The following is a 288,358-nucleotide window of genomic DNA, read 5'->3' as shown; positions in this document are numbered from 1 at the left end:
GTATGTGGGGTGAATAATTAGAATTGGGTGATCAGTTAACTTAGTGAGAGCGTTCTTTGTCCCACAGAGCCATGTGGTCGATCGCCTGTTGTAACGTCAAGGAAGTTTCCAACTCGGAAGCAAACATTCCAGTTCGAGCGTGTCGGTTCCTGTCTATCAGTGAGAGAATTGCAGAGTTTATGGGGGAGAGCGTAGTTTGTGCTCCATCATCTCACATGCTGGTGGCGCCGTGGAGTCGCGGGCATGTGGCGTGAGGGTGGTTTGGACAAAGCAAGCGTGTCTGTTCCTGTCCGTCAGTGCCGGGAATTTGTGAACTTTAGGACCGATATAGCTTTTAGTGTGTCATGTGATAGAACTTTCCAAACATCTCGGGCAGTTGTGCGAGGTAGATATCGGCACGTTGGAACCTGTTCAGAAAAAAAAAAGAAATTGGAGTGGAACGTGTCCTTTGTACGGCATGCGATCGACAGGAAACATCATGTCCGGTGTTAAGTGCTCGCGGGCGCGGCCGACCGTTTGTGGTGGGACCCTCAGGCGCCACTCCACCGCCCCGCTCATGTGACAGGCGTAGGCAGTGTCTCCGCGCGCTGGCCAGGGAGTGGCGAGGATTTGAACTAATTCAGTTGGAGCGCGGACATTGTGGTGACTGCACTGCGATATCAAAGATGTGTGTGCTGTGTTGGAAAACAAGTGATGACCGTACTGCTTGAAATTAAGTCTTCAGTCCCTTCCCCCCTGCAAAATCAAAGGACGTGAATTACGTTACTATAAGTATAGTTTATTATTTGACGTGATTATGATAGGCTACCAGTGAAAAAAGATAAGTGACGGAGAAAGCTCATACTTGTGATCAGTTATGGTGTTGGGGATTAGAACGTGTGATAGATTCTTGTTATGGATGTAAGGAGAATGGCTTTCTTTGGACATCTTGAATAAATAATAAATGATAATAATACATAGAAGTACAGTTTTCGAGAGAATATTGTGTTGGAATTTGAATTTGGCGCAATTTTCTAGTGGAGGTAGGCCCTTTAATAATAAATGATAATGAATGATAATAAATGATAATGAATGACAATGAATGATAATGAATGTTAATAAATGATAATGAATAATAATAAACAGAAGTAAGGTTTTGCAGCCATTATCGTGTAGGAATTTGAATTTGGAGGGAATTTTCTAGTGGAGGCAGGTCAATAATAATAAATAATAATAAATGATAATAAATGATAATGAATGATAATGAATGATAATGAATGATAATGAATGATAATAATAAAGACAAGTACGGTCTTTGCATGCATTATCCTGTTGGAATTCAAACTTCCCACCATTTTTTTTCTTCTGGAGGCTTAGGTTAGTGGACGTAGCACAACTGGACTATTCTCCCACCAAAATTCAAACTTCCCGCCATTTTTTCTGAAGGTTAGGTTAGTGGAGGTAGCACAATTGGACTATTTTCCCACCAAAAGCCGCCATCTTGGATGACGTCATGCGATGTAGGCAAGTCTACAAACCGCCATCTTGCATTACGTCATCGCCACCATCTTGAATAAATTAGCCGGCCGAAGTGGCCGTGCGGTTAAAGGCGCTGCAGTCTGGAACTGCAAGACCGCTACGGTCGCAGGTTCGAATCCTGCCTCGGGCATGGATGTTTGTGATGTCCTTAGGTTAGTTAGGTTTAACTAGTTCTAAGTTCTAGGGGACTAATGACCTCAGCAGTTGAGTCCCATAGTGCTCAGAGCCATTTTTGAATAAATTTGGCAACAATGCAGTGTGGGGTGGTGCCCCCTTTGTCCCCCTACTGACAACAAACAAATTTTTTAACATACGCGATCGCTAACCCATATTCACGAATCACAGCACCCAAATATTTAATGTAAATGTATTATATAGTCTCAATATTTATCGAGTGCCTATATAAAATTTCCAGTAGTTTTCTGAAAGATAAAAAAGCCATTAATTATGCTAATGTTGGCTGCCATTTTTGGGTGCGTCACGCACACAATTTGCCTAGAGAACTAACATTTTCTGTAGGATTCATACACACACCGTAATGTCAAAGTACACTACTGGTCATTAAAATTGCTACACCAAGAAGAAATGCAGATGATAAACGGGTATTCTTTAGACAAATATATTACACTAGAACTGACATGTGATTACATTTTCACGCAATTTGGATGCATAGATCCTGAGAAATCAGTACCCAGAACAACCACCTCTGGCCGTAATAACGGCCTTGATACGCCTGGGCATTGAGTCAAACAGAGCGTGGATGGCGTGTACAGGTACAGCTGCCCATGCAGCTTCAACACGATACCACAGTTCATCAAGAGTAGTGACTGGCGTATTGGGACGAGCCAGTTGCTCGGCCACCATTGACCAGACGTTTTCATTTGGTGAGAGATCTGGAGAATGTGCTGACCAGGGCACCAGTCGAACACTTTCTGTACCCAGAAAAGCCCGTACAGAACCTGCATTATCCTGCTGAAATGTAGGGTTTCGCAGGTATCGAATGAAGGGTAGAGCCACGGGTCGTAACACATCTGAAATGTAACGTCCACTGTTCAAAGTGACGTGAATGCGAACAAGAGGTGACCGAGATGTGTAACCAGTGGCACCCCATACCATCTCGCCGGGTGATGCGCCAGTATGGCGATGACGAATACACGCTTCCAATGTGCATTCACCACAATGTCACCAAAAACTAATGCGACCATGCTGTAAACAGAACCTGGATTCATCCAAAAAAATGACGTTTTGCCATTACGCACCCAGCTTCGTCGTTGAGCACACCATCGCAGGCGCTCCTGTCTGTGATGCAGCGTCAAGGGTTGGTTGGTTGGTTGGTTGTTTGCGGTTTAAGGGACCAAACAGCAAGGTCATCAGTCCCTTGTTTCAAATATGCTCCATTCCGCTAATGGGACATCTCAGTAAAATCAGAACAATAAAACGGAAAAAGGGAAAAACGTAAAAGGGCAGTCACGTTCTCATTGGTAAAAAAACAAAATGAGGAAGTCGGTAAGAGAACGAACCCAACACTACGCTGAAGCAGCATAGGCAAGACCACCTGTGACTTAAAAGGTACAACTGCTATAATGTAGAAAGTACGTATGGGAATAGAAAGACTAACCAAGCCTTAAAAAAAAGGGTAAAAACAGAGTAAAAGTGGAAGAAAAGAGGATTTAGGTCAGGGAGGTGAATCGGGAATCTCCGAACACTGCCTACAGTGGGAGACACCCAAACACTCACCGCCCTGCCCCAACACCAGAGAGAGATTAAAAACCTTAAAACTGAGAATAAAAACCACTTTCCCGGAGGAAACCGAGAATCAGAGAGACCATCCGGGAATCGTCCAGCGTCAAGGGTAACCGCAGCCATGGTCTCCGAGCTGACAGTCCGTGCTGACCCTATGACTTATCTTAGAAGCTAGATTAAGGAAAGGCAAACCTGCGTTTCTAGCATTTGTATACTTAGAGAAAGCTTTGGCAATGTTGACTGGAATACTCTCTTTCAAATTCTCAAAGTGGCAGGGGTAAATACAGGGAGCGAAAGGCTATTTACAATTTGTACAGAAACCAGATGACAGTTATAAGAGTCGATGGACATGAAAGGGCAGCAGTGGTTGGGAAGGGAGTGAGACAAGGTTGTAGCCTCTCCCCGATGTTATTCGATATGTATATTGAGCAAGCAGTGAAGGAAACAAAAGAAAAATTCGGAGTAGGTACTAAAATCCATGGAGAAGAAATAAAAACTTTGAGGTTCGCCGATGACATTGTAATTCTGTCAGAGAGAGGAAAGGACCTGGAAGAGCAGTTGAACGGAATGGATAGTGTCTTGAAAGGAGGATATAAGATGAACATCAACACAAGCAAAACGATGATAATGGAATGTAGTCGAATTAAGTCGGGTGATGCTGAGGGAATTAGATTAGGAAATGAGACACTTAAAGTAGTAAAGGAGTTTTGCTATTTGGGGAGCAAAATAACTGATGATGGTCGAAGTAGAGAGAATATAAAATATAGACTGACAATGGCAAGGAAAGCGTTTCTGAAGAGGAGAAATTTGTTAACATCGAGTATAGATTTAAGTGTCAGGAAATCGTTTCTGAAAGTATTTGTATGGAGTGTAGCCGGGTATGGAAGTGAAACATGGACGATAACTAGTTTGGACAAGAAGAGAATGGAAGCTTTCGAAATGTGGTGCTACAGAAGAATGCTGAAGATTAGGTGGGTAGATCATATAACTAATGAAGAGGCATTGAATAGGATTGCGGAGAAGTTTGTGGCACAACTTGACTAGAAGAAGGGATAGGTTGGTAGGACATTTTCTGAGGCATCAAGGGATAACCAATTTAGTATTGGAGGGCAGCGTGGAGGGTAAAAATCGTAGAGGGAGACCAAGAGATGAATACACTAAACTAGGTACAGAAAGATTTAGGTTGCGGTAGGTACTGGGAGATGATGAAGCTTGCACAGGATAGAGTAGCATGGAGAGTTGCATCAAACCAGTCTCAGGACTGAAGACCACAACAACAACAGTCCATGCTCCTGCAAACGTCGTCGAACTGTTCGTGCATATAGTTGTTGTCTTGCAAACGTCCCTGTCTGTTGACTCATGGATCGAGACGTGGCTGCACGATCCGTTACAGCCATGCGATTAAGATGCCTGTCATCTCAACTGTTAGTGATACGAGGCCGTTAGGATCCAGCATGGCGTTCCGTATTACCCTCCTGAACCCACCGATTTCATATTCTGCTAACAGTCATTGGATCTCGACCACGCGAGCAGCAATGTCGCGATACGATAAACCGCAATCGCGATAGGCTACAATCCGACCTTTATCAAAGTCGGAAACGTGATGGTACGCATTTCTGCTCCTTATACGAGACATCACAACAACGTTTCATCAGGAAACACCGGTCAACTGCTGTCTGTGTATGAGAAATCGGTTAGAAACTTTGCTCATGTCAACACGTTGTAGGTGTCGCCATCGGCACCAACCTTGTGTGAATGCTCTGAAAAGCTAATCATTTGAATATCACAGCATCTTCTTCCTCTCGGTTAAGTTTCGCGTCTGTAGCACGTCATCTTCGTGGTGTAGCAATTTTAATGGCCAGTAGTGTATCTTACGTTAATATTTATTACGATTTTGCGGAATGTGCTCTGTTGTGTCACACACACTGCAGTGTCAAAGTATCTCAGATCGCCATTTTCTTTGTTAGCTCTAAACGTATAGACTCTTTGGTGGTTAGTAAAACTTCGTCGTTCTATCTAGTGGAGGCAGAGTCCGTAATCGTGTCAGAGGGAGCCATGCAATTACTCAGAAGGTTCAAATGGCTCTGAGCACTATGAGACTTGACTACTGAGGTCATCAGTCCCCTAGAACTTAGAACTACTTAAACCTAATTAACGTAAGGACATCACACACGTCCATGCCCGAGGCAGGATTCGAACCTGTGACCGTAGATGTGTTATCTTAATGTCAGGCACTTGTCTATTCGTTCCCTTTTTAGGCTTGTTACTCTTGACAAGGGCAATATATAGACATGCTTAGCATTTAATGAAATAGTAGCAATAGTGACTAGCCATAGATTGCACTGAAAATGTGGGAATGGAGACCCTTTACTGCATTAAGGCATACACGAAAAAAACCTATTAATACAATTCCATTCACATCTGGATCTACTGAGATGATGCATACCTAGCAGTATAACAACCATTTTTGCAGAGTTTAAAGCAGATGAAATAACGGCTTTTAATGGTAATTCGTTTGGAAAAGTTGGTAACTTAAAGTTCTACACGGAAATTCAGCAGGAATGCGGAATATAATAACTAGCAGCGATCAACCAGGCACATATGGAGTGTTATTAACAGCAGCCCTATGCAGAAGATGCTCTGCACTGGCAGACACGCGCTGTAGGCCGTTTGGGCCACAGGGCCCCACCACCGCATGCAGTACTGCTTACCGTTGCGAGAACGCAGCTGCGATCTGTCCATAGTGGGTGATGTGAGCATGTATCTTGCGCATACCACTGGTATGTCGGTATTTCATCATCTTAACACGTCCTGCAAAGAAAAAAAGTATGATTTCTCAATGGTATGGAAGCAGTCAGGATACATATGCATAATTTCGGGAACTCAAATCGTGCGACAGCGTTCTTCTTTCATCAGCTTACACATACCATCATCTCAACATGTCCTGCAAAGAAAAGAGAATGGCTGCACGATGGTATGGACGCAGTCAGTGCGTATATACGTAATTTTGGATACTGAAATCACACTATAGTGTTATTCTTTTGGGCTATTGGAGTGCAGTCTATTCAGAATTGGCAGCAGCACTCATATGCATAATTTTACGAGTATGATTGCGTCATGGAAGGGCCTGCGGCCAAATCGACCCTCAGCGTTCGCGCTTAACACATCGCGTCTGCCAGCGCAGAGGATCTCCTGCATAAGGCTGCTGGTAAAAGCGTAACACATCTGCCTGTGTACTCTCCTAGCGAATATATTCCACATTCTTGCAGAATTTCCGTGTAGAACTTTAAACTTAATAATATTTGCAAACGAATTACCATTAAAAGCTGTTATTCAATGGGGTTTAAACTCTGCAAAAACAGTTGTTATGTTGCTATGTGTGCAAAATTTAGTCCATGAGCTCTATAAACCTTAATGCATTAAAGGTCTCGATTGCGACGTTTTCGATCCAACTTATGGCTGCTCACCATTGCTATTTTTATAGTAAATGCTAAGTAGGTCTACATATTGTCCTTGTCACTTGAAGCAGAGACGAACTTTTACTACTCGCCAATGAGTTGATGTGTTTAGAGCTTTAAAAAAAATGGCGAGGTGAGACTCTTTGACACTGCAAACGTGTAACATTACAGCACAAGGGACTCTGTGGGCTGCAGACAGTTGCTGCTGTGGTGTGAGATAGTAAAACGGCAACACGTTCGATAGATTGAGCAGAGGTCCTGAAGCAATAAAAGCCGCTGAATACCTGTGTGTCCTTGTCTGTAATAAAAACAACAAAAATCTAAATATAAATGTTATTAATTTATCTCAGAGGATCAGCGTGTCTGTGAACTACACATGCATGGAAGCAGTATAACGTTTTCTGCCACATTAAAGTGCTGTGATGCATGCACACAAAGTTGGTGTGTTTTGCTAATAATAACTGTATTGTTATAACAAAAAGAAATGACAGATACTTACTGGTAGGCGTCCTCTTCCCATCTCATAGCAGCTGCTGGTGATGGCGCTTCATAATGGACAGAGACATAGACAGCAAATGTCAGTGAGCATGCAATCGAACTTATTGTTGTTGTTGTGGTCTTCAGTCCTGAGACTGGTTTGATGCAGCTCTCCATGCTACTCTATCCTGTGCAAGTTCCTTCATCTCCCAGTACCTACTGCAACCTACATCCTTCTGAATCTGTTTAGTGTATTCATCTCTTGGTCTCCCTCTACGATTTTTACCCTCCACGCTGCCCTGCGATACTCCTTTAACCATACAGTAAAGCAGCATGCCCTCGGGAAAAATTACGGCTGTAGTTTCCCTTTGCTTTCAGCGGTTTGCAGTACCAGCACAGCAAGGCCGTTTTGGTTCAATCGAACTTAAGAAATTAAAATTGCTCGAAAAATGGGGAGGCCAAACTTGCACACCATTGATGTCCTGTGGGCTTCAACAGAATTAGCAGACAGCACGATGACATGGACGCACATATACAGCTCTAGGGTGGAGCTGTATGGTGGAGAAGAGGGAACTGGGAGATGGGGAATGGAGGGACGGAGAATTCCTGAAATAATTCATTGTCCGAATGCCGGATGTCGGATGCTGATGTCAGCGATTCCGAAAAACGTTGATTCTAATATCATCAATTCTAGGAGTGCTGATGCTGATGTCAGCGAATTCCTGTCTCAATTTCTTCTTGACCCTCTACTAGAGAGTTCACAAAAAAATGAAGAAGAACTGGGGACATGATAAAATTAAGAGGGAATACTAAGAGAATTATGATGAAATAAGTAGGGATAAACGGGAAGGTGAGAGCCCTAACCAGGAAAAGTATTCCGGCACTAACTAGCCAAAATCAATCTATGTTTGGGGATTGATAAGAATAACAAATTAATCCCTGACGTGAAGCGATGTGCAAAATAGAGTTATGGTATAAGAACAGTCAAGTAGCATATTTGGAAGACACTTTTGCTCATAAAACTGAAGAAACATAAGAATAGTCATGGCATGTAGACAAGCGAGGAGAATCACAGCAGAACGTGACATAAAGCTTAACCAGAAAGCAATCAAAAATATATGGGGGTACACATCAGCAAGTGGATGGGACTTTTAGCCTGATAAAAGTAGATATAGGGTAGATGAGGGCATGGGTAAAACTGCAGCTAGATTTCACACATTCAGTGGCAATCAGCAGATGAGAGGAAAGTGTCTTGGACAGACGAAAATTATAAAATCCACAGAAAGAAGATTAATGACATACAGTGAGCTGTAGAAGACAATTTGAAGGAATACTCCTAGTGACGTAGGATAAACGTCGAAAGAATGGATGTATGATGTTAGTTACGAAAGGTGGGTTGTTGTCCAATCTGTATTGTTGCTAAATTTACTCCTCTTCCATTCTCAAGTAGCGCTGCCAGACTTCTAGGGACAAAATCAAAGACTGCGAAAGTGATCAACAAATGCCAAGCAGAGTAAAATTTCAAACAAATGCCAAGCAAAGTAAAATTTCAAGTTGGGAGACCCACCTGACTTGTTCTACGTAAAAAACGACGGACACATCTGTCACACTAATATGGATTCGAGTGCTGGTAGGAACATTTTTCATAAATATTTCTATTTTCAGATTTCTTCGGTATTTCCGATATTCTGTAAACTTAAGCGATTTTTAAAAATATTTTGGACTGTTTCATAATTTATGAAGTGTCACATTAGTTGTAGTTCACAGGAGTGGTCTCCTGGGATTTGGTTTGAGGTTAGCTTCCCACAAATTATACACTAATACCGTATTTTTCACAAATAACACACATGGAAGGGAGCTTTATTTTTTCCCACAGGGGAACGATTAAGTAGGAGGCTGTTTAGTTACTTGCAGTGTACATGCAAATCACATCAACTCACTTATATACAGTCAGAGAACCAAAGAACTCAAGCCACACGTCGCCTCATTCTCCCTCTGAAAGAGACACCTACGAACATAAAGGAAAACGTACTGTCACACAGAGGGGCTAATGTGCACACACATGCAATGCACAAAAATGTACCAAAATATATTTTGATGTGAAAGGAATTCAGATGGTAGCTTCAAATACTAGGGCCTGAGTTCATTGTGGCTATTTGCAGTTTCAAGTGTGAGGAACTTAGGTTTATACTACATGGTATATGTTTCAACAGCAAGATCGAATCAATGGAAGTCCTAAGTGAGTTGTACATTTAACTGCATGTGATATATCCAGATGAATACGAGGTTTAGGAGTGGCAGAAAATTTTATTCAGATGAGGTTGTTGTACACTGTGAATGCAATTGTTGGCTGGAGTAAAACATCTTAGTATGCAATGCCGACTTGTGATTTCTTGGAACTGTACTTCGAAGCGTTCAAAAAATGTATCGCATCTGAAAAAAGACGCGAACTGCCATGCCATGCCATGCCCCTATAGCGTCCCTAGTGAAATAATAAGAAAAGACTTAAAAACCGGTATTTATAAAGAAGAGACATTTAAAAATTGAATAATATACATTTTTCTCATGTATCCGTATTATAATAATTTCTCTGTGTGAGTTTCGAGGGCAAAGAAATATAACAAAATGATCTAAAGAGACGACAAGATACGCTCTTTTGTTAATTTTTTAGTCGTCTTCACTTCTTCTCTTGTCTTGGTTGCGTGTAGACGGACATCCTGCGAGTGCTGGCAAATGTAAGCATACTTGTACTAATTAAGCAGATAATATATGGATTTAACATTATTGTGCACTTTTAATTTATAAGAGGTGATCCCGATTTCATGTCCGCCTTCCTTTGAAGTAACCCGCATTCGAGTAATTTACAGTTCAACAATCGCAATGGCCGATGCAGCCAACGACGCCATTACGTGGCGATATTATAAAAAAATCAGTGGAAGCGAAAAACTCGCCCGCTATTAACATAATATGCATTTTTCTCCACAGCCGAACGACGTTGCAGAAAATACGTAACTTTAAGATTCTTATTTTCAGTACAACAGCCGAGAGCCAGAGCCAGGACTCCGACTACAATGCAACGGTTAACGGAGGTAAGAAGAAATACTCTCGCGCGTGTGTGGGCCGCAGTTGTAATTAATAACTAAAGATTTTTTGCTTTAAAGTGAGCTGACTAGCCGAGGGAATTAATATGAAAAGCTTATTCCATTGTTCAACTTATATGTTCATGCTTTAAGATTCAGTGAGTCTAACGTTTATTAACGTAAAAAAATAATTTCCACTTAAGTTTAATATTGTTAAGAAGAGGGAGAACTTCACAAAAGCATTTAATTGTAAACGGAAATAAAATGAAATATCATTTTTATTAAGGCCCACCACGTAAGTCGGCAAAAATAACCATTACCAATAAATAATATATTAAATTACGACGGCCGACGGACGCGAGGTTGGCGCCGCAACTTTGGGGCCCGATCAATATGATACTTACTATTGTTATGAATGTAATCATGTATGTGCCTAATTGCTGTAAAATATTAATGCCTATATGATTCTTTTACATGTACAACAACAAAACCACACCCTGAGGAGATCTGGAGAAGAAAAAGTGTAGAAAAGGGAAAGGATTGCGTGAAAGAGAAATAACAAAGGTAAGGCCTATTGTGCAAGTATCCTGTGTAGGTCTGTGCGGAATATCGAACCCATGTCCACATGAGATACCTTCGGTGAAAAAATAGTAAGTAAAGTGCAAATTAAAAAGTGTGTATTTGTGTGTTCATGTGTGTATTTTTTGGAGGGGATAATTATTCGTGTATGTGTCAGTGTTAAAGATTTGTCAATGGCTTAAAGTGAATTTATTATGGGTAAGATAGAACAACCTAAAGCATCCGCACCAGAAGAACAAAATTCTGTTAACATGGAATGTGAGGATCAATTGCGAAACGTAAACGAATCCCAAGCCACCGCCTCGTATAACGTAATTTCCGGAGCGGGGGGCGAGGATCTGTGGACGGTGAATGACGCTCCACAGCAGAGTGGGAATAGAATAACAACTCCACTGCCTTGGCAGGGGGGCCAACCGAGTGCTAGATTACGCGGGGCACCAGTATGCTCACCAATTGCAGACCCATTTGCAGAATTCATGCGCAGGTTAGAAGAAAGAGATAGGGAGAGAGATCAGAAATTTGCTCAGATGCTCTATGCACAAGAGCAACAAAGAGAACAAAAAGAAAGGGAAAAAGAAAGAATGTCAGAACAGAGGGAAAAAGAAAGAGACGAAAACTGGCTCAGATCCTACATGAGCAGGAGAAAAAATTAACGCAAAAGCTCATTGAGCAAGAGCAGCGCAGTAAACCGAAACTAGACAGTATCCAAAGCGAACTTGCCGAGATGCGGGACGCTTGCAAAGAAAGACCCGATCTTGTGCAAAGCTTAGCCGGCGAGATGCAAAAATTGCAGATATCGCAGGCTAGGCTTGAAGACAATGTCCAGACTTTAACCACCCGCGTGGATAATGTGGAGATAGATGCACGGAAAAGTATTGATACATATTTGGAAGTGCAAGCTCAAAAAGTCGAAAAAGAATTTAATGAATGGCTAGAAGTAAAGGGTCGCGAGATATCTGCAAAGATTGAAAGCGATGTAAAAACAGCTGTAGAACAAGCGACTGCGGCCGCGAGTGTAAATATTGACGCTAGCGCTTCGACCATAAATATAATAGACTGGCCCTGACGTCATTTTCGTGGCTCCAACATCTCTGGGCTAAAGTCACGTGAATGTTGGCAAAACATGGTTGTTTCGCCTTGCGCTTATGGCTGTACTCAGCGTTTTGTCGGGGGAAATGGCATTACATTTCACGTGTGTTTCTGTGATAGTGCAGATGCGTTTATTGAAATCTGCTGAAGTGACTTTTATATGTTTTTTACACTTGAAATAGAGTATCACGTCAATTAAAGTGTTGAAAGTGAAGCCCGTAAAGTCAGACTCATATTACATTTTGGAAAGTTTCTGTGATAATTCGGTTACAGAAGTAAGTATAACTGTTTCTCGTTCCTATGCATAGGTTCACTAAGGATGAATACCGAAGGCAGCTTTGGATACAGGCCCCGAAACGGGAAAACTTTAAGCCCTCTGCACATACGCGCCTTTTTGTATATACAAGTGAGATTATAATAAGGTAAGAGCACCTATAGTCGACACATGAAGAGAATTTTTTTCTACCTTCTAATACTATTAAATAAATGTAGGCTCCAAAATTATTTTCTGGAACTTCAAAGTCTCACCTTTCATCTAAAATATCATTTTTTTAAAACTTTTGTAAAAATAGTAGGAACTGAACCTTTGAAGTGCACCTAAAATTGATACCCTAAAATGGACCTGCTCCTAAAGTCGACAATTTTGGCACCTATAGTTGACATAATTCCCATATCCCATTTTCTAATTAGTGACTAGAGCTCAAAACGCGGCGAATCCAATATTTAAAGTTTTGACACGAGCTCACTCTTACTGTTTAAAAGAATTTTAACGACATTTTACTTTAATTGATAGTTTATAGTAATTTCGTCCCGCTGCCCACCGGAGGGGCGTTCGATGTATTTGTTAGATTTTATAAATGGTACTGTGAACAAATCAAGGTCAAATGTATTTCTGACGTAATTTTTCGCAAATAAAAAAGTAATTTTTGTTGGAAGCGTTTGGCAGTCAACTGAGAAATGTGGGTAAAATACGATACAAACATAGGATGGCAGACCGCTGATTTGAAATCCCGCCACGTTTTGCCAACAGTCACGTGGTTTATGTTGGAGCCACACCAGCCCTATAGCTTCTGCACAGCAAGGCCAGTCTACTAGTATCTATGGTCGAAGCGCTAGCGCTGCCGCACTACACGCCGAATTAGCACAGATCAAATCCCGTGTGACAGCGGAGTTGCCGAATTGGCAACAGGAGGTCGCGCGGAGACTGTGTTGGAAAGCAATGTAAACAGTGGCGGACAGATAATGAATCCGACTCCGCGTACTGATTACTATAATAACGCTGACGGTAGGCAGGGTACGAGTGCGCAACCGCAACCTAATGTGAATTACGAGCACGAACGACATGCGTTACCGTGCAGCACACATCACGAAGTAATGAATGCCACAGAAGGTAGCAATCAGATGTGCAAAAAGGAGGACAATGTGATAAAACACAGGACATTCCAACCCTTTAATAGCGAAAAACGAAATGTCCACCCTCTGGTGTTCATTAAGAGCTTCAGGAATGTGTTTCCCAGGACATGGACGGAAAGACAAAGAATACAGTTCGTGGTCTCCTTTATTCAAGGTGACGCGGCACTGTTGGCGACCGACGTGTCCGAAAAATGTCTAACGATGCAACAGTTTTAAGGTGCATTCTTGCAAAAATTCTGGTCCGATAGTATCCAAGAAAGACTACGCAAGGAGTTGTACAGTCCAGAAATGTACAATCTTAAAGTGGGAACGTTACGCAAATATTTTGAAAAGTATATAAACAAAACCAGGTACTGGGACGAGCCCATGTCCGATCGTGACATAATCAGATTAATAAAAAGGAAGTTGCCCAGTGAAATTAAAAGATATTTCATCAATGTGCCGGAATATGATATAGAACAATTCATGGAAATAGTGGATTCTGTTGACTTATTGATCGAAGACATGAAAACCGAAAACAAGTGGAACATGGCAGCAGCAGTAACGGTAGTAACTTAGTATCAAATGGTAACGGGGATAGGCAAGAAAACCGGTAACAGAATCGAGGCACAAACACTGGCAATGGTTACAACGGCAACGGTTATAATCGTCAAAATCGGAAGAGACGTCATGATGGACGCGTGACTAGTGGATATACTGGTAACAGCAATCCGGAATGGCGGAACAACCGAAACCAGTGACGTGGTTGTAGTGAACCAACACCACTGTGGCAACAAAACACAGCGCCACAATGGAACGCCAATCCAGGTCCATCACAGAACATGTCAGGAAGTTACAATCGGGGAGGCAGGGCGTCCAACCCAACAGTAGCAACAACAACAACAACAACCAGAACCACAATGTGAGATTAGTGGAAGTGACAAACAACTGTCAAACCACTAATGCTCATCCGTTAAACTAAAGACAGCCACAATACTCTCTCCGTTGTTGGCTGCAGGATGGTGTAGTGAGGGCACATTCACGGATGACAGCCATAAACTTTGTATACTGAGATACAATGAGGAAATAAAAGTGGAAAAGGAACTTGTAGACATACCGCAGAAATGTAGCCGAACCGACAAAAGTGTTGTGCAGGCTATATTGCAAGCAGATATGTACGGAGCACCAGTACATATAGTAGTCGATACCGGTGCGTCAACCAATGTCATGAGTGCAAATTTTTACAAGTACTTGAGTCAAAATAATAGAATACCAGTATTTTCAGTGAAGAATTGTCGTTTAACAGGTGAAATAGGTGCAAGTCGAGTTTACGGTAGGAAATGAAGCAATGAAAAGCTCGTTCCTAGTAGTTAAGGGATTAGGTGTTGATTGCATCCTGGCGATGGAATTTTTACGCCAGAGGGACGCAAAAATCGACCTCTTGTGCGTGGAAGTAAGCCTAATGAATGAGGGTAGACGTGTAATTTTGCCATTGTTGAGGACACGGGAAGTGCACGGTAAATATTGTCGGAGCTTTCAGTTTAGATTCGAAGGAATACAGGTAATGAATTTATATTCTGACTTAAGTACAAGACAAGCATATTATAAAGAATTTATTACTGAAGACAGAGAGGAAAAAAGGAACTGATAGCCATGAAAGTCATGGAGTCAGAACATTTGACTGAAGCACAACAAAACGAATTGTCTCAGCTACTTACAGATTATGAGAATGTGTTTTCGGAAAAAACCCGGTGTTATCGAGGGCTACACCTATAACATGGAAGTGGTACCTCACGATACTTTCTGGCACGCAAACTGCACCATCCCGTGGTCCAACAGGGAGGCAGTTACGAAGGAAATAAGAAAAAATACTTACAAAGACTTACAGAAGTTTGCGCAATAGAGCAACTTTTACATATATGAGTAGAAGGTTAAGTTTATAGCGTATTTTTTTCTGTGTGTAAATGTTCACATTTTAGTGTAACAGGTAAAGACAATGAGGCACACAGGATTAGTACGATTCAATTTTGTAGATGTTAAGGAATAACAGTAATTTTAAAGTAATTACATTTAAAAAGAATGAAAGTAGGTTTAAGAATATTTTACAAATTTCATTTTAAAAAATGCTTTAAAAATATTTTAAAAAAGTCAACAGCATGTAATGACGAAAGAATTTTTCATTAGTGTGTCATGAATATTTTTGAACTGTAGTAGTAATGAAACTTATGAAATTCAATATTATAGTGTATATGTTATTCCATGTATTTATGTCTATAGCGATCCTGAAATATGATCAATCATAATTTACCATACAACATGAGTGCAGGGTGTACATCATCCAAGGTACCTCATGTGTTGTAGACAAGGTACAAAGCAAATTAGTAAACGCGACTAACGCTAAGCACTGTTAAAATATATTGCCATCTGCTAAGGCAGAGATTTGCACGAATTTATTGAGTAAACAGAAGTCACAAATCTAACACTAATCTAGGAACTTGCACGCTAGGTTCAAATGGTTCAAATGGCTCTGAGCACTATGGGACTTAACATCTTAGGTCATCAGTCCCCTAGAACTTAGAACTACTTAAACCTAACTAACCTAAGGACATCACACACATCCATGCCCGAGGCAGGATTCGAACCTGCGACCGTAGCAGTCCCGCGGTTCCGGACTGCAGCGCTAGAACCGCACGACCACCGCGGCCGGCTTGCACGCTAGGCCTAGATTACAAAATGTGTAAAATAATGCGAGAGGCAAAGTTTTGTAAAGTCGAGCCTGGCTCTGGAGGGCAAGTATGCAATGAATAGGCAGACATGACATGGGGACTTACCTCAAATGAGACGGAAATGCAATTGTATAGTCAAAAGTCTGAAGGCAAGTACGACTCTGTAAGTGGAAAATGAAACGAGGTAATTAGTGCGAGAGACTGGTAAAATCCAGCACGAGCCAAAATCCAGTTCAGATTGTTTGAAATACATTAGTGGTTGTGAACTAATCGAAAGAGTTACTTTAAGCAGTGTGAAAAACTGTGAAGGTGAAACTTTGATACGGACAGTGAAGTGCTAGTATTGAACGTTCAACAGCGGTGAATACGCAAAACGCCAGTATTACGCACGAAAAACTGTGAATTTGCTTATAAATGTGAACTGTTAACATGAGGTGAACCCACAGGCAATATTTTTGGGACAACTGTAATTTCAGTGAGTACAATAATGCGAGATTTGAATGCGGTGCGTGGACTGTTGCAAAACAGCGACCGCAGAAACGGCGAATGTTTGTGCTAAGCTCGTATTGGGACACTCACCAGTGCCTGCGAGTGCTGCGAAAACATAAATAATTTTATCAAAAAAACTGACGTGTAATAGAAACAGTATCGAATCAAAACTTCATTCACGGGAGAAGATCCATGTCATGTATTCTGCAGGACAATGCTGGCTTGACACTCGGAAACTGGCGAAAACTTAACAACTGCCGCACTAATAAATGCTTCTTTCCCACTAGCGTAACCATCTGCAGCGGGAGGGAAATATTACGTTGGTTGCGTGTATGTTTCATGTACTACGTCGGAGATGCGTAGCAGAGCTGATTCCTGCCAACAAGGGCGGGTATCATCCCACTCCGCCAAGCCCAGCCGAGACAGAAGCGCACCGCCAACGGTGCAGCGGATCAGCTGATTCTGACGTTCCGCGACGGCGAGAGACACGCTGGCGTCGAGCTGGCGTTGACCTCTCAGCAGCCACCGCGAACGCCGAGCACCGAACACACCAACGGGACCGTCGTAAGCTAAACGTCGCGGCGTAGATCATCAACGACACCGCAATCAATAACGACGATATATTAATTGTTATAATGACCTCATTTCTTTGCATAGTGCAACGAAAAATTGTTCGTAACGCATGCACATCCTGTACTCCAATGACATCCCAGAAAGAATTACGTGAAAGTAACCAAAGCAGATAGTCTGTCGCTACGCCGAGGTTTTCCTCAGGGTTTCCCTACGGCCGCGCCAAATGGGGAGCGAACAGTTGACACCCCTGGGACTTCAAGAATTACAGACTAACTCGTAATTGTACACCTTTGAACACTGCATAAGGTGCAACCCCAAAAAGAAGCAGCCAAAATGAATGTACCAAAATAACATGTCATAACATAACTGTCAAACCAATTGTATTCTATGTCCTTTTCTTTTGTACATGACTATATTCGTAACCAATTGTATATTATATTGTTATGCAAATAACTTCATCTGTATTACTTTGTGTGCAACAAACATTATTAAGTACAATGACTAATACATACGATGTGACATATGTAGACTGTGAAAGAAAAATCTGCGTGTTGACACTGTGGACATGAAATAGGAAATATTTATGTCAAAAAACACTAACATTTTTTATGACATAAAGATTTCGGCGGGAAATATAGCGTCCCCAGTGATATAATAACAAAAAAATTAAAAACCGGTATTTATAAAGAAGAGACATTTAAAAATTGAATAATATACATTTTTTTCATGTATCCGTATCATAATAATTTCTCTGTGTAAGTTTCGAGGGCAAGGAAATTAACAAAATGATCTAAAGAGACGATAAGATACGCTCTTTTGGTAATCTTTAGTCGTCTTAACTTCTTCTCTTGTCTTGGTTGCGTGTAGACGGACATCTTGCGAGTGCTGGCAAATGTAAGCATATTTGTACTAATTAAGCAGATAATATATGGATTTAATATTATTGTGCACTTTTAATTTGTAAGAGGTGATCCCGATTTCATGTCCGCCTTCCTTTGAAGTAACCTGCATTCGAGTAATTTACAGTTCAACAATCGCAGCGGCCGATGCAGCCAACGACGCCATTACGTGGCGATATTATAAAAAATCAGTGGAAGCGAAAAACTCGCCCGCTATTAACATAATATACATTTTTCTCCACAGCCGACCGACGTTGCAGAAAATAAGTAGCTTTAAGATTCTTATTTTCAGTACAACAGCCGAGAGCCAGAGCCAGGACTCCGATTACAATGCAACGGTTAACGGAGGTAAGAAGAAATACTCTCGCGCGTGTGTGGGCCGCAGTTGTAATTAATAACTAAAGATTTTTTGCTTTAAAGTGAGCTGACTAGCCGAGGGAATTAATATGAAAAGCTTATTCCATTGTTCAACTTATATGTTCATGCTTTAACCCTAGAAACACCAAGCACGGGCAAAAATTGCAGTACATTTATATTTTTTAAAATGTCATGGCAAATATACTTCTATGTTTTTGGGACTTTTTCTATTTGTCAGTTCCTTATAATACACTACGGTGTACTTTTCTATGGTTAAATTTTTATAACTGTACAAAAAAGGAATTTTACATCCAAGGGCACATTTTGCGTGGGGTTGGTACTCCACGCGACCATAATTCTTAGTATCTTCCCTACAACCACCAAGCATGGGCGAAATTTGCCCATACGTTTTTCTTTCTTTTATTCAGTTGGCAACCTCGAACATGAGTTTTACAGTGGTTTTGTTGAGAGTCTAATTGTTGATTTTCACTTTCATTGTTGAGTTTAGACTTTCCATTATTACTATTAGCAGTTTGTCACAGTAGAGCGACGCCTTTATAGTAGAGTGTATTTTGTAAGATGACCTATAGAGGCCTGAACGACGCAGAAGTTCTTCCAAAACTGTTACTCGACGACGAATTATCAGATTTAAGTGATTTTGAGTCAGATCATACAGAAGTGGAAAAGGATTCCAGTGAAGAAGTGGAGGACAATGAAGAAGAAACAAACCATGCAGTAACGCTCCAAATAAATATGTTACAAGTTCTGGCATAGTGTATCTTGCAGAAGCTCCGAGACATAGTGAAATGGATTTTGGTAACATAGTCCGTGAACGTCAAGGAATAACCAGTGCTGGGAAAGTAACAAGCATATGTGAATCATTTTAAAAAAAATTCACTCCTGAATTAGTACGGAAAATACTTGACCATACAAATGAAGAAGCTGAAAGAGAAAATGTATCTCCTGTTAGCGATTCTGAAATATATGCATTGATGGGAATTTATATTGTAATGGGAGTTTACCAGGATACCAATATTTCTTTATCTGATTTATGGTCAAATTTATTAGGAAGAGCGATTTATAGAGGAGCTATGATTTATAGAGGAGCTATGGGTAAGGCAAGAGCATATCAGCTATTGAAAATTCTTCGCTTTGACGATAAAGGCACCAGGTCAGAAAGACGTGTACATGACAAATTTGCGCTGCTGCATGAAGTATTTGAAGTATTGAATGGAATATTCTCACGTTACTTCAGAAGTGGACCTGACAATACAATTGATGAAATGTTGTATCTTTTCAGAGGTCGTTGTCCTTTCAAAGTTTTCCTCAAAGACAAACCTGGAAGATATGGAATATTAGTAAGAATGCTTTGCAGTGCAACTGAACGATACATAATAAAAATGGAAGTGTATACTGGAAAAGACAGTAGACCTGTCAGTGAACAAGGTCCTCTTGAGATTGTGAAGAGACTGGTGAAGCCAATAAAGAATACAGGCTACAATGTCACAACTGACCGCTTCTACACTTCTGCGGAGTTGGCGGACATTCTCTATCAAGACTACAAACTTACATTGGTTGGGACACTCAAATCAAACAGAAAACATCTACCGCAGGAACTTAAGACGACAGGAGGCAGAGAGCAGTATTCCTCCAAATTCGCATTTAGAGACCCATCTTCTAAGAAGCCGCCAGTAACAGTTGTCTCTTACATCACAAAGGAAAAACCAAAGAAAAATCTGTTGATGTTGTCTACACAACATCGTAATGCAGGAGTAGAAGTTGACACACCAAAAAAGAAAACACACATAAACATGTACTATAATTCCACTAAGAGAGGAGTGGATGCCGTACATCAAATGATTAGGACATATTCTACAAAAAGGGGTCCGAGAAGATGGCCACTGTCAATGTTCTACAGCCTACTTGATATAGCTGCAGTTAACTCATACACTCTGTTCAAGATGAATGTGCATAAATGGAATGAAGAGAAACCAAACACCAGAAAACTATCTCCATGAATTAGGCCACGAACTTTTGAAACCATACATAGAAGAGCGAGCCATGGATTTGAAAGGACTCCAGTTACCTATTATTTGCGCGATGGGAGAGATCGTAGGAAAGAAACTAGAGGTAAACAAAATTGCTGCAAATGAAGAACCAACTAGGAAAGCAAGGTGCTACTTACGCTTGAAGAATGCAAGTAACCAGACAGCAAGAGAGAACATCAGAAAAACCAAGTTAACATGTGGAAGCTGTGGGTGCCATCTGTGTAAGACTCTTTCAGAATCAACAATTTAGTGTGCAGGAGGTCAGTGTCATCTGTAAGTGAAAATATTCTCTCCAAGTGAAAAGTGTTTTCCGAGAGTTTTCAATGTACAATAACATGTATTTTAGCAAATGTTTTCATTTCCGTTTTTGAAAATTTCTCTCAATGACAAAGCTGTATTATACAGTTAATAGATCAAAGAGTGCATAGAAACTTTAGACAGCCTTTATATTCAATTACAAACCTTCTTAACTTGTTTATACAAACTTTCATTGATCAAGATTTGATCATTCTTGGTTGTTATATTCACCCTATGAGTGTTAAAAAATTAACCTTTCAATTATGTTGTCACTATTTCCTGTTAAACTAATACCTCAATGGAAACAAAATTACATAAAATAAATGCATATTAGAACAAATTACAAGATTTACAACTTATTGTAACACGGGCAAAATTTGCCCTTGGTTGGTGCTCCGTGTAACCTAAAATACCTTGGTGTTTCTAGGGTTAAGATTCAGTGAGTCTAACGTTCATTAACGTAAAAAATAATTTCCACTCAAGATTAATATTGTTAAAAAAAGGGAGAACTTCACAAAAGCATTTAATTGTAAATCAAAATAAAATGAAATATCATTTTTATTAAGGCCCACCACGTAAGTCGGCAACAATAAACATTACCAATAAATAATATATTAAATTACTACGGCTGACGGACGCGAGACCCCACAGACAGTTCATAACATAACAGTGCGGACTGTTAAAAACGCATCAATAGGTCAAAAAACACAAACCAGTCGGAAACAGATGGGATGAAATGGGAAGACATACTAAGTTTTAGGTGGTGTTGGTAGGTATGAGTTGAATCCCTATCACATTTGTTGCATCCATGGCTGCACGATATAAGTCATTGAACACAAGGCAAAATCTTGTAAAAAATAACACCACGTACAGCTGTATGACGATATTTAATGGGACACGATCAGTTTCGTGCCCTATAGCCACGTCCTTAGGTGTACATCTGAACAGAAAAAATCCGAATGATTATCCATATGATCCAGTGAACCCATGTCATAACTTTACAATCACAAAATGCTAATAATGAGAGTCCTTAAAAATATTCACAGCACTTTAAGTCATTAAAGACATCGCTGTAGAAAAGGAAGACTCAACGTTCACCAGTAAAACGGCATTGCCTACCAAGTGCACACACACAGTTACAAAACAGGCAACCCAATATCACCTCATAGCATAATACCAGGTGCTGGACTAGTATATCTAGCAACGTTTGTTCTACTTTAAGCCTTCACACATGGGTCCGTCCATCATACAGCTGCACACAGAACAGGCACTCACCTGAAAGATGGTGTGGTGCCACTCCTCTGTCCAGTGTTGTCGTTGGCATGCCTCTTTTGTGCTGCTGCAGTAAAGGAAGTCATAACATTGGTCGCCGTCCTGACACTCAGTGGTGCTCTAGATGTTGTCGCCCTGTCCATGTGGACACATGTTGCTGCAAACAACCATGTTTCCTGAATAAAGGTACATGACATTGCTCTTCAATCCTGTACGTTTGAGCAAACAATATGCCTGTCCTCTCAGGTGCTAGTCGAGTGTGGCCATTACGATTCTGCATGGGGTTGAGTATCGCCCTCCTGAATACCTCAGTTTCATGTTTGCTCACAGATACTTGTCTTGCTGCAAAAAACCTTATTTCATAACAAAAAGGTATGTGGCATAGCTGCATGTACAATCCTACTTGTCTGAGCAAATAATATGCCAGTCCTCTCACGTGCTAGCCGAGTGGAGCCGTTGCTATCCTTCATGCGGTTGAGTATGGTCATCCTGAATACATCAGTTTCACGTCTGCATGTGAGTTGTGGGATTCTGAACAACACAAGCAGCAATTCCGCCGAACCATAAATCACACTCTCAATAGGCCACGATCCAGCTACTGTCGAACTGGTAGCCGCTTCTCCTTTTACTCAAGGTATAAAATAATCTTCTCACAAATTAAAAACATGCAAATGCGATTTATCAATGAGAAACAAACTCCATGATCTTTCCTTACAGGCAGAATTTAAATCACGTTACTCCTACCCACTTCGTGTGGATCTGCTGAAATGCTAATCATCTGCACAGCCACATATGTAGAACAGTTGACATTTGTTGCATTCCGCAATTCCTTCGTTAGGTTTTAATATTATTTAGCTCATCATCAGTCACTGAGAACATTGCTTTACTGTTCTGTTTAGTTGAAGGTGCTTTTGGGATCATTCTCTTTGCAGACAAAAGTGTTTGTACAAGGATGGCATAGTGGCAGTGACTGCTGTGTAAGATTACTATAGGACATGAGGGAGGTAGCCGGCCGGAGTGGCCGAGCCGTTCTAGGCGCTACAGTCTGGAACCGCGCGACCGCTACGGTCGCAGGTTCGAATCCTGCCTCGGGCATGGATGTGTGTGATGTCCTTAGGTTAGTTAGGTTTAAGTAGTTCTAAGTTTTAGGGGACTGATGACCTCAGAAGTTAAGTCCCATAGTACTCAGAGCCATTTGAACCATTTTTTTTGAGGGAGGTATATTAACTGACGATATTCGAGGGTATTCCCGACTGGAGATGGCAGTGTTTGGGGAGTATGGGTTTGTTCAAGGTTTATTCTTTTTATTAGGAATATAATTTTGGATTGAAGGAAGAGTGTTTTGGGTTCCTTAAAATTTAAGTATCAAAATGGTTCAAATGGTTCTGAGCACTATGGGACTCAACTGCTGAGGTCATTAGTCCCCTAGAACTTAGAACTAGTTAAACCTAACTAACCTAAGGACATCACACACATCAATGCCCGAGGCAGGATTCGAACCTGCGACCGTAGCGGTCTCGTGGTTCCAGACTGCAGCGCGTAGAACCGCACGGCCACTTCGGCCGGCGAAAATTTAAGTATATTTGGAGTTGGAGAGACATGTAAAATTGTAATGATATTGGTGAGGAGTGAGTCCATACAATTGGTTTTCTTAACTACATCTCATGTTCATAGTTGGAGCCGATAAGCTTTTGATTCTTTTGGTAGATGGAATGCAGAAAGGTTTTCCTGTGGCGGTAAAGGATAGCTGGTGTTGGGTTTGTAAGTTTTTGAGTTGCCAATTGCACTCTCAAAAGAAGTCACCAAATTGCATGTAATGAAGGTAGAATTTAATGAAATATAAGGTATGTTGCTGCTGTTGTTGATGATAATGAAAGTTCTCCTGTTACAGATACTACTGTAACTGGTAAAGTCGAAAGCTGTGACTCTCATGGGAAAGCTGATAGTGAGTATGTGGTTTGGTATTCAAGAGTCATTTGACATTTAATATTATTTAACTCATTTCGTACAATATGCAGCCAGGTTATACGAATGGGCAGTACTATTTCTGATAAAACTGTTTTAGTCACATCCACAGTAAGAAATTATAATGTAAATCCTATAGTACAGCTTCTTTTACATCATTGTGCTTAACAGCTGCCATATAATATCATTGCACTTAATGTCATCATGAAAAAGAGCAGGTAAGCAGGAAGGCTAATAACTGAAAACAAAATAGATTAAACTAAGAAGTATTTATGAATCAGATTATATAGGAGTGCAAAATTCATCTAGTCGGCGTGAAATACATAAAATCTACTATGTATATAGACATAGACAATGTTGAACAATTTTGGTTTAAAATATGTACTTCTATCAGTAGATTAAATACTCATAAGATATAGATTACACGTTCCGTCAAAATATCATGGAAAATTAAGAGAGGACTATACATAATATCAAATAACACTGATGATTACTGAATGACTCACACTGGACGTTCCGCTCTAGAATTTTTTTTAAAATCTCTAGGCTACTGAAATTTAGATACTTCCAAGAAAAAATAAGCTCCTATAGCAACAAAATAAGAACTATTTGGAACATAATCCGAAATGAAACAGGAAAATGAGAATTTTTTTTAATTTCAAGAAATTTCTTTAATTTCAAATAAAGAACTTATTACAGACAGCAAACAAAAATTTCGAAGAAGAGCATTCTGATGTTGATGTAATTAATGTGTAGCCTACATCAAGTCTCTGCAAGATAAAGTTTTCCAGCTGTTACATGGCAATCAAAAGTAAGACACAGGAAGTTAACAATATAACGAACTACTTCATACCTCTAGTTTTATAGACAGACCTAAATCTACTATTGTGAAGCCACTTTAAAAGGAAGAAGAAAGAATACTAGTAATTTATTGTCTAATCTAACCACCAGCAGCGTTTCCCAAATTTATTTCAGAATAAAATTGTTTCATGAGCGGCTTAGAAAATAGCAGCTATGAATAAAATAATTCCACAAATGTATTTAGAAAAAACACATAACAACAGAAATTATAAGCAATCTGACAAGAAAAAATTTTTAGTAACAAACAGTTTGAACTTCAAAAAGCACTGTAAAGTAAACAGATAAAGTTCACTTACCCCTATGGTATGTTATATTCATTAAACGTAAATTTCTACTATTGGAAATATTTTGCTAGTTAGATAGGCTTAAAATTGTGAGAATAATGAAACCTTTGTGCAAAAGTTAAAATATTATAAAATAGTAGAACATTTTTATGGTTTTTACCTAAGATATATGATAAAGAGCTCCAAGCCCACAATGTAGCAATAAGCACTTTGAATTTGATCGATTCAAATATGTTGATTTGCTAAGATTCTACCTTGGATTATTTGTTGTTTCTAATTCATATTAATGATCTCCCACTTTCACTGTCACAGGATGAAAACTGTAGTATTTGTATACGATAGTAGTATAGTAAAGAAACGTGGCATTTAAACAACCGCATCACTACAAACACCATCAGTAATATCCCTAGCCATAACTAATGTTTCTTTTTTCTCATAAACTTAAACAAGGGCTGATTGTAATACTATGACCAAAACCAGTCTCTACCAAGACTTCAGCGGTTTAATATCAGTATGGAAATGAGTTAGATGCATATGTACCAATATATTCAACAACCTGTCTTCCAGACAGTATAGTGGAGTTTAAGAGTTAATAATGGATTGAAATTAATGCCAAAACTTTTGTGAACCGAGGAATTGGTCCAAAAACTCAATTTATATCTACTTCTTATGGACAATGTCTGTTATCTGGTTTACTTTTCGACGCATTGAGGTTCATTCTGTGGCTCGTTATTGAAGTATTAGTGCTTGGATGATTTTTTTAAAGAATTTCCATTTACAGGATCCATTGGTGTCTGTTTCTACAAATAGGATCCCCATCACACATGATTATCTTTTAATCTCCGAGTCCAGAAGTGTAAGTATGTCTCCAGTTTCCGTCCAAGGGTTTGTTACACTGCCAGCAAGAGTCAAAGATTTCAGTTCAGTGTCAGGCTATATGATTTTACAATCTTCCTCTAAAGACTGGCTGATCACAGGTATCCGCTGCACATTTACCTCTAGAACTAAGTTTTCGTAGTCTTCGTGTAGATTAGAGTTTAATGTCTTCGGGTCATCGCTGTCAGTAGAGACATAAAATTAGAATATACTGCACACAGGTGGACGAAGCGTGATATGTAACATTGTAGATGAATGGAATTACCCAGATATTCGTATGTAGTATTGTAGAGAGACCATGTAAATCCTAAATCAGAGTAGTTTTATTGGGAGTTGAGCTACATTCTTTTGGAATAACAGTCCTGTGTTTTATCTGGCCTGCACCATTCTCGTTCATGTTAATTGATTAATTCAATCTGCGTGTGCTTTATATTTTCCTTGAGGTCAAACAAAATTTCATTACGCTCCCCCACCCCCACAATTTTTATCTGTAAATTTAAACTACTTATACATGTTATTTAAAATGTGCTTATCATACGACAGATGTTATTTTCTCACCAAAGGTTATCTCAGCAAAATGCTTTTGTGATGAAAAAAATCAAATAAACCTTAAACGTTTTGCAATTTTTTTGTATTTTGTTTCAAAGAAGCAAGTACAGGTTGGGATTAAAAGAACTTTACAAATTCAAAAATTCATACAACCGAAACGGTACAACTTATTCACTTGAAAACTTATCTTATTAATGGAGTACCTCTGGAACTCTTTTTTACAGGTTATAAGGACTCGATATGTGCTTCTTGTAATTCACGGTAAATGTCGAGACGGTTTTCATATCGTTCCCAAACTTTGTGCAACGTGTCGGTGGTTGATGGTCTTTACCACAGCCGTGATTCGCTGCTGAAGTACTGAACGATTGTGACAGGAGTTGAAAAAACATTTTGTCTTTCATTTAACCTCACTAAACATCATAAGGTCTTATGTCTTGCCGGCCGCTGTGGCCGAGCGGTTCTAGGCGCTTCAGTCCGGAACGGCGCTGCTGTTACGGTCGCAGGTTCGAATCCTGCCTCGGGCATGAATGTGTGTGATGTCCTTATGTTAGTTAGGTTTAAGTAGTTCTAAGTCTATGGAACTGATGGCCTCAGATGTTAAGTCCCATAGTGCTCAGAGACATTTGAAGCTTATGTCTTGTGATCGTGGTGGCCATCTGCAACACACGTAATCATCAGCACATGCACGGGCGAGCCTTCGTCTAGACAAATGTGTGTTCAGGTATTCTCGTACAGCCAAGTGGAAGTGAGGAGATGTACCATCTTGTAATATCAAGTTGTTGAAGTCTTCTTGCGACTGAAGTAGATCCCAGAAAGAAAGCATGTCGAGGTAGCAGATGCCTGCAACAGTTTTCCCCATGAGAAAGAAGGGGCTCGACATTGTGCAGAACACGTTGATCTTCGGGGGACCTTGTTCATGTGCGATCGAAAAATTAGTTTTCTGTTCTCCAAACACGAACATTGTGCCAATTAACTTTACCATTACTGTGAAAAGTTGCTTCGTCGCTAAAAGTTAACCACTTTGATGTGTCATTGTCACTATCCATCCTTGCCAACATCTCGGTGCAGAAGATGTATCGTGCACCATAGTCTCCTGGAGTGAGTTCTTGGAGCAACTGCATTCCGTACGGTTTCGTGCAAAAGTGTTTAAGCGAGATTTTGGAAACGGTTGTTTGTGTGAACTGAAGCTCACGACTTGCTCGAAATGTTGATTTTTGTAGGCTTTACTGGTATGCTGCACAAAATCGATCAACGTTTTGCTCCGATACATGTGGTCGAAATAGACTTTTGCCTTTGTAAATGCAGCGATTCTCTTAAAACTGTTTGTACCAGGCATAGACGGACATTCTGCTGGGTCGTTGCTGGTGAAAGTGTGCGCGAAATGCTCGTTGAACGGCATTTACCGACGCTCACTTTGCAAAGTGAAGGACACACTAGCTCTTCTGTTGTGTTGTAATTGCCATTTTCTACAATAAAATTTTCTAATGGCAGCAGCTTGGAACGGACGAACTGAGCCAATACACAGAAGAACTTACAGAGACACTCTGTCAACAGGTTAGGGGTTGAAACCCATGAGTTGTACCGTTTCGCTTGTACGAATTATTGAAAGTGTGAAGGCCTTTTCAATTAGCTGTCAATTGTTGTTGTTGTTGTTGTGGTCTTCAGTCCTGAGACTGGTTTGATGCAGCTCTCCATGCTAATCTATCCTGTGCAAACTCCTTCATCTCCCAGTGCCTACTGCAACCTACATCCTTCTGAATCTGCTTAGTGTATTCATCTCTTGGTCTCTCTCTACGATTTTTACCCTCCACGCTGCCCTCCAATGCTAAAGTTGTGATCCCTTGATGCCTCAGAACATGTCCTACCAACCGATCCCTTCTTCTAGTCAAGTTGTGCCACAAACTTCTCTTCTCCCCAATCCTATTCAATACCTCCTCATTAGTTACGTAATCTACCCACCTAATCTTCAACATTCTTCTGTAGCACCACATTTCGAAAGCTTGTATTCTCTTCTTGTCTAAACTATTTACTGTCCATGTTTCACTGTCCATTCTGTTCAACTGCTCTTCCAAGTCCTTTGCTGTCTCTTACAGAATTACAATGTCATTGGCGAACCTTGAAGTTTTTATTTCTTCTCCATGGATTTTAATACCTACTCCAAATTTTTCTTTTGTTTCCTTTACTGCTTGCTCAATATACAGATTGAATAATATCGGGGAGAGGCTACACCCCTGTCTCACTCCATTCCCAACCACTGCTTCCCTTTCATACCCCTCGACTCCTATAACTGCCATCTGGTTTCTGTACAAATTGTAAATAGCCTTTCGCTCCCTGTATTTTACACCTGCCACCTTTAGAATTTGAAAGAGTATTCCAGCCAACATTGTCAAAAGCTTTCTCTAAGTCTACAAATGCTAGAAACGTAGGTTTGCCTTTCCTTAATCTTTCTTCTAAGATACGTCGTAAGGTCAGTATTGCCTAACGTGTTCCAACATTTCTACGGAATCCAAACTGATCTTCGCCGAGGTCGGCTTCTACCAGTTTTTCCATTCGTCTGTAAATAATTCGCGTTTGTATTTTGCAGCTGTGACTTATTAAACTAATAGTTCGGTAATTTTCACATCTGTCAGCACCTGCTGTCTTTGGGATTGGAATTATTATATTCTTCTTGAAGTCTGAGGGTTTTTCTCCTGTCTCGTACATCTTGCTCACCAGATGGTAGAGTTTTGTCAGGACTGGCTCTCCCAAGGTTGTCAGTAGCTCTAACGGAATGTTGACTACTTCCGGGGCCTTGTTTCGACTAAGGTCTTTCAGTGCTCTGTCAAACTCTTCACGCAGTATCGTATCTCCCATTTCATCTTCATGTACATTCTCTTCCATTTCCATAATATTGTCCTCAAGTACAACGCCCTTGTATAGACCCTCTATATACTCCTTCCACCTTTCTGCTTTCCCCACTTTGCTTAGAACTAGGTTTCCATCTGAGCTCCTGATATTCATACAAGTGGCTCTCTTTTCTCCAAAGGTCTCTTTAATTTTCCTGTAGGCAATATCTATCTTACCCCTAGTGTGATAAGCCTCTACATCCTTACATTTGTCCTCTAGCCATGCCTGCTTAGCCATGCCTGCTTAGCCATTTTGCACTTCGTGTCGATCTCATTTTTGAGACGTTTGTATTCCTTTTGGCCTTCTTCATTTACTGCATTTTTATATTTTCTCCTTTCATCAACTAAATTCAATATTTCTTCTGTTACCCAAGGATTTCTACTAGCCCTCGTCTTTTTACCTACTTGATCCTCTGCTGCCTTCACTACTTCATCCCTCAGAACTACACATTCGTCTTCTACTGTATTTCTTTCCCCCATTCCTGTCAATCGTTCCCTTATGCTGTCCCTGAAACTCTGTACAACCTCTGGTTTAGTCAGTTTATCCAGGTCCCATGTCCTTAAATTCCCACCTTTTAGCAGTTTCTTCAGTTTCAATCTACAGTTCATAACCAATAGATTGTGGTCAGAGTCCACATCTGCCCCCGGAAATGTCTTACAATTTAAAACCTGGTTCCTAAATCTCTGTCTTATCATTATCTAATCTATCTGATACCTTTTAGTATCTCTAGGATTCTTCCATGTATACAACCTTCTTTTATGATTCCTGAACCAAGTGTTAGCTATGATTAAGTTATGGTCTGTGCAAAATTCTACCAGACGGCTTCCTCTTTCATTTCTTAACCCCGATCCATATTCACCTACTATGTTTCCTTCTCTCCCTATTCCTACTGTCGAATTCCAGTCACCCCTGACTGTTAAATTTTCTTCTCACTTCACTTCCTGAATAATTTCTTTTATCTCATCATACATTTCTTCAATTTCTTCGTCATCTGCAGAGCTAGTTGGCATATAAACTACTGTAGTAGGCATGGGCTTCGTATCTGTCTTGGCCACAATAATGCGTTCACTATGCTTGAAGTGGACTGACAAGGCAGCCAGTCCACAGTGACGGGTAGCCGATAGAAAGGCATGCGTACACACTCACGCCGACGGGCGTCAATTCTGGAACAGGATAACTATTGAATGGTAGCAAGAAAAGTACGTAGCTGCTTTATACTTAACTTTATTATTTGATGACTACAGCATTCTTCTTGAGACATTTATACTATAACTCTCAAAGTAGGTAAGGCTAATGGCGCCTTGCTAGGTCGTAGCCATGGACTTAGCAGAAGGCTATTCTAACTGGCTCTCGGCAAATGAGAGGAAGGCTTCGTCCGTATGGTCGCTAGCAATCTCCTCGTACAACTGGGGCGAGTGCTATATCGTCTCTCGAGACCTGCCTTGTGGTGGCGCTAGGTCTGCGATCACACAGTGGCGACACGCGGGTCCGACATGTACTAAATGGACCGCGGCCGATTTAAGCTACCACCTAGCAAGTGTGGTGTCTGGCGGTGACACCACATTCCTCCCCCGCAAATCGGCGAACGGTCGTGAGATAAGGCTTCCGCCCGCCGTGGGGAGGACCCCATGCTGACGTATGCGACGAGGTGGGGAGCCTAACAACAGGCGAGGCTGTGCCACCCGCACCCGGCCATTCGGGCCGAGGGGAGCTAGGAAACGCCTGAAAAGCTAGTCCAGGGTGCACGTCAACATGCGGTGTATGCGCCCGTAAAGAAACATGAGGGGCCGAAGTGTCGAACTCCATTGCGTCGGGGTAGCCGACGCGCGATGACGTCATGTGGTCCGGAGCGGTCGGGAGTTCCATGGCGGAGGACAGCTGGTCACGGGAAGCGATCGGCGGCGCGTGACCCTGGGAGGCGCTTGGCGGCTGCAGCGAAGCGTCTAATGCGGGCGGCGCCGGCGGGAGAACAGGCGGTGGCGGCGGCGGCGGCGGCGGCGGCGGCGGCTGCGGCTGCGGCTGCGGCGGCGCGTCGCCATGGGGCAAATGGGAAGGCATCGTCGGTAACACCTGGGGATGAGGCGAGCCAGTAGATGGGTCCCCAGGGCGCTGACCGGACGGCACCGTCGCCGAAAGCAGACGGGGAGCGGCAGAACCCGTGCGACGACAGAGGCGCAGCTGATTGAGATGCCGACGCACCTCACCAGAGGCCCCCAAAACCAAATACATCGCGCGGCCGAGGCAGCGAAGAATGCGCCCTGCGAGCCAACGCCGTGAACCGCGATAGTTGCGATAAAATACAACGTCGCCTGGAGCAAAAGCAGGAGTCTGCCGCTGCACAGGAACCTGATGCGGCGGATGCAGCAAAGACATCAAGGTGCGATGAGGACGACCGTGGAGCAACTCAGCCGGCGAGCGACCATCTCGGGGCTGAGAGCGATACGAAGACAAAAAGAGCAACAATGTGTCCTCCCGAGAATGCGACTCTTTCAATTTCAACATCTGTGACTTGAAAGTCCGGACCAATCGTTCAGCGGCACCGTTGGACTGAGGCGAAAACGGCGATTGGCCTGGCAGAATGACTGAAATTCTGCGGACATGAATTGTGGGCCATTGTCGGAAACAATAGTCTGCGGAAGACCTTCAATGCAAAAGATAGCAGACAACGCTTGGATGGAGGCGGAGGACGTCGTGGAAGACATCCGGACAACAAAAGGAAAATTACTGAAGGCGTCGACCAGAACCAACCATCGAGCATTCCAGAATGGACCAGCAAAATCAATGTGCAAGCGTTGCCAAGGGGAAGTGGCTTTGGGCCATGCAAAGACTTTCCGCGGCGGTGCGGATTGTTGTTCGGCACACGCCATGCGAGAAGAACACATATTCGTAATCGCAGCATCGATTCCGAACCAAGTACAGTGCTGACGAGCAAGTTGTTTCGTTCGCACTATACCCCAATGTCCTTGGTGAAGAAGCCGTAAAACAGAGGACTGTAACGAACGTGGGATCACGACTCTGGACTGATCATTATCAGAACGCAACAACAAAACACCACGTTGAACAAAAAGTCTCTCCTTGTGAGCAAAATATCGACGAACCAACGGATCCTCGATCCGAGACTTTGACAAAGGCCATTGCGTAGCAACAAAACGCAAAATAGTAGCAAGGACAGGGTCAGCAGCTGTGGCCGTAGCTACACGACGAAAATCAATCGGAAACGATTCGACCACTTCATCGGTTTCCGAATCAATGAACATGCAAGCAAGTTCGGAAGAATCGAATGCTGTATCCTCAGCAACAGGCAAACGGGACAACGCATCGGCGTTTCCGTGCTTAGCAGTGGACCGATACAAGATATCGTAGCGGTACTGCGAGAGGAAAATAGACCAGCGAATGAATTTCTGCGCTGTACGTGGAGGTACAGGCTTGGTCGGATGAAAAAGCGATGTCAAAGGTTTGTGGTCTGTGATGATGGTGAAGTGACGACCATACAAGAAATCATGGAACTTAGTAACACCAAACACGAGAGCCAAAGCTTCTTTCTCTATCTGTGAATAATTTCTTTGTGCAGACGAGAGCAATTTGGACGCAAAGGCAATAGGGCGATCATGGGAGCCAACTTTGTGCGCAAGCACTGCACCGATCCCGAAATCCGATGCATCTACCAACAACAAAAGGGGTTTCTGGGGATCGAATGGCGTAAGGCACGTATTAGAAAGCAACGCCGATTTCAACTGGCGAAAGGCGCGTTCGCATTCCGTCGTCCAGACGAACGGAACACCTTTACGGCGTAAGTGATGAAGCGGAGCTGAAATGGAAGAGGCAGTGCGCACATTCACTTACACCTTGTGATTCTAAATCGTGGAATGTTCTTTCCTATTACAGAAAAAGCAAATAGCTTGGCGTGACGGGCAATGTTCACGCGAATGTCTAGTAGCACACCGCGGGCATGATTTCACTGCATTTGTGTGCTGGCGCGGCACACCTGGCTTAGCGCGCGGCGGCAGCTGTGCGGACGTATGCGAGGGCAGTTGACCGGGCCGCGCAGCCCGAGAGCGCCCGGCGGGCCGGTTAATGTTACACACAGCTGGCGAAGTTTCAAAAGATTCCTGAGCACAGTCAAGTGTGTCCTGTCTATCCAATATGTCTATCACTTGTTGAAGGGAGGGATTAACTAGTTTCAAAATTTGCTCCCGTATGCGAACATCAGAAACGTTCTGTGCAATTGCATCACGCACCATTGTATCTGAATAAGAAAGACCACAGTCACAGTCAAAGGCACAGTCCCTAGTAAGTCCTTGCAATGTTGCTACCCACTCCCTATTAGTTTGACCGGCCGTACATTTTGTACGAAAAAACGTATACCGTTTTGCAACCACATTAACTGTTTCTTTGAAATAGACATCTAATGCAGACAAAATTTCCTCGTAGGACAGAGTTGCTACGTCTCGTCGGGGAAACAATTTCACTATCACACCGTAGGTGGACACACCGACACAAGAAAGCAAAAACGGCTGCCACTCATTACCTTGAATTCTGTATGCAGCGAGGTGGAAGGTGAACTGGCGGGACCACTCTTGCCAAGTCTCTTGGTTCGGGTCGTAGTGCCTAAAAGGCGGTGCAACGGCAGGTTGTGGCTGCGGTAGCGGTGAAGCGGCGGCGGCCGCATCGGTGTGCAGCGCACGTTGACCCTGGACGAGCTGTCCAAGGGCATCCAATAACGCCTGCGTCTGCTGATTCTGCAAGCGATAAAATTCGGACAGTACATCTGGCGAAGCCATGACACAAATAAATTAGGGCAAAGCAAAACACAAGATCCCTTGTAGACTCGTCGCCAATGAAGTGGACTGACAAGGCAGCCAGTCCACAGTGACGGGTAGCCGATAGAAAGGCACGCGTACACACTCACGCCGACGGGCGTCAATTCTGGAACAGGATAACTATTGAATGGTAGCAAGAAAAGTACGTAGCTGCTTTATACTTAACTTTATTATTTGATGACTACAGCATTCTTCTTGAGACATTTATACTATAACTCTCAAAGTAGGTAAGGCTAATGGCGCCTTGCTAGGTCGTAGCCATGGACTTAGCAGAAGGCTATTCTAACTGGCTCTCGGCAAATGAGAGGAAGGCTTCGTCCGTATGGTCGCTAGCAATCTCCTTGTACAACTGGGGCGAGTGCTATATCGTCTCTCGAGACCTGCCTTGTGGTGGCGCTAGGTCTGCGATCACACAGTGGCGACACGCGGGTCCGACATGTACTAAATGGACCGCGGCCGATTTAAGCTACCACCTAGCAAGTGTGGTGTCTGGCGGTGACACCACAATGCTGTTTGTAGTAGCTTATCCGCACTCCTATTTTTTTATTCATTATTAAACCTACTCCTGCATTACCCCTATTTGATTTTGTATTTATAACCCTGTATTCACTTGACCAGAAGTCTTGTTCCTCCTGTCACCAAACTTCACTAATTCCCACTATATCTAACTTTAACCTATCCATTTCTCTTTTTAAATTTTCTAACCTACCTGCCTGATTAAGGGATCTGACATTCCACGCTCCGATCCGTAGAATGCCAGTTTTCTTTCTCCTGATAACGACGTCCTCTTGAGTAGTCCCCGCCCGGAGATCCGAATGGGGGACTGTTTTACCTCCGGAATATTTTACCTAAGAGGACGCCATCATCATTTAACCATACAGTAAAGCTGCATGCCCTCGGGAAAAATTACGGCTGTAGTTTCCCCTTGCTTTCAGCCGTTCGCAGTACCACAACAGCAAGGCCGTTTTGGTTAGTGTTACAAGGCCAGATCAGTCAATCGTCCAGACTGTTGCCCCTGCAACTACTGAAAAGGCTGCTGCCCCTCTTCAGGAACCACACGTTTGTCTGGCCTCTCAACAGATACCCCTCCGTTGTGGTTGCACCTACGGTACGGCTATCTGTATCGCTGAGGCACGCAAACCTCCCCACCAACGGCGAGGTCCGTGGTTCATGGGTGGAGGAGCTGTCAATTAGCAGCCTCAAAGTAAGACAGCTAATTTAAAAATGCAGAAAATTCAGTACCCCTTTAGTTCTTTGTTTCGTGGTCTATAGCAAGGCTTTAGACTGTGTTCAACAGAAAGAACTCTGGAGTGTGCTAGCAGAAATGGGCGTTCCTGATCATCTTGTTACCCTTATACCCTTATCAGAAATATTTACTCTGATAGTAAGGCAATAATCAGAATAGATAGGGTGCATTCTGTCACCGACTCTATTTAACATCTATGGAGAAAATGTTTTGAGAAAAAGTCTTCGTGGCTGGACGGGTGGGATCCGAGTTGGAGGACGAAGAGTCAGTAATTTAATATTTTCTGATGGCACCACGTCGTGCTCAGTATCACAAGTGGAAATGAAAGATTTACTGGATAGAGTTAAGAGAGAAAGTGAGAAACTTGGATTGTCATTTAATAAGGGAAAGACTAACAAGGGGAGGCCGCCAATTGCGAAATTCAGATTCGATTCATACTGCGCATAATAAAAGCTCATCGCCAGAGGTGTAATGTCGCAAAGCACCAAGATGCACTTCTCAGCCGTTGTCGAGAAAATCGACAGTTAAAAGGAACCGTTGCGGCGAAATCCTCTCTACGATTAACAGTTTTCTACAGCGTCGTGCCGCAGCGGTAAGCGCTTGGGTTTGTAATCCGAAAGTCGCCGGATCGAATATCGCGCCATGCAACTTTTTTTTATTATTAGTTTTTTGTAATTGAAATGTACACACACACACACACACACACATATTATATATATATATATATATATATATATATATATATATATATATATATATATAATTCCCGGCAATCAGTTGCAACAATTATGCATATAATAAGTTGTTGAAAGTCGTTTGTCGTGGAAAAATAATACTTGAAATAAAACACTATATCACAAATAATATTCAAGTGGATACAATTTATTGAAAAGTTCGGTATACAATCGCACATAATTAACAATTAGTGACCAGAAGTAGCTGGAGTATCGCACGAACTAGAGTGATAGTTGTCATAGAAACATGGAAAGCAGAAAACTGCACGACATCGAGCACATCTGATAAACGAAGCGTTTTTACAAGAACAATTTTTTTTAAAATTATCTGTTGGGAAAAACACCTGATTGACATTCTGAAAAACTGTTCTATCGTTCGTCAGGTTTGTTGCATACCACGCGTATCGTATCATATTGGCAAAAATCGGAGTAGACAATTGGTGGTGGACGATGGATTGGATTTTTATACAATCGTCTCTGGAGTTGATGTCACGGTGTTGCTCGATTAAAAAAGCACAATTTTGAAGGCGCTTGATCAAATTTTTTACCTGCCGGTAAAAATACACGGCACACGGTTGGACGAGAGGAGTGCACTTTGGAGGAATGACTTTTATATTGCACGTTGGTAACTTCTTATCGTCCTGGAACATCTCATCGTATAACGCCGGGTTCGTTTGCCCACCCCAAGAGTCGATCAGAAGGAGAAATTCTTTCTTTTGTACATATGGTTGCAAAGCATATCGCAAGAAGTCCATGAACAAACCCATTGTTAGTTTACCGGATTTGGAGGATGTAATAACAACGTTGGTATACTTCTTGGCGTACTCGTCGACTGTCTTCCGTACTCTGGGTCCAAACGTCCCTGTGGACTCTTGGAGGCATACGAAAACAAGAGGCAAGACTCGTCCAGACATCGTGATTGAATATTGTGCCGTATGCGTCACTTGTTCATGTCGTGTCGGGTTACCAGGACAGCCTTTGACCCTTTTTCGGCGAGAGTTCTGTTGAACGTGGACTGGTACTGGCGCCCTGACAAACAAAATATAAAAATATCGTTTATATAAGAAATATATATAAGAAATATATATTGTCTATCATATATCAGATTATCATATTCTACCATCATGTCATATGAAATTTGTGAACAGCTCTTTACGTATCTGTTTGATCAGTATTAATTATGAAATCTCTGTCGAAGTTAGTTATCAACGTTCGCGTCTGGATCCGAAATGTGTCCGCTGCGGCCAAAATTTCGTCTTGGGTAGCCGTCTCTTTTCGGGAAACAAATTTTGTGATTTTCCGTTGCCGAATCCCATGCTTCTTTTTAAATTCGGTGACCCACGTTTCTGAAGCTTTGAAGTTGAAGTCTGGGAACTGACTTGCAGCGCCCAAGGCCCACTGCTGCAGGTTTCTGGTAGTAACTTGCTGGAAGTTTTCTCGAGCTTCTACAAAGCGATCATGCACCCATGAATCGATGGTACAATATTTATCAAATTTGCTACCGCCACGTTTGATTTGCTCTTCCCACCTGGATAAATAGCCCATATTTGTCAAACGAGAGCACCTCTTTTTTTGTAGAGCTTTGAGACTCCAGCCTGGATGTTCTTTGGCCAGATTGACAGCTCTAATTTTGTAATCCAGAGAAGTATAGTCGTACCCTTTTTTTTTTCTTCTCGTCCGGCTCGTATTCGTCTGATGATTCGTTGGCAATGGGACTCGTTTCAACGTCTTCGTAGGCATTATTATCGTCGATTTCATTAATGTCTATCAGTTCCTCATAATGAACTAGGGTTTTTTCGGCGAGCATTTGTAGCGTATTCTGGAACATTTCTTCCCCAATTACCATGGCTTCTTCGTTGATTGATGATGACGGTTCTGCTACGATGCGATTACTTTTACGAAGGAGGCTTTCAAAATACACCAACGCATCTTTCAATTGTTGTTTCGCCACTTCACTCTGTATAGAATCTTCTTCGATCGCATCACTTTCATGCGAAGGGCCCGGATCGCTCTCCAATTGTACCGCCTCCATTTTTCCGTTTGTTTAACAGGGTGTACCGAAGCTCTCACGTACGTACTGATTTTCGACGACGTTATAAGTTGCGCTAGGGACCGCACCTACCTTCTTTCGAAGTTAGCAGCAACTAGGCTGTTATGCGGCGGCTCGTTTCGGCCCATTCAACATGTCCTTCAAGTGCAATGAGCGAGTAACGGAGTTTATATTTCATACCTGCCACAGCAAATTTGTGTTCGTGGGGTCTATATTCTAATTCGAACGTTTGACTTACACTATGCGTATTCGTTTCGGAATATCGCTTCTACGTCTTCGTTAACTATACGTGGTAAACATTATGAAGACAATTAATAACATTTTTGAATTACAACTTTGTTTGCGGAAAACATAATGATGTTCGAAGTCGCCAGTTTTTCCACGACAAAAGACTTTCAACAACTTATTATATGCATAATTGTTGCAACTGATTGCCGGGAATTATATTTTTGTAATTCAAATATATATATATATATATATATATATATATATATATATATATTTGAATTACAAAAAACAAATACAAAAAAGAATGTTGCATGGCGCGAGATTCGATCCGGCGACCTTCGGATTACGAACCCGAGCGCTTACCGGTTTTTTTTTTAAATAAATAAAAAACAAAAACAAAAGTAATAATCAGGTTTCGAACACGGGACGTGAAATTAAGAAGACGCGATGCTATCCGTTTTTTTCTGCACTACTTAAAATAACAAAATGCGTACGTAACACAAATGGGCATTTTTTTTAATAGCCAGCTATCCTAGCCACTTTTTTTAACAAAAATGAAAAAAAAGGAAAAAGGATTTTGGATGGTTTGTTTTTCTGCTTTTTTTATTTTTATTTTATTTTATTTTTATACAAATGGATAAAAGGAAGGCCGTTCCTCTTCGGCTACATAAACAGAATAATAGGAAGTCGTCCCGTTACGACAAAGGATGCTCCATACTATAGCCCGCTGCGAATTTTTCGATGACTGTCTTCTCGTTGCTGTGTTGTTTCCGTTGTTTGTTCAATCTCATAAAAAAAGGAACTGGGAAGAGGTGCTATGGTTATCTTCTCATGTCATCGATAATCCAGTTGCGAGGCGGATTATGGAATGCGCTCCAAAGAAAATTAGAAAAATATTGCCTATATTTAGGGTTCTTGACGATCGCACAATGTCGTTTGTTGAGATAATACCAAAAATCGGGTACTGTCTTTTCGCCATTACCGAAGAGGTAGTGAACAGCGTGGCCGCTGATCCACGTCACAGAGTTCGTTTTTGCTCTTGGGAAATAAATCTTATCGGGGAAAAGATCGGGTAGTTATCCTGTCGGGAGTCGTGCGTGTGAGAAAAGCCAATATCTGACGCACCAAATACCAAACGTCCTTTGCCGACCCGCATTCGAAACGATGTTCATCCGTGTCAATCACTTGGCATGTGGCACACAAGTGTGAATCAGCGAGGTGGATGTGATGTAGGCGAGACTGGCACAACTGTTTCCCATTAACAGTTACGTACCATGCAGATTGCACGTTAGTATCAAGGGCGGTGGCATTCACTGCCTTCCACACAGCGCGCCACTTTGTAGTGGGGTGTTTGCTTTCAATCACATTCGGCGTCCTGTTCATTTGCATGGCAGCATATATCGCTCTCGTCATCATCAAGCGTGTGGGTAGTAGTGCGGTGCGGATGTAGCTTAATTCAAGGAAGAATTGGCTAATGTAGAAGAAAGGTGCTGGAATGTCCGGTATCATCACAGGGGGTGCGAGTGAGATTGGTCGTAAGGTTTCCAGTAAGAGACTTGTGAGACACGTCGGACTTCGTCGCCACAGTTGCAGGTTGTCACCTGACGAACAGGGCCTTCGCTCTGTGCTGAACATGACAAAGGCCTAAACCCCCTCTGCTCCTCGGGAGGGTTAGGGACTCGTAACGAATCTTAAATAACATGCCCGTATTAACAAAGGACCCCAAAACCGCCAACATGCGGTGAACCAGGGTAGGTGGTATGGGGAGTATCTGTGCAAAATGGGGGATACATGACGCCAAATAGACGTTAGCATATCGTGTCCGTTGCAGAAGGTCTAGATGTCTCAGACGGTGGTCACTTATTCCTGCTCTCATCTGATTCAATAAACGCCTGTAGTTCAGGGCTGTTGAGCGCTTCATGTCAGATGTGAAATCAGTGCCAAGACAGCGGATTGTGTCACTGATTCGTAGTGGTGCGATGCTCTCGTCGGGTAGGCCTCTGCCTATAGACAGGGCGTGTGATTTGTGGAGATTGAGATGGCTCCCCGATGCCGCGCCGTAGGTCGCCACTCACGCCAGTGCTGCACGAACATCGTCATTATTGCGAAGAAGGAGTACCAGATCATCCGCATAGGCAGTGCAGCAAAAAGTGTGTCCACCAAGGGACATCCCAGTCAGGCGTTGTCGGAGGCCGCAGGCGAGTGGTTCCAAGACGAGGGCGTACAATATCGCCGAAAGAGGACAGCCTTGTCGCACCGATCGTTGGATCTGTATCGGCGACGTAAGACGGCCATTATATAACACCTTGGACGTCGCGCCGCGTAGGAGACGCATCAGTAGTACATTGACTATGACGTCCAGATACCCCATGTGTTGCAGTACCTCCATCAAAAATGTGTTGTCAACCCCGTCAAAGGCCTGGCTAAAGTCGAGTGAGGCCAAAACTCCTGGCAGTTGGCGAGCTTTGGCTAGCGCGATCATATCTCTATATCCGCACAATGCAGTGCGAATATTATGGTCACCACCTAACGATGCCTGGTCCTGCGACACAACACATCGTACTGATCGCTTTAGGCGTACCGCCAGAAGCCGGGTGAAAATCTTCAAGTCACTGTTAAGTAAGGTCAAGGGCCGATAGTCACTGATCCTGGATCCGCCTCGTGGTTTGTGTATGGGCACAATCAGTCCTTCTAGGAAGGCCCCAGGTATCTGCGTCGTGGGAGACATAAGATCGCGGCAAATATCAATCCATGCTGGTGCCAGCAATTGTTGATATGTCCGGTAAAATTCCACAGGAAGGCCATCAGGTCCCGGGGACTTATGAGCAGCCCCAGCCCGTATTGCTTCAATGATTTCCTCTTCCGTTACATCTGCAGTCAAATCTGCCGCCGCTGTCGGAGAGATCGAGCCATAAGTGAGTTGAGAGACTTCGGCGATCACCTCTGGGGGATGTCGATGTTCCGAGTACAGCCTAGTGTAGTGAGCATGAAGGGCGTTTCCTATGTCGCGCTGGGTATCAAGGCGTCGTCCGTCTTCCGTCGTGATAGCTTGGATCAGTGTCCTGCGTCGGCGCCGTCGTTCTGCAGTGACGTGGTACATAGACGGTTCCTCCTGGGCCACTCTGTCTTGAGTGCGCGTTCTGACGATCGCACCCTCAAGATGGCAACGTGTCAATCTGATGACCTGTGCCTTGGCACGGTTCACCGTCACCCGCCGTGCAGGTGAGTACGGCAGTGTTGTACATTCCCTTAAGATGCTGTAGTAAAAGTCCATGGTATGTCTCTTCCATGCTGCAACATCTCGGCCGTAGCCTATCAAGGTCTTCCGGAGGGCTGGTTTGGCGCAGAGTAACCACCACGACACTGTAAACCGGTAGGTGCCACGCCGGCGGCTACAAGAGTCCCACGTGTTCTCTATAAGGCGGCGGCATTCCTGAGAAGCGAGGTGGGCGGCGTTCAACTTCCAAGGACCACGGCTGTGTCATACCTTCTGGCGGCCGAGGGTAATAGCGCAGATGTAGGCCTCGTGGTCAGAAAAAGCTGTGGGCCAAACTTCGGCAGCTCTTGTCCCCACAGCTATGGAGCGCGAGATGTAAATCCGGTCGATGTGTCTGGAGGAATGGCTGGTGTAGTGAGTAAATCCGGGCCGATCGCCACAAACATGTTCCCACGAGTCCACCAATTGAAGATTATTTATAATTGTCGTAAGTTCTGCGCAGGGAGAATGATGTGGTAACTGATCCTTAGGTGCTTGGCTACAGTTCAAGTCCCCTCCCATTATAGAGGCGTCCTGACGGCCCATAAAGAGGGGCGTGATTGTATGAGCGAAAAAGGTGGATCGTTCGCGACGCCGACCAGGTCCTGACGGTGCATAGATGTTAATAAGTTTGACTCCTTGGATAGTAAGAGCCATGCCTCTGGCGTCAGGGAGATACTCGACTTCTTCGGCGGATATACCTTCGCGGAGGAGGATCGCCACACCACTGCCATTGGCAGACGCATGTGAGACCCAAGTCTTGTAGCCATAGGGTCCCTTGAAGTCTGCGACACACATCTCTTGAAGGAGCGCAATGTCGATGTCTGCTGCGTTGAGTAGATCCTGTAGCATCGCTAGTTTATGTCGGGCACGTATGTTGTTGATGTTAATCGTCGCTAGACGGTATGTTTGGTGAGCCAGGTCGGCAACTGGGTTGTGTAGGAGGCCAGGTGTGGGCGGCAGGGGCGGCCCCACAGAGGCTGACGATACAGCCGTAGTCACTGTTGTTGGTTGGTGCTGGGTACAGCCGAGGGAGCATCTCTGCCTTCGGCATCCTCCTGGTGCTGTGGCTCATCCTCGACATCATCCGCCCAAGAACCAGATGCAGCAATTGGTAACTGTTGACTAGTGCTGTCAGTAGAGTGCTTGCGCGCATGTTCAGTAGCAGAAGTGATGTTGTCAGACTGAGGCTCAGAAATTGTATCCGCCGTAGCATCGTGATGGGAAGGGTGAGTTGTGGTGGTAGAGTCCCGAGTGTCGTCCGACGCCGGATGTTCGTCCGGGTCACACATCCGAAGCAGGCAATCATCGGATGGCGTATCTACATCTACATCTACATCTATACTCCGCGAGCCACCTTACGGTGTGTGGCGGAGGGTACTTATTGTACCACTATCTGATCCCCCCTTCCCTGTTCCATTCACGAATTGTGCGTGGGAAGAACGACTGCTTGTAAGTCTCCGTATTTGCTCTAATTTCTCGGATCTTTTCGTTGTGATCATTACGCGAGATATATGTGGGCGGTAGTAATATGTTGCCCATCTCTTCCCGGAATGTGCTCTCTCGTAATTTCGATAATAAACCTCTCCGTATTGCGTAACGCCTTTCTTGAAGTGTCCGCCACTGGAGCTTGTTCAGCATCTCCGTAACGCTCTCGCGCTGACTAAATGTCCCCATGACGAATCGCGCTGCTTTTCGCTGGATCATGTCTATCTCTTCTATTAATCCAACCTGGTAAGGGTCCCATACTGATGAGCAATACTCAAGAATCGGACGAACAAGCGTTTTGTAAGCTACTTCTTTCGTCGATGAGTCACATTTTCTTAGAATTCTTCCTATGAATCTCAACCTGGCGCCTGCTTTTCCCACTATTTGTTTTATGTGATCATTCCACTTCAGATCGCTCCGGATAGTAACTCCTAAGTATTTTACGGTCGTTACCGCTTCCAATGATTTACCACCTATGGCATAATCGTACTGGAATGGATTTCTGCCCCTATGTATGCGCATTATATTACATTTATCTACGTTTAGGGAAAGCTGCCAGCTGTCGCACCATGCATTAATCCTCTGCAGGTCCTCCTGGAGTACGTACGAGTCTTCTGATGTTGCTACTTTCTTGTAGACAACCGTGTCATCTGCAAATAGCCTCACGGAGCTACCGATGTTGTCAACTAAGTCATTTATGTATATTGTAAACAATAAAGGTCCTATCACGCTTCCCTGCGGTACTCCCGAAATTACCTCTACATCTGCAGATTTTGAACCGTTAAGAATGACATGTTGTGTTCTTTCTTCTAGGAAATCCTGAATCCAATCACAAACCTGGTCCGATATTCCGTAAGCTCGTATTTTTTTCACTAAACGTAAGTGCGGAACCGTATCAAATGCCTTCCTGAAGTCCAGGAATACGGCATCAATCTGCTCGCCAGTGTCTACGGCACTGTGAATTTCTTGGGCAAATAGGGCGAGCTGAGTTTCACATGATCTCTGTTTGCGGAATCCATGTTGGTTATGATGAAGGAGATTTGTATTATCTAAGAACGTCATAATACGAGAACACAAAACATGTTCCATTATTCTACAACAGGTTGACGTAAGCGAAATAGGCCTATAATTATTCGCATCTGATTTATGACCCTTCTTGAAAATGGGAACGACCTGCGCTTTCTTCCAGTCGCTAGGTACTTTACGTTCTTCCAGCGATCTACGATAAATTGCTGATAGAAAGGGGGCAAGTTCTTTAGCATAATCACTGTAGAATCTTAAGGGTATCTCGTCTGGTCCGGATGCTTTTCCGCTACTAAGTGATAGCAGTTGTTTTTCAATTCCGATATCGTTTATTTCAATATTTTCCATTTTGGCGTCCGTGCGACGGCTGAAGTCAGGGACCGTGTTACGATTTTCCGCAGTGAAACAGTTTCGGAACACTGGATTCAGTATTTCTGCCTTTCTTCGGTCGTCCTCTGTTTCGGTGCCATCGTGGTCAACGAGTGACTGAATAGGGGATTTAGATCCGCTTACCGATTTTACATATGACCAAAACTTTTTAGGGTTCTTGTTTAGATTGTTTGCCAATGTTTTATGTTCGAATTCGTTGAATGCTTCTCTCATTGCTCTCTCTACGCTCTTTTTCGCTTCGTTCAGCTTTTCCTTATCAGCTATGATTCGACTACTCTTAAACCTATGATGAAGCTTTCTTTGTTTCCGTAGTACCTTTCGTACATGATTGTTATACCACGGTGGATCTTTCCCCTCGCTTTGGACCTTAGTCGGTACGAACTTATCTAAGGCGTACTGGACGATGTTTCTGAATTTTTTCCATTTTTGTTCCACATCCTCTTCCTCAGAAATGAACGTTTGATGGTGGTCACTCAGATATTCTGCGATTTGTGCCCTATCACTCTTGTTAAGCAAATATATTTTCCTTCCTTTCTTGGCATTTCTTATTACACTTGTAGTCATTGATGCAACCACTGACTTATGATCACTGATACCCTCTTCTACATTCACGGAGTCGAAAAGTTCCGGTCTATTTGTTGCTATGAGGTCTAAAACGTTAGCTTCACGAGTTGGTTCTCTAACTATCTGCTCGAAGTAATTCTCGGACAAGGCAGTCAGGATAATGTCACAAGAGTCTCTGTCCCTGGATCCAGTTCTGATTGTGTGACTATCCCATTCTATACCTGGTAGATTGAAGTCTCCTCCTATTACAATAGTATGATCACGAAACTTCTTCACGACGTTCTGCAGGTTCTCTCTGAGGCGCTCAACTACTACGGTTGCTGATGCAGGTGGTCTATAGAAGCATCCGACTATCATATCTGACCCACCTTTGATACTTAACTTAACCCAGATTATTTCACATTCGCATTCGCTAATAACTTCACTGGATATTATTGAATTCTTTACTGCTATAAATACTCCTCCACCATTGGCGTTTATCCTATCCTTGCGGTATATATTCCATTCTGTGTCTAGGATTTCGTTACTGTTCACTTCCGGTTTTAACCAACTTTCCGTTCCTAATACTATATGCGCACTATTTCCTTCAATAAGAGATACTAATTCAGGAACCTTGCCCTGGATACTCCTGCAGTTTACCAATATTACGTTAACTTTTCCTGTTTTTGGTCTCTGAGGACGGACGTTCTTTATCAACGATGATAATGTCCTCTCTGGTAAGCCGTCAGGTATTTTATCGTTTCGCCCAAGGGGGGGTCCCTCTAACCTAAAAAACCCCCGTGTGCACGCCACACGTACTCTGCTACCCTAGTAGCTGCTTCCGGTGTGTAGTGCACGCCTGACCTGTCTAGGGGGGCCCTACAGTTCTCCACCCAATAACGGAGGTCGATGAATTTGCAACCATTATAGTCGCAGAGTCGTCTGAGCCTCTGGTTTAGACCCTCCACACGGCTCCAAACCAGAGGACCGCGATCGACTCTGGGCACTATGCTGCAGATATTAAGCTCAGCTTGCACTCCGCGTGCGATGCTGGTTGTCTTCACCAAATCAGCCAGCCGCCGGAAGGAACCAAGGATGGCCTCAGAACCCAAGCGGCAGGCGTCATTCGTTCCGACATGTGCTACTATCTGCAGCCGGTCACACCCAGTGCGTTCAATAGCTGCCGGAAGGGCCTCCTCCACATTACGGACGAGACCCCCCGGCAAGCACACCGAGTGCACACTGGCATTCTTCCCCGACCTACCCGCTATTTTCCTGAGGGGCTCCATAACCCGCCTAACGTTGGAGCTCCCTATAACTAATAGGCCCGCCCTCTGTGACTGTCGGGACCTTGCCGGAGAATCGGCCACTGGCCCAACAGGCGAGGCATCCTGTGGTGGCTCGGAAACGATGTCATCACCACTAGGAAGCACCCCGTACCTGTTGGAAAGGGGTAAGGCAGCTGCCACGCTGCCAGATCCCGCCTTCGCCTTTCGCCCAGGCACGCGCGAGCCCACCACTGTCCGCCATTCACCCTGGAGTGATGGCTGACCGGTAAGATGCTCACTGCCGGAAGACGCAGCGACATCAGGGGTTCCATGTGATTCCAAGGCCACTGAAGTAGGCATAGGTCTCACCACAGTTGCCCCAACGCCACTACGAGCCGACGCCTGCGCCTCGAGCTCGATGAGCCTAACAGACAAAGCCTCCACCTGCCCCCGAAGAGTGGCCAATTCTCCTTGCGTCCGCTCACAACAACCACAGTCCCTACACATGACTATGTTTACCCTACTCTATACGGTGACAAATTCCCAAGATAATCTTCTGATGAGCTACTCTGATAATCAAGAAACACTCACTGAAATACGAGACGCGAAAACTACGCTAGGTTTTCCCAGAAAAACTATTTAAAAGCTAAGCGCAGCAAATAAGTACAAAAACGCTTTATACAAACAGTACTCGCTGCTGCTGGTGCTCTCGCTCTGGCTGTCACAAGACAACTCCGTTTCTTGCGTTTTCGAGGGGACCGTTGTTTCTGGACATGTTGTTCTGTGTCAGAGTGCGGGTGACAATCATCTGACGCGGTCTCCATTGGTAGGAAGGCAGAGGTCGGGACAATTTCAGTTTCTACTTCCATCTTCTCTTTAGGCTCGTCTTGGTGGCACAATTGATCACCGTGTTGAGGCAAGTCTGCCGATGACGTCGTAGAGGGGGATATGCTGTCCGCCACACTGTCATCGACCACTGACTGCAATATGGTGTTACGATCCTGGGCAGGAACAGCTGTAGCGTTTGCAGCCGCTGCATATGTGATGGGGAGTGAAGTAGGCGTCGCCGGGGATGGAACTTCACCAACCGGTGTCTGAGTCAGTCGGCGTTGAATGCAGGCCGATCGGACATGTCCTTCCTGGCCACAGCCGGCGCAAGTAAACAGTTGTCCGTCGTACATGACAATGGTTCTGCAGCCGCCAATTACTAAATAGGATGGCACATGCTTTGTCAGTTCAATCTTAATTTGTCGCACTCCATTTAAGACGGGGTACGTCTCAAACGTTTGCCATTTTTCAGCCAAGTGGCTTAGCACGTTGTTGTACGGTTTGAAAGCTGTCATCACAAAATCTGGCGGGACTTCGAATGGCAGCTCGAAGACCCTCAGAGTGCGAAGGCCTAATCCAGCGTGGTCAATCGTAACAGTTCCTATGTGACCATCAGGATGCCTGAATTTAAGTCCATGAGCGTGTCGGCACACAACATCTGTGCACGCCTTTTCATTGATCATTTTTATGTAGACGACACTTTGTGTTATAGAGAAGTGGATACCAATGATGTCTTGAGGTGCAATATGAAGTTCTTCCCGGATGAAACGTTCAATGTCAACTGCTCGAGGTCTTGCGTAGTCCGCTTGGTTCAAATTATGCGACTTAACTTCTGAGGTCATCAGTCGCCTAGAACTTAGAACTAATTAAACCTAACTAACCTAAGGACATCACACACATCCATGCCCGAGGCAGGATTCGAACCTGCGACCGTAGCGGTCGCGCGGTTCCAGACTGAAGCGCCTAGAACCGCTAGGCCACTCCGGCCGGCCGTAGTCCGCTTGAAATGTGATCTTAATTGTGGACTTGCGATACGAGTGTGCCATGGCACTACCGAGACACGGACGCGTGAAACTCGCCGCAGCGGAAGGTAAACAGTAAACACACGTGCGCGCGGTGCGCTAACAGGGGGACACAGGCACGACGACCTTGCCCCACCGCTGCTAACAGCAGACTGCTTCGCCACGACGCTGTAGAAAATTATTGATCGTAGAGAGTATTTCACCGCGATGGTTTCTTTTAACTGTCGATTTTCTCGACAACGGCTGAGAAGTGCATCTTGGTGCTTTGCCACATTACACCTCTGGCCATGAGCTTTTATTATGCGCAGTGTGAATCGAATCTGAATTTCACAATTGGCGGCCTCCTCTTGCAAGATCATGATAAGTGAAAGAAGTGAGTCGCTACCAGCTACGGATCTACTATCAGGATGTGGAGAAGTTGATAAATTTGTCTACCCGGACTCAGTGGTTCAGGAAGAGAGTGGCTCTACATAGGAAATACAACGTAGAATTGTTGTGTGAAGGGAGCTGCATCGAATCTGACAGTAATTTGGAAAGACCGAGCCCTAACCAGATGTACCAAATTAAGAGCGCTGAAATCTCTGGTATTTCTAACTTTCCTTTATGGCGCTGTAACATGGACAATAACTGAATAGCAAAAGAATTGATGCTTTTGAGGTGTGGACATATAGGAGGTTTCCAGAATGAGATTTTTCACTGTGCAGCGGAGTGTGCGCTGGTATGAAACTTCCTGACAGATTAAAACTGTGTGCCGGACCGAGACTCTAACTCGGGAGCTTTGCCTTTCGCGGGCAAGTGCTCTACCAACTTTTTTAAAAAAATCTCATTTTGTTCGTTTTCGTTCGTTGCATCTGCTCGTGGCGGACGTCGCAAGACACCCGTTTCAGTTCGTCGTTGATCCACGAACTCAGTTTTTTTTATTACAGAGGGCAGCTAACCCTATGACCGAACACGCTGAGTTACCGTGTCGGCAAAAAACCAACTGAGCTACCCAAGCACGACTCACGACCCGTCCTCACAGCTTCAATTCTGCCAGTACCTCGTCTCCTACCTTCCAAACTTCACAGAAGCTCTTCTGCGAACCTCGCAGAACTAGCACTCTTGGAAGAAAGGATTTGCGGAGACATGGCTTAGCCACAGCCTAGAGGATGTTTCATATCAGCGCACACTCCGCTGCAGAGTGAAAATCTCATTCTGGAAACATACCCTAGGCTGTGGCTAAGCCATGTCTCCGCAATATCCTTTCTTCCAGCATTGTTAGTTCTGCAAGGTTCGCAGAAGAGCTTCTGTGAAGTTTGGAAGGCAGGAGACGAGGTACTGGCAGAATGGAAGCTGTGAGGACGGGTCGTGAGTCGCGCTTGGGTAGCTCAGTTGGCAGAGCACTTGCCCGCGAAAGGCAAAGGTCCTGAGTTCGAGTCTCGGTCCGGCACACGTATTTAATCTGTCAGGAAATTTTATATAGGAGGTTGCTGAGAATGTCATGGATGGACAAACAGACCAAAAAACTCTATCCTTCAAGAACTCAGCGTGGAGAAGGGGTTGTGCGGTATTGGTTTCCATCGAATCCTGCAGTTCTTTGGCCACATAGTTCGAGAGAGGAGGATAACTTGGTAAAGATGATCGTCCAAAGCAAAATCGAACGGAAGAGATTGCAGGGAAGACCACCGAGACGATGGATGGAGCAGATAAAGGAGAAGACACATGAAACATTGGGGCCTGCTACTTTGAGATGCAGAAGACCGGAAAAAATGGAAGGAGACAGTTAAGAGGATTGTGTGATGAGTCACCAACTTTCAGGTAGAAAAGACCAAGTGTTTATGATGAAAGTTCTTTTGTGCTCATTCTGCACGTAGTGACATTACAGTTACATTAAAAAGTCCATGCAAAACACAGACTGAGGACTGATTGCACTCTTTATTTAAAACCATTTATAGAGTAGAATGTAATAAACATATGGGTGCTATTATGATGGAGAAATGGAAAGAAATGTTATTTTAGTTGGCCTTTGTAATAAATAAATGGGGTAGTCCATCCGTAAGTTAAGAGAAAACTGGCTGTGTTTTTCTAAAAAAAAATACATCTGTTAACTATAGCATTCAAAATTCGATGACGAAATGTGTATAGTGTAAACAAAAAGTGGAGGGGGCAGAGGAACTATTGAGGTTAGCAGGGTCGGGACTTTATGTAGAATCAGCAGCAACGAGTGACAGTGTGTGCTGGATCGGGACTCGACCTCAGGATTTCCTGCTTACTACACAATTGCGTTAACGACTGCACCACCCAGACACAGTGTTGATCGTAACTGTGCGGTCTATAATGGAACGCCTTTCGGCCGACCCTCTCCGTAGTCCTTGCCCATGTTCTCCATGCTCCTAATTTGAGATCCCCACATTCATATAAAATGGGTGTAAAATTTTGACCTATCAGTAACTACTCGATTTTATCTAAAATGCATGTAAGATACTATGTCACATAAGAATGTAATTACATCTGGACCTGAGAAAGGGAGAAATGTTAAATAGACAGATGATGTTTGTTTCAGGAAGATAACGTGTACTGAATTTTTTTACTGCCATGTGCCGTATGGCTCTTGTTCTGTGATTGGCGTAACTGTTGCTTACTAATGATCGGTTATAGAACTTGACTGTCGCAAATTGATAGACAGTGTCTGAGTGCGTAAGATGATGCTACGTGTCTAGGGATCGTTTGAAGCCGGTTCATTAGTTGTCCCTACGTTTGCATAGGGCGCGAGTGCTACGTGTCTAGGGATCGTTTGAAGCCGGTTCATTAGTTGTCCCTACGTTTGCATAGGGCGCGAGTGCTACGTGTCTAGGGATCGTTTGAAGCCGGTTCATTAGTTGTCCCTACGTTTGCATAGGGCGCGAGGAAAACAAACTAGAATCAGTTTAAGTGAGTGTGGATAACTACGTAAAAGCAGTAGGTAGACTGATCCGTAATTCGTAGAGAGTTAGATGTCTTCTCTTGGTCTTGACAATAAGCGCGTAGTGCATTACGTTATCCGAGTAGGTCAAAAGTGAGACATATGTGAAGACGAAAAACGCGTTGTATTTAAATGAGAATGGACGTGAATGGCAAACTAAATACAATGAGAATAACAAAGGCTCAAATGTAGAATGTCGTTTATCACAGAAATCGATAGAAAAGGGAAAATATAGTGAAGTAATGGTTCTGCAGGTGTATTTTCTAAAGTTAGGAAAATACGAGCTCATCTTGTGTAACCAAAAATTGGTTTCAAAATTGCTCGGAACTAAATTTAAAGCCGGCCGGAGTGGCCGAGCGGTTCTAGGCGCTACAGTCAGTTCGAATCCCGCCTCGGGCATGGATGTGAGTGATGTCCTTAGGTTAGTTAGGTTTAAGTAGTTCTAAGTCTAGGGAACTGATGACCTCAGCAGTTAAGTCCTATAGTGCTCAGAGCCATTTGAACCATTTTTGAACTAAATTTAAAATAGCACAGTGAGTTACCACGGCCCATTGTAAAAAAAAATAACGTCGATGTAGAGGAATGAAAATGTTAATGCACAAAAACCGAAGATAAAGATTTTCTAGGAAAGGGATTATCAAGTAGGTAGTTTCAAGTAGTAGCTAAACAGGCAACTACACTACGCATTCTATGACATTCAAATCATTTTCAGTTTATACTACGTCTTTGACGGCAGTGAAATGTGTCTCAAGGTACAGTATAAGTTTTATTTTGGAAGTGAATTTCCATTTCAATGTTAGTGTAGAAATTTCTTACGAAATATTGAAAACATTTCTTGTTTTTTCAAGACACTGTTTACTACATTTAAGAAGCACTGAGATAGTACCTTTCACTATTTTGTAGCATAAATTTCACGTGTGTGTCGTATACGACACAGTGGATTTGTATTTCGTAAAAACGTTTGTTCATTTGTGCATATTCAGCAGTAATTTGCTGTCAATTTTGGCAAATTCCGGTGTTATTGAACGATAATAAGTGAAGTAACTATAATAACAACAACTAAAAAAAACATTAATAACAGTGATAAGGAAAGTTGGCTGAAAGTAAAGTAAACAAACATTATTCCGTAGTGTCAGAATAAGAGATGCTTCATGAGCTGGAGAAGCCATTCGACTTCCTTCCACGAAGCTCCACATTTAACTTCAGGAGAGCGGCTCTTTGCACTGTGTGCAGCAGAGAAAGTATTGACTTTGTCCGTGTGAGCAGATTACAGACACGCGCAACAGTGTTTCACGGCTTGCGGGTTGGCTAACGAACCGGTTCGAATTTTTGCGTCGATCACGCATGCGGTTCGTGGCGGATGGCGAGAAGCCATTACTGCGGCAAAGATGTAGCTGCCGATACCCGCTGGGGGTGCATTAGGTACCGGCATTTGCTTTTAACGTATCACGCTGTTCGGGCCCCAGTGGCTGATCTTTGGTTTAAAAAGCCGCGGGTAAGTGCAAAGACCTCGCACATCGTGGCCACAACTGTTGCTGTGTTGAGAAAGGCCACACCTCTTCTCTTATCAGTGGGATAAACCGGAAGGACCATCGAGATATTCTTAGCTGAGTCGCTCGTTAATTTGAAGAGCAGTCTGTTAGCAACCGAGGGGTAAGTTCTGATCCACAGGTATATATTTATTTTCTGTAGATTATATTGAGAAAGAGATATATGTTCATTTGGAATAAGTGAATTATTCTATTGGAGTAACATAGAATTACGTATTTCTTGAAAATTTTGAAAAAACATATTTATTGTTTTTAATGAATTCTTCTGCCAGATTCCGTTTTTTTAATTTTTAAGTTGAAGTTAAACTAAACATTTAATTTATTTAGTACACACAGTCGTGGTCGCAATAACTTGTTACTTTTTATTTATGGATGAGCGGTTTCGATCTACTACAGAGATCATCTTCAGATCTACATTCCTCGGTGATAGTAGGAATCCCTCGTGGTAGAGCAGACCAGTCAGTACCCCCCCCCCCCCTCCCCTCACTGGTAGTAAACGTTACTCAAAGTGCATTGATATTGTTAAGCGTGTGCTAAAGGATATTTTCAGGTTATCGACCCTACTTACACATCAGTATGCCTTTAAAAAGTGTTTTGTTGATATAAGTCAACAACGAATAAATACTTTTATATTTTTAGATTGGGCAACGCGCGTTATGGAAAATGTGTTGGTATTGCTAGGGTTAAGGCTGAGCGACCTACTATATAAGTACTTAATATGTAGCGCTATAGATTATGGGAAATTCACAATATTAACAAGTGAGTTATCATTTTAGCATCTAGTCAGCCAGAAACGTTGCAGTCACAGTTTGACAAGTTGTAGTTAGATTTATATATGTATTATAAGGGATATATGGCCGTAGTGCCATGCTGCCTTTGGCAATACGTTATCGTTATCGTTGTTAGTAATGTCAGGTGATAGTATGTGCTAGCCAATGAGAATCGCTCACTATTATAATCCGGGTTGTCACTTATATCTGGCTATTTTTGCCGTATATGTCAGGATTACGAAGGTTGTGGTTGGGTTGGGACCTGAGAGGTCCTCCAATAATAAAAAAAAGAAGTTCTCATCAATGAACTTTGAAACAGTCATGCAACACACACGCAGAGAACTACTGACAAATAAACGACGAAAAAAGAGAATGAAAAAGTTGTTAGCGGCACTGCTTCTAGATCGTGGCGTCCCAGGTTCGATTCCCAGCCAGGTCGGAGACTTTCTTTATTCGGAGAGTGTGTGTTGTATCGTCGTAAGCATTTCATCTTATCTTCATCGACGAGCATGTCGCCAAAGTTCTTTCTATTGAAATAATGCACCAGGTGGCCGAACAAGCTCAGAAGAGCTCTCCCTGTCAATCATGCCACACAATCATTGCACCTTAACTGTTATAGCTGACTATTCACTTTTATTACTGACCGAGTTACACAGATCTGTGGATGTTAGGTTCACACTGATTCAAAACACTTCGCTTCCCGCGTGCTGTAAACATAACTTCATCTGCGTCGTGGGCCTCGGTCTGCATGCAGAACCTACGTAACGCCAACAGTTTCCACACCTTCCGCTAGGTGTCACTACCTACCGTAGAACGTTTCAGCGCCCTGCGGCGTCGGTTATTGCAGTCAGTCGTTGTTTCCGTAACGACTGCAGTCGAGGAACAGCAAAAAGGTGTCGACACAACATTGTGCAAGGGGCTGCTTTTATTCGTTTATGCGCGTCCTGTCTACCTTGAGTCGATCCTACTTCATTGTTAACAGAATGTCCTTCGAAGCACTGAAATAGTACAGGGTAGGGCAAATAAAAGTGGCCTGGTCGAGTGGATACGATTGGATGTGAATGTACGCATATAAACACACCCGTGAAGCGCACATCACTTGTACACCCGCCACGTGATCCATACCGGTTCAGAGCGTAAGGCATGCTGTGTCAGTTTGAGTGCGACAGTGCAAAGGGGACGATGGTACTCACAGTGGAACAGCGGGTGTTGATTTGTTTTGAACAAGTCTAAAAACATTCTGAAACATGGCGGCAATTCACCAGAAAATGCTTCAGAGTTCTACCAACTCAACCCAACACATGTCGCAAGAAACCGGCATATCACATCGATGATGCGGTCGAATACCTGCACCCGTACCCCTACCGAGTGTCTGTTGTTCATGCATTAAATCCAGCAGACGCTCTCAGCGCATCCAGTTTTGTGAATGGCATTTCACTGAGGCAGCAATGAATGACTTGGACATGCATCTGTTCCTTATATCTGATGAAGCTTGGTTTCACCTGAATGATTATGCCAACTCACAGAATCACAGATTCTGGCCAACAGAGAATCCGCTTAACTTCCACGAAACGCCATTGCATGATCAGAAGTTTGGTGTGCAGTGTCTGCAAGCCGCATTATCGGTCCCATCTTCCTTCATCAGACGTTGAATTCGGCGCGCTAGATTGCCAACATTTTGAAACCATTTGTGGCAGTATTAATGGAGGAGGAAAAGACCTACAGTTACTTCCATCAGGATGGGGCAGCTGCCCATACAGCGGGCGGAATCTTGGAGTACGCTTACACAAATTTCATGCCTGACAGAGTTGTTGGCAGAGGTCACTCTGTTCACGGCCTAGGTCACCTGATCTGTCAGTGTGCCATTACTTTGTGCGGGGAGACTTCAAGTCTAAGGTACATCGCAACAACCCTCACAGCCTTCAATAACTGCAGCAGAACATTTCGAATGAGACTGCAGCATTTCAAGCAATCCAGATTCCAACCAGGGCCCAAAAGCGCCAAGAGACGAGCGGTGGTCACTTTCACCATTTGCTATAGTCAGGTTAGTGATGTATTTCCTTTCCTCTGTTTTTTTCTGTGTACCCAGCAACTCTGTTCTCCAGCTCACTTTTATTTGCCCCACCATGAACTTTCCACTATTTTGTAGCAAGAGTTTCACGTCTGTGTCGTATATGAGACAACGGATTTGTTCATTTGCACGTTTTCAGCAATAATTTGCTATCAGTTTTGGCAGATCCTGGTGTTACTCGGTGATAAGTGAATAACTATAAGAACAACAATAAATAATGATAATAATATTAATAATAATGGAATAATGATTTGATTGAATGTAAAATAAAATAACTTTTTTCTTAGTGTCAGAAGATGAGATGCTTCATAAGCTGGAAACGCCATACAACTTTGATGGGAACCAAACAGAACATGATGAAATGTGAAGCGTTGATGAGGATGATGAGACCTTTGTTGCACGTACAGACACAACATATGTCATATTGCCGTCTGATGACGACTCGAACGTGACAGATTCAATATCACTTCTGCCCAACGACGAAGTTGTTTTCCTTAGCGTCACACAGATGTGTCTGAGCCCTTGCCATTTGCTCATTTTTCAAGAAGCAGTCTGTGAATGCAAAGTCTATCAACCATACCAGTACTTCATAAAATACATCACAGCAAGGATTTTTGAATTGATCTCCATATACACAAACCAGATATCATTCATACATACTGGAAAAATCACTGAACACAAAAGCTGAAGAAATAAAGATACTTTTCGGAATATCTATTAAGATGTCATATCTTGTACTATTCTAGAGTGCAAAATTACTGGTTTTGGGTATCAGAGCCCATGATATGTGTACAAAAAGTCGAGGAATCTTTTCTTTCCTGTAAGGAGTGCCTTGAAAACTGTTGGTCCCAGTCACTGCTCGCCTAATAGATCTATGTTTAGCTGAAAAGTTGTAGAAGATACGGCCAGGACCAGTTCGAGAACACTTTTTCACACAAGTGACATTGTAGTTTGGCGCCTCCCTTCCCCCCACCCCCGCCAGCCCCTACGCCCTTTACCTCGTACACCCTTCACTCGTTGTGATGTGTGCTGTATACAAGTCTTGCTCTTGGTTGACACTGGCATCCCTCCCATCTTGGGTCCCCAAGCGACAGCTTGTGTCGCTTGGGCCTTAAGCTGGCCCTGGAGACGCCCCGTACGGAAACTGTAAAATCTGGCTGCTTTTAGAATCCAAGGGAATTGAAAGTATCCATAGATGAGAAGATTGTTCCATCCTGGGAACAAACTACAATGAGACAGTATATTCGTGACAAACCAAATCCATGTAATTTGAAAAATTCCATTTGTATGTCACGAAATGGACTTCTTTTGGATTTCTTTATGTGCGGTGGAAATATTGATGCAGCAATGGAATGTTTTGATTTTTAATTATTGGAGGCAAAGTTGTGATGAAATTGGCAAATACATTACCTGCAGGTTCTATTATTTATATGGAGAGATACTTGCATCCACTGAGCTGTTAGACACTCCACTCAGAGCTAGGTTGTAAGGCAGCTGGAACCATACAACTAAGCTGAACTTCAAGGCGGTGAAAGCTACAGCCTCACAATGAAATGAGAAAGGCAGGCCTTGGTGCAATTGGCCAGTTCATACGAGGAGACTGACTAATTTCTGTTGTCAAATGGTATGACAGCAAACAAGTATTCCTTACTTCGTCTGCAGAATGCAAAATTCCTATGGGACAAGGCAGGCAGTGGTCAAAGAAAGAGAGAAAGTAAATCATCATAAAGACACCACAAATCGTTGAAAGTTACAACGAAAATATGGGAGCAGTCGATTTATTTGAGCGCGTCATTACAGCATGCAGGCAAACTGCAAAAACTACGAGGGTCACTCCGAAAGAAACGCACACTATATTGTAAAAATAGTTTTCATTCTGCATGTGTGAAAGTTTTACAGTGTGTAGATACATCCTTCCTGCTTGTTTTCAGACTTAGTTCAACCTGTTCCCGTGAGTGGCGCCGTCACAGCATGTCTTCAAGATGGCTGCCACACTTGACGTTCATCAGAAACAACGTGCTGTCATAGAATTCCTGTGCTATGAAAACGAGACAGTGGGGAACATCCACAAGAGGTTGAAAAAGTTGTATGGAGATGCTGCTGTCGATCGAAGTACAGTTAGTCGGTGGGCAAGCAGGTTACGTGATGAAAGCGGGCACGGCAATATTGAGGATTGTCCTCCCAGCGGCAGGCCTCGTATTGCACACACTCCAGACAATGTGCAGAGAGTGGTGACTGCTGACAGACGCATCACAGTGAACGAATTGTCACGCTACGTTGGGATAGCGGAAGGAAGTGTTTGCAGAATACTGAATTTGTTGGCGTCAAAAAAGTTTTGTCCCAGTTGGGTTCCCAGGATGTTGACAGTGGCTCACAAAGAAACAAGAAAAACGGTAATCAGCGAACTTTTGGAACAGTACGAGAATGGTGGAGATGGATTTCTTGGAAGAATTGTGACAGGTGATGAAACGTGGCTCCATTTTTCACCAGAGACGAAGAGGCAATCAATGGAGTGGCATCACGCAAATTCACCCAAGAAAAAAAAATTCAAAACCACACCTTCTGCTGGAAAAGTTATGGCCACAGTGTTTTTCGATTCCGAAGGACTCTTGCTTGTGGACATCATGCCAAGTGCAACCACCATAAATTCTGATGCATATGTGACGACACTGAAGAAACTTCAAGCTCGACTGAGTCGTGTTTGACCACATCGCCAAAAGCAGGATGTTTTGATGTTGCACGACAATGCACGGCCACATATCAGTCAAAAAACCATGGAAGCGATCACAAAACTCGGATGGACAACACTGAAACACCCGCCTTACAGTCCTGACCTGGCTCCCTGTGACTATCATCTCTTTGGGAAACTGAAAGACTCTCTTCGTGGAACAAGATTTGAAGATGACGACTCCCTTGTGCACGCTGCCAAACAGTGGCTCCAACAGGTTGGTCCAGAATTTTACAGTGCGGGTATACAGGCGCTGGTTCCAAGGCAGTTGAGAGGGATGGAAATTATGTGGAGAAATGAAAATATTGTTCCTAAAGGATGTATCTACACAATTTAAAACTTTCAAACATGTAGAATAAAAGATGGATTAAAAAAAAATTATGTGCATTTCTTTTGGAGTGACCCTCGTAGCAATCGGAGAGTCCGCTTAATATTACATTTTTTTTTCGTTTTGCCTGTGCTGCTGGATGGATTCCGTACAGGCGGAGCTGCACTGCTCTGAAAATAAACAAAGAAACAGTTCACGATTCAGGTATCACAGTGGCTGCTCCACGCTAAAAAAGGAGCACATGACAACACAAGAGAGTATAATAAAAAACATGTATATGCCATATCTAGCCCTCCAACAAAAAGGAAGCTCCTTGTGCCGCATCCAACTCAACAAAAAAGGAATACAGGAGCAGCACACATGCCAGAGATTGTTAGTTATGATAAGACTCATCGCTGCACAATTTCTGGGTGTGAAAGTTTAAGAGAAAGAGTCTTCTGCACAGAATGTCATGTTCAATTGTCTCTCTTGAGAAGAAAATTAAAAAAAGAATTTACTTCAAAGCTTATCATATGATTTTAACCCATAAGTATTGTGCGTCACAGATCATTCTCTGTATGCAAATATAAATTAATTTTTCCTGTACCATGATCCAACTGAATAATTTACTTTTGTTGGTTTCTTCTTCATAACAATGTTGTTAAATATAAAATCAGTACATTATACAACTTTATTCGTATAATTTCCTTAGTGCCAGTGTGTCTGAAGTAGGGATGGGCTATGATCGCGCTCGAGAAACGTGCGACGCGAAGGCAATTTCTCGAGAATGTCTCGGGTACGCTCGAGAAGTTGACAGTGCTGCGCTCTCTGAGAAATTGCGCAAACCTTCAGTACACGAAGCACTGAGCCACAGTGGTAGTAGTCGTAGTATGTGCACGGAAAACTTTGAAATTCTATGATTGATATCAACTGTACTACCGTTATTAATGTGTACTGAAGTATTAGTATGTCTCATAAGACAAAAATCATAGAATTGTTTAAAAAAAAGCACAGAATTCGCATGAAACAGAAGCTTTATTCTTACAAAATAAATTACCTTGTACATTCTGCATGTATGCATGCATGCTTAAACGTAAAAGAAAAGCGCTATAGCCTTTTATATACAGAAACTGCGTACATGCGTTTACTTACCGAAGAAAGAAAGGAAACAAAAGTTGTTCAGCGGAAGGCATTTTTACATCCCATTGCTGCACTGCCGCCGATTTTTGTTTAGAAATATGATTTTATTAACCAATTGGCCTTTTAGTCGGCTTCTTTGTTTGTTTGTTTGTTTATAAGTAGTCCTGTTTTCGAAAATATTCTTTTACTGGGAACAGAAGTTGCAGGTATTGCAAGATATTTTTTTGCCACGACAGCTAGACCTGGATAACTGTTTTCTCCTTTTTTCCAGTAGTGTAAAGGATTATCCGTGCGTTGTAGGTACGGTTCTTTCAAATATCGTTGTACTTCCAGGTCTGTGCTGTCACAACCGCTTTTCATTAGATTTTTATTGGAAACCTCTTCATCGAAAGAAGCCCATAAGGAACTACTGGCGTTTTGTACGAAATGGTACTCGTGGTTAGTGTCGTTAGCAGCCGAATGAATAGATCGTACGGTCTCTACCACGTATGTGCACTCTGCAATTAGGCTTGCAACGGCATGTTTTGAATGAATGGGATTCGTAAATGGTAACGTTTTGAATCTTGGGTCGAGAACTGTGGCAACGGGATGTACTTTGTTTCTATTAATCCTAGCCGGGCTATTTGTGAGTTGTGCAGATGTTGCTGTAGCTCTTGCGCTGTCGTGGTAGTCCACTTCCCATTGCATACGGTTAGGATGAGCTGTCTGACTATTGGAATAGCTTCCGAAAGAGAGGTATAGTTTTCAGTTGAGATTTCACTTATTATCACTTCAAATCGTTCCAGTACACATAAACATTCGCTCAAAATTCGCCACTCGTCAGCTGTGAAGTTCTCTACACCTGGATACAAAGATGATAAACAGGCTGCAATGCATTCCTTTTGCTCCACTAGACGTTGTAGCATATAAAACGTACTGTTCCATCGGGTTTCGGTTTCCTGAATCAATTTATGAACAGGTTTTTTCATTAGATCCTGGATCTCATGGAGTTTTTCATTAGCATTGCAACTTGTTTTAAAATAGCTAACAATTTTTCTGGTGTTTTCCCGCATTATGCAGGGCTCAACGTTGCTTTTCAAAGAATTTTTCACAACTAAATTGATGGTGTGTGCTAAACAAGGCACATGTTGCATTTCTATGTTGCCACTGTGAATAAGTTGTACGGCTGCCGTCATGTTAATGGCGTTGTCAGTTGTGATGCTTACAACATTGTTTTCAATGTTCCATTTTAAATCACGTTATCTAACGCCTCACTAATATTTAGCGCTGTATGCCTCTCCGGGAAACGGAATGTGTCGAGAGCTAAAGCTTTCAGACACCAATTAGTGATAATGAAATGACCAGTTACAGCAATATATGCCTCACTATTGAGTGAGCTCCAAATATCGGTCGTTAAAGAAACACAAGTAGAGTCTTCCACTGCCAAGTTTACAGCCTCTTTCTGTTTATGGTAATCGTCCTCAATCATGAGGCGCAACTTTTTTCGATTTGGTATCGAGTATTGTGGGTCCAACAGTGAAACAAAGTGTCGAAAACGAGTGTCCTCGACGATTGAAAGCGGTTGAAAATCGTCTGTTATGGCCACTAGTGCTTCATCTAGCTGTTGTTGCCGTTTACTTCCCTCTATGAAGAGAAACGTAAGATTTAGATCAGTGCTCCAGCAAGCGGATACATTATGCTCGACAACTAGTCCAATAAAATTACATATCGTATCGTGCAAAAGCTAGGATAGTATAGGTTTGATTTTGGCGTATGTTGTATGTTATCGGAGTACGATTAAAAAATCAATGTTTTTTAAGCGTGCCGGACCGCTTCGGACACTATCCGAACTTTTGCACGGAATTCACCTTTTGTACCATACATACCTGGATATTTTGTCTGCCTCGCACTATTGGAAGAATGAGCCTCTGTATCCACGCACGTCGCTGTTTTATTGCTCGATAAATTGTGCAGTTTAAGATGTCTAATCATGCCCGTTGTATTTTTTTTTTGATACATTACGGACATTTTTACGACAAATGTTTGCAAGTAACGTTATCTCCATCCTCCGTAAAGTATTGCCAGCACCATGATGTTCGTTTTCGAGTGTCCATATTGATGTGAATAACAACTTTACTCGAATGAAACGCCGGCCGGAGTGGCCGAGCGGTTAAAGGCGCTACAGTCTGGAGCCGCACGACCACTACGGTCGCAGGTTCGAATCCTGCCTCGGGCATGGATGTGTGTGATGTCCTTAGGTTAGTTAGGTTTGAGTAGTTCTAAGTTCTAGGGGACTGATGGCCTCAGATGTTGAGTCCCATAGTGCTCAGAGCCATTTGAACCATTTGAATCGAATGAAACCTGAGACATACCGGTTGGGAGCAGCGAGCGTGTTTGTCTAGCGGCGGCATTCAATTCATAAAACAACAGGGGTATGTTGTCGCAGCCAACTGGCGCGCAGCGGCACACGCCGCCGAGCCGTTTCTCGTGAGCTTCTCGAGAATTGCTTGAGAACTAGAGGCTCGAGGAATTCTCGGTGCGCTCGAGTCGCCGCGCCTCGCCATCCCATCACTGGTCTGAAGAGCAAGTCAATAAGTTTTAAAAACGATTACATTTTCTTCATCTTGTTGGTCAAAGAAAGTGTGATAAAAATTAGATGGATGAAAATACAGGGTGATTCAAAAAGAATACCACAACTTTAGGAATTTAAAACTCTGCAACGACAAAAGGCACAGCTAAGCACTATCTGTCGGCGAATTAAGGGAGCTATAAAGTTTCATTTAGTTGTACATTTGTTCGCTTGAGGCGGTGTTGACTAGGCGTCAGCGTCAGTTGATGCTAAGATGGCGACCGCTCAACAGAAAGCTTTTTGTGTTATTGAGTACGGCAGAAGTGAATCGACGACAGTTGTTCAGCGTGCATTTCGAACGAAGTATGGTGTTAAACCTCCTGATAGGTGGTGTATTAAACGTTGGTATAAACAGTTTACAGAGAATGGGTATTTGTGCAAAGGGAAAAGTTCTGGATGGCCGAGAACGAGTGATGAAAATGTAGCACGCATCCAGCAAGCATTTGTTCGCAGCCCAGGAAAATCGACTCGCAGAGCTAGCAGAGAGCTGCAAATTCCACAATCAACTGTATGGAGAGTCCTACGAAAAAGGATGGAGCGCCACCACATTGGCACATATCTGTCCGTAACTACCTGAACGTCAACTACCCGAGGCGATGGATCGGCCGCCAGGCAGCCCGTGACATCACTGGCCTCCAAGAAGCCCTGATCTTACCCCCTGCGATTTTTTCTTATGGGGGTATGTTAAGGATATGGTGTTTCGGCCACCTCTCCCAGCCACCATTGATGATTTGAAACGAGAAATAACAGCAGCTATCCAAACTGTTACGCCTGATATGCTACAGAGAGTGTGGAACGAGTTGGAGTATCGGGTTGATATTGCTCGAGTGTCTGGAGGGGGCCATATTGAACATCTCTGAACTTGTTTTTGAGTGAAAAAAACCTTTTTAAATACTCATTGTAATGATGTATAACAGAAGGTTATATTATGTTTCTTTCATTAAATACACATTTTTAAAGTTGTGGTATTCTTTTTGAATCAGCCTGTACTTTTCTACTGGTGGTCTAAATAGAACAATGTTTTTTAAAAGTTATGCTTTTTATTACTCCGCATCTTTACTTGCGACTCTTGTCTTGAAGGTTCCAAGATCTTCCCCCTCCCCCCGCCACCCTCCAGAGCAGTCTGCGCCGTGTTAGTAACCGTCTAATCATTGTCATAGTATTAATTACAGACCTGCTTGGTCGTGTATACACAACAAGGTTGGTTGGGTTGTTTTGGGGAGGAGACCAGACAGCGAGGTCATCGGTCTCGTCGGATTAGGGAAGGACGGGGAAGGAAGTCGGCCGTGCCCTTTCAAAGGAACCATCCCGGCATTTGCCTGGAGTGGTTTAGGGAAATCACGGAGAACCTAAATCAGGATGGCCAGACGCGGGATTGAGCCGTCATCCTCCCGAATGCGAGTAGACAACAAGGGCACAGAAAACTTAGCAGCTTTGACGTTTGTGGGGAAAACCTCAATTTAATTCAGCAAGAATTTTGCACCCTCGCGGACCTAGTAGCATATCTTAAAATTGTGCGAGTGAAACGAACAGCTATGAAATTTATAGTTTTTTTTCGCACGGCTATTTTTTCGAATATGTCACAATTTCCGAGGTCACAGTTATGTTATGATCTAATGGGAAAAGGGCAAAGCTCCCCTTTCTGGCCCAGACGAGCCAATCGGGACTGTGGGAGCGCAGCTTCATCGTCTGCCTGGGGCGTCATTTGGATGTTGCCTGGAGGGGCAGGGGGCTCAGCACACCACCCTCACGACCGTTGCTGACTTTCTTGATCTTGGAGCCACTCCTTTTCACTCAAACAGTTCCTTATTTTGCATCACGAGGCTGAGTGCGCTCCATTCCAGTCCTCTCGCCAAGGAAAAATGCTTGGTGGGACTGGGAATCGAACTCAGGTCCTGTCAGTACATATCAACCAGATACACTGCCCACCGAGCTACAGAGGCGGGCTTGGGAGCTAACAGCCCAGTAAAAATTGCTAGGATTAAAGCAAAATACCAGCTAATATCATTTACGAATCATACGAAATTACGAATCAGCTTTTTGTTCGTCACGCCAACCATCACCAGCAGCACGCACCACTGTAAGTACACTCTTACCTAGGTTTCTTTCAGTGTGTGCGGTGGTGGAGCTTGGAGTCATGAAGGACGAGCAGGTGATCGCTACTAATACCCACAATCCAATTAATTGCCAGTGTCTTTATTCTTATCACGACACATAGATACAGGCAAGTTATTGCGGCCCTGGATGTCTACCGACTTAAATCCGGTGCAGACGTCGCTAGCGGCGACAAGAGTACAACAGACAGCCTTGGCCTGACAGGGACAGCTTTTATTGGCTGTTGGCGGCCTCCCGTTGTCAGCTGAGGCAGGAGTGTGCGTAATCGGTGCTCCAAGGCTCTTAGACAACTGTCGTTAATAAAAATGAGCTAGCAGAGTGGCTCCGATATTGTGTCAAAAGTGTGGTGCGCTTAGACACCTGACTTGTTACGCTTCATTTGTAACAGGTGACAAATCAACCGCAATGGGATATGCAGTATGATGGCTGGTTCAAATGGCTCTGAGCACTATGCGACTTAACTTCTGAGGTCATCAGGCCTAGAACTTAGAACTAATTAAACCTAACCTAAGGACATCACACACAGGATTCGAACCTGCGGCCGTAGCGGTCGCTCGGCTACAGACTGTTGCGCCCAGAACCGCACGGCCACTCCGGCCGGCTATGCTCAACAAAACCTGTATTTCTTCATTCAATCTGATGAGTTCATTGGAATAATGACAACAGGTGCTCCCCACAGACTATCACTCTCCTCAATAATGCCACCAGCTGACTGCTGATTGATAAATTCTTACATTATATGTTGTAGGTGCCTGGGTATTTAGACTGTGGGCTATTGCCCGTCCGGATTTTATGCTCCATCTCGGATGTCGCTGGTTATGGTCCACTAGGTCTTAAAAAATCCACATAGCATATTAACAAAGGTCTCCACTTGACCTCACATAGGACGTCTAAATTGGCAGTCAATAAACCTTTTGTCAGATCTACTTCGTCAGAGCCAAAATTATCCACACTCACCAGAAGCCTGTTATCTCCATCTATTATTTCCCGCACGCCTGCACGCTTCTACTGGCATAAAAATATAAAGTATGTATTTCGTCAATGTGTTCCAACGCTTCTATAATACACAACACATCGTTCAGTAGGTCATTACCCACAATCATCCAAAGTAATTTTTCTGTAAATCTCGGTATTTCATGACGCGAATTGAGCGTAATGTGCACTCAGTTTATTCGGTTCCATCTTCATGATCGGCGATCCTTGCGACACTGCACCAATTGCAGCTGTTGCTCCCAAATGGAACGACGTCTCACTAAGTTTTATACAATACTGCAAAAGATCGGTTTCTGCATGATACTTACTCAGAAAATGCAGTCCTAGGATTGTGCAGTTAACCTGAGTGGTAAATGGTAATACTTCCATATATTTCTGAAAATTGCTTGCTCCGATACAGAAATTGAGCAATACTGACTCCAATGATTCCATATCATAGTCCCCTACCCCACATAACCTACACTGCTGGCCGTTAAAATTGCTACACCAAGAAGAAATGCAGATGATAAACGGGTATTCATTGGACAAATATATTATACTAGAACTGACATGTGTTTACATTTTCACGCAATTTGGGTGCATAGATACTGAGAAATCAGTAACCAGAACAACCACCTCTGGCCGTAATAACGGTCTTGATACGCCTGGGTATTGAGTCAAACAGAGCTTGGATGGCGTGTACAGGTACATATGCCCATGCAGCTTCAACACGATACCACAGTTCATCAAGAGTAGTGACTGGCGTATTATGACGTGCCAGTTGCTCGGCCACCATTGACCAGACGTTTTCAGTTGGTGAGAGATCTGGAGAATGTGCTGGCCAGGGCAGCAGTCGAACATTTTCTGTATCCAGAAAGGTCCGTACAGGATCTGCAACATGCGGTCGTGCATTATCCTGCTGAAATGTAGGGTTTCGCAGGGATCGAATGAAGGGTAGAGCCACGGGTCGTAACACATCTGAAATGTAACGTCCACTGTTCAAAGTGCCGTCAGTGCGAACAAGAGGTGACCGAGACGTGTTACCAGTGGCACCCCATACCATCACGCCGGGCGATACGCCAGTATGGCGAAGACGAATACACGCTTCCAATGTGCGTTCACCGCGATGTCGCCAAACACGGATGCGACCATCAAGATGCTGTAAACAGAACCTGAATTCATCCGAAAAAATGACGTTTTGCCATTCGTGCACCCAGGTTCGTCGTTGAGTACACCATCGCAGGCGCTCCTGTCTGTGATGCAGCGTCAAGGGTAACCGTAGCCATGGTCTCCGAGCTGATAGTCCATGCTGCTGCAAACGTCGTCGAACTGTTCGTGCAGATGGTTGTTGTCTTGCAAGCATCCCCATCTGTTGACTCAGGGATCGAGACGTGGCTGTACGATCCGTTACAGCCATGCGGGTAAGATGTCTGTCATCACGACTGACAGCGATACGAGGCCATTGGGATCCAGACGGCGTTCCGTATTTCCCTCCTGAACCCACCGATTCCATATTCTGCTAACAGTCATTGCATCTCGACCAACGCGAGCAGCAATGTCGCGATACGATAAACCACAATCGCGATAGGCTACAATCCGACCTCAATCAAAGTCGGAAACGTGATGGTACGCATTTCTCCTCAGACGAGACATCACAACAACGTTTTACCAGGCAACGCCGGTCAACTGCTGTTTGTGTGTGAGAAATCGGTTGGAAACTTTCCTCATGTCAGCACGTTGTAGGTGTCGCCACCGGGGGCAACCATTTTTGAATGCTGTGAAAAGCTAAACATTTGCATATCACAGCATCTTCTTCCTGTCGGTTAAATTTCGCGTCTATAGCACGTCATTTTCGTGGTGTAGCAATTTTGATAGCCAGTAGTGTATATTGAGGGAACAGTCCCTTCCTACCCAGTGGGTCCAGACTAGTTACGTTACTGACCTACGAGTCCCTGTGTCCACTAAAAACTTGCTTTCCGTTCCGTTTACCATGCCCAAAAGCGGCACTCCGCCTCAACCGCCTTTGCTGCCTTCGCAGCATTCTGTTCCACAGGGAACGCCATCCAGCGGCTGAGGATTTCCCATAGGCATTTAACGAAACATTATTATGATGCCGCTCGCTTTGCTTTCTGCTTCGACAATCCCATGCCAGATACCCCACCATCTCACACTCATAACACCGCAGTTGGTGCCATTGTTTCGGAATGTACCCTGTGCGTCTACAGCTACGGCATTTTGCTTCTGAGAAAAATACATTCTGCTTATCCTGTAGGCCTACTCGCGTTTCTGTATCCACCCCCTCCAGTTGTGTATCAATCTTAATGGTAGCAGCCAAATCCTTCGGATTTTCCCTCCACACTCGCCTTGGCATATCGAGTGGGAGCCTTTTCAAAAATAAATCAGACGCCCTGTGCTCCATCTCCAGCAGAAGAAATTCATCCACTTCCTCCTTCTGCGTCAACTCATAGATCTGTGCATTGATTTTCCTTATCCTATCTAAGATTGCTACCATCAAGTCATTTAATTTCTGGGACATCTCAGTAAGCTATTGTCTGAAGAATCCAGCACTGTTCAGGTTGCAGTAACGCTGATAGAGTTCCGTCTTAATGTGTCAAAATGTACCTACCGTATTCAAATTCTAATATGTAATATGTATGTTCGTGTCGCCCACTAATCGTAACTCAGCCATATACATATGTGCATCGTATTGTGAATTGCCAAAAGAATCAGTAACTTCCAGATTCTCAGTAAACGTTGACACATCGTCGTTGCTGATTTACCTGACAAAGCAACCTAAACCACTAGGCTAGCCGTAACACCATCTACAGAAGCAACAGTATACTGCAGCTTTTGTTTCCACCGTTCTGGCTTGTCTATGCTCGATATCCCCTGTTAACGTGTAGACTTGCCTTTGTAACGCCGTATTCTTCTACTCTATTTTGGCCGTCTGTTTCGTCCAAATTTTGACTGCTTCCTGTGTCGTCATTGCTCGTGTTTCAGGCATTTGTGTAACCTCTATCTAACACAATACAATACACTTACAGTCCACCATAAAGCAATGTCATCTACCACAAATACTCGTTTAGAGGTATAAAAGAACTGACAGTAATCCTTATAATGGGTCGTAGCCTGTCAAGACTCTGAGAAATGATGTACACTTCATGCCTATAGCGTCGCCATGTGTCACTCGTAGCTGGCCCTGCCTGCGTACCTTGTTATTCATGACCCACTAAATTACAACATTGGCACCTCACTGGCCGCAAGCACACTGACGGAAAAAATCGCGGCACCAAGAAGGGGTTGTGTTACATAAACAACTGTTGGTAAGCGTGTTTCTACATCCGAAAGATGATGTCTATTCAAACTTCGTGCCAGTCGCATAAGAGTGGCGTTGGTGACGCCACTGTGAGTACGCAAATCACGTTTGCTTTAAATACACGCTGTAGCTGTCCTGGGCGTTAGTTATTTTTGAGACTGGACTGGTGAGTTGATGTTAGTGAAGAATGTCTTTAAGACGACAAAGGTGTCATTATCAGCACGTCACTGAGTATGAACGAGGTAGAATAACAGGCTATGAGAAGCTGGATGTTCCTTCTGTGGTATTGCAGAAAGACTTGGCCGGAATGCAGCCACTGTAAATTATAGCTGGCGGCGGTGGTCACGAGAACGTACAATTACAAGAAGACCGGGATCAAGACGGCCACGTAGCACTACCGTGAGGGAAAACTATCATGTTTGGCGCATGGCTTTGGCGCATCGTGGTGCATCTGCAGCAGCGATTTGGGCAGCCGTTGGCACCACAGTGACACAACGAACTGTTGCAGGTCAGTTACTTCAAGGACAGCTCCGAGCCAGACTCCCTGTAGCGTGCGTTTCACTGACCCAAAACCAACGCCGTTTGTGACACCAGTGGTCATTGGAGGACAGGGTGGAGGTCTATTGTGTTTTCTGATGAAAGCCAGCTCTGCTTCGGTGCCATTTTGGAGGAGGTCAGGTGACCGCCTGCAACGAACCTGTCTGCAGCCTCGACACACTGGACCTACACCTGAAGTTACGGTCTGGGATGTGATTATGTATGACAGCAGGAGCACCCTCGTCGTTATCCCATGCACCCTGATTGCTAATTTGTAAGTCAGTCTGGTGGTTCGACCTGTTGTGCTGCCATTCATGAACAGTGTTGCAGGGGGTATTTTCCAGAAGGATAACGCTCGCCCACATACCACTGTTGTAGCCCCACATGCTCCAAAGAGTGTCGACATGCTGCCGTTGCTTGCTTGATCACCAGATCTGTCACTAATCGAGCACATGTAGAACATCATCAGTCATATAATAGGGCTCTTAGGAGCTGGTTTTTCCTTCTGTGATACTGGAGAAAGACTTGGCAGGAATGTAGCGACTATGACGTGGCAGTAGTGGTCAGGAGATTGTACGGTCGCAAGAAGAGCAGGCTCCGGACAGACACGTTGCATTACCGAGAGAGAAGACCATCATGTTTGGCGAATGGCTCTGGCGCATGGTAGTGCATCTGCAGCTGCAACTTGAGCAGCAGCTGGCACCACAGTGTGACTGCGAACTGTTACAAATCGGTTACTTTTGCCGGCCGGAGTGGGCGTGCGGTTCTAGGCGCTACAGCCTGGAGCCGAGCGACCGCTACGGTCGCAGGTTCGAATCCTGCCTCGGGTATGGATGTGTGTGATGTCCTTAGGTTAGTTAGGTTTCAGTAGTTCTATGTTCTAGGCGACTGATGACCTCAGAAGTTAAGTCGCATAGTGCTCAGAGCCATTTGAACCATTTCGGTTACTTTAAGGACAACTCCGATCCTGGTGCCCTCAAGCGAGCATTCCACTGACCCTCAAACCACAGCCATTTGCGACTTCACTGGTGTCAAGCGAGAGCTCATTCGAGGGCAGGGTGAATGTCTGTTGTGTTTTCTGGTGACAGCTGGCCTGCCTCTGTGCCAGTGATGGCTGTTGGTTAGAAGGAGGTCAATTGAGGGCCTCCACCTTACTTTGTGCGTACTAGACACCAGTAAACCTGGATTTAGGGACTGGATTGCGATTTCATATGACAGCAGGACTATTCTCGCGGTTATCCCACGCACCCTGACTGTAAATTTGTAGGTCAGTCTGGTGATTCGAACTGCTGTGCTGCCATTGATGAACAGCATTCCAGTGGCGTTTTCCAACTGGATAAGGTTCATCCACATACAGCTGTTGTAACCCAACACAGTCTACAGAGTGTCTAGATGTTGCCATGGCCTGCTTGATCACCAGATCTGTCTCTGATCGAGCACATATGGGACATCATTGGACGGCAACTGTAGCGTCATCCACAAACAACATTAACCGTCCCTGTATTGACCGACCAGATGCAACATGCACGGAACTCCATCCCACAAACTGACATCTGGCACCTGTGCGACACAATGCATGCATGTTTCCATGCTTCAATTCAACATTATGGCGGTTACACCCGTTACTAATGTACCAGCACTTCGCACTTGCAATAGCTTATTTCGCACATACACACATCAAAAAAAGTTTTGCATCACCTCGGTTCCGAGAGTTCCGGAACCTGTACAGATAATTGGAATAGAGATCAATATAAACATCATTTCTGCCCTTTTCATTGCTCATGAAAACCACACATTGGATGTTGTACCACCACACAGCGTGACCTTTAGAGGTGGTGGTCCAGATTGCTGTACACACTGGTACCTAGTAGCACTTCCTCTTGCATTGATGCATGCCTGTATTCGTCGTGGCATACTATCCGCGAGTTCATCAAGGCACTGTTGGTCCAGATTGTCCCACTCCTCAACGGCGATTCGGCGTAGATCTCTCAGAGTGGTTGGTGGGTCACGTCGTCCATAAACAGCCCTTTTCAATCTGTCTCAGGCATGTTCGATAGGGTTCATGTCTGGAGAACATGCTGGCCACTCTAATCGAGCGGTCTGTAGCTCGTGGTCGCGTTCTCGCTTCCCGAGCACGGGGTCCCGGGTTCAATTCCCGGCGGGATCAGGGATTTTCACCTGCCTCGAGATGACTGGGTATTTGTGTCGGCCTCATCATTTCATAATCAGTCACGAAAGTGGCGAGTTTGGACTGAGCAAAGGTTGGGGATTTGTACGGGCGCTGATAACCCCGCAGTTGAGCGCCCCACAAACCAAACACTATCATCATCATCATCATCATCATCATCATCATCTAGTCGAGCGATGTCGTTATCCTGAAGGAAGTCATTCACAAGTCGTGCACGGTGGGAGCGCGAATTGTCGTCCATGAAGACGAATGTCTCGCCAGTATGCTGCCGATGTGGTTGCACTGTGGGTCGGAGGATAGCATTAGCGTGTCGTAAAGCAGTTACGGCGCCTTTCATGACCACCAGCGGCGTACGTCGACCCGACATAATGCCACCCCAAAACAGCAGGGAACCTCCACCATGCTGCTCTCGCTGGACAGTGTCTCTACTGTGTTCAGCCTGACCGGGTTGCCTTCAAACACATCTTCGACGATTGTGTGGTTGAAGGCATATGCGACACTCATCTTTGAAGAGAACGTGATGCAAATCCATAGCGGTCCATTCGGCATGTTGTTGGGCCCATCTGTACCGCGCTGCATGGTGTCGTGGTTGTAAAGATGGATCTCGTCATGGACGTCGGGAGTGAAGTTGCGCATCATGCAGCCTATTTGGCACAGTTTGAGTCGTAACACGACGTCCTGTGGCTGCACAAAAAGCATTATTGAACATTGTGGCGTTGCTGTCAGGGTTCGTCCGAGGCATAATCCGTAGGTAGCGGTCATCCACTGCAGTAGTAGCCCTTGGGCGGCCTGAGCGAGGCATGTCATCGACAGTTCCTGTCTCTCTGTATCTCCTCCATGTCCGAACAACATCTCTTTGGTTCACTCGGAGACGCCTGGACACTTCCCATGTTGAGAGCCCTTCCTGGCACAAAGTAACAATACGGACGGTATTGACCGTCAAGGCATGGTTGAACTACAGGCAACAAGAGCCGTGTACCTCCTTCCTGGTGGAATGGCTGGAAGTGATCGGCTGTCGGACCCCCTCCGTCTAATAGGTTGTTTACATCTTTGGGCGGTTTTAGTGACATCTCTGAGAAGTCAAAGGGACTGTTTCTGTGATACAATACCCACAGTCAACGTCTATCCTCAAGAGCTCTGGGAACCAGGGTGATGCAAAACTATTTTTGATGTGTGTACATTGACGTGTGATCTTGCCATGTTAATCACTTGCATGTATTATCTTGACAACTGTATTCCATAAATTTCATTAGACTACATTAATTATTTTCTGGTGATCAGATTTTTTTCACATCAGTGTAATACTTCCTATGACCAACCCCTTAACTTTCCACCGGACTTCAGTCCATCTGATTTCTGAACTCATACCCACGAATTCTTATGCACCTCAATCTCATCCACCTTGATTGTGCACAAAAACAATACAACAAAGGCCACAAAAATGCAAAGGCCATTCAACGAATTGGTACCGTTGGAATCGCAGTCCAGAGCCGCTGATGACATCACAGATGGAGTGTCCTGACGTTGCAGTACATACCTCTGCCGGCCGCAGTGGCCGAGCGGTTCTAGGCGCTACAGTCTGGAACCGCGTGACCGCTACGGTCGCAGGTTCGAATCCTGCCTCGGGCATAGATGTATGTGGTGTCCTTAGGTTAGTTAGGTTTAAATAGTCCTAAGTTCTAGGGGACTGATGACCTCAGAAGTTAAGTCCCATAGTGCTCAGTGCCATTTGAACCAAGTACATACTTCTGACACCAGATGTAGATACTGAGGGCGTGGCCTCTACTGTGGTGGAGAAAATGGCTATGCAATTGGAAGGAAGTAGTACTGTCTACTTCATCAGGATGTGGGTTGAGAATGGTGGCGGTGACTGGTAGCTAGTGGCAGACCGCTAGCAAAACATCCCTAGTTGAATTAGACTTTTATTCGTGTTAGGTACACAGCTGTGATCGCTGCTGGAGTCAAGGCTGTCAACCCTGGAATGACATAGGGAGTTGCAGGCCTCAGTGAGCCATCGTCAGTAGGTACATACTGGCAGCGATGTGAATAAGGAGTGTCACCTGCTGTAGTCTGCAGGATAGCCATGGCTGGGGACAAATTGATATGCTTTAAACTTTGAAAACTATGATTGTGGTGAGTTTTATAGTTGTTTACAGATATAATTGGTAATGGAGCGGTAAGTAGTACATCACTCATTCGGGAGGACGACGGTTCAATCCCGCGTCCGGCCATCCGGATTTAGGTTTTCCGTGATTTCCCTAAATCACTCCAGGCAAATGCCGGGATGGTTCCTCTGAAAGGGCACGGCCGACTTCCTTCCCAATCCTTCCCTAATCCGATGAGACTGATGACCACGCTGTCTGGTCTCCTTCCCCAAACCAACCAACCAAGTACATCACTGCCCAACATCTTCCCAGATGATGGCAAGTACCAGGGAACATTTGAACAGAACAATAAAAATTCACATTTGGATGCATTTTAATCTTCGTGGATCATGCAAATGGATGGATATTCTTCCACAAATAAATGGGCAGTATAGCTGGACCATACAGTAAACAATACAAATAAAGCCAACTGACGTTAGTGATAATGTGATTCTAAATGTAGTATACAATCATATTAAAATCGTTTATCTATGCAAGCAGATATTTAATGTAGATGGTTTGTTACATATTTTAAAATAGAAGACTGGTCAACTAGCTGGTAGCTTTTACACGGAAGAACTACAAAGATGCAGTGAATCAGATGTGTTAATCACAGAGTATGTCATAACATGACAGGGGAATAAGATCATTGTTAAATGGCTTGGCTTCCCTTCTTTGTATAATCACTTGGTATAAAGTAAGGTGTGGAAACGCTTATAACCCACTTAAGAAGAAGAAGAAGAAGAAGAAGAAGAAGAAAATACAAAGATATTTAAAAAGTTGCATCCAGTGATCAGCATGAGTTAAAAGTATTCTGAAGCAGAAAGGAGTAAGAAGAAGAGGATTTGTTAAAGCACATCGAGTTGTACCGTTACCTAAGGCATTGGGTGGAATTGTCCGATTCCTAATTCCTGCACTGGCAGTACTTTCAGTCACTGAATCATTAGCCATCGCCCACACAATGGCATATGCACAAATCATTCAAGAACAGCTCGACGAGGCAGAAAGCCGCAACAGGGTGATGGTATCTGTAGCCATCAGAAAAGGCCAATGTTTCAAACCACACAGGAAAGGCTTCAACTCTTCACAAAAGTAGCTCCTAGCTATACTACTTGACAGACCAGTTACAAATATTGATCTGTTTAAATTCATCAAAAGTTTCTGCATTCCAAAATTTCATGGAATCTTTATGCAGAATATGATGCCTAAGACTATGTGGAAATCTAAAGAACGCGGAGTTCTAAATTTAGTTGTTTCAGGGGGACCTAGAACTTACCAGGATGCACGTGTTAAAAAATATTGGAATAATGTCTACTACTTTAATCCATTTGGAGACTTACACCCATTTGAAGTATTGTGCTATTACTTTACCAACAGTCGTCCGTTCTACAATTTTCGACGCTACCAAAGCTTTGATACGTTTCTGTGAGGACATTTATGCCTGATGTTCCTCCTGGTGCCTGAATAAAAACAAACACCGTCCACAATGCTGCATCAGTTGAGGTTTACATGTAATGTTGTGCTCTCAAGACTTTAAAAGAATCATCGTCAGCTCTACGCACGAAATGCTTCACACCAGTTAATTTAAACAAGGAGGAGAGGAGTATTGCATTGATTGGGTTGGAAACAAACAATAGCGTTCCTAATATCACTTAGGCAAACAATAAAGAGTATCTATAAAGTGATCTAGTGGTAGAAATATCCCCTGGCTCATATGATACTAATGATTTATATATATTTATAAAATGTGCTGCAAAAGACTTCGAGTTATGTACAAATGTTAATACATTTAAAACAGTGATAAAAGCAACAAAACAGACAATATACTTTCGATATCAAGGTTTAATAGAACCACCATTAAGCTTCTCAAGGAGTCAAGTTTTGCAGAAGATTTCTGAAAAAATTATGAGTCAGCTCAACCAGTAGATATTCTGCTGGTTAGTACAATTCATATCAAGTGTAATACTGAAACGAATGCGTACATAAGCAGTAAAGTGACACACACAATCTATAGATTCTTCCCTACAGTGAGGTAACCACCAACACCATATTCCTTCCTTTGACTGTCCAGACATTAGAACATCTTGAGCTAAATATTCTAGACCAATATCGGCATCTAGTCGACTTCTGAGATGAAGAAATCGTAATATGTGTACATTTCAATTAGGAGCAGCATGGGTGTAATCTATAAATCAAACGCACACAGCAGTCCGTACACCACCTCACAGTGGAAGCACAACATTGCAACACGGGAGAATTAAAAATCCATTAAATTGATAGGCTTGAAACCACGTAATGACATCACTTGATATAACCACCCTAGTTCTATGTAATCAGTGAATTATACATCTGGAGTATTTCTCCCAGAAACCGTATGCTTTGGTGACATTTAATAATACTGATGAGATCAGGATTCTCATTCAGCTCTAGGATGATTTAACAAATCTGAGCAACAGTATCCTAAGCTTGGAAGGAAAGATTGTGAGAAAGGATGGAGACTGTACAGTGACATTGCAACTTTCCAGTTTCTAGAATGAAGAAATAGACTGTACAAGAAATTGTGGAATCGCATCATCCCTTAAACATTTGTTTCTCTGTTTCTATGTCAACTCTGGGCTTGAATGGTTTAGAAACTGCAGGATGATTCATAGAGGGAATGTTAAGTGACTAAAAATGTATTAGCATGTGTTCACCACTCAAGATGCTAATCGGATACTTTGAGGACGTGAAATGCATTACCTTGAACGCAAAGCAAGAACTAATTCTGATATGAAGAGCAACGGATAACAACTCATACATTCATATACAACAAGGTGATCAGAAAAGAACAAAACTGTGCTTGAGAAATCAGTATGGAAAATGTCTCATATTTCTGTAACTAATGAGAAGAACTTAACATTTTTAAAAGTAAAGAATGGAGGTATTCAACTGTCATTTACTTTTCATTCATTCATGAAATCTCTTTGAATATCATGTACTACCAACTACATCCAGACAGACCTGGACTGTTAAATCAGTTGTTGGATTAGGAACACCTAGAATCGTTATACTAGCACTGCAGAGCACCTAGAAGGGGAACCTGAAGTGTGATTACAATAAATTTGATAACAGTAAAGTAAATAATGCTCAAGTTTACCTTAATTCAGAGTTTTACCCATAATTCATAGCTGAACTGGGACAATAACGTTTATAGCCTACTGTTTGACATTTGTACAAGGTTTCGCCGTTCTTTCTACGACAGAGTTAAAAACGATGAATTTGGGTGCATGCTCAGTCCCCAGAAATTTAAGGAATTAGCGCCCTTCATCTTGATGGATTGCTCAAAGCAACTAGTTAAACAAACCACATGCAACAGATATATTTTAGATCTTGTAGCTACTAACAGGCTTTGCCTTATTGGCATAGAGACAAGGATTGGTGATCATGGTGTCTTCATAACGACAATGCTTGCCTAAGTTAATACGATGTATCTCCACAAAGTAAGTTCCGTTTGGTTATATAAAACAAACGTGTATAGATACAGAAAAAATATTTATTGTACCAAAATCTACAACGGTTAAACTACTTTTCTACATAGCTTCCGAAATTTTGTAGGCACTTGTTATAGCATGGCACAAGTTTTTGTATGCCTTCTTCATAGAACGTTGCCGCCTGTATATTCAACCATGTGGTAAAATGTTCTATCAGCTCGTCATCGTCGTTGCAGTGTTGACCACCAAGGACAAATTTTTGGTGTAAGAAGAGATGAAAGTTCCTAGGAGAGTGGTCCGGGCTGTACGGAGGATGATCCAGTGTAATTCCCGTGAGAGATGTTTGGTCACATTCGCCATGTGAGGTCGGGCATTATTGTGGAAAAAAACAACACCTTTTGATAGTAATCGTCGGCGCTTGTACTGTTTGTTTGGCCTCGTAGTAAGAAATCAATCAGCAAAATGCCTTTTCTGTCCCGTAAAACGGTGCACATGACTTTTCGAGGTGTCAAGATTTGCTTAGGTCTAACCTTCGTTGGGAATGAAGTGTACATCCATTCCATTGATTGCCGTTTTGTTTCAGGGGTGTCGTACGATACCCAAGTTTCATCCCTCGTGACTATCTGAGAAAGAAAACCATTGCCTTCTTTATTGTAGCATGTCAAAAACTCAAGGGCACTTCCCATCCGTTGTTTTTTGTGTTGTTCAGTGAGAATTTTGGGTACCCAACGTGAGCAAAGCTTTCGAAATTTCAGTTTCTCGGTAACAATTTCATGAATTAGTGATCGTGAGATCTGTGGAACTTCCATAGCAAGGGCTCTAAGTGTAAACTTACGGTTGTGCTTAGTCTTCTCTTCAATTGTGTGAACCAGTTCATCAGTAACCACAGACGGGCGTCCACATCGTTCTTCATCGTGCACTTGATCACGTCCTTCATTGGACAGTCTGACCCATCTTCTAACCATTGAATCACTCATAGCATTTTGTCCGTAAACCTCGCAGATTTGCCGATGAATTTCCTTTGGTTCAACTTTTTTTGCATTTAGAAAACGAATCACAGATCTGATTTCACACGCGGCGGCATTTTAAATTACGGCTGACATTATAAAGAAGCACTACAAAGCACACGTTAGCAGCAGCGATCTGAAAATGGCGTACATGTCTTCTCCTTGAGTCAGAGTAACTGCCGCGCATGTTCGGAACTGCGATCGTAGCGCTGCCGCGGATAGAAATAGAAACGGAACTTACTTTGTGGACGACCCTCGCAAATCCGTCAAGAAGGCTAGGAGAGTGTTTATACTGGAAGAAGTACATAGGCAGTTGCTAGTATCTCACTTATACAGTGAATAGAAATCACTTAGCTCCAATATGACAAATGTAAAGGAGTTATGGGAAAAGTTTAAACTGATCGTAAATCACGCTCTGGAGTAATATGTGCCAAGTAAGTGGATCAAGGATGAAAAGGGCCCTCTGTTGTTTAATAATCAAATTCGGAAAATGCTCAGGAAACAGAGATCGTTGCATTCTCAGTTCAAAAACGAACACGTAGATGTTGACAGCCAAAAGTTAGTAGAAATTCACGGATCCGTAAGAAGATAAATGCAAGAAGCACGCAACGGCTTCCACCGTCATAACTTGGCGAAAGATCTTGCCGAGAACCGGAGAAAATTCTGGTCATATACAAAAACACTAAGCGGGTGAAACACTTCTATTCATCGAGCTGTCTGGGATCACAATAGAAGACGGACAAAGGAAAGCTGAAGTTTTAAATGTCGCGTTTAAGAATCATTCGTGCAGGACGATCGTACAAACATCTTTGGACTATCACTTGGACTCCCATATGGAAGATACAGTAATAGGCATCAGTAGCATAGAGAAGCGCCTCAAAGAGTTGAGAACAAGTAAATCGTCAGGTCTGGATGGAATCTCAGTTCGGTTTTATAGAGAACTTCGCGGCGTTGGCCCGTTACTTAGCTTGCCTCCATCGTGAATCTCTCGCCCAGTGCAAAGTCCCCAGTTACTGGAATAAAGTGCAGGTGACTCAGTATATAAGAAGGGTAAATAAACATACACGAAAACCTACTGACTATGTGATGAATTTTCATTATATTCCTCTCAATGTTTTCCTCTATTTTTTCGAAGGGCAAACACACCTATCATATCTAAAATAATTACCTTAATGATATTGAAGCTAATAGAGTACTGTTCTGATTTTATTCACAGAAAAGCAAGACCGATGGGGAAAGCATGTGTGTGGAGCATCCTCATATTGAGTGTACCAGCGGCGTGTCAGCTGCTTAGCGTGCCATCATATGCGAATCTCGTCGCAGCCTTACACAAACATTTCGCGTCAAGATGCACTTATATTATACACGATGAACACTACGATGAAGGCAGTAAGTACAATTCATCGAACTTGCTAATAGCCTACAGGGTGACAATTATTGAACTAGACGAAAAAAACGTAAGTTAGTTACAAACTACTACGTTCCCCACAAAAAGGAGTGGCATGTGTTCAGAGCCGGAGAATATGGCGGCCAATCAAGGCCCATGCCAGTAGCCTCTGAGTACCCCAAAATCAGAATGCGGTCCCAAAGAGCTCCTCCAGATGATCAAACATTCTCCTTCGATGGGGTCGTCCTCCGTCTTGCATGAACCACAACTTGTCGAAATGAGTGTCATTTTGGATAATGGGGATGAAATCATCTTCCAAAACCTTCACGTACCGTTCGGTAGTCACCGTGACATCAAGGAATATCGCACCGATTATTCCGTGATTGGACATTGCACACCACACAGTCACCCATTGAGGGTGAAGAGACTTCTCGATCGCGAAATGCAGATTCTCGGTTCCCCAAATGGACCAATTTTGCTTACTGACGAACCCATCCAAATGAAAATGGCTGACAACAGCAAGGCGCATACGCATACTAATTTCCATCGTGCCCACGGCCAGCCGTGCACTTTGAACATCCTATCGCAAACTGTTCAGAAGTTTATTTCATATAGTTCAATAATTGTCACCCTGTTGAGTTCCACAACTGCTCAAAACGCAGAATCGTAATGCCATAAACCGGACCACTAGACCCTACGATATGCTTAATACAAAGGTTGTTCCACGCAATAGATATCGAAGAAACGATGTTTTCTATTAGTGATAGTATGAAAAGTGTTGAGTATGTTGCTTAGTGAGTAATATTCGTCACTTTTCATCTAACGAGCTGTTGAAAGAATGTTGGTTTTTCTGAAAAAAAGAAATGGAATTGTGCATTTTTAATGGCACAACACAGTTTCAGCCCCGCGACTTTACTTCCACTTGGTAAGGGAGATGAAACCGTATTCTCACAGCACACTTGTGTCTAAACTTCTGCACATTTCCCTGATATTTTTCAGAAAGGCTTTGCTTCAAATACTAACAAGCGTTACATCAATGTAATCCCCCGAATGAGATTCTCATTCTGGAAACATCCCCCAGGCTGTGGCTAAGCCATGTCTCCGCAATATCCTTTCTTTCAGGAGTGCTAGTTCTGCAAGGTTCGCAGGAGAGCTTCTGTAAAGTTTGGAAGGTAGGAGACGAGATACTGGCAGAAGTAAAGCTGTGAGTACCGGGCGTGAGTCGTGCTTCGGTAGCTCAGTTGGTAGAGCACTTTCCCGCGAAAGGCAAAGGTCCCGATTTCGAGTCTCGGTCGGGCACACAGTTTTAATCTGCCAGGAAGTTTCAATGTAATCCCCTTTTAAACATCTCTCGAAGACTGTTAACGAACCCACGTTGCCAATAAGCAGAAGTATTGCTTCAGTATCCTGGTAGGCAAGGAAGTTGCGAATATGAACTATACAGTAGAATGTTCGTCATTTAATGTCCAACACTTTCCGTAAATCTTTCGCGACTTCTTGAACCGCTTATGACATTTGCAGCTGTACAAGTTATATATTTATCTCTACTCATAGTCACGTTTCTGTGTGGCATCATTCATCATTAGGTCTCATACATATATCAAACACTGTTTGTCTTGAACAACTGTGTGAATTACTCGTTTTCATAGGTTGGCGCGGGGTAGCCGTGTCGTCAAGGCGTCTTTTCGTGGTTCGCGCGGCTCCCCCCGTCGGATGTTCAAGTCCTCCCTCGGGCATGGGTGTGTGTATTGTCCTTAGCGTAAGTTACTTTAAGTAGTGGGTAAGCCTAGGGACCGATGACCTCAGCAGTTTGGTCCCATAGGCCTTACCACAAATTTCCAATTTTTCATAGGTTGTGTTAATTGTTTGCAGCAGAGGTCTTTACATCTGTTGGAGTTATTTTGTCCTTGTTGCATAGGCTATTTATATGATTAAAGTGCATCCGCCTGATGGCACATTGCAGCCTTGACACCCCTCCCCCTCTCACTCCACACACACACACACACACACACACACACACACACACACACACACACACACACACACACACACACACAGGTACTAGGTTTATAAACTGTTTTCTTCGTTCAGTATCATTGTTTACATTTGCTTACAGATAAAATCAAAGGCTATCTTGCGCTGTGATGTATTCTGTACATGATATTTTTTCGTACATACGAGAGAAAGCAGAAAAGTAACGTCTCCGAATTATTTATGTGAAAACTCTTTAAGCTTCTTAAACAAAACGAACGTTTTTAACATTCTACATCTTTATTCTTCATGTCTGCACATCTTTTTCTCAACGTAGTCGCTCTGAGAACGAACACATTTCTCCCAACGAGAGACATGTGTGTTGATACCGACACTGCAGAATGGTTGACTTTGTTGACGGAGCCACAAAAAATGGTTCAAATGGCTCTGAGCACTATGGGACTTAACTTCTGAAGTCATCAGTCCCCTAGAACTTAGAACTACTTAAACCTAACTAACCTAAGGACATCACACACATCCATGCCCGAGGCAGGATTCGAACCTGCGACCGTAGCGGTCGCGCGGTTCCACACTGAAGCGCCTAGAACCGCTCGGCCACAGCGGCCGGCACATTTTTATTCATTCTTCATTACTAGATGGGCATTCTGTTGGTAAATGGGTGAATAGCCTTTCAGACCATGCTGCACAAATTTTAACACTAAGCCCAATAACTGCTTGTATTAGAGCCAGAGGTAGACCAACGCGTTATGACTTGCTGAATTTGTGAAGCTATTTCTCTTGTATAAATCATCCAACTTTTCTGAAATTTTAATCATTTATTTGTCTGTACATGTACATCACTTCTACGGAATCTCTTCCCATTCGGATAATTCTTTCGTGATGCGTGGTTTTTTACTGTCTTAGAGTGTATGACGTATTCCATGGTGGAAGACCTCCCTCCTCTTCAAGGTACAAGAGGGTGCTAGACCGACGAAGTTAGCTTAACCTTCTACATGGTATATAACTAGCTTTAGAAATATGCAGAATTTTACTCCCCATGGAACGCTATAACTGAGGAATTGACAATATCCGCCAAACAGCTTTAATATGTTATAGAACACTAAAATATTAGAACTCCTAACATTTACAAAGTCTGCACAGAACACAAACTCATGCCTCACAAAAAGAAAAATAGCGGAAAATGACAGAAACTGATGATGGCGATTTCTATGCGCATTCCCAGGTACGACACTTTTCCCCAACTCTGATTCACTGTAGGCATAAAAACGGGTGGAACATTCACTGCTGCTCAAAGGGGTGACCGTGGACAGTAATACACTGGTCCACCCTTCGGATGAAAGAATTCATCGCTGCTTCCAGTGTGGTCTGTTGATATAATTACAGGCAAGCACTATACGTTCCTGCATGTTCTCCTGAATTGTTGAAATATCGCGATAGACAACATCTTCTGTGCATTCCCCCCCCCCCCCCCAAAAAAAAAGGTCCAGAAAAGCTAAGTCAGGAGACCGAGAAGACCAATCGACTGTTCCTCCACGACGAAACCCTCTTTCAGGATACCTTCGGCAAGGGTCACGAATTGCGCACAAGACATTGTGTCCTGGACATCCTTCGTGTTGGTACCACATAAGCATTCCGCTTCGTAGCAGCACTTCATTCAGGAGACAAGGAAGAATTCGTGTGTGAAAGCTGGAACACGCCCTGCGGTATAGGCTACCATTGCTGATGCGTTACGTTCTTAAGGTGATGTTTCCGTGAATGATACACTGTGATTTCTTTTTTGAATAGGTCTTGAGGAGAGGAAGGAGATTACCAAACAAAAACTACATGCTATTCGAAAAGAGAAGGTGCTGCTGTTCAGACATTCATAACGACCAAAGTGACAAGAAAGGCTATCATGCTGGTTATTGTGTGTCACTGGTAACTAAACTACATTTGCTTAATATATTTGTTATTTTGTTTATGGATGAAAAGTTATTTGAGTGGTCAAGATAAATGGACCACCTGTATAAATGATTTGGTGGAGAATATCAGAAACTAAGCAAGTCTTTTCACTGTTATTTACAGGGAAGTCACAAAGCCAGAAAATTGTTAGGAAATGCAGGATCGACGCTTCATGCAGTGGTTGACAGCTGACTATCAGTATAAGCAAATATAAAATACATAAAGAGGTGGAAAGCTTTAGCATTGTTCGATTACACTATCAGCAATAATCACTGGATACAGTCAAAATTGCAGTAAATTTAGGAATGTGCTCCTTGAGTGAGTTAAAGTGGGACAGACACGTAAAACTGGTTGTGGTGAAGGTAGGTGACAGACTGTGGAACAATACTAGGAAATGCAGCTCATACACGGAAGATGTACCTTACGAAACCGTCACTCGACTGCTTCTTAAGTATTTCCCGGGAATCTGGGACCCTTACCAGGTGAGATTAATTGAGGAAATAGAGAAGACCAGAAGGAGAGAAGCGCATATACACTATCTGATCAAAAGATTAAGAAGGGATGAAATCGTACTGATAGATTTGTTACTCAAAGTCTAGTCTATGTTTGAAGTCAATGAGCTGTCCTAGCCGACCGATTCTGTTGTTATTAGTCGACCACAGTATTATTGCACGTGGGAGTGGAGGCGCTTTGGTCGGCTCATGTGTTCACCTGTTCTCTGCTGTTTTAACGCCCAGACAAATTGCGCGCTAATCAGTTCGGAATTTCACATTATGTACGACAGTCTAAAATACTGATGTAGTTTATGTTTATTGTAATGACGCCGCATATTCCGATAACGACCACGAGAGGCAAAGTGCAGTAAGAGCGTGGCAGGGTAGTACTGCTCCTCTACTGACAACACATATCGCATGTTCTTATACTGGCGGGTCCGCTTCTAGTCATATTTAGTGGTCAGTTCCGCAGTTCCGGATACTTTTGATGAGACAGTGTATAGTAAGCGCGGGAGAGTCACGGGTATGCTCATCGAACTACAGTGACAGACGTTAGAAGATAAGCGTTCAGCGTCGTATGGATGTTGAATGATAAAATGTCGAGAACGTACGTTCCAAGAAGACTGAAGGAGCACGATATTTTCTTGCACCTACACATCGCGATATGACGATGACGTTAAAGTTTCGCAGATGAAGGATTACTTAAGCAGTAACATTCTCAAATGGAACAGCAGAGGCAGGAAATGTTATTGATACCCCAGGTACCCTCATCCACACAAATTTGGTGGTTGGCGTACTAAAGAAGTAGGTGTACAAGCGTGTACTCGGTAAACCCTTTCCAAAATATTTAGGGAATCCTGATACTGCCAGTAAAACTTCAAATAAGTGAAGTATTAATTTTTGAGAATGTATGCTCTGAAATCTTTTTTGCTACGGTAGTTTCGCGTTAGACCAGGCTGCAGTCAAGTTTTAAGACTTTCACTATTCCATAAGAAATGAGCGAAGGCTTACTGTGTGAACCTTCGCGAGCAGTCTTTCCGGCTCCTGAACATATCTGGAAAATTGCCTTTTCTTTAACGACCCGTACAAACAGCTATATTAGGAGCACACCAGAAGCCTTAACGATGGGATCCCGGATCTCAGGCCACTGCACGCCAGAGTGACATCATAACTGGCCTTCCCATACAGCTACTGCCAACAGAGCTCCGTCTGCCGTTATCCACATCTTACGTTATCGTGTTACGTAGGATTACCGTGCACTGCCTTTGCATCACCATCTGCTTAGTAATCACAACTCCACATACCTGACTTTAGACACAGCATTCGTTCATTAAAAACATGCTAGACACTCTACCACTGAATTCTACATTTCTTTCAGAACCTCCTCATACCACAAATATTTACAAAAAAATGGTTCAAATGGCTCTGAGCACTATGGGACTCAACTGCTGAGGTCATTAGTCCCCTAGAACTTAGAACTAGTTAAACCTAACTAACCTAAGGACATCACAAACGTCCATGCCCGAGGCAGGATTCGAACCTGCGACCGTAGCGGTCTTGCGGTTCCAGACTGCAGCGCCTTTAACTGCACGGCCACTTCGGCCGGCGCAAATATTTACACTAAGGCCCTCTGTCTTAAAGCTGTTCGACTGTCGGATAAACAAACTCGTAGCAACAGATAACCTACAATTTTGTCAATTCCAAGAATAAACAAATGATTTATTTCTTGAGAAAATTTTGGCTCAGCTTCCGCAGTGTTAATGTACACTGTTAACATTAATATTTCATAACTTATAATCTGAAAGGCATACACTATCTCTTTTTCCTCCTATTCGCGGTGTAACGGGTCCCTACTGAATAATAAAAGTTGATTAAGAATTTACTTTATGATATCACGACAGTGTGCTGTCCCGTAACCACCACTACTGCGTCTGCTACTTGATATTACATCGTTACAATAATTTACTGCCCCTTTCAGGATAATAAATTGTAACTTTGGCACTGATGGAACTTTCAAGTCGGAAACTACGTTGTAATCATAAATATACTAGACTTCTATTATCAATACGTAATTTCTTTGACTGTACTCAATTCACATCGTGCCTGTCTACAATTCCGCCTGAACTGAGAAAGGATAAGGCAAAGAAACGAAGAATCTTCTTTGCTACCACTTTCAAAAATCGTGGTAAAATTCAATTAATGTTTCTCTTTGTTGCCCAAACAGCGATGCTGTTTTTAACAAACCCTCGATAAAGTCGGTGGATCATTGCCTTCTGTACCAAGAAATACACTTAGAAGTAATACACTGACGGAAAAAAGTCGTAACACCATAAAATAATTAATGTAGAGTAATGAAATTTCGGGAATACATTTGTCTAGGCAACATATTTCAGTGAATAATGTTGCAAGATCGCACGTTCATGTAAGCGCGAGATAATCCTTTGGAAATGGGAAATGCTGCTACATTATCGGTGTTGCCGAGCGGTTCTAGCCGCTTAAGTCAGGAACCGCGCGACTGCTACGGTCGCAGGTTCGAATCCTGCCTCGGGCATGGATGTGTGTGATGTCCTTAGGTTAGTTAGGTTTAAGTAGTTCTAAGTTGTAGAGGACTGATGACCTCAGATGTTAAGTCCCATAGTGCTCAGAGCCATTTTATTCATTTTTGCTGCTACTTTTATAACAGGTGTAACCATCGGATTGCTGAATACAAGCATGTAGACGAGCATGCTTTGTGTTGCACATGTGCCGAATGTCAGTTTCTGGGATGGAGTTCCATGCCTGTTGCTCTTGGTCGGTCAGTACAGTTGTTGTTAATACTGTTTTGGATGATGCTTGAGTTGTCGTGCAATGATGTCCCATATGTGTTCGATTGAAGACATATCTGGTGATCGAGCAGAGCAAGGCAATCCGTCGACACTCTGTAGAGCACGTTGGGTTACAACAGCGATATGTGGACGAGCGTTATCCTGTTGGAAAAAACACTCCGTGGAATGCTATTGCCGGCCGGAGTGGCCGAGCGGTTCTAGGCACTGCAGTCTGGAACCGCGCGACCGCCACGGTCGCAGGTTCGAATCCTACCTCGGGCATGGATGTGTGTCCTTAGGTTAGTTAGGTTTAACTAGTTCTAAGTCTAGGGGTCTGATGACTTCAGAAGTTAAGTCTTATAGTGCTCAGAGCCATTTGAACCATTTTTGAATGCTGTTAATGAGTGGCAGCACGGTAGGTCAGATTACCAACTGAACAATTTTGCAGTCAGGGTGCATGGGATAATCACGAGAGTGTTCCTACTGTCATACGAAATCGCACCCCAGGCCATAACTCCAGGTGTAGGTCCATTTTTCTAGCACGCATACAGGCTGGTTGCAGGCCCTCAACTGGCTTCCTTCTGACCAACGCACGGCCATCAATGGCTCTGAGGAAGAAACAGTTTTTATATGAAAACGTAACAGACCTCCAACATGCCCTCAAATGAGATCTCACTTAACACCTCTGAAGTCGCAAATGGCAGTGGTTTGGGGTTAGTGGGGTGCACGCTACAGGGCGTCTGGCTCGGAGCTGCCCTTGAAGTAACTGGTGGTGGTGGTGGTGGTTAGTGTTTAACGTCCCGTCGACAACGAGGTCATTAGAGACGGAGCGCAAGCTCGGGTTAGGGAAGAATTGGGAAGGAAATCGGCCGTCCCCTTTCAAAGGAACCATCCCGGCATTTGCCTGAAACGATGTAGGGAAATCACGGAAAACCTAAATCAGGATGGCTGGAGACGGGATTGAACCGTCGTCCTCCCGAATGCGAGTCCAGTGTGCTAGCCACTGCGCCACCTCGCTCGGTTGAAGCAACCGATTTTCAACAGTTCGTTGTGCACTGTAGTGCCAACTGCTGCCCAACCTGCTGCTGCAGATTCAGTACGATGAGCCAGAGCCACATGCCGAACACGATGGTCCTCCCTCTCGGCAGTACTACGTGGCCGCCCGGAACCCGGTCTTCTTTCGACCGTACGTGCTCGTGGCCATCGCTGCCAGCAGTCATTCACAGTGGCTACATTCCCGCCGAGTCTTTCTGCAGTATCGCACATGGAATATTCAGCTTCTCGTAGCCCCATCAAACGACCTCTTTCAAACTTAGTAAGGTGTTGATAATGACGTAGCCAGCTGGTGTGGCCGAGCTGTTCTAGGCGCTTCAGTCCGGTACCGCGCGACCGCTAAGGTCGCAGGTTCGAATCCTGCCTCAGCATGGATGCGTGTGCTGTCCTTAGGTTCGTTAGGTTTAAGTAGTTCTTACAAGGGAACCTCCCCATCGCACCCCCCTCAGATTTAGTTCTAAGTTGGCACAGTGAATAGGCCTTGAAAAACTGAACACAGATCAATTGAGAAAACAGGAAGAAGTTGTATGGAACTGTGAAAAAATAAGCAAAATATACAAACTGAGTAGTTCGTGGCAAGATAGGCAACATTAAGGACACTGGGACCGCAGCAGGGCCGTGGTCTCGTGGCAACGTGAGCAGCTGCGGAACGAAAGGTCCTTGGTTCAAAACCTCCATCGAGTGAAAATTTTAATTTTTTATTTGCAATTTATGTGACAAACTCTTATGTTTTCATCGTTTTATTGGGAGTGATTATCACATCCACAAGAAAACCTAAATCGGGCAAGGTAGAAGAATCTTTTTACCCATTCGCCAAGTGTACAAGTTAGGTGGGTCGACAACATATTCCTGTCATATGACGCACATGCCGTCACCAGTGTCGTATAGAATATATCAGATGTGTTTTCCTGTGGAGGAATCGGTTAACCTGTGACCTTGCGATCAAATGTTTTCGGTTCCGATTGGAGAGGCACGTCCTTTCGTCTACTAATCGCACGGTTTTGCGATGCGGTCGCAAAACACAGACACTAAACTTATTACAGTGAACAGAGACGTCAATGAACGAACGGACAGATAATAACTATGCAAAAATAAAGAAAGTAAAATTTTCGCTCGCGGGAAGACTTGAACCAAGGACCTCTCCTGCAGCTGATCACTCTACCACGGGACCACGGCGCTCCTGAGCTCACATTCTCCTTTATGTTGCCTATGTGGCCAAGACTGATGACCAGTTTGTATATTTTGCTTATTTTTTCACAGTTCCACACAACTTCTTCCTGTTTTCTCAATTGATCTGTGTTCAGTTTATCAAGGCCTATCCACTGTGCCAAGTTATAACTAAATCTGAGGGGGGTGCGATGGGGAGGTTCCCTTGTTGGTTCTAGGGGACTAATGACCTCAGATGTTAAGTCCCATAGTGCTCAGAGCTATTTGAACCATTTGATAATGACGTCTTTGTCGCCTTAAAGTCATTCTTGACTAACATCAACTCACCACGTTTAGTCTCAAAGGTAACTAGCGTTCACGACCGTTATAGCAAGTATTTAAAGCAAACCTGATTTTCATCCTCATACAGGCTCTACTCTTACGCGACTGGCGCGAAATTAGAATAGATATCATCTTTCGGATGGAGAAACACTCCTCCTTGGTGTTGCGATTTGCCGTCCGCTGTGGCCGAGCGGTTCTAGATGCTTCAGTCCGGAACCGCGCTGCTGCTACTGTCGCAGGTGCGAATCCTGCCTCGGGCATCGATGTGTGTGATGTCCTTAGGTTAGTTAGGTTTAAGTAGTTCTAAGTCCAGGGGACTGATGACCTCAAAAGTTAAGTCCCATAGTGCTTCGAGCCATTTTTTTGTTGCGATTTTTTTCCGTCAGTGTTTTCTACACCATTAATATTCCATCGAATTAATTCTCAGATAATCCGACTGAGTACTTTTCATTAACATATAGTTCGTATCTCTTTTCTACCCTTGAAACAACAATGTAGTCTTTCGTAAATTCACATAGTCGAAGTATTTTTAAGGCCAAAGATATACACATTTGACCAGTTAATTAAAATTCCATGATAAATACAAGTGGAATTATCTTTCACTTAGATAAATAAGACAATGTCAGTTTCCATTAAACATTTTAATTTGATTAATTCATAGCGATGATAATCGGAGATTGGCCACGCGTGAAATTGTACTCATATCATAAAAGTGGACGTCATTCGAGAGTGGCCTTTAAGAGACTGACTACGTTTTTAAAGATGTGCGACAGTCATTATTGATTTATTTATTTCATTATTAGATCATAATTGCCGTAGGAGCTGTGGTACAGATTCACGCTTCTTATTGCGTTGGACGGCTATCGATCAGTTGGGGCCGGCCGGAGTGACCGAGCGGTTCTAGGCGCTACAATCTGGAGCCGCGCGACCGCTACAGTCGCAGGTTCGAATCCTGCTTCGGGCACGGATGTGTGTGATGTCCTTAGGTTAGTTAGGTTTAAGTAGTTCTGAGTTCTAGGGGACTGATGACCATAGCAGTTAAGTCCCATAGTGCTCAGAGCCATTTGATCAGTTGGGTATTTTACCCGACGATGTGGTAAACTCGCGCCGGCCGAACCGTGGCAGTTACCGCTTGCCAAATTTGTACGACGTAAATGTTAGAAATGAAAAAAATAAACAAAATACTCTGTACTTCGTAGTAAACAAAAATATTATTATTATTATAAACACATCAGGCGGCAAAATTCTCTGACATTGCGAACTTATGTATCACTACATATTCTCCTCAATTTCTTCCTATTTCCTTTTAGTAGTCTTCACTGTAATTTTTATATTTGCGTCTCAGTTATTGTAACAATGAAGTAAACAAGTATAAAACTGGCCAAGGTAAAAACCGAATGAAATAATATTAGTTTCCTGTGTTTCTGTACTGAGCTTCTAAAGTGTAGCGTGACATACAGTCACGCTTGTGAACACTGGATCATTCATAAGAAAATCGTGAAATTTGTGTTACATGAGATCATGAAACAGGCAAACAAAGATTCAGGCGCGATAATCAGTATTGTGCGGAAGTATCACGAGCTACTGGAACAGCTTCAGTTCGTCGTGACGTCAAATAAGGAACCATCGATTACATGTATTGAATACTCTTTACGATGTTATGTCCACCCGACTCGATAATAGGTAGCAACTTGTCTTTGGTCCGCACAACGGTCACTTGGTAAACAACCATGTAGCAAATATGTTCAGTTAACAATAGGACATTAAAACAGTATTGATGTCTGCTATAAAGCGAATTTCGATCTGGATATTCCAGTGAAAATTCTGTCACTCTTGATCTTACCGGATTGTAATATCAGGTATGTGGTTATGGAGGAATATAATGTCACATCCCTTCCTCATTCACAATTTTGTTGGGCATCTTGCAGTGTCTCGTGATCTGAAGGAATTAACACAAGAATGCGTCCACTGCTTCATTGATTTGATAACAGCGCTGCAGAAGACCTTCCACCGGCTAGTAATGGCTTCTTAAAAAGAATGATTTAGTCCCACTTCATGAAAGTGATGCCTTTATTTGTATCAGCATAATCTTTTTTTTTTTGTCTCTTGACGAATTTTTCACCATGTTTTGTTACCACGAAACCGAGTGATTACATTATGTCCTGATAACTGTAAGAGGGAGATAAGAACTTCTGCCCCGCGGGATTAGCCGAGCGGTCTAAGGCGCTGTAGTGATGGACTGTGCGGCTGGTCCCGGCGGAGGTTCGAGTCTTCCCTCGGGCATGGGTGAGTGTGTTTGGCCTTAGGATAATTTAGGTTAAGTAGTGTGTAAGCTTAGGGACTGATGACCTTAGCAGTTAAGTCGCATAAGATTTCACACACTTTTTTTTAAACTTCCTTATGAACATGGCAGTTTCGTTGTGGTGCTTGTATACACGTACAAATAGGCATAAGAGTTGTGATCATAGTACATTCAAGAATTTTTTTCAGTTTCCACTGTGAGGCACTTACCTTTGTGAGAGATTTGCTCAGCTACAGCGATATCGCCAAAAGCGAAAATAGCTACCTGAAGGAAGTGTGATAGGAGCGTTACTGTTTGTAATAGGTACACGCCAATATGGTAGGCAACGTTTGTTCTAGTAGCTCTCTAAGGTAGATCACACAATTGTAAACTTTGAAGTCATGTCATTAGAATATATGAAAGATTTCGTTTTGGGAAGGTAACCAGGAAGAGTCATTTGAAATTGAGAAAGGCGTTAAAATTATTGGAAGTCAGATTAGAGTTATTAGGAATCTGGGACAATCACTCCCGATTGTTATATCGCTATTAGGACTGTTGTGAAGCATAAGAGCACCCACTGTAAGTTAGTTCATACCATTTTGTCCTCTTAACACCACTAATTTGAAGAAAGGAAGATTAAAATCTGGTGTCACATTCGCTTCAAAGTTATTAGGAATGGAACACAAGCGCAGTTAAGTGCGGTGAATGGCAAATACCATATTATTTTTTAAGGTCGCTAGGCAATATTCTGAAGCGTTTTATGGAACCCGCGGAAGACTTTAATCATAATGGTTGGACGTATACAGGATGTTTAAAAATTTCTATAGTAAAATGCCCAAAAACCAAAACATTAAGAGACCTGAGCCAATCGGTCCTCCCATTCTAATATGCCTCATACGGAGAAGTAGAAGTGCTGCATGTGCTTAGCACGCGTGCTGACACATCCTTCAGCCTTCCTTCGCAACGAATCACGCACTCTTTCAAATACACCAGGCTCCACTGCTCCAGGCTGCATTGCATCATATGCACTGGGCACACGCTGCTGTAGCGTCTGCATATTGTCGACGGATTGGACATATAGCAATGCTTTTGAACGTTCCCTTAGCCAGAAATGGAACGGATCACACTTTCGTGAACGCGGAGGCCATGCTACCAGACCCCCTCGACCAATCTGTCACCCATGAAACGTTGCGGTGAGGTACTGTCGCACGATCCGTAGAAGATGGAGTGGTGCCCCCGTCGTGTATAAACCACGGTCGTTGTCTTTCTGCAGTGGTAACGCCCTCCAATATTGCTGGTAATTCATTGTGGATAAATCGGTAATACCCAGCGGCAATTAATTTCTTTGGTAAAGTGTACGCCCCAATGGGTCTGTTATCCACAGTCCCTCCCCATACATTGATACTGAAGCGATTCTGATGCCTCACCTGCACGACTGCTCGATGATTTGCATCTGCCCCACGTGTATCTTGAGGCAATTTACTACACTATCTCTTGTGAATCCTGCCTCATCTGTAAATAAGATGAAGTCTGTGAACTGCGTATCGCCAACGGCCCGTGTCTCAACAGCTATGGGTTTCCAGACATATAATTATAGGAACTTTTGTTTTAGTTTTGATCAATACCATCTGCAGTAAGAATATGTGACACTTTTGTAACAATCTATATACAGGGTGGTCCATTGATCGTGACCGGGCCAAATATCTCAAGAAATAAGCGTCAAACGAAAAAACTACAAAGAACGAAACTTGTCTAGCTTGAAGGGGGAAACCAGATGGCGCTATGGTTGGCCCGCTATATGGCGCTGCCATAGGTCAAACGGATATCACCTGCGTTTTTTAAAATAGGAACCCCCATTTTTTATTACATATTCGTGTAGTACGTAAAGAAATATGAATGTTTTACTTGGACCACTCCTTTCGCTTTGTGATGATGGCGCTGTAATAGTCACAACATATGGCTCACAATTACGTCTAATGTGAGAAGTGGGTAGTGATTCATTGTTTGCATGCGTGACACATTACAGGAGCTACATTTCGTGACCGAGGGCAATGTACAAAACACTCAACTCGCATTCACGACTTATACAGGGTGGTCCATTGATAGTGACCGGGCAAAATATCTCATGAAATAAGCATCAAACGAAAAAGCTACGAAGAACGAAACTTGTCTAACTCGAAGGGGAAAACCAGATGGCGGTATGGTTGGCCCTCTAGATGGCGCTGCCATAGGTAAAACGGATATCAACTGCGTGTTTTGAATAGGAACCCCCATTTTTATTACATATTCGTGTAGTACGTAAAGAAATATGAATGTTTTAGTTGGACCACTTTTTTCGCTTTGTGATAGATGGTGCTGTAATAGTCACAAACGTAGAAGTACGTGGTATCACGTAACATTCCTCCAGTGCGGACGGTATTTGCTTCGTGATACATTACCCGTGTTAAAATGGACCGTTTACCAATTGCGGAACAGGTCGATATCGTGTTGATGTATGGCTACTTTGATTAAAACGCCCAACGGGCATGTGCTATGTATGCTGCTCGGTATCCTGGACGACATCATCCAAGTGTCAGCACCGTTCGCCGGACAGTTACGTTATTTAAGGAAACAGGAAGTGTTCAATCACATGTGAAACGTCAACCACGACCTGCAACAAATGATGATGCCCAAGCAGGTGTTTTAGCTGCTGTCGCGGCTAATCCGCAAATCAGTAGCAGATAAATTGCGCGAGATTCGGGAATTCAAAAACGTCGGTGTTGAGAATGCTACATCAACATCGATTGCACCCGTACCATATTTCTATGCACCAGGAATTGCATGGCGATGACTTTGAACGTCGTGTACAGTTCTGCCACTGGGCACAAGAGAAATTACGGGACGATGACAGATTTTTTGCACGCGTTTTATTTAGCGACGAAGCGTCATTCACCAACAGCGGTAACGTAAACCGGCATAATATGCACTATTGGGCAACGGAAAATCCACGATGGCTGCGACAAGTGGAACATCAGCTACCTTGGCCGGTTAATGTATGGTGCGGCATTATGGGAGGAAGGATAATTAGCCCTCATTTTATCGATGGCAATCTGAATGGTGCAATGTATGCTGATTTCCTACGTAATGTTCTACCGATGTTACTACAAGATGTTTCACTGCATGACAGAATGGCGATGTACTTCCAACATGATGGATGTACGGCACATAGCTCGCGTTCGGTTGAAGCGGTATTGAATAGCACATTTCATGACAGGTGGATTGGTCGTCGAAGCACCATAGCCCGCACCTTCACCGGATCTGACGTCCCCGGATTTCTTTCTGTGGGGAAAGTTGAAGGATATTTGCTATCGTGATCCACCGACAACGCCTGACAACAAGCGTCAGCGCATTGTCAATGCATGTGCGAACATTACGGAAGGCGACCTACTCGCTGTTGAGAGGAATGTCGTTACACGCATTGCCAAATGCATTGAGGTTGACGGACATCATTTTGAGCATTTTTGCATTAATGTGGTATTTACAGGTAATCACGCTGTAATAGCGTGCGTTCTCAGAAATGATACGTTCACAAAGGTACATGTATCATATTGGAACAACCGAAATAAAATGTTCAGACGTACCTACGTTCTGTATTTTAATTTAAAAAATGTACTTGTTACCAACTGTTCGTCTAAAATTGTGAGCCATGAGTTAGCGACTATTACAGCGCCATCTATCACAAAGCGAAAAAAGTGGTCCAAGTAAAACATTCATATTTCTTTACGTACTACACGAATATGTAAGAAAAAATGGGGGTTCCTATTTTAAAAAACGCAGGTGATATCCGTTTTACCTATGGCAGCGCCATATAGCGGGCCAACCATAGCGCCATCTGGTTTCCCCCTTCAAGCTAGACAAGTTTCGTTCTTTGTAGTTTTTTCGTTTGATGCTTATTTCGTGAGATATTTAGCCCAGTCACGATCAATGGACCACCCTGTTTAGTATTAAAGTTCGTGGTGTTTTTGAGCGGTCTTCGAGATTTCACTCCTGGATTTAATTCTGTGCTTAGCTATCATCGTTCGTAAGTTAGTGTTTTCAAAGGGACATGTAAACATATTCAAAATGTTCTGCTTTCATGTATGCTAGAGATTTACCATGACCGTGTCAGAATGAAAATTGTTACCACTGATTTTGTATCAGTTATCGGGTATAAGACAATGGTATTTCAACAATTTCACAGTTTGTCGTAGTTATCAGACATGTTTTCTCTGAGGTTAAACCGGTAGAGTCGTTTTTACTGCCCTCACTGCTTGTGAATATGAACTAAAAACGTTAACAGTATCACTCAAAGAAACTTTGCTGGATAATGTGGATAACCCAAATACGAATATTTCTCAGAGGTACGATGGTGCAACTCTTATGAGTGGTCGTCCTTCGGGTGTACAAACCCTTCCAAATGAAGACGCGAAACATGCCTGTTTTGTCCATTGTTATGCCCATAATTTGAATCTGATTTTAAGCTCAGCAGCGAGTCAGAATACGGACGTGAGGATTTGTTTTACTAACCTTAATGAGAGTATTTTCCAGAGTTCTTCACAGTGAATAGCTCTGCTAATATTACTGATATAGTGAACAGGAAAGTCCGTCATGTTTACGACACGGGATGGAATTTTGAACCAAGAACTATGCAGGTTGTATACGAAAATAGAGTGTCTCTTGTAGAAAGCCTGGAGCAAACTGAGCTTACGTCTCGACAAATCACTACAATTACTCAAGAATCAGAGCTCCGTCCGAAATTAAGGCACCCAGCATTTCAATTTTAGTTGCCTCTAATTAATCATGCTGTGCCAGTCATTGCTATATTGTACAGCCAATTACAGGAATGACTAGTTGGCCCACTAACTGCACAACAAGGGGTAGAACATTTCAAAAATATATCCGAGATAGCATCATTGACATGATTTCCATGTGCAGGGAGGTGCTGCATCCTAAGCAGAGAGACAAAAAGGGAATCGAATTCCCATAATTGTTGTTGCAAAAGAAGTATGAGATAAAAGTATCGCTCAGGTTGCTGAACACTTTGGGTATCTCGTCGCTGCAAACTTATTTAATTTCAAGAAGTTAGTTTTTTACGAAAGTCAGTTTACGTACACGTTCGCCAAGGGGCCCGGGTTTGATTCCCGGCTGGGGCAGGAGATTTTCTACGCTCAGGGACTGGGTGTTGTGTTGTCCTCATAATCATTTCATCCCCATCTCCGACGCGCAAGTCGCCCAATGTGGCGTCGAATGCAATAAGTACTTGCCCTCGGCGGCTGAACTTCCCTGACTGGGGGAGTGCCGGCCCACAATGCCGTACGCTCATTTCCATTACGCAAACGTTGCTGCAGATGTCTTGCAAAATACTGTATAACCCTTCCTTGAATGCAGTAAGTTGAGACCAGAACTTCGGGTACTGTACACGAAGAACGTATTCATAACTGTCACAGGTGCTGTTCCACTACTGCAATTCCTGTTCCAAAATAATTTGCAGAAGCTTTTAGTGAAACAGTGAGACTAATGACAGTGATAGTTACCACTCCAGCGACATCGGCTGAGGCGGAGCGATCTTTCCCTAACCCGATGAAAATAAAAGCTCAACTGCGAATTACGTTTGTGGTAGGAGGACATAGGACACAGTCGCACAGCCGGTGTGGACGTGCGGTGTAGCGCTCCGTTTTGTGGCTCAATGGTTACGTAACCAAGTAGTACGGTACGTGTATATTACGTTTCTTGTGCAGCCACCGAACTTCTAAGTAGTGATACTTCTCGTTCATCGCCATCGTCGTTTTTGTGTATAGTTGGTTAAGCGGAGGTTCCGCTTCATACTCGTAAATAATGTCCATGAATTCGATCAAGAGAAATACTTTGAGGTTCACCTGTGTCAAGAATACAAGACATGTGCAACACACGGCTTTGGGCGTTCGTGATTGGCTACGTGAAAATTTTAGTATTTCTGGTCATAATGCAGAGTCCATTCAAATGGGTAATGAGAAATACTGTGTTTCTGCTAAATTTCATACTTCTGTTATGTTAGATGGAATGTTACTGAAAACCCAGGGCAAATTTGAATTCCGTCATCGTGATGATGCAGTTAGTAGCGTTGATATACACTGCTGGCCACCGTAAATGCAACACCAAGAAAGGCAAGAGGTAGCACAACAAAATTTATTTTGTAGATAACATGTTGACCAAGTATCAAATGATTATGTTTACAGACGTCTGTGACATGTGGTTCCTGCCAGAATCAGTAGCCAGAGTAGCCGCCATTGTTGGAGATCACCGCTGCCACACGTCTCGGCATTGAGTCAAAGAGACGTTGGATGTGTTCCTGGGGTACAGCAGCCCAAGCAGCTTCCACACGTTGCCAAAGATCATCTGGTGTAGCAGCTGGGGATGTAATCTGGGTCACTCGTTGAGCAACCATGGACCACATGTTTTCTATCAGCGAAAGACCCGGAGAGCGAGCCGGCCAGGGAAGCAATTCAATCTGGTTATTGACGAAGAACCTTTGGACAATGCGTGCCACGTGTGGTCGCGCATTATCCTGTTGAAATATGGCTGTGGCCGAGCCCTGAAGGTAAGGAAGGACAACTGGCTCCAGCACCTCGGATATGTAGCGCCGGCTATTTAAAGTACCGGCAATGCGTACTAGAGGCGTGCGAGAGTAATATCCAATACCACCCCATACCATAATACCCGGTGCAAGACCAGTGTGGCGGTGCATAATGCAGCTGTCCAGCATCCTCTCTCCACGGTGTCTCCACACTCGAATCCGACCATCGTGGTGCTGCAGACAGAAGCGTGCCTCGTCAGTAAAGACAACGTCATTCCATTCTGCCATCCACATCTGTCTGTCATCACACCATTGGCGACGGAGACGTCTGTGGTCCTGCGTCAATGGTAGATGAAGCAATGGACGTCTTGCAGACAGACCACTCTGCTGTAAACGGCATCGAATGGTACGCACAGACACTGGATGATGCGTTACAGACGCAATGTGCTGTGCTATGGTTCGGGATGTCACTGAGCGATCCGTCACTGCCATGCGAACAATTTGCCTATCAGCACGTGCAGTGGTGCACCGAGGTGAATGCGATCGACCACGTCGGTCCGTCGTACCCTCCTGCATCCAACGGTCACATATCCGCATTACAGTTGTTTGGTTTCGTCCAACACGACTAGCGATTTCTCTGTATGATAATCCACAATCTCGGTAAGCCACTATCCTTCCTCTGTCGAATTCGGATACTTGATCAAACGATGTTCGCTGTTGTCTACGAGGCATAACTGATCGTCTTGTGAAACAACCACAAGGTAAACACACGTGCCGAACGTACACTCGTCGAAATCGCCAAGCCTTAAATGGCGCTATGAGGTGGCGCCACAGGCGCGCGTGATGTGCGTCTGCGCTGAAATTCTAATCAGTTGCATATCTCATCGCTGCAAACCCATGGTGTAAATTTCACTTGATTCGGATGCTTCCTTCAGGGTGTTGCATTTACGGTGGCCAGCAGTGTAAGTAACGCCTACAGCGACCTGGAAACTGTCAAGTTGCTAAATCTTCCCCCACACCTTGTGACGTCCGTTGGGATTCGTTACGTCATATACAAAAAAATTACATATATATTTTACATATATTTTTATTTTTAATTTATCAGCATGATTCTCTCTCTCAGGGATATTGTCTTTTTTTTATCACTTTCACTTACGTGCATAAGTAAATATGAAACGGGTTCTGGAAGGGCCTCAGTTATTCATGTACCAACTTTAGATTTTGAACGTGATGACTAAAATATAGTTGCCGTTAACTGAATTGAATGTAATTTTGTTAATTTCTATTTATTGATTGCAAAGCAAGGCTTGAGAGAATTTCGATTGTTGCCGTGGAGCGGCCAAGATGAAACTTACTGAACTTATGGAATCTATATAATTTAAAAACCTTAACTCTAACGTAAATTAATTATCTGTTGCAATTTTAAAAGGTTCGTACAACGAAATCTCTCGCATTTACATTTACTGTTAACACTTTGATAAATAAATTAATAGTTCGGCGCGTAATGGCCGCCCAGAGCCTGCATCGGAAGATGAGCTTCTCGCAGCGTAATTACTGAAAAAATGCTTATTAAAAATAATTAGCCACTGCGAGCATTTGAGGGGACAACTATTACAAAGAGATTCATTCTGTAATAATAATAACAAGTTTATTTTAGCAATAAATACAAATAACTTACTTAAAATATGTGTAGCCGCTCAATGGCTGCCTTCCGTATAGCGAAACAAAACAGTGTGTCCACCACAAAATACGTCCTTCCTCCACGGCCGTACAATGGCGTCTCTTTCGATCCTTCTTTTATGTTCATAGGCATTAAATAAAGATGCTATCGCTGCATATCAGTTGTTACAAGAACATTAACTATATCTTTTACACTAATTATATTCATAAAATACATAAACTATGATTTACAACCGCTAAAAATGTCAATATTTATGTGACATACCGTCACAACCTGGACAACAAGGACTTAAATACAGGCACTTTCTAATTACGTACAGGTAAGGAAGGAAGGAAGATTGGATTTAACGTCCCGTCGACATCGATATCATTAGAGACGGAGTACAGCTCGGATTATGACAAGGATGGGAAGGAAATCGGCCGTGCTCTTTCAAAGGAACAATTCCGGTAATTGCCTGGAGCGATTTAGGGAGATCACGGAAAACCTTAATCTGCATGGCCGGACGCGGGATTGAACCACTTACAAATAAAAAACGTCGAATTCTAAAAGTGGTTTACTGGATACAAGTTCCAAGCTACAATGGGATTAGATCTGCACGATTTGTCACTTCTGACATTCCATCCCACATTCTTGTAGGCGGATGCAAGGCACACATAATATATATTGGACAAACTCCCACACGTCATGTGTGCAATGAACCAGGACATCTTCGAGAAAACTGCCCACGGCTCATTTTTATTCTTGGAAATAATCTGCAACAACGGACAAGATTGCAGGTGCAAGAATTGATTCCTTCAAGTTTTGCAACAGGTAACACCGAAAATACTACGTGGAATCCACTGGCCACTCTCCTAGTTTAGTTGAAGAGGAGTTCCCTTCCTTGAACAAGAAAAAAAATGGTTCAAATGGCTCTGAGCACTATGGGACTTAACATCTATGGTCATCAGTCCCCTAGAACTTAGAACTACTTAAACCTAACTAACCTAAGGACAGCACACAACACCCAGTCATCACGAGGCAGAGAAAATCCCTGACCCCGCCGGGAATCGAACCCGGGAACCCGGGCCTTGAACAAGAGACTAGCAACAAATGAAGTACACAAGAATGCAGACAACGATCAAAAGGTTCAAATGGTTCAAATCGCTCTAAGCACTATGGGACTTAACATCTGAGGTCATCAGTCCCCTACACATAGAACTACCTAAACCTAACTAACCCAAGGACATCACACATCCATGCCCGAGACAGGATTCGAACCTGCGACCGTAGCAGCCGCGTGGTACCGGACTGAGGCGCCTAGAAACGATCAAAAGGATGAAACCGATAAAGACAAGTCTGCTGCAAATATTGTCCAGGAGAACAGCTACCGAGTCCATGAGATTTCAATTCAAGAGCAAGAAAACGAAACATACATGGAAAATTAAAGTCTTTCTTGAGCTCATCGAAATCAGAACAACAAAAACCCGCCCTTAGAAAAGGGCAGTACGAGCTCCGAAGAAGACCCTGAAGAAAAATCAGCACAGATACCAAGGAAACAGAAGCCCGATAATGTTCCAGCAATACAGGGCGGGCCCGAGTTTGACGTGGAAAGTCAAGCGGAGACAGATATTCTTCAGTTTCGACAACCATACGTGACGAACCCATTGAGCCGTCCACAACAAGAAAGTAAACACCGACCACTGCAGCAAAAAACACGCCAGGCAACAACACAGGAACAGCTGAGTGTAACCACAGCAGCTGTGACTTGAGCATGTAAATGGGAAACTAAAGTAGAAGGTTGTGTGGAAACAGCTTTCAGTGTCACAACACGATCTGCAAAGCACACAGTTAAAGCAGTAGAGGGAAGTATTAGCAACAAAAAGACTGTAAAATCTTTAGGTGTTGAGAAGGGACCGAGAATGAAAGCCAAACCAAATCTAAATGCGGCACGTCGGAAAAGGTAAGAAAAGTGCAGAAAGAGAACAGAAAGACGACGAAAACGGAGTAATGAAAAGTGAAACTCCTGGAAAGGAATCCGGACAAGACAACTAAGTAGGGAAATATGAATGAACGTGGAAACTGACAAATCGCTCGCAGTGGACAATAGGAGGGTGCTTACTCTACTCGCATTAAATATCTGCGGAATAACACAAGGAAAAAAACGATGAGGAATCTGCGGAATTTCTTAAAAACCAATGACGTGGGCATTGCCTTCCTTGATGAAGTGGCTTGCGAATAAATTAATCTACAACAACAATACAATATGTACAACAGTATCGGCTCTAGCGGTAGCGATTGCTGCATTATAATCAGAATTGGACTGGAATTAGAAAAGCAACCGGATGGACGAGTTATCGGAACCAAACTAAATGGAACAACAATATTAAACATTTATGCCCCATCAGGAACACATTACAGAACTAGCAGAGAAAAGTTTTTTAGTGAGACTACTTCATACTTTATGAGACTCGCAAAGGGTGACACAATAATGGGAGGAGATTTCAGTTGTGTTGTAAGACCGGCAGACACAACAGGATGAACCCCTAAATGCGGCTTCTTAAATACTATGACTGGAGAACCAAAACTGATAGACGTCATAGGTGGACTAGCCATCAAGCGATCCCACTACACGTGCGTATCTCCACTGTCAGGCTCGAGACTGGACAGATTTTATACGACAACGGGAATAGCTGTACAGGACTATGAAGTAATCTTCGTCAGCTACTCGGACTACCATGCAGCTGTTGTTAAGCTAAAAGGCTTAGCCTAACCCACAGTAATGGGAAAGGGATACTGGAAGTTAAACTGCAACTTGCTCAACGTTGAGTGGGCAAAAACAAAATTCTGCGAATGTTATCGAACCTGGGTTCATCGGAAGCGGTTCTTTAGTAGTGTCCGTGAATGGTTGGATAAAGTGGTGAAACCTCGTATTCGTAAACTGTTCAGAAACGTAACGTATAGGATCAGTGATACTAGAAGGAAAAACATCGAATTCTATTATGTGATTGTTCGAGAGTTCCAAGAAAATGTGGATAACAGAGAAGTCCTATCGCGTGTTTTTAAGAAATTCAAAAATAAGATCCTAAACTACAGGAAACAGAAACCGAAGGCAAAATAATCACCTGCATAAATAAGAGACAAATTCCAGACGAAAAATGGAGCATCTACCACCTCAGAAGAGAACGGAAATGGTGCAAACAGAGATTTATCGGAAATCTAATGTCTTCCGATGGGAACGACACTGTTAATATGGAAGATATTAAGGACCAAAAAATGGTTCAAATGGCTCTGAGCACTATGGGACTTAACTTCTGAGGCCATCAGTCCCCTAGAACTTTGAACTACTTAAACCTAACTAACCTAAGGACATCACACACATCCATGCCTGAGGCAGGATTCGAACCTGCGACCGTAGCAGTCGCGCTGTTCCAGACTGGAGCGCCTAGAACCGCTCGGCCACCCCGTCCGGCACTATTAAGGACCACTTCCGGAGATTGTTCGGTGAACAACCATCAGATCCTACCAAGACCGCAAGTTTGCTACAATACTGCACGACTTCATTCACCGACGAAAATCTCACTACGTTGATAGAGCCCATATCCGAAGAAGAAATTGCAGACATTATAAAGCAATTACCTCGAAATAGGAGCCTGGGAATTGTCAGCATACCGTAGCAAAGAGAGAGTCAAACATATTTAGAAAATGAACCAGGAATTATTGTCCTTGTACCTAAAACTTCGAAACCAAGAAGAGTAATTGATCATAGGCAATAACTTTGTTATGTGGCGACTCAAAAATAATGGCGCGCATAATAGCCACAAGACTAAAAGAGACTCTTCCAGAAGTAATCGGGCCTGGCCAAACGTGTAGTGTTCCCAACAAGAAGAACATCGACGGACTTTGTTCTGTATGGGACACGACCTTCTTCTCATGAATGTACCAAACCGGAACAACGGGATTGTTGAACATCTACCTAGAAAATGCCTTTGACAACGCGTCACCAATGTCTAAGGAATGTGTTGCAACGCCATAACTTCTCACAGTCCACAATAGATCTGCTACTACCACACCTGAGTCCAGTGGCCTACAAAATACAAATAAACTGCCGCTTCACGGGAGAATTCTCAATTCAGCGCTCAGTCCAGCAGGGATACCCGTTATCCATGATATTACTTATAATTTCCTTGGAGCCAATGATCCACTCACTCATCAATCTCTGGGATAAATGTTGGTGCTCAAAGATTCGCCGTTATCGCTTATGCCGACGATGCAACAATTGTACTCACACAGCATTAAGACATTGGGAAGATACTATAAATAATGGATTCTTATAAGGAAGCAGTTGGAGGAACAATAAACAACAACAAAACCCGGCTCCTATTGTTGAACAAAACTTCACAACTCACGCCACGTCCCTCCACAGAATACGACGAAATGGAAGTGCTCGGCTTTAAACTGAAGAATAACATGAACGAACTGGTTGAGGATAGTTCCAAATCAACGGTGGAGAAAGTAATAGGCGTCTTAATAGCGAACAGCACTGGGAATTTAAGTCGTTTCCAAAGGATACCATATGTCAACATGCTGGCCGTTTCTAAAATGTGGTATACCGCTCAAATACAGATATCGAAATAAGGTTTGCATCACCTCGGTTACGAGAGTTCCGGAACCTGTACAGCAAATTTTAATAGAGATCATAAACATCGTTTCCGCCCTTTTTATTGCTCATGAAAACAACACACTGCTTGTTGTACCACCACACAAAGAGACCTTCAAAGGTGGTGGTCCAGATTGCTGTACACACCGGTACTTTTGATACCCCTAAGCACGTCCTCATGCACTGATGCATGCTTTTATTTGTCGCAGCATACTATCCACAAGTTCATCAAGGCACTGTTGGTCCAGATTGTCCCACTCCTCAACAGCGATTCGGCGTAGGTCCCTCAGAGTGGTTGGTGGGTCACGTCGTCCGAAAACAGCCCTTTTCAATCCGTCCCAGGCATGTTCGGTAGGATTAATGTCTGGAGAACATGCTGGCCACTCTAGTCGAGCGATGTCGTTATCCTGAAGGAAGTCATTCACAAGATGTGCACGAAGGGTGCGCGAATTGTCGTCTATGAAGACGAGTGCCTCGCCAATGCGCTGCCCATACGGTTGCACCATCGGTCGGAGGATAGCACTCACGTATCGTACAGCCGTTACGGCGCCTTCCATGGCCACCACCGGCGTACGTCGGCCCCACACAATGCCACCCCAAAACAGCAGGTACCCTCCACCTTGCTGCACCCGCTGGACAGTGTGTCTAAGGCGTTCAGCCTGACCGGCTTCCAAACACGTCTCCGACGATTGTCTGGCTTAAGGCATATGCGCCACTGATCGGTGAAGAGAAAGTGATGCCAATCCTGAGCGGTCCTTTCGGCATGTTGTTGGGTCCATCTGTACCGCACTGCATGGTGTCGTAGTTGCAAAGCTGTACCTCGCCATGGACGTCGAGAGTGACGTTCCGCATCTTGCAGCCTATTGCGCACAGTTTGAGTCGTAACACGACGCCCAGTGGCTGCACGAAAAGCATTATTCAACATGGTGACGTTGCTGTCAGGGTTCCTCCGAGCCATAGTCCGTAGGTAGCCGTCATCCACTGCAGTAGTAGCCCTGAGCGAGGCATGTCATCAACAGTTCCTGTCTCTCTGTTTCTCCTCCATGTCCGAAAACATCGCTTTGGTTCACTCCGAGACGCCTTGTTGAGAGCCCTTCCTAGCACAAAGTAACAAAATAGTTCAAATGGCTCTGAGCACTATGGGACTTAACTTCTGAGGTCATCAGTCCCTACTTAAACCTAACTAACCAAAGGACATCACACACATCCATGCCCGAGGCAAAATTCGATCCTGCGACCGTAGCGGCGGTGCGGTTCCAGACCGTAGCGCCTAGAGCCGATCGGCCACTCTGGCGGCACACAAAGTAACAATGCGGACGCGATCGAACTGAGGCATTGACCGTCTAGGCATGGCTGAATTACAGACTACACGAGCCGTGTACCTCCATCCTGGTGGAATGACTGGAACTGATCGGCTGTCTGACCCCCTCCGTCTAATAGGCGCTGTTCATGCATGGTTGTTTACATCTGTGGGTGGATTTAGTGATATCTCTGAACAGTCAAAGGGACTGTGTGGTACAATATCCACAGTCAACGTCTATCTCCAGGAGTTTTGGGAACTGCGGTTATCCAAAACTTTTTTTGATGTGTGTAATACCTATTGCTCAAATAAATAAGTATATAGGAGGGTTCATCTGGAAATTGATGCTACTCCGTGTAGGCAGAGACCAGTTAACAAAACCGTCAAATGATGGTGGATTAGTCTTAATGGACTGTGAGAAAAAATACACCGCCCTCCTAGTTAAAAATCTTATAAACTCCTTGAAACAACCAGCTAGTCAATCGGATTTATTAAAGGCCACGTGAGGAATTACCACAAGAAGTAGAATTCACATCACAGCGATACCACCTGAGACTCACGGGAAACCCTTACTGCGAACGTTGTGGCTTGACTGACACAGCGCTGCACCGAGCAGTAGGCTGTTCACAAATTCTGGGCTTGTGGAAGTGTATTAAATTTATATGTGCAATGCTGTTAACGACAGCAACGGCTGAAATTAACACCAAGAAGATAATTTTCACGGATTTCGAAACGTTCCCTGCTTCAATGACTAGAACAGTCACGTGGCTTATACATCCCTATATAAACTGCGTCATCAACGATAAAGGTGAATCTGCAGCCGATTTCAAACTATAATTGTACCAACAAAGGAAATAAATTATCAGAAACAAATGGGAAAAAGAAAAATTTTGCCCATTCATACACCTTTTGTAAGAATAAGGATGTTTGAAAGGGGAGACACCAAACAATTACTTTTTAGAGGGAATCTCGAGTTGACGTAGATGTATAGCTTTGTGCCTTTATTTCAAATGCAGTCAGAACAAGAATTTAATTCTCCTAAAATGCCACGAGTTACATAATGACATACCCCTAAGAAGAAGAAGGTTTTGAATTCGAGAGGAAATACGAATAGTCCACCCAAAAAAATCATATTAAGAGAGAAATGACAATAGTTCTGAATACTTTTGCAACTTTGAAAGATTACGGAATTGTACTTTTTTGTAACTTGCAACTGTAAATTTGTTATAAATTATCAATAAAATATATGTTGGAAAAGAAAGATAAGATACCTGCCTAGTAAGCAGGAGACATGGGGTCGAGTCCTGGCCTTGGCACAAATTTTAATTCATTACTTCAGCTTCTGTCCTTATCGCATATGAAGTTGAGACTCAATACATCCTCAGGAAAATGTAATTGCATCAGATAAACTATTTTTTATTTATTATTGGCCTTTTCATGTTAGTTATTTGAAACTTTGTAGACTATTTTCCAATCAAATTCTTGGAAAAAACTTCACGAACTGTCACTGCAGATGACTTGTACATCGAGAGATGGGTGACATACGAGCTTCGGGACAATGTGGACGTGTCGAGAGTACGTGGCTCGTAATACTGAAAATGTTACATAAAATATACATCTCTCTAAGTTACCTTTAAAGTTGATTTTTCATTCTTCCTTTGCATGATAATATTATGTTAATGATTTTTAGGTTGAGATCGCCTGTAGGCTGCTGAGTAAAATCAATATTTCTTTTGCCATACGCGTTTCGCAGCAGTTTATTAAGGCGTAATCAGTGGCTCTGTGTGTTGGTATTGATTTAAATGTGCGCTTTCAGTACTACTGGTGAAGTTATCTATGCTGTCTGTAGAACAAGTTTTAGCACAGGACACAAACTGCACAATACTCTCAAAAGAGGTTTTTGTTTTAAGCGCTAGCCTCACCAGCATACAGCGCACATCTGGGACAATATCAGTACATACAGACGCTGAGTATGCAGTAATAAATTGGGGCGGAACAAATATTGCCTTTATTGAGCTGCATACAGACGGTTCAGACCTGTAAATCATTAATAAACACACCGGACAAAGAATTGGTGACGCCAGTGCGCACGCACAGATGAATCTTAAAGCCTTTACAGATGACGCAACGATCGTGTCATGTGTACAACCCCGCGCAATGCCTCTACGTGAGCATAAGGCAGTGGCGATTAGTGAGACACCTATGATTCAAGCGGACGTTGTACTCGTACGTGAACATGGGTAAACTTAAGAACGTGAGTTGCAAAATGGGACAATCGTGTTTGGCCATGCCCATAACCATAAACTGTTCAAATGGTTCAAATGGTTCAAATGGCTCTGAGCACTATGGGACTTAACTGCTGTGATCATCAGTCCCCTAGAACTTAGAACTACTTAAACCTAACTAACCTAAGGACATCACACACATCCAAGCCCGAGGCAGGATTCGAACCTGCGACCGTAGCCATAAACTGTGTGAAGCTGCTTTGTATGTTGGGGTTCCATTTCGGACTGTTAAACGTGTCTACCAACAGTGGTGTATCTCACGTGCCCACGAAACAAGACGTCAAATTGTGGTAGGAAAAAGTTGCTGACAGAGGGACAGGAGACGGCGTTTCACGGCCAACCTGTTAGCGGGAGAATATTGCGATGGGACCTGCATGCGATGTACATTTGGAATCTGGCACGAGACCATTGCACACCAATACTTTTCAAGACGACAGGAGCAAATTTCATCGGGTGGAAGAATATGTGACTGGTTTTCTGAACACTTCACCACCGTATAACATCTCGACAGGCCTGCATACCCACCTAAATTGAACCCCATAGAAAAGTTGTGCGACATGCTGGAACATCGGGTAAAATGCCACCATCAGCATCCCAGAAATTTGGTGGAATTGCGAGATCAAATCGTTAACGAGTGGCTCAATATCTCGCAGGGGATTTTCAACGAATAGGGTATTTGACTGTTATCTGGAAATTGTCTTAAATAATTAATTATGTAATTTTAGGCTTTTAACGTGCTTTGTTTCGCACTTGAATTTCAGTATTATTTTATAAAAGTGAAAACGAAATTCAGATAATTTGAAAGCTCGCTAAAACGCTCCATTCTAGTCATGTGATGCCCGTGACGTCACTGGCTGGCTCGCTACTCCTACTGTCATAGTGCTAATTCATTGTGAGGTCTTGTTTTGGAACTAACGTTTCGGAAAATGTGTTAAAAATGGTGTGTAGTACCATACTGTACAAATACACCAGTAAAAACTCGTGAAAAGTTGTTTTTGAGTGTTCCAGGGAATGAGAAGATGCGCAAAGTGTGGTTGCACTGTACCGGTAAACTGCCACCATGTCGATGCAGAAGTTCACTAACTTAATTAAAAACGTGTTGCGGTGTGAATTAACATTAACCTACTTCCGAGATATGCTCTCCCACTGTTACACAGAACAGCGCCATTCAACGAAATTAAACTCCTAGTGAAAATTGTCGTTTTACCAGCCTACACTTGAATTACTCAGTAGCACAGTTGTTAGAGCGATAGACCGTTGAATTTTATGAGGTTATGTCCCTAGATCGGTGGTTCGAAACTAACACGAAAGAACATTTTAACTTATTTTTAAAGCGACAGCCTTCTTATATGAAAACCAAATCACAATTACAAAACCTCAGCACGTCGGTCAGAAACAGAATATTACTGTCCAAAATGAGATTTTCACTCTGCAGCGGAGTGTGCGCTGATATGAAACTTACTGGCAGATTAAAACTGTGTGCCGGACCGAGACTCGAACTCGGGACCTTTGCCTTTCGCGGGCAAGTGCTCTTGCCGGCGAAAGGCAAAGGTCCCGAGTTAAAGTCTCGGTCCGGCACACAGTTTTAATCTGCCAGGAAGTTTCAGAATATTATTGTGTTTTCCTTGTTGTTTATATGCGCTTACATTTGCAAACGCTGTGTACACACGTCGCGTTCAAAAAGATATTTTCTAATTAATATGAGCACACACCTTTTACTTGATTAGGGGCAATGTTTTTATTTTCATACTGTCCAAATGGTTCAGAGCACTATGCGACTTAACTTCTGAGGTCATCAGTCGCCTAGAACTTGGAACTAATTAAACCTAACTAACCTAAGGAAATCACACACATCCATGCCCGAGGCAGGATTCGAACCTGCGACCGTAGCGGTCGCTCGGCTCCAGACTGTAGCGCCTAGAACCGCACGGCCACGCCGGCCGGTCATACTGTCCAGCTAGGTTCCTTATTGTTTAAACTTTTGCAGTTTCATCATCTTGCATAAAGATGAAGTAAGTCTGCTTCAGACGCTACGGTTAGTTTACACTCACGTATGTGTCACCTGTATGTTGTACATGCTTTATATCTCTCCGAATAACCTCATCATCCTACACCTCGTTGTACTGTGGGCATATGGTGATATATTCATTACTAGCAAAAGTATATAGTTTGTTCCCATAGTAAATGCATTTATCCTCTGTTGTCTAATTCTCAAACTAAGAAAAATGGTTCAAATGGCTCTGAGCACTATGGGACTTAACATCCGAGGTCATCAGTCCCCTAGAACTTAGAACTACTTAAACCTAACTAACCTAAGGACATCACACACATCCATGCCCGAGGCAGGATTCGAACCTGCGACCGTAGCGGTCGCGCGGTTTCAGACTGAAGCGCCTTGAACCGCTCGGCCATCAAACTAAGACTAATGACAAGCTATATACAGGGTGTATCATAATTAATGGCGTAAACGCATGCGGTTGAAAGTACACGATACTAGAAGCAAAAAAGTCTCAGTAAACATAGGGTCGAAAATGCACACCTTAAGAGCTACGAGCAATTTTTCATCTTCGATACTGTGAAGCAAATCTCGTCTACTGCAAACACTTTGCTTTCCATGATTTGGGAAGTGGTAGTATGGACCAAAACAAGAAAAATGTCCAGTAAACATGTGCTCTAAAATGCATACGTTAAGAGCTATGAGCACTTTTTCGTCTTCGCTACCTTGAAACATAACTCTTCTAATGAACAAATGCTCATAACTTCTAAGGTATGCATTTTAGAGCCCATCTTTACTGGTAATGTTTTTCTCCTTTTGGTCCATACTGCCACTTCCCAAAAGATGGAAAGGAAAGAGCTTGCAGTAGAAAATATTTGTTTCACAGTATCGAAGATGAAAAATTTCTCGTAGCTCTTAAGGTACGCATTTTCGAAGCTAAGTTTATTGAGACATGTTTGCTTCTAGTATCGTGTAATTTCAACTGTATGCGTTCACGCCATTAATTATGATACATACTGTATAATACATCCCACAATCAAACAAACTTCTAAAACTATATGACCCTCCTACCATTCGAACATGTGACCTCTTTACCTGCTGTCGGATGCACTACCTGTTGCGCCACCGAACACCTGCTGCTCGCTGGTTTCTTTTGCTGGGTGTCTTCTACAGACGAAATCAGCACTAAGCTTTGATAAGAATAATTGTATTGTGCTTTGGATCGTAGCTCTTGACTGATAGTCGTCAATCTAGTTATAATATACGGACTCTTTTGCAAAAGTTATACAATTAGCGAATTTAATGATGTTAGACGGAGCAGGGAAAATAATGCGCGTTGTTGCGCATACCGCCGCTCTAAATGTCTAAATGGGGGAGCATAAATGCATTAACTTTCGCAAGGCTTCCGCTATGGCTGTTCACAAAATTCCTTTCTATTGCTACTTGAAAGTTGTAATTGCGGTTTGCATCACTAAATAGCTAAACTGTTTGCAGAAAAAGTACATAATAACCTCGTAACTTCGGCTACGCAGCTGTAACACACGTGTCGTTTCGTCTTACTCTCTTCCTCTGACGTCACCAGAGCATTAGCCAATAACAGAGCGTTTTCTATCACGTGACCAGATATTGATATTTAATGATACTTAAGCTTTAATTACGTAAAAATAACAGATATATTGTGAGAATATTGACCATAAATGCTATTTAAATGTTATAATGAATGAGAATAACAACAATCTGAACCATATATTTACCACAGGAAAATGGCCTATTGTTGAGTACATGCCAAGTCGAGTTGCTGCACTACGCTGGACAAAAGGAGGTCCGCCACGATATTAGTGTATTGCAAGATTAGCCTTGGGCGATTGAACACGACCACTGCCCACGACGAAAACCAGCGCCGTCAGATGCAGGATACCACGAACACGCGCGCCGCCCTACAGCGAGAAAAAACAGTTCTCAGAGGCGGTGTGAACGTGTTAATCAACGGTTTAACCGACGGTTGAACGATATGGACCACTAATCCAAAAATACAGAAACGATACAAGAAAATAACTCTGGTTTTTTGTGCCACACACCTTTACTCGTTTACTGAAAATGAAACAATGAAACTTACTGGTCGATTTACCTTAGTTGTGTGTTAACAGTAGATCAAACTGGGCATGGTTGGTTAATTGGTAGATCTGGGGGAAGGGAACAAACAGTGAGGTCATCGGTCCCATCGGATTAGGGAAGGATGGGGAAGGAAGTCGGCCGTGCCCTTTCGAAGGAACCATCCCGGCATGTGCCTGAAGCGATTTAGGGAAATCACGGGAAACCTCAATCAGGATGGCCGGACGCGTGTTACAACCGTCGTCCTCCCGAATGCGAGTCCAGTGTGCTAACCACTGCGCCACCACGCTCGGTCTGGGCGTGGTTCAAATGGTTCAAACGGCTCAGAGCACTATGGGACTTAACTTCTGAGGTCATCAGTCCCCTAGAACTTAGAACTACTTAAACTTAACTAACCTAAGGACATCACACACATCCATGCCCGAGGGAGGATTCGAACCTGCGACCGTAGCGGTCGCGCGGTTCCAGACTGTAGCGCCTAGAACCGCTCGGCCACTCCGGCTGGCCTGGGCGTGGTGCCGCACTCGTAAGGCACTGGACTTACTTTCGGAAGGATGTTGGATCAAATCCAGTTTTCTGCGACTTCCGTAAAGCATTTAAAGTAAACGCCAGGACTATTCCTTGAAACAGGCGTAACAGTTTCCATCCTCAGAGCCCATACCTCGTCTCCAATGAGCTCGTCCTCGGCGGGACGTTAAGTCGTCAATCTATCTTCATTTTTCCTACAGTAGACCGATGTAAAGTCTGAAACATCCGTTGGTCCCGAAATCTGAAAATTTGAAACGTAGTGTTGGCGTTGTTTTCTAAATCTGTGATCTTTGAGAATGCCATAACTATAGCAGAAAACTCTCCAGTGTTTGACGCGCTCGTGTGTATTCATAACAGTTCATAAAAGATTGAAGGTATCTGTAAGAATGCTGAGCCTCGCGGTGGTGACATTGAATAATATGTTCTCGGGCTTCTAGCAGGATCACGTGGTTAAAATGTCACGAGCTCTCGACCAACTACTCCTTGACCATAAGTGCGGCCAATCTGATGTCGCGTAGGCAGTGCGCACTGTAGAACAACACTGAAAAAAAGCATGACAGGTCTTATGGCCTACGCTACCTACCCAGATATATCCGCTTTAGTTGAGCATGTTACAAAAACGGTCACCGGATCAAATATGGAGAAACCTCTGTCATGACTCGCACTAATGGTTTCTGGGACAGCGTGATTAAATAAGCTACTGAAACAAAAGTCACAGCCCACACCGTTAATAAAGGCTGAGGACTGCAGCTCAGAGTGGCGTGGGATCCAACGGTCGCACGGTCGAAACGGGCGCATCGAACTTGGAGTCAACGTATGTCCACATATGGCGATAACATTGGCACGAATGACATCATAGCCGGCAACTAGAGTATATAAGGGCGTACTAGCAGACCGTCAGCAGTTATTACCCTTGCTAACGGCCAAGGAGTAGAAAGCTCGTGGCATTTTAACCACTTGACGCGTTTGGAAGCCTGAGAATATTCTGTTCCATCGAAGATACTGAACTAACGTTTTCGGCAGGAGATACGTTTATTACCAAACGATATACAGATGCAGTAATGTTTCTGAAGAGAACGACAGTTCTTATTAACGGCGGTCAATAAAGATTGTAAAGATCAGTATAGTACTGTAACACATTCCAAACGACGCAGTGACAGTTTTCACAAAAGTAGCCCGGGAATGTGAAGACAGTGGGGGAGACGTCTGCCAATACAGAGAAGTTCCAGCCTTGCAGATTCACATTTAGCACAGTTACTGGCTATTTTTGTGAAATGTTCTTAAATCTCCGCTCTTCGCTTGTACGAATTCTACGGACAAAATTTCGATAATTGTTCCAGGATATTTACTGAATATTTTGTTATAGGAGTGCCCTGGTCACCGTTGCCTCGTTACAGAGTAATAATGTACATCTACATTATATCTACATTCTTGGTCTGGAGTTCGCAATTATATGTCTGCGAGCATGTGAATCTTTCCGTGCGAGCTCTGATTTCTCTTGTCTTATTAAGATGATCCTTTCTCCCTGAGTAGGTGGGTGCCAACAAAATATTTTCACACTCTGAGGAGGAAGTTGGTGATTGAAATTTCATGAGCAGAGCCTGCCGCAGCGAAAAACTGCTTTGTTTTAACGATTGCCACCCCAGTTCGCATATCATATCCGTGGCACTCTCTCTCCCGTATTTTGCGGTAGCACAAAACGAGCTGCCTTTCTTTGAACTTTTCCGATGTTTGCCATCAGTCCTATATGATGCGAACAAACGTATAGTAAGCAGTATCTTTCGCAGACCTATTGCATTTTCTACGTGTTCTGCTAACAAACCGCAGGTTTTGGCTTTTTTCCCCACAACATTATCTATGTGATCGTTCCAATTCAAACTATATGTAATTGTAATCTCTAAGTATTTAGTTGAATTTATGGCCTTTAGATTTGTGTGCTTTATTGTGTAACCGAAGTTTAGTGGATTCTTTTTATTACTCACGTGAATAACTTCACACCTTTCCTTATTTAATTACGGTTTATTCGGTTTGCTACTCGATTCGATCTGTCTTTGCGAAAATATCTTCTCTACAGATGCCTGTAGCATGCAGTCACGAAACGTACAACACGAAGCAGAGTACTGCAACAGTCCTCAGATGCAAAAGTACTGTGATTTGGCCACTTTCGCTCCGAAATCAGCTCAGCGCACCTACAATATTGCAGTGCCTGTTTTATTCCGAATTACGATGCAAAGTTCCGTCGGACATGCATGCATGTAAAATATCTCCCCTGCACGGGAATATACATTATGGATGTACTAGTAAATAGGGACACTTGGTTGACGACATATTCAGGGTGGCGCACTGTAAGCCACCTGATTTGTGTCATGAATAACAATTTTTTTTTTTTATAAATTGCAGATGTTTCAAAGAAAATGCCTTTCTTGCATGCTGCACATAGAAATTTTTATTTTTATTTATGCACCCAGACGCGTTTCGCCTTTTTTACAAGGCATCTTCAGTAGGAATCCTGAAATATTGCATGATTTGTCCATTTTTACACATAGTTTATGGTTGATAAATGTTGAAATTTATGTGTTCCATGGTTGACAAGATCTGTAATTTATTGATGTAGAAGAATACAGCTTGGAAATAGAACCTAATGAATCACATGTTCAATATGACTGCCGTTTTGGTTTACAACTTCAAGTTCGCACACGTGCATTTGTGATGACTCTCTGACACAAATCTTCTGGAATGGCGCGGCGTAACTCCACAATGATGGTCCTAAGTTGCACTGCAGTTTCGATGATTCCATGGCTGGAAATCGCGACCCACACGGATACTTTCTCCCTGGATGTGTCTTTTGTGTGAGGTTCACGTGCCCAGAATCGAACGTTCTGTTTGTTCACAACACCCTTCACGTAAAAATAAGCTTCGTCAGAAAACCATGTGGTGTGTAGCACTGCCTCATCGTATTGCTCGATTGCCTACCTTGCAAACTGTCCTTATCTCTCGCAGTACGCTTATGCGCCACAGTCATCATATATTGATACAAGCGAAGGTCGGATTGAATAATTCTTTGTACAGATCGGCGTGAAATTCCCAACTCGGCACTAGCTCTTCTTGTTGATTAGCTCGGGCTACGACTCAAAGCCACTGGAACTGCTTCAAAGTCTTGCGGCGAGCGTACGGTATGTCCAAGTGGCCGTTGACACTCCAAAACAGATGCAGTACCTTTGAATTTTTTATGTAATCTGCGTATTGTCTGTGGGTTGGGAGCCCCCCGTGTGCCGAAATGAGCACGAAACCTTCTCTGTGTCAATGTAACGCTGTTCGTCGCCGCGAACAGTAACACATCTTCGTCTTTTGTGCGACGGTCAACCGTCCTTTGTCCGCCATCGCGGCAAACTGAAATGACGGACACACAACGGAAGCGATGAACTCGCAACGACATCTGGCGCAATTCCCGTGAACCGCACGATTTGAGTGCACAATTTGAAAGCTATTGCCCCAATAGTATACCTGTAGGATCAAAATTCAATCGGGTGACTTATCGTGCTCTACCTGTAGAAGTCTGGGTCTGGCCGTGAGTCATGTTCGGGTAGCCAAATGGTTCCGGCACGGCTCAGCGTGTTCGGTCAGAGGGTTAGCTGTCCTCTGTAATAAAAAAACTGAGTTAATGGATCAACAACGAACTTAAACTGGTGTCTTACGACGTCCGCCCCGAGCAGATGCAACGAACTAACACGAACACAATGAGATTTTAAAAAAAATTAAAAAAATGGTAAGGCGACCGCTCAGGGTAAGCGGGAAATCCGGGTTCGAGTCCGAATCCACCACAACTTTTCATTGTTGTCGTTCCATTATACAGCTGATGGTTGTCCATATTCGCAGATGCGAATAAATTTCATGTAGGTCAGCACAGAGTCGTTGTGCCGTTATTCCGTTACTTTCCGTCAACCCATTCACGAGGTGCGTATCGGCCAACTTTTTATCGTTAAACGTATCCACACCGCTGTGTATCACTGTTTATGTACAAACAAGACTGACGAAAACATGAACTCCTGACAGAACCGAGCAGTACAGAGTACAACCTTGAGAGCGAAGAGTAAAGGGGACATCACTGTTGTCAAAAGCTAGTACCGTAAGGGGAAAAAATTTGTTTTCACACAAGACACACAGCGCGTGACATCGAAATTTGCACTGTAGTGCAAATGTTTTCAGTTCAGTACAGATACGAAGATAAATGGGTGCAAGACATCAAATGAGATGCAATTACTCTGTAAGGAGCCACCGAAGATCACAGGTCCCTCATACCAAAACACTCATAATATGTACCTAAACACCCACCGGACGTTTATTGGAGTCGTTCGGCTTCACCATGTAGAGAGTTTCAGCTTAGAACCGTAATGGTTTCAGTATCTCAGTCGATAAAAGAAAATTGCGAGTGTTAATCACACTGCAAAATACACATCCCTTTCCTTATAAACATCTGCTGAAAAACTTTTTTCCAGTAACTCGAACTGTTATTAGAATACTAACGTATCCACTAGAATAAATTGACAAAATTAGCAGAAATCGTTTGAATAAACGCTCGGCGAACACTCACTGAAACCAATCGAAACCGTCAGATATGCAGGAGTATCTGTATGCCAAGGGGGAGGTTACCATGAGAAAAAGATTGAATAATCAACGAAAGGATAACGTTCTACGAGTCGGGGCGTGGAATGTCAGAAGCTTGAACGTGGTAGGGAAACTAGAAAATCTGAAAAGGGAAATGCAAAGGCTCAATCTAGATATAGTTGGGGTCAGTGAAGTGAAGTGGAAAGAAGACAAGGATTTCTGGTCAGATGAGTATCGGGTAATATCAACAGCAGCAGAAGATGGTATAACAGGTGTAGGATTCGTTATGAATAAGAAGGTAGGGCAGAGGGTGTGTTACTGTGAACAGTTCAGTGACCGGGTTGTTCTAATCATAATCGACAGGAGACCAACACCGACAACGATAGTTCAGGTATACATGCCGACGTCGCAAGCTGAAGATGAACAAATAGAGAAAGTGTATGAGGATATTGAAAGGGTAATGCAGTATGTAAAGGGGGACGAAAATCTAATAGTCATGGGCGACTGGAATGCAGTTGTAGGGGAAGGAGAAGAAGAAAAGGTTACAGGAGAATATGGGCTTGGGACAAGGAATGAAAGAGGAGAAAGACTAATTGAGTTCTGTAACAAGTTTCAGCTAGTAATAGCGAATACCCTGTTCAAGAATCACAAGAGGAGGAGGTATACTTGGAAAAGGCCGGGAGATACGGGAAGATTTCAATTAGATTACATCATGGTCAGACAGAGATTCCGAAATCAGATACTGGATTGTAAGGCGTACCCAGGAGCAGATATAGACTCAGATCACAATATAGTAGTGATGAAGAGTGGGCTGAAGTTCAAGACATTAGTCAGGAAGAATCAATACGCAAAGAAGTGGGATACGGAAGTACTAAGGAATGACGAGATACGTTTGAAGTTGTCTAACGCTATAGATACAGCAATAAGGAATAGCGCAGTAGGCAGTACAGTTGAAGAGGAATGGATATCTCTAAAAAGGGCCATCACAGAAGTTGGGAAGGAAAACATAGGTACAAAGAAGGTATCTGCGAAGAAACCATGGGTAACAGAAGAAATACTTCAGTTGATTGATGAAAGGAGGAAGTACAAACATGTTCCGGGAAAATCAGGAATACAGAAATACAAGTCGCTGAGGAATGAAATAAATAGGAAGTGTAGGGAGGCTAAGACGAAATGGCTGCAGGAAAAATGTGAAGACATCGAAAAGGATATGATTGTCGGAAGGACAGACTCAGCATACAGGAAAGTCAAAACAACCTTTGGTGACATTAAAAGCAACGGTGGTAACATTAAGAGTGCAACGGGAATTCCACTATTAAATGCAGAGGAGAGAGCAGATAGGTGGAAAGAATACATTGAAATCCTCTGAGGGTGAAGATATGTCTGATGTGATAGAAGAAGAAACAGGAGTCGATTTAGATGAGATAGGGGATCCAGTATTAGAATCGGAATTTAAAAGAGCTTTGGAGGACTTACGGTCAAATAAGGCAGAAGGGATAGATAACATTCCATCAGAATTTCTAAAATCATTGGGGGAAGTGGCAACAAAACGACTATTCACGCTGGTGCGTAGAATATATGAGTCTGGCGACATACCATCTGACTTTCGGAAAAGCATCATTCACACAATTCCGAAGACGGCAAGAGCTGACAAGTGCGAGAATTATCGCACAATCAGCTTAACAGCTCATGCATCGAAGCTGCTTACAAGAATGATATACAGAAGAATGGAAAAGAAAATTGAGAATGCGCTAGGTGACGATCAGTTTGGCTTTAGAAAAAGTAAACGGACGAGAGAGGCAATTCTGACGTTACGGCTAATAATGGAAGCAAGGCTAAAGAAAAATCAAGACACTTTCATAGGATTTGTCGACCTGGAAAAAGCGTTCGACAATATAAAATGGTGCAAGCTGTTCGAGATTCTGAAAAAAGTAGGGGTAAGCTATAGGTAGAGACGGGTCGACACCCCCGGGATAACAAGGCCGTCCAGCAGTGTTAGTGACGTCACACTAAGCGGTCCATAGCCGACGCAGTAGTCCACGGACATCTCCGTACAGACGCGCCTGATGCTAACAATCTTCTGTCCGTCATACAGAAAGGAGCGAACTATAATTCCAACCAAAGACCAAATTATATGTATTCTTGTAAACAGCATAAAGGTTTATAACGAAATACCGATTACATATACGGGCAGGAATAAGTTTAATCGATTGAGGAACTTTGCCACTATTTTATAATTGTCAGAACACTATTTAGCTTTAAAACTCGCATACAGGTGGTGACAAATGCGAACTGACAGCAGGACTTAACATTTTCAAGCTATTACACTGAAAGTAAATTATCTTAAACACTGTCATACATAGCAAAACCCTCACAACTTTCGTTTACAATAAGGTAACAAGAGTTCGCTTTATCTCATAAAACACATGACTATTGTGAATTTACTCATATGTTCATGGTGACAGTTCTTTTCAAGAATTTTTACGAGTGTATCCTCAGTAATAAAGAATGGAAACAAAAGATAGATATCATATATTCTCCTTTTAACATAGACATCACTGAACACAAGATTCTGTCTTGCACTGTGATACTAAGGGACTGCTCTTTCCTTTAAGAAAAGCCTGACAATTTGAAGTTCACACTGCTATTGAAACAATATTAAAAATGTTATGAAAGGTAAGGAAATGAAAAACAACCAAGAACATTACATGTAAGAATGTGAGCAAAAGGCTGAGGCTCTCTTTACTTATCATTTCCAATCTCTCTACAGCTTTTCCACGTAGAAATCACCAACTGCAAGTCTCATTATTGCTGTCTGTTACTTGCAAAGTACTTTTCTATTCAGAAAACCTGACAATTTGATGTTCATTCTGGTACTGAAGATAAACACTTTTCAGAGGAGTTCTAGAACCTATTCCTGCCCGTATATGTAATTTGGTCTTTGGTTCGAATTATAGTTCGCTCCTTTCTGTATGACGGACAGAAGATCGTTAGCATCAGGCGCGTCTGTACGGAGGTGTCCGTGGACTGCTGCGTCGGCTATGGGCCGCTTAGTGTGACGTCACTAACACTGCTGGACGGCCTTGTTATCCCGGGGGTGTCGAACGGGTCATGTACAATATGTACAACAACCAAGAGGGAATAATATGAGTGGACGATCAAGAACGAAGTGCTCGTATTGGTTCAAATGGCTCTGAGCACTATGGGACTTAACATCTGAGGTCATCAGTCCCCTAGAACTTAGAACTACTTAAACCTAACTAGCCTAAGGACATCACACACATCCATGCCCGAGGCAGGATTCGAACCTGCGACCGTAGCAGTCGCGCAGTTCCGGACTGAAGCGCCTAGAACCGCTCGACCACCGCGGCCGGCAGTGCTCGTATTAAGAAGGGTGTAAGACAAGGCTGTAGCCTTTCGCCCCTACTCTTCAATCTGTACATCGAGGAAGCAATGATGGAAATAAAAGAAAGGTTCAGGAGTGGAATTAAAATACAAGGTGAAAGGATATCAATGATACGATTCGCTGATGACATTGCTATCCTGAGTGAAAGTGAAGAAGAATTAAATGATCTGCTGGACGGAATGAACAGTCTAATGAGTACACAGTATGGTTTGAGAGTAAATCGGAGAAAGACGAAGGTAATGAGAAGTAGTAGAAATGAGAACAGCGAGAAACTTAACATCAGGATTGATGGTCACGAAGTCAATGAAGTTAAGGAATTCTGCTACCTAGGCAGTAAAATAACCAATGACGGACGGAGCAAGGAGGACATCAAAAGCAGACTCGCTATGGCAAAAAAGGCATTTCTGGCCAAGAGAAGTCTACTAATATCAAATACCGGCCTTAATTTGAGGAAGAAATTTCTGAGGATGTACGCCTGGGGTACAGCATTGTATGGTAGTGAAACATGGACTGTGGGAAAACCGAAACAGAAGAGAATCGAAGCATTTGAGATGTGGTGCTATAGACGAATGTTGAAAATTAGGTGGACTGATAAGGTAAGGAATGAGGAGGTTCTACGCAGAATCGGAGAGGAAAGGAATATGTGGAAAACACTGATAAGGAGATGGGACAGGATGATAGGACATCTGCTAAGACATGAGGGAATGACTTCCATGGTACCAGAGGGAGCTGTAGAGGGCAAAAACTGTAGAGGAAGACAGAGATTGGAGTACGTCAAGCAAATAATTGAGGACGTAGGTTGCAAGTGCTACTTGAGATGAAGAGGTTAGCACAGGAAAGGAATTCGTGGCGGGCCGCATCAAACCAGTCAGTAGACTCAGATACTGAAGATGGAACGAACACACTATGAGGAAGGCAATTGTCAGATTTATCGGATGAATCCTAAGAAAGTGCATTTCAGTTACGAATCAGGTCTCTTACAAAATCCTTGTTCGACCTATTCTCGGGTCGCCCGTATGGGTCTGTTACAAAAATAGGTTAACGGTAGAGAAAAAGAAGATTGTAAGAAGCACTGTGCTATTTGTCACTGGATTGTTTTGCAAGCTCGATGAAGTTACAGAAATACTCAACTGACTTCAGTGGAAGACGCTTCATGAAAGGCGTTGCGTTCCACAGGGAGTCTTACTCTCTAGTTCCCACGTCCTGTTACGACTCAAGAAGTATGTATCTCTTTCCAGCGTAATGACCGCAACGGTGGAATCAAGACGTTTGAGGGTATGCTGACGGATAGCCCCTTTCTTCCCGCACAACTGTCCGGAAATGTAACGCGAAGAGGAAGAAACAACTCTCATTCATCACGCATTTTCCGCCTCTCAGGGCAATATAATACGGACATACATGTAACGGGGGACATCCGGTACGATATGTTACTTTTCATACACGTATCAGCCATATTTCGTGAGATATCATACACTAAATGTTTTATTCTAAATCAGTGAGGCAATAGGCCGCACAGCAAAACAAATAAACAAAAAAAATTAAATGAGCAAGTCGTATGTAATATCCGAAAGTAGTGCGGCAAACATGCGCTAATGAAAATCGGCTAATCAAACAATGTAGGTAACGACATTTTTGACCAGGATGAGTAATACGCATTTCCGTTCGAATGATATACACTGAGGTGACAAAATTCATGGGATACCTCCTAATGGTGTGGCGGACCTCCTCCTACCCGGTGTAGTGCAACAGCTCGACGCGGCATGAACTCAACAAATTGTTGGAAGTCCCCTGCAGAAATACTAAGCCATGCTATCTCTATAACCGTCCATAATTGCGAAACCGTCGCCGGCGCAGGATTTTGTGCATAAACTGACCCCTCGATTAAAAGCACTCCGTCGTCAGGCCACGAGAGGCCTACTGGGACCATCCGACCGCCGTGTCATCCTCAGGGGCCGGCCGCGGTGGTCTAGCGGTTCAGGCTCTCAGTCCGGAACCGCGCGACTGCTACGGTCGCAGGTTCGAATCCAGCCTCGGGCATGGATGTGTGTGATGTCCTTAGGTTAGTTAGGTTTAAGTAGTTCTAAGTTCTAGGGGACTGATGACCACAGATGTTAAGTCCCATAGTGCTCAGAGCCATTTGAACCAATCATCCTCAGGGAGGATGCGGATAGGAGGGGCAAGGGGTCAGCACACCGCTCTCCCGGTCGTTATGATGGTATTCTTGACCGAAGCCGCTACTTTTCGGTCGAGTAGCTCCTCAAAGGCATCACGAGGCTGAGTGCACCCCGAAAAATGGCAACAGCGCATGGCGGCCTGGTTGGTCACTCATCCAAGTGCCGACGACGCCCGACAGCGCTTAACTTCGGTGATCTCACGGGAACCGGTGTAGCCACTGCGGCAAGGACGTTGCCGACCCATCGATTACGTCTCATAAATGTTCGATAGGATTGATGTCTGGCAGCCTGGGTGTCGAAATAATTCGCTCGAACTGTCCAGAATATTCAAGCCAATCGTGAACAGTTGTGTCCAAGTGACATGGCGCATTCGTCATCCACAAAAATTCCATCGTTGTTTAGGAACATGAAGTCCATGAATGGCTGAAAATGGTGTACTCCAATCAATAATCGGCTCAGTTGGAGCAGAGGGCCCTGTCCGTTCTACGTAAACACAACCTACACCATTATGGTGCTACCACTAGATTGCGCATTGCTTTATTGATAACCTGGGTCCATCGCTTCGTGGGGTCTGTGCCACACTCCAACCTACCATCAGCTCTTACAAACTAAAATCGGTACTCACCTGACAAGTTCAGTCGTCTAGGATCCAACCGATATGGTCACGAAACTGGGAGTGGTGCTGCAGGCGATGTCGCGCTGTTAGCAAAGGCACTCGCGTCAGTCGTCTGATGCTATAGACCATCAACCCCTAATTTCGCCGCGCTGTCCTAACGGATACGTTCGTCGTACTCCCCACACTGATTTCTGCGGTTATTTCAAGCATCGTTGCTTGTCTGTTAGTACTGAAACTGTACGCCAAAGCCGCTTCTCTCGGTCGTTAGGTGAAAGGCCCGGCGGCCGCTGCGTCGTCCTTGGTGACAGGTAATGCATGAAATTCTCACACGTTCTTGGCACACTCTTATCACTGTGGATAGTGGAACATTGAATTCCCCAACGATTTCCGAAGTGGAATATCTCATGCGCCTAGCTCCAACAGCCATTCCACGTACAAAGTCTGTTAATTGCAGCCCTGCGGCTGTAATCGCGTCGAAACGTTTTCATATGAATCACTTGACTTCAAACGACAACTCCGCCAATGCACTGCCCTTCTCTACCTTTTGTGCGCAATACGATCGCCATCTGTATATGTTCATATCGCTATCCCATGACTTTCGTCACCTCAGTGTACTATCGCAGCAGGAGGGCACTAAACCGGTGAGAAAACTTGAGCAGGTGAACTAGTTTCTTCCGCATGTGTGTCCTTGTGGAGACACGGTTCCCCACTCGCGGGGAAGTGAAAGGGCGAGCCTCTGTCACCTTACTCGAAATCGTTGTGTGTCCCGCCTGAGAAACGGCAGGAAACGCGCTTCAGTGAGCTCCACCGGGCTTGTTAACGCGTCCACCCCGGTTCCTTCCGCAGTGAGAATCTTCAGCTGCGCATACCTCATGCAAATATATTTCAGACCAAGGGAAATTTTACCACTTTAAACCTTTCAGAACCTCTTGCTTCAATTGTGTACCTGAATTTTTGCTGTTTCTTAGCTGCAACTGAAGTATTTTTTCCCAGTGGAAACCTGAGGTACACATTTTTGAATGTTCAAACTTTTCATCGTGCGCACGTGCTGCCTATTGTTGGGCATCACTACGAAAATATCAGCAAGTCAATGTAGCAGTGCGCAGCAGCTTGTGAGCACTAGAAACACGGATGTGATTGAATACCGTTATTCTTATTTTGGGTAGTAATTACTGAATGATCATTTTACTATCTATTACAATAGATAATATTTTGTAACTAGCTGTTTTAGTCCATAAAAGGAAGCCAAGTGTTCGAAGTGTGTTTTGAAAGCGAGTATGTGTTCTTGTATAAATCTTGCACCTAAAATCACTAAAAACTCACCTAAGAGCGTCACCACAAAAAAATTTCCTTCCTCCAGAAAATATTAAGGTCTGAAAGGGTTAATGTTACGCACTCAGCTCATTCGATAATCGTCTGTCCGCCGTAAGCGTTCGGTGTTGCATCGGAGACAAACGTTCAGACGTAAAAGCAGCATCAGGCGTACCCCAATATGCATAAATGACCTATCAGATAACATAAAACGCTCAATGAGGCTGTTCGCGGATGATGTTGCTAGTAGTGCAATGGAGGAAGTCCTGCAGAAGATCGATGGTTGGGACGAATGGATCAAATGGCTCTGGGTACTATGGGACTTAACATCTGAGGTCATAAGTCCCCTAGAACTTAGAACTACTTAAACCTAACTATCCTAAGGACATCACACACGTCCATGCCGGAGGCAGGATTCGAGCCTGCGACCGTAGCGGTCGCGCGGCTCCAGTCTGAAGCGCCTAGAACCGCTCGGCCACACCGATGGTTGGGATCGATTGACTGTTGATCTCAAGCAAATGTAGCTTAGATCGAAATAAACAATGTCGACAGTAACCGAGAGTTTTAAAAGATGTCAGGACTCTGTTATACAAGCAATGAAGATGCATGCAGAAATTGAAACGAACGCAAAATGTCCAAGATTGGTGATAGCTTAGAGGTGCTCGAAACTTAGTGCTGATTTCAGTGTGAGATACATTTAATAGTTATCACAACGAAACTTTGTCTCGAAATCTGGAAGAAAATCCAAAGAGGTTCCGTTCGCGTGTTAATTATAACAGCGTCAAGACACAATCAAGACCTTATTCTGTGACAGCAATGGTAACGTTAGTGACGACAGCGCCACTAAAGCTGAGTTGCTATATTAAGGTTTCTGTTATACTTTTACCAAAGCGGATGCAGAAAATATTCTAGAATTCGAATACAGAACAGCTACCAACATGAGTAGTTCGATAGTAAATTCCCTTTCTGTAGCGAAGCAACTTAAGGCGCTTAATAACATAGTCTTCTGGTCTTGATTGTATACCTATAAGGTTTCTTTCAGAGTGTGCTGGCGCAGTAGTTCCATTTTTAGCAGTCAAGTACAACCACTCGCTCAATGAAAGATCTGTACCTGAAGAGTGGAAAATTGAACAAGTCAAAGGAAATGAAAGTAATCCACTGAATTATAGACCCATATCATTTACATCGATTTGTAGAAAATTTTAGAATATACATAATGAAATACTTCGAAATAAACAATTTGATGGGACATAACCAGCGTCAATACAGAAAATATCATTCTAATGAAGCGCAACTGGCTATTTATCCGCACGAAATAATAAGTATTATCGACAGGGGATCTCAACTTGATTCCATATTTATAGGTATTCAGGAACCTTTTGACACTGTCCTTCAAAACTGGTTTCTAATGAAATTGCGAGCCTATGGAATATCGTCTCAGCCCTGCGACTGGATCCGTGATTTCCCACGGGGAGGACAGAGTTCGTAATAACTGACGAGAGGTCTTTTGGTGAAACTAGAGTTATATCCCTTGTCCCTCTTGCAAGCGATTTTGTCCCTCTGCTGCGCACAGTGTGTACAAACGATATAGCTAACAATCTGAGCAGCCCTCTTACATTGTTAGCAGATGATGCCGTCATTTATTATCTAGTAAAGTCATCAAAAGATCAAGAATTACAAAAAGGGTGGCTTCAGCTGCCGGAGACTGTGCTCATGTGTGTGTGAGTTACGTTTGCGTGTGTGTCTGTCGTCTATTTTTGACAAAGGCCTTGCTGGCCGAAAGCTTATTTGGTGACAGTCTTTTTGTTGTGCCTATCTGCGACGCATCATCTCCGCTATATGGTGAGTAGCAACTATCCGTTTCATGATACTGTTACATTCCATCCTGGATTTTCCATTGTTTGGAATTACTAAAAAATTTAGACAAGATAGTTGCAGAGTACGAAAAGTGGCAATTGGCGCTGAACAATAGAAAGTGTGACGTCGTCCACATGAGTACTAAATAATTCCGTTAAATATCTGTTACACGATAAATATTGCGAGTTTAACAAGTGACGATTTAACTAAATTTCTAGGAATTATAATTACGAACAAACTAAACTGAAACCATAACATAAAATATTTGTGATGAAAGCAACAAAAATGTAAATGTAGAAATGTAAAAAATGGCTCTGAGCACAATGGGACTTAACTGCTGTGGTCATCAGTCCCCTGGGACTTAGAGCTACTTAAACCTAACTAACCTAAGGACATCATACACATCCATGCCCGAGGCAGGATTCGAACCTGCGACTGTAGCGGTCGCACGGTTCCAGACTGTAGCGCCTAGAACCGCTCGGCCACTCTGGCCGGCTGTAGAAATGTAACATACTGCACCTATATAAGCGGGAAGACATGTTGTTGTTTGACAACACGATAGCTCACAGTCGGCGGATACAGTCATATGTATTAAATTACCGGAAGTATAGGTGTGGAGCTGTTTAAAGCGAAATGATCAGATAAAACTAACCCTAGGTAAGGTAAATACCAGAATGAGATTCATTTAAAAGCCTTCAAAAAGTACAATTTACGCTCGGAGGAAATTCCTTCAAGACCTCCGTTCGTCTGTTATTGACTATTGTTCGTCATTGCGGGATCCAAAAATGGTTCAAATGGCTCTGAGCACTATGGGACTTAACATCTGATGTCATCAGCCCCCTAGACGTAGAACTACTTAAACCTAACTAACCTGAGGACAGCACACACACATCCATGCCCGAGGCAGGATTCGAACCTGCAACCGTAGCAGCAGCGTGGTCCCGGACTGAAGCGCCTAGAACCGCTCGGCCACAGCGGCCGGCTATTGCGGGATCCTTTCGAGTTAAGGTTGATAGAGGAAACAGCGAAGATACAAACGAGGTCTGCACGTTTCGGGATGGGTTCATTGCCAAGGAAATGATCATCCAATTCTAGTGTCAAACGCTACAGAAGAGGCGTTGTGTGTGGCGGTGTTATTTACTGATAAAATTCCGGAAGGATATGTTCCTAGGAGACTGGACCAAAATATGGTGTACTTATACATATATCTCATGATAAGGCCATGGAACTCGTTCTTCCAGAGCACGATTCGCGACTGGATAAAGAAAGGGAACAGCGACAATGGTGCACGAAGTATCCTCCGCCAAAAATAATAACGTTGTTTACGGAGTACATATATAGCTGTAAATTCATTCAGCCTAAATCAATCCTTTTTCTTTCATCGTTCGGCCCGTTTGGCACTACATCTCCATAAACACAGCAAATTGTGTGTTTCACGGGACGAAATCGAAATATTCCCTGTTTTACTCGTAAATGGAGTGCTGGACAAATGCCTGTATGCTTCCCTAGCATCCTAATCTTTCTTGCTTTAGTATTATTGTCTGTCCACCGAAGATTTGGTGTCTTCAATAGAACAGTTTGTAGTTTGTCACGAATATATGTTCTTTAAACTTGCCCAACGGCGCTTCTCAAAGGGGCATCGCGGTTGTTCTAAATACTCCGATGCCTCGTTTACTGAATGAATGGGACGATTTCAAGAAGCGGTACGCCCTTGTACACCTTAGATCTCTCTAAATCCGACTTAGTGAGGGTCCCAAATTCTTCTGCAGTACACGAGAAGAACCTTGTACGCTGTCTCCTTTACAACGTCACACACTTGGCAGATTTGTTTAGTCTGCGGCCAGATGCCCTTCCTATCTCCATGGTTGTCAAGGGAGGAAATTCGTGCACGCCATCTGTCTGGCAATTTTGTAAACTTTGTCCCGTGTGTTACCGTATTTTAGTATTCGTGTCTCGTGTTTTTTCTAGATGAGCGTGGAAACTGCCTAAAACCACAGTCAGGCCTGCTAGTGAAACCCGAAATACTGTTTCGATCCAGATTTGCCTCACCTCCCTCTTTCGTAAATTAGCGTGCTGCACATTAGCGTACATGAAGAGATCACTCATCTCTCCAGAATACTAAACTAAGACATCTATTTTCCCTTTCTGCGACTACGCTCCATCCAATCCAAAGCCCACAACCGCCTCCGACTCCTCAAACTCCTCTCTGGCCGGACATGGGGGTTGCACCTCTCTACCATCCTCCACACCTACAAATCCTTAATCCGTCCCATCCTATGTTATGCCAGTCCTGCCTGGATATCGGCCCCCCCCCCCAAATTCTGTAAGTCCCTCCAGATCCTTGAACGTCATGCACTCCGCCTCGCCTTCTGTATTCGCCTCCCATCCCCCACGCGGATCCTCCATGATCTCATTCCTTTCCCACATCTGCTCCTATTCCTCGAACATATCCGCATCCTCTACAACTCCCGCCGTCTTGAACCCCCTCACCCCTGGTTGCTCCTCTCCTCTCTGATCCCCACCCCCTGCCACGTCTTCACCGTTGTGTCCCACCTACCCTCCATCTCTACACCCTACATCTCCTTTCCCAAGGTGGCTTCCATCAACTCCCCCTCCCGGATGATGCCCTCTCTCCCTCCATTTATCCCTCATATCAACTCTGATCCTTACTCCCCCTCCTTTCCTCTGTCCTTTTCCTGGGCTCCCTCTCCCCCCCTTCCATCCTCTTTCTTCCACACCTCCCCTCTCTTTGCCCCCTTCTCTCCCCCGAGTCCTTTTACATTTCCCTCCTCTGCCTCCTCTCATTCCGTCTTGCGTCTGTGCTTCTCCCCCTTTATTAGTCCTCTCCCTCCTTGGTTCCCCCCCCTTTTCGTTTTTTCCTCTCCTCCCTTCTTGTTTTTCCCCCTACTCCAGGTCCCTCCCCCCCATCTGCCTTGGATCGGGAGTGCCATCTTTGTGCCGCCTTTTTCGTGCAGTGTTTTACAGTGTGTTTTTCCAGTGCGTGCTCCGTGTTGTGTCTTTTGGGAAGTGTAACGAACAGCCATCATACTGTCGCTGGGTGTGCTTTTTATCACTTGCGAACAGAAACCAGACTGTCGCCATGTTTTTTTAATTGTGTGTCTACTATGTTACTTGTCCGATTCCTGTGTATTTTATCAACATTGCCGTCCCCTTTTGCTTTCTGTTTTAACTTTCCGCATTTTTACGCCATTTTACACTTTAAATCACCATTTTATCGCCTGTTTTTTCTTATTTCTTTCTTCTTCCTTTTTTTTAAAAAAAAGTCTGTAGGCTGTAGAGCAGCGTAGTAAGCTGCTGCCAGCCCGCCCCCTTCGGGGGGGAATTGAAAATCAATAAAGAAAAAAAAATCTGCGACTACCTTTGTGTGTTCATCCCATTTCGTGGTAAGGGTGCAATATCAAGAGGAGACAGATACTTCTTCATTCAGAATAAAATTCAGTCGTAAGTTGCACAGATATTTTTATTTCGCTTTACCTGTTTCGACAAATTAATTTGTCACCTTCAGAAGCCAATAAAATTAGGGTTACTATAAATCCTTAGACCTTGCCTATACATTTCCGTGAAGTATAGCTCCTCGTATAAAATATGAAAGTTAGTTCAAAAATGTTCAAATGTGTGTGAAATCGTATGGGACTTAACTGCTAAGGTAATCAGTCCCTAAGCTTACACACTACTTAACCTAAATTATCCTACGGACAAACACACACACCCATGCCTGAGGGAGGACTCGAATCTCCGCCGGGACCAGCCGCACAGTCTATGACTGCAGCGCCTTGAACCGCTCGGTTAATCCCGCGGGGATAAAAGTTAGTCCAATGCTTTTTATGTATTGGGTTGATGCATAAGTTCATAGCGATTTTCCATAAGTTTTATAAACAGAACAGGTACACTTAATAGAGACTTATTCATCGATAATATATTCTGCTTCACTATCTACAACAGTCTGCCAGCGCTGAACTGATTATAGGAATCACGAATGACTCGTCAGGCCAGCAAGGTCCTCATTTCTGTCCCCGATAGAATATGTGTGGGGCCAACTCGAGTGTCAAATGCGTCCCATTTCCAGTATCCAGAATATCAAGCACTATTTACATCAGATGTGGACCGTCTTATCTCAAGAGAATTTACAACAGCTGTATGACACCCTTCCCAATCGAATGAGTGCACGTATCCAGTCCAGACGAGGTGCAATGTCATACTCATAAGTGGGCTCGTACCGCAAAGTTCTTTCTAAATTTCACTCGATGCGAAGTATTGTAATCGCTGAAATAACATCACATACCCTTTCAGCCCATGAAGTTTCGTTTCGTTTCCTCTTCCCCTTTTGAATGCCATACTTTTTTTGTCAGGCAATGTGTTAGTTGTTGGCTTTGTCGTAATATCTGTCAGTTTGGGCACTGAACTTTTGAACACATTGTAAACAGTGAATAGCCGCGGTTTTGTCACACTACCGTCAGGTATCCTTGAATCAACCTCTACCTCTGACGACGACTTCTACATCTACATTTATACTCCGCAAGCCACCCAAAGGTGTGTGGCGCAGCAGGTAAGCTTCCAAGTAAGAATGACATACTGACTGTTGATTGCCCGGCAGTTTTCTGTCCAATCGCATGTCTACTTGTTATTCCTGTGAATGTATTTTTCTCGTTAGATTCCGGCGAGGAATTGTTTCTAGGCCTTTTCGGAAATCAAGAAACAATTGTTCATCTCTGTAAAAGTCATCATACTCGAGGATAATACACTCCTGGAAATTGAAATAAGAACACCGTGAATTCATTGTCCCAGGAAGGGGAAACTTTATTGACACATTCCTGGGGTCAGATACATCACATGATCACACTGACAGACCCCCAGGCACATAGACACAGGCAACAGAGCATGCACAATGTCGGCACTAGTACAGTGTATATCCACCTTTCGCAGCAATGCAGGCTGCTATTCTCCCATGGAGACGATCGTAGAGATGCTGGATGTAGTCCTGTGGAACGGCTTGCCATGCCATTTCCACCTGGCGCCTCAGTTGGACCAGCGTTCGTGCTGGACTGCAGACCGCGTGAGACGACGCTTCATCCAGTCCCAAACATGCTCAATTGGGGACAGATCCGGAGATCTTGCTGGCCAGGGTAGTTGACTTACACCTTCTAGAGCACGTTGGGTGGCACGGGATACATGCGGACGTGCATTGTCCTGTTGGAACAGCAAGTTCCCTTGCCGGTCTAGGAATGGTAGAACGATGGGTTCGATGACGGTTTGGATGTACCGTGCACTATTCAGTGTCCCCTCGACGATCACCAGTGGTGTACGGCCAGTGTAGGAGATCGCTCCCCACACCATGATGCCGGGTGTTGGCCCTGTGTGCCCGGTCGTATGCAGTCCTGATTGTGGCGCTCACCTGCACGGTGCCAAACACGCATACGACCATCATTGGCACCAAGGCAGAAGCGACTCTCATCGCTGAAGACGACACGTCTCCATTCGTCCCTCCATTCACGCCTGTCGCGACACCACTGGAGGCGGCCTGCACGATGTTGGGGCGTGAGCGGAAGACGGCCTAATGGTGTGCGGGACCGTAGCCCAGCTTCATGGAGACGGTTGCGAATGGTCCTCGCCGATACCCCAGGAGCAACAGTGTCCCTAATTTGCTGGGAAGTGGCGGTGCGGTCCCCTACGGCACTGCGTAGGATCCTACGGTCTTGGCGTGCATCCGTGCGTCGCTGCGGTCCGGTCCCAGGTCGACGGGCACGTGCACCTTCCGCCGACCACTGGCAACAACATCGATGTACTGTGGAGACCTCACGCCCCACGTGTTGAGCAAATCGGCGGTACGTCCACCCGGCCTCCCGCATGCCCACTATACGCCCTCGCTCAAAGTCCGTCAACTGCACATACGGTTCACGTCCACGCTGTCGCGGCATGCTACCAGTGTTAAAGACTGCGATGGAGCTCCGTATGCCACGGCAAACTGGCTGACAGTGACGGCGGCGGTGCACAAATGCTGCGCAGCTAGCGCCATTCGACGGCCAACACCGCGGTTCCTGGTGTGTCCTCTGTGCCGTGCGTGTGATCATTGCTTGTACAGCCCTCTCGCAGTGTCCGGAGCAAGTATGGTGGGTCTGACACACCGGTGTCAATGTGTTCTTTTTTCCATTTCCAGGAGTGTATATTTTCCGTAACTCCAAAAGAAATCGACGCAGGAGGTATAAGTCTATACGTAGCACGATTTGTTGGCCAGAGCCATGTAGTGAACTGATACTAGAAGGCGGGCCAGTACCTCCTCATGTTCAGTATAAAATCTAATGGGCACGCTGTTGATCCCGTGGCCCCTCGCTTATTTCTATGGCTGTCAGTGTCTCGTTAGCGCGACAGTCGAACGTAAAAACTGTGTTGAGATCTTCTCCGGTGAATCAGTTTTCGACCTTTATTTTATCATCTTCAGTACAGATAAGTTTATCCGAACAGCTGATTTTACGAATGACCAACACATTTTATGGTTTCTTAACAACATAACAGGTAAGCTGTTACCTTCGAATTCACTGAACACTTCTCGTTTAGTTCTCCTTACGCTTGTTCTGATATCGATCAAATTTTATTTGTACGCAAGGGTTCAGCTTCGTTTCATTCTACGTTCAACTCTCTAAAGTTTCGTGGTAGCTTCCTAGTACACTACTGGCCATTAAAATTGCTACACCACGATAGATGACGTGCTACAGACGCGAAATTTAACCGACAGGAAGAAGATGCTGTGATATGCAAATGATTAGCTTTTCAGAGCATTCACACAAGGTTGGCGCCGGTGGCGACACCTACAACGTGCTGACATGAGGAAAGTTTCCAACCGATTTCTCATACACAAACAGCAGTTGACCGGCGTTGCCTGGTGAAACGTAGTTGTGGCTCTGAGCACTGTGGGACTCAACTTCTGAGGTCATTAGTCCCCTAGAACTTAGAACTAGTTAAACCTAATTAACCTAAGGACATCACACACATCCATGCCCGAGGCAGGATTCGATCCTGCGACCGTAGCGGTTTCGCGGTTCCAGACTACAACGTCTAGAACCGCACGGCCACTTCAGCCGGCGAAACGTAGTTGTGATGCCTCGTGTAAGGAGGAGAAATGCGTACCATCACGCTTCCGACTTTGATAAAAGTCGGATTGTAGCCTATCGCGATTGCGGTTTATCGTATCGCGACATTGCTGCTCCCGTTGGTCGAGATCCAATGACTGTTAGCAGAATATAGAATCGGTGGGTTCAGGAGGGTAATACGGAACGCCGTGCTAGATCCCAACGGCCTCGTATCACTAGCAGTCGAGATGACAAGCGTCTTATCCGCATGGCTGTAACGGATCGTGCAGCCACGTCTCGATCCCCGAGTCAACAGATGGGGACGTTTACAAGGCAACAACCATCTGCACGAACAGTTCGACGACGTTTGCAGCAGCATGGACTATCAGTTCGGAGACCGTGGCTGCGGTTACTCTTGACGCTGCATCAGAGACAGGAGCACCTGCGATGGTGTACTCAACGACGAACCTGGGTGCACGAATGGCAAAACGTCATTTTTTCGGATGAATCCAGGTTCTGTTTACAGCCTCATGATGGTCGCATCCGTGTTTTTCGACATCGCGGTGAACGGACATTGGAAGGGTGTATTCGTCATCGCCATACTGGCGTATCACCCGGCGTGATGGTATGGGGTGCCATTTGTTACTCGTCTCGGTCACCTCTTGTTCGCATTGACGGCACTCTGAACAGTGGACGTTACATTTCAGATGTGTTACAACCCGTGGCTCTACCCTTCTTTCGATCCCTGCGAAACCCTACATTTCAGCAGGATAATGCACGACCGCATGTTGCAGATCCCGTACGGGCCTTTCTGGATAGAGAAAATGTTCGACTGCTGCCCTGACCAGCACATTCTCCAGATCTCTCACCAATTGAAAACGTCTGGTCAGTGGCGGCCGAGCAACTGGCTCGTCACAATACGCCAGTCACTACTCTTGATGAACTGTGGTATCGTGTTGAAGCTGCATGGGCAGCTGTACCTGTACACGCCATCCAAGCTCTGACTGACTGAATGCCCAGGCGTATCAAGGACGTTATTACGAGCAGAGGTGGTTGTTCTGGTGCTGATTTCTCAGGATATAAGCACCCAAATTGCGTGAAAATGTAATCACATGTCAGTTTTAGTATAATATATTTGTCCAATGAATACCCGTTTATCATCTGCATTTCTTCTTTGTGTAGCAATTTTATGGCCAGTAGTGCATTTATTATTGTATGACAGGAACAAGCTGTATCGAGAAGACAAGATCTTATTGGAGGTACGCTATAAAGTGAAAGCATTTGAAATCGAAGCCAGGCCAAATATTAAAAAAAATGGAAATAAAATAATGCGTCAGCAGAACGATGAACATGTTCTCAGAATATAGAGCACATGATGCAGGGAAAACAAACGCCCCCTCACAGGTGAATGATGCGGCCATCCGTCTTACTGTGTGTAGGTAATTAGTTGCTCCTTGGCGCACAGCCAAGTTGGCGATTTATCCAGACGTGATTTATTTTGGAAATAGTCGTTGGCTCAGTTGCTATATATTTTCTTGGTCGTGAATGCCTGTCCTACTTTTTACTTACCTCTACCTGGGAGTTCATAAGAGATTATGACTCTGGTTTTATTCTGTGAAATGTTACCCCTTTATTTCAAATCTGACTCATTCGTAAATAAAAGCAACCTGACCGAAATTATTTAAGTTTCTGAGTGGCAAGGACTTTAGCATAGCCCAGGGGAATAAAAACGGAAGGTTTAACCGGAGTTAACCAAGACAAAATTGAAATTGAATCTATAATGTAGGATTTACGCATTTACTAACAAGATATCTACATCTACATGGATACTCGGCAAATCACACTTAAGTGTCTGGCAGAGGGTTCATCGAACCACCTTTACAATGATTCTCTACTGTTCTGCTCTCGAACAGCACGCGGAAAAAGCGAACACCTGTATCTTTCCGTATAAGGTCTAATGTCCCTGATTTTATTATGATGATCGTTTCTCCCTATATAGGACGGCGTCGAAAAGACATTTTCGCATTTGCAGGAGAAAGTTGATTGTAATTTCGTGAGTGGATCCCGTCGCAACGAGAATCGCCTTTGTTTCAGTGATATCCATCCTAAATCCTGTATCATTTCCGCGACACACGCTCCCCTATTTCTCGATAACACAAAACATGCTGCTCCCCTCTGAACTTCCACGATGTACTCTTTTAATCCTATCTCCTAAGCATCCCGCATTACGCAGCAGTACTCCGAAAGGGGACGGACAAGCGTAGTGCAGGCAGTCTCTCTAGTAGACCGGTTGCATCGTTTAAGTGTTCTGCCAATAAATGGCAGGCTTTGCTTCACCTTCCCCACAACTTTTTCTGTGTGTTGTTTCCAATCTAAGTTGTTCGTAATTGTAATTACTAGGTATTTAGTTGAGTTTACGGCCTTTAGATTAGATTGATTTATATTTTAACCGAAATTTAACGAATTCCTTTCAACACTTTCCATCATTTAGGGTCAATTGCCAATTTTCGCATCACGTAGGTATCTTTTTCTAAACCGGTTTTCAATTGGTTTTGATCTTCAGATGACAGCATCATCTGCAAACAGCCTAAGACGGCTGCTCAGATTTTCTCCTAAATCGTTTATAAAGATAAGGAACAGCAGAGGGCCTATAACACTACATTGGAGAACGCCAGAAATCACTTCTGTATTACTCGATGACTTTCCGTCAATTACTATGAATTGTGAATTCTTTCACAGGAAATCACGAATCCAGTCGCATAATTGAGACGATGTTCCATAAGCATGGAATTTGATTACAAGTATCTTGTGACGTACAGTGTCAAAGGCCTTCTGGAAATCTAGAAATACGGAATCAATTTGAAATTCCTTGTCAATAACACTCAACACACTGTGTGAGTAAAGAGCTAGTTGTCTTCACAAGAACAGTATTTTATGAATCCTTGATGATGCTGATGTTTGGTTTGTGGGGACCTCAACTGCGCGGTCATCAGCGCCCGTACAAGTCCCAGCTTTTACACAATCCAATATTTAACTCAATCCAATCTAGCAACTGTCACGAATGATGATGATGACGATGATATGATGAGGAAAACACAAACACCCAGACCCCTGGCAGAGAAATTCCCCAACGCGGTCGGGAATCGATCCCGGGACTTCTGAATCCGTGCTGACTATGTGTCAATAAATCGTTTTCTTCGAGGTAATTCATAATGTTCGAACACAGTATATGTTTCAAAATCCTGCTGCATACCGACCTTAATGATATGGGCCTGTAATTTAGTCGATTACTCCTATTGCCTTTCTTGATTATTGGTGTGACCTGTGCAACTTTCCAGTCTTTGGGTAAGGATCTTTCGCCGAGCGAGAAGTTGTACGAGTATATGATTTCTAAGTATGGAGCTATTGCATCAACATACCCTGAAAGGAACCTAATTGGTATACAGTCTGGTCCGGAAGACTTTGTTTTGTTGAGTGATTTAAGTTGCTTCACTACTTCGAGGATGTCTTGTCTTGGTAGTTGTTCTTGATTCGCATTCTGGAATATTTACTTCGTCTTCTTTGGTGAAAGAATTACGGAAGACTGTGTTCAGTAACTTTGCTTTAGTAGCATTGACGTTGACCGTATTTGCATAACTATCGCATAGAGAAGGCATTGACTGTTCTTGCTAGCATACTTTCCATACGACCAGAATCTCTTTGGATTTTCTGCCGCCTTTCGATACAAAGTTTCGTTGTGGAAACTATTGTATGCGCCTCGCATTGAAGTCCGCGCTAAATTTCGAGCTTGTGTAAAAGATTGCCAATCCTGAGGATTTTGTGTTCGTTTAAATTCGGTATGTTTTTTTCGTTTTTCTGCAACAGTGTTCAGACGCATTTTGTGTGCCAAGCGGGATCAGCTCCGTCGTTTTTTAATTTATTTGGTATAAATCTCGCAGTTGCTGTCGATACTATTTCTTTGAATTCAAGCCATATCTGATTAATTGTTAATTTGGAAGGAATGGAGACTGTCTCTCAGGAAGGCGTCAAAGGAATTTTTATCCCATTTTTTGAACAGGTATATTTTCGTTTATTTTTGGAGGATTTGGGAATTACGATATTCAGTCTCACTACAACAACCCTGTGTTCACTAATCCCTGTATCCGTTTTGATGCTTGTTATTAGCTCAGCATCCTTTGTTGCTAAGATTCAAGTGTTTTTCACAACCCGTTACTAGTCGAGTGGGTTCATGAATTAACTGCTCGAAATAATTTGGAGAGAATGAGTTTGGCACAATTTCGGATGATGTTTTGTGCGTACCTCCTAATTTAAACGTGTATTTTCACCAACATATCGAGGATAAATTGAAGCCACCACCAACACTGTTGAAATTAGACTCAAGTTTTCTTTGAACTTTTCAGCAATTGTATCGTCTGAAATGGGAGGTCTGTGAAAGGATGCAATTATTGTGTACAGAAATTGCATCTTACAGATAGAATTCGTGGGATGCACATGTTTTTGCCATATCTGCCCTACTTCAGCTAATAATATGAAAACCCTGGGATAATGTCCGAGTAGAAATCTTCTCCATGTCCGTCGCTCCGCTGTCACGTGTCTCGAATTTCAAGAGCGAGACGTACTTAGCTGCGTAGCTGAAATTTTTATTTACGAGGGTTGGAACTTAATTAGTGGCAACTCTTTATTCACAACCGATACAAAAGAGTTACATGTTTGTACCTGTTACTGTCCTTCAAAGTAGTCCCCAGCGTTGTGTAGAACCCCTTGCCAGCGACGTGGAAGGCGTAGTATACCGATAGCAGAGCCTGTTCTGCTGATGGTGCGAATGGAGCGGTGTTCTGCCTGTCGAATCTCTGGAACAGTTCTGAAGCGAATGCCACGAAGCCAAAATTGAAACGCCAGTCCAACGAATGGCGTCATTATGGGTCGCCGAGAAAGTTGAAAGTGCGTCAGAGCCCCAGTATGGCGAAAGTTATGGTGATTCTCGTGTACGACTGTGATGGTTTTATCCCAACGCATTACGTTCCTCCACGGCAGACCGTCAATGCACAGTATTACTGTTCAAAAATGGCTCTAATCACGACGGGACTTAACATCTGACGTCATCAGTCCCCTATACTTAGGACTACTTAAACCTAAATAACCTAAGGACATCACACACATCCATGCCCGACGCAGGATTCGAATCTGCGACCGTAGCAGCAGCGCGGTTCCGGACTGAAGCGCCTAGAACTGCTCGTATTACTGTTCGTTCATGGAGCATCACCTACTACTAGCTTTGCGAAAGAAGAGGTGACACTTTCTGCGCAACCCACCCATCAATTTGTACGACAATGCGCGGGCGCATACAGCGCAAGCTGTGGCTGCTCTGTTCCATGGGACTGGGAAGTACTGTATCATCCACTATCCTCCCTGGACTTAAGTCCTTGTGACTTTGATTTGATTCCGAAGATGAGGGAACCACTTCGTGGCATTCGCTTCAGAACTGTTCCAGAGATTCGACAGGCAGTAGACCGCTCCATTCGCACCATTAACAGAACAGGCTCTGCTATCGGTATACTACGCCTTCCACATCGCTGGCAAGGGGTTCTACACAACGCTGGTGACTACTTTGAAGGACGATAACAGGTGTAAACATGTAACTCTTTTGTATCTGTTGTGAATAAATACACTCCTGGAAATTGAAATAAGAACACCGTGAATTCATTGTCCCAGGAAGGGGAAACTTTATTGACACATTCCTGGGGTCAGATACATCACATGATCACACTGACAGAACCACAGGCACATAGACACAGGCAACAGAGCATGCACAATGTCGGCACTAGTACAGTGTATATCCACCTTTCGCAGCAATGCAGGCTGCTATTCTCCTATGGAGACGATCGTAGAGATGCTGGATGTAGTCCTGTGGAACGGCTTGCCATGCCATTTCCACCTGGCGCCTCAGTTGGACCAGCGTTCGTGCTGGACGTGCAGACCGCGTGAGACGACGCTTCATCCAGTCCCAAACATGCTCAATGGGGGACAGATCCGGAGATCTTGCTGGCCAGGGTAGTTGACTTACACCTTCTAGAGCACGTTGGGTGGCACGGGATACATGCGGTCGTGCATTGTCCTGTTGGAACAGCAAGTTCCCTTGCCGGTCTAGGAATGGTAGAACGATGGGTTCGATGACGGTTTGGCTGTACCGTGCACTATTCAGTGTCCCCTCGACGATCACCAGTGGTGTACGGCCAGTGTAGGAGATCGCTCCCCACACCATGATGCCGGGTGTTGGCCCTGTGTGCCTCGGTCGTATGCAGTCCTGATTGTGGCGCTCACCTGCACGGCGCCAAACACGCATACGACCATCATTGGCACCAAGGCAGAAGCGACTCTCATCGCTGAAGACGACGCGTCTCCATTCGTCCCTCCATTCACGCCTGTCGCGACACCACTGGAGGCGGGCTGCACGATGTTGGGGCGTGAGTGGAAGACGGCCTAATGGTGTGCGGGACCGTAGCCCAGCTTCATGGAGACGGTTGCGAATGGTCCTCGCCGATACCCCAGGAGCAACAGTGTCCCTAATTTGCTGGGAAGTGGCGGTGCGGTCCCCTACGGCACTGCGTAGGATCCTACGGTCGTGGCGTGCATCCGTGCGTCGCTGCGGTCCGGTCCCAGGTCGACGGGCACGTGCACCTTCCGCCGACCCCTGGCGACAACATCGATGTACTGTGGAGACCTCACGCCCCACGTGTTGAGCAATTCGGCGGTACGTCCACCCGGCCTCCCGCATGCCCACTATACGCCCTCGCTCAAAGTCCGTCAACTGCACATACGGTTCACGTCCACACTGTCGCGGCATGCTACCAGTGTTAAAGACTGCGATGGAGCTCCGTATGCCACGGCAAACTGGCTGACACTGACGGCGGCGGTGCACAAATGCTGCGCAGCTAGCGCCATTCGACGGCCAACACCGCGGTTCCTGGTGTGTCCGCTGTGCCGTGCGTGTGATCATTGCTTGTACAGCCCTCTCGCAGTGTCCGGAGCAAGTATGGTGGGTCTGACACACCGGTGTCAATGTGTTCTTTTTTCCATTTCCAGGAGTGTAGTTGCCACTATTTAATTTCCAACCCTCGTAGTAAGTCTGCAACCTCAGCATAAGGCAGGCTAATTCACCACAGTTTTGGGTACAATAAAAATGAATAGAGTATGTTTCAAGAACGTGGTTTTTGAGTAAACACATGTCCTTAGGGAAGGGAACACCTGACTTCCCTCCCAGATTTACTAATTCAAGCTTATGGTCCATTTCTAATGACCTCGGCGCCTTAAATCCTTACCTTTCTTTTTCTGATGATGGTGTACCTGGATTTATTGTTGAAGCATGATACAACATTTTATTTTGTCTCTGCAAAACCGAAGGAACAAAAATCGAAATACCAGACAGTGCCCTTGAGGGAATGATTCAAAACTCTGTTAGAAGAAAGAACAGAATACTTTTTGGTGCCTTACCCTTATGGTACAGTCTGATTATTTTCTGAAACAGAAATAATGTACGTTCAAAAAATGGTTCAAATGGCTCTGAGCACTATGGGACTTAGCTGCTGAGGTCATCAGTCCCGTAGAACTTAGAACTACTTAAACCTAACTAACCTAAGGACATCACACACATCCATGCCCGAGGCAGGATTCGAACCTGCGACAGTGGCGGTCTTGCTGTTCCAGACTGTAGCGCCTAGAACCGCTCGGCCACACCGGCCGGCTAATGTACGTTCATCGGTAACAAATTCAGTGTAGGTAGGAGAGCTACGTACTACATTCAGCTTTCTTGGAAATACGCGAATCAGAGAAAGGGTAAGGCAACACACATATATTTCACTCTCTCAGTCATAACCTAGTGACCGAGCGAGGTGGCGAAGTGGTTAGCACACTGGACTCGCATTCGGGAGGACGACGGTTCAATCCCGTCTCCAGCCATCCTGATTTAGGTTTTCCGTGATTTCCCTAAATCGTTTCAGGCAAATGCCGGGATGGTTCCTTTGAAAGGGCACGGCTGATTTCCTTCCCAATCCTTCCCTAACCCGAGCTTGCGCTCCGTCTCTAATGACCTCGTTGTCGACGGGACGTTAAACACTAACCACCACCACCACCAATAACCTAGTGTCTTACCTATATTAAAAACGAAACACCCAATCAGAGTGTACCCAAAGCCTGTCATATTCTTCCTTGCACCTCACGCCACTTGGCACCTAACAGAACAGAACAAAACAAAACATGTGGCGACGAAGGAGGCAGAGGGGATGGCAGGAGGGCTGCGTGTGTACAATGTCAGAGTGGCTGTGCTAACAAGGGAACCTCCCCATTGCACCCCCCTCAGATTTAGTTATAAGTTGGCACAGTGGACAGGCCTTGAAAAACTGAACACAGATCAGTCGAGAAAACAGGAAGAAGTTGTGTGGAACTATTAAAAAAATAAGCAAAATATACAAACGGAGTAGTCCATGCGCAAGATAGGCAACAGCAAGGAAACTGCAGGCTCACGAGCGCCGTGGTCCCGTGGTTAGCGTGAGCAGCTGCGGAACGAGAGGACCTTGGTTCAAGTCTTCCCTCGAGTGGAAAACTTATTTTCTTTACTTTCGCAAAGTTATGATCTGTCCATTCGTTCATTGACGTCTCTGTTCACTGTAATAAGTTTAGTGTCTGTGTTTTGCGACCGCACTGCAAAACCGTGCGATTAGTAGACGAAAGGACGTGCCTCTCCAATGGGAACCGAAAACATTTGATCGCAAGGTCATAGGTCAACCGATTCCTCCACAGGAAAACACGTATGATATATTCTATACGACACTGGTGACGGCATGTGCGTCACATGACAGGAATATGTTGTCGACCCACCTAACTTGTACACTTGGCGAATGGGTAAAATGATTCTTCTACCTTGCCCGATTTAGGTTTTCTTGTGGATATGATAATCACTCCCAGAAAAGTGATGAAAACATAAGAGTTTGTCACATAAATTGAAAATAAAAAATTAAAGTTTTCACTCGATGGAGGATTTGAACCAAGGACCTTTCGTTCCGCAGCTGCTCACGTTGCCACGAGACCACGGCGCTGCTGCGGTCCCAGTGTCCTTAATGTTGCCTGTCTTGCCATGAACTACTCAGTTTGTATATTTTGCTTATTTTTTCACAGTTCCACACAACTTCTTCCTGTTTTCTCGATTGGTCTGTGTTCAGTTTTTCAAGGCCTATCCACTGTGCATACTTAGAACTAAATCTGAGGGGGGTGCGATGGGGAGGTTCCCTTGTAAGATGTGGACATATGCTTAGTCAGCAAGCTCTCAGACACATCGAGACCTGCTGACATGCTCAAACTTGCATGTGTCTTATTTCTCATATTACAGAAATGCAGAATGCAGATGTATCAAGTTGCTACCAGATTGGGGGCAGCTGTGTACCAGTGGACTGGAAAGAAGGAAATATCTCTGTGGCTTCAGGGAATAATGTTTTTCAACCAAATCAGAATCGGGGGTTCGAAAGCAGGACGATTTATAACCTGTTATATGACACCCTTTGTTAGGGATATACGTACTAGAAAAATTATAAATTGTGCAGCAGATCAGGTACCACATAAAACTGTTCGCATCAGTACGTAGTTCAGAGAGAAACTGTTGTGTACAAATCTTAGCGGGAGGAGTATGATTAGTGAAACACCGTAATGTCATTGGACTGATGTCTGAAACCTCCCGATTCATTTTTTTTTCGTCCAGATTACTTTTTAACATGGCACATGAAACACATTTAGAATAATAATATTGCTATTGTATAATGCATTTTTGATATTTTGCATTTTCGGAGTAATGTTCATAATGGTTTAGATACTTTTATTTCCTGTAATATTCCAGATAAAATTGTTTTCTTTTTCAGATATTCGAAGCAGTATGAGTTCAACGAAGTTCAGAAAAGAGCTTTCACACTTGTTTATTCCGGCTGGCTCCATCAAGTTTGAAGGAAGCGTCGTAAGCCGACTGTCTTGCAATGAACAGAATCCATTCTTCATCGTCATGTTACACAGTAAAAAAATTCATCTTTCTTTACAGACGGTGAGCATTATTTTTGATCCTGCGTTTACTAACTGTAGTGACGAATTTAAATGTTACAGAAATTCAGTGACAAAGAAGCACTAAGATACAGTGGTAAATATGCGTAAGAGATGCAGTTAAACTGACACCTTACATTAGGGGTACTGACAAAACTATCTGAAATTAAACTACGTAAATTCTTTAGTATTAGTGCTACAGGAAAGTCTATTTGAATTAAATTATTTACACTTTCGTTAAGTACGCACATATCATTTAGCGCAATAGTATCTGGTAGCAAGAAAGTCGAAGACAGATGCACAACTCTGGTTCAGGGAATAGTAGTCTTCGTCTTACTTTCATGAATTAGGCAGCTACCCTGTTTCGTTTTCGCAGTGCTTATATCCATTGTTTCCTTGGTCGACCTATGTCGCTCCTTCCTTTCAGGCTGTAGCTCAGGATTTTCTCTGGATAGCTTTCCACCTCCTTTTCTATTCACTTGCTGTTTCTATCCATCTCTGTATTATGTTATTTGCTCTTTACTGACACGTACATTCAACCCATTCCAAAAGTTTCCACTTTTAATGAAGTCTCTTCTTGCGTAGCCATGCCTTCTCCATGCATTTTTCTTTGCTGCTTGTATTGTGCTGTTATATTTCTTTTCGTCTATCTATCTCTCGCCTTAACACATCTCGTATGTTATCGCCAAAGTTAAAAAAAACAATGTTTGTAGCTTTTCTTTCCAGGTTTTGTCTCTGCATGCCCTGTCTATAGTTTCACATACTGCTTGAAATTTGTGCATGATTTATCTACATCATTATCATAATCGTAACTCGTGTCGTAGCTCTGATTTCAGATGTGGCAGGTATATAATTATTTAGTTGTTTTTGCTATCTTCCGCCGAATTACGTATTTTCTTGAAAGGAAAACAGATAGTTATCCAGCAATTAAATTAGATAAACATACTAATCTACGGGGTCGTGCTGAAAAGTAATGCCTCCGAATTTTTTATTCTGTTCTCAGTATCGGTTGAGATGTTGCAAGCCATGCATATTGCTCGGTCGACCTTCCCGCTTCGCTGACTCAAGTTGCAGCCCTCTGCTATTTGCAGGTTATAAAGTAAACATACAATGAAGTGAAGATGACCTCCAGTTAGCAGTCCAGCAGAGAAAACAAATTTTTACCGAATAAAATCTTAAAATTCGATTACGTAAGATAAAAGCCCCGCCAAGAGCCATGGAGCTTGTCGAGGAGAGATGACTTACGTGTCTCAGCGATACAGATAGCCGTACCGTAGGTACAACCGTAGCGGGAAGATATCCGTGAAGAGACTAGACGAATATGCGGTCCTTGAAGAAGGGCAGCAGAGTTTTCAGTAACTGCAGGGACGACACACTGGATAATTGGCTGATCTGTCCTTGTAACATCAGTCAATATGGCCTTGCTGTGATGGTATTGTGAAGGTCTGAAAGCGAGGGGAAATTACAGCCATTATTTTTCCCGAAGGCCTGCAGCTATACTGTAAGGTTAAATGATGATGATATCGTATTGGGTAAAATATTCTAGAGGTAAAATAGTCTCATATTCGGGCAGGGATTACGTAGGATGATGTCGTTATCAGGAAAAACAAATCTGGAATTTTACGGGAGGAAACGGGGTGTGTTAGATCTCTTAATCGGGTAGGTAGGCTAGAAAACTTAGAATGGGAAATGTGTAGGCTGAAGTTAGATGTAGTTGGAATTAGTGAAGTATGGTGGTAGAAGGAAAAAGACTTCTGGTCAGCTGAGTTCTGGGTTAAAAATACAAAATCAGATACGGTGACGCAGAAGTACGAGGTCTGTCTAAAAAGAATCTGACCTTTGATTTTCGCGCACAAAATAGAGACGATAGCGCGGCGCCACTGTAAACAGTAAAGGAAGAGACGTTTATGCGCATGCGTGAATTTTGTCCCCGCCTTCCAGCGCGTCAGTCGCTGAGTGAGGTGCTACACTACGTGTTCGTCGGATTGCCGATTCTCTCAAGATGACTGAACGTGTTGAGCAAAGATACTGCGTCAAATTTTGTCAAGCTTGGTGATTCTCAAAGCGAAACAATTCGTAAGATTCAGCAAGTGTTTGGAGAAGATACGATGTGTGTAACACAAATTAAGGTGTGGTTCAACCGATTCAAAAGTGGCCGCGCATCAGCGGAGAGTAACCAGCGCTCTGTCAGGCCCCAAACTGCTCGGAGTGCAGCTGTTGTTGATAGGAGGCAAAATTTGGTGATGGCAGATCGTCGTTTGATTGTGCAGGAGATTGGTGGTGGTGGTGGTGGTGGTGGTGGTTAGTGTTTAACGCCCCGTCGACAACGAGGTCATTAGAGACGGAGCGCAAGCTCGGGTTAGGGAAGGATTGAGAAGGATATCGGACGTGCCCTTGCAAAGGAACCATCCCGGCATTTGCCTGAAACGATTTAGGGAAATCACGGAAAACCTAAATCAGGATGGCTGGAGACGGGATTGAACCGTCTTCCTCCCGAATGCGAGTCCAGTGTGTGCAGGAGATTGCCCAAGAGATTGGAGTGAGTAAAGATTCTGCACATGCAATTTTGTGTGATGGTTAGAACATGCACCGAGTGGCTGCGAAATTCGTGCCCTAGTTGTTGTCGCCAGAACAAGGACCTTCCGGACACCAGCAACACTAATCCTGGGTTTCTGAACACCATGATAACTGGAAATGAGTCATGGGTGTACGGGTACGACTCAGAAACAAAAAGACAGTCGTCGCAATGGAAGCATCCCGAGTCTCCAAGGCCGAAGAAAGTACGGCAAGTGCGATGCAAAATCAAGGTGATGCTGACTGTCTTCTTTGATGTCCGTGGAATTGTGCATCCCGAATACGCACCGGAAGGACAAAGAGTGACAAAGGAGTACTATCAAGATGTTCTCCGTGACGCAGTTCGGCACAAAAGACCAGACATGTGGACGGCGAAAAACTGGCAACTGCATCACGATAATGCTTCCGCACATTCATCCCACTTGATCCAAAATTTCTTGGCCAAACATGGAATTACAGCCGTTCGCTAACCTGCCTACTCTCTAGACATGGCTCCTTGCGACTTCTGGTTTTTTCCAAAATTGAAGACGCCACTGAAAGGATCCCGTTTTGAGAGTAGAGAAGAGATAATGCGGAACACGACGACGGAACTGAACACCTTTCCCAAAGAAGACTTCCAGAGGTGTTTCCAGCGGTGTAAGGATCGGTAGGCTAAGTGTGTGCAAGCACAAGGGGCCACCTTTGAACAGGATTAGAGTCCCAACCCCGTCAGGTATTCGGAATATTTTTTCTGGCCAAAGTTCGGATACTTTTTAGACAGGTTTCGTAGGTCTAATAATGAATAAGAAAATAGGAATGCGGGTAAGCCACTACGATCAGTATAGTGAACACATTATTGTAACCAAGACAGACAGGAAGCTAACACCCACCATAGTCGTTGAAGGTTGTATGCCAACTAGCACCGCAGCTGATGCAGAGATTGAGACAATGTATGATGAGATAAAAGAAATCATTCGAGAGGAAAATTGAATTGTCTCATACAGCATGGTCCACATTTACTTGGTTAGAATTTTTGTTTACTTTATCTTGCATCCTGCGTGAAAACATTAAGAAGCTCGATAGGTGTACTCCCTTTGAGCTCCGTGTATGTACGAGGCGTAGTAGCGAGTGAACAGACCAATGTTCTTGCAAGTGGTGCCAACTATGGCGCAGCGATACTTAATACGACAATAGTGTCCCTTATAGTACAACGACGTTCATACTCTAATGTTTCTTAGGAACAACGGTTTCAGTTTACTGCCGCTAACTGCCCACTTAACCACGTTCAGCCGCACGACGAACACTTATTAATCATACAGCTCCAGGGAAGCGCTGGTACGAATGCCTGCAGCATTGGAAACTATAACGAACACCACTGGGATCCTCGTAAATGATTCAGTGAAACAGCACTGCCTCATTAGCAGGATTCAGGCCTCTCTTGTGATAGGGTTGGAGAAGTGAAGTGCCTGGGTGGGATATCCACGTAGGTGACTTCAACATAGACCGACATCTACATAGTTACTCCTCAAGCCACTGTACTCAAAGTACATGGCGTAGAGTCATCCAAAACGGAGATACAAGAGAAGATATAGACCAGATCTGCAATTTGATCTTACCAAAATCTCAATCAAGAGTTAATGTCACGCAGTCAGTAGGAAAACTAAAAATACCAGATGCACTAGACGATTAGAAATGGTTCAAATGGGTCAAAACACTATGGGACTTAACATCTGAGGTCATCGGTCCCCTGGACTTAGAACTACTTAAACCTAACTAATCTAAGGACATCACACACATCCACACTCGAGACAGGATTCGAACCTGCGACCGTAGCAGCAGCGCGGTTCAGAACTGAAGCCCCTAGAACCGCTCGGCCACAGCGGCCGGCAGACGATTACAAGTTCAGTAATACTGAACTGATATAAGATGGGAAGCACCTAGAAAAAAGATTTACATTAATTCCTTTGTTTCTGAGCAGAAAGATGTGTGATGTGTCTTCAGTTCTCTACAGCATGTAGAAACTTTAGAAGTCGAATCCAGTGCACTCGTAATTGAGATGAAATATACAGCAATCTAAACACTTTAGGCCTAACGAGAAATACATTTCTCGCGTGACCAGATCTCGTCGCTCCAACGGATACCAATCAATAGTTCATAACATTTCCCGGTTTTATTCCAGTGCCGGCCGTTGTCGCCAAGCGGTTCTAGGCGCTTCAGTCCGGAACGGCGCAGGTTCGAATCCTGCCTCGGGCATGGATGTGTGTGACGTCCTTAGGTTGGTTAGGTTTAAGTAGTTCTAAGTCAAGGGGACTGATGGCCTCAGATGTTAAGTCTCATAGTGCTTGGAGACATTTGGTTTTTCATTCCAGTGGCAAGACATGCTGAATATTGTCATATGTTACGACCTAGTTGGGCTCACTCCTCTAGGCCTCATCGCAATCTACGAGTTGTCAATCACCTACATCTACAGTGTGTTACCGAAAAACATCGTAGAGTTTTAGAGGGTGTCATGAGGAACAAATTGAGGATAGGAACCAATATCCGGAAACGTCATTCAACGACGTTACAGGACGTCCAAGTTATAGGCGGCGGCTCCTGCCAGTAGTCACCATTTCGGCAGCAAACGTGACTGCACATTGACGGACCATCTGCGGAGCGTCTCGAAATGTTGTTTGCTATTGAGTGATCGCGACTGACTGCCACGATCAGCAATGGAGCAGATGGAGCTAGCTGCTGTGTAGATGGGCCTCGTATTCTATACAGTTCATTTTCTTCCTGGAACCCTCTAAAATCTCCAATGTTTTTCGGTGTGCATGAAAAAAAAAAGAACTCCTGGATCCAAACCTGTGTCCAAAACCACCACCCACCGAGGTAAAGGACATCCATAGGAGACAAGGCCTATCTTCGCAGCGGCTAGCCCCATGTTCTCCACCAGCGATCGTGGCAGTCATTCACAATCACTGAATAACAAACATCAAAGATTTAGGTGTTCCTTTTTCCCACGCGCCATTCGAGAGTGGAATGGTGCAGAAGTAGTATGAAAATGGTTCGATGAACCCTCTGCCAGGCACTTATGTGTGAATTGCAGAGTAACCATGTAGATGTAGATATAGATCATTGTGAGAACTTCCGCCAACGGTCCGTCAGTTTCCGGACACGGGTTCCCATCCTCAATTTATACCTCATGACACCTTCTTCAGCTGCACGAAGTTTTTTGGTATCTTTTTGTAACACGCTGTATATCTGTCCTCCGCAAACCACCTTATAGTGCGTGGGGTAGGGTACTTCGTGTACTACTGTTACTTCCACCCTTCCCTTTTTCAGTCGCGAACTGTCCTTAGAACGAACAGTTGTTGGTAAGCCCCCGTTCAATCGTTCAAATGTCTCTGAGCACTATGGGACTTAATATCTGAGGTCATCAGTCCCCTAGACTTAGAACTACTTAAACCTAACTAACCTAAGGACATCACACACATCCGTGCCCGAGGCAGGATTCGAACCTGCGACCGTAGCAGTCGCGTGGTTCCAGACTGAAGCGCCTAGAAGCGCTCGGCCACAACGGCCGGCTAAGCCTCCGTCTGAGCACGAATTTCTCTAATTTTACTTCATAGTTTTTCGCTAGATAAATGTAGAAGACAACCACATATTGCTGGCCGCTTCTAAGAATGTAAGCTCTCGGAATGTTAACAGTAAATTACAGTGTGATGCAGATCGTCTCTCCCGTAGCGTCTGCCACTGGAGTAAGTTCAGCATCTCTGTGAAGCTTTCGCGCTTACTAAATGAACACGTAATAACGAAACGCGATTCATTGCACGAGATTGTTATTTACAGCATTAGGTCTACATAGTTAGTACATGTTTCTGGCTATTTGCAGTGATAAACCAAAACGTTATAACCACTGCTCACCGCGACGCTATATGCCGGCTGCTGGCGTTGCAGGCATTTGATGCGATAACAAAGCACTAAACAAAGAAAAGTGCGAGGTCATCCACATGGGTTCTAAAAGAAATCCGATAAATTTTGGGTATACGATAAATTACACAAATCTAAGGGCTGTCAATTCGACTAAATACCTAGGAATTACAAAGTGAAACTACCACTAGGCGCCAAATCGTTGGATGTCTACGGCTCTACACAGAACGTGAGGTTCGAAGGCCTGGCCGCTCTGTAAAGAAGGATAGATGGTGATCTGTGACATCTCTGCGGAAAGAGCACACTGCTTGTTGACGCTCAAGTGTTTCGGAGCACACCGTTCATCGTACACCGTTGACCACGAAGCACCGCAGTAGACCCCTACGTGTTCGAATGTTGACCCGACGACATCGTCAATTACGACTGCAGTGGGCACAGGACCATCGGAACTCGACCGTCGATAGTGGAAACGTGTCCGCTCTTCGAGTGAATCACATTTTTGTTACACTAGGTCGCTGGTCGTCTCCACAAACGCCGCCATCGAAGTGAACGGCGGTTCGAAACGTGCGGCGCAACACTGACGCAGGCTGGTGCGAACAGTATTATGCTATGGGAGACATTCTTCTGCGTTTGGGTGGGACCTGTGGTAGTAATCAAAGACACGCTGACAGCTGCGAACAATCGGCATCCCTTCACGCTGGATGTCCTACCCGACGACGATTTCCTCTTTCAGCAGTACAATTTTCCGTGCCTGTAGTGAAGGCAGCAGAGGATCAAGTAGGTAAAAAGACGAGGGCTAATAGAAATCCTTGGGTAACAGAAGAAATATTGAATTTAATTGATGAAAGGAGAAAATATAAAAATGCAGTAAAGGAAGCAGGCAAAAAGGAATACAAACGTCTCAAAAGTGAGATCGACGGGAAGTGCAAAATGGCTAAGCAGGGATGGCTAGAGGACAAATGTACGCATGTAGAGGCTTATCTCACTAAGGGTAAGATAGATACTGCCTACAGGAAAATTAAAGAGACATTTGGAGAAAAGAGAACCACTTGCATGAATATCAAGAGCTCAGATGGAAACCCAGTTCTCAGCAAAGAAGGGAAAGCAGAAAGGTGGAAGGAGTATATAGAGGGTCTATACAAGGGTGATGTACTTGAGGACAATATTATGGAAATGGAAGAGAATGTAGATGAAGATGAAATGGGAGATACGATACTGCGTGAAGAGTTTGACAGAGCACTGAAAGACCTGAGTCGAAACAAGGCCCCGGGAGTAGACAACATTCCATTAGAACTACTGACGGCCTTGGGAGAGCCAGTCCTGACAAAACTCTACCATCTGGTGAGCAAGATGTATGAGACAGGCGAAATACCCTCAGACTTCAAGAAGAATATAATAATTCCAATCCCAAACAAAGTAGGTGTTGACAGATGTGAAAATTACCGAACTATCAGTTTAATAAGTCACAGCTGCAAAATACTAACGCGAATTCTTTACAGAAGAATGGAAAAACTAGTAGAAGCCGACCTCGGGGAAGATCAGTTTGGATTCCGTAGAAACATTGGAACACGTGAGGCAATACTGACCTTTCGACTTATCTTAGAAGAAAGATTAAGGAATGGCAAACTTACATTTCTAGCATTTGTAGACTTAGAGAAAGCTTTTGATAATGTTGACTGGAATACTCTCTTTCAAAATCTAAAGGTGGCAGGGGTAAAATACAGGGAGCGAAAGGCTATTTACAATTTGTACAGAAACCAGATGGCAGTTATAGGAGTCGAGGGGTATGAAAGGGAAGCAGTGGTTAGGAAGGGAGTGAGACAGGGGTGTAGCCTCTCCCCGATGTTATTCAATCTATATACTGAGCAAGCAGTAAAGGAAACAAAAGAAAAATTTGGAGAAGAAATAAAAACTTTGAGGTTCGCCGATGATATTGTAATTCTATCAGAGACAGCAAAGGACATGGAAGAGCAGTTGAATGGAATGGACAGTGTCTTGAAAGGAGGATATAAGATGAACATCTACAAAAGCAAAACGAGGATAATGGAATGTAGTCGAATTAAGTCGGGTGATGCTGAGGGAATTAGATTAGGAAATTAGACACTTAAAGCAGTAAAGGAGTTTTGGTATTTGGGGAGCAAAATAACTGATGATAGTCGAAATAGAGAAGATGTAAAATGTAGACTGGCAATGGCAAGGAAAGCGTTTCTGAAGAAGAGAAATTTGTTAACATCGAGTATAGATTTAAGTGTCAGGAAGTCGTTTCTGAATGTATTTGTATGGAGTGTAGCCATGTATGGACGTGAAACATGGACGATAAATAGTTTGGACAAGAAGAGAATAGAAGCTTTCGAAATGTGGTGCTACAGAAGAATGCTGAAGATTAGATGGGTAGATCACATAACTAATGATGAAGTACTGAGTAGAATTGGGGAGAAGAGGAGTTTGTGGCACAACTTGACAAAAAGAAGGGTCCGGTTAATAGGACATGTTCTGAGGCATCAAGGGATCACAAATTTAGCATTGGAGGGCAGCGTGGAGGGTAGAAATCGTAGAGGGAGACCAAGAGATGAATACACTAAGCAGATTCAGAAGGATGTAGGTTGCAGTAAGTACTGTGAGATGAAGGAGCTTGCACAGGATAGAGTAGCATGGAGAGCTGCATCAAACCAGTCTCAGGACTGAAGACCACAACAACAACAACAACAACAACAACAACAACAACTGAGTCAGAAGCGTGCTATAGTGGTTTGAGGAGCATTATAGGGAACTCACGTTGATGTCCCGGCGACCAAATTCGCCTGATGTAAACCCTATGGAACCCATCTGGGTCGTTGTTGGGCGCTATTACCGCGTATGCAGGTCAGCGGCCCGTTATTTACGCGAATTAGATGACCTGTGGATCTAATGCCACATACGTCCACAAACTTACCAAAGAACGGTCGGATCCCTGATACGCAGAATCAGCAATGATTTCGTTTCAAAGTCGGGAAAGTAAGTAATTACGCAGGTGATCATAATTTTTTGGCTCATCACTGTATACTGCCTTGTAATCAAGTCTGAACTCATAACGGAATGGTTGCTCTATTTTTATTACGACCATGTTGTGTCAGTAAGATTACATGGTGTACAGATTCATTCTTCAAGCGTGAAAACTTCCAGTCGCATTCTGACACCGTCTGTTGAATTATGTGGACTTCTACCTTTCGTGATTCCGTAACGCCGAGTCTCTTGAGCAATGGTTGGATACTTAAACGTTACGGCCTCACTTTCCAGCTGGCCCTGTCGACAGCGACAGTTAAAAGAAACTGCTCGCTCGATGGAAGTGTTTAGATGTTTCAAGCACTGGAGATTCAGACGTAGGCAGCTGTTAATGGCTCACTATGTAAGCGTAGAACACAAGGAAAAAGTAAAGTTCACAGAATTTCGTTGCGGTTCACTAATGAAACGCTTACTAGCGCCGCTTAGTTGACTTGAGTCGATGTTTCTTAGGTCGGCTCTATAGCAAGAATTTTTCTTCCTTTGTCATTGATGTAAAAGACTCACAGAATTCGACTTCCGAACAAAGTTTAAAGGAACTTTCGTCTCAAGATTTAGGTGCTATCTCACTATTCATGATACATGTTATTTGCCGTGTCACGCAGTTGAAGTTCAAGTTTTCTTTATTTTGTCGCATGGACTGTGCTGTGTATATTAACGGCCGTTTAACGTTTTCCTTAAACAGGGAGTTGACTTACTGTAAATGATTTTTCCATCTGCTAACTGCGTGTCACAAATCTGGTTGTCCTAAGCAGCTTAATTATAAAAGGTTTCGTACTCTGTACGATCTGTAGGATCTTTATCACCGTTGTCCTCTTCATCACTGATTTATCAAAATTTTCTTGTAGACGTAGCTCACAGGAATGTACTACCACAAAACTGATTATTTTACATTAAATGCCTGTCCGCTTTTGTATTTCTTGGGAGTATGATGAGTTACAGTAAAGGAACGAAAATATTGGTAAATAGTAACTATTTATTTATTATTTACTTAGCTTATTGCATTACGTGCCAATAAAGGTACAGTCATAATAGACAGCGGCTACAAAAAAAGCATAAAAGAATTAACAATTTTCACAACCAATATAGATATAAAAGGCATTATATTCCAACCTCAAGGTGTTCAATCCATTGTATCGCCGATGCGGATGCCTCTAGGAAGTCAATCCAGTTTTCCTTACAAGAGCAGAAAGACAGTCGCTGCGAAGATCCTGGATGGATTGTCTCGGTTGGCTACAGTTACAGTCCGGAGATGTTATTTTTCCACATTTATAGTCTGAAGCGACAGAAATACAATCTCGTGAAACGTCTTTATACATCGATCCAGACTCCTTTTAAGTAGAAAATCAGTAGTGTAATCTGCGTCTCAGCCCATTTATTTCAAACAAAATTTCTAGCATCTTGACAAAACGAACAAAATTTGGTTTTGAAAACCGGCTAGTAAGAGGACATGCAAACGTTATGAGTTGTTCGTGAACATAAGACACTTTGCGGCTATACGTCAAGTTATTTGGTTAATTAGGGGACTTTCACGTGGGTCAGGACTAGGAAAGCTCTACGAAGAAGTACAATAGCATTTGTTGTACGTGATTATAAAAATTAGAGAGATATATATTGTTAATATTTGCAACAAAAAAATGGTTCAAATGGCTCTGAGCACTATGGGACTTAATTGCTGTGGTCATCAGTCCCCTAGAACTTAGAACTACTTAAACCTAACTAACCTAAGGACATCAGACACATCCATGCCCGAGGCAGGATTCGAACCTGCGACCGTAGTGGTCGCGCGGTTCCGGAGTGTAGCACCTAGAACCGCTCGGCCACCCTGGCCGGCTAATATTTGCAACTATTCTTCAGTTGCTACTATGAGTGAGGGGGAAAATGTCATCCGACTTTTGCAAATTATTGTTACTTTGTTTTTAACCAAACATGTTTCACATATTCACATTTTTATCTTTTCCATTCTTTTCGCGTGTCCATTGATTCTTGTACAAGCACTAAAGGATAACAGTACAGGTTTCCAATCCATAGCATGTCACAACTCTTCATTTCACTGCACATAACCATGAGTACAGTGATATGAATAGTGACGAAGGAAGATAATGTGAAATGAAAAGCATACTTGTGACACAACTGGAAACCTATATTGTGTTTATCTAACGCTTTCACAAGAACCAATGCACACACAAAAAGAATAGGAAACATACAAAAAGAATAGGAAACATACAAAATCAATGATGATGCCTAACATGAATAGACGAAACAGGTCTGGTTAAAAACAAAATAAATATTCTCTTGCAAAAGACTAATTACAAATGGTTCAAATGGCTCTGAGCACTATGGGACTCAACTGCTGAGGTCATTAGTCCCCTAGAACTTAGAACTAGTTAAACCTAACTAACCTAAGGACATCACACACATCCATGCCCGAGGCAGGATTCGAACCTGCGACCGTAGCGGTCTCGCGGTTCCAGACTGCAGCGCCAGAACCGCGCGGCCACTTCGGCCGGCGACTAATTACATTTGTTTATATATACGTGGTAAACGTAATCAGAGAAATATATTTGATGACTGATAGATTTGGAGACCAACAGAATTACTTTGAGTACTAGTTGCAAAAGACGTATACCGATGTTGCATTTCTAATATCTAGGCACCTTCCGGAACTTCATTGTTCCTCTAGTATCAAAAAATTTCTTTCTTGTGTAAAATATGCTTCGCCATGCGTCGGCTTTTCGTGCTTACCATAAATTAACATTTTAGCGCTTTAGAATTAAGTATGATTGTTGATTTGTTTCCTTTTCTTTCCCTTGCAGCTAGCACAAAGCACGATCTCAAAATCGAAATGGCTGATGATTGCTGAAGAAGGTTTCGATATCAATAACATTCTCGCTGGCGCATTCATCCCTTTTAATACAGAGTTTGTGTTAGCCTTGCGTAAAGGAGAAATTTACAATGTTACTGAAATATATCAAGTTTCTCCCGAACTCTCTTTAACTACAGTGGCCCTTGGTGAATGGGATCCTAAGAGGAATCGCAGCTGGAATATACCGAGCATGTACAGGCGTAGGACCGACTTACAGGGCGTTACTTTAAATGTTACAACTTTGGAGGTATGTATAGCCATAAGTTTTCATTGGTTCTTGTTAAAGCTGTAGCTACTTTTAGTCAACTAGTTGCTACAAAGTCTGAATTGAAGTAGTTTAAATTAAAGCTTAGGTTTTCATATGCAGTATATTTGGATACTGCCATAAACATACGAGATTTAAATAGTTTAAGTGGCTTACGAGAACTATTAAATACCCCATTAATTCTAAGATATTAACTTTCGTAGCTTTTCTTTCAGAAGAGAATCTTAAGTTATTCGGTTCTTATGTGGTTATAATTAAATTATACGTGGAGTCTCGAAAACATTATGTAGAATTCCAACCACTTCTGTACACCTCTCGAGAGGTCAACTACATAGGACACTTAGAGGAGATCAATTTAAAAACGCTAGGTTATTTCTCGTTCAACACTTAACAGAGAAGGTAGTTCTCTAGAATACCTGGCACCTATATTCATATTTAGACCGCACTGACAAAATAGACCCACAGATTTGTAGTGTCTCGGACTGTCACGATTTTCCTTGTTTTCTCTAGCTGTAATGCTTGTGGTATTATTCTTGTCAATATTTTTTGCAGCATTTCCTATACACATCAAATTATTCTTCTCTTTTTTATGCTGTTTTTGTGTGATAAGAAAAGTATGGCTAAAAACAGGCAGTTAAATCCATTAAAAAGCTCTGCTATAACAGCCATGACAACAAAATATTAAAGCCGGCCGGAGTGACCGAGCGGTTGTAGGCGCTTCAGTGTGGAACCGCGCGACCTCTACGGTCGCAGGTTCGAATCCTGCCTCGGGCATGGACGTGTGTGCTGTCCTTAGGTTAGTTATGTTTAAGTAGTTCTAAGTTCTAGGCGACTGATGACCTAAGAAGTTAAGTCGCATAGTGCTCAGAGCCATTTGAACCATTTTTGAACAAAATATTAACACTTAATGGCCAAGGATGAATATAACAGTAAGCTGCGTTATGACTGTCACATATCGGTATGTGTTGCTGTTTCATTTTCTGTCACTATTTCGTGGTTATTTTTGAGCGTACTTGCGTGTGTGCTTAGGAGGAAAGCTTTGCGTTTTTCTCACTACGAATGTGTGTTCCCAGTGTGGTCGTAGTTCCTGTTTGTAGGCATGTGGCGGTTAGTAGGTCTCATAAGGAGATACGAGCTTCCCCAGGAATGGGACAGTTTTTGCGGAAGTAGGGTCGTGGACTGCTCCGTGCTTTGTTGGCAGAGCCTGCACCTCAAGGCAGAGGACGCCGTGCCGCCACTGCCGACCCCAGAGAATAATTGAGCACGGCCTTTTTGCCTTTTTTCTGCGCACATCAAAGGACGGAATGCGGCTACGCCACCAAACCAGTGTGCGAAAGTCAGTTATTTTCGCTCCAAAATTTTGGTGTAGTCAATAGAATGAGTCGCCTTCCACCACTGCGTTTGGCATGAAGAGGCTGACCAGTCGAGGAGACACTGGTCCACAGGAGTACCTATATCGTGTTTGTTTATGTGTGTTTTGTATGCGAAGAGTGGAAAGTTTCTTCTGTGTTCCCCTGTCTTTTTTCTTAAGTAAGCGATATTCTTATTTGTCACATTGGCAACAAAATTGAGTCATCCCCTCCAAGAAGAGCCTTTTTTTGTGAGCAGTTGAGGGTTTTGAACTAAGATTCCGGATGATTCATCTTCCAGGCACCATCTGATACGTTGGTCGGTGCACACTGGCTGATATGGGGGAAATTTAAGAGTCGCAATTGAGGTAGTGCGATCCATATTCTGAGCAGTTCGCTACTTACTTAATTTGTCACACAACTTCTGTCACTTAATTGCTTATAATATGCCGTCTCCTCCTGTCTCGTTAGGTATGAATTCGTGAGCTGTTTCAGATGAGGAGATCTCGTTATCTTTACTCGGTAGAGTCAGCCACATAATTTGGTAACTTTCCACAGTATTGGCGCCATTTTGTAATTTCATTAAAGATTTTAGAGAACTTTACTCTGGGTTAATTTTATTTATATTATGTCAGTCATTATGACCTAACTTAGATTTCAAGATCCTCTGTCCTACAACATTCCGATGGTCAGGTGACGCATAAGCAATAAATATAATCTATTGTAGCCCTGGGCTGCTGATCACATTGTGACGCTGTTTTAGTTGTGCATAGAGACAAAACTCAACAATCAATTCGTTAAAAATTCAGGGAAGGGGACGAGCATTGCATTCGCTCATCTTGTATGCTTATAGATTTGTTTATTGATCAGAGAGTGTAGTTTCGATTCCCCCTTGGTCTATAATTGACCGGAACTTTCAAAAAATGGCTCTGAGCATTATGGGACTTAACTTCTGAGGTCATCAGTCCCCTAGAAATTAGAACTACTTAAACCTAACTAACCTACGGACTTCACACACATCCATGCCCGGGGCAGGATTCGAACCTGCGACCGTAGCGGTCGCGCTGTTCCAGACTGAAACGCCTAGAACCGCTCGCCCACCCCGGCCGGCCGACCGCAACTTTCAAAGTGCGGATACAAAAGGCGCAGAAACCAATGACCCACAGGAACTATGCCGTCTTCACAATTCAGACAATACTGATTGTCACAAACTAATTTTTAAAAATTCGTATAACTTACTTTATATGTGACAGAGGCGAAATATCTCGTAGCACTGATCAGATTTTCCGCTATCAGAATCCTTGAAAACTGTGCTGCTTACAATCACATTGGCATTCACAAAATATTTTTAAAAATTTCTATAACTTGCGTTATTGGTGACAGACGTGAAATTTCGCGCAGCACTGACCAGACGATATTGCGCTAGCGGAATCCTTGGAAGTTGTACTGCGCACAACCCGATTAGCGACGTACTCGTATTGATATAAACATGTGGTGAAAAGAACTGAAGATGAGAGATTGTATGTAATCAGTTTCAATCGGTTTTAAGCGTGTTTCTTCTCGGAATACCTGACAATGAAAGGAGAAAATCCCTGGAGAGATGTGTGCTCCAATATTATGCCGAGGGGAAACTGTATTGGCCATAGCTGCCATGATGAATAAAGTAGATCTCCTATAGCTTTAGCGCAGGCATGAGCAAACTTTGGTAACCCGCGGGCTTGATTCACGTGCTTACATAAACTGGCGGACCGCCTCGTCACTTGACGCGACAATAGCGCTCCTAGCGCATTAAGGCAAAGCTATAGCGCCAGTGACGTTAATGTTGATAGGATAAATCACCAATAGCGACCCTTTCTCACCATACCACGGCAACAAATTGTGCCTCAAAATACACGTTTTTGGGAGTACGTTCATTTCACGTCCACCCGATCTTCAGATGTTTACATTTACTAACGTGTCGTTCAAATGTGTGTGAATTCCTAAGGGACCAAACTGCTGAGGTCACCGGTCCCTAGACTTACACACAACTTAAACTAACTTATACTAAGAGCAACATACATACCCATGCTCGAGGGAGGACTCGAACCTTCGGCGGGAGAGGCCGCGCAATCCGCGACATGGCGCCTCTAACCGCGCGGCCACTCCGCGTGGGTAACGTGTCGTGAAGACTGTTTCTTTACTTAAGACGTTTTAAAAAACCTTACGTTACAAAATTCTACAACGTCGTTAGTAAAGAAACAATGTTCACGACACGTAAATAAATGTAAACATCTGAAGATTAGACGTCAGACATCATGAGATGTATCATGGAAAAATAAATGAACTTAAAATTAACTAATACTTACAAAAACAGTCTTAATCACAATTTATTTATTACGGTGACCGGTTCCGATCACTACTGTGGTTATCTTCAGACCAATGAGTAAGAACGTCCTTCTGGTGGTAAATTACTAGTGGTAGTGATCTACCACCAGAAGGACGTTCTTACTCATTGGTCTGAAGATGACCACAGTAGGGGTCGAAACTGGCCTCCTTAATAAGTAAATTGTGATATTGTCTGTTTTGATAGTAAGTATTTGTAACACATTGATCACTTTTTACTTCCACAATGTATTCAAAAGCAATTAAAATTAACTGATTGCAGCTAACTGAATATAGATTAACTTCAGTTTCAACCGTCGCAGTATTGTAATACAGTGATAAGCCAAAACATTACGGCCACTGTCCACCTCGACGTAGGCTGCCTCCTGATTGCGTCGAGGGCACGTGAGACAGTAACAAAAGTACGTAAGCGGAGCAGATACGGGCGGCGGAACACTCTAGCGAAGATATGGGCAGAAATAGGGAAATCCATTGAGATAAGCGACTTTGACAGATTATTATTACGCAGGGCCTGTGGATGAATATCTCGAAAACGGCAAAGCTGGTCCAATGTTCACGTTCTACTGTCGCGATCATCTACGGAAAGAGGGAGGACAATGAAACTACCACAAGGCTCTAAACGATTTGACGTCCACGACTCTTTATAGAACGTGGGGTTCGGAGGCTTTTCTGCTTGGTAAAGTAGGATAGATGGTGATCTGTGGCATATCTGCTAAAACAGCACAATGCTGGTGCACGCACAATGTTTTGGAGCACACCGTTCATTGTACATTGTTGAACATGGAGATCTGAAGCAAACCACACCTACGTGTTCACATGTTGACCCAGTGACATCGTCAGTTGCGACTGCAGTGGGCACGGGACCATCGGGATTCGACTGTCGATCAATTGGAATGTGTCGGCCTTTCGGGGGAATCACATTTGTGCGACACTCGGTCGCTGGTTGTCACCACAAACGCCGTCTCATCGATGTGAATGGCGATTCGGAACGTGCAGCGCGCCACGGACACAGGCTAGTGTGAACAGTATTATGCTGTGGGAGACATACTCCTGCGCTCGCATGGGACCTGTGGTAGTAACTGAAACCATGCTTACGGCTGCGAACTACCTGCATCCAATCATACTTAATGTCTTCCCCGACGGCGATGTCATCTTTCAGCAGTATAACTGTCCGTGTCTCGGAGTCAGAACCGTGCTACAGTGGTTTGATGAGCAATGTAGTGAACTCATGTTGATGTCTCGGTGACCAAATTAGCCTGATGAAACCCTATGGAACCCATCTGGATCGCTATCGGGAGCCATCACAGCGTACGCAAATCAGCGCCTTTTATTTATGCTGGTAACATGACCTGCGCGTAGACATCTAATGCCACATACCTCCACAACCCCACCAACAAATTTTCGAATCCCTAATACGCATAATCAGTAATGCGTTTCGTGCCAAAGACGGAAAAACAAGCTATTGAGGAGGTGGTCATAATGTTTTGGCTCATCAGTATGTGTCCACAACGTACAAAAATTATTTAATGATGTTAATACGTAAATATCCGAACATGTGTCCCGGGCGGAACCCAGAGCGAGCACCTCGGTCTCTCCCCCACGAATTTTTTTCGAGGCCCGGACTGAACCAATCGCAGGCTGGATCCGGCTCGCGGGCCACCAGTTGCCAACTCGTGCTGTAGCAGATGGAATAGTTAGGCGTCTTATGTCATTGTGATGTCTTCGATTTTTTCCACTGCACAAGATGGACAAGACATGAGTTTCCAGCGCATTTGACAGCAGGAAAGTCATCTGAGACGGACTTACAGTGCACTCAGGCGCTAAAGTCGTGTATGAGCTAGGCTTTGCACAGACCACCATGACAAGTTTTACAGTGCATACCTCGATTGAGGCAGAACGCAGAGAGAAGTGCTGCAGCCACAAAGTTTGGACGATAGGTGGCGCCGCCGACTAGCTTGGGTTGTAACAGCAAGTGGTTGAGCCTCAGTGCAGCTGATTACGTCCAAGATCATTGATGGACGAAAACAATAAGTAGTCATGTCAGGAACAAGGTCAGTGAAGCAGACATTCTGACTTTTGGAGGCTATATCGCTACGACAAGGTACGAGTTCATTGACAAAATCGTGAGGCAATGGATCTTTCCTGACAAGGATGTAATTTATGGGATACCCTAGAATTCATGAGTGGAAATGGAATCCTCAGTTGGTCTCTCAGGGCTTTCACAGGGTTTGTTCACCTAGAGCTCCACGCAGGCGAGATGTATTACAAGCACGACAATTTACCGCTACATCTCTTTCGAGCTATGCTAGAATGGTCCAATGAATATTCCACATAAAGAGGCTGTCCTGCAGCCCGAAATGACTTACCCGCCACCCTATCAAGAACACATGGAAGTCTGATGAGCAGTATGTGCACGTCTATGATCTTGCGCCGATCAGTATCCGTGACTTTTGGGTGAGTGATGAATTGTTGTGTGTTAACATGACTCCCTGTTGCCTCCACTGCTTTGTGGATCACATACTACGATAAACATAGAAGGAGAAAAATGGCAGTTTGTAGCGGAAATGGGCTCTGGCCATGACCCCTGTCACGTGTAGTGAAATACCAACTGCGTTATCCCGGTTCGCCTCGTAGCCCAGCTCGAAGCTTCAGCTTCCCTGCAGTTCCTTACCATTACTTCCAAAGTCACAGTCCTATTTGCACAATTCTGAGGGACAATTCCCCCGAAAAAACTAACCATAGTGACACAGATGTTAAGGGCATAATTAATTTAACTCTATAATAGAATTCGAGACCAAACTCCATGGTGCGCTGCTGCAGACGAGATTGTTTTATGTAGCACCAGCAAAGCTGGTGTGGAGTGCAAACTGTAAGACTGGAGGCAAGCACTGGAGGACAGAAGGCTTAAAATCAGTAGAATGAGAAAGCAGTATTTATAAGTGGGAAACGTGTGAGGTGACTCAGTCGCAATGAATGGGCAGATCCTAAAGAGGGTAGATCACGTCAAATACCTGGTATCAGCTGTGACAAGTACTAGAAATCTGGATTCTGAGATAGATCGCAGAAGGAAATGTGGATGGAGTTGGAAAAGGATGTACGGAATCCAGTATGACAAAAATGTAAATATCAAAGTCAAGGGGAAAGCATATAAGGCAGTCATAAGGCTAGCATTATTGTATAGAGCTAAGACATGGACAACAACTAAGAACCGGTACAACAGGCTAGATATAGCTGAGATTAAGATATTTAGGTGATTGTGTGGAGTCACCTATATGGACCGAATCTTAAATGGGAAATTATGAAGTACTGTAAAATTGTTAAAGTGTCGAAGAAACTGCAGTGGTGTGTAGATAACATGAGAGCAGACCAAAGAGACGAGTGGTGTTTTAAGGTTATGAGGAGAAGCATGTGACGAACTGAATCTCCGGGTCGATATAGGAGGCGTTATCCGAAAGTGCAGGGCAGGGGTATGAGGTCGAATCCCGATCCGGCGCCCTGTTATAGCTTGTAAGAAGTGTTCATCAGAATAAAAATTGTGAATTCTGAGGTTTTTTTAGAGTCCTGGCAGAGAGTAATCAACTATTATAGCCCGCAGCATTCAATGAAGACGACGAGGACTGTCGTCGAAATATTTTGCATACAAATTGAATCGTCACCGTATCTGAACACCAAAAGCAGACAGAACATCAAAGTTTCTGAGCTAGCCTGTAACTTACAAAAACTAGAGGGAATGAGTTGCAAAATTCCTTCTTCATGAAAAACTCTTTCATTTTAATTCACATAATACGTTATAAATGTTTAATGTGTTGGTATTTAAATAATTTTTAGGTTTTAACAAAATTTCTGCTGCTTTTCTAACTTAAAGAAACAAACTGTTAATCTCAGTCTTTTTGTTCATGTCTTTCTCTAGTATTCTCCAATGTTAAAGCTGAACGAAAATGGCATTGGTGGTTTCTTTGGCATTGTTTGGACCCACCTCGAGAAAACACTAAATTTCAAGTGAGTATGAAATTGGATTAACTTAACGTTGTCAGTATCTTTATTTCAGACTCCTTTCCATTGACTATATACGTCAACGTTTCGTTTTTACACGTTATTTATTAACTCCTAGATAATTTTTGGTTTCATATTGCTGAAGGTCATACTATAATCAAATAGAACAGTTGGATTAATGTCAAAAACACGGTAGACTACTATAGAGTTTTATAGCAACTTGAAACTATTTTAAGAATATTCAAGAAAGCCCCTTTTTGGACGCGTTTTTCTGATAGTAGATGTATTAACCCAAATAGTTCCTCATACGTCATAACAGACCGTAAATTATATATTTCGCACTCAAGTTAAAATAAAAGTTTAAGGTGAAAAATAATGTCCCATAATCGAATATATCGTTTACATATATTTCCCGATGTATGTCTTCGATAAGACCATCTGAGAAAAATTGCAATATTGAAAAATATTCATATACCCATGAATACGAGTACGTCTCTCATATAGAAAACATTTCACAGTGGTTATTTATTGTTATAGTCAGTTTGAGGGTGTAATGAGACCAATTTGTTATAGTATCTGTATCCTTAGCGAGAATCAAATAAGTATAAAATTGTAGATTTCTTAAAAAATAATATTACTGCGTCTAAGCAGCCCTCGTTGCTTCCTCGAAGCTTTTACAGGCAATTGATTCCCGTAGTTTATTTTAAATGTTTACATTTTCTCCTAACAACTACTAGAATTAGGTCATTTTGTTACTACAACGGGTATCTAAAAATACGAAACTAATCTGCTTTCCCTTCCATTTGTTTCCTAAATAGAGCTTGATGAGAGAAGTAACTGTCCACCATGTCTTCGCAATACAGATGCTACAATGTCAGCACCTAGATAAGAAAAAGCAGGTGTAGTGATGTGATGCTCAATAATTTCATCACCTACTGAGCGTAGATTGTATGGACGTCCTCGAAGGACCTATTACTTGCTGAAATTTATTTTTGACGAGGCGTGGTACCTTCATATTTCCTTGGATCCCACTTTAAGACTTAATGCGACAGATGACAAAATAAGTAACACAAGTAGGCACATCAAATGGACGAGTCGACATTTGCTGATTATGATCTTGCTATCAATGGGACGCTAAAATTATTCAGTAACGAACTCCCTGTAACAACATGAAGAGCAATGTTGGTTTCATGCATAACATACTTCTCCGCTGATCTGGCACCTGCACCCGCTGAAAATGAGTGTGAAATGAGATCAGTTAGAACTGTGGAGGGACCAGTGACCTTGATATCTAAATAAACTCAAGAATTTGCACCGTTGCTCACATTTAAACAGTGTCATCAGAGCAGCGACGGACATCGGATGTAGACGACGTACACACGCTCGTTGTGATATTGTTCTGATTGTGTTTGTGAACCTGTTTAAGTAACTCAGACTGTGATCAATACTGTAAATTCTTCAGTTCAACCATAAAATTAGGCTTGTAGATTCGAGATCCATCATGACGTGTGGGTACATTAACACTGGGAATGTTTTTATGGAGGTTGACAATTTATTGACGTGTTTAATAGTAAAACAGAGGTTCTTTCGGGATTAATAGTTACAAGATATAACGTTGTGTCAAAGTGATGTATCGGTAGCTGAAGAGGACAATAAATACAACCAGACATCTACAAAAAATAATACATTAATAAGCTTATTTACAACAGGTACACTATAATGGAGATATACAGGGTGAGCCACCTAACATTACCGCTGGATATATTTCGTAAACCACATCAAATACTGACGAATCGAATCCACAGACCGAACGTGAGGAGAGGGGCTAGTGTAATTGGTTAATACAAACCATAAAAAAATGCACGGAAGTATGTTTTTTAACACAAACCTACGTTTTTTTAAAATGGAACCCCGTTAGTTTTGTTAGCACATCTGAACATATAAACAAATACGTAATCAGTGCCGTTTGTTGCATTGTAAAATGTTAATTACATCCGGAGATATTGTAACCTAAAGTTGACGCCACTCCTGCGCTGTTCGATCATGTGTATCGGAGAGCACCGAATTTCGTAGGGATCCAAAGGGAACGGTGATGGACCTTAGGTACAGAAGAGACTGGAACAGCACATTACGTCCACATGCTAACACCTTTTAATTGGTCTTTTTCACTGACGCACATGTACATTACTATGAGGGGTGAGGTACACGTACAATTAATTAGTACAAATAATTAGTGCTGCGTGTTTTTAGTTCAAATGGGTGAAGTAGTGTAAGGAAATTATTAGCTGAAAACGTTTATAGCCCAACGAAGAGGTTTGGTAGCTGTGGTGGGTGTTTTCTAGACGTATCAAAACCGCACTTCTTTGGTGGAATATGCTCACTGGAAAAACGTTGGGTAAATTGTACTGACCTCTAATGTAACCAAAAACAGATGTATGTTTACCTAAATAAACAGTGTTCCCTAGCCAGGGTGAGAAAGATTCACAATGCTCTCGTAACAATTTAATTTGTCGCGATAATTTAGCATAAAATAAGAGCTGCATACCATCGAAAGTATTCAGTCTGGCGCAAGGGTATACTGCACACATCTCTGAGGAATAAACGTAATTATATCTTCATACTGCAGTTGCTGCCTTTACTTGTGTGTTGCTCCTCGATTACCGCAACCGTTAAGTCTGTGATCTTCGTTTTGGGTCCATTTGGTGTGAAAGCCTCCCATGTATGTGTACGGTACTTACGAATTTGAAATATTTTTTAGTCTAAAAAATTGTTATTCATACTACGTATTTTTATTTTTCACGCTGCCAACTTTTTTCATAGTAAATAATTTAAGGACTACATAAATAATTGATAGGGGATTATAACTAACGAAACTTTGCCTTTGCTTTATTTCAGGAGCAGATTTAAACGACCTCCTGATAACGCCTGGGGGACAATGGACGAAAATGGGACGTGGGATGGGATGATAGCGTTGCTGTTGAGTGGAGAGGCTGATGTAGGTGTCAATGCCTTTACGCTGACGAAAAGTCGCTTAACTGCTGTTGATTTTAGCTCTCCCGTCATCTACACAAGGTTAGTAGGGAGATTTGACATGTACCACGTCAAAAACTGGTTATGATGTGATAGACATTACAGTATGTATGGGTAAGTATCAGCTTATGCATCTTATTCTCAGTCGGTCTTCGGATTTTTCTGCCACCTTTTTTTCGCTCCTGGAAATGATTAATATCTCAGAAAAATGCCAGGTAGCATCGTCATTCAAGGTTCATGTTAAACCGTAGATCTTCGTACAACTGGCTGGTGTATAGTGCCAGCTCCTGGTCCCTCCAGTGGTGGGTGGATTGGGCAGCAGAGGCAGTAATGGCTGCTGGCCTGCTTCCAAAGCAATGGGGGAAGAGTGACCGGGGCAAGCAGGGTCAGACCTTACTCTCTGGAAGGGCTGGTGACGAAGGCGTGTCTCTGCCCTGGGCATTGCACAGCAACAATGTAGGTTTGCACGGGACAGTGAACATAGTGATGGCTGGGAAGCTATGTGGCCCAGACTCAGATCCACAGCTCACTGGGAAGATAGCCATCAGCAGGTGTGAGACCTGGTGGGGACTCCTTGATGCGAATGTGTCAAGTTGACTGCAGACAGACTTAGCTCAGGCCGAGGCCTGCTGCTATTGACAGCAAAGTCGGATGGTTGTGGCTGACTGCTTGACCTTTGACTGCAAGCCGACTTTGTCTCGTCAGTAGTGGCTGGTATAGACTGCGTAGCTGGGCATACTGTGTACAGCTGCACACATCTGATACTGAAGGTCGCATTTAAGTGGTATATATGTGAGGTGGGCTGGGTAGTTTTTCCCCAGTGACAATGATCCTAGTCTGTAAGTCGCAACAGTCGGGAGCAGCTGGCCATCACCGCTGGGAAATTATGACTCCATTCGCCTGGGTTTTCTGTCTGTTCAGCTCCTTCAGAAGACATATTGGTGGTGTAAGGTGTCACAACTTTGGCTTTCAGGGATGCTGGCTGGCATCTTGCGCATTGTCTACAAACAGAATATGTGATCTTGTGCATACTGAATATGTGGTCTTGTGAAATGGCACGTAGCTATTGAGCTGACAGTCATTTCCCCCCTTATGATGTCGTACTGCTGAATCGATACAGAAGCTATTTGTTACCTGGGCTAGGCTGCGGTGCTACAGTCCTCTCCCCTACAAGACGTTCAGTCTCCAGGTTGTGACCTGTTTACAATCCTGAAGAAAGAATCTTAATACGTTAGCTTATGGGTGCAAGGGACTAGTTATTAGTTTCTGGATTTGTAACAGGTGACAGTTGTTCCATTAGCTCTGGCATGATGTCGGTGCCCTGCTCGTGAATATTACGTCAGAGTGGCCAAACATCAATAGCCAGTTATTCAGTATAGCTAGTGCTACTATACTTGCTTGCAGATTCGGAATGATGATGCAAAAAATGGTCTCTGATAGTCAACATGTAGTGGTTGCTGGCCAGTGTTTGGCTAAATGGACACTAGATGTACATTTCAACCATTTCAGATTCCATAAATAATTTGATCAGTACACACAACAGAAACACAATCACGCCAAAACAACACGTTAGTGTACTCCTGAATATATTCATAAGAAATGGTCGCCTAACCAAAGGAGAAACCGATTTCAGATTTACCACTGTTATTCAAATTCAAAATCAATGTGGAGTTTTACTGCAATGTGTTTTGTGAAAAACAAAAAAATAATGAAATTAATTGTGCGAGACCTTGATTGGCATCATTAGGAAGACCGAAAGAAGCACAAAATCAGTTCTCCATCAGCACAATACACATTTTCATAAACAAGAGAACTGACCCCAGTGCACTTCACTTCCTAGATACACAAATAATAAGTTAAGCTGCGAGATGCTCAGAGTGCAGACTCAAATATGCAACTAACTCCTCATTCTAGAGCAAAAAGCAGTACTTACATCTTCAGATTCCACCATCAGCACCGGACAAAGGCTAGGGAGCGTATGATCGTCGGAATGGAACAATTTCCAGGAAACAAGTATCGAAATGCCAACATCTTTGAACTCAACCCTAACTTTCTTTCGAGAGGTGGTAGCAACATGCAACCAGTGTTACGAATACGAATGTGCCTCGAAGCATGAAAATATAGGGAAACGGTGCAGACGTTTCCCTGATATGGCATACAATAGGCATAGACAATTTCTAAGGCACTGTGTTTTAATGGTCTTTTAATGTTGGCTGACGAAGCATGCTGTATCTAGAAAAGGGAGGCAGTAGACAGGATTTCCCAAACAGAAAATATCTTTGAGAAGATACTAAATTTCTCATATTTCAAGGCAACAGAAAGACAGGATTCTTGTTGACATCCATGCTGAACAGATACTTGCTACATATCAAGTAGGCGGTTTGGGCTAAGACTCCATTGCGGATGTGCGTCAAGGATTAACTGTGGGGAAACTACAACTTCACAATGTGCCAAACAGGCTCTGGGGGCCACCCAAGAATTGCCACCTAGGTTGAGCAAAGCCTTCTTTCTACAACTCCACAGCAGACGTGGGATGTCCTGGAAACCGCAGCTTCCTGTGAGAACCTTTCAGCCACTACCCAGAAGTCAGCACTGCCCACTTTATATATGAAACAAAATGTAACTGAATTAAGAAGCGATCTGTATTAGTCATGTTACATCACCTCCTCGCCCCTTAATAAAAATGTATGCTATCTTTTTTAGGTTAGCTACATTCGTTCGTCACTTGGTTTGGGCATTGGCGAAAAATTTACCGATGCTACAACTGTGAGAGAAACTTAACAGTCTTCCTACTGGAAATTAATACTGGCTAGACAGGTTATGGTTGATGTGATTTTTTTTTCAATAACCTGTTGTTGTTGTGGTCTTCAGTCCAGAGACTGGTTTGATGCAGCTCTCCATGCTACTCTATCCTGTGCAAGCTTCTTCATCTCCCAGTACCTACAGCAACCTACATCCTTCTGAATCTGCTTAGTGTATTCATCTCTTGGTCTCCCTCTACGGGCCGGCCGCGGTGGTCTAGCGGTTCTAGGCGCTCAGTCCGGAACCGCGCGACCGCTACGGTCGCAGGCTCGAATCCTGCTTCGGGCATGGATGTGTGTGATGTCCTTAGGTTAGTTAGGTTTAAGTAGTTCTAAGTTCTAGGGGACTGATGACCACAGATGTTAAGTCCCATAGTGCTCACAGCCATTTGAATCTCCCTCTACGATTTTTACCCTCCACGCTGCCCTCCAATGTTAAATTGGTGATCCCTTGATGCCTCAGAATATGCCCTACCAACCGATCCCTTCTTCTAGTCAAGTTGTGCCACAAACTCCTCTTCTCCCCAATTCTATTCAATACCTCCTCAATAGTTATGTGATCTACCCATCTAAACTTCAGCATTCTTCTGTAACACCACATTTCGAAAGCTTCTATTCTCTTCTTGTCTAAACTACTTATCGTCCACGTTTCACTTTCATACATGGCTACACTCCATACAAATACTTTCAGAAACGACTTACTGACATTTAAATCTAAACTCGATGTTAACAAATTTCTCTTCTTCAGAAACGCTTTCCTTGCCATTGCAATTGCATTCAATAACATAAAAGACAGGAAATTTCTGTAAGCCATGTCTTCTGCTTATGTAAATAACAGAAACATAATTCTACGATACATTGAACAATTATGACCTTGACAAAAATTAACTGCCATGGAGGATGACATGTCAGGATAACGGCAAAACGGAGCACACTGGACTCGCATTCGGGAGGACAACCATCCTGATTTAGGTTTTCCGTGATTTCCCTAAATCGCTTCGCTAAATCGCTTTGAAAGGGCATGGCGGATTTGCTTCCTCATCCTTACCTAATCCGATGTGACCCATGACCTCTCTGTTTGGTCCCCTTGCCCCAAACCAACCAACCAACCAACCAACCAACCAACCAAAACGGCAAAATAAAAAATACGTTTAACTTTTTAACTGTGGCTGAAATGACAGAAGAGTTTGTGTAGGAAGAGACATACAACTAAATATACAAGTTTGCCAAAAGGAATCAATTGCTTAATAAAAATCATATCCCCAAAGGAAAAGGCTTGCTTTTAAAGAATTAACTTTGTGAAATTGAGGAAAGTGCCTGTGCAAGAAAAAACTTATGACTAAGTATACAAACAATTAATTGTTTAATAAAATTAAACGCTAGCAAAATGGCACGTGAAAATGGTTTAGTTTAAAAATTTAACTTTGTGAGTGTCCAAGTCAGCTCAGACGGATTCTAACACAGTAACGTAATCTTTTCACCCCACTCATCACTATGTAATGACAGACTCGTCCCCTAAAGAAGACCTATACTAAGAGCACAATTTTTACATTAGCACGTAACATTAGGTATCATATAATTCACTTTACAGCCTTTGACAAAACAGAGACCACCACAAATAAATGGAATGTTTCCATAGATGCATTGCTTTGAATTTAACGTTTTTAAACGGAGAATCCTCTGGAACCGAGGCGTGCAAAACTATTCAGTTCGCTTTACAACGTGCTGTTTATCATAACAACAAACAAAACATATTATTTAAAATTGTCTCCTTCTCGACGTAATCAACGAAAATGATTGTGGCATGACAGTTCCAACCATTCTGTGATTTTTGGCTTGTTGGTGTAGTTCACTGACTTTCTGGCGGCTTACTGCAGACAGGTCGCTGCAGTTTTGTCGTTAGTTGCTTTAACAGCGCGACTTGATGATAGTGATCTCGGTACTCAGTGCGGTCGCCAGCAGCTTATCCGTCTTCTCACCTGCCTTTTGCTTGCTCTGACATCTATTTCTCTAAAGTGCCCCTTTGTACATACCGCGTCTAACATTTTCTGCAAACATGGAAAGAGATTCTTATAAGCATATTTGTACTTGAATACAGACTTTTATGTAACCAGTTGGTAATCGTATGAGAAATTTGATTATATCTGATTCTAAAAACAGGAAGTGAGTATAACAGTAAAATTTTAAGTAAGAGTTGTAATGCTTAACCCCACAGTTAATTTATTTAATGGAATTTGCAACATGATCAACATGGTTTGACGGTTTTTTTTAGTACGTGCAAAAAAGTTTAGTCTGTCGTCAACTTTTATATCATGTGAAGTACTACCCCCGAAAGGTAACATATTCAGAATTATATTTCTCTCCTTGGCCCTCTTTTATTGTGTTTTTCGTCCTAGAAATTATGTTGGTGAGACATGTGCTTGCGCAGAAGGTTTGTTCAGGGTAGCGAAATGAAGGCAAAAACAAATTGTTCCTGATGCCAGTAGTAACGGTTCAAACTGGCATGGAGAGCAAATATAGTCCTTACCACAAACAAAAATCAAGGTCGCCCTATGCTCTCGTGAAAAACTGGCGTCTAGCACTTTATCTAGAACATTTAATAAAACAAGCATTATATTCTTGCACTACAGGATTAACGTACCACGTGCTTCATGGTCGATAAAAACAACCGCATTTTTAACACACAAGCAGCTTAGCAATAAGATTTACATAATACCAAATGAAGCCTAAACACTGACAAGGATACTGGGGCAGGTGTGCCTATTTCCAGCCCATAAACTTTTACTACAAGTTAGTTACGGCAAATGAATCTAAATGCTTAAGGGATAGGGGCGTAAATTACAAGTTAGGTACATCTAAACAAAAACTTACACTTACCAGACGCAAATAAACTCTACTGAATGAAAGTCTTTATGTTAGAGATCTGGTGCGTGCCTGGTGTGTTTTTTGTGCGTAGCGTTTGCAGGACTGTCACATTTCTGAAAACTAGTTGCTTTATGAAAAAGTGCCCAAGATACAGAGAAAACAGTTTGCGCAACTTATTTTCCAATTTGCAGGACAGATGGTGACTCCTCACAAGTAACTTTTGGCCCACTTAGAAAAATTACTTCTTTCCACTCTTGGCGTTTCGTCTCTGTTTCTGTAACATCGCTTTCCTGATGTTCGCGATTGTTTCCTCTGTCGCCTATTTGTGTCTAGCCGGTTGCTGCACCAGAAACACCGCCACTTCCCGTCTTCAGGTCCCTTGTTCGTTAAGACTTTGATTGGTGCCATCTTCATGGAGTCGCGTGAGATGATTCAGTAGAAACTCATCCTTAAAGAAAACGTCCCAGGTGTCCTGCCGCTTGTTGCAGTCAACATGACAGAGCTTCCCTAATTCTTGCATCACTCTCCCTGCTGGGTTTGACTGCAGATGTACTTTGCAGTGTATACAGTATTTCCTCTATTTTCTAGTTGTGCAACATTTATTTCCATTAACATGGAACAAACTATTTCTCACTGTCAGACAAACCGACCCTGACATATCCAACACTTCCTAGTAAACCTCTGGTGAATGCCTTAGCGATTGAGCTTTCCCTTCTCTTGTTGCGGCCAGTTAATCCTGCATACGTGTTGCCTACCTTCAACATCTGTACTTGGTACGGCCAGGCCAGTCCATTCGCCGATTACTGTCTCGTTCCATGAGCTCCTCCACATACGCAGGCCGTATCTTTTGATTCCACTGACTTAGAATCTTAAATTTTTTATACCGCCGTAAACCTTAGCATTTGACATAAATTTCAACTTGATAGCTCTGCCTTTTCCTGAGAAAAAAAGCAGACGATGGCACGAAATCCTAAAAATTAAGTGAAGGTCAAATGAACCCCTGAAAAGGCACACATAGGAAAGGTGTAAAGTGTCACAAATGCATTCACTGGGGAGTGTACAGTGTTCAAGAATTTGGAGGTCAGTACGCCCACGCAACATTATGCCTCCCACACTATAACACCTGGACCACGAAAACGATCATGTTAGACATTGCTGGACACACCCTCATATGGCGAGAAGTGTGAACGCGTAATTCACACAGGAAAACTCTCTAACACGATCGTTTTGGTGATACAGCTGTTATGCCATGAGGAGGTCATAATTTTACATGGGTGTACTTACTTCCAAATCGTTGAACATGGATTCTTATAAATATCTAGTTTTGAAACACATTCCTTTGTTTAAATAATCTCTTAACGCTGATAATTTAATGAAGAAATGAAATTATATAGTCTGTGATATAAACAATGGAATCATTATCTTTTGAGGTTGAGCACGTCGCCATGACAGTTACACAGTATCAGATCTATATGCTGATTACCACTGGCTTAGAATAAAATAATTGTGTGTATGTTATTGGCAAACGTCGTTGGCATGTGGTAAGAAAAGTGTACAGGATTTCTCTCCTGAGAGCCATCAGGCGAATTTTCTCTGGTGTTCCGGCAAATGCTCGCAATTTCGTTTTCAAAATGGTTCAAATGGCTCTGAGCACTATGGGACTCAACTTCTGAGGTCATTAGTCCCCTAGAACTTAGAACTAGTTAAATCTAACTAACCTAAGGACATCACAAACATCCATGCCCGAGGCAGGATTCGAACCTGCGACCGTAGCGGTCTTGCGGTTCCAGACTGCAGCGCCTTTAACCGCACGGCCACTTCGGCTGGCAATTTCGTTTTCGCATTGTGTAGATGCAGCGAGCCCAAAGAAATACTGTTCATCACGCCTGTCATACGACGGTCGGTGCCGATGAGAAGCGTCGGTTTGTTTCCCGTTACAAGCACTCCGTCTTCAGGCCACAAGTGGCCCATCGGGACCGTCCGACCACCGTGTCATCCCCATCTGAGGATGCAGATAAGTGGGGCGTATGGTCAGCACACCGCTCTCCCGGTCGTTATGATGGTTTTCTTTGACCGGAGCCGCTACTATTCGGTCGAGTAGCTCCTCAATTGGCATCACTGGGCTGAGTGCACCCCGAAAAATGGCAACAGCGCATGGCGGCCCGGATGGTTACCCATTCAAGTGCCAGCCACGCCTAACAGCGCTTAACTTCGGTGATCTGACGGGAACCGGTGTATCCACTGCGGCAAGGCCGTTGCCTTCCCGTTATAAACAAAATGGTTTTTTTAAGCGCTCATTCGATAGGGCGATCCCGAATTAGTGTAGTGCGTGTTTGTTTTATCGTTATGTGTGAACAAGGACAGTAAAACACGAAGAATGGCCAGTACTCTAGCAGCGATCTGAACAGCTCTGCTGTCTGACGGCAGCAGTCAGCACGAGCCGGGGTGGTGCTATCGCTGCTGGAATGCTAGTTATTCTTCGTGTTTTACTGTCCCTGTTAACACAGATCGATAAAACAAATATCGCACTAGACCAATTTGGACCGCTCAACGGAATGGGCAATTAAAATTCCGCTTTAAAAATCTCTTTGCTCGTAACTGGTAACAAGTCGGCGCGTTTCATCGACACCGGGCGTAGCATGAAAGATGTGATTAGCAGTATTTGCTTGGTCTTTATTTTCTTTGTTTTGTTTTGCTTTAGGGCGCAAAAAACAAATGGGATCATACGCGCCCTTTGTTTGGGCTGATTCCAGCTACGCATTGCAAAAACCAAATTGCAAACATCTACCGAAACATCAGAAAAATGCGCCTGACGACCCATAGGAGAGGTGTCCTGTACAAGGCAAGTTAAAGTAGTGGGTGATCAAAAAGTCAGTGTAAAATTGAAAAATGAATAAATCACGGAATAATGTAGGTAGAGAGGTACAAATTGACACACATGCTTGGAATGACATGGGGTTTTATTAGAACCAAAAAAATACAAACATTCAAAAAATGTCCGACAGATGGCGCTTCATCTGATCAGAATAGCAATAATTAGCATAACAAAGTAAGACAAAGCAAAGATGATGTTCTTTACAGGAAATGCTCAATATGTCCACCGTAATTCCTCAAAAATAGCTGTAGTCGAGGAATAATGTTGTGAACAGCACTGTAAAGCATGTCCGGAGTTATGATGAGGCATTGGCGTCGGAGGTTGTCTTTTAGCATCGCTAGAGATGTCGGTCGATCACGGTACACTTGCGACTTCATGTAACCCCAAAGCCAATCATCGCACGGACTGAGGTCTGGGGACCTGAGGGCCAAGCATGACGAAAGTGGCGGCTGAGCACACTATCATCACCAAACGACGCGCGCAAGAGATCTTTCACGCGTCTAGCAAAATGGGGTGTTTCTTTTTTGGTTCCTATAAAACCCCATGTCATTCCAAGCATGTGTGTCAATTTCTCTCTCTCCATCTACATTATTCCATGGTCTATTAAGTTTTCAAATTTATACTGACTTTTTGATCACCAGGTCGGTATATGGAGAAAAAAAAACAGTCAAATTAAGTAATAAGAAACACTATACAATAGAAATAAATTTATTTTGAAAGATATGTAGTATTTCGTAATGTAGATGTACGCCTGATGCTAGTCTGGAAATTAATGAATATTCTTTGTTTTGGTAGCTTATTTCATTGGTGGTTAACGCATCTTTCCCACTATTTTTCTGCACTTACATTTTGACCAGAGTAACAGTATGTCTTCTGTTTCAGTATATGTATTTTCATTGCGCTACAAAAAACTCGCGAGTTCGCGTGGACGGACTACGTGAGACCATTCAGCTCCTGGCTGTGGCTGGCTGTGTGTGTGTGCATGATGGGCCTATCGCTGTGCATGCCTCTGCTTCACCACGCAGGAAGGCTCGCCGGCACCTACGCTTACGAACCGCAGTGCCATAACCCTGTAATAAGCATTTTCTACGTATTTGGTATATTCTGCCAGCAAGGTGAGTACGCGACCTTAAACATTTTTACTAGAAACATGTCACTCTGTTTGAAAGAAAACCTCGAAGTTTTAATTCCAGGCCAGGTACTAGCATATGTTTTCTCGACGTGCCTAATTAATAGTATTATCCTGGGTTTTCCACCCGAATTGATGACTATTTCCGCGAACAACACAAAAAAAACCCTCCCGAACAGGCCACGAAGGCCCAACGGTGACGACCGGTTGCCGCGTCATCCTCAGCCCACAGGCGTCATTGGATGTGGATATGGAGGGACATATGGTCAGCATACCGCTCTCCCGGCCGTATGTCAGTTTAAGAGACCGGAGCCGCTACTTCTCAATCTAGTCCAGACACCTGTTAGCGGGCATTAATATGGGGTGTATCCACCATTCAGCATTATGACAACTTGAACACATCAGGCGTCCGAATGTCTGTGGACGAATGAGAGCCCATTCTTCCTCAAGAGCTGGAACCAGAAACGGTAGTATAGTTGGACGCTGGGGTCGCGAGCGAAGTTGACTTTCTAACTCATCCCAAAGGTCTTCCATTGGGTTCATTTCGGGACTCTGGGTACGCTAGTCTATATAAGAACTGTTATTATCAACAAACCATTGCCTCATAGATGTTGCTTAATGACAAGATGCACTGTCACGCTGAACTGTTCCTCTCCTGAATGAGATTTTCACCCTGCAGCGGTGAGTGCGCTTATATGGAACTTCTTGGCAGATTAAAATTGCGTGCCGGACCGAGACTAACTCATTCTGGAAACATCCACCAGGCTGTGGCTAAGCCATGTCTCCGCAGTATCCTTTCTTCCAGTAGTGCTAGTTCTGCAAGGTTCGCAGAATAGCTTCCGTGAAATTTGGAAGATAGGAGACGAGGTACTGGCAGAATTAAAGCTGTGAGGACGGGACGTGAGTCGTGCTTGGGTAGCTCAGCTGCCCGCAAAAGGCAAAGGTCCCGAGTTCGAGTCTCGGTCCGGCACACTGTTCCTCTACTTTTCGCAGAGCACAAAGCTGTAAAATGAGTTCATATCCTTCCAGCTTACCGTTTTCTTAAGCCCAATAAGAAGCTCAGACCGTAACTGCGAAAAACACCCTCATACTATATCACCTCATCCGCACTTCACTCTTGGTCCAACACACGATTTCAGGTAACATCCTTCAGGCATTCACCAAACCTAAAGGCTTCCGTCGGATTGCCACACGTTATAGCGTATAGCGTAATTTATGGCTGCAAATCGCTCGTTTCCATTTATCCACTACCCACTGGCGTCACTCTTTACGCCGTAGTTGACTACAGAAATTTCTCTTATTAGGATCCGGTCGACCGTTGTACCCCATTGTTTTTAACATTCGCTAGCCGGACTGCTGGTAGCGCTTTGGAGCTCACGCGTGATTCCTTCCTGTGATTTCACTCGATTTTTTACAAGCAGGCTCCGCAATGCTCGACGATTCCCGTCTGTCAGTATATGAGGTTTGTCTGGTCTCGATTTAGCTGTAGTTGCTCCTTCACAGTCACATCACCAACAGTCGAATTGGGCAGCTTTATTGGAGGTGAAATGTCTATAATGGATTTGTTACTCAGGCAACATCCAATAACTAGTCCTTGGGCGAAGGCACTGAGAACTTCGGACAGACCGTTTCTACTGTTACTGCTTCACTGCTGACAACACAATATTCCCCGTCTCCTGTTATACTGACGGATTCGCCTCTCATGACATCTAGTGGTTAATTCCGCATTATGTATGCGTATTCGGATACTTTTGATGAGACAACGTGACAAATCTACACACAACAAAAAAAGTTTTGCATCACCTCGGTTCCGAGAGTTCCGGAACCTTAGAGAAAACTGGAATAGAAATTAACATAAACACCACTTCTGCCCTTTTTATTGCTCATGAAAACCACACATTGCTTGTTGTACCACCATACAGCGATACCTTCAGAGCTGGCAGTCCAGATTGCTGTTCACACCAGCACCTCTAATATCCAGTAGCACGTCTTCTTGCCTTGATGCATGCCTGTATTCGCCATGGCATACTATCCACAAGTTCATCAAGGCACTGTTAGTTTGGATTGTCCACTCCTCAAAGACGATTCGGCGTTGGTCCCTCAGAGTGGTTGGTGGGTCACGTCGTCCATAAACAGCTCTTTCCAATCCATCCCAGGCATGTTCGATAGGGTTCATGTCTGGAACACATGCTCACCACTCTAGTCGAGCGATGTCGTTATCCTGAAGGAAGTAATTCACAAGATGTTCACGATGGGGGCGCGAATTGTCGTCCATGAAGTCGAATGCTTCGCCATTGCGCTGCCGATAAGGTTGCACTATCGGTTCACGTATCGTACAGCCTTCCATGACCACCGGCCGTGGATGTCGGCCCCACATAATGCCACCCCAAAACAGCAGGGAACCTCCACTTTGCTGCACTCGCTGGACAGTGTGTCTTAAGCATTCAGCCCGACCGGGTTGCCTCCAAACACGTCTCCGACGATTCTCTGGTTGAAGGCATACCCGAAACTCATCGGTGAAGAGAACATGATGCCAATCCTGAGCGGTCCATTAGGCATGTTGTTGGCCCCATCTGTGCCGCGCTGCATGGTGTCGTGGTTGCAAAGATGGACCTCGCCATGGACGTCGGGAGTGAAGTTGCGCATTATGCAGTCTATGCACACAGTTTGAGTCGTAAAACGACGTCCTGTGGTTGCACGAAAAGCATTATTCAACATGGTGGCGTTGCTGTCAGGGGTCCTCCGAGCCATAATCCGTAGGTAGCGGTCATCCACTGCAGTAGTAGCCCTTGGGCGGCCTGAGCGAGGCATGTCATCAACAGTTCCTGTCTCTCCTCCATGTCTGAACAACATCGCTTTGGTTCACTCCGAGACGCCTGGACACTTCTCTTGTTGAGAGCCCTTCTTGGCACAAAGTAACAATACGGACGCGATCGAACCGCGGTATTGACCGTATAGGCATGGTGGAACTACAGACAACACGAGCCGTGTACCTCCTTCCTGGTGGAATGACTGGAACTGATCGGCTGTCGGACGCCTTCATCTAATAGACACTCCTCATGCATGGTTGTTTACATCTTTGGGCTGGTTTAGTGACATCTCTGAACAGTCAAAGGGACAGTGTTTGTGGTACAATATCCACAGTCAACGTCTATGTTCAGAAGTTCTGGAAACCGGGGTGATGCAAAATTTTTTTGTTGTGTGTACAAACGACCTAATCTTTACCTCATGGACGTCATTTCAGTACTCTCCGGGACAAATTTGTGTAACTGTTCTTTCCCCTATTCTCCTGAATAATCTAAAACACATGTTTTTTATGATCTGTTATAAGTTACCATATACTCTGTATGTACTTATAATCATTTGTTTTAATCATCGTATGTATTGTATATGCACGAAACAATATACTGTGTACCCAGACATCTTCCCTACTAAAACTGAACTCCTATTTGTGAAGTTTGCAGACGTACTTATTCGAATACATTTCTATTTAACTCTGTCTCAAAACACACGAAAGTGGTACTGAGGTGGAGGCCTCAGGTGTCTACGAAAACGTAATTGGAGCGTCTTGTAACGTGAGACTGTCGAAAACAACAAAAGAGGCGGTCATTTCAATTCAAACAATTCTGTGTGTCCGGTACTCAAGTTTTTTAAGACCTTGCCGGCCTTCTAGTCCATCAGAAGCGGTAAATACGGAGGGGTTACGTAGTTTGCTGAATGGCGCCAAGGGTACTGGATGAGACAAAAATGCAGATCTAAAGGTGTAGCAGGAGCCTGGAATCGAACTCGTCTGTAAACAGCGGTCCGAGGCACCTCACATACTGATTTCATTCCAGGCAGCCAGCAAACATGAGATCACCAATCACAGCATCTGAAGATGGTGGCTAGATCAACCGTCGAAAAACAGAAAATTGAGTTGTTGCCTCGTCTGGGAACTTGAAAACTTGCCACTAAATATCTCTTTCTGATTTTGCAAACAAGTTCCTAAAAATCTATGGACAACATGATGAAAAGTAACTTCTACTACCCAAACATTTGTCACATAATTTGCTTGAAATACAGGGTGGTCCTTACTAAACATTCGTTACTTCAGAGGGATCTCAATCTCACGAAAAACGGGTGATCGTAGGACAATGCAACTATTTGGAAACATTTGTAAGGACATGCGTAGGAGAAATAACGAATAAACCACTGAAAGAAACACATTTTCATTTCCACATGAGAGGGCAACATTTGTTAATTGCGTAGCATGTTTACGTTCCAGGTTACAAACGTGGCTCAATGTGACGACTATCTGCAACTCCGACAGCCTGTAAGCGCACTATAGATTGCTCTACTGCTGCTCGAAACATATCAATTGGGATGTTTGACCATGGAACGTTCACCTATCGTGACACAGTTTGTGCACTGTTTGAAGACCGCACATCGCGTCCAGTATTCTCAGTCATGGCAACAGTAACTTCTTCTACAATTTGTGGCGCAATTGGTCGTCGGCCTCTCCCAGGAGCAGTTCCCAAATCGTCAATATTTCGAATTTCCGAATCATGTTCTTCAATCCTGGTGCGGAAAGATAACCTCTCCGTATTCCATTAATGCGTCAATACTTGCGAAGAGCATCAGCACCATTGCTGTTGTCTTGATAAAACTGCTTTACGATTAAACTCTTTCTCACCTTGTCCAGACTCATATTCACAATCTGCAACTGTAATGTACACCGATGCTTGTGTTTCAGCCCTACGTCGCCGTACCAGTAGTGGCCCGTAACGGCAAGTCATGACTAACACTACTAACAACTTAATATTTTTTGTTGGTTCAAATGGCTCTGAGCACTATGGGACTTAATATCTCAGGTCATCAGTCCCCTAGAACTTAGAACTACTGAAACCTAACTAACCTAAGGATTCCACACACATTCTTGCCCCAGGCAGGATTCGAACCTGCGACCGTAGCGGTCGCGCGGTTCCGGACTGAAGCGCCTAGGACCGCTCGGCCACAACGGCCGGCAATAGTTTTTGTCTATGCTGGCTCCAGTAATGAAGTTTAATTATAATCACCCTGTAAATATAGAAGTAACGCATCACTAGTGATAAGCTGATCTAAGATACTGAGATAGTGAATATATCTTCGTCGCATTATCCTCAGAAAAGTGACAAGTCAAACAATGATAGAAACCTGAGCAGGTATAATCTGTGTTACACTAGGACTTGATTATAGATTATCGCTAACAGGCGAGTATCAAAACAAACCATGTCTCGTTTTCGCAAAGATGGCGAGCATCTTTTGCCGTCTGTAAGAGAGAAACCAATACAAGCATTTGCCACAGAACATATGCGTGCTGTTATAAACGGTCTTCATTTACGAGCTCAGCTGTACCCTACCATAAGATTTTAAGAGTAGCATTTATTTTGTGTACGCTGTGATATAAGGCCATCATGGAAATAGTATTGAAGGGATAATAAACTAACAGTGCTATTTGGAAAGAAAGGAAGATCGGTGACTAAATGGAAACCACAGGAAAATCAAAATTGTTTTATTTGCAACAGATAACTACACCTTCCAGCTACTTCTCTAGAGAGTCGCCGCTCCGACTTAGACATTTGTCGTAGCGTGATACCAACTTTCCAGTATCTTGTCATAGAAGGCGGCCTCCTGTGCGTTCCGACAGTTTTCTACGCTGGATTGCAGCTTCTTGTTTGTGACAAAAGTTGTCTTCATAGCTAGCGGTTCATCTTTGCGAATATGAAAATCAGAGGGAGCCAAGTCCGGGCTGTATGATGGGCTATCAAACTCTTCCCATCAAATACGCTGCAGGAGCGGCCTCATTGCCCCTTCAGTGTGCGGCCGGGAACGGTCATAAAGAAGTAAATACATAACAGTTAATGTTATGGGGGTTGTATAAAATCAGGCAAAATCTCTCGGCAGGTTCCCATACTTGGCGGGAGACACTATTTTCTAGGCATCTAGACATCTATCTATGGGCATACTAGAGACACTGCCCAACACATGTATGCAAAGCTTCATCGGGTTTTTACTGTGGTATCCATTTTGCGACCGATCGTTCCTCACTCTCCGGATAGCCGTCGTATTTCGCATTAATCGCCATAATACACTGCCTGAGTAAACAGTGCATCAACAAAAAGGGGAGGAAGAAATGAAATGAAACCTCAGCAGTTGACATGATATCTGACGTAATTTCAGTGATTACAGAATCAAGTTTATAAAGAACTTTTCAGCGTGTGCCCACTTATCAGTATGACGTTGCACCTCATCTTGCCTGAATACACGCACGGATTCGATTGACAATGGTACACTACTAGCCATTAAAATTGCTACACCACGAAGATGACGTGCTACAGACGCGAAATTTAATCGACAGGAAGAAGATGCTGTGATACGCAAATGATTAGCTTTTCAGAGCATTCACACAAGGTTGCCGCCGGTGGCGACACCTACAACGTGCTGACATGAGGAAAGTTTCCAACCGATTTCTCATACACAATCAGCAGTTGACCGGCGTTGCCTGGTGAAACGTTGTTATGATGCCTCGTGTAAGGAGGAGAAATGCGTTCTATCACGTTTCCGACTTTGATAAAGGTCGGATTGTAGCCTATCGCGATTGCGGTTTATCGTATCGCGACATGGCTGCTCGCGTTGGTCGAGATCCAATGACTGTTTGCAGAATATGGAATCGATGGGTTGAGGAGGGTAATACGGAACACCGTGTTGGATCCCAACGGCCTCGTATCACGAGCAGTCGAGATGACAGGCATCTTATCCGCATGGCTGTAACGGATCGTGCAGCCACGTCTCGATCCCTGAGTCAACAGATGGGGACGTTTGCAAGACATCAACCATCTGCACGAACAATTCAAATGGTTCAAATGGCTCTGAGCACTATGGGACTTAACTTATCTGGTCATCAGTCCCCTAGAACTTAGAACCACTTAGACCTAACTAACCTAAGGACATCACACACATCCATGCCCGAGGCAGGATTCGAACCTGCGACCGTAGCGGTCGCGCGGTTCCAGACTGTTGCGCCTAGAACCGCTCGGCCACTCCGGCCGGCACGAACAGTTCGACGACGTTTGCAGCAGCATGGACTATCAGCTCGGAGACCATGGCTGCGGTTACCGTTGACGCTGCATCACAGACAGGAGCGCCTGCGATGGTGCACTCAACGACGAACCTGGGTGCACGAACGGCAAAACGTCATTTTTTTCGGATGAAGCCAGGTTCTGTTTACAGCATCATGATAGTCGCATCCGTGTTGGGCGACATCGCGGTGAACGCACATTGGAAGCGTGTATTCGTCATCGCCATACTGGCGTATCACCCGGCGTGATGGTATGGGGTACCATTTATTACACGTCTCGGTCACCTCTTGTTCGCATTGACGGCACTTTGAACAGTGGACGTTACATTTCAGATGTGTTACAACCCGTGGGTCTACCCTTCATTCGAACCCTGCGAAACCCTACATTTCAGTAGGATAATGCAGGACCGCATGTTGCAGGTCCCGTACGGGCCTTTCTGGGTACAGAAAATGTTCGACTGCTGCCCTCGCCACCACATTCTCCAGATCTCTCACCAATTGAAAACGTCTGGTCAATGGTCGCCGAGCAACTGGCTCGTCACAAGACGCCAGTCACTACTCTTGATGAACTGTGGTGTCGTGTTGATGCTGCATGCAAGCTCTGTTTGACTCAATGCTCAGGCGTATCAAGGCCGTTATTACGGCCAGAGGTGGTTGTTCTGGATACTGATTTCTCAGGATCTATGCACCCAAATTGCGTGAAAATGTAATCACATGTCAGTTCTAGTATAATGTATTTGTCCAATGAATACCAGTTTATCATCTGCAATTTTAATGGCCAGTAGTGTATTATAAGGCCGTTGCATCGTTTCATGAGACAATCTGGCCAACATCTGCTGTAACGGCTCCTTGATATCCTAATTACTGGCACTGGGACAGAGTTAGCGTCAGTTCTGATCCCACACATATTTTCGTTGGCGACGAGAGTACCTCAACATCAGCCAGACAGTTCATAGAGACATGTGTCATATGTGAACGAGCATTGGGCTGTTGAAAAGTGGTACTACAATACCGTCACATAAGAGGTAAAACACGAAGACATAGGATGTCCCTGACGTATCATTTTGTCGTCAGAGTTCCCTCAATCACTACCACGTGTGACCTGAAGTCATACCCGATCGCTACCCACTCCATGATACCAGTGGTAATACAGGTTTGCCTCTAAAACATTGCAAGCATCGGAACTCTTTCCAGTCACCACAGACATTCGCTGTCGATGGTCATCCGGGGTAGTGCAAAACTGCAATTCTTCGTTGAACGCAGTGCGATTCCATTCATCAGCAGTCCATGTTTCCCGATTGTGGCGCCAGTTTAAACACAGCCGTTTGTAACATCTGGCACTATTCACTCCCCTCACATACCCTACCAGTTCTCCTGACAACGCTACAGAGCAACAACATTAATGCAGTCTGGTAGTCTACATCTACATCGATACTCCACTAGTCAACGTACACTGCGTGGCCGAAGGTACCCAGTACCACTACTAGTCATTTCCTTTCCTCTTCCACTCGCAAATAGAGCGAGGAAAATACAACTGTCTATATGCCTTCGTATGCGCCCTAACTTCTCGTATCCTATCTTCGTGGTCCTTAAGCACGTTGTACGTTGGCGGCAGTATAATCGTTCGGCAGTCAGCTTCAAATGCCGATACTCTAAATTTTTCAATAGTGTTTCTCGAAAAGAACGTCGCTATCCCTCCAGGGATTTCCATTTAAGTTTCCGAAGCATCTCCATAACACTTACGTGTTTTCGAACCTACCGGTAACAAATTTAGCAGCCCACCTCTGAATTGCGCCGATGTCTTCCTTCAATCAAACCTGGTACGGATCCCAAAAACTCGAGCAGTACTCAAGAATAGGTCGCACCAGTTTGCTATATACGGTCTCGTTTACAAGTGAAGCACCCTTTCCTAATATTCTCCCTAGAACAGTTCTCAAACGCTCGTTCCATTTGATATCACTTTGCAACGTTACGCCTAGATATTAAAATGACTTGACTGTGTCAAGCAGGACTCTAGTAATACTGTATCCGAAAATGTCCAACTTCCGAAAATTGGAAGTTGGTTCTTCCGACTCAACCGCATTAACTTACACTTTTCCACATTTAGAGCTAGCTGCCATTCATCACACCAACTAGAAATTTTGTCTAAGTCATCTTACATCTTTCTACAGTCACTCAACTTGGACATCTTACCGAACACCACACATCATAATCAAACAACCGCAGATTCCTGTCCACCCTGTCGGAATATATATATATATATATATATATATATATATATATATATATATATATATATGAGAGAGAGAGAGAGAGAGAGAGAGAGAGAGAGAGGGAGAGAGAACGGCGGCGGTCCTATAACAATTCCCTGGAGCACTTCTGACGATTCACGTGTCTCTGATGAACTGATGAACAATCGCCGTTGAGGACAACATACTGGGTTCTGTTGCCTATCTGTCGCCAACCATGGCAACTCTAATCGCTCAACACATGGGCTACTCGACGATGGCGTGTAGATCTACGAAGTTGCATTGATATCTGACCATGTCATCTGGGTGCTTCAGTTGTTTCGTCAGTCAGCATAGTTAGCAGGCATGGCGCGTTTGTCCGGAGATAAATATTTATCACCCATACATTAGTGAGTCTGGTACTTAACGGGGTAGTTCTCCCTTCTCCCCCAACGCATGATAAATAAGTTCAAATGGTTCAAATGGCTCAAATGGCTCTGAGCACTATGGGGCTTAACATCTGAGGTCATCAGTCCCCTAGAACTTAGAACTACTTAAACCTAACTAACCTAAGGACATCACACACATCACACGGCCGGTGTGGCCGAGCAGTTCTAGGCGCGTCAGTCTGGAACCGCACGACCGCTACGGTCGCAGGTTCGAATCCTGCCTCGGGCATGGGTGTGTGTGATGTCCTTAGGTTAGTTAGGTTTAAGTAGTTCTAAGTTCTAGGGGACTGATGACCTCAGCAGTTAAGTCCCATAGTGCTCAGAGCCATTTGAACCAGTTTTTGAACATCACACACATCCACGCCCGAGGCAGGATTCGAACCTGCGACCGTAGCGGTCGCGCGGTTCCAGACTGAAGCGCTTAGAACCGATCGGCCACACCGACCGGCGATAAATAAGTGATTTTCGTGATTTTTGCAAGTAAAGTAAAAAGTAAAACTAAATCTGATGATATAGTTTCATTTCTGACACTTTTGTCTTTAGGAAATCATTCCTGTGTCCACATCGGACGCTCCCTGTAACAGATTCTCCAGGTGGAAGGACCCCTTGCAGCCGGAATATTGGTTATCGACGAGAATTCCCGAAGCCCTTCTATTAGGCTTCATACGAAATAATTTTTTATAAATTTTTTTCAGTATGTTTTGTATCTGCATACACAGGATAATCGAAAAATATTAAGTTCTAACGAAATGGTGACGTGTTGATACAAATGTCATTTTCTTCGCCGACAAAATCGAAGCAAAAGTGTGCACCGAAAATAGAATTTTGAAGATATCACAAAGTGGCTACTTACGCTGATAGAGAATTCAATTTAGAATGACTGCATCAGATCCGGGTCAAAATCATATGTACGGTTCTCAAGTTATGTTTCTTACCAATTTGAAAAAATACGGTTGCGATGAAGAAGCGTTTAAATTTGTGGGTAATATTTTTGGTCGTTAAGTTAAACATACGGCTCGTGAGCTATCCCTGGACCAGTCAGCAATCCTTCCGGATCCAAATGGATGTCCTCCCCCAACTTCTTCGTAGCCGTGATTGTCCTGTGGTCCCCTTTTGCAGTTTCTGTCATCCGCTGCTCTGAGATACGCTTTTAGTCCTCCTTTGAGCAGACGTAACTGGGTGGTCCGATCTTAAGTTCGAGTAAGTTCACAATTTCTCTAACGCGTGTCACGCCGTCGTTGAAAATACGTGGAGAATATTTTTTCCCGCTGTGAACAGTTTACGGAGACACTTTCTCACAAATCGTCTATTAACTCGATAACGTAGTGTCTGGTGAAATTAGGATGAACATTACAATAAAGTCGACATCACGGAGAACATGTTAAGCAAAACAAATCTATTTTTTATACACTCCTGGAAATGGGAAAAAGAACACATTGACACCGGTGTGTCAGACCCACCATACTTGCTCCGGACACTGCAAGAGGGCTGTACAAGCAATGATCAGACGCACGCCGCAGCGGACACACCAGGAACCGCGGTGTTGGCCGTCGAATGGCGCTAGCTGCGCTGCATTTGTGCACCGCCGCCGTCAGTGTCAGCCAGTTTGCCGTGGCATACGGAGCTCCATCGCAGTCTTTAACACTGGTAGCATGCCGCGACAGCGTGGACGTGAACAGTATGTGCAGTTGACGGACTTTGAGCGAGGGCGTATAGTGGCCATGCGGGAGGCCGGGTGGACGTACCGCCGAATTGCTCATCACGTGGGGCGTGAGGTCTCCACAGTACATCGATGTTGTCGCCAGTGGTCGGCGGAAGGTGCACGTGCCCGTCGACCTGGGACCGGACCGCAGCGACGCACGGATGCACGCCAAGACCGTAGGATCCTACGCAGTGCCGTAGGGGACCGCACCGCCACTTCCCAGCAAATTAGGGACACTGTTGCTTCTGGGGTATCGGCGAGGACCATTCGCAACCGTCTCCATGAAGCTGGGCTACGGTCCCGCACACCGTTAGGCCGTCTTCCGCTCACGCCCCAACATCGTGCAGCCCGCCTCCAGTGGTGTCGCGACAGGCGTGAATGGAGGGACGAATGGAGACGTGTCGTCTTCAGCGATGAGAGTCGCTTCTGCCTTGGTGCCAATGATGGTCGTATGCGTGTTTGGCGCCGTGCAGGTGAGCGCCACAATCAGGACTGCATACGACCGAGGCACACAGGGCCAACACCCGGCATCATGGTGTGGGGAGCGATCTCCTACACTGGCCGTACACCACTGGTGATCGTCGAGGGGACACTGAATAGTGCACGGTACATCCAAACCGTCATCGAACCCATCGTTCTACCATTCCTAGACCGGCAAGGGAACTTGCTGTTTCAACAGGACAATGCACGTCCGCATGTATCCCGTGCCACCCAACGTGCTCTAGAAGGTGTAAGTCAACTACCCTGGCCAGCAAGATCTCCGGATCTGTCCCCCATTGAGCATGTTTGGGACTGGATGAAGGGTCGTCTCACGCGGTCTGCACGTCCAGCACGAACGCTGGTCCAACTGAGGCGCCAGGTGGAAATGGCATGGCAAGCCGTTCCACAGGACTACATCCAGCATCTCTACGATCGTCTCCATGGGAGAATAGCAGCCTGCATTGCTGCGAAAGGTGGATATACACTGTACTAGTGTCGACATTGTGCATGCTCTGTTGCCTGTGTCTATGTGCCTGTGGTTCTGTCAGTGTGATCATGTGATGTATCTGACCCCAGGAATGTGTCAATAAAGTTTCCCCTTCCTGGGACAATGAATTCACGGTGTTCTTATTTCAATTTCCAGGAGTGTATTTACAAAGAGGGCTACCATCTCAACTTGCTACTTCGTAAAAAAAAAAAGACATACTGTGCAAAATGAAACCTGCAACTTCGGCATCACGCCAAGTGTCTCCTACTAAAAACAGAGGTTGTGGTTTTCAAATGCTTTCGAGAGTACGGTATAGACGAGCAGTATGACGTTATAGCATGTCCTACTTAATTAAAGGAATCTCTCTTTTCATTGGAGGTAGAGAGAAATGCAAAATGTTTCAGCCAATCCCTCGCTAAAAGCTAACCTTAGAGCACTGAAATAGTGGCTGCTTTCGTGTGTCTGCTGCGTCGCAAACAGACGCTGGCCGTAAGAACGACGAAATTCTGTTTCGCAGATTAGCCGCATAGTAGAGACTGTACTACATGAAATTCACGGTAGCTAAAACAGACGCCGTGGCGTCGCTATTGGAAACGGATGTCATGCATAGGCCGTGCGGGAACATCTGTTGCCCATCGATCTGCATGGGTTGCGGTTGCGGCTGCGCTAACGCTGCTACGATAACAGTTGTTCGTTATCTACCCCACACTGCACCACGTAATCCCGTGATGCCTGCAGAAAATCCGCTGACTAGCAGAATATTTCTAAGCGTCCCTCTGTACAGCCATGCTATCCTACAAGCTGGCAGCTTAAGGATTTTAGATCAGACATCCACAGTGGACATAGGTAGAATTTTATATTACGTTAAATGCGTGCCGTTCGATTTCCATCTGTGGATGTTACAGATAGCTACGTTCAGTGTATTTACGAGGGCGTGCTGAAAAGGAATGCCTCCGAAGTTATAATGTGAAGGTCTTAAAGACTTTTAAATAAACCACGTCTCATTAAAATTCTACATCTTTATTCGACATGTCTACATATTTGTTACTAAACATAATCGCCCTGACGATGAACAAATTTCTCGCAATGGGAGACCAGTTTGTTGATACCGTCATTTGCGGAATGTTTGACTTCATTAATGGAGCCATAACCTTACCTGTGTTTGCACCGCTTCATCACTATCGAAGTGAAGTCCTAGAGAGAGTTCTTTAGTTTTTGGAAACAGATGAAAATTTGATGGAGCCAAGTCTGGACTGTATGCAGGATGACCGATGGCAGTGAACCGAAGGCGTCGGACTGTTGTAGATGTCGCAGTGCTCATGTGCGGTCTGGCGTTTTCATATTGAAGGAGAGGATGCACAATGTGAGGATGAGTTCTTCGAATTCGAAACTCGATTACAGGACTCCGTTTCTCATGCACCGACATAATTACGCCTTCTCCTCTAGCGGCAGAGGGTTGCAGATATGTAGACACGAAGAATAGAGAAGTACAACGTTAATAACGTTTGTTTCATTTAAAACGCTTTAATAGTTTTCACATAAAAAATTCGGTGACATTACTTTTCAGCACGCCCTTCTATTATGTTGACTCTTTTGTCGTTTGTTATAAGGGAAAACAGACAGTTCTATACAAGTAAAGCTCTATAAGGTGATAGCAGTCACCTTGTTGACATGCGCTATCAAGAACTGAACAATAAACGGATCAAACAGTATGTCGGAAGAAGGAAGGAACTAAAAGTATTCTCTATGTATTGCTTGATTAGAAAACGTGAATCATCCAGAAGGGAAGGAGGAAACGAAATGAAACTTCACAGTCTGAGACGATATGTGATGTTATTTCAGTTATTACAAAATTTAATCAAATGTACAAATAACTTGGTAATATGTACCCATACATGAGTACTACTTTCCACCCCATCTGGCCTGCATGAATGGACTGATTGGGTTGTGCCCTCTCCCGCGGCAAGGTGGCCCACGAAGCCCCGTGTCGTAAATTACCCTTTATATTGTTGGTTCAAAAATGGTTCAAATGGCTCTGAGCACTATGGGACTCAACTGCTGAGGTCATTAGTCCCATAGAACATAGAACTACTTAAACCTAACTAACCTAAGGACATCACAAACATCCATGCCCGAGGCAGGATTCGAACCTGCGACCGTAGCGGTCTTGCGGTTCCAGACTGCAGCGCCTTTACCCGCACGGCCACTTCGGCCGGCAATATTGTTGGTACTAGCACAGTTATGAAGCTGACATCCAAGCTGGTCCAACACATGTTGTGTCAGGGACACCTCTGGGAATCTTGCTGGCCACAGGAGTATCTCAGCATCACGCAGATAGTTCTTAAGAGACATGTGCCGTTGTGGACGAGCATTGGACTGTTGAAAAACGGCACCACGATACTGTCGCATGAAACGGATGAGGACGCAGGATTTCCGTGACGTATACCCGATGCCCCCCCCCCCATGCCATGACACGAGGAGCATCACTGCTGAGCCTCTGCAAACCATTGGACGAACTGGATCTCTTCCCAGGTTGCCGCCGTACTCGTCGACGATGGTCATCCACGTTGGAGCAGAACCACTTCAAAAGCAGCCGTTTGTGTAGCGGTGTTAATGGCAGCGTACGCATTGGACGGTAATTCCCTAATCTGGCTGATGGTAGTCTCCGATATATGGTGCCGGGTACCGAAGAATATTGTAGCCTACATTACTTTTTCTCGTATGGCAGGCGTCTGTTTGCAGGGGTTACGATGTCTTTTGATGCTCAGTAAGGCGATCCTCCCTAATGGTGGTCAGACCTGGTCGATTGGAAGGTTATCGTCGAGTATGTCTGCCCTCACGCTCCCATGCAGTCCAACATCACACCATTGTCACATCCTAATGCACCACATACCTGGGTATCACTGAGCGACGTGGCGTAGTGATTAGCACACTGGACTCGCATTTGGAAGGGCGATGGGCCGGCCATACATATTTAGGTTTTCCGCAATTTCCTAAATCGCTCCAGACAAATGCTGGGATGGTTCCTTTGAAAGGGTAAGGCCGATTGCCCTCCCCTCACCTTTGGCACAATCCGAGTGTGTTCCGTCTCTAATGACATCGATATAGACGGGACGTTAAACCCAATCTTACTTCCTTCGTTTTTTTACCTGGATGTTGCACAATTCTATTAACCGGCAAAACGGAGACTGCCAATGAAGTCCCTTCAAACTCTGTCAGGTGCTGATAACGCTGTCTCACACGAGTACAAAGCAGTTATTATGTTACGTTAATTACGAGTAAAGTTCTGTGCAAAGTTAATCCCAGATATAAAAATGTACATCATCCCAGCAGTCAAATAAGTCGGGGTGCCATTTAGCATATGTCAGTCACATCATGGGTATCTCTCCTCCTCTATGCACGAGGTAGCAATGTGTTTAATCTGTATTACCTTGTGGCCGAGCGGTTCTAGGCACTATAGCCTGGAGCCGCGCGACCGCTACGGTCGCAGGTTCGAATCCTGCCTCGGGCATGGATGTGTGTGATGTCCTTAGGTTAGTTAGGTTTAAGTAGTTCTAAGTTCTAGGGGACTGATGACCTCAGAAGTTAAGTCCCATAGTGCTCAGAGCCATTTGAACCATTTTGGTATTACTGTGTGCACGTACTACGCATGTTACTACTCCTGAAGACCACCTAGGTAGACGCTAGACTTTACGCCCCATCAAGCAGATATATGATCTGTAAGTGTCACATGCCCTCACATTATAGGGAGATCAGGAATTTAACTACTATGCGAGATGATACAGTGGTTAAGGCATTCAAATCGGAGGCGGGAACTGCGGATTCAACTCTTCGTTCATTCATCCAGTATTAGGTTTTTCGTGGTTTCCTAAAACGTGTGAGACAAATACCAGGATATGAGAGACAAATACCGGTATAATTTTCTTTGAGACAGATGGGCCCAAGTTTTTTCCCTAATATGATGTTCTGAAGAACTGAAGGAAGATATGGATTTAAAATCCGACAATGTGATTAGAAACGGCGCACAAATTAGGACAGAATAGGAATTGGGATGGAAATGGTGTCCTTTTCGTAAGACCCCGCCAGTTTCACCGCAATCAATTTTGGAAAACTACGGAAATTTAAAATATGGATAGCCCGATGGAGAATTGAATCCCAGTCCTCTACATGTACGCACATACTCCACAAGCCATTGTACACTCTACAACGTATCTTTAATGTAGTAGAAAGTTGTTCGACACCTTTGGCTGTTAGCCAAGATACAATCAAAACGAAGTGTCTTCGCATTTATATGACTGACTAGATGAAAAACTGACTAATAGAACCTGTTACATTATGCTAAACGGTGAATGTTTCACAGATACGAAATGTAACGTCGGGTGTGCCCCAAGATACTGGAATAAGAACTGAAGATCTCAATATATATTTAACAAATTTATGGTATGAATTATTCTCCACCGTGCTATGCAAAGTGGCTTTTGGAATATAAATTATAGGGGCATGGTTTGAGACCCTTAATGTGTCTGGATGACGGACCTTTAAGTGCGGTGGAGAAAGACAGTCGGTGACTGGACGCTAGTGATACAACATTAGTGGAACAAGAATTTACTACAGTGAAGTTTACGATCGTGTATTCTTCTCTGCGTCGGCGACCACGGCGGCAGTGCATCGCACGGCTTCGAGGCTTGCTGACTCTGTCTCAGCAATCAGGCGGACGTCCAGCTTACGTACCCATGGTGCCGGGCGGGCGCCAAGTTGCGTTGGCAATCGGTGTAGCCTGTACAACAGACCTTTCTGCCCAGGATAGTGACTGGATTTTTACGAATATATTCTCTTAGACGTCGAAGCGGTGTGTCCTGGTAATCTGTCAGCAGTTGTTTATTCGAGGCACGCTGCTGCGGGGTGGTAGGTTCGCAACTATTTAGTACTGAGGAGATTGGGTAATTTTTCATGTCGTCCGTCTCAGTTGCACTGATATAAAATTTTTGCTGCAATGGTTACCGATTTCAGGCTGACACGCACTTTCTCACACCACAAATCTTGTTATTGAACGTAACTAATCGTGCAGCATGGTGCCAAAAGACACAAATAGCTTCTGTACGGAAAGGTATACTTTGAGCAAAAAGTACTTTCATTGATATTAGCCTATGTGGGGTCTATTGTACGTGACTGACACAACCCGTCAGTCAGGTGCAACAGACGCATAGGCTAATATCAATGAGGATACTTGTTGCCCAAAGTACACCTTTCTGTACAGAAGCTATTCGCGTCTTTTGGCATCATATTGCATGATTAGTTACGGTAATAATGCAGGGTCGCCCCGGTGTCCTTTGACTTCTCCATCAGCAATCGGTCACCGGAATCAGTCGCAATGGTCAAGTATCTACATGAATAAATCTGCCAGCAAGTATCAGACCAGCACACGATTCGCTGCAGAGTGAAAGTTTATCCTGGGGACAATCCTTCCCCTGTGGCTAAGCCATTTCTCCAATGTATTCTTTCTTCCAGGGATGCTGGTCCCGTAAGTTATGCAGGAGAACTTCCGTAAAGTTTGAAAGGTAGCTGATGAGGTACTGGTGGAACTGACGTTGGGAGGGAGTGGGGGGGGGGGGGGGAGGTGCCTTGGACTCTTGCTGGAATAGCTCACTTAGTAGAGCTCTTGCTGGCGTAACGCAAACGTCCTAGTGTTGTCGTCCCGGTCTGGCACACAGTATTAATCTACCACGAAGTTTCGGATGTAGTAGTACTGTTCGAGGCGATTTAAGGCGGAACAACTACATAACTTAAATGAAGCCATTTGAAAAGCAGATTGCAAGAGCCACAGGCGGAAAAGTTCCTCACAGAACTCTCCTTCAGTCGATTCGTGAGTATTTTTCGTTGTTCTGTGGCCATTACCGAGTTGGGTTTATAGATTAGGTAGACAATATTCAAAGAACAGGTGTACAGTTGGTCATCAGTTCGTTTTGTCAGCCTGAACTGACACAGAAGTGTTCACCAAAACCAATATGAAACCCAACAAGGACGCTATGTATCGCGGCGGGTCCTATCCCAAAATTCCAAGGACCTACACTACGTGATCAAAAGTATCCGGACACCCCCAAAAACATACGTTTCGTACATTAGGTGCTTGTGCTGCCACCTACTGCCGGGTACTCCATATCAGCGACCTCGGTAGTCATTAGACATCGTGAGGGAGCAGAATGGGGCGCGCCGCGGAACTCACGGACTTCGAACGTGGTCAGGTGATTGGGTGTCACTTATGTCATACGTCTGTACGTGAGATTTCCGCACTCCCAAACATTACTAGGTCCACTGTTTCCGACGTGATAGTAAAGTGGAAACGTTATTGCATCAGGATCCAGTGCAAGTACTATGGTAGTTAGGCGAGAAGTGAGAAAACTTGAATTTCATGGTCGAGCGGCTGCTCATAAGCCACACATCACGCCGTTAAATGCCAAACGATGCCTCGTTTAGTGTAAGGAGCGTAAACATGGGACGACTGAACAGTGGGAAAACGTTGTGTGGAGTGGCGAATCACGGTACACAATGTGGCCATCCGGTGGCAGGGTGTGGGTATGGCGAATGCCCGGTGAACGTCATCTGCCAGCGCGTGTATTGCCAACAGTAAAATTCGGAGGCGGTGGTTTTATGGTGTGGTCGTGTTTTTCGTGGAGGGGGCCTGCACCGCTTGTTGTTTAGCGTGGCACTATCACAGCACAGGCCTAAATTGATGTTTTAAGCACCTTCTTGCTTCCCACTGTAGAAGAGTAACTCGGGGATGGCGATTGCATCTTTCAATACGATTGAGCACCTGCTCATAATCCACGGCCCGTGAAGGAGTGGTCACACGACAGTAACATCCGTGTAATGGACTGACCTGCACAGAGACCTGACCTGAATCCTATATAACACCGTTGGGATGTTTTGGAACGCCGACTTCGTTCCAGGTGACACCGACCGACATCGATACCTCTCCTCAGTGCAAAATGGGCTGCCATTCCCCAAGAAACCTTCCAGCACCTGATAGATCGTATGCCTGCGAGAGTGGAAGCTGTCATCAAGGCTAAGGGTGGACCAACTCCAGCATTACCGATGGAGGACGTATTTTGTAAGTCATTTTCAGGCAGGTGTCCGGATACTTTTGATCACTTAGTGCACAATAAAGGTGTAATTTCATCCACATTGTATCTTATGCGATGGCCACGAGGATGAAATCACATCAGTTCGATTGCTCGTGGAGGAGTACCGACAATTTTTCTTCTCATGGTAAAATATTCGAATGGATCTAGCAAGGGAAAATAATTACCATACACTAACACTATGCACCGTTCGCCGCACACGGTATGGTGGCAGGCAGAGTACAGGCATAGATGAACATGTAAGCGACGTAACTTGTCAGTGTCCAGTCTAGGAAATGTTCTCAGAATTATTTCTTACTCCCTTTTGGTTCGAATATTAAGCTAAAAGTGAACAACAACTTGTGAAAGCGACGTAGTCGTCCAGAGACAGATACACACTTTCAACAATAAGTCGAGAGGAAGCGAGGGAGGCTGCACTACTACACTATTGTTAAAGTATGATCACGAGCGCTTGTAACATGTACCTCAATGTTTGCGTTCGATCCGATTACTAAGTCAATATCAATATTTCAGAAATTTTGTTTTCACAATCTCGTTACAAATTCACTGAGATATGGTTGCTGATTACTTACGCGCTCTGTTCATACTATCTAAGGTCTACTAACTTACTCGCACTGAGCTAGATGGTACAGTGTTAAAGACAGTGGAATTGCATTTGGAACAGCGAGGTTCAAATCATTGTTACGCAGCTATCTTTTAGTTTCAGCAAGCTTTTTTTAATCGCGTCAGGCGAAGCCGTAATAGCTACTTCGAAACAGCAGCAGCCATTTTCTTTCCTCACTCTTCTCCGAACCGAGCTTGTGCTCCCTCCGTGTCTAATAACCTCGTTGTTGATACGACATTACAGCCTCATCGTCCCACCTTTTTTCAGATACGTAAGGCAGGCACGCAGAAGCTGTGGCCGCAGAGGGTACGAGACTGCCAGAAAAGAAAAGAGAGCCGTTTATGCAACATCTGTGGTTGAAAAGGGGGGTGGATCTCATTTACTTCGGTTACCACACTAGAAGGTGTAGCAGGGAATTATCAACTATGTCATCATTTGGCCTCAATAAAAAGCTTGCTACAGCACTCTACTGCAGAAGAGTTGTGGCTAAATATAATTATCATCACCATCCGACGCTGACACCAGGTGGTGAAAATACGACGTTCAAATGGCTCTGAGCACTATGGGACTCAACTGCTGAGGTCATCAGTCACCTAGAACTTAGAACTAGTTAAACCTAACTAACCTAAGGACATCACAAACATCCATGCCCGATGCAGGATTCGAACCTGCGACCGTAGCGGTCTTGCGGTTCCCGACTGCAGCGCCTTTAACCGCACGGCCACTTCGGCCGGCAAATACGAGATGTCTTTTGTATTAAGGAGCTTGTATTTCATGTCTTAATGTAAAGCAGAAACTATGGTGCTTCTAGGTTAAATTAAGCGCTTCCTTTTTTAATTATAACTTGTTGCTTCCTTTTTTAACTGTAACTTGCTGCCATAGAAGTAACTTCATGACGATTTCAGTACACAGATTGGGTAGAAATAAGAGATGGTGAGATGACAATATCTTTTAGGTAAAGAAATGAATATGCCGACCTGGGATTCGCGGATGTACGCTACTAGTTTTTATAATCGAAATAGTCTCACGGACCTGCTCGAGGCTTCAACTGATCACTAATTTATCTCTGTACCTCCCATACCCCGCTATGCTAGCAGATGATATGATGAGTAATGGCAATTTAAAACTTTGAATCGTTACATGAGGCATGTTTTAATAGAGGAAATAAAGAGGTATTGCCGCGAAATGCAGAGATCGAGCTTAGAGTCCCATTGCAGAATACAGTTTGAACTTGTCACAAATGTTAAGTAAGCAGCAGTCACCGTGAAGTGGAGCATCAAATGTAGACAACTTTCATCGTTTTGCGAATGCGTACACCTATCACAGTCGTTTGTGTGCATGCACTGAACATAGACGAGCTTGAACGGAGCTTCTAAGTGGAAAGATGCCACTGGAACACCTTCATTCGGAATTTGAGCGGACATTCAGCATTTCTCATGCAAGATGTTGTGTGTGTCATACTGTCTTCAAGGGATCACAATCCATTATTAACAGCACAACGGTCGATCATCATTGCGTCATTACTTCTGTTTTGTTTTGTACGCCCGCACCTCTTGTAGGCGGTTGATATAGGGATTTGAAATATGCTTTTTAACTGAAAGATAGTACTGTTACACTGATTGATGTCGTTCGGTTGTCTGAGTTTGCAAAAGTTCTTTTTGTCACATTGATAGTATCTGTTAGGCAAGTGGACGGTTGATCTATCCTGGTATTTGCTTTATAAATGAGAGGGGGGGGGGGTGGACCAGCGACAAGAATCGCGAACATCCATTCCCGTATTAGACATGAAAGTGAGGCCTTCTATAGTTACCATGACGTATGGCAGTAGAAGAGCAGCGTAGTGTTTTGCTGTACAAGAAGCAGTAAATCGCCTGGATTAATTGAACTATAAAGGAATGGTAACGTGTGCCTGAATTAGTGTCACGGTATAACTTCCCTGCAAGGCGCATTGTGATTCAGGTATGGTACCGGCCACATGAACCCTTGGATATGTTTTACAGCGTGTCAGTGTATGGGGCGATTCGAAAGTCATTTACCATTGGACTTAGTCTACACTGGTGATTCAGTAGCCTTGGCCCATAGCACAAAGTCGCATTTAGCGATATGTCAGGAACAATCATTCGAAGCAAAGAAGTCTAGTAAACTTGGGGTCTAAAATGCATGCCATAAGAACTACGATCACTTATTCATCTTTGATATGGTGAAACGAATCTCTTCCACGCAAGCTCTTTGCTTTGCATATTTTGAGAGGAGGTAGTAGTATGAACCAAAACAAGAAATTCTTTTTGATAAACGTAGACTCTAAAATGCATACCTCAAGAGTTACGAGTTCTTGTTCAGCAGAAGAGATGTTTTTCACAGTAGCTCAAAAATGGTTCAAATAGCTCTGAGCAGGTCATCAATCGCCTAGAACTTAGAACTAATTAAACCTAACTAACCTAAGGACATTACACACATCCATGCCCGAGGCAGGATTCGAACCTGCGACCGTAGCGGTCGCTCGGCTCCAGACTGTAGCGCCTAGAACCGCACGGCCACTCCGGCCGGCTTTCACAGTAGCGATGATGGACGAGTGCTCATAGCTTTTAAGATATGGATTTTAGAGCCCATGTTTACTAGACTCTTTTTACTTTGAATGATCGTTTCTGTTATATCCCTGGATATGGATTTGTCCTATGGACCAAGACTATTAAATCGCCAATGTGGACTTTGTCCTATGGTACACGACTTTTGAATCACCCCTACAAGCCTGGTTTCATTTATTGTGTTCACTGACTTTTGCTAACAGGAAGTTGATCTGGACTGCATAGAGGATTGCTTGGTGAGCATTCTGCGAGGTTTAACGTTATGTCGACGATGAGGTCATTACAGACAGTACCACTAAATGTAGTTCATTCACCGACTGAAAAATGGATTCTTACGCTCCGTGTTCATGCTTGCTGTGATGTACGTTCAGACAAAGAATTGTCCTTATCCTTACATGATATGCATCTAGATGAAAACCTCTGACACATGATGCAAAAACTTCTCCTACCAGTGATCCATTTCAGGTATTTCGGGACAGGCGTGTGGCACATCATCTCTAGGGAAGTCATTCAGTCATTTGTTCATTCATCTACTTAGCCATTTGTAGCATTTTCTCTATGGAGATCATGGCTTACATTGTCGGTTGATCGTGGTCTTGTGGTTGGCGTTTCTGAGTTTCTATCAAGGGGCTCCGGGTTCGATTCCCGGCCAGGTTGGATATTTCCTATGCTCGGGACTAGATTTGTGTGTGTAATCATCATTTCATAACAGCGAAGCACAAGTCACTGAAGTGGACTCAAATAAGACGACTTGCACCATGCCCCCGAACATTCCAGAAGAGGTCTCCTGGTCAAAGATGACGTATTAGCTTCCTTTTTCACGACTTTTTAACGTGTCATGTAATCATTCTGACAACCATAGTATCGTCTGGGGGCATGTATAGTCTGCATAATATCCAGCAGGACAAATAGCAGAACCTTAGGCAAAATGCAGCGAAGACTTTTCCTCAGGACATAGGAATCTACCGAACAATGCTGATACAAGAGCTTCTCGTGATTCTTGGATTAGATCTAACTGATCTACATATCAGTGACACGTGAGAATATACTGTATGTGTGAGGGAGACAAATTCAGAGTGGAAGCAGGCGACTGTTAGTAGATATGGGACAAGTGAAAGGTCATAAGTGTAGCCCATCACGGTCTATCAGTCCGCGTGGTGTGTCGAAAGATGAACTATCAGCAACGGAAAGGAAGGACGTTTAACTTCCCGTCAACGGCGAGTTCATTACGGATGTATCTCAAATTGAGGAAGGACGGGGAAGAAAATCGACCGTGTCTTTTGGAATGAAAAACCCGGCCATTTGCTTTAAGTTATTTAGGGATATCACGGAAAATCTAAACCTGGATAGCCGGACGGATATTTAAACTGACATTCTCCTGAATACGAGTTCACTCTATTATCATTGAACCACTTCGCTCGGTCGTCAGGAAGAGGTACGATACCTTCCGTTTAGGCGATAGTCCATATCCAGTGTACTTCTACAAAAGAAATAGTTCCCTCGCAGAGAGAGCACAGAGTATGTGATATTTCAGTGCAACGACCATTGTGAATGTGCTATGGCGGTGAAAGACCTCATCAGAGGCAGCAGTCTACGCGACATTTTACGAAAACAGTGAAATGTGTGAAGTGAAAAAGTGCCCTAACGAAAAAGCATACAAAACTAAGAGTTACAGCTATAACTGCACCCTTCTGCACGTGGCTGGATCAAGGTCAAAACTTATAGTTAAAACCAGAACCTTGGTATGAATACATAACCAGTATTATTCCGCGGTCTGGAACCTTTACCAGTTGGGATTAATAGGGGAAATAGAGAAGATTCAAAGAAGAGAAGTGCATTTTGTCACGGATTCGTCTAATGAGCGGAAGAGGGTCACGGGTATGTCCATCTGACCCCAGTGGCAGACGATACAAGAGAGGCGTAATGCACCACGGTGTATTTTACTTTAAAATTCCAAGATGGTACATTCTTGGAGGATTCAACCAACATATTGGTTCCTCATACATATATCTCACGGAGAGATCACGAAGAGAAAAGTGTAGAAGTCGAGCTCATAAGAAAGATCACGAACCCCATTCGTGACTGGAACAGCAATGGTGGTGGTCAGGCGGAAGGGGTGTGGTGACAGTGGTACACAAAGCACCCTACGCCACAAACTGTAAGGTGAGTTTGGCAGTATAAATGTATATGTATCAGACAATTACATGAAAAAGGTTTCCTTTTTAAGATTTTAAACATGGCTGCGATAAAGCAACTGTGCATGCAAGAGCTTCAGCGGATTGTAAATAACAGCCAACTAGTTGCAAAATACAGGTTTATTAAACCTTGACCTTGGTTTCGATAGTTTTAAAGCTGTCTCCTTCAGAAGGTATTCAACTTATTAACAAATATTACGACGCTGTGTGTGGAACGACATGGTATCGTTACAATAAGCAAAACTACAGGGAATGTTTGCAAATGACTTTTAATGAAGCATACTCACGTAGAATCACATATTATCTGTATCCGATGTCTGACTCTGTCTATGTGCGTGTCATCCACTTAACCACCATTTAAAATGATTTAAAAGTAATATGTCACTACTGTAGGGTTTTGCCTTAAAACTTTTCAAATACCAAACATTTGACAATGGATCCAACAACATGTATTTTGCCACTTGAAGTACTTGTGCATATATATGACATTTAAAAATAAAGCGTGGCATCGGATCCTACAGAGCGTGAGTATGCCACGTACAGAGCTCGCCGACTGGTTGAAGAGTAGAGGCACTTGCTTTACGTCGCCTCCAGTGGGAGGCACTTCTGCGCGTTCTGTGTACGCGTACCTGAAGTGAGCAGCGTGTGTGTTCATATCTTCATTACTAGAATAAACATATTAACTAAATAGTTGAAAAAAAAAGAAGTGGGGAGGAGGTAAAAAAATGTGCTATTAATACTATACTTTGGCTTGTAAAGAGCCCGCAGGCTCAGATAAACAGAGGAAACTCTTTATAATATGTGCAAAAAAGAACGAGAAGCACTTGTTCGTGAATACGCAACTGCAACAAACATGAGTCAAAGCAGAAACGTTTCAAGGAAAAATTATCAACGTATAGGTGGTCCAATACTTCACTATCAAGTTGACCCTTGACATGAAGAAATACTGTAAAAGGACACTATGTCTGAGAAGCTACAAGTATTAAAAGAAAAATTCAAATTGGAAATTTGGAAATTTGTGGTAAGGTTTTATGGGACCAAACTGCTGAAGCCATCGGTCCCTAAGCTTACACACTACTTAATCTAACTTCAAGTAACTTACGCTAAGGTCAACGCACACACACCCATGCCCGAGGGAGGACTCAAACCTCCGACGGGGGGAGCCGCGCGGACCGTGACAAGGCGCCTCAGACCGCGCGGACCGTAACGAGCCGGCTACCCCGCGCGGAAATGGAAATTGGGGAAAGAGAAAGGTGGAGGGGGAAATATGAGGTAGATCATTCAGATCATTACTTGGGGGGGGGGGGGGGAGGTATTATCAGTACGACCGCTTCCCTTATAATGATGTTTGTAAACATTTCCTGTAACTTTGCTTATTGTAATTATACAATGTCTATTCCACGCACAATCTTGTAGGGTTAATAGGCACAATACCTTCTAAAGAAGACAGTTTTAAAATTGTCGAAATCATGGTCAAGGTTTAATAAACCTGTATTTTGCAACTGGTTGGATGTTATTTCCAATCAATTGAAGCATTTCCTTTTCACTCTCAAATCAATCTATTATTCCAACAGCCAGTAGATATACTATTGTAGACGTCACACTGTACACGTTTAAAATGTATAAGATGTTACAAGAGCACTGGTATATCTAGGGGTACTCCAGCATTACTTCACGTTTCCGCCTCTATTCAGCGATGCTGCTGCGTCACTGCAGTCACTGATCGTGGCCAGAAATTAAAAAAAATTCATGATGGCAGCAGCCTTAACTATCACGTGACAGTCCACGATCCCCTTACCTGTCACGTGACATGTCACAAACGTATCCTCCATGTCCGCCTTCCTCAGCCCCTCCCACACACCGTCTCCCCACCACCTCCCCTCTCCAGCCAATATCAGTATAGTATTGAAACGAAACACTATATCACAACATAGTACTTTAGCAGGAATTAATAAAAAATCATAATGTAACCCCAGAGCAGCCATCTTGGCTGTGCTCGAAAGTATCCGAACAACCTGATTTTTTTAAAACCAGGTTAAAATGTATTTATCCAACAAATTACATAAAATTTGTATTCTAAATTGTTTTCGCTTCCAAAATATATAAGTGAAACATACATACACACACGCACACACACAACACAAAAAAATGCAAAGTCTATGTCAAGTATCACAACGCTATTTCCAACAAATTAAATATTTTCCAAATCTAAATTGTTCTAAGGTGCTTGCATAGTATCACAACATCTTTTACACAGCTAAAGTATCTGCAAAAATTCATAACTAAAACATGATTATGAGCTCACAGATTAAGTGCCCCAAAGCTATTTTCATGCCTAGAAAGCCAGTGGATAAGAAATATCTTGCTAAACGGTAAGATACACTTCACGTTTAGGCTTAGTTTAGCTGATGTAATAAAACTAAAGTGACCAAGCCTGTAAATATAGAAAAAGCATGTTAAAATACAATGGGAAACAGGCAAACACACAAACAAACAGGAAGTCTGAATTAATGCCAGCTACTAGAATAATTCAATTTATTCCATTTCTAGGTCTACGTAAGGTATAAGGCACAACACAACATCAGATTAAATATTTACACCTCTAAATTGTTCTATTGTAAATGTACGTCAGTAAGGGTATTGAAATTTTAGTCTAATGGTCTGTTATTGGTGGCTCGAAGAACGAACTGACACAACCTATAAGTTTTATAAGATTTTTTTAGTGTTGCCTCTCCCTAGCAAGCAGCATTTCCACTGGAAAGAAAATTATGCATAATGTATTACACTTGAAGATATAATGAGTGGTACTAACAGCCTAATACCATTTTTTATTTGAATTTGAACTATATGTACTAAAGGTTGTGGACAAAACAAAAGTCTGAGGAATGCTGCATCATTTACCAATCTGAACTATCGTGTCAAGGGTGTCTAAGACTTTTACAGACTGTATTTTCTATAATCATCTACTGAATACTCGTAACTGTTATCAAATATAGGATGAAACACACACACACACACACACACACACACACACACACACACACACACACACACACGCACGCACGCAAAATCACTGCCAAAAGACAAACGAACTGTCTAAAAAACACGATTTTAGGCAGGAAGGAAGAAGGTGTTTTGACGAGTTTTTTATTGAGTTGTAACACCAACTGTAAATTTTCGTAATACGACGGCACTAGTTATCATGATATTGTGACGATGGTTACTAAGTTACAAATCAATCTAGAAGAGTATCAAGGAGAGTACATTTGCCAAAAAGAGCAGATAAGCAGTTACTAGCATCCCACTTAGATAATGAGTGACATAATCAAGTTCCAGTATGATGGGCGTAGAAGAGTTATGGACAAAGTTTAAATGGATTGCAAATCGGGCTCTGGAGAAGTATGAGCCGAATAAGTGGATTAAGGACGAAAAAGACCAACCGTGGATTCGGAAAACACTGAGGAAGCACTCACCCCGTCAGCAGAGATTTATTCTTGTGTGTGTAGAAAGATTCATGTGAATCATAGGACAACTACCATCGTCATGCCTGCCCCAATATCAGAGTGGTCAGCTTGACGGATTGCCGTCCCACGGGCCCGGGTTCTATTCCCGGCCGGGTCGGGGATTTTCTCCGCTCAGGGACTGGGTGTCGTGTTGTCTTCATCATCATTTCATCCCCATCCGGCGCGCAGGTCACCCAATGTGGCGTCGAATGTAATAAGACCTGCACCAAGATGGCCGGACCTACCCTTTACAGGGCCTCCCGGCCAATGACGCCAAACGCTCATATCCACCGTCATACCTTTGCAAAATATCTTGCGCGAACCCGAAGAAATTCCGATCCTCCGTAAAATCACTAAGCTGCTCGAAGGCATCTGTCCAGCCACTTCTTAACCAATACTGTGTGGCAACGGAAGACTGCAAAGGAAAAGCTGAACTTTTAAATTTCGAGTGTCAGAAATCCTTCATGCAAGGAGTCCATACAAATATACCGTAGTTTGACTGCCACACAGACTCCCGTATATAGTATCAGGTATCCCTGGAATAAAGAAGCAATCGGAAGACTTTAAAAGAAGAAAGTCTTCAGTTCCGGGTGGAATCCCAATTCGGTTTTACAAAGAGTAAGTCGTTTTTCCTTTACTCTGTTTGCGAGTGGAACAGAAAAGGAAATGACTAGTGGTGGTACCAAAGACGGTGCCGGAACAAGACAGAGCTGAACATAACTAAACACAGAGATGAAAAGACAGTATCTCGAAACTATAATATTTGCCAGCCAAAGAAAATTATTGATCATAACAACTTCCAGTTTGAGCATAAAACACATGCAAATTGATTATTGTATTACGTGAATATAATTACAGATCTCTGATCATAAATGAAAATGCAAACTTTGCACCGAAATAGGATGTTATGGAATAATTGAATTATGACAGTAGTTCCATGTGTGTTTTGTGCTGAAAGCCTTGAGCGTGAAACACTCATGGCACTGCTCAAGGCTTTGAGCACGAAACACACATGGCACTACTGTCATAATGTAATTATTCTGCAAGATTTAAAATATATATATATATATATATATATATATATATATATATATATATATATATATATACACGGTGTTATAAAAAGGTACGGCCAAACTTTCAGGAAACATTCCTCACACACAAATAAAGAAAAGGTGTTATGTGGACATGTGTCCGGAAACGCTTAATTTCGATGTTAGAACTCATTTTAGTTTCGTCAGTATGTACTGTACTTCCTCGATTCACCGCCAGTTGGTCCAATTGAAGGAAGGTAATGTTGACTTCGGTGCTTGTGTTGACATGCGACTCATTGCTCTACAGTACTAGCATCAAGCACATCAGTACGTAGCATCAACAGGTTAGTGTTCATCACGAACGTGGTTTTGCTGTCAGTGCAATGTTTACAAATGCGGAGTTGGCAGATGCCCATTTGATGTATGGATTAGCACGGGTCAATAGCCGTGGCGCGGTACGTTCGTATCGAGACAGATTTCCAGAACGAAGGTGTCCCGACAGGAAGACTTTCGACTCGCGACTGGGGAAGACCTAGAACGACGAGGACACCTGCAATGGACGAGGCAATTCTTCGTGCAGTTGACGATAACCCTAATGTCAGCGTCAGAGAAGTTGCTGCTGTACAAGGTAACGTTGACCACGCCACTGTATGGAGAGTGCTACGGGAGAACCAGTTGTTTCCGTACCATGTACAGCGTGTGCAGGCACTATCAGCAGCTGATTGGCCTCCACGGGTACAATTCTGCGAATGGTTCATCCAACAATGTGCCAATCCTCATTTCAGTGCAAATGTTCTCTTTACAGATGAGGCTTCATTCCAAGGCGATCAAATTGTAAATTTTCACATTCAACATGTGTGGGCTGACGAGAATCCGCACGCAATTGTGCAATCACGTCATCAACACAGATTTTCTGTGAACGTTTGGACAGACATTGTTGGTGATGTCTAGATTGGGCCCCATGTTCTTCCACCTACGCTCAGTGGAGCACGTTATCATGATTTCATACGGGATACTCTACCTGTGCTGCTAGAACATGTGCCTTTACAAGTACGACACAACATGTGGTTCATGCACGATGGAGCTCCTGCACATTTCAGTCGAAGTGTTCGTACGCTTCTCAACAACAGATTCGGTGACCGATGGACTGGTAGAGGCGGACCAATTCCATGGCCTCCACGCTCAACCCGCTTGACTTTCATTTATGGGGGCATTCGAAAGCTCTTATCTACGCAACCCCGGCACCAAATGTAGAGACTCTTCGTGCTCGTATTGTGGACGGCTGTGATACAATACGCCATTCTCCAGGACTGCATCAGCGCATCAGGGATTCCATGCGGCGGAGGGTGGATGCATGTATCCTCGCTAACGGAGGACATTTTGGACATTTCCTGTAACAAAGTGTTTGAAGTCACGCTGGTACGTTCTGTTGCTGTGTGTTTCCATTCCATGATTAATGTGATTTGAAGAGAAGTAATAAAATGAGCTCCAACATGGAAAGTAAGCGTTTCCGGACACATGTCCGCATAACATATTTTCTTTCTTTGTGTGTGAGGAATGTTTCCTGAAAGTTTGGCCGTACCTTTTTGTAACACCCTGTATACAGGTCGTGGATATTGGCACTATAGATAAAACTTATAGGTTAAGCAGCGATTGTTAGTCCTCGAAGTTTAATCCTTGCATCGCACTTTGCAAGCCCAATGGATCTTCAAATTAAATATTTCGACATCTAAACTGTCTGTATTACGTACTAAAATACACACAACTCACTTATTGGTACATCTGAAAGAAATTACAGATTGGTCGACGACCACACCTAGAGCTTCATGCCACGCATTAAATTCGTCAAAATACATAAAATTAGTTGTATAACATTTCAGAGCACGTATGGGCGTTACTGCTGATCTAACACAGTTTAAAGTGCACTTGTAGACGTGAATTACCAAAATAAACAATGTTATTTCCATGACGCTGGCACTGACATCATCTTATACTAGCAAAACGTACTTTCAGCTAGCACACCATTCATCTGTACATCTCTACATGCTTGGAATGCATATGGTCAGAGCGCCTACTATCAGAAAGTACTTTTTGTTGATACGGAAAACGGCGATTGTCTATACTAGCAACAAAAACCTCTGGGGAAGTGTTGCCGTTGAAGCACGTTTCTCCGATATCATAACCTTACCCAGTCGTAGTTCAATCAGGAACTATCCAGTCTTGGTTCACTTAGGGAAATGCAGCAAGAAACTCTGAAATAATTAGGAGAAGAGTGAGATAAGAAATTCTGAGTAATTCCCATTCCACATCACTTCATATATTTAGAATGAGGTACGAAAATCTGAAGAATTTCCTAAGCATCCACCTTGTTGAGTTGCCCAGATAGTTGGGCGTACTTCTGAGTAGTTTTGAGTCTTTCTGCCGAATCAGTAGATGGTGGAGAAGTAGTTTCCAAAACTTTCTTACCTTATGTACGTATGACATGTTTCAGAGGAGTTGGTTACAGTTTCGGGACAAAAGTTGTAACAATTGCGGGGCAAAAGTTGTTACAATTGCGGGGCAAAAGTTGTTACAATTGCGGGGCAAAAGTTGTTACAATTGCGGGGCAAAAGTTGTTACAATTGCGGGGCAAAAGTTGTTACAATTGCGGGGCAAAAGTTGTTACAATTGCGGGGCAAAAGTTGTTACAATTTCGGGGCAAAAGTTGTTACAATTGCGGGGCAAAAGTTGTTACAATTGCGGTTCGTGCGGCAAGAATGTTGTTACAGTGACCAGAAAAGTTGTTACGCTTGTGAGGCAGGTTGTTTCAGTTTTGAGGGGTCAATTGGTACAGTCTGGGGGCAATTTGTTATGGTTGCTGGGCAGCCTGTTACAGTTGTGGGGAAGGTTGTTTCAGTTGTAGGGCAAGTTGTTACAGCTTTTATGTAACACGAGGAAACTGTTGGAACAAGTTGCAACTTACTTGAAAAGTCTCAACTTACTTAGTCGGTGTCGTGGTTATACCTGCTGACATCTACATTTGCGCACTGAGAAATGTTTTGTGGATAACAACATTCTTGAAATTGACTAGCCTGCTGATAATCCCCACCTGAAACTAATGGAAAACCTTTGGGATGAGTTAGAATGTCGTCTTCCTCCAGAACCAGGGTGCAAAATCTCTACCTTCTCTGGTTATAGTACTTAAGGAAAAATGGACTGGCATTCCAACAGATATTCAGGTACATCAATGAAAGCACCCCCTGGAGAGATTATATTGTGATTCGTTGGGCCATGACAACCCGATTTTCGTTGAGTAGGCAACAAGAGAAATTATGAAAAGAAGACAGAGGCACAACATCAAAATGAACATTTAGCAAAGTGGCAAAACAGGTAATAGCTGGTTCTTCACTGAGCAAGACATCTAATAAATGTTGAATAAATTTCATGGTGCTATTCTGTCGAAAGATGAAACCGGATTCTAGTGGTAATGATATTTATGGTTACACATAATTCTACAGTTTAATTAGCTAAGAAAATATTACATAATGTAAAGTAATTGAATATTTTAACATGAATTAATTTTGTAATTGATTGGTATCATCCATAACGAACACAGTGAATAAAAACACAAAAGTACATTAAATACAATTTTATATAGTCTCTTACTGTCGCTTAATAAAAATACTACTACAACATTGCCAATTTCAGACACTATTCCAGCTGAGCCCAATGTTGGACGCAGAACATCCTGCCACATTTGTCAGAGACGGAAATCCGAAAGAGGGCAGACCAGGATAAAGGAGATGGCGCAAGCAAAGAAAACACTGTATTAATGAAAGAAAACAATATATTAATGAAAAAAGAAAATCGGGAAGAGGAAGACGAAGAAGAAGATGAATATTATAACAATCGTGATAGTTTTGAAGAAGAGTGACAAAAGGAAATTCTCAGGGCTACCAATGCTCATAAGCCTCTATGACGGTCTTGACTGTAGATGCCTAGACATGCGTTATCGTGCGGGGATTTGTAGGACTCCCCTTGATAGGTCATGGGTGCACTACACAAAGGAAGCCGGCACTCGGATGGCAGAGTACTTGTGAAGTGCACATGAGACTTCTTTTTAGGCTAGGCGGTAGTCTGAAGTGCTCTAATGCACTCGCCAGTCGATACGCAGCAAGGGACGTCAGACAGCGTTCAGAATAATGGCACTTCGACCTTCAAAATTTTTTCAGTAAATTGTCGAAGTTTTCGCAACAAAATTCCCTGATTTACTGACCTCCAGAAAAGTTCTCGCGCTCAAGATATTCTTGGGGCCGAGAGCTGGCTGAAGCCCGAGGTGGAAAGCTCTGAGATATTTGGCGAGTAATGGAACGCATATCGGAAAGACCGATTAGAGGCCATATGAGGGGTAGTGTTCATTGCAATTGGATGTTTCTACCGGCCACCCGATTCCGCAGTGACAGTTCTAGAGTTATTCAAAGAAAGTCTACCGTCAGTAGCGTGTAAATACCCAGATCATTCAGTACTAGAAATGTTCAAATGTGTGTGAATTGCTACGGGACCAAACACTGCTGAGCTCATCGGTCCCTAGACTTGCAAACTATTCAAACTAACTTATACTAAGAACAACACACACCCATGCCCGAGGGAGGACTCGAACCTCCGGCGGCAGGGGCGGCGCAATTCGTGACATGGCGCCTCTAATCGCGCGGCCACCCTCAGTACTAGATGGAGCGGACTTTAACCTACTGAGTATAGACTGGAATTTCTATGGATTCACTGCTGGGTGGGGGGTGGGGGGGGGATTGGGGTTAAAGAGACAGACAGTCGTGCGAAATACTTTTGAACACATTTTCTGAAAACTGTCTTGAGCAGCTAGCTCTGCATCCCACACGCAGTGAAATATCTTAGACCTTGTAGCTACAAATAGACCGGAGCTTATCGACAGTGTCAGTATAGAAACGGGGATCAGCGACCATGATTACGAAAGTTAATAAATCAGTCAAGAAGGCTAGGAGAGTGTTTCTGCTAGACAGAGCAGATAAGCAGTTGTTCGCACCTCACTTAGACAGTTAATCGCTTAGCTCCAGTAACATGGATGTAAAGGAATTATGGGCAACGTTTAAGCAGATTGTGAATCGTTGTCTGGAGAGTTATGTGCCTACTAAGTGGATAGACGATGGAAAAGGTCCTCCATGGTTTAATAACGAAATTCGGAAGATGCTGAGGAAGCAAAGTCTGTTGCACTCCCGGTCAAAAGAGAGCGCACAAATGCAAAGGTAGTAGAGATTCGTGTGTCTGTGGAAAGATCTATGCAAATAAATCACCAGTTCCGGGTGGAATCCCAATTCGGTCTTACAATGAGTAGTTTTGGCACTGACCCCTTACCTAGCCTGAATTTATTGTCAGTTTCTCGCCGAGCACAATGTTCTTAGCGACTGGAAAAAAGCGCAAGTGACTCCAGTATCTAAGACTGAGTAAAAGAACGGACCCGCAGAATTACAGACAAATATCCCTAACTTCAGTTTTCTGCAGAATCCTTGAACATATTCTCAGTTCGAATATATTGAATTTTCTTGGGTCAAATGCTTATTTCCACGAATCAGCATGGTTTCAGAAAGTATCGTTCCTGCGAAACTCAGATTGTCCTTTTCTCACTAGTGTCTTGCTTGACACAGTCAAGTCGTTTAAATATCTGGGCATAACGTTGCAAAGTGATATGAAATGGAACGAGCATGTGAGAACTGTGGTAGGGAGAATTTTAGAACCAGAGGTTCACCCATGAAGGAGACCGCATACAGGACGCTGGTGTGACCTATTCTTGAGTACTGTTCGCGTGTTTGGAATCCATACCAGGTTGGATTGAAGGAAAACATCGAAGCAATTCAGAGGTGGTTACTGGTAGGTTCGAACAACACGTAAGTGTTACGGAGATGCTTCAGAAAGTCAAACGGGAATCCCTGGACGAAGGCGACGTTCTTTTCGAGCAACACTATTGAGAAAATTTAGAGAACGGGCATTTGAAGCTGACTGCCATACGATTCTGCTGCCGCCAACATACATCGCGCTTAAGGACCACGAAGATAAGATACGAGAAATTAGTGCTGATACGGAGGCATATAGACTGTCGTTTTTCCCCCCACTCTGTTTGCAAGTGGAACAGGAACGGAAATGACTAGTGGTGACTTGTGGAGTACCTATGTAGATGTAGATAAGCAAAATTATCTCTTCTACAAAACATTAAATTCAAACAGATGCTATAAATATACACAAACCGCCAAGCCTGCATCTAATAACAGTAGTGGATCATTACTGAGAAATGATGATACACATATCGATATGGGAGAAAACGAAAATGGGCTTGACGTCTGCAATGGGAATAACCCAAATGAACTGGTGGGGTGATTAGCTTCTTTGCTCGCTTCAAAAGCGATAAGCAATAATACAGATGATAATGAAACGATGTCAATCGAAGACGAACGTCGAGAAGCGTCGATTACAGCTTGAAGTTTACAATTGCTGTGGAAAATATATTGAAAGACTGACTACAGTATGGGAAGTCGTGCAGACAACAAAGTCTTACATCGAGAAATGGAATGCTTAGAAAAATAATGATTAACTTCCTCCTCTGAGCAGGGTCATTGCTATGTATCCGATTGAACCAAGAGAGGGTATTTATGATGAACTTACATCATTCAGTCAGATTCTTGATAAGTTGCTGATTGAACCAAGCCTGGGTATGTTGGTGATGGAAATAATGCAACATTCATCAAAATTTCAGTTTGTACATAACCTCTAGTACGTTAAGTTCAAATGCAAATAAAAAGCAATATTAGGCTGTTAATAACGTCGACTGTATTTTCTAGCATATTACATGATGCATCATCTTCGTTTCCCCTAAAATGCTGCTTGCTGTGGTGAAGTAGATTGAAAAACTAGTGAAAACGCTGGTTATGTCAGTTCGTTCTATGAATCAGCAATAACGTTTCCTCAGGCTGAAGTGCAAACACCCTTACCACTTGACAAACATCATAGAACAATCTAGATGTTGAAATGTGTTTTCTTGAGATATAAGCTCTGTCAGGTTTGTTTTAGTATTTTGCCAACATTAGGCCCAAACATAAAGTGTACCTGCATGTATAGGATGTTATTTTTTAACGGCATGTGTTTAGGCATTAAAATAGCGTTGCGACACTTAAATCACGTTTTAGGCACCAGTTTGATGGATGTGTGTGTGTGTGTGTGTGTGTGTGTGTGTGTGTGTGTGTGCGCAAAGAACTTGACAAGCATCATAGAACAAGTTAGATATGGAAATAGCACTTTGACATTTGAAATAAACAAAGCATTTTTTGTACTGCTTACATAACTTACAGACATTTTAAACTGAGAAACAACATTGTGTGACTCGGCAAGCATCACAGAAAAATTTAGTTGTAGATAATAATTAATTTGAGGTTCCATTGTGTCTTAGACATGTATGGTACAGAAATCAAAGTTTAAATGCTCGATACTGCTGTTTAACCTGCAGATTCGTGGCATAAATATTTTGTGCATGTGCACATGTGTCTGTTGCTGACTATTAACATAATTTTTTGGATAAATACTTTTGAATGTGGCGCAAATGATAAAAATTTCAGGTCGTTCAGATACTTTAGAGGATAGCCAAGATGGTTGCTCTGCGGCTACATTGTATCTTATTTTTAATGCCTGCTAAAATAATGTGCTGTGACTGACTATTTTAATTTCAATGCCTTGCTGACATAGGATGGAGTGGCGCGAGGTAGAGGGAGTGGGAGGTTAGGAGTAGATGAGTGGCATGTGATGTGATGGATACAAGGGGTGTTGTTTGTCATGTCAAAAATAAGTGGAGTATAGCTCCCACTATCATGGGTTTTTTTGACTTCCAACCACTGCCAGAGACTGCAGCGATGTGACAGAAATAGCGACTAGCAGCGGAAACTTGAATTCTTTACTGGAATCCCGATAGATGTAATACTTTTTGTATATTTTCTTATAATATTAATACTATATCTGATTATTTTTCAGGTCATGACCTTACTCCTGAGTCTTTACCCTGCCGTGTTCTGTATTTTACTGCATACATAACAGCTGTCATTATTCTGGCATCGTACTCAGCTGGCCTTATAGCTTTCCTTACTGTGATAAAAGTGTCCATCCCGTTCACGGACTTCAAGAGCCTCCTGGACCTTGGAACATATCGCCTAGGCATGGCCCACAAGTCTGGGGTGCTGAATGTTTTTAATGTGAGTATATTGCTGGTCACTAAAGACAAAATATTTTCTTTTGAAAATGCTTATATGTTTCTGACACTGAAGTGGACGCACTCGTTCTCTTTAGTTAAGGGAGAACCACCAAACCACAATAAAGTGTTAGCTTAGTTTTTTGTTTGTTCTGACGACCATATTTGAGACAACTTACTATGATGTGGAAGGTTTTGGTAGTTTTACAAATATTACACATTAGTTACATCCTGACCATTTGCATAATTGGGCTAATTTATGTGAAGGTTAATAACTGAAATCCATTCACGTGTATATGCTATGCGGTTAGAAGTTCGTTGTATTCCATCAGATTTTTTATGAGGGACGGTTCAGGTATTTTGTAGATGCATACTTTGCTCTTTCCTGTGCCGGAGTGAGATTAAGTTGTGGATAACGAAGGTCAATTTTGGCCCTAATTTTACCTTTATGAATGCTGGAACTATTTTCAAATTGTGACTGATTTTTTGCAACAAATTTCATGTGACAGTAGGTATACTGAGGGCTGCTGTTAGTATGACAAATTTTTTAAGGAGTTGCCTACAAGAGATTCGAGGATGATCGCCAGATTTTACCCTTATACTTCGTTACAGTATAGTGAACGATTTGTGTCTAAGTGTGGAATTACACTGGTAAATAACTTCAAATGACATTAATGAATAGAGATATGCAAATTAAAGAAAATATTTGATGCTTTGCTTTACGCAGATACGTAATCACACGTAGAACAGGTGTTGGTCAAGTCAAGCGTTTGAGATCTATTCAAAATTCTGAACAATAAGTTTTTAACATTCAACTTTGCATATTATTTCACCTTTTAGTATGTTGTTACAGAAGATAATACGCTGTCCAACGCAACAGTGAAGAACCCTGAACTGAGGAGGAAACGAAATGCTGCGAGGGGCGTTTGAAAAGTCCGAGAGATGACGCGACCGGCGAGTATCGAGTTCATGTTTAGTTAGTAGCATCTTTGGAAAGAACGCACACCATGTTTCAGCCATATTGGTCTATTTCTTTATATTTGGCATTCGTTTGAGTCAAGGAAGTCGAGTGATTGTCAAAAAATGGACGAAGAAGAATTTCGTGTGATGATTAAACATTACTTTATGAAAGGCAAAACGCCTCAGGAGACTAAAGACGAGCTTGATAAACATTACGGTGACTCTGCACCTTCGATTAGAACAGTTTATAAGTGGTTTCAAAATTTTCGGAGTGGCCAGTGATGGGCGCAAGTGATGCTGAACGATCTGGACGCCCTGTGGAGGTTACGACTCCAGAAATCATTGGTAAAATCCATGATATGGTGATGGATGACAAAAGAGTTAAGGTGCGTGAGATTGCTACTGTTGTGCGCATCTCGAATAAATGGGTACATAATATTTTGCATAAACATTTGGACCTGAGAAAGCTATCTGCAAGATGGGTTCCGTGGCTGCTCACGCTTGACCAAAAACGGAATCGTGTGAAGTGTTGCAAGGATGGTTTGCAGCTGTTCAGAAAGAATCCGCAGGACTTAAAGCGTCGTTTCGTCACTTTGGATGAAACATGGATACATTACAATACTCCTGAGACCAAACAACAATCTAAACAATGGATTACCAAGGGGGAATATGCACCAAAAAAGATGAAGACCAGTCCTTCGTCCGGAAAGGTTATAGCGACTGTCTTTTGGGATTCACAAGGGATAATCCTCATCGATTATCTGGAAAAGGGTAAAACTACTACAGGTGCATATTATTCATCGTTTCTGGACCGTTTGACAACCGAGCTGCAAGAAAAACGCCGGCGATTGGAACGCAAAAAAGTCCTTTTCCATCACGACAATGCACCAGCACAAACCTCAGCAGTTGTGCTCGCAAAATTAATGGAAATAGGATTTGAACTCGTTTCACACCCCCCCCCCCCCTATTCTCCAGACTTGACTCCATCGGACTACCAATTGTTCCCCAATTTGAAGAAATGGCTGGCAGGACAAAGATTTTATTCAAACGAGGAGGTAATTGCAGCAACTAATAGCTATTCTGCAGACTTGGACAATTCCTATTATTCAGAAGGGATCAACAAAACAGAACAGCATTGGACGAAGTGTATAACTCTAAAAGGAGACTATGTGGAAAAATAAAAAAAAGGTTTACTCCAAATACGTAAGTAGTTTTTATTTTTGCACGAACTTTTCAAATGCCCCTCGTATTTCACACTTTGAGGTGGTATGTGACGTCGCTTCACTGATTACAAAATCGAGTCAAATTTACACAGAGATTGGCTATATGAGCCCATCTGTCAGTATGACATTGCACCACCTATGGTCTGGATGCATTTATTGACTCGGTTAGTATATGTGTCCTCATTTCATTGTGTCCTCTCCAGAGGCAAACTGGCTCACAAAAGTAGGATATTAGTGCAGATTCTACATTTAATGGGACATGTATCCCAAATTAATGGGATTTAAAAGCACGCAACTTAAAGGGACAGGGGGATAGCAGGGCGGTTGCTGGCCGGGATAATGAGCTTATCACGTCCGGTGTCAGGTTACACATCCAGTGGCAGGTTACCCATTTAGCTGACTTCTGAATTACACCCTCCACCCCCCCCCCTCCCTGCCACCTCTCCCTGGGGAACCACCAATAGTCTAGGTCATCTACACCCCTCCACACCCTCATCTCCAATCCCATCCCCCCCCCCTCCCCCCTGGACCAATAAGATTCAAAAATCGCCCTCCTGCCCCACTCATCTTCATTTTCCATAACTGGGGCACTTGAATGTGTGGAGCTCACTTTGGAGATGGACAGCATAGGCTGAGGTAACAGGCTGTGTCTATTTATTAATAACAAATTAATGTTGCTATACTGTCACATCACTTGAGTTATAGGCTATGACTGTCTGTTAATAACAATCTAATACTACGTGATTTTCGTCATTCGAGACACCAGCAGAGGCCACACTCAGATATGTAAGTGCTCTCATTATTCTATATTTTCCTCAATTTTATGTCTTTTTACAGTTTCTCAGATTTTCACGTATTTTCCACAGTTTTACGTATTTTCCTCAATTTGTCTCTTGTATAACTGGGAAACTTGAGTCGGTATATATAAAGAATCTGGCATATTTTGCTTATTTTCATTCCTTTACGTCATATGGTATATTTTGGGGTAACTCCACAGACCGAGAAAGAAAGTTTTAGAGTACAGAAGCATATAAGAAGAGTAATGTGTAGTGTACATCCAAGAACATCATGTCGAAACCTATTCAAAGAACTGGGCAATCTAACCACAGCTTCTCAGTATATTTATTCTTTAATGAAATTTGTTGTAAATAATACATCTCTTTTTCCAACTAACTGCTTAGTACACAGTATCAGTACTAGGAATAAGAACAATATACATAAAGATTTAAAATCACTTACTCCCGCCCAAAAAGGAGTCCAGTATTCCGCAAAGCGTATTTTCAATAAGTTACCAGCAACCATTAAGAGTTTAGTTTCAGACGAGGCACAATTTAAACATAACTTAAAAGAATTTTTGGTGGTCAACTCCTATTCCATCCATGAATTTCTCAACAAGTGCAGTAGACCATTTTAATGAATATTTATTATACTTTAATTTTTGACAATACTTGGTTGTAACAGCCAAGTAACTACCTACTGTGTGAATGATGGATTTAATGATAGCAGATGTAAGTATTAAACCTGTAAATGTTAGAAGTTTAATTCATGTACATAATTGTACTGTTTATTGACTGAGGATCACTAAAATTAATGAAACTCCAGTTTTTCTAATTACATTTTTGTAATGTGTTTATCCGATATGTTCCACACCCAGGAGGATCCACTCTTTTGTGGGTCTATCGAATGAATAATTAATCTAATCTAACACACAGGTCACGACACCTATTTTTCTGCACGACAAAATGCAATCTTAGAGAGCTGCAAAGTTTGCCCACCATTTGTCAATAAGACGATTCTCTAAAGAGTCAATTGCAACTTAGCTAATACCAAAGGGATCGAATTATTGTGAACAACAACAACAACAACAGCAACACACACACACACACACACACACACACACACACACACACACACACACACACACACACACACACAGACTGTTGGAAGAATACGGGCTGCACATGCCTGAGAACAAACAGCAGATTCCAAAGGCCCCGCGAGGCTCCAGCTAGGTCAGACTTGGTGTCGCAACGGCACTCTCTATGTAAATGAAACGGCTAGCCCGGGGGAAGAGGCACTGACACCTCAACATGCGGACACTGGGTGACGGCAACTATGGGAAAATGTCCTACGCAAACTGATAAATGGAGGGAATCACCAGCCTGCGTGTCCGTCTATTTAACGGTGCAGAATTCCTGCCCGCAACATATGCGAATCTCCATTCTATAATCCAGAGGCTTCTCTGTGACCATTTGACAGAACAGAAGATGAGCTGCTGCTTCGTCAGATAACTTGCACAGCCTCTTAAGATGGCCTCCAGATAGAGGAGCCCTCGCACTTAGAAAGCGGGCTCTCCGAATGCAGTATGAGCATTCAAAATGGTTCAAATGGCTCTAAGCACTATGGGACTTCACATCTGAGTTAGAACTACTTAAACCTAACTAACCTAAGGACATCACACACATCCATGCCCAAGTCAGGATTCGAACCTGCGACCGTAGCAGCCGGATGGTTCCGGACTGAAGCGCTTAGAACCGCTCGGCCACAGCGGCAGCGCAATGAGGATAACCTTCAGAAAACGTTCTAAAATTAATTTTTGTTACAAGGCGCATTTCTGTCGTTGAGCACGTCTGTGAGTTGCTGGATTTAAACATACAGTGATATTAACTAAAATGAACTATTTAGTAGCAAAAACACCTCTACATGTAGCCGATGTAATAACGTCATCAGGTGTGAAGTGTTGGACGATAAGATTTTACCACGAATCCGCCTCTCACCTGGTTCTAATGTATCACTACAGTTCCGACAACGTCCCGTCTACCAGACTACCGTTGATAGCAAAGCACGGATTAACTAATATCAGATTCATTTTCGGAGCCTGACTTTGCTGATAGGAGACGTCTTTAGATAGGATATTACTAAATCTTTTTTCCGTTCTCTTTCAAGGCGGTAAATGCGACAACTCATTTGGAAAATGCGCATAATCCTTACATGCCATCGCATTCGGGAGGACGACGGTTCAAACCCGCGTTCGGCCATCCTGATTTAGGTTCTTCGTGATTTCCCTAAATCGCTTCAGGCAAATGCCGGGATGGTTCCTTTGAAAGCGCACGGCCGACTTCCTTCCCCATCGTTCCCTAATCCGATGGGACGGATGACCTCGCTGTTTGGTCCCTTCCCCACAAGCAACCAACCAACTCTTCATCTCAGAGTAGCACTTACATGCAACTTTTTCCTCTTAAAAGACACTGCTGATTTTTTGTTAAGGGACAATACGTTCAAGGTAGGGTGTGTAATGATTATATCCTACTTCTGATGATCCAACCTGGAATGAGTCCAGGCTGATGATCAATTCCCATAACGTGGTTTTATAAGGTTACTGGCTACACTTCGCAGCAGTGAATCTTTTGTTGCTTGTGGATTTGCTGTAACACACCCTTACTAACTTAGAAAACTTCTCCCTGATTCAGTAACGTAATACTGGCTCGTTATCGTTAGCTTCGGTCAACACTATACAGAACCAATATTCACAGCCAGTGCAAGACAAGAGAAATTAGTTCAAATCAAATGTGTCTGAAATGTTATGGGACTTAACTGCTAAGGTCACCAGACCCTAAGCTTACACACTACTTAAACTAAATTATCCTAAGGACAAACACATACACCCATGCCCGAGGGAGGACTCGAACCTCCGCCGGCACCAGCCGCACAGTCCATGACTGCAGCGCCTGAGAAATTAGTATTCATACAGATATACGCTTTCCTCTCTCTAGTTCCGCTTTTGTGTGCGGCACATGGTACTGTAGGAAGAGACTTCATGATCACATGATCATCTTTTAAGAGACCTTCAGTTCAAACAAATACTAAAAAAAAAAAAAACACCACGACCGCAACACAGCTGGGAAGGCTGTGTTTCTTAGAGACATAGCTGCGAATACATAATAAAGTATGTTTCCCGGCCTTGGTTCTACAGGAAGTAACGGGGCAGACGAAAGTTCCGTCAATAGATCGGCTACAGAACAGCTGCCAATATCGCTGTTTTGTGTAATTGATTTCCACTTAACTGTAGGCATACAGTGCGTAGTTTTATAAATCATTATATGTTCTGGCTGTCTTTTTCTAAATAGCGTATTGAGGTTAGAAATTGCATCCTGCCATAACCAAATAACCCATTAAAACTACTGTCTTCCGAAACATGAATACATCCAGGTAGAAATGTAATACTTACGTGATCTAATTTTGGGGGTCTTAACAGTAAAAAGGTGTCATGATTGCGTGATCAACATTTTTAGCTCGTATTACTTCCCCAGTAAACTAATAATTGCACAATGACATCATGACTATATATGCGAAAATACAATAGGTAATAGTCTAAACATACTAGACAAACATTGTCTCCCTTACGTATCAGGAATGCATAATTTGCTCTACAAACGGTTCAAATGGCTCTGAGCACTATGGGACTTAACATCTGAGGTCATCAGTCCCCTAGCACTTACAACTACTTAAACCTAACTCACCTAAGGACAACACACACATCCACGCCCGAGGCAGGATTCGAACCTGCGACCGTAGCGGTCGCGCGGTCCCAGACTGATGCGCCTAGAAACTACATCTTTACCAGTAAGACAGCCAGAACTCACCTTTGTATTATTTGAATTGCTGTCAATAGATTTTTCCATATTCTTAACACACTAGCAAAAATATCGGGTGAAGGTTGTGCGTTTGACAGCTGCAGTAACTGCAAATAACAATCACGTTACCCAGTCTTGATTATGTAGCTTGTATCTGACACCATTAGCTTGGATGACGAAACGATTAGATGAATAGACAGCTACATCCTTTCGCCATTATCAACTGCTCCGTTAAAACAACATTCTTGTAATACATATTCACACCATACTGATGTGCTTATGACGAACAGACAGTAACCCGACAGCACGGCACAGTGATACCGACAGTCATACTGTAGACTGTCTCTTGGCAGAATACTATTTGTGTAATCAATATCAATGTTGAAACAATTGGCATACAGTGTATAGTAATTCATAGGTCCTGATTGTCTTTTTAAGTAGAGTGTAGAGGTATGATATTGCATCTCGCCGGTTAATCCATTAATGTACACATGTACAAATCCAGCTTAAACATACATGTTATATGTATTCTAATTTTAGAAGTTCTCACCAGAGAAGACGTCGTGATCACGTCGTCAACAACGTATGAGATAGTATTACATCGCCTACAGACAAATTGCAGAACGATCTTAGGATTGCGTGTACGGAAAATTTACTAGCTAACGGTCTAAGACTGCTAAACACACGTTGCCTCCTTTATGTATGAGAAAGTTATACACTCCTGGAAATGGAAAAAAGAACACATTGACACCGGTGTGTCAGACCCACCATACTTGCTCCGGACACTGCGAGAGGGCTGTACAAGCAATGATCACACGCACGGCACAGCGGACACACCAGGAACCGCGGTGTTGGCCGTCGAATGGCGCTAGCTGCGCAGCATTTGTGCACCGCCGCCGTCAGTGTCAGCCAGTTTGCCGTGGCATACGGAGCTCCATCGCAGTCTTTAACACTGGTAGCATGCCGCGACAGCGTGGACGTGAACCGTATGTGCAGTTGACGGACTTTGAGCGAGAGCGTATAGTGGGCATGCGGGAGGCCGGGTGGACGTACCGCCGAATTGCTCAACACGTGGTGCGTGAGGTCTCCACAGTACATCGATGTTGTCGCCAATGGTCGGCGGAAGGTGCACGTGCCCGTCGACCTGGGACCGGACCGCAGCGACGCACGGATGCACGCCAAGACCGTAGGATCCTACGCAGTGCCGTAGGGGACCGCACCGCCACTTCCCAGCAAATTAGGGACACTGTTGCTCCTGGTGTATCGGCGAGGACCATTCGCAACCGTCTCCATGAAGCTGGGCTACGGTCCCGCACACCGTTAGCCCGTCTTCCGCTCACGCCCCAACACCGTGCAGCCCGCCTCCAGTGGTGTTGCGACAGGCGTGAATGGAGGGACGAATGGAGACGTGTCGTCTTCAGCGATGAGAGTCGCTTCTGCCTTGGTGCCAATGATGGTCGTATGCGTGTTTGGCGCCGTGCAGGTGAGCGCCACAATCAGGACTGCATACGACCGAGGCACACAGGGCCAACACCCGGCATCATGGTGTGGGGAGCGATCTCCTACACTGGCCGTACACCACTGGTGATCGTCGAGGGGACACTGAATAGTGCACGGTACATCCAAACCGTCATCGAACCCATCGTTCTACCATTCCTAGACCGGCAAGGGAACTTGCTGTTCCAACAGGACAATGCACGTCCGCATGTATCCCGTGCCACCCAACGTGCTCTAGAAGGTGTAAGTCAACTACCCTGGCCAGCAAGATCTCCGGATCTGTCCCCCATTGAGCATGTTTGGGACTGGATGAAGCGTCGTCTCACGCGGTCTGCACGTCCAGCACGAACGCTGGTCCAACTGAGGCGCCAGGTGGAAATGGCATGGCAAGCCGTTCCACAGGACTACATCCAGCATCTCTACGATCGTCTCCATGGGAGAATAGCAGCCTGCATTGCTGCCAAAGGTGGATATACAGTGTACTAGTGCCGACATTGTGCATGCTCTGTTGCCTGTGTCTATGTGCCTGTGGTTCTGTCAGTGTGATCATGTGATGTATCTGACCCCAGGAATGTGTCAATAAAGTTTCCCCTTCCTGGGACAATGAATTCACGGTGTTCTTATTTCAATTTCCAGGAGTGTATTTTGTTCTACATCTCTGCCAGCATGAGTCAGGTCCTATAGAGCTGCATAGCTGTTCTTTGGATTCTGGTATTTACTGTCACTAGAATTTTCCATATTCTTCACATTACCAAAAAAAAACTTCTGGGAAGATAAAGCATCCCATACTGATTTGCTTACTATGAATAAACAGTATAACTGTCATCATCGTTGTTTGGGAGCTCATGTAATTGATATCCAGGTTAAATGATTAAAATTGTAGACATAAAGAGCATAGCTTTTTTATGGTCCTGATTACCTGATGTGTATGTATATTCTGACGAGTCAGCACCTCCTGTCGCCATTCTCTGTTTAACATTTTACCGTCATATATTGTTATTATTACTTAAACAATTACCCTCCTCCTATAAAGTGGCCTGGGTGTATTTAAAATGAATTTCTTCCATTAATATGCGATTTGGGTTACACCAGACACCCAGAAAAAAAAAATTACGTCCACCCTACCCCTGGCCTTGGTGGTATCCAAGTCGCAGCACACACTCAACAGTATATAATTACATCCACACTCCAAGGGTACGACTGAAAGTTCTGCCATATTGGGTCTTTATCTAGATGTTTCTTATACGAATCATCGATTAGCCTGTGTTTGACTTGTGTGAGTCTAATGAAAAATATTATCTATCTATCCGTATTTTTAAATATAATGTGGAATTCGAAAATGTAAACTTATGCTGTCGATGTATGTTCGTATAAAATAATGCATTCTGAAACGCTTCCTACTACTATAGACAGTGTGTAAGTGCTGGACTGTGCCCCTAAGTATAAATTGTGTGTTTTATCAAAATAAACGTCTTAGTTGCTCTTCAGAAGATATCAAAGACACCCATACATTATGACAGCCCTTCGTGCTCGGGGTAGGGGTTATATTATTACATTCATTCATATGGTCGTCGGATTTGGGAGTGGCACCTCACATTTTTAAAGACATCGGGGCTGATACTTTAATAAATATATTCCGCTAAGTATGCGTTCCTTGTGTGCATAGTAGCACTATGCATGTTCCATGTCGTTTCTGGACCCGCGTCCCATCCCCATCGCCCTAGCGTATCCGCGTCGCAACACACACACAACATAGTGTAGCTGGATTGCAAGTCGAATCACAGTTAGAAGATATGACCAGAAGATTACGTGATTAATAGTGTTGTGACCATGACCTTTCCTGAAAGTTTTTGCTACGAGTGTGAATAATCATGAGCAAAAATTGAAAAAAGCAACAATATTTAGCGGTTGATTGTTATATTGCTGTGCTAAACCACATTCCTGCGTTACAATTACGAAGACAGATTGCTGTTGCGTCTAAAATATCTTCCGGAGAAATAATGTACACTACTGGCCATTAAAATTGCTACACCACGAAGATGATGTGCTACAGACGCGAAATTTAACCGACAGGAAGAAGATTCTGTGATATGCAAATGATTAGCTTTTCAGAGCATTAAAACAAGGTTGGCGCCGGTGGCGACACCTACAACGTGCTCTCATGAGGAAAGTTTCCAACCGAGTTCTCATACACAAACAGCTGTTGACCGGCGTTGCCTGGTGAAACGTTGTTGTGATGCCTCGTGTAAGGAGGAGAAATTCGTACCATCACGTTTCCGACTTTGATAAAGGTCGGATTGTAGCCTATCGCGATTGCGGTTTATCGTATCGCGACATTGCTGCTCGCGTTGGTCGAGTTCCAATGACTGTTAGCAGAATATGGAATCGGTGGGTTTAGGAGGGTAATACGGAACGCCGTGCTGGATCTCAACGGCCTCCTATCACTAGTAGTCGAGATGACAGGCATCTTATCCTCATGGCTGTAACGGATCGTGCAGCCACGTCTCGATCCCAGAGTCAACAAATGGGGACGTTTGCAAGACGACAACCATCTGTACGAACAGTACGGTTACCCTTGACGCTGCATCACAGGCAGGAGTGCCTGCGATGGTGTACTCAACGACGAATGTGGGTGCACGAATGGCAAAACGTCATTTTTTCGGATGAATCCAGGTTCTGTTTACAGCATCATGATGGTCGCATCCGTGTTTGGCGACATCGCGGTGAACGCACATTGGAAGCCTGTATTCGTCATCGCCATACTGGCGTATCACCCGGCGTGATGGTATGGGGTGCCATTGGTTACACGTCTCGGTCACCTCTTGTTCGCATTGACGGCACTTTGAACAGTGGACGTTACATTTCAGATTTGTTACGACCCGTGGCTCTACCCTTCATTCGATCCCTGCGAAACCCTACATTTCAGCAGGATAATGCACGACCGCATGTTGCAGGTCCATTACGGGCCTTTCTGGATACAGAAAATGTTCGACTGCTGCCCTGGCCAGCACATTCTCCAGAACTCTCACTAATTGAAAACGTCTGGTCAATGGTGGCCGAGCAACTGGCTCGTCACAATACGCCAGTCACTACTCTTGATGAACTGCGGTATCGTGTTGAAGCTGCGTGGGCAGCTGTACCTGTAACGCCATCCAAGCTCTGTTTGACTCAATGCCTAGGCGTATCAAGACCGTTATTATGGCCAGAGGTGGTTGTTCTGGGTACTGATTTCTCAGGATCTATGTACCCAAATTGCGTGAAAATGTCATCACATGTCAGTTCTAGTATAGTATATGTGTCCAATGAATACCCGTTTATCATCTGCATTTCTTCTTGGTGTAGCAATTTTGATGACCAGTAGTGTAAATACTGATGATTTGTGTGTGTGTACACACGTTGCTGGTCATCAGGACCGGTAATTGGTTATAAAGCTATGCTCTATATGTCTACGCCAACGGGCTTGATGCAGTGGTAACGCCGGTTCCCGTCAGATCACCGAAGTTAAGCACTGTCGGCCCTGTCTAGCACTTGGATGGGTAACCGTTCGGGTCTGCTGTCTGCCGAGTGTTGTTGGCAAGCGGGCTACACTCCGCCCTTGTGAGGCCAATTGAGGAGTTACTTGAGTGAGAAGTGGCACCAGTCACGAAAACTGACAACGACCGGGAGAGCGGTGTGCTGATCACATGCCGCTCTGTATCCGCATCCAGTGGTGCCTAAGGGCCGAGGATGACAGCGACCGTCGGTACCGTCAGGCTTTCAAGGCCTGTTAAGAAGGTTTATATGTCTATAATTTTAATTATTTATACCTGAAATAAATTATATGAGTTACCAAACAGCGATGGAGACAGTTTTGCGGTCTGTTCATCTTAAGTAGATAAGTGTAGGATACAATACCTTCCCAGCAATTTTGTTGCTAGTGTTAAGAATATGGAACATTCTAGTGACAGTAAATACGAGAATCCAAAGAAGAACTTCGTATAACTACAAGACGTGACAGTCTTTCTGGCAGAGATATAGAATAAATTCTTTCTTCTGGATACGCAAAGGAGACACTGTGTGTTGAGCAGACTTTGACCATTACCTATTAAAGTTTGCGTTCGCCTCTGTAGCTGAGTGGTCCGTATAGATGGCTGCCATTTGGAGGACACGGGTCTGATTCACGGCACTGCCAAGGATTTTCCCTTGGTGGGAGGTCTGGTACAGAGAGCACTCAGCTTTGTGAAGCCAATTGATGCCCTATTTGACGGTGTAGTAGCGGCAGCACGGTCTGGAAGGCCGGCAACATGGCCGGGAGGTGTTGTGGTGACCACATGACCACCAACCGCATCTGTGTGACTCCGCCAGGCAGAGAATGACACGGATGCATCGACTGGGCCTTCATGGCCTGGCGAGGAGCTCATGTATATAAGTTATCGCGCATGTGGTCCTAAGATAGTTCTGCAGTTTGTTTTCTGGAGAAGAAATACTAGTTTATACGAGGGTTGGAACTTTAATAGTGACAACTATTTATCTACAGCTCGTATAAAATAGATACGTGTTTCAAAGTTTTACTGGCCTTCAAAGTAGTCACCAGCATTGTGTATAACCCTTTGCAAGCGATGTGAAGGTCGTAGGATACTCTTAGCAGTGTCAGTTGTATTGACAGTTCGAGCGGAGAGGTCTATTGCCTGACGAATTTGTAGCAGTTCTGAAGCGAATGCCGTGAAGTGTTTCCTTCAGTTTAGAAATCGAGCTGAACGAGGGCTTAAGTCAGGGGAGTGCAGTAGATGGTACAGCACTCAGCAGCCCCATCAGTCAAATAAATCAGTAACAGCTTGCACTGTACATGCTTAAGCATTGTCCTGCAAAATGGTGGTCAGGTCCTGCAGAAAGTGTCATCACTCTTGTCTCTAAGCTGGTCGTAGGTTGTGTTCCAAAAATGAGCAGCATAGAAACAGAAGTGACGACACTTTCTGCAGGACCTGACCACCATTTTGCAGGACAATGCTCAAGCACGTACAGTGCAAGCTGTTACTGATTTATTTGACTGATGGGGCTGCTAAGTGCTATACCACCTACTGCACTCCCCTGACTTAAGCCCTCGTGAGTTCAGCTCACTTTCTAAACTGAGCGAAACACATCACGGCATTCGCTTCAGAATTGCTACGAATTCGTCGGCCAATAGACCGCGCCACTCGAACTGTCAACACAACTGGCACTGCTAAGAGTATCCTACGACTTCCACATCGCTGGCAACGGCTTATACACAATGCTTGTGACTACTTTGAAGGTCAGTAAAACTTTGAAAAACGTATCTATTTTGTACGAGCTGTAAATAAATAGTTGCCACTATTAAAGCTCCAAGCCTCGTTATTTATTAATGACGCGATCATGTTTTTTCTTCTTACAGTTCCTGAAATTAGAATACATATATGTTATAAATTTTAGATGGATGTGTACAATTTGTGGAAAAGTGTGGTTTTAACAGATTATTTCGTGATGGCAGGATGTAACACCATACGTTGGTACTCCACTTAAGAAAAAGGCCGTCTGGACCTATAATGGTTTATAAAGTAGTGCATTGCCTGCCTATAGTTGTAACATGGAAATCGATTACGAAATACAGTGGTATTGGCATCTGTTTTGTAGCTGATCTAATGGTGAAATTTTCGTCTACCCCATTACTTCCTATAGAACCAAGACTGGGAAATATGCTTTTTTTATGCACTCACAGCTATGTGTGGCTGAAACACAGCCTAACCAGATGTTTTGCGGTACTGTTTTTTTATTTGTCCAAATCCTAGGTCGCTTATAATAGGAACATGAGGCCTCCTGTTAATTTCTTTCAGAAAACACACACACACACACACACACACACACACACACACACACACACGACAGATGTGTTCCGTATGATACCATGTGCCACTCACAAATGCGGAGGTAGAGAGAGGAAAACGTCTGTCTGTATGAGTCCTAATTTCTCTTAGCATAAGTGCGCTGTGAATTCTGGCTCTCAACAGCGTTAACTGAAGCTACCAGTAATAAGTCCAGCACTACGTTATTGATTTTGGGAGGAGTCTTCTACTTAGTAAGGGGAGTGTTACGGTATCTCCGGAAACAATAAGATATTTACTGCTGCAAAGCGTGGCCAGTAACCTTATAAAACCACATTACAGGATTTTTTCGTCAGTCTGAAACTCATACCAGGTTGGATTCATAAATGTAAGATATAATTATCGCACACCCTGTCTTAAATGTGTGGTCCATTAAAAAATTAAGCAGCGGCGTGCTATAAAAGGGAAACATCGCATGAAAGGATTACGGACATTTTCCAAATAAGTTTTCTGATTTACCGCCTTGCAAGAGAACGGAAAAAAAAGCGAGATATCCTATCTACAGACTTCTCCTCTCAGTATCATCAAGCTCTGAAGTTGACTCCAATATTAGCTGATTTTTGTTTCACGGTCAGTGACGGTGTCATGGACGAGATGCTGACAAAGCTGTAACGATATATGAGAACCGGGTGAGAAGTGGATTCGTGGTAAAATATTATTGCATCGGTTACCTATAGAGGCGTTTTTGCTACTAAATAGTGCATTCTTGTTAATAAGCCTGTACAGGTAAATCCAGCAGCTCATAGACATTTTCTTAAGATCGTCTTCATACGGCGGTCGGAAAGCCAACTATCAAGGAGTGTGGGAATCCTGCTAGTGGCCGTCTGTTTCTTTAAACGGTCGCAAAGAAGGGTGTGGACTGTGCGATGAAGATTCGACTGTGGTGGGGGAGGGAATTCTGGACTGCTAATAGATGGACATACAGGTCAGCTTCTGTGGGACAGTTTCGCACAGTTGGCGTCAGGCAATATCGCACATTGAGGTCTCGTTCCTTCTTACCTGGAGCTAGCCATTACATTTACGCAGGGATAACCATTCCGACACGCCGGCCGCGGTTGCCGAGCGGTTCTAGGCGCACAGTCCGGAACCGCGCGACTTCTACGGTCGCAGGTTCGAATCCTGCCTCGGGCATGGATGTAGGTGATGTTCTTAGGTTAGTTAGGTTTAAGTAGTTCTAAGTTCTAGAGGACTGATGACCACAGCTGTTAAGTCCCATAGTGCTCAGAGTCATTTGAACTATTTGAACCATTCCGACACATCCGACCTACTCGGAGACTTGCGGTGGTCTCAGGAATCTACTGTTCACTGGCACGTGCAGCCTGCTTTTTATTTCGGCAGTCATTATAGGTGTGTTTTTCGCAATTTGATCCTATTAGCGGTAGCTTAACTGTAAGTGATTCTTTGGAGGGTCGTCATTTCGTCAGACGGTGCACAAACTCTGCAGCTTTCTAAGGTCGCATTTTATCATACAGCGATATAGGTGTCATGACCTCTGTGAGTCACTGACTTTGCTCAGTCTCATTTGCATGTTACGAGGTCGTATATACTTAAGATTATTTCCAGGTCTATTTACGAGTCTTACAGTGACGTTACACACTCATATTGCGAGACTTACATGATCTTTTTATTCTGCCTGGAGACCCTGATAGATCTCGCCCACAGTTAATGTCCTATCAGGATTGTATTTACGGCTCTTATAGCATCGCCGCAAATTGTTAATATTGCAGGGTGTATTTGTATAAATATCATGTTGTGATAGGTCAGTAGTTATACATTGGATTTGCACTATTAGACCATTTATATACAGTGTCGCTCATCATCGATGCACAGCTAAGTTTTAGTACCAATATTTAAAAAAAAAATAAATAAAATAACGCCGAGTGCTAGCTGTCCAGCATGTGCTTTGGAATTCTGTGTACCAGTCAAAATTATGTTTGTATCAATGGCCATAATCGGACTTTCTGGTAGTTAATATACGAGACTTATAGTAATGCTGCATATACTAATAATATCACACAGTTTATTCCCGATTAGATATTACAATTATGATCACATATCTTCAGTCCATATGGGAGTAAGTTTCATTAGAATTAGCCCAGAGAGTAATGAGGGGAGGGAAGGGGAGCGCTTGGCTTTAAACTGTTGGCAACTTTTATCCGCAAAGTCGTCCACAGATTTTCTCTAGCGGGCGATCAGGTGGCTGCAAGTTGCAACTGGTTTGCTGTGGGGGGATGCCATATTCCGTAGCACAAGGTCGGTCGCGTCGGAGATGATTACCCATACATATCGTGTAAATACCGCAATCTTTTTCTACTGTTCCTCGGGAGATGTTCTAGTGTAGTGTTGGGCTGACATGTGGAGCTCTCCCGTTCGTGGCCAGGGATCCGGTGGCAGCCGCGGCTGGTGGAGGTGTTTCATACCCTACCAATACCTCACTTGACTCGTTCAACCTGCATTATCCGCTGAATGCATGGCGAGAGTTCCTCATAACCTAGGTGTGTATTTGTACGGTCTTTGATATTTCCACCGATGCGGTGGGACCTGATTGCAGTTATTAGCCTGAGTGGGACGTACCTTGGCCAGAACTGATTTAGCAGCAGCGTCTCTTGTGCTGGCAACCTGGTCAGAGACGATTGCATCTATTATAATGGAACTTTTTTGCCCATCGCTGGGTTGGGGGCTGCGTTCGTGGGTATACATCACACGTCAGAGAGTTTGAGATGTATGGAACCCTGCAGGTAACAGATTTTTCAGTGTGGTGGCTGCAGATACTGGTCAACTCTCTCTCTCTCTCTCTCTCTCTCTCTCTCTCTCTAGGCTCGTATTTTGTAGCGTTGTGTAACACACACAGTATCTTCGGTTGGAAGAATCAGAAGTTTGCTATGACGTCACATAATGTAGTAATGTGGTGGTGGCGGCTTATCAGGGGGTTTATCTATTACGGTGTGTTATTTCTTATACATACTGTATTTTTGGTTGGAAATCGGTAGTGCTTATAGAATTTGCTATGCCCTCATTATTCCCACTAACGTGTTCATTTCTAACAGGTGCACTAGGACGTCACATACACACAGTAGTAATACAGTGGTACCTTAGCAGTGATAAACAGTTGCAGAACATGGTGCATTGTGATTATCTAAGAGCATCGTCGTGTCGATGCAGTGTCGATAACAGTGGAATGGAACTTGCGTAACTGCATAAAATATGAAAAAATATGTAAAATTTTGTACAACACAGAAGAATACGAAAATAGACGACAAATAAAAGAAAAATGGAAAATAAGGATTAATACATAAAATTATGGAAGAATGAGAGTACTTCTATTTCTGCCAGGGTGTCATCTCTGCTGGTGCCTCGAATGATGAAAATCATGTAACAATAACTTCTTATTAAGAAACAGACCTCAGGTGATGTAACTTAACATAATTTGTTAGTAACAAACAGACACAGCTTGATCCCCTCCATATGGTGAACAGATCCAGAGTGATCCAATGTGTCCCAGTTCAAAAAAAAGAAAATTTTTGGAAAATACATAAAATTGTGGTAAGTATGGAAAAATGCTAAAAATTGTGAAAAAATACATAAAACTGTGGAAAATATGAAATAATGGAAGTACGTACACATCTGCCTGGGTGTGGCCTCTGCTGGTGCCTCGAATGAGGAAAATAATGTAATATCAAATTGTTATTAACAAATAGCCATAGCCTGTAACTCAAGTATCATGACTTAATATAATAACATTAAGTCGTTATTAACAAATAGACCCAACCTACAACCTCTTCCTATGATGTGGAGCTCCAAAGTGAACTCCACCCACTCAAATGCCCCAGTTGTCAAAGATGAAGATGGGGACGATTGCTTCAATCTCATTGGTCCAGTGGGATGGGTTGGGAGGAAGGGAGGTGAGGACGTTTCCCTGGATGATCTTGATAAATTCCCCATGATTCCCTGGGGGGGGGGGGGGCGGAGGGGAGGAGAGGAGTGGGAGCGTCCTTTATTATCAGTCACCCAAGTAGGTAACCTGACTTAGGATGTGTAACCTGTCGCCGTATGTGATAAAATCATTCTCTGACAGAACGCGCCCTGCTATCCTACTGTCCCGTTAATTCCCATTATCTTGAGATACATGTCGCTTCAAATCTAGAATCCACAGTGCTGTCCAACTCACAACTTCTGCAACTGGCCTTTGATATCCTGGATACTGGCACTGACACTGAGTTGACACCGAACTGGTCCCACACTTGTTGTATCTGGGCTGGATTTGGGAAACTTCTACAGTTCATGAAGACATGTATCACGTGTGGACGAGCAGTGTCCTGTTCAAATGGTTCAAATGGCTCTCAGTACTATGGGACCTAACATCTGTGGTCATCAGTCCCCGAGAACTTAGAACTACTTAAACCTAACTAACCTAAGGACATCACACACATCCATGCCCGAGGCAGGATTCGAACCTGCGACCGCAGCAGTCGTGCGGTTCCCGACTGAGCGCCTAGAACCGCGAGACCACCGCGGCCGGCATAGTGTCCTGTGACACCACGATTTTGCTACATCACAGTTAACTCTCGAGGATGTTCGTAACGTATCGTTGTGCCGTCAGACACCCCTCAACCACTATTAGCTGTGACCTGAAGTCATACCCAATGACTCCCCATACCATGACACCAGGAGGATCATCGCTGTGCCTCTCCTAAACATTGGAGGAATCGGATCTCTGCTCAGGTCGTCGCAATATTTGCCTACAGTGGTCATCTGTGGTAGTGCACAATCAGAATTCATTGCTAAACAGAATGCGACACCTTTAATTATCAGTTTGTGTTTCCCATTCACAGCACCAGTCCAAACACGGACATTTGTGCTGTGGAATCAAAGGCAACATATACATAGGTCACTAATTCTGTAGCCTGGCTGTAGCTAGTTTACGACCTTTGCTGCGATATCTCTCAGAATTCTGCATGGAGTACGTCACCTTTTCTCGGATACGGGCAGGAATTTGAAGGGAATACAATGTGATTGGTGCAGAATACGTGAATCTTCTCCAACATCAGGCTGCTGTCAGATTGGAATACCTCAAAAATCTGGGTACTGCATGATTTGACCAGAACACTGACGTGCCTTTCAAAGTCTGTCAGGTGCCTATAGCCAGCCTCACATAAGTATGCCTTATCTCCGTGTCCTTCGCAGTGATCACTGAACATCTGACTGAATGACCTGCGTCTCTTCCTAAGTCGAGTGGTAGACTGTTTACCGAGAAGAAACAATAATGTTTGATTACATTGGAAGCTGAAGAAGTGAATTAAAATTTGTCCTACAGCCGGGACTCAAACCCGGGTCTTCTTCCTTAGTAGGCAGAAATGCTGACCATTACACCATTACAGCATTATGGTCAACATAGCTGCACGAACTACCCACGTCAAATACCCTCTCCAACATAAACTCCAATTCACATCTCCCCTTGTGTTGTCACTATTACCAGAGCTCTCCGACATTGGAATAGCACCCCAGCATTGGACGTAATAGGGGAAGGGCTGTACTACATGTGATCGTATAGATCTTAAATTAAATTTTCCCTGAGACATTTAAGTCTCTAATTTATCAACGATAACGTTGGAAGCTGAAGAAGTGAATTGAAATTTGTGCTGAGGCCGAGACTTAAATGTCTCAGGGAAAATTTAATTTAAGATCTATACGAATAATGTATGAGAATGGTGATTTTCTTGTTACTTCTGTCGTTGCATTTCTATTGGAATTATGATACGGGGTGGGGCAGATAAAAGTCTGCCGGACGAGTGGATACGATTGGACGCGAATGTATGTATATAACCAAACCCTGTGATGCGCACACCACATGTGCGCCCACCACGTGATCCACGCCGGTTCAGAGCCTAGCGCGGGCGGTGTCAGTGTGTGTGGACGATCGTACTCACAGTGGAACAGCAGGTGTTCGTTGTGGAAGGTTACGTGACAACAGAGTCATGGGAACAGTGTGGGCAGTTGTTTGCTGAGATTATTAATAGTGTCAAAGTGCCAGCAAAGAGTGCCATGCAACGATTAGTTCGAAAATGACGTCAGACAGAATCTGTTTTGAAAAAGTCAGAAAAACACCCCGAAACGTGCCCGCACACCAGAAAATGTGGCTGTAGTTCACCAGAAAATGCCTCAGCGTCATACCAAATCAATCCGACACCTGTCACTAGAGACCAGCATATGTTGTCGATTGTGCGGAAGAATACTCCCACCTTGACCTCCACATCCGTCCCTACCGAGTGTGTGTTGTTCGTGTATTAAAACCAGCAGTTGCTCCTCAGCGCCTCCAGTTTTGTGAGTGGCTGCTCACTGATATAACGATTGGTTCGGATATGGATCTGCTATTTATGTCAGATGAAGTCTGGTTGCACCTGAGTGCTTACGTCGACTTAGAGAATCACAGGTTCTGGGCAGCGCAGAATCCACATAACTTCCACGAAACACCACTGCATGATCAGAAAGTTGGGGGGTTGGTGTGCAGTGTCTGCACGCCGCATTATTGGTCCCATTTCCTTTCATCAGAGTCTGACTTCAGCTCGTTGTATGCCAACATTTTCGAAACATTTGTGACAGCATTAATGGAGGAGGGAAAAACATACAGTTACTTCCAACAGGATTGGAGCAACTGCCCGTACAACCAGCCGAAAACCTTGGAGCACATTTGCACAATCTTCACGTCTGACAGGCTTGTTAGCAGAGGTCACTCTGGTCGCAGCCCTAGCTGGCTGGCCACCCAGGTCACCTGATCTGTCACTGTGCGATTACTTAGAATGGGGAACCGTTAGATCTAAGGTGTATCGTAACAATCCTCATAGTCTTCGGGAACTGCAGCAGAACATTTCGGATGACAGTGCCGCAATTTCAGCAGTCGAGCTTCGATCTGCCGTCAGCAACTTTCTGGCCAGGGCCCAAAAAATGCCAAGAGATGAATGGTGGTTACTTTCAATATCTGTTATAGTCATGTTAGTACTGCATTTTTTTTCCTCTGGCGTATTTCTTTGTGCCTTGGAATTCTGTTCTCTAGGTCACTTATATTTTCCCCTCCCTGTATTATCAGGGTAAGATGGAAGATAATTTATCAAACACCCAGAAAAAGCTTTTGTACCGTCCCCTTGACTTACATAGCTTTTGTATTTTTCTCTTAGTGAAATCGTAATTGAATCGTCATTTACATTGAGACTATCGAAAACAGCAAAAGAGGCTGTCATTTTAATTCAGACAATGCTATGTGTCCGGCACTCAATTTGTTAAGACTTTACCGGCCTTCTCGTTCATCAGAAGCGGTAAATACGGAGGTGGCAACATGAGCAACAACTAGCAGACTGTTGTACCCTGCGCCCTCGGTAACCGTATGCAGGGCCTCCTCCAAATCTTGGATGAGGCCCCCCGGCAGACACATTGGAATTCTTCCTGGACATGGACGCTAATTTCCTAAGGGATTCCATAACGCGCCTAACATTGGAGCTCCCGATAACCAGTAGACCCTTCCCCCGTGTGATTGCTCGAACCCTGACGAATGAGCGGTCACCTGTCCACTCACAGAGTGAAAAGGCGAGGCCAGTCAGTCAGCCTCCACACTGACACCCTGCTTCTGTTGTGGAGAGACTGTCGACGAATTTACCCACGTACATATAACACTCCTCAAGTCATGATACGCTGCTTGCTGAAGGGGGTACCATGTACCATTGCCAGTCATTCCCTTTCTTGTTCTACCTGCAAATGGAGCGAGAGAAAAAGGATTCTCTCTTTGAATACGTACGAGTCCTGATTTATTTTATCTTGTCTTAGCAGTTCTTACGCAAAATGTTCGTTGAAGGCAGTAAATTTGTCCTACAGTCTGTAGCAGCTGCCGGTTAGGACCATCTCTTCCCTCCGCGGATTCCCATTTGAGTTCAGGAAGCATGTCGATAATACTTACGTGTTTGTCGAACCTACCGGTGGAAAATCTGGCAGCACGCCTCTCAACTGCTTCGATGTCTTCCTTTAATCCAACCTGGTGGGGACTTCAAACATTCGAGCAGTACTCTAGAATGGGTCGCAGAATTTTCTGCATGCGGTCTCCTTTGCAGGTGAGCTTCACTTGCCAAGAATTCTCCCATTAAACCAAAGTTGACCAAGTACTTTTCCCACAACGTACCTCACACGCTCGTTCTATTCAATCTCGCTTTGCTACGTTACATTTACATATTTAATCGACGTGAATGTGTCAAGCAGCACACCAGTAATATTGTATTATAACGTTTTAGGACTGTTTTTTGTATTTATCTGAATTACCTTAGATTTTTCCACGTTTAGAACAAGCTGCCAGTCATCATACCAAATAAAATCTCCGTCCAAGTCATCCTGTATTCTTCTACAGACACTCAAGGACGGAACTCGGCATCGCGGTGTAGCTTGCTCGCCAGGTTTCGAGAGGGTGCGTTTCTGGATGAGGTATCGAATATATTCCTTCCCCCTACTTATACCTCCCGAGGAGATCACGAATGTAAAATTAGAGAGATTAGAGCGCGCACGGAGGCTTTCAGATAGTCGTTCTTCCCGCGAACCACACGCGACTGGAACAGGAAAGGGAGGTAATGACAGTGGCACGTAAAGTGCCCTCCGCCACACACCGTTGGGTGGCTTGCGGAGTATAAATGTAGATGTAGATGTGAACTTGTCCATACACTACTGCGTCATCAGCAGACAGTCCACGGTTGCTATTTACCCTATCCGTCAGATCGTTTAGGTGTACAGGGTGATTTTTTCCACCGTGTACAAGCTCTAGAGACTGATCGATGAGAGGATACGGAACAAAAAAGGTCTAATGAACTTGTGTCGGCAAATGCATGGTTTTCATGCTAGAGACCATTTATTCAAATGCACATTGTTACAGAGGCTGCGGTCTAATGCGCGTTGTACTATGGAGCCACGGTCACGTGTTGAAAATGGTTTCCATGTGCCTCAACTCATGTGTGTACGCGCCGCAGCAGGTTTTATCTCACACGTTCATTTCGTCCAGGCTGCATCCGAACAGTGTCAAAGGTAGCAGGAAGACGCTGCCTTGTCTCCACATCCGGAATGGGCTCTGCATACACGATACTTTTGAGATGGCCTCATAACCAGAAATGGCGCGGATTGAGATCCGGTGAACGTGCAGGCCATGCAACTGGACACCCTCGTGCGATCTATCGACCAGGGAAGACACGATTGAGATGCGTACGGACGTTAACGGCGAACTAGGCTGAAGCACCATCTTGTAGCAGCCACGTAACCTCCGAATCATGAACGATACTTCTTGCAGCAGGCGAGGCAAAGCCACTCGCAAGAAACGCCGACACTTCCGGCCTGTTAGGCGACGTGTAAGGAAGACTGGTCCCAAAATGCAGTCACCGATTATCCGGACCACACATTTCGACTGCACAGATGCCGATGATTCGCTGTCTCCATACCATGGGGGTTCTGCATATTTTCCCACAGATGACTATTATGAAAGTTGAAGATACCACTCCACGCAAAGGTGGCCTCAGCTATGAATAGAATGGATGACACAAATCCCGGAAATCGTGGTTGCCTGGTGAAAAAGCCAGTGACAAAACTGCTCCCGATGTGGAAAGCCTGCACACGCTGCAATTGATAATGGTAGTAACAATTGTCCTGGAGAATATTTCATACGGTCGTCTGGCTTACCCGGTTCTGGCTGGTCAACTGCCTGGTACTGACACGGCAGTCGCCTTCCTTAATCACTTTTTCCTCCAAGTCTGGTGTTCGAACATTTCGGACTAAAGTACATCTCAAAAAAATGACAATGGTGACGGTTGTGGGTTCACTGTGGCGACGGGTATGTGGCGATTTCGTTCTGCACTATTTCATGATTTCCTGCTTCCTGAAACGACCCTGTCACAGACAAACGGCGAAACACTGTTGCAGACATTGAATGTTGTCGTTGTTGTTGTTGTTGATGATGTTGTTGTTGTCGGCGGGGATAGCTCTCCTGGTACAACCTTGCTGCCTGCCACCCGTTGCCATTTGCCTTTCCGTAAGTAAACACCATGTCGGCAAGCTCTCATTTCGAATACGGAACCGTTGTGTACGGCGCTGTATCATATGCACTACGAAGTGTCAGCAAGACAAGTGAATCGGACACAACATTACCAATTACTAGGGCAGGAGAGGGCGCTAGAGCATGACGTATGAGGAACAGTACCACACTCTAGGAGGAATCAATGCATACTGTGATTGTGGCTGCATGGTACAGAGCGTATTAGATCAATTCATAGAGTTTCTACACGGTGGAAAAAAATCACCCTGTATTCAGAAACAGAGCGGTGCTATCACACATCTCTTGGGCAGTCTTGTCGACATCCTTGTCTCTGATGAACAGTCACCGTCCAGGACAACGAACTGGGTTTCGCACTGTTAGGAAGGACTGGTCCGTGTGATTCTGATGGTCTACAGCGTCTTATAATCACGTTTCCGGGCACAGTCTACTGTCCTCAGATTTGTTCAACAAGGCACCTTCCACAATACGCCGAAGTTCTACGATGTAATTCTGAAACACCTCGTATGTCCTCGCTCCAGTGAATCTCTGTGCAACGTTGTCACAGGAAGTGAACATTAAGTCTTGTGAACCTCACCCGGCTATCGCCTTACACGTAAAGACGGCGTATCTACGCCTTTCACCGGAGTGGAAATAGCGGTTTCACACCTCTTAACGGCTGCCAACGCCTGATAACGGACGCTGTTAACACGTGGGAAGCTCTCGAATTCTGCACGCAACCGGCCAGTTTTTCCCTCTACGAGAATAGCACTGCACGCAGTCTTAGACCAGTCGCAGTGGTAGGAATTATTGATTTCTATACTGATTTAAGTATCAAAAATCTATGTTTAGTGTCTGGAGACCAGAATTTTACACGAGAAATGGACAGTATTTAGATAGCTCAAGCATCATTACGAATTCTGTTGCCCACTCAAAGACAAGGTGATTGTGGTCAGAACACAAGCATAAATTACAGAAGAACGAAAAAAGTAAACGACTTTGCCCCTTTCAAAGGAACCATCTCGGCTCTTTACTGAATTGAGGTCGGGAATCTGTTTCGAGTCATACGTAGAAGCTAATGAACTACCGACTATCTGCAACGTATATTATCACGTGTGTGGAAATGAATGCACAACATCTAAGGATGTGTTTCCATTTAAACAGGAAATTACATAAGTGAATGTAATTTAAAGTGATCAGTTGCAGTGACTTTTCTTTAATAATAATGTTTGAAATGCCAAATCAGACATTTCACAGTGTCATCGCAAGGTAGTAGCGCCTCTCTGAAACATGTCTATGTCCCCAGCTAAAGATGGGACCGATGACCTTGCTGTTTGGTCCCCTCCCCCAAATCTACCAACCAACCATCCCAGCTAAAGCACGTTTAAAAGAAAGACCCAAGGGTGACGGTTGTGGGTTCACTGTGGTGACGAGTATGTGGCGACTTGGTAAGGATGTCTTGTCTTGGAAGAAACCGAGCGAAACTAAAATACTGTGGAACGATTTCGGCAGAGACAGACAGACACTATAAGTTGAAATTATGAGGGGGATTGAAACCATGGATCTGCCAGGGCAGTAAGCCTTTGGTAAAAATTGTGTAGCAAAAACAGTTAAATCCTGTAACTGTAGGATGTCAAAGCGGTAGGTGGATCAAAACAAAATGTCCAGACACTCTGTGACCAAGATGGTAGTGAAACAGAGGATGACAGACTAATGGCCGAAATACTAAATGTCATTTTCCAAAGCTGTTTCACAGAGGAAGACTGCACTGTAGTTCCTTCTCTAGATTGTCGCACAGATGACAAAATGGTAGATATAGAAATAGACGTCAGAGGGATAGAGAAACAATTAAATCGCTCAAAAGAGGAGAGGCTGCTGGACCTAACGGGATACCAGTTCGATTTTACACAGAGTACGCGAAGGAACTTGCCGCCGCCGCCGCCGCCCCCCCCCCCCCCCCCCCTTCTTGCAGCGGTGTACCGCGGGTCTCCAGAAGAGCGTAGCGTTCCAAAGGATTGGAAAAGGGCACAGGTCATCCCAGCTTTCAAGAAGGGACGAAAAGATGTGCAGAACTATAGACCTATATCTCTAACGTCGATCAGTTGTAGAATTTTGGAACACGTATTATGTTCGAGTATAATGACTTTTCTGGAGACTAGAAATCTGCTCTGTAGGAATCAGCATGGGTTTCGAAAAAGACGATCGTGTGAAACCCAGCTCGCGCTATTCGTCCACGAGACTCAGAGCCATAGACACGGGTTCACAGGTAGATGCCGTGTTTCTTGACTTCCGCAAGGCGTTCGATACAGTTCCCCACAGTTGTCTAATGAACAAAGTAAGAGCATAAAGACTATCAGACCAATTGTGCGGTTGGATTGAAGAGTTCCTAGATAACAGAACGCAGCATGTCATTCTCAATGGAGAGAAGTCTTCCGAAGTAAGAGTGGTTTCAGGTGTGCCGCAGGGGAGTGTCGTAGGACCGTTGTTATTCACAATATACACAAATGACCTTGTGGATAACATCGGAAGTTCACTGAGGCTCTTTACGGAAGATGCTGTAGTATATCGAGAGGTTGTAACAATGGAAAATTGTACTGAAATGCAGGAGGATCTGCAACGAATTAACGCATGGTGCTGGGAATGGCAATTGAATCTCAATGTAGACAAGTGTAATGTGCGGCGAATACATAGAAAGAAAGATCCTTTATCACTTAGCTACAATATAGCAGGTCAGCAACTGGAAGCAGTTAATTGGTTCAAATGGCTCTGAGCACTATGGGACTTAACTTCTAAGATCATCAGTCCCCTAGAACTTAGAACTACTTAAACCTAACTAACCTAAGGACATCACACACATCCATGCCCGATGCAGGATTCGAACCTGCGACCGTAGCGGTCACGCGGTTCCAGACTGTAGCGCCTTTAACCGCTTGGCCACACCGGCCGGCTGGAAGCAGTTAATTCCATAAATTATCTGGGAGTAGGCATTAGGAGTAATTTAAAATGGAGTGATCATATAAAGTTGATCGTCGGTAAAGCAGATGCCAGACAGATACATTGGAAGCATCCTGAGGAAATGCAATCCGAAAACAAAGGAAGTAGGTTACAGTACACTTGTTCGCCCGCTGCTTGAATACTGCTCACCGGTGTGGGATCCGTACCAGATAGGGTTGATAGAAGAGATAGGGAAGATCCAACGGAGAGCAGCGCGCTTCGTTACAGGATCATTTAGTAATCGCGGAAGCGTTACGGAGATGATAGATAAACTCCAGTGGAAGATTCTGCAGGAGAGACGCTCAGTAGCTCGGTACGGGTTTTTGTTGAAGATTCGAGAACATATCTTCACCGAGGAGTCAAGCAGTATATTGCTTCCTCCTACGTATATCTCACAAAGAGACCATGAGGATAAAATCAGAGAAATTAGAGCCCCCACGGAGGCATACCGACATTCTTTCTTTCCACGAACAATACGAGACTGGAATAGAAGGGAGAACCGATAGAGGTACTCAAAGTACCCTCCGCCACACACCGTCGAGTGGCTTGCGGAGTATGGATGTAGATGTAGATACTTCTGGAACCTCACAGACCAATGCATTTTCAGCAGGAGATGTAACACTCAGTTACTAGCCAACAGCTGGGTATTTGTCCTCATTGTGATAAGTTTTATGTTGGTGAATCACACACAGACATGGCAACTAGGCTGACTGGACATTAAGACCGCAGCTACCATCCACATTCCTATACCCTCACATAGCAAAAAAAAAGGCCAAAAACTTTACCCATTGGAAGCTGTAATAGTCAACAAACATCTAGCCCACAGTCTTGATTTACTTTTAAATGACCAAACACAGCTCAGTACTACCTCTCTTCTAAACTTCGTTTGACCCTCCCAGTTTTCCAATGGATCTAAATTTTTTTGTGTCTTTCTATTCCTCCATTTCCGTACATTAATTTATTTTATTACGACTGTCAATGTACTTCATATGTTCTGTTGTTGCAGTTGTTAATTGTATCTTTTACTCCGTTTCTGTATCACTTTCCACATGTAATACCTCTTCGAGCTATTCTATAGTACTCTGGGCAAGCACTATTTTTATTTGATTGGAACTGTTTATGTAATTTAAATTGTTATATAGGCACTGATTTTGAAATTTATGTTAGTGTTTCTCATGGTTTTCTCCTTTTGTATTTATTTTCTATAGATCTTTATACTTTTTTACTTGCATTAACACTGCACTGTCAAAGATGACATTAACTAAGCGTTCGTGTCTCAGTCCAAATCAGTAACATCTTTTCCACTGTTGTTTAGAAATACTGTAACTTATTTGAAGACGACAGCCAGTTACAGTCTGATGATGGCATTGCTAGCCGAAATCTGGTTAACTAATTAAATTAATCGTGTAAAACATACACAATATCGTGCTTTTCATTTGTACAGATTAAAATTAATAGGCACATCACAACTCCCCGATTTCGGCTTTAGATACCATTGACCACTTGTTGGAGTCGCTTGTAAAAATAAGTCAATTTTCATAATCTTGAGAAAAAGGGAATAGCACCTGTCTGAAAGTTGATTGTTTTTGTAATTCTGAGGACAAGTTGAGCATGCTGATAAGTCACAATACATAACCACTATAAGCCAAAAAAAGCAAAGGATGGATATGGAATGAGCAACACGATGGGCTAATCAGTCTAGTGAAAGGACTGATCCATCTTAAAAAAAATTGTTATTACGAGAGTTTGCAAACAAATTCTGTACGTTGGAAAGATATAATATTGAAGTGGGAAAAACTGTCAAGATTTTGTCGAAATAGGGCTTCTCCATGCAAAGAATGGTTGTAGACTTCTTGAGAGCATTCACGTATCAGGTGGAACGCATTTAGAAAATCGGTGAACAACAGCTACACTGAGTGTGGTTTTTGCATATAGGTCCCTGTCCTCTAAAACAACTCCTACTTTCCTACTCTCATTTTAAAGCGCTGAGTACAATACAATGCCTGAACACACTTGCAATACTGCGTAACAATAAGTGTATAATGTAAGCCCAGGATATCCCTTAGAACAATGATCTGCTGTGAATATTGATAACGACAAATCTGAATCAACTCGGTCTAACTCTCGAACAAAATATTCTGCTTGCTGTGGTTTAAAACGAAAAATCTGTCACTGAGTGGAATCTACACTGATGAGCCAAAACATTATGACCACCTACTTAATAGCTTGTTTGTCCGTCTTTTGAACGAAACATTCTGTGTATCAGGGATCAGATAGTGAGTTTGTAGGTGTGTGGTAGTATGTGACGTTAGATGTCTACTCACAGGTTATGTAATTCGCGTAAATAACGGGCCGCTGATTTGCGTGATGGCGCCCGACAGCGACCCAGACTGGTTCCATGGGATATACAACAGGCGACTTTGGTCGCCGAGACATCAACGTGAGCTGCCGGCCGCGGCGGTCTAGCGGTTCTAGGCGCTCAGTCCGGAACCGCGCGACTGCCGCGGTCGCAGGTTCGAATCCTGCCTCGGGCATGGATGTGTGTGATGTCCTTAGGTTAGTTAGGTTTAGGTAGTTCTGAGTTCTAGGGGACTGATGACCACAAATGTTAAGTCCCATAGTGCTCAGAGCCATCAACGTGAGCTAACTATAATGCTCCTCAAACCACTGTAGCACCGTTCTGGTTCCGAGACAAGGAAAATTATACTGCTTGAATATGACATCGCCTTTGGGAAAGACATCAAGCATGAAGGATGCAGGTGATTCGCAGCTGTTAGCGTGTCCTCTATTACTATCACAGATACAGGGTGTTTCAAAAATGACCGGTATATTTGAAACGGCAATAAAAACTAAACGAGCAGCGATAGAAATACACCGTTTGTTGCAATATGCTTGGAACAACAGTACATTTTCAGGCGGACAAACTTTCGAAATTACAGTAGTTACAATTTTCAACAACAGATGGCGCTGCAAGTGATGTCAAAGATATAGAAGACAACGCAGTCTGTGGGTGCGCCATTCTGTACGTCGTCTTTCTGCTGTAAGCGTGTGCTGTTCACAACGTGCAAGTGTGCTGTAGACAACATGGTTTATTCCTTAGAACAGAGGATTTTTCTGGTGTTGAAATTCCACCGCCTAGAACACAGTGTTGTTGCAAAAAGACGAAGTTTTCAACGGAGGTTTAATGTAACCAAAGGACCGAAAAGCGATACAATAAAGGATCTGTTTGAAACATTTCAACGGACTGGGAACGTGACGGATGAACGTGCTGGAAAGGTAGGGCGACCGCGTACGGCAACCACAGAGGGCAACGCGCAGCTAGTGCAGCAGGTGATCCAACAGCGGCCTCGGGTTTCCGGTCGCCGTGTTGCAGCTGCAGTCCAAATGACGCCAACGTCCACGTATCGTCTCATGCGCCAGAGTTTACACCTCTATCCATACAAAATTCAAACGCGGCAACCCCTCAGCGCCGCTACCATTGCTGCACGAGAGACATTCGCTAACGATATAGTGCACAGGATTGATGACGGCGAAATGCATGTGGGCAGCATTTGGTTTACTGACGAAGCTTATTTTTACCTGGACGGCTTCGTCAATAAACAGAGCTGGCGCATATGGGGAACCGAAAAGCCCCATGTTGCAGTCCCATCGTCCGTGCATCCTCAAAAAGTACTGGTCTGGGCCGCCATTTCTTCCAAAGGAATCATTGGCCCATTTTTCAGATCCGAAACGATTACTGCATCACGCTATCTGGACATTCTTCGTGAATTTGTGGCGGTACAAACTGCCTTAGACGACACTGCGAACACCTCGTGGTTTATGCAAGATGGTGCCCGGCCACATCGCACGGCCGACGTCTTTAATTTCCTGAATGAATATTTCGATGATCGTGTGATTGCTTTGGGCTATCCGAAACATAGAGGAGGCGGCGTGGATTGGCCTCCCTATTCGCCAGACATGAACCCCTGTGACTTCTTTCTGTGGGGACACTTGAAAGACCAGGTGTACCGCCAGAATCCAGAAACAATTGAACAGCTGAAGCAGTACATCTCATCTGCATGTGAAGCCATTCTGCCAGACACCTTGTCAAAGTTTTCGGGTAATTTCATTCAGAGACTACGCCATATTATTCCTACACATGGTGGATATGTGGAAAATATCGTACTATAGAGTTTCCCAGACCGCAGCGCCATCTGTTGTTGAAAATTGTAACTACTGTAATTTCGAAAGTTTGTCTGCCTGAAAATGTACTGTTGTCCCAAGCATATTGCAACAAACGGTGTATTTCTATCGCTGCTCGTTTAGTTTTTATTGCCGTTTCAAATATACCGGTCATTTTTGAAACACCCTGTACATGTAAGCGTAGGACAGTGTCTCCCAGAGCATAATACTGCCCTCACCAGCCTGTGTATGTGGCGAACGCTTCAAATTTCAAGCCGCCGTTCACCTCGATGATGGCGTTTGTGTAGACGGCTATGGACCTAGTGTAGCAAAAATTGAGTCACCTGAGGAGCCGACACGTTTCCGTTGATTGACGATCGAATCACGACAGTCCCGTGCCCACTGAAAACGTAATTGACGATATCACTGTGTCAACATGTGAACATGTAATAGTGGTCAGTTGCGGAGCTCCACGCTCAACAACGTACGATAAACTGGGTGTTCCAAAACACTTGTGCGTGCGTCAGCTTTGTGCTCTTTCGGCAGATATGACACAGATCACCGTCTATCCTACGATACTGTGTACACAAGTGGCAGAAAATGGTTCAAATGGCTCTGAGCACTATGGGACTTAACATCTGAGGTCATCAGTCCCCTAGAACTTAGAACTACTTAAACCTAACTAACCTAAGGACATCACACACATCCATGCCCGAGGCAAGTGACAGAAACCCACGTTCTGTGAAGAGTTGTGGGCGTCCAATCATTTAGCGTCTAATGGTAGTTTCACTGTACTTCTACCTCGTTCCATAGATGCTCACTACAGTAGCACGTGACCACTGAACCAGATTCGCCATTTTCGAGATACTCGTTCACGGGCTCTGCGAAACAGTGCTCTACCCTTTCTCAAAGTCGCTTATCTCAACGGATTTCCCCATTTGCACCCCATATCATTGCCGGAGTGATTCCCCGTCCATGTATGCTCCTCTTACATACGAGGGTCGGTCAAAAAGTAATGCCTCCCATTTTTTTTCTACTTAAAGAAATTAAGTTAAGTGAAAAATTTGAATTTGGCGCCATTCCTCAAACCTTCTTCTGCAATCCACTGCAGTAGTAACTTTCTGTGTCAACAGGTGGCAGCACAGCAGAAGTTTGTAAGATGGCCGACATCGATGTTCGTTTGAGACAGCGTTGTGTGATTGAATTCTTGAATGCAGAAGGTGAAACGCCCATACGCATTCATGAAAGACTGAAGAAGGTGTATGGTGTTGTGACAGTGGATGTCAGCACTGTTAGACGATGGGTTCGTCGTTGTAAGGAAGCTGAAGGGCAAACACCGTTGACTGATGAAAAGCGGAGCGGCAGGCCGGTGAGTGCAGTGACTCCACACAACATTCAGCAAGTTGATGACATCATTCGTGGTGACCGTCGGGTGACTGCAGATGAAGTGTGTCGCATTATTTCTCTTAGTAAAGGCAGTGTGATCACGATTATTAAACAATTGGGGTACTCAAAAGTTTGTGCACGGTGGGTTCCAAGAATGTTAACCGATCAGAATAAAGAGGCAAGGAAAACAATAGCCTCCCAACACTTGCAGCGCTTCCGTTTGGAGGGAGATGAGTTTCTGAAAAAAATTGTGACCGGGGACGAAACATGGGTGCATTTTTTTGAACCCGAATCAAAGAGGCAGTCAATGGAGTGGCGTCACACAAGCTCGCCGAGGAAGAAAAAATTCAAAACTGTGCGATCGGCAGGGAAAGTTATGGCAACAGTTTTCTGGGATACAGAGGGTGTGATTCTGGTTGATTTTTTGGAGCAGGGATGCACAATAAATTCTGTTCAATACGTCACAACCCTCAACAAACTTAAAGCACGTCTTCAGCGAGTTCGCCCAACAAAATCAATGGCAGATGTTCTTCTTTTGCATGACAATGCAAGACCAAACACCAGTCGTCACACCTCTGACGAGATTGTCAAAATTGGATGGGAAGTTTTGCCTCATCCCCCATCCCGGACCACTAAAAGAAGCTCATCGTGGGATTCATTTTGAAGATGAGGCGGCCGTCAAAACATCCGTGCGTCAATGGCTTAGGAAGCAGAGCTGTGATTTTTACCGTGCTGGGATACATGCCCTTGTTCAAAGATGGACCAAAACTGTAGAGATGGGCGGAGATTACATTGAAAAATGACAAAATGATCCTCAATGTTGCGGTTTTCAACCTATGTAATTGCATTTAAATTTCCTGACAATTAAACGTAGAAAAAAAAATAGGAGGCATTACTTTTTGACTGACCCTCGTACGTTTGTTACCGCGGTACCAGGCTGCAATCAACGTTGCGGTGTGCAGTGGTCAATATGTTTTGCTGATCAGTGTATCTCATTAAGGAAAGCATTCGAACAAATGAATGTGGAATAAAATACATATTCGATTATTATTATTATTGTTGCTGAGTAGGGCCACTCTGTGTCCGCTCTGGTGATGATGTACGAGATGTCAATAAAGTCCGGGTATCATTTCAAAAAAATCATAATTTGGAAAGTATTAGAGACAGAGAATTGTGGTTTGTTGTAAAACGTTTAGACACTCTCAAAGTATTTTTATATTGTTGCGTATTTGACTTGGAGAGCGTGGAAATGGCGACATACTCGGAGAAGGTGCAATGTTTCATTTGATATGCAGGATCCAAATATGTGACAATGGTACTATAGAATTATCAACACCAGTTGGTTGGACACCACCGGCAGAGATAAGAGTAACGAAATGCTTCAAAACCTTTAAAGAGACAGGAAGTGTCATGGCGGTCTCATCGCATGGCGCCACGCTCTCCTGACGTCGCGACATTTTGTGGAGTTTCATCAAGGAACGCGTGTATGCTAAACCAGTTGATGACATCGCTATCCTTCGAGCACGACTCAATAAAACAATCGGATCTGTTGATGCTTCTATGATGACCAGTATGTTGGCAGAATTCTAAAATCGCTTTGATGTTCTAAGAACTACGAGCAGGGCACACGTTGAAATTCTGGCGTAACAGAAAAAAAACTTTGAAAGCTGTTAAACGTTCTACAAAAAACCACGATGCTCCAAGTTTTGATTTTTTGAAATGATAACGGGACTTTATGAACGTACTATATATGGTTCAAATGGCTCTGAGCACTATGGGACTCAACTGCTGAGGTCATTAGTCCCCTAGAACTTTGAACTAGTTAAACCTAACTAACCTAAGGACATCACAAACATCCATGCCCGAGGCAGGATTCGAACCTGCGACCGTAGCGGTCTTGCGGTTCCAGACTGCAGCGCCTTTAACCGCACGGCCACTTCGGCCGGCTGTACTATATATGGGCGGAAAAGTAAGACGGATGGATTGTTTGACCTAAGCGATTTATGTATGGATGATTTTGCTTGATAGCCAACGTAAAGAGTTAGTTAGAAAAGTCAGAAGTTCTCAATGCAACAACGAATCTTACTGATGCTGAACTGCAGAGAAGGCTTTACTCCCAAGCAATATGTTTTGTTTTGACTGGTCTTGTGGGAAAAAAGGCTTCTCAAATTTTAGAGGTTTTTGCTAGTTCTTTAAAGCTGTGGAATGATTCTACGCCATTATACTTGGGTGTATATTTTACAATCTGTTGATGAACAAAAGCAAATAACACTGATAGTGCGTCGACCTTCAATAATGATATTGCACGTCCATAGCGTTTTATACATTTATTGGATTTCTTAGCCTCATTTCTATTTATCGGTTGTGGAGTTAAGGTCACATTCTTCCTCAGCTTTTAATTTTTGCACTTTAGTGATCTCATTTAGTGACGTGTAGGATGCCACATTAGTTAAGAAAGGGGAGTGAGTGAATTCCCTTATTTAGGATCTCCGTTGCTTCCCTAAACACCTTCAGTCGGATGCAGGAATGCTTCCTCTAAACACGCACAGCTCATATCCTTCCAAGTAATCGGAGATTGTGCCCTATCTCTAATGACTTCGATGTCGACGAGTTATTAAATACTAATCCCTAAATTGTTCTATTGCTTTTCCTGGCTTTTTTGCTGCATTATATTGGTGCTAAGTGTATAGCAATTTTAAGATATTGTTGTAAAATGTAAAGAAGTTGATTGTGCGCCTTCCGCATCATTGACAAACGAGACAAAGTCACCACAGATACAATTAGAACGATGTTTTACTCTCCTGGCAAGATTTTTCTTAATCATATTTGGCTGTGTGTCGTTCCGCTGTTGTTAAAGATGCTTGTAGACTTCATACAATAGACTATTAGAACAAATGCGACGCAGAATAATTCTCCCTGCATATGTCCGATTGAACATCACAACAGAATTTTGCTTATAGAGTTATCAGAACCAAATGGCTCATATTTTTTATGACGACAACAATGTGTGTTAGAAGTCCGGAAGGTAAGCCATTATATTTAGGAGCTATCCTTTTTCGTGTTTGGTACGAAAATAATGTTGAGTTTGATTAAGGCGGTCAACAGCGTTCGTAATAGCTTTCATGTTGTGTAATAGGCGAGAGGACACCTGAAATCTGCCAGCTTTTTGCTGTAGAGGCTTCGCGGCCAGCCGTTGCGAGAAGATTTGTAAGGGATGGAAGTTGGCTACAATTATTACCAGTCTCTACAGCAGTTAGTATTAACGCAAATACTTCTCGGTACATGGCAGGCGTAATGTGGTTTGACTCTCATAACTTAATTGGAGAGACTAGTAGCAAGGTGACACAAAGTTTTAAAATCGATTTCCAAATGAATTTAAGTGAGGTGTAGAGCTGCGCTGTTGTTTGTTCGGATTCATTTAGCGAGGTGCATATGTAGTTAGTAGTTTCGCTGAATGACGGTCATAGTTAGGTCTTACGGGAATTTCATCGCTGTGAGTCTCAGAGATATTGCCGCGTTATGCCACTGTGGACCTTTTGCCAGCGAAATTATCATTTGTTTACGTATAACTATACACATGCTCCTTAAGTCTCTACAAGCTGCATGGTGTAAGGAATTTCGTTACATTATTAGTCGATTTTGTTTATCTACATCTACATGATTACTCTGCAATTCACTTTTAAGTGCTTGGCAGAGGGTTCATCGAAGCACAATCATACTATCTCTCTACTATTCCACTCCCGAACAGCGCGCGGGAAAAACGAACACCTAAACCTTTCTGTTCGAGCTCTGATTTCTCTTATTTTATTTTGATGATCATTCCTACTTATGTAGGTTGGGCTCAACAAAATATTTGCGCATTCGGAAGAGAAAGTTGGTGACTAAAATTTCGTAAATAGATCTCGCCGCGACGAAAAACGTCTTTGCTTTAATGACTTCCATCCCAACTCGCGTATCATATCTGCCACACTCTCTCCCCTATTACGTGATAATACAAAACGAGCTGCCCTTTTTTGCACCCTTTCGATGTCCTTTGTCAATCCCACCTGGTAAGGATCCCACATCGCGCAGCAACATTCCAACAGAGGACGAACGAGTGTAGTGTAAGCTGTCTCTTTAGTGGACTTGTTGCATCTTCTAAGTGTCCTGCCAATGAAACGCAACCTTTGGCTCGCCTTCCCCACAATATTATCTATGTGGTCTTTCCAACTGAAGTTGATCGTAATTTTAACACCCAGGTACTTAGTTGAATTGACAGCCTTGAGAATTGTACTATTTATGGAGTAATCGAATTCCAACGGATTTCTTTTGGAACTCGTGTGGATCACCTCACACTTTTCGTTATTTAGCGTCAACTGCCACCTGCCACACCATACAGCAATCTTTTCTAAATCGCTTTGCAACTGATACTGGTCTTCGGATGACCTTACTAGACGGTAAATTACAGCACCATCTGCGAACAACCTAAGAGAACTGCTCATATTGTCATCCAGGTCATTTATATAGATCAGGAACAGCAGAGGTCCCAGGACGCTTCCCTGGGGAACACCTGATATCACTTCAGTTTTACTCGATGATTTGCCGTCTATTACTACGAACTGCGACCTTCCTGACAGTAAATCACGAATCCAGTCTCACTACTGTGACGATACCCCATATCCCGCAGCTTGATTAGAAGTCTGTGTCAAAATCTTTCCGGAAATCTAGAAATACGGAATCAACTTGAGATCCCCTGTCGATAGCGGCCATTACTTCGTGCGAATAAAGAGCTAGCTGCGTTGCACAAGAACGATGTTTTCTGAAACCATGCTGATTACGTATCAATAGATCTTTCCCTTCGAGGTGATACATAATGTCTGAATACAAAAAAATGGCTCTGAGCACTATGGGACTTAACATCTGTGGTCATCAGTCCCCTAGAACTTAGAACTACTTAAACCTAACTAACCTACGGACATCACACACATACATGCCCGATGCAGGATTCGAACCTGCGACCGTAGCAGTCGCGCGGTTCCGGACTGAGCGCCTAGAACCGCTAGACCACCGCGGCCGGCGTTTGAATACAGTATATGCTCCAAAACCCTACTGCAAACCGACGTCAATGATATAGGTCTGTAGTTCGATGGATTACACCTACTACCCTTCTTAAACACTGGTGCGACCTGCGCAATTTTCCAATCTGTAGGTACAGATCTATCGGTGAGCGAGCGGTTGTATATGATTGCTTCTTCCACTCGTGACTGGGACGGAGTAAAAATGACGACCGTCTGTTTGCGTCCTCGCGGGAACTGACCTTTCGTATTCTGCCTTTATGATTCTTTCACCTAGATTAGGTAGACTGCCTACACGAAAGACTAATTGTATAAATTTATACAAGGACGTTTCTTGAGAAGACCATCGTCTTTTTTAGAACGATTTTCATCTAACCCACCTGAGCATTTCCATAGCTCACGGGGCTAGACAGCAGCGGGTTGTTAAAATCAGTCCTGTGTTTCTCTGAATTCGTTATATGTCTTCGTTAGAACCGACCTTATGAGGAAATAAAACGCTCAGCCATCATTCAAGAACTGGTTGCAACGGTGTCTCATACGCAATTGAAAATAGGAAGCTTGGATTCCAGTGTTCTGCCATTAGAGACCAAGTCCAAACTGAGATAAAATATGATGGGGAACTAAATAGACCGCGTCCTGTTAGAGAAATGAGCTCCAGCAATGGTTTGAAGTGATTTAGGGAAATTATGAAAAACCTCAATCACAATGGTCGGACGGTACTTGAACCCCACTCTAACGCAATAGGTTGCTTTACCACTACGTCACTTCACTAGATCGCGTACGAGACGACCACGTTTAGCGATCTGCTCATTAAATGTGTATTATGTTCAATAGTGTAACATGAATGTTGTGCGATAATTCTTTCGTGCTAACACTCAAAACATGATTTTATATTCTGTAATTTTAAATATTTCGAGTAATATCTCAATTGCTTTGCAGGATGCTACAGTACCGCTGCTGAAGAATATATATCGCAAGCTTATACTACCAGGTATAAACAACTTGCCCAAAAACCAAGACGATGTAGTGAAGCGACTGTGCAGCTCCAAATACGCTTACATGCGATCGCGGATCCTTGGTGTGAGGGACGACAGCGGTAACTGCCACATCGTGCCCATTCCACAAGCTTCTCTGCCGGAGACACTCGGCTTGGTCTTCCCCAAGAACAGCTCCTACAGGGGGCTCATCAACGTTGTGTGAGTACACTGCACCATGTATTGTCTTTTGCGTAATACATGCTCACAACTGGTCCAAGTTTGCGTCTGTACTCTGCAAATCACGCTAACTTAGTGACAGATATTACTTTTCATTGCACCATCCAGTCATAATGTTCTGGATTTCTAAATCCCTTTAGAACGTGGGAAAGAGGAAGCCTATTGCCACCTGACGGATAGAACGAGGCTTAACTACGACACGGGGAAATTACCACTTGTCTCCGAAGCTTTACTAAAGGCAGTAATAGGAACTAACCCCCCTCCCCCCCCCCCCCCCATGAACCTTGGACCTTGCCGTTGGTGGGGAGGCTTGCGTGCCTCAGCGATACAGATAGCCGTACCGTAGGTGCAACCACAACGGAGGGGTATCTGTTGAGAGGCCAGACAAACATGTGGTTCCTGAAGAGGGGCAGCAGCCTTTTCAGTAGTTTCAGGGGCAACAGTCTGGATGATTGACTGATCTGGCCTTGTAACACTAACCAAAATGGCCTTGCTATTCTGGTACTGCGAACGGCTGAAAGCAAGGGGAAACTACAGCCGTAATTCTTCCCGAGGGCATGCAGCTTTACTGTATGATTAAATGATGATGGCGTCCTCTTGGGTAAAATATTCCGGAGGTAAAATAGTCCCCCATTCGGTTCTCCGGGCGGGGACTACTCAAGAAGATTTCGTTATCAGGAGAAAGAAAAATGGCGTTCTACGGATCGGAGCGTGGAATGTCAGATCCCTTAATCCGGCAGGTAGGTTAGAAAATTTAAAAAGGGAAATGGATAGGTTGAAGTTAGATATAGTGGGAATTAGTGAAGTTCGGTGGCAGGAGGAACAAGACTTCAGGTCAGGTGAATACAGGGTTATAAATACAAAATCAAATAGGGGTAATACAGGAGTAGGTTTAATAATAAATAAAAAAATAGGTGTACGGGTAAGCTACTACAAACAGCATAGTGAACGCATTATTGTGGCCAAGATAGACACGAAGCCCACGCCTACTACAGTAGTACAAGTTTATATGCCAACTAGCTCTGCAGATGACGAAGAAATTGATGAAACGTATGATGAGATGAAAGAAATTATTCAGATAGTGAAGGGAGATGAAAATTTAATAGTCATGGGTGACTGGAATTCGTCAGTAGGAAAAGGGAGAGAAGGAAACATAGTAGGTGAATATGGATTGGGGCTAAGAAATGAAAGAGGAAGCCGCCTGGTAGAATTTTTCGCAGAGAATAACTTAATCATAGCTAATACTTGGTTTAAGAATCATCAAAGAAGGTTGTATACATGGAATAACCCTGGAGATACTAAAAGGTATCAGATAGATTATATAATGGTAAGACAGATTTAGGAACCAGGTTTTAAATTGTAAGACATTTCCAGGGGCAGATGTGGACTCTGACCACAATCTATTGGTTATGAATTTTAGATTAAAACTGAAAAAACTGCAAAAAGGTGGGAATTTAGGGAGATGGGACCTGGATAAACTGAAAGAACCAGAGATTGTACAGAGTTTCAGGGAGAGCATAAGGGAACAATTGACAGGAATGGGGGAAAGAAATACAGTAGAAGAACAATGGGTAGCTTTGAGGGATGAAATAGTGAAGGCAGCAGAGGATCAAATAGGTAAAAAGACGAGGGCTAGTAGAAATCCTTGAGTAACAGAAGAAATATTGAATTTAATTGATGAAAGGAGAAAATATAAAAATGCAGTAAATGAAGAAGGCAAAAAGGAATACAAACGTCTCAAAAATGAGATCGACAGGAAGTGCAAAATGGCTAAGCAGGGATGGCTAGAGGACAAATGTAAGAATGTGAAGGCTTATCTCACTAGGGGTAAGATAGATACTGCCTACAGGCAGACCTTTGGAGAAAGGAGAACCACTTGCATGAATATCAAGAGCCTTGATGGAAACCCAGTTCTAAGCAAAGAAGGGAAAGCAGAAAGGTGGAAGGAGTATATAGAGGGTCTATACAAGGGCGATGTACTTGAGGACAATATTATGGAAATGGAATAGCATGTAGCTGAAGATGAAATGGGAGATATGATATCGCGTGAAGAGTTTGACAGAGCACTGAAAGACCTGAGTCGAAACAAGGCCCCCGGTGTAGACAACATTCCATTAGAACTACTGACAGCCTTGGGAGGGCCAGTCCTGACAAAACTCTACCATCTGGTGAGCAAGATGTATGAGACAGGCGAAATACCCTCAGACTTCAAGAAGAATATAATAATCCCATTCCCAAAGAACGCAGGTGTTGACAGATCTGAAAATTACCGAACTATCAGTTTAATAAGTCACAGCTGCAAAATACAAACGCGAATTCTTTACAGACGAATGGAAAAACTGATGGAAGCCGACCTCGGAGAAGATAAGTTTGGATTCCGTAGAAATGTTGCAGCATTACAAAATTGTAGCGAAATGCAGGAAGGTCTGCAGCGGATAGGCACTTTGTGCAGGGAGTGGCAACTGACCCTTAACATAGACAAATGTAATGTATTGCGAATACATAGAAAGAAGGATTCTTTATTGTACGATTATATGATAGCGGAACAAACACTGGTAGCAGTTACTTCTGTAAAATATCTGGGAGTATGCGTGCGGAACGATTTGAAGTGGAATGATCATATAAAATTAATTGTTGGTAAGGCGGGTACCAGGTTGAGATTCATTGGGAGAGTCCTTAGAAAATTTAGTCCTTCTACAAAGGAGGTGGCTTACAAAACACTCGTTCGACCTATACTTGAGTATTGCTCATCAGTGTGGGATCCGTACCAGATCGCGTTGATGGAGGAGATAGAGGAGATCCAAAGAAGAGCGGCGCGTTTCGTCACAGGGTTATTTGGTAAGCGTGATAGCGTTACGGAGATGTTTAGCAAACTCAAGTGGCAGACTCTGCAAGAGAGGCGCTCTGCATCGCGGTGTAGCTTGCTGTCCAGGTTTCGAGAGGGTGCGTTGCTGGATGAGGTATCGAATATATTGCTGTCCTCCTACGTATACCTCCCGAGGAGATCACGAATGTAAAATTAGAGAGATTCGAGCGCGCACGGAGGCTTTCCGGCAGTCGCTCTTCCCGCGAACCATTCGCGACTGGAACAGGAAAGGGAGGTAATGACAGTGGCACGTAAAGTGCCCTCCGCTACACACCGTTGGGTGGCTTGCGGAGTATAAATGTAGATGTAGAAGTAATTTGGGGAACTCACGAGAAACGTAACTCAGTATGAACGGAAGGAGTTACGAGGCTCTGTCCTCCACAGTACAAGGCCAATCTATTTAAAACATCGAAATCTCGTTCAGTTTATCCTTAGTGTACAATATGGTCTTGTTCGTACGTTCTTGTAAAGAAGTTATTTCATGTAGAGAGCTAGTGCTACATTGTTCATTCACTTCTCAACACCAGTCACCGCACGTGTTACACACTACACTGCATAAAGTAATAAGCTAGTGCTACGCTGTTCATTCATTTCTCAACATCAGTTACTACACACACTACACACACACTATAGGTTGGCAATAAAACCATGGTGATGATATTTGGTTTTCATTTCGTGCACTGCAACTTCTCATTTGATTGCCTAAAAATCTGAGCCATCCTCATTTCATCATGAGTAGGATGTTTAGTTTAATTTCATTATGGAATTTAGTAGATGATACAGTATTCACTCTTGCCATATCATATGTAAATAATATAATGGCACTTTTAATGTTTTGAAGCAGAAAGCATCTCTATACACCATCATAAGAATAAACCTGATGTAAAGAAACACAAACACGATGATTGATCACAAGCCGTAGCACACATACACTGGTGTTGTTATGCTCTTGGAACGAGGTCGTACTTGAGTAAGAGATATGTTATTACAAAGTTACGTTGAATGAAACTTTAAGATCCAGAATGAGATTTTCACACCGCAGCGGAGTGTGCGCTGATATGAAACTTCGTGGCAGATTAAAACTGTATGCCGGACCGAGACTCGAATTCGGGACCTTTGCCTTTCGCGGGCAAGTGCTCTACCAACTGAGCTACCCAACCACGACTCACGCCCCGTCCTCACAGCTTTTACTTCTCCCAGTACCTCTTCTCCTACCTTACAAACTTAACAGAAGCTCTCCTGCGAACCTTGCAGAACTAGCACTCCTGAAAGACAGGATTTGCGGAGACACGTCTTAGCCACAGCCTAGGGGATGTTTCCAGGATGAGATTTTGGTAGAGCACTTCCCCACAAAGGCAAAGGTCCCGAGTTCGAGTCTCGGTCCGGCACACAGTTTTAATCTGCCAGTAAGTTTCAGATTAAGATATTCAAATATATTAAAAGCCATCAACGTATTACTTAATCACGCTTTAGCTAAGTAGCTTTTATTTGAAAAATCGGGCACAGTCACAGCCTCTGCACTCTTGTGCTCTGATTGTCGCGCTGTTTATACGCAGTATGAAAATGGCTGAGACTGCTTTCTGTTCCTTAGTGAAACACGCGTGTGGAACACGGTTAAGAAGTGCCGAGAAATAGGTTGTTCTTAATTTTTTTCATGAATTTACGGAGATAATCGGCTTTGAAGTTTTTCGAGGGCCTATATTACATCAAATTGAGACTTATACTCATCACGTACGTATAGAGATATCAGTAGCGTAGCAGATTGCAAACTTAGTGGAATGCATGGTTTGCAAGTTTAGGTTTTATCTGAGTCTTTTTTCTCGTTCGATTTGAAATACCTACAACTCTTAATTGTAAAATTCATCATCATTTTTATGAATAATGCACGTCTTATTGTTTATAATTAGGCTACATTTTGCACGGGAAATTCCTGTTTTCATTTCAAATACAAATTCTTCATTATCGATATTTTATGAAAGACCTAATAAATGTTGCTTAAATTAAGAAGACATAACAATTTCATTTTTAATGCAAAAATGAAAAACTAAATACAATTATTTGGACTACGTCCATTGTTTTATACCACCGATGCAATAAGTGTCGTTGAAACATGGAAAACAATCATTTTCACAGCATCGAGCATACCACGCAAATGCTGCATTTTTACGTTTGCCAATGTACCATTACAAAATGAACCTACCAGAGCCAAGTTAAGGGATTTGGCCCGAGAAACAACAAGACTGTTAAGCTGCCAGACATACTGGAACTAACACACGCAGCTTTTTCACACGTCACTGGCGATCGCTGGCGGGATATAGAATGGCACGTCATAAAAGGAGAAAATGCGGCGCCTGGTTGGCTTCGTGGAGTCTGTTGTTGATTGACTCGTTAATAACGTAGCAGATGACAGTTCCAAAACTGAAACGTATTTCTCAACTTCAGATAAGAAAGGAGCTGAGAGATTACCTGACGACTGACAGTGATTAATACCTTCATTGGCTTCAGTATTCAGCAGTACGGTGAAATCCCTGCAGTACACTTTTGCATCACACGTAGCTCGCTCAGAAAAATTACGGTTTTTATTAATTAGGAATATTCATCGCTCTTGTTTGTAATTTGAATACTATGTAAGGTGAGAATAAGAGCATTTTATGCATTCCGTCTGGTTAGCTAAGAAGCACGTGGTAGTGTTGGAGTTTTTCCCAATATTATTTCATTCTTTTTAAAAATTAAATGGCATTCGAAGCTATATTATTTCTTTGCTCGTCTCTTTTTACGTCTGAACTGCAACTGCTCACACCATTGCAGGTTAGTTAGACCGTTGGCTGGCCAGTGCTATCAAATGCGCCGGTAAAGCCGTTGTCCCGAGTTATAGCTCAGCCTATGTGTGTGTAACACAGCATAAAAGTGTCCTTATGATCGTACTTGACTGTACTGCTCACAGCTTGGCTTCCGCTCCACGTGACACGAAATCCAATGATATTCAAGCAAACGTCGAAGAATACATGGCGTAATGTTTACGTCATGTTTATTCTTATTATTCCTCTCCCTGAGAAATCGTTCTATTTCCTAGCCAACTGTCCTAACTTCACAGTATGACCTAATGGACACGTCACATGCTACTGCGAGAAATTGCCGATGCTTGTAACTAAACGATAAATCGCACAAATCTAAGGGCTGTCAATTCGACTAAATACCTAGGAACTACAATTACGAGCAACTTAAATTGGAAAGACCACATCGATAATATTGTGGGGAAGGCGAAACAAAGACTGCGCTTTGTTGGCAAAACACTTAGAAGATGCGACAAACCCATTTGTCCGTCCTCTGCTGGAATATTGCTGCGCGGTATGGGATCCTTACCAGGTAGGATTGACGGAGGACATCGAAAAAGTGCAAAGAATGGCAGCTCGTTTTCTCGGTATGGGATCCTTACCAGGTAGGATTGACGGAGGACATCGAAAAAGTGCAAAGAAGGGCAGCTCGTTTCGTGTTATCGCACAATAGGGGTGAGAGTGTCACTGATATGATACGCGAGTTGGGGTGGCAGTCACTGAAACAAAGACGGTTTTCTTTGCAGTGAGATGTATTTACGACATTTGAATCACCAACTTCCTCTTCAGAATGCGTAAATATTTTGTTGACACCCACCTACGTAGGGAGAAATGATCATCATAATAAAGTAGGAGAAATCAGAGCTCGAACGGAAAGATCTAAGTGTTCATTTTTCCCACGCGCCATTCGAGAGTGGAATGGTAGAGAAGTAGTATGAAAATGGTACGATGAACCCTCTGCTATGCACTTAAGTGTGAATTGCAGAGTAACGATGTAGATGTAGAAAAAGAGCTGTGTGGAAGATACCTTCTACCTAATAATGATGGTTTAACCGTCAAAATGTTTAGTGGACGAAATGAAAACTTTTTGACTGGTGTCCTTCTTGACCTCAGAACGTAGTCCATAATGGATGAACCTGTATCTGTTACATTTTCCTTGGAGAACACATGATATTTGTTGGTAGCGATCATCAGCTGGCGGTGTTGAGCCGGCGGTCAGTACGAGGCAGACCTTCAAGGGTTTTTGTCTCACGTTATACACTGTTGTTGTTGTTGTTGTCTTCAGTCCGAAGACTAGTTTGATGCAGCTCTCCATGCTACTCTATCCTGTACAGCCGGCCGGTGTGGCCAAGCGGTTCTAGGCGCTTCAGTCCGGAACCGCGCTGCTGCTACGGTCACAGGTTCGAATCCTGCCTCGGGCATGGATGTGTGTGATGTCCTTAGGTTAGTTAGGTTTAAGTAGTTCTAAGTCTAGGGAACTGCTGACTTCAGCTGTTAAGTCCCATAGTGCTTAGAGCCATATGAACCTATCCTGTACAACCCTCTTCATCTCCGAATAACTGCTGCAAACTACGTTCTTTTGGTCTCCTTCTACAATCTTTCGCACCCACACTTCCCTTCAGTACTGAATTGGAGATCTCTTGATGTTTCAGAATATGTCCCACGAACCGAACCCTTCTTTTAGTCAAGTTATGCCACAAATTTGTTTTCTTTCCCATTATACGGAGTAGCTTCTCACTAGTTGCATGATTATCCACCGGCGCTGATGACCTTGCTGTTTAGCGCCCTCAGCCATAAATCATCATCCTCATCTATCCAGCTTATGTTCAGTATTTTTCTGTAGCAGTACGTTTCAAAAGCTTCTATTCTCTTCTTGTCTTCACTGTTTATCGTCCACGTTTAACTTCGATACTAGGCTACACTCCAGACCAATACCTTCGAAAAAGACTTCCTAACACTATGTTCCACATTAACAAATTTCTGTTCTTCAGAAACTCTTTTCTTGCCATTGTCTCACTGCATACTTTATATCCTCTCTATTTCGGCCATTATCAGTTATTTTACCGCACAGATAGCAAAATTCACCTGATAAATTTTAGTGTCTCACTTCCTAATTTAACACTCTCGATATCGCGTGATAGAATTCGACTACACCCCATTATCTTTGTTTTTCTTTGGTTATGTTCATCTTGTATCGTCCTTTCGCGACAGTTCATTTCGTTCAACAGCTTTTTCAAGTCGTTTGCTGTTTCTGACAGAATTACAATGTCATCGGCAACCCACAAAGTTTTTATTTCTTCTCCTTCCTGTAACAAGTTATAAATAACCTGTCGCTACCTGTATTTTACCACTGCTACCTTCAGAATTTCAAACAGTGTATTCGAGTCATCATTGTCAAAAGGTATCTCTAAGTCTACAAATGTTATAAACTTAGGTTTTTCTTTTTTATCCTATGTTCTAAGAGCAATCGTACTATTGGTATTGCCTCGCGTGTTCCTACGTTTCTCTGGAATCCGAACTAATCTTCCCCACGGTAGGCATCTACCAGTTTTTGCATTGTTCTGTAAATAATTCGTGTCAATATTTTGCACACGTGACTTATTGCACTGGTAGTTCAGTAATATTCACGCCTGTCAGTGTTATTTCATTCTTCTTGAAGTCTGAGAATATTTCGCCTGTCTCGTGCATCTTGAAGACTAGATGGAAGACTTTTGTCACGGCTGGCTCTCCCAAGGCTACCAATAGTTCTGAGGGAATGTCGTCTACTCTGTGAGCCTTGTTTATACATCTACATCGATATTCTGCAAATCACAGTTAAGTGCCTGGCAGAGGGTTCATCGAACCGCCTTCATAATAATTCTCCATTATTCCAATCTCGAACACCGAGCGGGAGAAACGAACACCTATATCTTTCCATGCAAGCTCTGATTTCTCTTATTATATTATGACAATCGTTTCTCCCTACGTAGGTCGGCATCAACAAAATATTTTCACATTCGGAGGAGAAAGTTTGTGACTGAAATTTCTTGCGAAGATTCTGTCGCAACGAAAAACGCCTTTGTTTTAATGGTGTCCATCCCAAATTCTGTATCATGTCAGTGACACTGTCTCCTATTTCACGACAGTACAAAGTGTGCTGTTCTTTGAACTTTCTCGATGTAATCCGTTAATCCTATCTGCTAAGGATCTCAGACCGCGCAGCGGTACTCCAAAAGAGGACGGACAAGCGTAGTATAGGCAGTCTCTTTAGTAGATCGGTTACATTTTTTAAGTGTTATTTATTATTTATTTATTTATTGTTCCGTGGGACAAAATTAAGGAGAAGTCTCCATGGTCATGGAACGAGTCAATACATGAAATTATAACACGATATTAGAAACAGATAAAATGAAATATAAAAAAACATATTCAGGTGACAAGTCGTAAGTTTAAATGAAGAAAATCAACAATATAACACTGGAATTTGCTTAATTTTTTAGCTCTTCCAGGAGCTCCTCGACAGAATAGAAGGAGTGAGCCATGAGGAAACTCTTCAGTTTAGACTTAAAAGAGTTTGGGCTACTGCTAAGATTTTTGAGTTCTTGTGGTAGCTTATTGAAAATGGATGCAGCAGAATACTGCACTCCTTTCTGCATAAGAGTCAAGGAAGTGCATTCTACATGCAGTTTTGATTTCTGCCTAGTATTAACTGAGTGAAAGCTGCTAACTCTTGGGAATAGGCTAATATTGCTAACAACAAACGACATTAAAGAAAATATATACTGTGAGGGCAATGTCAGAATTCCCAGATTTTTGAATAGGGGTCGACAAGACGTTCTCGAACTTACACCACATATAGCTCGAACAGTCCGTTTTTGAGCCAAAAATACCCTTTTTGAATCAGAAGAATTATCCCAAAAAATAATACCATACGACATAGGCGTATGAAAATATGCGAAGTAGACTACTTTTCGTGTTGAAGTGTCACTTATTTCAGACACTGTTCTAATAGTAAATAAAGCAGCATTTAGCTTCTGAACAAGATCCTGGACATGGGCTTTCCACAACAGCTTACTATCTATCCGAACGCCTAGGAACTTGAACTGTTCCGTCTCGCTTATAATATGCCTATTCTGTCTGATCAAAATATCGGTTCTTGTTGAATTGTGAGTCAGAAACTGTAAAAACTGAGTCTTACTGTGATTTAGCATCAAATTATTTTCCACAAGCCACGAACTTATTTCATGAACTACATTATTTGTTACTGTTTCAATATTACACACAAGATCCTTCACTATCAAGCTGGTGTCATCAGCAAACAGAAATATTTTTGAATCACCTGTAATACTATAAGGCATATAATTTATATAAATAAGAAACAGCAGTGGCCCCAGCACCGACCCTTGGGGAACGCCCCACTTAACAGTGCCCCATTGGGACTGAACACCACTACCACTCTCAATATTGCGGAGAATTACCCTCTGCTTTCTGTTCTTAAAGTAAGAGGCGAACCAATTGTAAGCTACTCCCCTTACTCCATAATGGTCCAACTTCTGCAGTAATATTTGTGGTCAACACAGTCAAAAGCCTTCGTTAAATCAAAGAAAACACCTAGCGTTCGCAACCTTTTATTTAATCCGTTCAAAACCTCACAGAGAAAAGAGAATATACCATTTTCAGTTGTTAAGCCATTTCTAAAACCAAACTGAACATTTGACAGCAAATTATGTGAATTTAAATGCTCCAGTAACCTTGTATATACAGCCTTCTCGATAACTTTAGCAAACACCAATGGCATAGAAATAGGTCTAAAATTGTCAACATTATCAATGTCTCCCTTTTTATAAAGTGGCTTCACTACCGAGTACTTTAATCGGTCAGGAAACCGACCACTCCTAAAGGAAAAGTTACAGATATGGCTGAGAACTGGGCTAACATACATAGAACAATACTTCGGTATTCTGCTAGATACCCCATCATATCCATGAGAGTTCTTGGTCTTTAGTGATTTAATTATTAACTCAATCTCCCTCTTGTCAGTATCATGGAGGAGCATTTCAGGTAACAGTCTCGGAACACTTTTTTCTAAGAGCGCTATATGATTCCCTGTTGGGACTAGGTTTCTATTTAGTTCACCTGCTATATTCAGAAAGTGATTATTAAATACTGTACATATATGCGACTTATCAGTAACACGGACATTCCCACTACGCACTGATTCTATATCCTCGACCTGTCTCTGCAGACCAGCAACTTCCTTTACGACTGACCATATGGTTTTAATTTTATCCTGAGACTTAGCTATTCTATCTGCATACCACATACTTTTTGCCTTCCTAATAACATTTTTAAGCACCTTACAATACTGTTTGTAATGGGCTGCTGCATTTAGATTTTGACTGTTTCTAACGTTTTGATATAATTGCCACTTTGTTCTACAAGATATTCTTATCCGTCTAGTCAGCCACCCAAGCTGCCTGTTTGTGCTAGTACCCTGTTTTAAACGTTCTAACGGAAAGCAACTTTCAAAGAGCATGAGAAAAGTCTTGAGAAAAGCATTATATTTATCGTCAACTGTATCAGCACTATAAACATCTTGCCACTCTTGTTCCTTGATAAGGTTTACAAAGGTCTCTACAGCAACTGGATCAGCTTTCCTGAACAGCTGATGACTACATTTAACACGTGTTGCAGCACAAAAATCTTTTAAAGTTAAAATTTGTGCATCATGATCTGAAAGGCCATTCACCTTCTTGCTAACAGAATGCACTTCTAGTAATGAGGAATGAACAAAAATGTTGTCTATGGTTGTTCTACTGTTCCCTTGCACTCTCGTTGGAAAGAATACGGTTTGCATAAGATTATATGAATTAAATAGGTCTACCAGCATCCTCTTCCTTGCACAATCACTTATACAATTAATATTGAAGTCACCTCATATAACTAACTTTTTGTATTTCCTATAAAGTGAACCAAGAACCTCCTCTAGCTTTAACAAAAATGTTGTGAAATCGGAGTCTGGGGATCTATAAATAACAACAGTTAGAAGTTTAGCTCCGTTAAATTTAACCACACCTGCACAACATTCAAACACCTTTTCAGTGCAGTCCTTTGAAACATCAATTGACTCAAATGGGATGCCGTTTTTCACATACATGGCTACTCCCCCACACCGCAAAGAGCTCCTCGAAAAGCTGCCAGCCAACCTGTATCCTGGTAAAGGAAGCCTCTGAATTATCTCCTTATTTAAGAAGTGTTCAGATATACCAATAATTTCAGAGTCAACATCTATAAGCAGTTCACTAACTTTATCTCTAATACCTTGTATATTTTGATGAAATATACTAATTCCCTCATTACTCGGATACCTAAGCTTTGTCAAAATTGATTCCCTTGTTAGAGAGGCTTCCCTTAAGCAGGAATACCTATCAGCTGACTTCAATCTAAAAAAGGTGCAGCTCTAACACCCACTACTGCAGGAATTTCCCATGAGTGATCCCACCAACCCCACCTATGCTGTCACCTATAAGCTTTGCCAACCTCCCCTTCCCATATCTGTTGAGGTGCAGGCCATGTCTAGTGAAACCCGTCCTGCTGATAGACTCCACCGACACCACTGAAATGTGACCCATGCCTTCTGTCATCAGCGCACCCCCAAGTCTCATGTTATTACGCCTGACGGCTATATTAAGATGAGGCAGATCGTGACGCTGAAACAGTTCCACGAAATGCACATTCGTGTTGCCAGTCTGAGTGGCTATCTTTTCCAGGTCACCATCTATGTTATACTCCCCATCCCTATCAATACTATTACCAGCCCCACCCACAATCACTACCTGATCCTCTTTAGTAAAATCCCTACATAACCCCCCTATGTTAACAGTCACCTGAGCCAGCCCTGCATTAGGCTTCACAATGCTGGTGACCTGGTACTCACTCCCCAGCACATCCTGCAACTGCTGGCCTACACCTCTGCCATGAGAACTACCTAACAGCAGAACCTTCTTCTTCGTCTTCGACTTTGCAATTGTTCTAGGCACAGTAACTACTGAGGTCTGCTGCATACTTCCTACATCTACAGCTACTAGAGATTCCTCTCCACTAGACTCTGACAGTTGGTCATATCTATTGTAAACACCAATAGTAAAACTATCTGAAAATCTTCTTTTCCTAGCAGATCTCTTGCCAACAGCCAGCTCCCATTCCCCAACCCCCTTCTCCCTCCTCATCCTATCTAGCTCCTCCTGTGCGTTTTTCAACTGCACCTGAAGGGCACAGATCTTACGCTCCTGCTCCTCTATCAACTTACTCTTGCTACATAACCTGCAGTTCCAGGAGAGGATCTCACCAGAATGTCCACTGGCTTCCCCACTGCATTCCTCCAGTGAAAATACTTCGAACAAGTCTCACACCGCAATCCACTACTCACGAACCTACGGCACAGCCCACACTTCTCACTCATGGTAAAATTTTGCTTTTTCTAAGTTCCGCTACTACAATAAGATGTTAAAAACCTGACTACAGTAATCACAAACTTACTCTACAAGGGAAGTAATGACTATTATTAACAGTATTAATAAACAACAAATGTGAATATAACAAAAGACTAATACAGAAAGAGAATCAAACGTCTAATGACACAATAACGAAGCTGAAAACAGTTCCCAAAAGGTTCTTCTGAAATTATTTCACCAGAAAACACCAAGAACACCGGTTGGAGACTACTAAAGTTCCTAAATAAACCACTATACACAAACAATTAAATAGTACTTAGCTTTCGATGCGCCGCTACAGCTGCAACTGGTCAGCGCGGAATGTAAACACAGGCAAGAGGTTAAGTTGCTCGATACGAAACACTCACAAATATCAGGTCACAACACAAGAAAGGCAGAGGTGAATGAAGAAACCACTAATACGTCACTTATATAGTAAATATTATCACAAAAACCGTTAAAATATGTATCCGAAACCTAAAAATATATGAAAACTTAGAGAGCGATCTCACACGCAGTCACTCGCTTATGACGTCACACCAGTCTTTGGTGTGCCTTCCCCACAACATTTTCTGTGTGTTCTTTTCAATTTAAATTGTTCGTAATTGTAATTCCTAGGTATCTACTTCGACTTAGGTCTCTCAGCGTTTTGTCAACATCTTCTCGCATCTCCCGTCTCCTCTTCATCTGTCGCGCCTTCGATTTCTGTAATGCTGCAATCATGTTCCTCTCCCTTGTGTAGACCCTCTATACACTCCTTCCATCTTACTCTTTCCCCTTCTTTGCTTAGTACTGGTTTTCCATCTGAACTCTTCATATTCATACAGCTATTTCTCTAGGCGGCATCTAACTTTCCCCTAGTGAAATGTGCTTCTAAATCCTTGCATTTGTCGACAAGCCATTCCTGCTTAGCCATTTTGCACTTCCTGTCACTCTCATTTCTTAGACGTTTGTATTCCCTTTCGCTGATTCATTTGCTGCATTCTTATATATTATTCTTCAATCAATCATATTCAGTATCTCGTGTGATATCCAAGGATTTCTACTAGGCGTTGTCTTTTTACCTAGTTCATCCTCTGCTGCCTTCATTATTTCATCTCTCAAAGTTACCCATTTGTCTTCTTCTGAATTCATTTTCCCCGTTTCAGTGAATCGCTGCATAATGCTCCCTCTGAAACTCTCAACAACTTGTGGTTCTTTTATCTTATCCATTTCCTACCTCCTTAATTTCCTACCATTTGAAATTTATTCAGTTTTAATCTACAGTTCTTAACCAATAAATTGTGGTCAGAGTCCATATCTGCCCCTGGAAATACCTTACAGCTTAAAATCTGGATCAAAAATCTCTCTCTCTTACCTTCATACAATCAGTCAAACCTGCCGTTGTCTCCAGATCTCAACCACTTATACAATCTTTTTCATAATTCTTAACCAAATGCTGGCGACGATTAAATTATGCACTGTGCAAAATTTTACCAGACGACTTCCTCTTCCGTTCTTGTTCTCCAGTCCTTATACTCCTACTACTTTTCCTTCTCTCTCTCTTCCTGCTATCGAATTCCAGTTCACCATCACAATTAAATTTTCCTCTCCTTGACTATCTGAATAATTTCTTTTATCTCATCAGACATTCTTTCAGTCTCTCATTATATGAGGCGCTAGTTGTTATATAATCTTGTACTACTGCGGTGTGTGTTGGCTTCCTTTGTATCTTGGATATGATAACGTCCACTGTGCTGCTTACCGTTGCTTACCCGCATTCCTATTTTCTTATCCATTATTAGAGCTACTCCTGCATTATCCCTGTCTGAATCTGTATTTACTTATCAGAACAGAAGTCCTGTTTCTCCTACCATGGAGCTTCACTGATTCCCACTACATCTAACTTTAACCTATACGTTTCCCCTTTCTAAATTTTCCAACATATCTGCCCTCTTAGAGAATCCAACATTTCTCGCTCCAGTCCGTAGAACGTGATTTATCTTTTTCCTGATGAACACGTCCTCCTGAGTAGTCCTCGCATGGAGATCCGATTGGGAAACTACGCTGCTCAGAAGAGTTATGGGAACACGACTTTGGGCGTCTGCCATACTCCACTGAGCAATAATTCATGATTGGGTATGTCACCAAACTATGTCTCTGTCTTCCACAAATTACGTTGACAACAAAAAATCATTATAGCCTCGATTTTTTACATAAAAAGAAATGAAATGTCCGACAGGTGTCGAAAACAACGTGGGAACAATCGTTCATTCAGTCATCCTAGATGATTTTCATTGGAATTTGGGAGCTTCAGTAAGCGTATATAAAAAAATGGTTCAAATGGTTCTGAACACTATGAGACTTAATATCTGAGGTCATCAGTCCCCTAGAACTTAGAACTACTTAAAACTAACATAATGACATCAAACACATCCATGCCCGAGGCAGGATTCGAAACTGTGACCGTAGCGGTCACGTGGTTCCAGACTGAAGCGCATAGAACCGCTCGGCCAAACCGGCCGGCTGACGCACGTGTTCCCCTAATTCTTTTGAACAATGTATTTTACCTCCGGACATTTTACCCAAGAGGATGCCATCATCGTTTAACTGTAAAATAGCGATGCATGCCCTCGGGAAAAACAACTGCTGTAGTTTCCTCTTGTTTTCAGCCGTTCACAGTACCACCACATCAAGGCAATGTTGGCTGATGTTACAGGGGTAGATCAGACAGTCATACAGACTGTTCCCACTGAAACTACTGCAAAGGCTGCTGCCCTTCTTCAGGAACCACACATTTTTCTGGCCTCTCAAGAGATACTTATCAGTAGTTGTCGCACCTAGGGTGCTGCTATCTGTGTCGTACAGGCACGCAAGTCACCCCAACACGGCAAGGTTAATTATTCGTGGGGAGTACGCTATCTGATAAAAAGTATCCGATCACCCCTAGGTAATGCTGAATTGAATACTAAATGTCACGAGAGGGGACCCGCCAGTATAAAATGAGGAGTGGCTATTGTGTTGTCAGTTGAGCGGTAGTAACAGTAGAGTGGGTCGCTCAGTGGCTTCGAACGTGGGCTAGTAACCTAAGGAACAAATACACCGAGGGCATTTCAGCTCTTCCAAAGCTGCCTAAGTGGACTTCTAGTGATGAGGTTGTAACATGGAAACGCAAAGGAACAACCGCTATTAAACCAATATTGGTCAGACCTCATGTACTGACGATGAAGGCGTATCGAGCATAGCCGTGGCTGAATGGAAAAAGTCACATAAAATCAGCAGGAGGAGTCATTCGTGAGTTCAAAAGAGCCACCAGCAGTCCAGCTAGCAAAATGACTGTGTACAGGAAGATACAACGAATAGGGTACAATACTCGAAAACTCTTCACAAGACACACGTTTCTATAGCCACTGCTAAGCGACCCTTAAGGAGGTATGAGTGACGGCAGTGGGCAGTGGATGACTGGAAACTAGTCATTTGAAGTGACGAATCACGGTATATCCTGTGGCATTCCGACGGAAGAATTTGGGTTTAGCGAATGCCTGAAGAAAGTCACCTGCCCTGATGCGCCGTGCCAATAGTGAAGTATAGAGGAGGTGGTGTACGGTATGGGGGTATTTCTCGACGATGAGGTGTGGTCCCCTCAGTGTGTTTAAAGAAACGCTTGTTGCGGAAGGATATCAAGGCATTCTGCAACATTATGTACGGCGTAGAGTAGAGTAATAGTTCGCAAACGATGATTGTATCAGCTTGACAATGCACCCTGTCATACGTGAGGTAATGGTTTGTGGAAAATGACATTCCTGAAATGGACTGGCCAGCCCAGAGTCCCGACCCGAACTCAATGGAACACCTTTGGGATGAATTACAACCTCAGATTCTCTCCAGACTGCAACGTCCTAATCACTACCTTCACTGGTTTCGGTTCTTGAGGAAGAATGGACCGCCATTCCTCCAGAAACATTCAGGCACCTCATTGAAATTGTACCCAGCAGACTTCATGGTGTCATTAAAGCGAGGGGTGGACCCAGTCCATATTAACATGTATGGGGATACTTAATTCCAACATTCGAATGACGTCATTGTTATATACGCCAGTTCTGCCTGCAACATCCCGTACTGACAACCTTCTCTTGTTTAAGCTTGGAATGTGCCTTTGCGGCTCGTTGGCAGACTGAACAGTGTACAGAAACCGTACTGTACCGTTCACGATTCAAGAGTGTGTGCTCTGCTCATCTAAGTTGAGAATGCAGGTTTATTTTTACTTCCATTGCACAGGTGGAAATTTTCTGTAGCGTAAGAAGTAGTGAGAAAGAGGTTTCCTACGAGACAAACACGAGCTATGGAAGTTGCGAGTGTGGTGCACAACTTTTTTTGAGCAGAATATATTTCTAATGCTACCGACCAACATGACAGTAGAGAGTAATATACAGGGGGAGCTAGTTAAGAGAGTCTACCCCAAATGTGTACATAATGGATAAATGTATCAGGTGCGAGTTTTGCCAAGTTATAGCGGACAATATGTTGAATTCCTGACGTTCGCAAGTTATTTTTATCGTTTACAGTCGCCGAATAACGACACCGACCTTGTTATTTTCTAGTGGAACTATATACTTTTCTAACAGAACTTCAGTGATGTAACGTGTATGGGATTTAATCACACAGTATCAAAATAACAGCGCCGGAAACCACTGTCCAGCCATCACAAGAGGCTCCACAAACGCCTGCCCTGTTTTATCAAATGTAAGCAAACATTAAACTCGGGAACGGTTCGTGTGTTTATTATCACGGCTGTCATACCAAAAACTCAGAATGTAGACCTTGAGCACAGATTCAGGTTATAAAGTGATTCCGGAGAAACGATACTGAACGTTGAATTTCATCTAGGCATTTCATGACTTCAGGAGTCGTCGGTGTTTCCTAACAGACCTCTTGCTTGGGTTTTAGCCACAGATTGAAATATAGAAGTGTTACGTTTGGTGAGTGTGCAGACTATTTTGCTCTTCAAATGTTCCCTTAAGAGGGTCTGTTATTACATATGCGGAATGAGAGAGACATCCATCATGTTGGGCGCACACTGAGATTGTCTTATGTCCAGTGCAATGTCTTCCAAGAACAGCGAGAGCAGCATATATTAAGAACTCTAGATAGACGAGTGTATTTTGATTCCCATCAATAAAACAGGGACTAATGACGTTCGTCTTGAAAAACACGTCGGTACACCAAGAGCGTTGTTTTTATCCACTTCTTTGAGTCTGCGTGGATTTGCAATTGAAGATTAATAAATATTACGAAGATTGACTGGCCGAAGGCATGTAAACGACGCATCTTTCGATTTTTTTTGCATAGCTATGCTTCATCACTTTGCACTTTTTGCGGATAAAGGTCGGAGAACTGTAACCAATTTTAGAAGTCACTGCCGTGAAGCAGTAGATGCAGCGGAATATGAAGAGGATGAAATGCGATGGAATGTAGTGTTTACGGGACACTCGTTTCGTTGATCTCTCTCGCACTACCGAGATGCTTCTTAGTGACATTTACATTGTGTGTTATTGCTACTAAAATGTTAGTTTCATGTTCTTTTCATCATTTGCTCTTCCTATTCCTTTGCGTATTTTATTCTCAACACTTCCAGCATCTATACTTTTTGTTTTTAGTGTCTGCAAAGACAGATCGTGAGTGCTTGGCACGATCTGGATACTTTTCAAGATACTACTGCACCACTGCTCCAATAGTTTGGCGACATTCGCCATAAACAATGTCCACATTTTCGACTGTCTTATACATTTCGAATATCTCAGTAGCTTTACGAGAAAGTTATCTGAGTGCAACAACACCAGAACACAGACTGGTGGGCTTCAAGCGCACAGGTGAATACAATAAACATACTTGGGTTACGAGTTTGCTTACATTTGGTATAGTAGGGCAGGCGTTTGTGGAACCTCTCCTTCTGGTGGCGGGATAGCGGTTTGCGGTGCTGTTACCGTGATACTATTTGCACAAGTCTAATACATGATATGTCGCAGAAGTGTTCTTCGATGCTTCTTTCAAATCCAGTCTCAAACCTTGCTAGACATACCATAGAAACTTACTTTATTTAGAAACCTATATCATACTGAATCTAAAACTTGTGATGAAAGATAAGAAACACCTATTTAGTCTGCTTTCCCCTGCCCCTAACAATTAACGCATGCCGCGCGGAGTAGTCGTGCGGTCTACGCAGGGGACCCAGGTTCGATTCCCGGCAGGGGACTCTGTGTTGTGTATCCATCATCATTTTGCCGGCAGCGTAGCTCAGCGTGTTCGGTTACGGGGCTATTTGCCCTCTGTGATTAAAAAACTGAGTAAAGATATCAACGATCATCTTAAACGGATGTTATCTGACGTCCGCCCAGACCAAAACGCAAACGAACAGTACCGAACAAAATGGAAGAAAAAAAAGAAAAAAGAAAAAAGAAAAAAGAAAAAAGGCGCCTTGCCACGGTTCGCGCGGCTCTCCCTTGGGCATGGGCGTGTGCGTGTCCGTGTGCGTTTGCGTTTTAACTATGGGGCTTAAAATCTGAGGTCATCAGTCCCCTAGAACTTAGAACTACTTAAACCTAACTAACCTAAGGACATCACACACATCCATGCCCGAGGCAGGATTCGAACCTGCGACCGTTGCGGTCGCGCGGTTCCAGACTGAAGTGCCTAGAACCGCTCGGCCACGCCGGCCGGTGTGTGTGTTGTCCTTAGCGTAAGGTTAGTTTAAGTTAGATTAAGTAGTGTGTAAGCCTAGGGATCGATGACCTCAGAAGTTTGGTCCCATAGAACTTACCAAAAATTTCCAACATTTCAAGACAGAATTATACATTTAGCCTACTAGGTATTTTAAATAATTCCCTTTTATTGTTCATTCTCAGTTGCAAACTTTTTTAATTCGATTACATGTTTCGATCACTCTGAATTCTCTTCAGATGTCAAACGAAGTAAAACTACATATTTACCAACTAATATTTTACGATAGTACAAAGAAAAAAATTGTACAAAAATTTAGAATTTACCAACGTAATTGCATCAGCAGCCCGTCTTGTCTACTTAGAAACAACATATAAGAGTATAGTATTTTACAGCTGCGGTCAATTTCTTAAATACGTAGATGTTGGAGGTCGGAGGCGGGAGGGGAAATGAAGTGAGACTGATTGGAGGAGGGGAAAGAAAGCAGGAGGCAGTGGTGGGGATGTCATGAGGTCGCATTAAAATTATAGAATGTATAATTATGTGAAACTTCTCGTTGAAACACTAATAGTGTAGAATAATGTGTATGTGAAGTGCGAACGGTATAAAATAGTGAAATTATAAAATGAACTGAGAGAGGATTGACAGCGGGCAAGGGAAAAGGTGGGGGGGGGGGGGGGGATGGATTGTGGCAGGGATGCTATGGGGTCAGTATGAAAGGGTCTTACGCTTAAGTTTCGCGAAGTCAGTAATTTAGAAACCTTCTGTTAAGAAACCAGAATGCAACTTTAGTGTAAGACAACCCTGTGGTGAACGATGTAGTGGTATCTGTAATAGTCGGGAATGAAGATTCGTACGAATCAGTCGGCCCCAAACAGTTTGATGCGACACATGACGTCCTGCGGCCTCGTCGAACGAAGGATTCAGTTCTGGACCACCAAGCACACAGTGCCCTTGACTCAAAGTCGAAGCTAACGATCATTCTGTGTACCTGTCGAACGTGGACGGCCTGTGCGGTTTGAGTACTCAGTACTGCACGTCAGCTAGAGCTGATTCCACGTCCACAACACATCGTTTCGACCCGACTGCGCACGTCGAGCAACATCCGTGGTTGACAAACCATCTGCTCATAACGTGATGATGTTGACCCAAGTCTTGATCGCGATTGTCCTTCGTGGCATGATGGATGTTCACTGTGCTGATTAATAGACGTTTTTAATGCGTCTCTGTTGATTATTTTCAACTGAAATTCTGCAATCCATTCGAGAGCGGCATTCTACTAGTAAGTAGCGCTCATGTTAACTGCGTGTAGGTTTTCAAACAACGTTAGGAGGTGACCTTCCGATCGGTACAGGGACAGTAGCAATAGCAGATCACCTGCATGACATATCGAGGTGATGCAAAATTTTTATTGACGTTTGTATTTCGCATCGGTAATCATCGAAGGCTGCTTTTTTAAGGAGTTTCAAAGGACTGGCTCATAACTATTATAAAGAGAAATCATTCACTTGTCATACATACTCCAGAGTCAACCAACATGGGAGGGCCGAAAAACTTTAACATGCAAGATGTCGATAAAATTTTTGTGATTCCTTCCTGTGTTCAAAAACACAACATTATCTGTCAAGAAGAATGGGCGTCGATGAAAGTAGCTTCACGTTTTTGCAACGGCTTAGTAAAATCATGGCCATGAATTCTGTATCAAGTTGGGACTACCAATTCCCCAAAGGGACTTAAGAAACAGTTACTTCCGCTGTTAATATTGGTGGTAATGGGAGTCCATTTTCATGATACCTTTAACCACAACTTCACTGACGATGACTTTCCTGGATGCGTTGGCTAATCAAAGTGGGTGGGTGACGAACAACGAATTTTCAATGTTTCTGAACCACTTTACACTTTGTAATTCGCGCATGATCTTCGCAGGAGACAACATGCTTCTCATATGAGACTTCAAATGATAATGGCGTGCTGTTACTACGCTTAAAACGTAACAATTCCCATAAGCTTCAGCTACTATAGAACTGTGCACGACTCATTTAAATATTCTATTATGCAGCTGGAAAAATTCAGATAAAACATTATGCAGGTCCTTCAATAGTAATTTCAAATACCCCAGTACTGATAGACTAAACATTTCAGAATGCTACTACGCCAAAGAAATGCAATATTGGCTTTCGATCGACGCCGATTTTGACATTCAACAGAAAGGTCTTTGAAGACGAAGAATTTATCTCGTGTGAACTGAAGTACTACGGTAGAGTGTAAAGAGATGAAGAGGTTAGCAGTGTTGATAAAGAGGAATATGGGGCTTAACAAAACTACATAAACGCCATTTAATCAGGGACTGAAGAAACACGCTACAGATCGCAAGACGATGGGCTTACCGCTCTCAAAGACCGGCGAAAGCAATCTACTGAAGAAAAATGCGCAGTATTGATTGGATCTAAAAAAAAAGCAGAGATAGAAGCACAACAATATGAATGTGAAATTAACGGAAAATATATTAAAGTATGTTGCACATTAGCAAGTAAGACGAAAAAGCATGCTTCTGCATCCTGCAAACTAACGAGACGACTGTCAGTCAGATTTTAGTTTCGAAGATGAAGGAAACAAACACTGGCCGCAATTAATAAGAGATGACCAAACGGAGAATCGGGTGAACTGCAAGAGATCGACTCACTCTCAGTGTGCCAGTTTGACGACCTGTAAATAATTTACCATAACTGCTACTACGACTACGAAACTTAAGATTTTAATTTTTCGTGAATACTTGTGTGACACCATTATACATAAAAAAATAATTTGTAGCAGTTTAACCTCTCGCTGTATCGCTTTGCCTCTCCAGAGGGACGATTTGTGAAGTAACACACTTCCGAGCCAAAACATTATGACTACTGCCCACCGCGAAGTTGAATGCATCCTTGTGGTATTGCGGGCACGTAACACAGTAAGGAAAGAATGTAAGCGGAAGAGAGACGAATGGGCAGACAGTGTCGACACGGTCCACAAATGCGGAAATGTTTCAAATGGCTCTGAGCACTATGGGACTTAACATCTGAGGTCATCAGTCCCCTAGAACTTAGAACTACTTAAACCTAACTAACCTAAGGACATCACGCACATCCATGCGTGAGGCAGGATTCGAACCTGCGACCGCGGCGGTCGCGCGGTTCCAGACTGTAGCGCCTAGAACCGCTCGGCCACTCCGGCCGGCAAATGCGGGAATCCACTGACGCAAGAATGCAAAGGGCACATTGTTGTGGGGCTGCGGCTGGTAAAGAGAATCTCTGAAATGGCGAAGCTGGTCGCCTGTTGGCGTACTACTATCGTGATCATCTATGGAATATGGTTCAAGGATGGTGGAAAACGCGTAGGCCGTATGGTATTGGACGTCCACGTCTCGTCACAAAACGTCGTGGTCTGAGGATTCTCCCGCTGTGTAATCCAGGATAGGCAGCGATCTGTGGCAGATCTGACAGCAGGGCACACCTTTCAAAGGCCACTGTTGAACATGGAGCTGCACATCACACGACCCGACGTGTCGCTGTATTGACCCAACGACATGGTCGGTTATGGCAGCAGTGGGCACTGACTTTTCACCATGGATCAATAGAAACGTGTCGCCTGTCGAGTGACTCGCATTTCTTGTTACACCAGGTCTATGGTTGGGTCCTTACATGCCGTCATCCAGGCGAATGGCTGCACGAATCGTGCATTGGGACACAGATGCAGGGCGGTGAGGGCTGAATTATGCTGTAGGGTAAACTGAGTTGGGCTTTCATGGGATCTGTGTTCGTAATCGAAGGCATCATGACAGTAGTGAACTACGTGAATATTATTGCGGAATCGTGCATCGCTTCCTGGTTGAAGTCTCCCACTACGGCGATGACACCTTCCAACAGGATAAATGTCCATATTTCAAGGTTTGAATTATGCTACAGTGGTTTGAGGGTCATTACAGTGAATTCACATCGATATCTTGGACAGCAAATGTGCCTGATCTGTACTCATGGGCGTACCCAGCGTGGGGCAGGGGGGGGGGGGGGGGGCAGCTGCCCCCCCCCAGAAGATATTCGCAGTTTTTCACTAGTTTACTGTTTTATTTAATAAGAAGTGCTGTATGTTGTCTCGAGTCCTTGTTTCCTGAGACTAGTATGACCTGCCGCCGCCCCCCCCCCCCTCCTAGTTCAGATCCTGGGTACGTCATTGGAACACACATCGGGCACCAGCTGCGTGCCCGTAAACCACTATCCCGTAATTTGCAGGGATTGCTTGACCTGTGCATAGACATCTGGTGCCTCATACTTCTTGAATCGTGTCAAGGACTTTTAGAACCCACGCCAAGCAGAATCCCTGCTGTCGTGTGTTTGAAAAGTGGAACAACACGCTAATAAAGTGGTGGTCATAATGTTTTGGCTCGTCAGTGTACATATATCACTATAATGCTCGACAAGCTTAATTAAATATAAACTGTACTGAAATGCATTCTTTCTAATGGTCGTGCTATTTGGAATATTTATTAAAAATAACTTTCCAAAATTTGAAATGACCTTTCGTACCGTTCGCTAGTGTTGTGGCCCGACGACAAAGGACAATTAACTCGTAAGAAAGTGTCAGCACGGACTGATAAAAGAATTTTCAAAATCGTGTATGAGTTCGCGGTCGCATAGTTGCGGCAGGTGTCTGCGTTTACAGGCTCGCTAAGTGAAAATACGCCTCATCTGTCCATACTCTTTATTTGTCGGAAAACCTTACTTACAAATTATTGTAGTGGAATATGTTTTGTAGTTCCTTCACGTCCTGAATTTTGTAAGGATTCCTCGTGCTGACGATCCTGAAAGCTCGCTACGTAGTCCCGTATGAGGTGACAGCTCGTCTAGAAATTTTACTCACAGCCCTCTCTGAAGTGCAGAAGCTGCTGCCTGCGTGCCGGGCTCGTTTAAAAGTTCAGCGTTTCGAACCTCTCATTTCTTTGCTTGCAAGTAACCTTGTTTCCAGTTTTTTCGCCTTAGCCTTCAATGATGAGTAAGGCTCTTTAGTTTCCGTAACCTACATTGAAAGACAGGAGTGAAAAACTCCATTTTCGCATTCTGATTGTAAAGGCATGTCATCCGTTAATACTACTTTTAACTGTAGCAAAAATATGAAACGCAGGAAGCTGAAGTTCAGAATACACTACAACAGAAATTAACTCCACTCTGAGTAAAGTCTCCCTATTCAACTCTCGCAGTCATATACGTAACGAACAGCGACAATAAGAAAAGATGTTCAATTAACTACGTGCAGCATTTCGAAAATCGCATCTAAGTCACGTCGTGATTAAAGTAAATCCCATGTGTTTCGGTGCATTCCTGTGAAAACTGTGAAAACTGAAGTTCTACTGGCAAAAGTTTCCTGCTATTTTTGTATCATCCAGCAGTGAAGATATTTTTGTAACTCCTTTAGGACAACATATCGTCTAGTGTTATCCTTAATTGCGTCCAAATAAAGCATGAAGAGTACTGGTCAAGTATATGATCACGCTGCAGCCAGCAAGTACGAAGGTGATTCAAATGAAAACCTTAAATATTTTTTTAAATATTATTTATTGTGCAGAAGTGGTACAAAGCTGTATCACTTTTCAACATAATCTCCCCCACGCTCAATGCAAGTCTTCCAGCGCTTACAAAGTGCATAAATTCCTTTAGAAAAAATTCTTTTGGTAGTCCGCGCAACCACTCATGCACCGCGTGGCGTACCTCTTCATCAGAACGGAACTTCTTTTCTCCCATTGCGTCTTTGAGTGGTCCAAACATATGGAAATCACTTGGTGATGAGGAATGGCGCCATTCCTTGCTCGCTCTCTTCGTTTCCGGTTGGTGGAAGTGAACCCAGGTTTCGTCCCCAGTAACGATTCTAGCAAGGAAGCCATCACCTTCTCGTTCAAAGCGCCGAAGTAGTTCTTCACAAGCATCAACACGTAGTTCTCTCATTTCAGGAGTCAGCTGCCGTGGCAGCTATCTTTCAGACACTTTATGAAACTGGAGCACATCATGGACAATGTGGTGTGCTGATCCATGACTAATCTGTAAACATGCTGCAATGTCATTCAGTGTCGCTCGGCGGTTTTCCTTCACTATGGCTTCAACTGCTGCAATGTTCTGTGAAGTCACAACTCGTTGTGCCTGACCTGGACGAGGAGCATCTTCCACTGAAGTCACACCATTTGCGAACTTCCTACTTCATTCGTAGACTTGCTGTTGTGACAAACATGCATCACCGTACTGAACCTTCATTCGTCGATGAATTTCAATAGGTTTCACACCTTCACTACGCAAAAACCGAATAACAGAACGCTATTCTTCCCTAGTGCTAGTCGCAAGTGGGGCGGCCATCTTTACACTGATACTGCGACGGTATGTGTGCATCTGCACTATGCTGCCACCTACATGCCATTCTGCACGCTGTTTGTAGCATGCTTACCAACTTACAGAATAACGACTCGAAATTTCGATTTGTTATTGCAAATTTAAGGTTTTCATTTGACTCACCCTCGTATAATGCATGCCTTCTGCCAGTCTTCAGATTTTCACTTCGGTCACAAGTTAGACTCTACAGGGGGGTTCCTACAATTATTAAATGTTCTTTCACATATACTAAATCCACAGGACTGACGTCATGAAATGCTCATTGTGATGTAGAGCTGCAAAACTGCGCAACAGTCGAAGTGAAACTAAATAAGAGAGGAGTTGTCGGACCGGTTACTCTACTAGAAAAAATATGAATCAAAAGAGATTGGCGAACAGTAAGCGTATCAGATACAAATTCGTGGTAAACGAGTTCGTAATAATAAGCATCTCTCCCTGTTTGTGGAATGCTTCTGGAAGTCCCTTAATAGATTGCATACAGAAATAACAGGATCGATATCAAATTTTCTAAAATAGGAATGCGTAGTATCGTCTGATATAAGCAAATGTGGTGAGGTCAAAACAACCCACAACGTATATTCCTCCCTTGATTACCTCATCCAATAAAGTTTCGAGGATATATCAGCAAATTCTAATGCACTGGCTTCATCCGCTTCTGGACTAAACTGGTCTAACTAGTGCGCCCTCTTTTCTAATATATAGTTTATAATACTTCATTTGTTTTGTAAGTGCCATACGTGCAGAACAGTTATATTGCCATATTTTATATTTCCTCTCCTTTAAAAAAAAATAATTTGATGCTTCTGAAAGAATAGAAATGACACTCTTCTATTGAAGTTTCGTCACAGATACTACTCTCTAAGTAGACGAAGAGTTGCGAATATGAATTGTATCTTTGCCTGTACTATAGCCCACCTATTTATGAAATTTGTAAAAAAATAACAAAAAGTCGTAGCCTCGTTCTTGGTAATAGAAATATTGTTGATAACAAAGTTACTTACTTGGAATATTGCTTGTAACCCGTGTTTTGAATGTTTCAGGTTGCAGAAGTATAAGGAAATTGGGATCTTGAGAAGAACTGAAACCGAAATATGGCCGAAGGTCGTGCATTTCGAGGACAACAGCTACACAACAGTGGGCTTTGACAAAGTAATTCCAGTGTTCGTAGTACTGTCCGCGGGCATGGCTCTGTCTATCATTATTTTCTGCCTCGAGTACGCCAGGGTTTTTCCGATAGCGAAGTTGCAGGAGCTCTGTTACGGAGAAGAGTATGCCGGCGGCGTGTATGAACACCAGGATGAGGGTCTCTTTGCGAGTACTGTCATACGTTCGGCTCAGTCTTCATCTGGTTCGCAGGAGATCAGGCCTATTGCTCATGCCGTCGGAGAAGGCAGTGTTCCCGAGGATGGTTCCGCTAGAATGGTTGATGGGACGGACAAATACCTGGCTGTTGATCTACAAGGAAGCATGAATGTTCGGCATACTTCACCTCCACGCAGCTAACAGCAGATAACATATTTTTCAAGTTTTTACTAAAAGAATTCCAATTTATGAAACTAATTCTTGTTGACAAAAAGTGTAACTCACTGTAATTTTGTTATTTCAAGCATTAAATAAATTTTCTATGAGTAAGACTTTATGATTTCTTCGTCTCAATAAAATTTGGAAAATCCTACGATTTTCTTCCTCAAATGTTTGTACAGTGATGCAAATGTAGTGTGTCATACCATGAATACGTTTACCGAACGCAGTGAAACGGGTACTCCAGTATTTCCACACATGCGTAATAGATTGATGCCGATTTCACCTTTAAAGTCAACGATCTGCTAGTGCTGATAATCCTGTGTGCTGAGTCGTGTTAAAAACTACCGGCAGAAGGCAGTCTGTAAGCTTACAATGTTAAGTGGCATTGTGGACAAGCCGCACGCTTGATGATTTGACGCGACGTTGGTTACTATATGGGACTTCGATGTGGTGAGAGTAATCTGAACGGCAGTCACATCAGGGACGTCTTACAGCGGCCAGTACTGCCACTAGTACTTACAGACCACTGAACCTCTAAACGACACGGCATGAAATAAACGAAGCCGTGGATTTATTCTTGGGGAATCTCACTCTGCGTGGTTTATGCGCGACTATGCGACCGATAGTACTTATCGATCAATAAGCTTATGGGGTCCTGCACGTCACGGTCTGTAGTTTTTACTAGTATTCTAAAATTTAATATCTGAAAAACTGTAACAGATACTGGAATGAAACTTCAACCAAATAATTTCTATTGTGATGTCTATGTGAAAAAATTGAAAAACTGTGGAATACATGGTGGAGTGAATACTGATTTTTATCTTACGAACTGAAGTACGTGTAATTTTTATTTTAGGTACTCTGTACTTCCACGCTATCGAAAATAAAAGGTCAACACAAACTTAATTCTTTTAATTATTAATTTGTTGAAACAGTAAATCAGGAATTTTTGCAATTTTTCGTTTTATGTATTAATTATTTTTAAATCAATTTTAATCCTAATAATTTAAGAACTTATGACATGCTCCAACTTAAAATATTTAATACACTGTTTAATAATGCAAAATTTTGTTTTTGTAGCTTTAATATTGGATGAGATAATGATACCTAGGTATGCAAAAACGTTGGTAAGGGAAGTTGAAACTTAAGATTTGCATGTCACTTTCTTCTCAATGATGACATGTCACAATATTCTGGCTCCATAATGATTCTGAGTGTCCTTTTCATCTTCAATTTCCTTTCTTTCCTTTCTTATTGTGGCCTCCATTGTCATGCTTTCAGCAGCGTTTTTGTCTTCAGCAACACGTTGCCTGTCCACATGTAGCTGCCCACTTTTCATTTTGTTCACAGTTTTCATGCCTAGTCTGCTTATTATTCTATCATTAAAACTTATTATGGGGTCCATCACACCAGTCTGAAAATCTGACGTATAACAAAAACAGATGTGACAAACATTCCAAAATTCAGCTATTGAAGCTTTCATTTAGATTCTGTGTTTTGCCATGTAAACATTTTTTCAGAAGTATAGAATCCGAAAGAACATATTATTTCTACCATAACAGATTCTGGCATGGGGTGTGCGAGTGTATGTTCCTATTTGCTTTACATCTATTGTACACGCACCATGAAGTGTTTTCTTTTGGGCAGAGGCTATGCTGTCGGTTCTCATCAGTGGATATTCTGTGAAACAGAGTTGCCCAAGTTCCTTTTTTCATTTCATTGAAATTTTTGCTGTTTCTCCTGATGGCTAGACCATAAAATTCTGTAAGGTTTTCTATTTCTCATTTGGTGAGGGTGCCTTGTCCCCAATGGCTTTCCCATCAGGGAGTTTTTTCCTGTCATGTCCTCGCAGAATTTGCTAAGTGTTGCCCCCATTCCCTTCGCACATGTCCTATACATTCTTTTTTTTTAAATTTCAATTTCACCGTATGTTCTAGCAGCCAAAACACTAATGAAGGATTTAGTCACCATCGCCAAGGCAGTGACTATATCTCATACCACGTCTAGCAACTGACCTACTAAAAATAGAGACTGCATCCAACCTTTCTATACCTCCAATGAAACCTTCAAAGTTTTTGGCTTATTTGGGTTCATTTGCCTTACTGGGACAACCTTGGAAGTATTTTTTTTTTCCAGACATTCATGGTCCAACACTTTCCTTGTATCTACAGAGGTAACTATGACAACTTCATTCAGCGATGTATGGCCCCTCTGCTACCAGGAAACGTCCAGCGCAGCAACAACATCACTAGACACAAATATCTACAGTTTCTTTCACTGCCCCCTGCACAGATGCTTCGTTGACTTCTGTTGGGGCATTACGCAAACGTTTATAAAACCTCTCAAATTTGACAGGTGGTGGTGGGAGATCCATTACAGCACACAATATCTGGGCTGTTTTTTTCCCCTCCCAATACACCTCAAGGCACAATCAAAGCGAATATTCACTTCACTATGTTTTGTGCATGTTACAGGAGATGTCACTGCACATTTCGTAACTTTCCACACTTTACATTCTACTACAATTATGCTGTATAAGCCTCTTATCTTAAATGTGTTCTCACTAAATTAAGGGATTTTTCACTATCATAGTATTTGCATACAGCAGCAGACAAAAGCAATTCTAAAAGCTTGCTCTTACTAATTAAAATGTAACAGCTATTTTTACTATTTACAACACCGACATACTGGTCACTTTCGGTAAGTTGTTTCAACTTGCGTTCTGAAGCAGTGCCTAGCGCACTTTTAGGGCCAACCACACTTTACTGCGGCTTAATAGTTTCTTCATTTTTACGTTTTGCAACAACAAGCTTGTGTTGATTACCGTAAAATTTGCGACTACAATTAAAGTTCTTCGTTTCTGGCATTTTCGATGTAAAAAGGTTGAAATTAACGAGTTTACAACACGAACGCACGTGCAAAGCAGACGTTAACGCAAGTAATCTTCTTGTATTGACAGAAAAATCGGTTGCTATAAATACCTGCTTATAGTACACTCGATATGTTTTTTCAAGGATATTACACAAACGAGTTGCTATGAAAATAGCGGCTCAAAAATTAAATAACGAGACATTGTATGCAAGGTGTTATGTTTGACAGTAGTGTAACAGCTAGGCTTTCACGCACCGAATCTGCTTTAGAGAGGGATTTAAAAGCGAAAAAAGATGACGTACTTTACGTTATGTATATATTTTCAGAATCAAGAAGAATAATAGAATTTTCCATTGTTTGAGTCCTCATAACGTCCTGGTCCCTTTGACATAGGTTTGATGAACAGTTCTTGAACACATTCTCATTTCGAATATGATAAATTTCCTTGAGATGGGAAAGCTGCTGTCCACAAATCGGCATGGATTTAAGAAACATTGCATGTGTGAAATGCGTCTTGCCCTTTTCTTACATGATATACTGCGAACCAGGAAGAACAAAAGGCAGGTCCCACATTTCTTGATTTCCGTGAAACGTTTGACACGATGCCCCGCTGCAGACTGTTGACTACCTGACAAGGTTCCCAGAAATGTGAGTGGCTCAAAGACTTCTTAAATAATGGAAGCCAGTATGTTGTCCTCGACGGCGAGTGTTCCTCAGAAACAAGGGTATTGTCAGGAGTGTCCAAGGGAAGTGTGATTGCATCGCTCTTACACTCTACATGCAAGCTCGTATATGATCAGGCGGGCTGGGTGAGCAGCAATCTGCGGATGGTTGCTGATGATGCTGTGATGTATGGGAAGGTGTCGTCGTTGAGTGACTGTAGGAGAATACAAGGTGAGTTAGAAATTTTTTTTGTAGTAGTTGTGATGAATGGCAGCTAGCTATAAATGTAGAAAAATGTAAGTTAATGCTGATGAGTAGGAAAAACAATCACGCAGTGTTATAATACAACATTATTAGTGTACTACTTTACGTATAACGTCCATTAAATATCTTGGCGTAACGTTGCAAAGCGACATGAAACTGAACGAGCACGTAGGATGGTGGTAGGGGAGGCGAATGGTCGACTTCGCTTTATTGGGCGAATTTTAGGGAAGTGTGGTTCATCTATAAAGGAGAACACGAATAGAACACCAGGAGACTAGTACGACCTATTGCTAGAGTATCTGGGATCCCCTTCACGTCGTATTAAAGACATCGAGCCGGCCGGTGTGGCCGAGAGGTTCTAGGCACGTCAGTCTGGAACCGCACGTCAGTCTGGAACCGCACGACCGCTACGGTCGCAGGTTCGAATCCTGCCTCGGGCGTGGATGTGTGTGATGTCCTTGGGTTAGCTAGGTTTAAGTAGTTCTAAGAGACTGATGACCTCAGATGTTAAGTCCCATAGTGCTCAGAGCCAAAGACATCGAAGCAATTGAAAATTGTGCTACTAGATTTGTTACCGGTAGGTTCAGTCATCACGCGACTATTACAGAGATACTTCGTCAACTCAAATCGTAATCCCGAGAGGGAAGACGACACTATTGAGAAAATTTAGAGAACGGACATTTGACGCTGACTGCAGAACGATTCTACTGCTGCCAAAATATGTTTCAAGTAAGGACCACGAAGAGAGATGAAATTAGGTCTCGTACGGATGAAAATGGACAGTCGTTTTTCCCTCACTCTATTTGCTAGTGGATGAGCCAAGAAAATGAGTAGGAAGTGGTACAAGGTACCCTCCGCCATGCAGCATACGGTGGCTTGCGGAACGTGTATGTAGTTCTTGCAAGTAAAATACGCTGTATTTGACCAAGGAAATGTCTAGTCACATATGGAGAGGAATGTGCAAACCTTTCTGAAGAACGACGGGTACCATTGGTTTCCTGTATTCACCTGTCATTAATCGAATATGCCTGGCACATGGGAACGTTTCTGTCGCTGTCCTTCAGCAGCTATTATTAATGGTTTATAGACTCGCATACAAACCACGCAGAGAGAAATCCTCCAGGAACGAGTCCAGACCATCTTTCCTTTCATACCACTTCGTTTGAAGACGGAATGGCGGAATGCAGACCAGAGAGGGGATATGGGGGAGGAAAAATAGACTAGATAGGGGGAGGTGTGCGGTGTAGCATAGTTAGCCTAGCATGTGGGTCCGGTGTAAAATGAAGGGTTTTTGATTGGAAAAATATTGGCTGTGAGGACAGATATAACTGAATGGGTTCAAATGGTTCAAATGGCTCTGAGCACTATGGGACTCAACATCTTAGGTCATAAGTCCCCTAGAACTTAGAACTACTTAAACCTAACCCAAGGACATCACACACACCCATGCCCGAGGCAGGATTCGAACCTGCGACCGTAGCAGTCCCGCGGTTCCGGACTGCAGCGCCACAACCGCTAGACCACCGCGGCCGGCAACTGAATGGGGTTTGGGCTGTAGTTATGGATAGGAAAGTGGAACATGAGAAGGAAACACATTGTATGAACTAGCTACTGAAACTTCTACGAAGTATTTGGGTAACATCACTGACAGAGTTACTCCGTTTTCCAACGGACACCAGGTTAAACGACTGTCAACATTGTAGCAGAATAATATATTTTGGCTACTGATAGATTCATTTTAAACTTCATCCAACTGTTGTTCCTCTAGTAACAGATGCGGAACCTCCTAGCGTTTCTCGCGGCGCAAGCGTTGCCAACTCATCTGGCGAAGATGGAGGGTAACAGCAGCTGCCTGTGACAGCAGCACACGGTGCCATGAGCTGGTCCTGTCCAACCGATGTTACTGTGCACCTTTGATTACTTATTATGCCGGCCTTGTTACTCAGAAGAGATTTTCTGGTTCGTCACACGCACTCTCACAACGCCCCAAAACGTTTCAGCGTTTGTTGATAAATATGTTAACTCCTGCATTCAATTGATCCCCAGTAAGTTGAAGAGCTTGTTGTGTCTTCAGTCTCCGGTATTTTGAGCTAATCCATTCTCTAGGGCCAGCCGGCAATGATTGTTCAAAACGTCTTGCTGCATATTGTGACAGAGAAAGCAAAAGCTCACACACATCATCTCTCTATATTTTTTTTCGTGTGATAATATTATTTAACATTAATATTGATGCTTAAAAAATAAGCCTAAAGATTTGTGATTCCTCCTAAGCTACAGGTTGGATTTTCGAGAGCGAAATGTGGTAGATTCCGTCTCTGAGATATGGTCTGTTAACGGCAGAAATTATTATAGTTCCATTAAAAAAGTGACCTAATTACCGATATCTCTGACAGTAATATAGGTACTCCTGAAGACTACACATCGTTCAGTGATGACTTTCTTACAAGTTATCTGAGGGAAAACAGAATTACGATGTCTTAAACCATTCTCGCAATATTTAAGGTGAACATTTCAGGTGCATCATTCTGTATATATGATTTATTTTGTTTCTGGAGTCGCAGCAGCGGAACATTTCACCCACACTGGCGCCCGAGGCGATGAACGAATACGTAACCTCCGCTTTGTGGGACAGCATTGCTACTCCGAGAACAAGATGGATTGGCTCGCCACCATCTTTCCTTATCTTGCCGGTAAATTATTGTAAGAGAGTAATTTGTTCATGCATTAATTTATAGCATCAGCGTGTTATCATGTGTCAGATACCGTGGCTACGGAGTTAATAGCTAGCAGAGGAGAGCGTTAAAACATGGAGCACTTATCTGATTTCTGCCAGTCCTGTAATAGAAGTCTGATGATTTCCTTATTTCATTCACCTTATATGCTTTTCAGCCTTTTTCAGAAATTACAAAAATCGTCCCGGAAGAGTAAGGTTTCCCCAAATGTGAAAAAGTGTTCCTAGGTATGATATGGTTATATGCCTAGGAACAAATATTCTATTCACATTTAGAAGTGTTGCAGTCGAGAAAATCTTTTAAATACTGTATTTTATAGCTTAT

At 43.4% G+C, this 288,358-nt stretch overlaps 1 protein-coding gene and 1 pseudogene across 2 annotated transcripts; one reads left to right on the top strand and one right to left on the bottom strand.

The window, feature by feature from the left end:
* Positions 1–52,624: 52,624 nt before the first annotated feature.
* LOC126469584 (glutamate receptor ionotropic, kainate 5-like) lies at positions 52,625–281,561 on the top strand. 2 transcript variants are annotated; one of them, XM_050096699.1, is made up of 10 exons: positions 52,625–52,908; positions 79,395–79,567; positions 143,687–143,862; positions 156,179–156,475; positions 164,135–164,223; positions 167,113–167,289; positions 176,671–176,903; positions 214,445–214,662; positions 253,428–253,684; positions 281,021–281,561. In XM_050096699.1, the coding sequence occupies exons 2-10, from the start codon at positions 79,408–79,410 to the stop codon at positions 281,481–281,483; spliced, it is 2,070 nt and encodes a 689-aa protein (XP_049952656.1). In that variant the 5' UTR covers positions 52,625–52,908; positions 79,395–79,407; the 3' UTR covers positions 281,484–281,561. The 2 variants fall into 2 exon arrangements, with proteins under 2 accessions (XP_049952656.1, XP_049952657.1); XM_050096700.1 differs by lacking the exon at positions 156,179–156,475.
* Positions 175,056–175,173, bottom strand: LOC126471880 (5S ribosomal RNA; annotated as a pseudogene).
* Positions 281,562–288,358: the final 6,797 nt, after the last annotated feature.

This window comes from Schistocerca serialis, chromosome 3 (assembly GCF_023864345.2).
Source record: "Schistocerca serialis cubense isolate TAMUIC-IGC-003099 chromosome 3, iqSchSeri2.2, whole genome shotgun sequence".
Taxonomy (NCBI): domain Eukaryota; kingdom Metazoa; phylum Arthropoda; class Insecta; order Orthoptera; family Acrididae; genus Schistocerca; species Schistocerca serialis.
This window is presented reverse-complemented; position numbering and strand designations above follow the sequence as displayed.

Coding starts and splice junctions, on each gene's coding strand:
- LOC126469584 (XM_050096699.1), top strand. CDS start 79,408: ATGGGGAAAGCATGTGTGTGGAGCATCCTCATATTGAGTGTACCAGCG. Junction 143,863..156,178: donor TTCATCTTTCTTTACAGACG/GTGAGCATTATT, acceptor TTTCCCTTGCAG/CTAGCACAAAGCACGATCTC. Junction 156,476..164,134: donor TAAATGTTACAACTTTGGAG/GTATGTATAGCC, acceptor GTCTTTCTCTAG/TATTCTCCAATGTTAAAGCT.